The sequence below is a fragment of the Grampus griseus genome, assembly GCF_964374135.1.
Source record: "Grampus griseus genome assembly, chromosome: 3".
NCBI classification, from domain to species: Eukaryota; Metazoa; Chordata; class Mammalia; order Artiodactyla; family Delphinidae; genus Grampus; species Grampus griseus.
Genome location: NC_139019.1, coordinates 124,144,449 through 124,432,806, shown reverse-complemented (window position 1 = coordinate 124,432,806; position 288,358 = coordinate 124,144,449). Strand labels below are relative to the sequence as shown.

General features: G+C 39.9%; 1 protein-coding gene across 1 annotated transcript; it reads left to right on the top strand.

The window, feature by feature from the left end:
- Positions 1 to 151,876: 151,876 nt before the first annotated feature.
- On the top strand, positions 151,877 to 280,329 carry HTR4 (5-hydroxytryptamine receptor 4; the record flags this gene model as incomplete). The annotated part of the gene is made up of 6 exons (XM_082652097.1): positions 151,877 to 151,902; positions 230,289 to 230,414; positions 231,692 to 231,892; positions 255,447 to 255,600; positions 259,220 to 259,788; positions 280,239 to 280,329. 6 exons carry the CDS (start codon positions 151,877 to 151,879, stop codon positions 280,327 to 280,329), a joined length of 1,167 nt encoding a protein of 388 aa, XP_082508223.1.
- Positions 280,330 to 288,358: the final 8,029 nt, after the last annotated feature.

The window sequence follows — 288,358 nt, the reverse complement described above, 5'->3', positions numbered from 1 at the left end:
GTTTGCCAAACAAATTGGTGACTGTGTTAGTTTGTTGGAAGAGATATTATGGGCAAAAATGGTAAGAGAACACGTCAGGGCCTGTTATCGGTTGAGTTATATCTCTCCAAAATTTGTATGTCGAAGTTCCAACTCCCAGTATCTCACAATGTGACCTCATTTGGAAATAGAGTTGTTGTAGTGTGAGGTCATACTGGAGTAAGGTGGATCCCTACAATATGACTGGTGTCCTTATAAAAAGGGAGAAATTTGGAGACACAGGAAAAATGCCATGTGAAGATGAGTGCAGAGATTGAGGTGATGTATCTGTAAGCCAAGGAATGACAAAGATTCCCAGAAAACCACCAGAAGCTAGGAGAGAGGCCTGGAACAGATTCTCCCTCCAAGCTCTCAGAAGAAACCAACCTTGCCAACACCTTGATCTTGGATTTCTATCCTCCAGAACTGTGAGCCAATGAATTTCTGTTGCTTAAGCTACTGAGGCCACGATGCTTTGTTACGGCAACCCTTTCAAACTAATATAGGTTCTAATCATGAAGAGTATTATAAGCCTTGTTAGTAATACTGTACATTTAATGAGCACTTATACATCATGCTCTGTTCTAAGGGCTTTATAGGAATTAACTCATTTAATCTTCATGACAACTCTAAGAGGTAGGTACTATTATTATCTCATTTTGACAAATAAGGAGAATGAGTACCAAGAGTTCAAGTGACTTGGTGAAGATTGCACAGTTAATAAGTGATATTATGAGGCTGGGCTTTGAATCCAGGCTGAGAAGGAACATCTAATCCACTATGTAATACCACCACCCTGTGAAAAGTTAGATTTTTACCTGGAGAGCAATGGCTATCATTAGAGATTTTTTAAGTCGGATTTATTGAGATGTAGTTTACACACTGTAAAATTTACTCTTTTTAGGTGTGTGGTTCTATGGATTTTGACAAATGCATAGCATTTTGCAACCACCACCATTATGAGCTATGTAGTCACCGTTGTTGGGGGGTTTTCAGGAGAACAGTGACATGATAAAATTTTTGTTTTAGAAATATAACCCTGGCTACAGTATAGAGAATGAATTGGAAGGGGGTGAGCATGGAGACAGAGATAAGAGATGGTGGTGGCCCGGATGTGAGCAATGGTGGTAAACATGGAGAGAAGTGAATGGGTATTAGAGATCTGGAAGAGGTAGAATCCATGGACCTTAGAAATAATTTCTTGGGTCAAATACAATCTGAATGACCCCAGATCATCTGCGATCTTTCAGTAAAGACATTTTTTAACCAAGTTATCTGATACACCAGCAATAATGTCTATTCACCTATTGTTGCTCCTTTTCTGTAACCTACTCTGGCCAGGAGTCTCTCAGTTAGGCTTAGAACAATTAGTATTTACAATGAAACCTGAGCAAATTATATAATTTGAGGCTACTAACTTATACTAAAATTACACCATGAAATTGGATTCATGATGGAAGGTTTATTGACAAAGGGGGAACAGGCTTAAACCAAGCTCCCACATGCATCTAATTTAAATTTGAGGCAATTTCAATAGTTATTTAACAGCTGTGGGCCTTCTTGGGTATTAATGCCTATAGTTCCAATTCCTTGTAGCCTGTGTATACTCATTTCTTACTCCTTCCTTCTCATCATTCTGTTCTTTGCTCAAAACTCCCCTCCCCAGAGTGCCTTCACTGACCACTTCATATAAAACAGCCACCACTCTGCATCTGTCACTTTCAATCTCTGACCTTATTTTATTTTCTTCATGGGCTAATCTTTTTCTGAAATTTTCAACCTGTTTATTCTGTATTCCTCACCCCTGCAACACACCTAAAATACAAAATCCATGAATACAGGCACTTCGTTTATATTGGTTATTATCATATTCTCAGTGTCTGGAATGGTGCCTGGCACATAATGGGCACACAGTAAATATTTGTGGAATTAATGAATAAAGCTATAGCTGACTAAGGAACATCCTCAACATCCAGTCATTTGGATTTGCAGATGAGGAAACTAAGGCCTAGGGAGGGACAGAAATTTGCTTGAGCTTCCAAGCAGGTTGGCTGGGCCCCAGATGTTCCCTAAGTTCCCTGGTTCCTGGCCAAGACCTCTTTTGACTGCTTTATATGGCCTCGCAAACCTGTCCAGTCCCAGCACAGCAGAGTGGGTTAAGAACATGGACCTCAAAAACCAGACCTTGGTTTAAATCTAAACTCTACCATGTGCAGAGGTGTTGCTTTACATCTCTGGCTCTGTCTGACTCACCTGTAAGTCAGGGATAAAATAAAACCTACCTAGTAGCATTGCTGTGAACCTTAAATTGATAATTCAGTCAAAGTACTTTGAGCAGGGGGCCTGGCACAAAATAAATTGCCCATAAATATTGGATATTGCTGTTCTTTCATGAGAACCACCAGTGGGCATTATATCTTCCTAACTTCTAGTGGCTGAAATCATTACTTTTTTTTTTTTTTTAACATCTTTATTGGAGTATAATTGCTTTACACTGTTGTGTTAGTTTCTGCTGTATAACAAAGTGAATCAACTATATGCATACATATATCCCCATGTCCCCTCCCTCTTGTGTCTCCCTTCCACCCCCCTTATGCCATCCCTCTAGGTGGTCGCAAAGCACCAAGCTGATCTCCCTGTGCTATGCAGCTGCTTCCCACTAGCTATCTGTTTTACGTTTGGTAGTGTATATATGTCAATGTTACTCTCTCACTTCATCTCAGCTTACCCTTCACCCTCCCCGTGTCCTCAAGTCCATTCTGTACATCTGTGTCTTTATTCTTGTCCTGCCCCTACGTTCATCAGAACCATTTTTTTTTTTTTTAGATTCCATATGTATGTGTTAGCATACGGTATTTGTCTTTCTCTTTCTGACTTACTTTGTATGACAGACTCTAGGTCCATACACCTCACTACAAATAACTCAATTTTGTTTCTTTTTATGGCTGAGTTATATTCCATTGTATAAATGTGCCACATCTTCCTTATCCATTCATCTGTTGATGGGCACTTAGGTTGCTTCCATGTCCTGGCTATTGTAAATAGTGCTGCAACGAACATTGTGCTACATGACTCTTCTTGAATTATGGTTTTCTTGGGGTATATGCCCAGTAGTGGGATTGCTGGGTCATATGGCAATTCAATTTTTAGTTTTTTAAGGAACCTCCATACTGTTCTCCATAGTGGCTGTATCAATTTACATTCCCACCAGCAGTGCAAGAGGGTTCCCCTTTCTCCACACCCTCTCCAGCATTTATTGTTTGTAGATTTTTTGATGATAGCCATTCTGACCAGGGTGAGGTGATACCTCATTGTAGTTTTGATTTGCATTTCTCTAATGATTAGTGGTGTTGAGCATCCTTTCAGGTGTTTGTTGGCAATCTGTACATCTTCTTTGGAGAAATGTCTATTTAGGTCTTCTGCCCATTTTTTGACTCAGTTTGTGTTTTTGATATTGAGCTGCATGAGCTGCTTATATATTTTGGAGATTAATCCTTTGTCAGTTACTTCATTTGCAATATAGTCTCCCATTCTGAGGGTCGTCTTTTCATCTTTTTTATGGTTTCCTTTGCTGTGCAAAAGCTTTGAAGTTTCATTAGGTCCCATTTGTGTATTTTTGTTTTTATTTCCATTTCTTCTGGAGGTGGGTCAAAGAGGATCTTGCAGTGATTTACGTCAACGAGTGTTCTTCCTGTGTTTTCCTCTGAGAGTTTTATAGTGTCTGGTCTTACATTTTGGTCTTTAATCCATTTTGAGTTTATTTTTGTGTGTGCTGTTAGGGAGTGTTCTACTTTCATTCTTTTACATGTAGCTGTCCAGTTTTCCCAGCACCACTTATAGAGGAGGCTGTCTTTTCTCCATTGTATATTCTTGCCTCCTTTATCAAAGATAAGGTGGCCATATGTGTGTGTGGGTTTATCTCTGGGCTTTCTATCCTGTTCCATTGATCTATATTTCTGTTTTTGTGCCAGTACCATACTGTCTTGATTATTGTAGCTTTGTAGTATAGTCTGAAGTCAGGGAGCCTGATTCCTCCAGCTCCATTTTTCGTTCTCAAGATTGCTTTGGCTGTTCGGGGTCTTTTGTGTTTCCATACAAATTGCAAAATTTTTTGTTCTAGTTCTGTGAAAAATGCCAGTGGTAGTTTGATAGGGATTGCATTGAATCTGTAGATTGCTTTGGGTAGTACAGTCATTTTCACAATGTTGATTCTTCGAATCCAAGAACATGGTATATCTCTCCATCTATTTGTATCATCTTTAAGTTCTTTCATCAGTGTCTTATAATTTTCTGCATACAGGTCTTTTGTTTCCTTAGGTTTATTCCTAGATATTTTATTCTTTTTGTTGCAGTGGTAAATGGGAGTGTTTTCTTAATTTCACTTTCAAATTTTTCATCATTAGTGTATAGTAATGCCAGAGATTTCTGTGCATTAATTTTGTATCCTGCTACTTTCCCAAATTCATTGACTAGCTCTAGTAGTTTTCTGGTAGCATCTTTAGCATTCTCTGTGTATAGTATCATGTCATCTGCAAACAGTGACAGCTTTACTTCTTCTTTTCCGATTTGGATTCCTTTTATTTCCTTTTCTTCTCTGATTGCTGTGGCAAAAACTTCCAAAACTATGTTGAATAAGAGTGGTGAGAGTGGGCAACCTTGTCTTATTCCTGATCTTAGTGGAAATGGTTTCAGTTTTTCACCATTGAGGACAATGTTGGCTGTGGGTTTGTCATATATGGCCTTTATTATGTTGAGGAAAGTTCCCTCTATGCCTACTTTCTGCAGGGTTTTTATTGTAAAGGGGTGTTGAATTTTGTCAAAAGCTTTCTCTGCATCTATTGAGATGATCATATGGTTTTTTACCTTCAATTTGTTAATATGGTGTATCACAGTGATTGATTTGCGTATATTGAAGAATCCTTGCAATCCTGGGATAAACCCTACTTGATCATGGTGTATGATCCTTTTAATGTGCTGTTGGATTCTGTTTGCTAGTATTTTGTTGAGGATTTTTGCATCTGTGTTCATCAGTGATATTGGCCTGTAGTTTTCTTTTTTTGTGACATTTTTGGTTTTGGTATCAGGATGATGGTGGCCTTGTAGAATGAGTGTGGGAGTGTTCCTCCCTCTGCTATATTTTGGAAGAGTTTGAGAAGGATAGGTGTTAGCTCTTCTCTAAATGTTGGATAGAATTTGCCCGTGAAGCCATCTGGTCCTGGGCTTTTGTTTGTTGGAAGATTTTTAATCACAGTTTCAATTTCAGTGCTTGTGATTGGTCTGTTCATATTTTCTATTTCTTCCTGATTCATCTTGGCAGGTTGTGCATTTCTAAGAATTTGTCCCATTTCTTCCAGGTTGTCCATTTTATTGGCATAGAATTGCTTGTAGTAATCTCTCATGAGCTTTTCTATTTCTGCAGTGTCAGTTGTTACTTCTCCTTTTTCATTTCTAATTCTATTGATTTGAGTCTTCTCCCATTTTTTCTTGATGAGTCTGGCTAATGGTTTATCAATTTTGTTTATCTTCTCAAAGAACCAACTTTTAGTTTTATTGATCTTTGCTATCGTTTCCTTCATTTCTTTTTCATTTATTTCTGATCTGATCTTTATGATTTCTTTCCGTCTGCTAACTTTGGTTTTCTTTTGTTCTTCTTTCTCTAATTGCTTTAGGTGCAAGGTTAGGTTGTTTAACCGAGATGTTTCTTGTTTCTTAAGGTAGGATTGTATTGCTATAAACTTCCCTCTTAGAACTGCTTTTGCTGCATCCCATAGGTTTTGGGTCATCGTGTCTCCATTGTCATTTGTTTCTAGGTGTTTTTTGATTTTCTCTTTGATTTCTTCAGTGATCACTTCGTTATTAAGTAGTGTATTGTTTAGCCTCCATGTGTTTGTATTTTTTACAGATCTTTTCCTGTAATTCATATCTTGTCTCATAGCGTTGTGGTCAGAAGAGACACTTGATACAATTTCAATTTTCTTAAATTTACCAAGGCTTGATTTGTGGACCCAAGATACGATCTATCCTGGAGAATGTTCCATGAGAACTTGAGAAAAATGTGTATTCTGTTGTCTTTGGATGGAATGTCCTATAAATATCAATTAAGTCCATCTTGTTTAATGTATCATTTAAAGCTTGTGTTTCCTTATTTATTTTCATTTTGGATGATCTGTCCATTGGTGAAAGTGGGGTATTAAAGTCCTCTACTATGAATGTGTTACTGTCGATTTCCCCTTTTATGGTTGTTAGTATTTGCCTTATGCATTGAGGTGCTCCTATGTTGGCTGCATAAAGATTTACAACTGTTATATCTTCTTCTTGGATCGATCCCTTGATCATTATGTAGTGTCCTTCTTTGTCTCTTGTAATAGTCTTTATTTTAACATCTATTTTGTCTGATATGAGAATTGCTACTCCAGCTTTCTTTTGACTTCCATTTGCATGGAATATCTTTTTCCATTCCCTAACTTTCAGTCTGAATGTGTCCCTAGGTCTGAAGTGGGTCTCTTGTAGACAGCATATATATGGGTCTTGTTTTTGTATCCATTCAGCCAGTCTGTGTCTTTTGGTGGGAGCATTTAATCCATTTACATTTAAGGTAATTATTGATATGTATGTTCCTATTCCCATTTTCTTAATTGTTTGGGGTTTGTTATTGTAGGTCTTTTCCTTCTCTTGTGTTTCTTGCCTAGAGAAGTTCCTTTAGCATTTGTTGTAAAGCTGGTTTGGTGGTACTGAACTCTCTCAGCTTTCGCTTGTCTGTGAAGGTTTTAATTTCTCCATCATATCTGAATGAGATCCTTGCTGGGTAGAGTAATCTTGGTTGTAGGTTTTTCTCCTTCATCACTTTAAATATGTCCTGCCACTCCCTTCTGGCTTGCAGAGTTTCTGCTGAAAGATCATCTGTTAACCTTATGGGCATTCCCTTGTGTGTTATTTGTTGTTTTTCCCTTGCTGCTTTTAATATGTTTTCTTTTCTTTTTTTTTTTTTTTTTTGCGGTACGTGTGCCTCTCACTGTTGTGGCCTCTCCCATTGTGGAGCACAGGCTCCAGATGCGCAGGCCCAGTGGCCATGGCTCACGGGCCTAGCCGCTCTGCAGCATGTGGAATCTTCCCAGACCGGGGCACGGACCCGTGTCCCCTGCATCGGCAGGCAGACTCTCAACCACTGCGCCACCAGGGAAGCCGCTAATATGTTTTCTTTGTATTTTATTTTTGATAGTTTGATTAATATGTGTCTTGGCGTGTTTCTCCTTGGATTTATCCTGTATGGGACTCTGTGCTTCCTGGACTTGATTAACTATTTCCTTTCCCATATTAGGGAAGTTTTCGACTATAATCTCTTCAGATATTTTCTTAGTCCCTTTCTTGTTCTATTCTTCTTCTGGGACCCCTATAATTCGAATGTTGGTGCATTTAATGTTGTCCCAGAGGTCTCTGAGACTGTCCTCAGTTCTTTTCATTCTTTTCGCTGTATTCTGCTCTGCAGTAGTTATTTCCACTATTTTATCTTCCAGGTCACTTATCCGTTCTTCTGCCTCAGTTATTCTGCTATTGATCCCTTCTAGAGTATTTTTAATTTCATTTATTGTGTTGTTCATCATTGCTTGTTTCACCTTTAGTTCTTCTAGGTCCTTGTTAAATGTTTCTTGCATTTTCTGTATTCTATTTCCAAGATTTTGGATCATCTTTACTATCATTATTCTGAATCCTTTCTCAGGTAGACTGCCTATTTCCTCTTCATTTGTTAGGTCTGGTAGGTTTTTTTTTTTTTTTTTTTTTTTTTTTTTTTTGCGGTATGTGGGCCTCTCACTGTTGTGGCCTCTCCCGTTGCGGAGCACAGGCTCCGGACGCGCAGGCTCAGCAGCCATGGCTCATGGGCCCAGCCGCTCCGCGGCATGTGGGATCTTCCCAGACCGGGGCACGAACCCGCGTCCCCTGCATCAGCAGGCGGACTCTCAACCACTGCGCCACCAGGGAAGCCCAGGTCTGGTAGGTTTTTATCTTGCTCCTTCATCTGCTGTGTGTTTTTTTGTCTTCTCATTTTGTTTATCTTACTGTGTTTGGGGTCTCCTTTTTGCAGGCTGCAGGTTCGTAGTTCCCGTTGTTTTTGGTGTCTGTCCCCAGTGGCTAAAGTTGGTTCAGTGGGTTGTGTAGGCTTCCTGGTGGAGGGGACTAGTGTCTGTGTTCTGTTGGATGAGGCTGGATCTTGTCTTTCTGGTGAGCAGGTCCACGTGTGGTGGTGTGTTTTGGGGTGTCTGTGGCCTTATTATGATTTTAGGCAGCCTGTCTGCTAATGGGTAAGGTTGTGTTCCTGTCTTGCTAGTTGTTTGGCACAGGGTGTCCAGCACTGTAGCTTGCTGGTCGTTGAGTGAAGCTGGGTGTTGGTGTTGAGATGGAGATCTCTGGGAGATTTTCACCGTTTGATATTACGTGGAGCTGGGAGGTCTCTTGTGGACCAGTGTCCTGAAGTTGGATCTCCCACCTCAGAGGCACAGCACTGACTCCTGGCTGGAGCTCCAAGAGCCTTTCATCCACACGGCTCAGAATAAAAGGGAGAGAAGGAAGGAAGGAAGGAAGGAAGGGAGGGAGGGAGGGAGGGAAGGAGGGAGGGAGGGAGGGAGAGAGGGAGGGAGGGAGGGAAGGGATAGAGAGAGGGAGGGAGGAAGGAAGGAAGAAAAGAGGATAAAATAAAGTAAAATGAAATAAAATAAATTTATTAAAATAAATAATAATTATTAAGAAAAGAATTTTTTAAAAGAAAACAAAAAATGGATGGACATAACCCTGGGACAGATGGTGAAAGCAAAGCTATACAGACAAAATCTCACACAGAAGCATACACATAGACTCTCACAAAAAGAGGAAAATGGGAAAAAATAATATATCTTGCTCTCAAAGTCCACCTCCTCAATTTGGGATGATTTGTTGTCTATTCAGGTATTCCACCGATGCAGGGTACATCAAGTTGATTGTGGAGATTTAATCCGCTGCTCCTGAGGCTGCTGGGAGAAATTTCCCTTTCTCTTCTTTGTTCGCACAGGTCCCGGGGTTGAGGTTTGGATTTGGCCCTGCCTCTGCGTGTAGGTCGCCTGAGCGCGTCTTTTCTTCGCTCAGACAGGACGGGGTTAAAGGAGCCGCTGATTTGGGGGCTCTGGCTCACTCAGGCCAAGGGGAGGGAGGGGCACGGAGTGTGGGCCGAGCCTGCGGCGGCAGAGGTCAGCGTGATGTTGCAGCAGCCTGAGGCGCGCCGTGCGTTCTCCTGGGGAAGTTGTCCCTGGATCCCAGGACCCTGGCAGTGGCGGGCTGCACAGGTTCCTGGGAGGGGAGGTGTGGATAGTGACCTGTGCTCGCACACAGGCTTCTTGGTAGCGGCAGCAGCGGCCTTAGCGTCTCATGCCTGTCTCTGGGGACCGCATTGATAGCCGCGGCTCGCGCCCGTCTCTGGAGCTCCTTTAAGCAGCGCTCTTAATCCCCTGTCCTCGCGCACCAGGAAACAAAGAGGGAAGAAAAAGTCTCTTGCCTCTTCGGCAGGTCCAGACTTTTTCCCGGACTCCCTCCTGGCCAGCCGTGGTGCACTAAGCCCTTAAGGCTGTGTTCAGGCCGCCAGTCCTCTCCCTGTGATCCGACCGAAGCCTGAGCCTCAGCTCCCAGTCCCCACCCGCCCTGGCGGGTGAGCAGACAAGCCTCTCGGCCTGGTGAGTGCCAGTCGGCCCTGATCCTCTGTGCGGGAATCTCTCCGCTTTGCCCTCCGCACTCCTGTTGCTGTGCTCTCCTCCGCGGCTCCGAAGCTTCCCCCCTCCGCCACCCGCAGTCTCCGCCCTCGAAGGGGCTTCCTAGTGTGTGGAAACCTTTCCTCCTTCACAGCTCCCTCCCACTGGTGCCCGTCCCGTGCCTATTCTTTTGTCTCTGTTTATTCTTTTTTCTTTTGCCCTACCCAGGTATGTGGGGGAGTTTCTTGCCTTTTGGGAGGTCTGAGGTCTTCTGCGAGCGTTCAGTGGGTGTTCTGTAGGAGTTGTTTCACCTGTAGATGTATTTCTGATGTATCTCGACCGCGACGACCTGGTCTTGAAGCACTTCACCCGGTTCTTCCTGCGCTGCTCCCACGAGCACAGCCGGTGGGCCCAGGGCCTGATACGCCTGCAGAACTAGCGCGGGGGCTGCTTCAACTTCTAAGACATCAGGAGCCAGTCAGTGACGAGTGGAAGAGCGGCCTCAAGGCCATGAAGTGTGCCTTGTTCCTGGAGAAGCACATGGCTCCACCTGCCTCTATGTCTTTTAATTGAAACTTTTTCAAGTATTTTCAAGAATATGAAGTTTTATAAGATTGTCTTTTAAAATTTTTTAGATAGAAGTCTTCACGTAGGATTAAAAACTTGCAATTATGGAGAAACATAAAGCGTTAACAGGAGCAGGTGTCTTCAAGGCTGTGCTTCCAGGCTTAAGGATCTTGGTAGGGGCCTTAAGCCCACTTGCTTTTAGCATAGTCGTTGTGCTTAGTATGTCAGAGCTGTTTTTCCTTCGCCTGTTGCCACTATCTTTCCCCAGTTGTTGATACAACTGTGGGTGTTTTATAGTGAAGTCAGTCTCTGGGTTAAATCTCTCGCTGCCACCTTGGTCGCCACCAGTCACCCCCACGTGCCCCACTGCAGCAGTAGGAGCAGCAGCAGCAGCAGCAGCCGTGTGGCCGTTGCCTCCTGCCTCCTCCTGGGATCATTTCTCATTTAAATTTTAAGCTGTTGATGACAGCAAAGTACTAGGAGATATGTTAATGTATGATGGAAAAAAAGGGGAAAGGGTTCCCCTGCATGGGAGGGAGACACACATATGGAAAGAACTAGTCCCTTCCTCATTAAATCCGATTTTACTCATCTGTAGAGTGGAAGGCTGAGCTCCATAATCTCTATGGTACTGTCTGTCTGGCATCTGATGATTCATCCCCTGAAAATAGAATGAGGTTAAAATGGCTCATGCTGAGTATGAGTTTAGAAGTTGAAGGAAGGTAATCTTGTGTGCCAACCTCTTTTTTTACCCCCCTAACAATAGTGGATTGCTTTGAAATTCATTTCTTTCTTAATGAATAGGTCAACACATGTCTATTATATGCTGGACCCTGTGATGAACCTGGGAATGGCTTTGTCTATGAGAATCTGAATGGAGGGGTTTCCCAACTTCCTTCAGGTCAAGGGTGCTCCTGGGCCAAATGCTCTGTAGATCACTGTGTTAGTTTCCCTGGGCTGTCATAAACAGGGTGGCTTAAAATAACAAAAATTCATAGTCTCACAGTTCTGGAGACTAGAAGTCCAAGATCAAAATGCCAGTGGGTTAATTCCTTCTGAGGACTTTGAGGGAGAATCTGCTTCTCTCTCCTCTCAGCTTGGTGGTTTTCCAGCAGTCTTTGGCATTCCTTGGCTTATAGATACTTCACCCCGATCTCTGCCTTCATCATCATATGATGTTCCCCCTGCGTGTCTGTTCCTGTGTCCAAATTTCATTTTTCATAAGGATGCCAGTCATACTGGATTAGGATATACCTCATTACCTTAACTTGCTCATTGGCAAAGACCCTGTTTCCAGATAAGGTCACATTCACAGGTACTGCGGGTTAGGACTTCAACTTCTTTTGTTGGGGACACAATTCAAACCATAACAAGCACCCTTCCAGCCTTAAATAGCAACCCTGAGCCTTCCCTACAGAGAGTCCAAAATGTGTTCTCTTGGCTTTGACTTCCCATGGAATTAGGCTCAGAGCTCCTGAATACCATGAGACCATTAGTACAACCCAAGATTCCATTTGTGTTTCTGGCAGTCACCTCCCATCATGGGCTCATTAAGCTTGTGGTCAATTAAAAGGCCCAGATTTCTTTCATATTAGTTGACAAACCAGTTCATCATACCCAGTGCTTGAACAGCTGATTTATGAAACTACCAAACTTTACACAGATTCCTAAACAATTAAATTTTGAATGGCTCAAGTTGGTATCATGAGAACTTAAGTTATTAACAACTTTAGGTCCAGAAATAATTTCTTTAGTTGCCATTTCTCCATGACCCCAGGATCCAGTTAGAGGGCTATTTTGTTCAAGCAATTGGTTCCATTAGTCACAGGCCTGTAGCTCCTCGTAAGCATTCTATCCCAGCACTGGAGACTTACTTGTAAGGTCTCCTCAGGCACTGGTGCTGGAGGTCCCCAGATATGGCTGGAATGAGGGTGAGGTGAGTGAGGCACTTGCCTCAGGCACAAATTAATGCAAATATATCCATGATGAGCAAAATATCCAAATTTTAAATAAGGACCAGAATTAGAATGAGGTGAGTGAGGTGAATCATGCAAAAGCAGGGTTAGATACTATCTTTATTTAGAATTTAAATATTTTGTTCATTATGGATGTTTTGTATTCTGATTTTTAAAAATATTGCGTGAAAGTATTAGCTTAGCGTCCCTTTAAAATTTGCACTTTAGGTAAGTGCCTCACTCAACACACCCTGGTCCTGGCTTTTGGTCCAGGTGTGGATTCTTGTGGGTCAGAGTGGAGTCTGAGATCAGCCTCATAACTGGAAGTCAGGATACCTGGGTCTCATCTAGTTCTACTATTAATTACCTGTGTATAATTGAGTAAGTTACTTTCCCTTGGTGGGTCTCAGTTTCTCCAAATGCTAAATTATGTGGATAGAATATGATTTTAAGGTACAAACTAATCACAAGATTCTGTGATGCTAACCAGAGTTCTGACTGGGGGTTGGGAGACTCCCCTCTTTGAGCCTATCTGTGCTATTCACTGACTCTGTGACTTTGGGCAAGTCACTTCCCAGTTAAGACAGACAGACTTTCTTCTCTCCACTAGCTAGGGTGCAATTGAAATGATCTGCAAGGCTCTTTTGAGTTCTGTACTTCTCTGATCCTTTTTCTGTTTAAATGTAAACAAGAATATCCAAACACCATAAAGTACTGGCAACTAGGAACCAGTTGCAAGCAACTATATTTTATCAAAGGGACTTTCTTAAGAGCAAAGTTAGTTATTTGGCAAGATGTCAGGAAGCCTTCTCTACAGGGAAAGAGAATTCAGTGTCAAACAGGCAATATCTAAGTATTGTTTAATTTTGAAACACCCTCATTAGAAACTTGAGTTAGTGTGTTTTGCTGTTGAAGACGAAAGTACGGATCAGGGTACTGTATTTTTCATTGACATGTTGACATTTCATCCAGTGATGTGGAGAGGGCCCTCATGGAAGCTCAGTGTGAGTGTAACCTTGAGAAAGGCTCATGACTTGTGTGGAATTCTTTTTCCACAGAAAATGATAGGGACAACAAGACCTGCTCGTGGGGTTGCTGCAGAAATCAAGTAAGGTCTGAGTATAGATGGAAGTACAGTTTAAGCTAAAGAGTTCACATAAGTTATGAAATCTCATTCAAAATTACCAGAGGGCAATTTGAAAATGCATATCAAAGACGTTTAAAATGACTCAGTAATTCAGCCTCCAGGTATTATGTCTGGGGAACTAATAAAGAATATAGACAAAGATGTAGTTGCTGTGCATTTATTGCAGCACCTTTATAATGGAAACACACTAGCAAAAATGAGCTTTCTGGAATAATAATAGAAGATTGGTTGAGCATGTTGTAATAGCTCCATTTGGCGGAATGTGTTGAAAATGACTTCGTAGAAGCATATTTATTGACATACATAGATGCTCAGAACATATTGTTGAGTGAAAATTACGAAGTAGTATATATAGTGTAAGCCTATTTTTGTAAAAATAGGCATGGGTTATCTCTGGGTGGTGATATGATAAGCTTTATCCCCCCCTTCTTTTTGGTTTTATCTAAGTTTTCTGATTTTTGTACAATGAATATATATGACATAAAATTTTTAAAGGCTTTCTTAAAAACAGAGATATATTCAAGAGATTGTTCTTCTGAAAATAGTATTGAGCACATGTTAAAAAAATTAATAAGTATCAGAGGATTTTATGATTTTTTTTTAGGAAATGTTAGTGTGGGATCTTGATCTAGAAAATTATATTCATTTTGCCCAAATTTTCCTGCTGTATATTGTTTTGCTGAGTCCTCTGCATATACTTATTCACTGATTCATTCACTGATTCATTCATTCATCTTGCCAACACGTGTTGAACACTTATCATGTCCTGGACAGTAGGCTAAATACTACAATCAGTGCTGCCATATGGTTGCATAATGATTGATTGGCCCCCTTGTTCTATTCTGTCTCAGTTTCCTCAACAGAAACTTCAGCCATCTCCAGAGCTCCTAGAGTTGGCATCACCATTCATTCCACTCCATATCAATTGTGTCATAGTTGCTGCTGATGACTACCTCTAGCTCCCCAACACCCTCTCCTCCCTAATGCCACTCCCATCAAGTTCCTGATTTAATTCCTTCCTCTTTACTTTCACAGCCATATCTTGATGCAAGCACTGTACATTTCCTTCTCCAGGTCATCTAATCTAGCAACCTCCAAGCTTTTTGTGATCAGACATACATCCTTAACCATAACATTTTTGACCACCCAAACGCAATGTATATATTTATAAATCATATGTGCCACTTTCAATCCATTTAGTAAGTATTAGAGTATTCATTTCTTTATGATTTTTTGAAACAATATAAACAGATATGATATTTTCTTCCCATGCTCCAGTGGATCATCTTGTAAACTCCCTGGAATGTTTGGAGACCTTTGCTCTACCTATAGTTCTAAACAGGACACAAAAAGTGACCTTCTTATGTTTTTATTTGTTATAAACTTAGTTACGAACTTTGGTAAGTTTACACTGGCCTCATATTAACCCAAAATGCCTGATCCCTGGATTCAAGGGCTATTACTCATTACATCCCTCCAAATAGGTCTTAGCTGGTTTTAAGCTGAAGTTGTTACACTGGGGTTTCCCAAGGTGTGTTTTATGTGAAGAGTCCTGCAGTTGAATAAGGTTGAGGAGCCCTGCCAACTTCAGCCCTGTTGGAGTCTACTTGCAAATGACCACCCTGAAGGTTCAGAGAAGGCCCTAGTAAAGAGGGAAAAGCAACATTTTCTAGACTGACTCGACCCTTTATTGTGTAACATTTATTCACACACCTTGAAACTACTGTTAGCATAAGATTCTTTGGGAAATACTAAGTTACACAGCTTACTGACTTCTGCCTACATCACCACGTATATATTTGCCATCACCAAGAATGGCTTCCTCCTTCTTATGTCTTTTCCTCACTAGGATCCATGTTCATCCCTTAATGAAATCATCCCAGATGGACCATGACAAGCCACAAAACTTTATTATTATTTAAGAAATCACCTGGTCTTTCATGGACAGCCCTGTGTAACAATCAGTTATACATTAGTCTTTTAAAAGTACAGATTGTATATGTTATTTCTCTGCTCAGAATCCTTCAGTGGTTTCCCAAAACATGCAGAAGAAAATACAGCCTCCCTAGAGCCCCATGATCTGCCCCATCTGCTTCTCCAACCTGATTTTCATCCCCTTCTTACATCTTTCTAGTCACACTGGCTTTCCCTCAACCGTGCCAGCTTATTCTTGTTTTGGGATCTTTGCACTTGCTCTCCCTTTCACCTGGGATGCTCTCAGTCCAGAACCCATGTGGATCACTCCCTCTCTTTGCTTAGGATTCTCTCACAGATCACCTTCACAGTGAGGTCATCCTGGACCTATGCACCTCAAACCTCACTCCCCGCATTGGCTACTTTCTGACCCCATGCTCTGCTGCTTTTTCTCCATAGTCTTACCACTACCTCCCTTATGCCATACAATCATTAGTTTATTTATTTCTTGTCTTTATCTCCCACAAGAATGTAAGGCCCAAAAGGGAAGGGAATTTGGTTGCCTTCTTCATCACTCTATCCCCAGAGCCTGGAAGAATGGTTGGCACATAGTAGGAGTTCAAGAAATATTTGTGGAATAAGTGAATAAATAAAAATGCCTAGTCAAGGTTAAAATTCTGGTTGTTTGCATGATTTAGTGAAATAACTGGGCCTCTATTTATGTTTCTCTCCCATAGGGCTGTTTTAATAAATGGGACTGACTGATTATTTTTATTATTATACTCAGCTCAGTAACCCAACTACTAGACTATAAATTTGAGAAGAAAGGAATAGTATTTTATTTATCATTCCATAGCCCACTGACACAAGCACAGGATCTTAAGAATAAAAGGCACTGGAAACTTGATTCCTTCTAGTTCTGATTAGCACAACTCGCTAAAACTTGGAGATACGTAGCTTTCTTTAGAGTATTTCAGTTTGACAGTAATGAAAGCTTTATTATGTTTTTTATTATTTTTCAAGGCAAAATGCAATTTTAACCTTCAGCATGCCAACTTTGTTCTTTATGAAGAATCTATACAGTCTGAATGGCTCCTAAATACAGTTGTAGGTGTTCTTTGTTGTTGTTTGTATTGAATTTTAGGCATTTTCTGATTCGCAGGCAGTGGGTTAAAGGTACTGAGGCTGGAAAACCTTGGACTACACATTCACTTGACTTCCTTCGGAAAAAAAAGGAGATGAGAGGCCTTAATAAACATTGAGTTGAATTCGTTGGTAAACAGAAATGTGCCCAGCTCTAATATTCATTTCTGGTATGACAGTGGGCAAGTCACTTGACCACTTTTGCAAAACGGGTATAATGATAGTACTTGCTGCATATGGCTATTATGAAAATTAAATGAACAATGCATGTAAGGTGTTGGGCACATAGATATTATTCGTTCATTTTATTGTTTTTTCTGCACTGACTCCATTGCCTAGCACATAATAAGGATGGAGAAAACGTTAGCTAATATAATTATTAACTCAGATACCTCCTTTTCCCTAAAGTTTGCAGACTGATCCTTTACCAATCAATCGATGCATATTTTCAGAGGTTTTTTCCTGTATTTGGCACTCTACAAGGCATTGTAAGAGGGTATGTATACATATGAGATATGTACTTGAGATGATTGTAAGTCAGGGAGAAAGCATAAATGTATAATATCATTTGAAAACTGGGAAGACTTGAAAATGGACTGTAAATGATGAGACGCCTGGATAAGTTATGCTCTGAAGGATAAATACTACTTGACATACAGGGAGAGGAAAGGGCTCTCCAACGATGGAGAACATAGAGAGGAAAGGGGCAAGATCCAAAAGGGAGAGGTGTGGTGACAAAGGAAGGGGGATTGATAGCCAGGAGGATAGTGAGACATGCAAGGAGAGATAAAGCCAGGGAGAGATAAAGCCAGTATGGGAAGAATCATGGGTCTTGGTGACTATGAATGGTTAAAGTAGAGACAAAGGAAGAAGACGGACTATCAGGTTTTCAGCTTGGGCTACCAGAAGGGGTGGTGCTGTCTGTAACTAGATGGGGGTCCAAGAGGAGGAGTGAGTGTAGGGTAGAAGAGGAAGTAAATGGCACTGTGAAGACGGAGAGTAGCTCTGAGATTAAGTTCCTGGGGAAGGTTGGAAGGAATGAGGAAATGGAGGATTTGGCTTAAGGAAAGAGATGTTTCCCAGAGATTGGAGGAGGGATGGGGGGAAGATAATACCAGTGATTAAATCAGATGTGCATAAAAGTACATTGATAATAAGTATCATGTAACATGCCCTTGTCAAGTATTATCTCATTTAATGCTCATGGTGGTTCTATGAGACAAATTCTTTGAGGATTACATAAAGGCCAAGTAATAAAGGTTGCTTGTCCAGGGTCACACAAAACCTAAGAGCAGAGATCAGATTTAGATTCAGAGTCAGACTCTAGAATCCACTCCTCAAACCTTTTGCTGCCAGTTGTCCAAGGACAGGGAGGGCTATGATGCATGCAGGAGTGAGGCTGGGGTTAACTCAGGAATAAGTGATAGGCTGAGAGAAAAACTGGGAAGTGGCGTTGGGGAGAAAGGAGAGGCCAGAGTCCTGCGGGGTGAGTTGAGGATTGAAGGAAAGAAGTCATCCAGAAAAATCACTGTGGGAAAGTATGTTGGGTAGAAAAATGCGAAGGAAAAAGGAGGCCTGACTCAGAACAGCATGGGGATCTGTTCACAGTGGGGCAGAGAAAGTCATTTGAGGTGAAGCCTGGAGACACACGGAAGGCTTTCGTCCTCATCACCAGGGCAGCCTTTTAGAGTTCAGGGAAGGAGTTTTCAGTATCTCTCCTGTAGGCTGAACATCGCTCTTTCCTGAGTGGGTAACTCTGAGATCTGGATCTGCTTAGGGTGCAGTGAAGTTGTGGCTCTCTGTGGGTCTGAGAGGCAGAACAGACCAAGATTCAAACTCAGCTCCTCCACCACTGGCTGTAGAGCCAGGGGCCAGGAATCCTTGAGCCTCGGTTTCCGTAACTACCCAGCACCCACTTCAGAAGAGTGTTGTTAGAATTAAGTAAAGTTTCTAACATAGGCTGTTGTAACTTCCCTAATGTATACATTACATCCTGAGAACTATAAATGGCTATACCAAATAAAGGGAAAAAAAGATTCAAACCATGGCTATTGGTTATTGGTTTAAAGAGAATTATATTCCAAAAACTCTATATAAGCTGTTGAACTTTAGGCATTATGTAGATATCATATATCACTATTATTACTTGCTGTAAGCCAAGTAATGATTTTTTTTCTAGACCCAACTCATTGGGTTAGCCTTTTGCTTGTCCTTTTGCCATCTCTCTCATTCTGTTATTCACTTTTCACTGAATGACACCAGTTTACACAAAGTACTTTTCACTTATATTATCTCATTTCATTTTTAAAGCAAACCTATCAAGTAGATGCATTTATTAGTCCCATCTTATAGATGAGGAAGACTGAGGCCCACATACAGAAGGTGACTTCCTCAAGGCCCCATGAATTTTCTACCTCCAAAATCGTTTTTTTTTTAAATGTGAAAATGACTCTGCCAACACCCCTCAAAAAACGGCTGTGTTGATAAAATAAGAGACGTGATTATGCCTTGACCACATAAAAAATTTTATAGTAGGTTGTGGGGTTTGGGAAGCAAGGATGGAGGACAGAGGAAACCAGGATGACTTGGCTTGGAATCCTGGCTCTGCCTACTTGGGCAAGTCACCTAACCTCTTTGAAATTCCATTTCCAGTTACTTATCATCTCTAATCCCTTAGCTTCTGAAAACATATAATAATCATTTTTACTAATGGAGTTGTTATGAGGATTAAAAGGCATAGTGCATCTGAGCATTGATCCTAGCCTAAAATACACTGAGTTAATTATGAATTCCTTCATCTTTTATTTCATACAGTCTCTCGTTGGTCCACAAACCACCTATTTATCTTTAATGCAAGGAGGGCCCCTCCCTTGCCAGCTTCTCGTAGATGTAGTAAAATCCCCTAAAGATTTTAGGAGCTTGGTCTAGTGGTTAGAAAGCAGAGTCTGAGTCACAAAGTCTGTTTCCAAAGTGAGTCACTTTGTAGCTAGCATTTTGCCTCAGCAAGAGTCAGCTGGGGAAGAAGGGAGACCCATCAGTGGAGTAGGGGTTAAGGATGGGACTTCTGCTTTCCATGGAGAGCAGCTCTGTAAAGACCAAGTGGTGTTTTACTGGATGAATTATTTCAGTTTATCATTGCTTCCATTGTTTACATGTTACCAGCTCCTTTCTTTTTACTCCTCAAAAACTTGCCCTTGGAAACATCAGTTGTACTTGCTGTGTGCCCCTGGCCAGGTCTCTTCCCCTCTCTGTACCTCATTCTCATCTGTTAAGTGATGGGATTGTGTCTGACATCCTTAAGGTTCATTCTTCTTTGGCATTCAGACCCTCTGGGATGGGGAATGGAGACTCAGGTGTGTTCTTTCTGTGCCAAGGAAAAGAACATGACATGATCATCACACCCAGCTTTTCCTGGTCCCTGACACATCATCCTGTAATTTTTGACTGGCTCCCAGGGCACCTCATGCCAGAGAGTTATTTTCCATCCTCCCTACAGCTCTGCCATTCTCCTGGCATGAGGAAAATGGTGCTGGTGCTAGAGAGATTTAGAATTTTCAGGGGGACAAAATACCCCAAGGGCTGCTTGCTTCTTTAAGCCCCCAGGTGATGGCTCAGGAGCCAGAGGGATGGCTTCAGCCTGAAACAAAACCATTCATCAGGGGTCATTTCCCATTTATGGCTGGTTGTTGTGGTTACCAAACAGATGGACATATATGGAATTGTATTTTCCCCTCTCGCTCAAGTTTTTAATAGTGAGGTGGGGCCATTGTAGGATTAGCTTAGAGCTGTGAGTCACTGGGTACAGAGCATGTTCCTATTTGTCTTAGCATTTTATTATTATTATTGAAGTGTGTGAGGCCCTGTGGATACTGAGCCCTAGCTCCACCACTTCTTCTCCTCCAGATGGCCTCCGTGTTCCCATATGCATCACGAGCACGATGAGGAACAGCTACGTAGACATTCAGTAATGAAAGACATGCCTGTTGAAGTTAGGCCAGATTTCTGCATACCTGACCAGTTTGCAGGCTTATAATAGTTGAAAAGATTGGAGAATTTTCAGAAAGGGGAAAATGGAGAGAACATTGAATTGGGAACCAGGAGTTTAAGCTCAATTATTAACCATTATATAAATTTGGGTGAATGATTTCACTACTTTAAGAGAGCAGGGTGATGGGGAGAGATAAAGAAAATAAAGTTCATCCAGTTTGCCAGAACCAATTAATTGGTAGTTGCTGTCTGATGTGGCATGCTGAGAATTATGGGGCATGATTTGGGCTCCAGGGAAGAAGACCCTCTAGGAAAGTGACAGCACTGGGACTCTGTGTGCAGAGCTGGGTTCAATTAGCAATGTCCACCACTGGCTCTAGGGGCAAAAGTGTCAGGGCGTGTCAGCCATTCAGGTACTAGATGATCTCTAAAGTCCCATTTAGCTCCAAACATTTCATAATTAGAAATTAAAGAAAGAAACTTGTCCCAAATCTGTCACCACTTCAATTTTGTCAGTGGGACTTGATCACCAGGGTATCTAATTGTCAAATATAGCTATATTCCTGGAAAAGTGAATGTTTCTGGGACTTTTGTTACATGCACAGCACACATTAGCTCTGAATAAGATTCCAAATAAGAACTATAAAGAACTTTAAGTCATCATAAAAGAGATGTCCTCTACAATTTTCAAGGGGACTGAACGTAGGGTGGATGAACAGCATGTGCAGTTTTAGAAACAAGTGTGTTCCTAATACTTACTGCTTTCATATTATAAACTTCAAAACACAACCTCCCCACCTCCGTTTCCCCGAAACCCCTTTCAAATCTTGACTCATGTATGGGGCATGTGTTTAGAAGGCATAAGAAATATTGCCAGTCATAAAGCTGAGGCAGCTTTTTGAGAAGAGTAAACGATGTTTGGATGCAGAGAGGGGTTGCTGGAGTGACAGAAAGTGAGGTAGGAGTCTTTGGTAAACACAAGCTCTAATACACCAACTAAATTTTTGGGCTGCTAAAAAGCTGAGCTAATCTTCGGCTAAATTAATAGACGTACAATAAGTGTAAAATTTCTCCATACTGTAACCTAGCAGATCTGCATATGGGCAATTATACTCTTGTCTGAGCATCATGTGATCAGGATGGCGAGATATTTGGAACCACGTGTGATTGTGCACGATAGGAAAGTCAGGGAGAAGAGAACTGGGGAACCAGAGTTTTATTAGGGTTCCCTCTGGGTGTCTCCCATCTCAGCTGTCACCGCTCAGCCCCATTTCCTCCTTCTACAGTTGGGATTCCTCCACAGTGACATAGGCCGGGTTTTCTGGGAAAACAGACTGTAAGATGGAGATCTGTTTGGAGAGTTATTCAGAACATCAGCTGTGGAGAAGTGAAGGAAGTGGGGTGGGGTCAAGGGAAAAGTTAGGCTGCAGTGCTCTCACAACAATGGCCTTAGCCCACCCACCACGTGGGGGTCTGGAGCTGGGAGAGCTCTTCAGAATTGTCCTGGGTGGAGGCACAGGAGCCAGGTGTTTCTACTCTATATTAGCCAGTCACTGGATGTGGGCTGTCTGCACCTGGAGAGGGCATAATCATGCTCAAGACAGTTCCCTTAGCTCAGAGGAAAGACTCAGCTGTGAGCCTCCAGCAAGCAAAACTCATGGCATTTGGGGGAGTAAATGCAATGTATCAATCCTGAATCTGGTGGCACATCTGGTGGCCCATCACAGCATCCACTGCAATGAGGCCAAAGACATGGCTACCGGTAGCCCTAGATCTGTACTTTCCTAGCCCTATGACTTCAGAGAAAAAAAGAGTCTCAATTCTGGCTTTAGTTTTAAAAAGTCGGAGAAGACTGGGTTGGCTTGGGGCACCAACTCTGGCCAGACGTTGAGGAATTATGATTGACTGATTTTGAATGTGGTTGACCATTATGGCAAAGTGGATGAAACTGGTTAGCAGAAGAAAGAGTGATAGCAGTACTGTGGGGAGCAGCCAGCTTTTGTCATGTTACCTGTCCTGGGAATGAGGGAGCTCATTGGCTCTGCATAGCATTAGAAGGCAAAAAGAGAGTGAGTTCAGCTCCATGGAAAATTAATTCTCTTTTAGTAATTAAAAATGCTTTCTAGGGAATTCCCTGGCTGTACAGTGGTTAAGACTCCATGCTTTCACTGCCAAGGGCCCAGGTTCAATCCCTGGTCAGGGAACTAAGATTGCACAAGCTGTGCTGCATGGCCGAAAAAAAAAGCTTTCTGTGGGGAAGAAGCTCCATAACTAGAAACATTCCAGCAAAGGCTATATGCCTCTCTTTCCAGTACTCCGTAGAGAGATTTTCTATATTTGGATCACATCAGAATTAAATGAAGAACTTTAAAACGATACTGATTGCTGGGCTCTGTTATGAGAAGTTCTGATTCAGTAGGTCCAGGGTGAAGAGTCCATTCCAGGACTCTTGTATGTTTTAAAATCTTCGTATTTGATTCTTATAAGCTGCCAGGTTTGGAAATCCCAGAATATGAAGCAGATATTAACAAAACTGCTCTGTTGAATTGTTTGAAGCACCAGAGGGAAGTATAGGAGGCAGGTAGAGACAAAGGAACTGAGTTTGCTTGTCCACCCTGTCACCCCGTTCTCATAAAGGTGATATCTAAGCCATCTATATGGGACAGAATTTAAAATCCACTATACTAAAATTTTAGACTACTAGCTCTAAAAACTCATTGACCCCCATGGATATTCCAGGTAAAATAAAGCAATAACTGTGCTCATTGTTCTTTACTGTTTCGGATAATTTTGCGCATTTCTGAACTGAGACTTACTTGGTGAAAAGAGGTTTATTAGATCTGTCTTATTTGTAAATGTTTCCTCAGACTTGCATAAGGCACAACTAATTGTGGGCCCAGGAGTAAAGAAAGAAAAGCGAGTTACCTTTGGAAACTTTAGAATTATGACCGGTCTCTTCTGATTCAGCAGAGGAGATAATTTGGGAGTGACCGAAGATATTTTTCCTTCTTTAAAAAAAATGCATGCTTGCATAATACTATGAGGCAATTAAAAAAAATAAACTCTTTTGAAACTATTAAGCTGTTAACCCCTTGTCTTTGATATCTTCCTGTCATTATCAAGGTGCAAACAGAGATTTTATGCAGCTCTACATGGGTTTATGCAATCTATTTTATTTTTTCCACTTGGCATTATTTTATATATGCATCTTTATGGCTCTTGTAGTTCTTTCTTTTATGGCTATGTAGTATTTCATTGCCTTAATATGCCATGGTAGACTTTTATCTTACTCTAATTTGGGGTATTTGGGTAGTTTTCATTTTGTCAGTATACATTTGGGTGGTTTCCTTTTTGTCACAGTGCATTGCGTTGCCATGTACCATCTGGTACCCGTCCTCACCTGTAACTGCCCCACTTCCAGAATTCCTAACTTTGAAGCTCCTTTCCCTGACTACAAATTCTCTCTGGTCACTATTGTCATGTAAGGTTTTTAGCTTTAGTACATAAGGATTGCTCAAGAAATATCAGCTATTATGATAATGACTGTGATGATAATCATGATTATTGAATTCAGGGTCAGTGTCTTACTCATTGTTACCCAATTCACTACCCAAGAGTGTCTGACCCACAGACATCCCATCACAAAGTTATTTGCTCAATGAATGGATGATTTTAATATTATTTTTATCAAATGTTCTTTCTCATGTTAAATAATAATCCATTTTACCTTTTTTAATATAAAAATATCACAATGAATTCCTGGAAGACAGAAAACATATCTTATTTTTCCTTTTATTCCCAATACCAGTCTGATTTCTGTCAAAATTTGATAGAGAATTTTATGAAAACTCTTTTTGATGGTTTCTGCTTTCCTTTACTGTGTTAGTAGTTTTCTTTGAATTTTTCCAGTTTTATTATGATAGGATAAACTATATTTAATCACAGATAATGAGAATAATTTTCTTACTATATGGATGAATTCTATTTGCATAGATTCAGTTTAGAATAGTCTCATAATAAAACGAATTGCTTATAACAATTTTCTTGTTACTTATGAACAGGGAGTTTTCTAAATGAAAATTTGAAAGAAAAATTTCCTGTAACACCAATTATCTTTTTGTAATAACATTAACAGTTCTTTAAAAAATTTTCCAATTTTCTCTTGGTTTTTTGGTAAGTTTACACCTCTTTATTTCTTTCTGGTCACTTTTGGTCATTTTTAGTTTTGTAAAGGCTCAACCATGTCACTGTAAGTTCAAATATATTAGCATGACACTGTGAATAATACAAACACTAACTTCTTAAGGCACTTTTCCCTTAATAATTAATTTCCTTAATAATTAAGGAAATAAGTAAAGTAGTAGTAATGCATGCATGTATTTAAATAATTCAAGATATAGTTTTTAATGAAAAATAACAATTCTCTGCCCTACATATTCATATCTTAGCTCCAGTTCCCAGAGCCAACCACTTTCAACTCTTCTAACTGTAACCTCTATTATCTACTTCAGTATTTCTGCATAACCTACTTATGCTGCCATTAGTTTTTCAGGTAATCTACATGTGTCTTAGTTCTGCTCTATTCTCACCCTCAGAAATCCTGGGACCCCAATTCCTGGGTGGCTGGTTCTGCAGCTGCCCCCTCCTTCCAAGATTTTGTGGGCATCCCATGTTGGAGACTGTCTTCTCTTCTTTTTGACTTACTACTTTAAAAAAATATCTTGTCTTATCTATTTAGTAGGTGTCAGGAGGATATAGAGATAAAGCATATTCACCACTTGCCATGCTTAACTACTAGTCTCTAATAACTTTTTAATGATTCAGTTAATTAATTAATTAATCATGATAAATAAACTAATCTCCGTGCTCAAAATTCAGAAGGTATAAAAAGTTTTAGAGTGAAAACACTCCTTTTACCATGGCCCCTGGCCGAACAGTTCTCTGCAACTAATGTCAGTGGTTTCTTGGACAGCCTTCCAGAGATACATTATGCATGTATGTGCAAATATATGAATGTTATTTAGTCCCTCTATACACAGAATTCTGCACACTGCTTTGTTCCCCTCACTTAGCAATACGTCTTGGAGAACATTTTTTATCTTTATATAAAGAGTTTATCTTTTAGTGGCTACATAATATACCATGATTTATTTAAGCAGTTCCCTGTTAATGTTCACTCATATATTTTCTAATATTTTGCTCTCATGACCAGTGCTGCAGTAATTAACCTTGTTTTTTTGTCATTTTGTAAGTCTGTTAATTGATTTGTAGGATAAATTCCCAGAAGTGCAGTTGCTGGGTCAAAAGTACACCCATTTGTCATTTTGTTAGTCTGCTAAATTACCCTCCAGATAAGTTGTATAACTCACATTGTTCATTTTGGCAAAGTTTTAACGTGTATTTTTCTCATTACGAGTAACGTGGGTCATCTTTTTCATATAATCAAAGCCACTTGAATTTCCTTTTCTGTGAATATTTCATCTATTCTTTGCCCACTTTTATAATGAGTGTTGTTCTTTATCATTTTTCAGAGGCTCTTTATATGTTAAGGAAACAACATGTGGTTGATCATATGAGTTGCATTTTTCCCAGTGTGTCATTTGTCTTTTAATTTTGCTCATAGCTTATTTTGCTGTGTAGACATTTTAAATTTTTATGTAGTCAAACATCAAACCAAATTAATCAAACATCAAACCAGAGAGGATTTTTTACAGGCCTTGAAACCCAGTGGAATTTGCCCCTTGGGTTTCAGACTCACTTGGGACCAGAGACCACTTTATTCCTTCCCATTTCCCCCAGTGGGAATGGGAATGTCTATCCGATCCCCATCCCTGCATTTTGGATCCAAGCATATAACCTATGTTCTAGTTTTGCAAGACCACAGATAGAGAGAAATTTTGTCCCTGGATGGATGAAACCCAGAATCTCATTCAGGCTTGATTTGAATAATTTAGATCATGAGGTTTGGGACTTTTTGAATTGATGAGATTTGAGACTTAGAGTTGATGCTGGAATTGATTAAGACTTTAGGTGATGTTGGGGTGGAATGAATGTATCTTGCATGTGTGATGCACATGAATTTTGAGGGGCCAGAGGATAGACTGTGGTGGGTTGAATAGTGTCTCCCCCAAATTCATGTCCACCTGCAACCTCAGAATATGACCTTATTTGGAATAAAGATCTTTTAAGATGTAATTAAGGTGAAGGTTGAAATGAGATCGTACTGGATTAAGGTAAGCCCAAAATCCAATGAGAGTTTCCTTATAAGAGACAGAAAAGGAGACACAGAGAAGAAAGTGATGTGAAGATGGAGGGAGAACTTGGAGTGATGCATTTATAAGTCATGGGACACCACAGATTGCTGACAATCACCAGCAGCTAGGAACGAGGTGTGAAACACTGTCCTTAGACCCCAGAAGAAATCAACCCTGCCAACACCTTGATATTTTAGACTTCTGGCCTCCTGAACTGTGAGAGAATAAAGTTCTGTTACTTTAAGCCACCCAGTTTGTGATAACTTGTTATGACAGCCCAAGGAAATGAATAAACACTAACCTGGAGTATAGGAAAAGGCAGAGAGCTGGCAGTGTATGGGAATACTGAGGGATGATGGTTAAAATCATGGCAATTTATAGGTTCACTCATTTGACAAATATTTACCCCCTGAAACATCTGAACTCCTCTTTGGTGCATATCTTGTATATACTGGGATATACTGGGATATATTTATTACAGATATATTTATTACAATATGCTCACATCCTGGGATGCCTAGGTTGAGAAGGGCAAAAAGATGAGATGGTGAATCTTAGGAAATACCATAAGTAGAGCAAGCCTCAGGGAAGAGTTGAGGAAGGAAACAGAGAAGTGGTTGGGGACACAGATGGAAGACTGTGAAGGAGCTTTATCACTGAGGTCAAGAGGGGAATGGTTGGTGGTGGAAACTGCTGAGGGGGCCGTTTGGGTTGGGAAGCCTTTTGGATTAGACCGTTGAGGTCACAGATGACTTATAAGAATGGTGAGAGCCTTGAGAATCAGAGTTAATGTGTTAAGGTGCCATTTTTTCAGAATCTCAGAACTAATATCTTCCTCACAGGTTGTCTTTTATTATCTGTCAATTCATCCCCCACAAAACATGGGCCAGTACTGCACCAGGTACAAGTGTACAATGAGGAACAAGAGGGCATGGTCCCTGCCCTCTTGGAGATTAAAGTGCATTCAAAGAAACAATATTAACCGATACAATTATGGAAAGTATTATTTTATTTCACCTGCAACAAGTGTTATGAAGGAAAGTGCATTGGGAACATATGAAAGGCCAATCTTACCTAATTTTCTGGGGGAACTGAATGAAGTAGCTTGTCATGGGAGCATGTGGCATATCTTATGCTTAATATGCACCAACTGATACTAAAAGAAGTCTTTTTGCTTTAAAGCTGAAGAAACTTAGGCCCAGAAAAGTTCAATGACTTGCAGTGTGTTGTTAGAAAAGCCAGGATTATAATTTAAATCTTAGTCCTCTTTCGTGTTCTTCTCTAAACTATACTAACTCCCATAATCACACAAACACATGCACACGCAAGTACGAATCTCTACCTATATCTATATCCACATCTATATCTATTTCTGTATACACATATATGATGTATCACTTATATTATTAAAAAGTATAGTTTATGAAATATGAGTCAGTTTAAATTTTGGATTGCACCCATACATGAAGAAAACATTGTATATAATCCTGTCTCTTTACCTATATTGTCATTGGCCACCCAGGTTCTTTCTAGAAATGGATGAGTTATACATCATTAATTATGGAGTGGTTATTTTATCTGTGGCCTGGGGATTCTCAGCTCCTGAGCCTTTAGGAAATACTCCAGTGATGGTGTTACCTTTGTTGGGGCTATCTGTGTCACAGGCTTCCCTGCAGGGCTGGAGAGGATTTTCATGGTGAGAAAATTTTATTTACTTGCACAGCCCTCACCCCTGGTGACTCTCATGGCTCCATTGCCCAGATGTCAGTTATGACGGTCTCTGCAGGCCAGCCAGGGCTCCTCATACTCAGTGAAGAGGTCTGCTCTCTAGCATTTACAGCCTCTCCTCTGAGTTGGGGCCACTCAGGAAATCCATGTTTACGTGTACAGGCAGTGCCTTCTCTTCACTGTAATGTTGTTCTGGAAAAAGCAGTTGAAAAGCAGATTGCCAAACAGCAGGTTTAATTTTCCCAATAATGTTATCATTGGTTCTTTGTTGGTGACCAAGGATTCTGCATCAAACCAGTCAAGAGGAAGACCAAAAGCAGGTCTGAAAAGCAAAGGTACAGCTATCAACCACCACTAATATTTGAGGTTAATACGTTATGCTTACTTCCAAATCTGGAAAAACAATCATAAATAGATTGTGTCCATTGATTATTGCAAGGGGCATCTTATGCCGTAAGTAATACATGCAGGACATGAAATTTAACCTATGTCATTAGGCTGACAATATTTTTCTTACTGTGGAAAGGGAGAAAGCAAATGAATTTGGGGACCAGGTGCATCAAGTGTGAATTTTGGCTTTATTACTTCTAGCTAGATCACTTAAAGTTAAATCTCTTCTGAGACTTTTTTTCTTCCTCTGTAAACTGGAAATGATTTCTACACTAAGGGCATATTATGAAGATTTAAAGAAAGTAAAGAATGTAAAATATCTAGCACAGTGCCTAAGTATTTTTTTTTTTTTTTTTTGTGGTACGCGGGTCTCTCACTGTTGTGGCCTCTCCCATCGCGGAACACAGGCTCCGGACGCGCAGGCTCAGCGGCCATGGCTCATGGGCCCAGCCGCTCCGCAGCATGTGGGATCTTCCCGGACCAGGGCATGAACCCATGTCCCCTGCATCGGCAGGCGGACTCTCAACCACTGTGCCACCAGGGAAGCCCCTAAGTATTGTTGACATTCAACAAATATTAATTTTCTTAACTCTGCATTTTCCCTTTATTTTTCAAATGTAGAATGTCTGGAGGATGGTTTGAATGAGTCAGATCTCTGACAAAAACTACTTTGATAATTTTGAATGTCTTGTGGGAAGAATATTTTTAAAAGTACTAAGCTAGTTGTTTTTTTTTTTATCTCAAGTTACCCCTAACAGTTTCTACAGTTTTTATAGCCCATGGTTAAATAATACATAATCTGATAGGAAAACACTGTTAATTTGCAACAAGAAAAAAAAAAAACATGAGAGGGAAAAAATATTTCTTGAATCTGGATTTTACATGTAAAGAGCCAAGCCAGAAAAGTCCCAGCAAAGATTATTTATCGACCATGGATTAGAAGGATGGAAATAAGAAATAAGAGCAACTCCTGCCATACCAGGGCAGGGGTGGGAGGCATGTGGAAATACCCCAAAAGGTTTAGGAGATAGCAGGTAATAGATGCTAGGAAATGGCATGGGAAGGATGTAACTTCATATTTGGCAAGGTGCATAGCATTTATGTCCATGTGGCAGGACAGTGTAGAGAAGCAATGCCAAAGGGAGATGCCTGGGTGAGTGGGGTGGGTGCGGGAGGAACCCTGATCACTTCAGCTTGGTGAGAGTTTCCTGGGCCCCCAGAGAGAAGTGTGAAAGAGTTGAGTGTTTTGACAGACCAGAGGGACTGTGTTTGGGCTGAGAAGGTCCTAGACTACAGACATCTTATGATCAGAGTCCATAGTCAATGGACATCAATAGTGGAGGCCAGTGCCATGACCTCAAATCCAGTTTGGGGAATCATATCCAGCTGATACCAGTGGAGGGTGCCCAGAGTCTGGGGCCAAGAAGGTCAGTTAGGTTCTGGATTCCAGCCTCCAGATTTGATATTCCTCACTCCCTAACCCAAAGATGCCATGCTTGGGAGCTACCCCGCTTTCCCCTAGATGCCACTGCAGGACAGAAGGGGAGTGGAGAACCCTGAGTGGGGTAGAATAGTCCTGATATGGAAATTGAAATATGCATTGCTTCAGCTTATACCTTGGTGGTAAAAAAAAACTCCTAAGTTTAAAAAAAAAATTAAATTTCTGAAAAAAGTTTTTTGGAGGGAAGGAGCATTTAGAAAGAAAATTAAATTCTGTTAGAAAAGTAGGGAATTCCCTGGTGGTCCAGTGGTTAAGACTCCAAGCTTCCACTGCAGGGGGTACGTGTTTGATCCCTGGTCGGAGAACTAAGATCCCACACGCTGCACGCTGCGCGCTGCTTTTTTGTGGCCAAAAAAAAAAAAAAAAAAAAAATCCATTCCTGGCCATTTGATTTTTTGAGTATAATTTTTATACCTGCTCCAAGCATAGGACTTCATTCCTCCTAAGCTGATCAGCAAGAGGAGGATATCCAAACCCTTCATGAGTATAGTGCATAACATCTTTTAGTATGAATGCCTGTTTACTTGCCTGTCTCCCCCACTAACACGAAGGAACCTGAGGCCATAACTGTATGCTGTTCACTTTCCCCAGTTTGGATAGGACTTGGCATATGGCAGGTGCTCAATAAATATTTGTAGAATCATTTAATGTCACTGGCTTTATTGCTGACACATGAGATAGATGTGCCTTTTAAAAAATAACGGTAGGAATCTTTTGCATGACCAAACTGTACACAAATGCATCTATAAACATATATTAAAATTGAACCAGTCTCATATTAGGAAGGCTGAATTGAATGGAGCAAAGTGACCATCCTGTGTAAGCAATGAAGTTCCTAGAAATCACAGTGCTTTTTACAGAACAAGATTGCATATTACTATGTTACATTTAAAATTAAAAAAAGCATTCAAGCTGTGCTAAATCAGATGTCATCTTATACTTGATTCTAGTATTGACCAGAATTATAGAAACCAACAAGTATAAAATAACTAATAAAATTCAGAAAGTTCTGTTTACTAAATATAAGTGCTTTGCAAAGTACAATAGGCAAACTAGTGGTGGAATATGGATAATTTTAGAGGCACATAGATGAACATCTTAATAGTTATTTGTGTGTTTTAATGAGTATTAGAAAAAATATGACCAGCACAAAAGCCCCATGATATCACAAATCTTATTGCTTTGGGTGAAGCTAAAGTAGGTATCTGAGTATAAGAGGTGTGTTGATTTGAAGAACAATGTGAAGTAAAGAGTAGCACAGGAGGTACAGTTTTGGCAAAAGGCACAAAGGAAGCACTGAGATCACAGAGGTTTGGCATGCCCAACATTAACTGTTTTTATTAAAAAAAACTTCAATTATTTCCCAGTTGGTTTATTTTGAAGTGGATTAGACAGAGTGGATGGATTGCCTGCTTTGTAGTTTCCTGGTTCTCATCAGGGGGTAATTTCCCCTGATGGAGCAAGTCAGGGGGCTAGAATCCTCATCTCTTACATGCAGAGGTTGGACTGAGCCAACAGTTTTGAGACTATATTCCTTAAAACTAGGGTTCCATACTTCCTGATTTGCCCAGGGCAGTCTCAGTTTACATCGGTTATCACAGCATAGTTATTAATGGAGTCTCTTTTCATGCTCAAGTGTCCTGATTTGGCAATATATCATATGGCCCCTTTACTTGGAGCCAACTCAAAGCACTCCAAGCAGTGGGTACAGGGCTGGGCATTAAGGAACATGAGCAGGCATTGCTCAGGAGCCCCTATTTCACATGGAGCAGTTATACTTTTATATAGTAGGGTTTTGCATAAGATCTCATTTGGGGGACAAAAAGAGGATTATAAAAATAACAAAAACAAAAACTAAAACTGCTTCACAAAATGAACTTCAAGTTCCTTTCTCTCTCCAGCTCAGTTTGACTGAATTCAGTGTATTCAGTCCCTGTGGGGCTGTCTGGAGATCTGAAAGTGAATGAGAGAGCAGTGATTTGCATCACTGTGTGCAAAGTCTCAGGAAACAGCAGGCTAACTTTCCAGTCCACTGTCAAGGAGGAGAAATAGCAGAGCATTGTAGTGTTGGCTTTTCTCTCCTAATCGCACTTCTTTTGATTCTAGGTGTCGCTAGCACCAATAGACTGAAGACGTCTGCAGAACATCAGGGTTCTTCCTTCACAGTTAAAACTCAGGTAACATGGCTTTGTGAGATTAAGATAATCTTAATCTCAGGACTTCTTTGATATTTCACATCTCTTTTTAAACATCAGTATATAAAGCTGTATTTCATAGGCCACAGGGGATAAAAATAGGGTCATGACAACACAAGACAATGTGTCTCTGGCTCTGCCTTCTCTATGGAAACATCAGTTGCTCTCAATTTTTTCTGTACAGTTTTAGGAGTCCCCAAGAGGAGTCTCCCATGTAATTCAGAGACTGGCTCTCCAATTGGCCAAATGGGATCTGCCATTTCTCTTGTTGTGTTGATGTCTGGTTGCTAGTGTCCCTGCTGGTGGCAGTTATGCTACCAAGAGGGCCGGGGTGGAAAGAGCATCAGCATATGATATCAGATTCTGCTCACACAGAGTCATCATACTTCCATCATACTTTCATCATACTACCAGAAGACTCTGGCTTCAGGTTGCCTAGAACAAAATCCTAGCTTTGCCAGTTGGTAGTCATCCAGCTCCTCAGACATCAGTTTCCATGGGGGAGACAATGATACCTGCTTGACTGGGCTGTTTAAGAGAGACGATTGTGTAGAGTTTAGTACTTTGCCTTCATTAAATGTTAGTTATTTCTCTTATTACTACTATTGTTTTGAGTCACTCCCTCCACCCTTCTCTGGACCACTTCTCAGAATACTTTTTAGTGTCTCATGTAAATAAGTTTCTGACAGACCTGCCGCATAGTTCTTTCCCTTGAATCCTAAAGAAAACACAGCTTAGGCTTAAGCTGTGTGTCTGCAAATAATTGATTAAATTCCAATCATTTAGAAGTTGAGCTAAGTATTTAAAAAGGTACTTTATTACATTTATTATATAAATTAACTTATTTGTTTATATTATTAAACAGATGATACAAGCACATGATATATTTAGGCAAGACAAAAACATTTCCAATGAAAAATGTACCTCCTCCTCTCTCTATATCCTCAGCCTCACTGCCTTGAGGCAACTGACTTCAGCAGTTTCTTGCATGTTCTCCCAGAAGATTTTATGCACATATGCTGATGTACATGTGTGATTGGAACAGGTCTGGGTTTGCTTCATCATTTTAGTGTAATAAAAGTCTCAGTTGCCAAGTACGAAGATTGATAGTAAATGAAATCTGTCATGCTTGAGGGATTTGCCTTCCTTAGGGTAGTGTAAGACTCTTAGGAGGTTAAAGGCTATGGGAAGTGAGGAAAGCTGGGTCCTAATAACAGTGCCGGCGCCCACCATTATGACTCCTGCTGTGGCTGCTCCATGCTGCTGGCCATTACTGGTCCTGCACATGGGCTCGGAGGTGGCTGTCATACCCTTTCTCTGCACTGAGCCAGGCTCAGCTACAGAGACCTTCCCTGCTTCTCTCAGGAACATATGGCTTAGGGTCTATGATCCATAGATATTTAGCAGTCAGTATTCCAGAAAGTTATCTGTAAAAACTTGTGAACCGCTACAATATTACTTAATCTCAGATAAGCTATCTCTCAGTTGGAGCTTTCCTTCTCTTTAATGCAAAGCCTGAGCTTCCATCCCTTCTGGAAACACTCAGAAGTATCCCCTACATGCCTAGAAAGGGCTGGTAGGATTTGTCTTCCCTAATCCAACAACTTTTGATTTTGGCTGTAAAACCAAGAGCTCCTGACAATCCTGTAGAGCAAGAGTGCCGTAAAATCCTGTCTGTGAGAAGAAAGATTTATTAGGAGCAAGGAATACAAACACAGAGACAGTTATTCCCTTCAAGTAGTTTACTGTCTAGAGTAGAAGAAAGACAAATGAAAGATTTTAAGCAGTGTGCAAAGCATCAGCGTAAAAGGATGAACAGATACAGTGAAACAGTGGAGATCTCAAAATTAGATTTGGGGAACATCCTGGAAGCTTTGTGGAAGAAGTGATGCATAGGTGCAAAATTTTTAAAACATCGTTTAAAAATAAGGCATTTTTGTGTAGCATGAAATGTTCAGACATCAGTTATATAAACTTGAGCTGGAATTCTGGGCTGTACCATTTGTCAGTTGTGTGACACTGGGCAGGTGATATGCACATTCTTTTAAAGTTTTGTTTCATCATCTATAAAATAGTGATGAAAATAGTACTGATTTCGTTCTGTTATTGTGAAAATAACATAAAGCACATACAGTTCTTAATCTAGTGTCTGGAACATATTTACTATTCAGTAAATAACTATTTGTTATTACTTTTATTGTTATTATTTCACACATTAATCAGTATGTGATCTAATCAGATTTTCTAAATATTTGGCCTTCTCTGTATTTTCAGAAATATTACAGAAATGCTTCATTCTTTTATCAGAGGAGGTTTTGGGGTAGAGGTCACAAAATGCACTTGGGTGTATGAGGAATCTATGAGAAGGTGCCAGAGAGGAGGCTGTGTGGGACCCTGGGTGAACGCCAATCAATCGGGATTTTAATCTGGAAACCTCCCTGTAATTTGGAAATGACTCTGGAAGCCAAGGTGGGAAGGGGTGGGGCTGCTCTGGGATTTCAGCATCCCTAACTACTTCAAATCTCTTCCCAGCTTGAGTGCATTGCAACATCAACAATGAGGCAGGCGCCTACCCCACCTTCTCTGGACTATCTTCTCCATCTCCAGAAAAACACAAACAGAATGGAAGGAAGGAAAAGGCACAATGGGCAAAACATTAGGAAACACTTTCCTTTTAGAGTTTCTGGCAGCGAGCAAGCTTTTCTGTTTTGGGGTACAGTTATTTGGACATTTAAAATATCATAGGGTCATAGAAGGAAAGCTTTATGGAGATCTGACAAGACTAGTCCATCTGTCGATTTTATAGATGAGAAAACTGAGACCCAGACAAGTCCACAGAGGAAATGAAAAGAATCAAAGTTGATGAGATCTGGAATCAATTATCTGAGGGGTTTCTAGAGGGAAATAGCAAAAGCCTGACTGAGGACCAATGGGTGGTAATGTCAGGGGACACATTTTGTTCAATAAAGAAGGTTAATAACTTTCAAAGCTGCTCAGAGATAAAAAAGGATACCTTGGGAGGCTAGGCCACCACCTAATAGGAGTGTTTCAAAAGTTGTAGGGTGGAAGTGGTGAAGAGAGAAGAGGAATAGTGGGTCTGATGACCCTCTAAGAATCCTTTCAACTCTGAGCTTCTAATGTGTTTAAAAGCAGCCAAAGAACGTTAGGATCCTTTTTACTTGGTGATCCAGTAATTTACATTTCAGTAAATTCAGTACATTTCAGGTACTTTCAGTAAATACAAATAAACTTACCTGTATTTCTGGCTAACCCATGTTCTAGAGGTGGGAAATAGTAAAGAAGGGCATTTGGAGTTGAAACACTTATTGTCTGTATGCTTTTGGGAAAATCACTGGCATAGTCCCTGTGTCCTCATCTGGAAAACAGGCAGTTGTGTTGACTGAATAATGTAGCATATGTGAAAATGCTTTGCTAAATTGCTGAAATGATTAATAATATTTAAAGATGGAAAATAGCAGTGAAATATAGGACCACACAGGTTAAGACTTCTGTGTGCTGAAACTATTTATAAATATAATGATTTTCTTTCATAGCTAATTCAGGGCTTAGCTAGAATTTCAAATGATTCATGACTTTTGTGTGTGTACAAACCAGAGATAATCCCCAGGTTTCCAGGTGAGAAGTTTTCTCTAGCTGGGAGGGAGCTAGGCAAGTAGGTCACCTTACAAGAGAGGAACTCTTGTAATCAGCTCTAGGATGACCAAAGTTTGTTGTGGCAGAAACTTTTTTAAAGTCTTTATAGTTAAGTTGAAATTTAGATTATCTTGTCCAACAATCTGGAGCAAACACCCTAGCTCCACCACTTATTAGTTAGGATAACCTTGGCCAAGTTATTTCAACTCTTTGAAAGTAGATATCCTCATCAGTAGAACATAATGGTTGTAGAATAGTGCCTGGAACATAGTAAAGTTTTAATAATTATAAGTGGTTGTTATTATTATTGTTGTTGTTGTTTATTTTATTATTAGAAGTTAGTGCCCAGAAAGGAGTCAGGACTTGTCCAGGGCCACACAGTGAGGTGTACACTATGAATAAAATCCATTTTTTTCCCTTGCAGATTATTTCTTTTTTCAGTACAGCCCCTTTGCTTTCTAGCTAGCAATCTGTGTTCATAGATTTCAGCTTGTAGAGGCCATTAAGCTACTGATCAAATTCCACAGCCCTAACCCAATTTCTACCAGCTTCCACTTGTACATCAACAGTCTCAAATCCTACTCAGACTTGTCAGTGCAGCTTAAGTCCAGCCACCTCCATGAAACCTTCCAGTATGTGGCCCAGAGAAATATTGACAACCCCCTACTTGGAAGCAGTGATCTTAAAGCAAGTCCAAGTCCTTTTGCAAGACCTGTCACTTCCCCTCTCTGGACTTCTATTTCCCCAGTTGTAAAATGAGAAGGATGTAAAAGAGTCAATAAACAGTTGATTGCTGACTGGGGGCTGGGCAATGTGCTAGACGACAGAACAAAAGATGATTTAGACCAGCTCCCTGTCCCCAAAGATTTTATAGTTTACTGCAAGAGACAGGAGAGGAAATGTGAAGTTGTATGGACTGTTATAAAAGTCTCTGCTCCCCAAGCAGTAGACTCTTAACAGAGATTTGAATAAGTAGGTGGGGAAAAATGAATGTACCAAGAGTGTGGGGAGTTAGAAAAAGTGGTATTCAATTTAGGTCTTCTTAACAGGGAAGGAAAGAGGAAAGGAAAGAAGGGTGAACAGCATGTACAAAGGCTCAGAGGTATCAAGGAGTAAAATAAAGTGGTTAATTATGGCAAAAAGTTTTGTGTGCTGGGGAAAATTTAGGGAGGGCAGTGATGGCAACAGAGGAAGTAGAGGAAGATGAAATTGAAACTGGTCTCTTGTCTCCCTCATTAGACTATTGGCGAGGGGAGGACAGAGATCTCAGTCACCACTCCTTCCTTTTTTGTTTTGTTTTGTTTTTCCAGCAAATAGGATGTGAACAAAAACATTTGGTGAAAAAACCAAAGGAAAGAATCATATGCCATGAGAATTATATGCCATGCTCTGGCATTTGGACTTTCTCTTGTCCAAACAGGGACTCTGAAAGTTGTTAAACAGAAATAACATAATTAGATTGGGTCTGTGGAAAAGATGGGTAGAGGACAAAGCAGGGTAGAGGACAAATAAGAAAAGATTGAGACTGGAAGTAGGACAATGTGTCAGGAGACTATTTCGCTCATTTGGGAGAAGGATAAGGCTCTGAAATCAGTGGAGGTAGATGAAGAGAGGAAATTTAAAAAAAAAGAATTGCTGGGACCTGGGGGCTCGCTGGTTGTGGAGAGTGAAGCAGGCACGAAGCCTCAGGAATTATTGAGATTTCTTTCATTGGAAGTTGGTGAATGGTATTCTGTTTGGCCTTTTGGGTAAAAGTTACTAGTGAGTCGTCTAGGAAAATGTGGCCTCGTAGGCAGTTGATATCTAAGTCCCTTCCAGGTCTCTCATTCCAACCTGTTCTACCTAATTTCAACTTTGCACTGCCATCTCTCTAGTAAATGTTAATAATACATCTCGCCTGGACTACTGCAGCAGTCTCCCAGCTGTTTCACCCACATTAATTCCATTCTCCGTGCAGCGGCCAGAATACTTCTGAGACAAAAATATGATCATTTTCTCTTTCCTTAAAGCACTTCAGTGGCTCCTCATTACAATGTATCATTCACAATGTCCTAGATACAATCAAAATTACTAACATACAAAGAGCAGGAAACTGTTGACTCCTACTTGAGAAAAAAGGCAATCAAAGGAGACTGACTTTGAGATCACCCAAATGTTGGACTTGGCAGACAAAATTTTAAAGCAGCTATTATAACCATGCTCAGAGATGCAAAGTTAAGTAATTATTGTAATTAATAGACAAATAAGAAATCTCAAAAAATACTATAAAAACTGAAAATTCTAGAGCAGAAAAATGCAGTATCTGAAATAAAACATTTACTGAATTGACTTAACAGTGAGGAGAGATGACAGAAGGAAGAGTCAATGAACTTGAAGACAGAGCAATAGAAATAATTCAATCTGAAAAAAGAGAAAAAGACTAAAAATAATTTAATACAACCTTTGCAAATTTTAGGGATCATATTGAAAAGATGAATATATAAGTGGAATCCCAGAAGGAAAGGATTGAGAGAATAGAACAGAAAAAATCTTTGAAGAAATAAATGTACAGATAAATTTACAGATTCCAGAAGAACAGTAATCCCAAATAGAATAAATACAAATAAGACTATATCTAGGTACATCGTAGTCAAACTGCTGAAAACAAGAGATAAAATCTTGAAATCTGCCTGAGAAAAGTGGCACATTCTATAAGGGAATAACACTACATATCATCTCTGACTTCTCATTAGTAATGATGGATTCCAGAAGAGAGTGGAACTACATCTGAAAGTGCTGAAAGCAAGGGGAGGTGGGTGGGGGAAACAGACAAACTTCTCAACTTGGAATTCTACATCACTAAAAACATCCTGCAAGAATTAAGGTGAGGGCTTCCCTGGTGGCGCAGTGGTTGAGAGTCCGCCTGCCGATGCAGGGGACACGGGTTCATGCCCCGGTCCGGGAGGATCCCACATGCCGCAGAGCAGCTGGGCCCGTGAGCCATGGCCGCTGGGCCTGCAGGTCCAGAGCCTGTGCTCTGCAATGGGAGAGGCCACAACAGTGAGAGGCCCGCGTACCGCAAAAAGAAAAAAAAAAGAATTAAGGTGAAATAAAGATGTTTTCAGATAGAAGAAAACTAGAGAATTTATCACCAGCAGACCTACACTTCAAGGAAAACCAAAAGATGTTTTCCAGGCTAAAGGGAAATCATACCAGACTGAAACATGGTTCTTGCAGTAAGAAAAGAAAATATCAGAAATGATAAACATGCGGGTAAATATTTTTTAAAAAAGTAATTTTTCTTCTTAACTTCCTTAAAATACATATGACTATTTAAAGCAAATATTGTAACTTTGAATTGTGGAGTTGCTAACATTTATGTATGTAAAAACTATAATAACTATAGCATAAAGGACAGTGTTGGGGGTGGGTAAATAAATGTATATGGTTACAAGTTTCTTTCATTTAACATAAAGTAACACAATATTAACTCTAAGCAGACTGAAATGTTAAAAATATATGTTGCAACCCCCTAGAGCTACCACTTGAATAATGAAAATAAAACAATAATAATGCAAAGGCATATAGCTAAGAAGCCAATAGATAAAATGGAATTCTAAAAAAAAAATATTAAATTATCCCTAAGAAAATCAGGAAGGGAAAAACAGAAGAACAAAAGACGAGTGAAACAAATAGAAAATAAATAGTAAAACAGAAGGCCTAAATCTCCATTAGCATGTTGACTCCATAAAGACAAAGACCATATTCATTTTTATTCATGATTTATCTGAATGAGTAGGTGAGGGAGTGAGTGAATAAACGTATGCACTGAGCAACAGCTCCTCCAGTCCTGGGGTCTCCTTGATGACTTCTTGTGATAAACAGGACATATTATACATTTGTTGATGTTCTGCTCGCCAGAAAGTTTTCAACAATTTGGGTTTGTAATTCTTCGGGTAACTTCTTGAAATATATGGAAAGACATGGGCTAAAAGTTGAATTGGATAATCCTTTATATTGAAATTCCACAAATCTACTTGTCAAGAAAATCAGTCCCATTTCTCTACATGGAAACCTGGCTGTGGACAATGTTGCCTAAGGAGGCCCCCCAGGATTTGGTGGGTTACTTTGGCTTTTACTGTGAGACATGACTGTTGAAAACTAATAACAAATAATTTAATTATATGATTGATTTTGATTTGGAGGGGATTCCAGCTGTAGGGAAAAGTAGAAAGTCTCGAGTCACGTTCAAGTATTTCATGGAATGAGAATGAGAGGCAGAGGATTCTTCTAAGGACCAAAATAGTCTAAATTTTTCTGAAATGATGTTTAAGTATTGATACTTGGAGACTTTTTTTTTTAGTACTCCAAGGACCTCTTCTTTGGAAGATAACTCCTAACTGATGAGTTCCCACTGAGGATACAGTTTTCCTATCAAAAGTGAGGGGTGGACTGAATGACTAATACATTTAGCAACTATTTGTCAAATATTGATCGTGACCACTCAAGATTTTAATTTTTTCTCAGCTGAAAAAAATTATGCTTAATGGGGGAACTCACTTTAACAGAAGCCAGATATAGTATAAAGAGAGCAGATTGGGAATGGGGGGATGGTCCTCATTCACCAGTTATTTATATGATGTCTGTTTTCTCAAAGGAATTTTGGGATTCCGTGGGAGACCTGAGGTCAGAAAACCTCACTTTCACTCCCACTCTGCCACTTAGCAGCAGGTTACGCTAAAACAAACCACATGACTTCTCTGAGCCTCCGTTTCCTCCTCTGTAAAATGGAGAAGTAATAACATCTTTTCTACAGACGTAGGATGAAATGAGAAAATAGATGTGAAACAGTGGAGCGCTGGATGAGTATGAGAATAATCACAACCAAGAAGAAAAATTTTATATTTTTTTCTTTATGAAAAAAATTACATTTTAAATTTGTTTGCCTTTTTACTTTTATGGGGCTTGAGGCAATACTAAATACCTTGCATGTTCACTTTGATGTCTTCTATAATGCTTTTATTAGTAATAGTGCCATGTTAAACAGCAAACCAGTCAGTAATATACCCAGACACATAGGGAACTACATATACAATAAAGGGAGTATTTAAAATCAATAGAAAAAGAAGGATTATTCAGTGAACAGTTTGGGGAGGCATAAAGTTCAATTCTTACCCTTATAAATTCTATGAGAATACAAAATTTAAATGTAGAAATGAAATCATAAAAGTACTAAAAGAAAATATTGATATATATTTAAAAAATCTTGCTTGGAGTGAGGAAATTCTTTCAAAGCAAGACACAGAAACCTAGCAGCTATAAAATGTGTGATTCATTTACCCATATAAATGCCTGCTAGGCAGAAAAATAAATTGCAACACATAAGAAAGATGGTATGCTATTTTTTTTCTGTTAAAGAGCTATAACAAGTTTGGAAGAAAAACAATGAAACTGGTTAAATGATATGAACAGGAAATCCACAGCAAATAAATAAAATGACTTCTAAATTTATGAATGTGTTCAACCTCATTCATAATTAAAGAAATGTAAATGAAAACACTGAAATGCCATTTTGCCACTCATAAGGTTAACAGATATTGAAAAGAATGGCAATATAGCAGAGATTTATCTTCATATGCTATGTGTGTGAGAGTACAGTTTGGTGCAGCTTCTTTGAACAACAATTTGGCAAAATCTGCCAAACTTCTAAATGCCCTTCCTTTGGACAGCAAAGATGTACGTACATGATCATTTATTATAATAGTTTATTTTGTAGTAGCAAGAAGCTGGAAAAAAAAAACCTTTGTTGTTCATTAGTAGAAAACTATTAAAAATTTATGGAACATCTGTATAGTAGAAAAACATGACACCGTAAAGAAAGAATGAAGTAGAACTTTATTATAGCTCTAAGGTATATTGTTACGTGATTAGGGCAAAATCCTAAACAGCAGGTATGGTATGTGCCCTTTGGGTTATAAAGAAAAAAAAATTTTTTTTTGCATATTTATATTAGTAGTCCCAAAGGAATTAAAAGTCAACTGCTAAACAAATGTTCTTTAAATGGATTAATTCACTTGCTTTAATCCATGACATAATAGGCTCTGGCTGCCTGTGAGGTAGACATAATTTTCAAGGCTGGAATCTCCTCTCAGCATTCCTCCTCATTAATTTTTAATGTGCTCAGAAGAAACATTCATACACACACACACACACACACGTGTGCGTGTGTGTATATACGACCCTTTAAATAATGAATAAGGAAGAAAGGAAGGAAGGAGGGAAGGAAGGGAGGGAGGGAGAGAGGAAGGGACTTGGTCTAGCAACATACATGGTTAGAACCTTAAGATACCAGATGTAATTATGCCCAAGGAAAAACTTTTGACTCAAAACTTAAAATTTTTGAAAAATTTTTAAGCAGAGATTGATAACAGTTAAGACCAAATAGAAATAAAAAGTGTGCCTCATGTGTTTATTTTATTTAACATTTTGTTTCTCAAGAACATTTATTTCCTTTTTAATGGTTATGACATTTTAGTAAACTCTATAAAACATGTTATTCTCATTCTTGGTTTAGGAACTTTAGGAACTCTCTCCATCTGGACAATGAAATTGAAGGTACTGCATCACCACTTACCTTGCTCATGGATAAAATACCCAAGAGAAATCCTGAGAATATTTTGGGCAGAGCTTTCCGTGGAAACAATTAGATAACATTAGCAGACAGCACACAATTTGAAAACTATCAAGTATGGAAATATAGACAAATTTCAGTAGGTGTTATGAGTAGTAGGAATGGAGTTGGGATCGCTGTGGGCTGGAACCTTTGGCTGGGTTTTCATAGAGGACTTGGCAATGAACATAGGACTTGGAGTAGTTGGGAAGAATTTATAGAGAAAAATAACAATGGAAAGGTGGGTCAGGAGCACCAGCAAAGACAGAAGAAAGGCACAGGATGTGCTTGAGACCCAGTAAGAGAATTCAAATGACTGGAGTACAGACTGTGAGTGAGGAAGGCAAAGCAGATATGATAGGCCAGGCTCAGGACTTGCATGCTGAGGAGAGATGTAGCCATGTGGAAGCTATTGGAAGTTCTTGTGTCTAGGACTGACATGAAGAAAGTGTGTAAGGAAGATTAGCTGTATGATGGGTAGATTAAGAAATGGAGGGACCAGAGGCAGGAAGAACCATTGCAAGGGTCTTGTAGGGCTACGACCACAAGGAGAGAGCCAGGAGTAGGCAGGTAGTTCTGGAATAGACACTACCACTATGATTTTCAAGCTTGGTATGCTGACCAAGCCCTGCAAAGGAAAAAACATTTCTTATGGTTCCCAGTGTTGACATGTTTCTTTTAGTATAACGTTATCTACATGTACATAAACGTAGGAATACCTTGTTCATTTTATAGCTTGTATACAACTAAAATGACAAAAATAAAGTTATAAACTGAATGCAAATAAAATGACAAAGTAACTACAATTTAAGTGGACAAATTTAATTACATATGAAAGATAGTCCTGTTTGGCTGAAAGGAATTCTCTGCTTACACCTGCTCTGACAAGGTCCTTTGGAGTTTGATTTGTCTGTACTTACTTGAGCCTCAGATCTCCCATCACAGGTTTTCTATTTGCATTGTTGCAAAACTTTTGTTCCATGAAGTTCTGTGATGTCATTTGGCTTTCACTTGCTGTGAAGACATCACTTATTCATTAAGACTTCTTTTTTTTTTTTTTATTACCCACGACAGCTAAGTAGTATTACTTGAGGCCAATGCCAATTTGCTTACAAACACAACAAATACAGGCACTTAAATCTCATAAATAGTAATGCAGGTGACCCAAGTATTAAAAGTGTTTGAATGGTTATAAAAGTCAAAGGAAAATTATAACATTATCATAGGATGCCCAAGAATTTGTGGATCTCTGAGACTCCACTGAGAAGTAGAATACCTATAGAAAGGTTTCCTGGGCTTACAGCCCCTTTCTAAGGGAGCTGCCTTTTCTAAGCCTCTGCTACTTAAGTGACCATGTCCTGTGCCTTATCACCCATTGGCCTTTCCCCACCCCCACCCTCTCTGGCCACTGTGGGTTGGGTCAGGAAGGGAGGGTGCACTTGAGCCAACGATATGCAATCCACTGGCTAGTCAGTAGCCAGAAATTTTTAGACAGAAAAAAGAGAGTTGGCTGTATTTCATCCCTCTAACTTCTCTCTCCCAAATATGGAGAGAAGTTGCCAATTGACAACACATATGAATGCAGAAAAGTGATGTCAAATGGGGGCTAGAGACCTATGTTGCCCATGAGCAAAGTGAAGTTATGGGGAAATGGACACTGAGCATTCTGAATCACTCCTCAGTTGCAAGTATCAACAGAGCCAGCACAAGTTATGTTAATCAAAGAAAGGAAATGTCATTGCTCCAAGATGGGCAGGTCAGTCATTTCACCTGGACCAAGTTTCTCTCCTTCCAGTGGTTCTACTTTCCTCTATGATTGCTTCATTTCCAGATACCACATGATGGTAAGAAGGAAAGTGGACACACCTCTCCACTAAACATTAAAAGTCTTCTTGTATCTCGTTAACTCTAACCAAGTCTATAGGCCCATCCCTGAAGAAATTTGTGGGACCTCCAAAGTCTAATACTGTTATTCACGTGCCCCATCCTGAGAGTGATAAATGGTGTTGTCAGATCTTCTTAAAGTACATGGAATGAAAACGGGAGTGTGTTCCCCAGAGGAGGACTAGGACAAGGATGGAGGGATGTTTGGCAGCATCATTACTTATCCACTACACATCTTGTCTCTGCACCCAGTTTCTTTGTAAAATGATAATAGTAATCCTGCTCTGCGCACCACTCAAGATAGTTGTGAAAATGAAATGAGGCAGTGGGTATAAACACATTTCTAAACTATAAAGTACATACAATATGAAATAATATTGTTTCAAGGGCTTGCTATCCCCCCTTGTCAGGTACACAAGAGCATAATCGAGCTGCATGGGCACTTTTCACCCTACTGACTGCAGCTTCAAGTTTCCTGGGACCAGTTCCTCTTGCAGGATTCAAGGGTATTCCCCTTAGTTTATTTTGGGCAGCACATGTGGTTCACAAAATGCAAATATTGCTATTTTAATGGCAGCTGCTAGAGGTTTACGGAGTCATTAATTTTAATAGTCTGAAGGCTTTCTCATTATCCAGAGTCTTTCGCTTCACAGTTAGAAGGCATGTACAACTTGCATATTTACTGGAATCTGGACTGGCAGAGAATGATTATAGCTCAAAAGAGGAGGGGCACTCTAAGAAAGCTGACAGTTTCTGCATGTTAAAGGCTTCCTTGATTTTGAAATGTATGTGATTCAAAGAGCCAAAGAACACTATACTCTTTGTGTGTCTTCTTTTGGACAGTGCACAGTTTGATGCAAGAGTTGTTAGGGTAGATTGGTGTTTAAATAAGCAACCCCTCAGGAGGGAGGGTTAGTGGTGAGAGGGGCAGCAGACTTGGAGCCCAGAAAAAACTCTCATGTGGCAAAAATAATAGTTAATCAATAGGGCCTACTTGCTGGGTTTCTTTGATGTGAAAACTGAGCCCAGATATGCCTGAAAGAAGCTGGAAACTAAGGCATAGATGGAGCAATTCTGATTGGACTTTGTGTTCTAAATTGGAAAAATGTAGGTGAACTTCTTGGATTTATATCACTGTGTTGAATACAAATCCCATCCTCAATACCAGGAAAGTTCAGTATGCACTTTTGGCTGTATTTTCTGTATAACCTGTGTCAATGTAAGGATTATGGAATTTGTTATTAGATAACATTTGGAGGAAGATGGCTTGGAAATACAGCAATTACTGTACAGTCTGCAGGCCACTCTGGCAGAGTGCCTTTGTGTGAATAACAAAATGGCATCTGCTCCAAAGGAACCAAGAACAGGAAAGCTCTTTCTCCTCTGGGCTAACACAGTGCTTTACCAAGGCCCATGGCTGGCCCTGGCAGCCCTCTTGGCTGGGGTCCTGTGTGCAGGCACAAGGGTATACACACTCCCAGGGAGAAAACCTGGCAAGATATGTATCCTAGTTTGCTTGAATTAGGGGAAATAGGAGGGACAAAAGAGTCACACTTGTTGTTTTAATCAGCATTTTGGGGGCATCTCCTTGAAGCAAAGTTTCTTAAGGAGGGGACTTAATAAGAATTTACTGAAGAAACATTTTTAAATTTGGGTGCATAATTCTCAACCCGAGAAATTCCTATTTAGGATGTCTGGGTTAAGGGCTAGACATGTGCATCTTGAAAATACTTTCTGGAATATGCTGATGCTCAGTCCTGATGTCATCAGTTATGTTCCTTTGGGGTTCACTGGATGTTCTCTTTCCCTTCCTCACTGAGTTCAGTGGCTCCTTGATATGTGGCCAGATATATCCTTGTGAGAAACCACTACTCCCCACTTAGGGCTTCACTATGATGTCATTCCTGCCTCTTCTGAATTCCTTCAGCACTTTGTGTTGCTCACACAATACTTATCTCCATGTTCTGTATTGGAGTTATTTATGAACGTGTCTTATCTCCTAACACACAAGTCCCAAAAAGGCTGAGACTCTGTGACACCCAGAGGTCACCCACTGGGGCCCTTGGATTGCATCCTGTCTGTAGATATGTTTTCCTTGGCTTAGAGTATTTAAAACTTTTTTGAATTACTTGCCAGCTTTTAAAATCATAGAGGTATTCCTCCCACCCCTGACTTTCCCCCTAAATATAATGACCATTGTGCAATAATTTTTCTGTTGAAATATCTGAAGTCCTGTCAACACAGGCCCCACATTCCTGCATTGCTGCTATTGACTAGAGCTGAGTAAGTTTCCCATTTCAAATGGGGATTGCACTCTCCAGTTCACTACAGTCCCCACCACTCCCTATTGTATTACACTAGACTGCTTCTTTCATTAACCTTTCTCTCCTGGCACCTGTTAGGCATTTGAATTTGTAACCCCATTAAGCATTTTTGATTTCTTCACAGTATCTGACTTTTTTAGATGCTTCATAAATATTTGTCACATGGCAAAATGAAAGTCTAAACTGCTCCAGGGGTATGGGTGCTTAAGTGGACTTTTTTCTCTAAGCTGCCAGATAGGAGTTCATAAGAAGAACAAAAGAGTATATTATATTAGATTTTGTATTGTGGTTTTCCCCAGTCAAGAATTATGAGCTTGTTCCTCATTTTCAGGAGCTTTATCTAAATCTCTTTACTTACCAGTTGCCAAGTAGCTAAGCAATCCTCCTCAAGCTAGAGGAAATTGATACTAAACATGGGAATTTGAGTGAGCAGGTTGTTCTCACCCAGTCTCTCCCTGAATTTTTCTGTGTTAACCTGCAATTTGTCAGGGCTTTCAAAATTGGCTTTATGTAAATCTCCACTGGAAAGCCCCTTGGGCTGAGCAGTTCTTGTCCAGGAGTATCCTTTTTTATGGCTGCCAGGATCATCATCATGGTTTTTAGGAGATATAAATGGAATAGTGCTTTCAGTGCTGATTTCTGAAGTAGCAATCTCACCTCCTTAGCTCTCTAATTAAAATTTCTCAATGTCCTCCATTCCCACATCCTATATAGGATGTGAACCACTTGACAAAATTTTAGGAGGCATGTGAGAATTTTATTGGTCTTGTGCTCAATTTTCTGGTTACCTGTTCTTAATGGCAAATGATACTGTGTTTCTGTATATAGTATTGACAATATTATTAAGCTTTCCTTTAAAATATTTTACATAAAAGTTAAGTTTATTGAAAAAAAATAAGGAAGTAACAGTTCTGTTGGAATGAGGCTGTGGCAGAAATGCTAAGTTTGCTATGGGTATGACACATGTTTGGGAAAGACTAAATTTTAAGATAAAAGTCTGAGGCCTTCTGCAAACAGGCCTCAGCTCCTACCAATGTCTTTCCCCCTTTTCCACTCTACATCCTAATATAACAGGAACATTTTACTGTTCCTCAAATATCCTGGGAGGTTTCCCCACCTTTCAGAAATGGTTTCACAACGGTTAAATGTCTTCTTCCTGGAGAGCATTGGGTATTCTCTCTGCTAAAAGGATCCTCTGGGCCCCCACTCCCACCTCACCATCTTGTTCCTATGACTAATGGTTCTCATCCTTCATTTGCAGCTACAATGCATCCTCCTCCAGAGTCCTCACTGGACCACCCTATATAATATAGGCCTTGCCTCCTATTTCCTTCACAGCATCCTACCTTTTTCCTTCCCAGTTCTTCCAACAAACTGTATTTAAAAAAAAATCTATTTCCTCTCTTGATTAGTAAATGTCTCTCTCACTGCATTGTGAGTTCCTTGAGGACAGGGCCCTTGTATCCTGTTCACTGCTGCATCCCTAATGGCCAGGAGAGTGCCAGGCACACATAGTTGCTCAGTAGATATTTGACGAATGAGTGAATGTTCTTCCTGCCTTTGTACCGTGGTGAATTCCTTCTTATCTTCAAGGTCCATCCAACCCATGAACTACTCACCTGAGGACTTCCTGCACCTTCCTCAACCAAGACAGAATAGTCTCTCTCCTATCTGGGTCCACAGGCATCATCTCCACATGACCATTACAGTATCAAATACATTGTATTATAGCCAAATACATATAATCAAATACATTGTATTATAAAGGTCTATTTATCCAAAAAGACTGTGTGCTTCTTGAATACACAACGCCTCCACCCTGGCCCCGCCATCTAGTATTCATCCTCTATTTCTAACCATGATGCAACTCACACCAAGGGAAACCATCTCCTTCTAATGACTTTGTATCCAGAGCTGACTGGGGTGGGAAGTGAGGAGGGAGAGCAAAGACAATGAGAAAACATTCTTGGTATTTATGGGATGTTCAAGCTAAGTATGCATGGCTTGTAGATGTGCCCATAAAACTATCTTAATAAAAGATGTTATTTCTTTAGAGAATTGTTTGACTTAAGGTAAATCCTCCCACTCAGAAATCTCCAATGTGATGTTTCCATCTGCAGAAAAAACTGAACTTTGCCAACTAGTGGTAGAAATCATGAACTGCAGACATACATTGATTTTTCATTTATTCTCTTTCTCCCGCTCAGCGTCTATTTATTGACCACTTAGTATGTGCCAATAATTGATGCAGAGAAGTCTCTGTCCTTATTTAGTTATTCATATATTGATCACTTTCTATGGGTGGTGAATCATGTTGTTTGGAGCTTTAGTGTCTACAGGTTTAGATAAACAGACCCAAGGGAAGCCAGGTCTATTGGTGCAAAGGCCAAACACTGGCATCTCGGGGCTCATGCAAGTTGATTTTTAAAAATATAAACAAGTTGGAGAGACTTACACACACACACACACACACACACACACACACACACAGACAGACAGACTACATGGACTTCTGGCTTCTCTGGCAAACAGTGCCCTGCATTCTTGCATTTCAACAGTTGGCCGGAGCTGAGAAGAAGCTTGTCCTTCTAGCTGGGGTGACTCCGTCAGCCCCGCATCAACTGTCTCGTCCACTTACTCATTTGCGTGTGATCTCTTTTTGGACATATCCAGACACTTGGATTTTGATTCTCTACCTTTATTCTTAAAGAAGGACATCTCCAAATCTCTCCAATACTTCCAAGAAGGCCCCTCTTTCCAGTAAGTGCAATTATAACTGCACAATTATCAGTAATATGCTTCTTGATGACCCCTAGGGCCATTTACTCCTCTGTGTTTCTGTCCTTAAGAAAAACCTCTTTGCTCAAATCCCGCCCCCTCCCCCCATACTTGATTATTTCCCTTTCCTACCTTGCTTGGTGAGATAGAAGATTCTTATGGAGATGTTGAATATTTCTGCCACTTATTTGTTCAACAGAGACTTAATGAACATTTCCTAAGGGCTAGGGCCTCTGGTTCATATGGGAGATGTAGCTGAGTATGCAACATACATACCCTCATTGGGGCTGGCTATGTGGCCATCATAAAAGGTCCGTAATGCCATGGGAAAGTATACAAGGAATGCATAAAAGGAGCGCTGGACTTAATATAGGGGTAGAAATGGATTGAAAAGTGTCCCTAGAGAAAGTAACATTGAACCTCAACCCTCAGGATCAACAGGAATTAGCCAAGGGGGGATAAAACCTGCACAGATGCCCAGATTCAAGAACACTGTTGAGCGTGGAGAGAGAAATTCAGTAGTGCCTGTGAACTCTTTGCAGAAGCACAGACTTCATTCTACAGGTGATGGGGAGCAAGAAGAACCGACAGTCAGCGGGTAAATGTAAATGTTCACATCTTCGTTTTCAGAAGATCCCTCCACCCAGAAATCCATTTTAAGAAATTTGGCTGAGAGCTAGGGCTGCTGGTTCCTTTGAACACCTCCTAGTTCAATTCTGTATGGGACAGTTTTGTGGTGAAGGACTCGGGAAGAAGCACCTTTGGCATCCTGAAGGCACGGTGCTGATGGCTATTGTCCCATCCCTGTAGCAGTTTTTGTTTTGCCCTTTAAATTCTTGTTTTTCTGTCTCCACTTTCCTGGGAGTTCTCTCTGTTTTCTCCGTAGTTCCTCGTCACTTTCCATGTAATTCAGGCATCTTCCTGGAGCTGCTGTGGGTTTGCGGTTGCCTAGAGAACCACAGCAACAAGGCCCTGAACTCCCCACCCACCCCAGGGAGCCCTTATATCAAAAAGTTAGCTTCAAAGCCTAGTTGGAAGTAGTCGATATGAAGCAAAAAGTCAACAAACATTTCCCTGGAGTCTTGGCACCAGAAGGTCTTTTTCTTTTTCCTTTTGCTCAATTCCCAGCTGGTTAGCAGCCTGAACTTCTGCCTACTCATCCGATCCCCATGGCAGCTACCAACTGGGCTGTAGTAGTGCCTGTTGTGGTAGGATGTGATCCTCCCCCCATCCAGGAGCCCTTTCCTTTTCTGACAGCAGGCCAGTCTCCTTTTAAAATGAACTGGTTTAGGTTCACCCCATCCAGGAGCCCTTTCCTTTTCTGACAGCAGGCCAGTCTCCTTTCAAAATGAACTGGTTTAGGTGCCTAACACACCCACATTCTGGTTTGAGCTGCTGTGATTGCTGGCTGTGTCATCTCAGGAAACTTATTCCACCACCTTGGGCTCGGGTTTCCTTGTCTGTAAAATGGGAATGATAGTCCCTGTTCTGCCTACTTCACAGGGTTATTTTGGAGAGGAGAAAATGACTCTACAGATTATTCATCCATTTACAAAACAGTTATTGATTACTCAGCCATGTGCCAGCTGTTGGGGGATGAAAGCCCTTGTTAAACTGTAGCGTGCTACACAAATATGACATTCTCAGATGCAAATAATTCACTACCGACTGGGTCAGATTGGGTGTGTTTGTTCTGCTTCCCTCACCTGTCTTGCCCCCAGGTAGAAGCAACCACTAGCTACCCGAGTACTGCCCGCTCATACGCATTCAAGGCAAAGCTTTAGTAAGAGAGTAATAAATAGAAGATATCAGCTAGCAATCGAAAGATGTGTGGTGGCTGGGTTGTGTTTGGAAGCTTAATTAAGTCCTGCACCAGATGCTGTAAGAGGATGGTCAGCCATATTTTCCCTATTGCTCCAGCACTGAGAAGAAGGGCCCAAACAATGGACAAAGAGGAGTTAGTCCCTTATTCCAAAAAGAGTTTTCAACAGTTGGGGCCAGGACATCCCTCTCCCCACAAATCCTCAGGGCTTCCTAAAAGTCAAAACTGGCCTTCCACCGTGGGCCTTTCAGCTTCCTCCATCTTCCCCTCCAGGCTACGTAATAGAAGTCTAGGAGAGGAGAGGAAAGGAGAGTCATTACAGGGTCATCTTTGTTGGGAGTGAAGTGCTCATGAGAAGGTGTGTAAGGGTTAGGGTCCCAGTGGGAAACAGATGGGACCTCACATTAGAACAATCTAGGGAACGTTTATCTACAGAGAGGAACCACAGAGGCTGGTCAAGCAGGGGTAGTAGCAGCAGAGCTCTCACCACTTCTAGGCACAAAGAAATGAGGGGAAGGAACTGAAACCAGAACCCAGATGGAGAGAACCCTCTTTAGACCAATCAGAAATCTTTTTCAGTGGTTGGCCAGGGTATTGATGAGCCCCATATAAAAGTGACAAGAGTATTGGAGAGAAAGGTGAAAACATGAGAGCTATTTGGAAGGCAGACTTCACGAGGCTTGCAGATGGAATGGATTGTGAAGGAAGAAGGAGAGCGAGGAAAGGGAAACTTACAGGTTTCAGGCTTGGGCAACTGGGTGATTGATGGTGCTGTTAATTCTAATTGGGAATGCAGGATGGAGATTGGGAGGGTTGGAGGATCTATGTTCAGTCTGGAACCTGAAGGTTGAGATGACTGTAAAGCATCTAGATGGAGGTGTCCAGTATTCAGTTGGATATGGCATCTCTGGCTCAGAAAAGAGACCCCAGCCAGAAATACAAAATTATGCTATATGTGAACAATTATAATTACATTTATTAAAGGCTGCTATGTAACATGTACATGAGGCTGTGAAATCTAATGCTTCATAGGTGAAGAAATCAGTCCTTGGCATTTTGAAAAATTTTTTTTGCTACCACCCTGGAATTATGGCCACACCTGGAAAAGATAATACCATTATGCTGGCCCATGCTAATTACTGTCCACAAAATAGCCATTTTGTGGTAGAGGAAATTGAGGCCCAGAGAGATGAAGTATAGTATTCTTGCAAGTGACCAAAATCTCAGTTTAAACAGCTTAAATAAACAAAGAAATTTATTGGCTCAGATCCAGGGGTGCTTTTTGACTTCAGGCACAGTTTGATCCAGAGGCTCAGAAAATGTCATTAAGGCACAGTGTCTGTACTTTTCTGTTTGTTCTGCTTTTCTTCATGCATTTGTTGACTTCATTCAGACTGGCTCAGATTCATGAAAGCAAGATGGCTACATCAGCTCCAAGCCTCACATGCTCATGCCTTTAAATCTAGTGAACAGATACCAAACTTTTCTCTCACAGAAGCCCTTTTACAGGTGTCAAGTCTTCTCATTGCTCCAAGCAGGTCCTGTTCTTAGCCCTGATCCATCACTGTGGCCAGAGGGTTAGGATGTGCCAATTGGATTGAGACAGTAGAGCTTACTCGAGAACTGGAAGAAGTGTCAGTCCCACATAAACATTAGGATTTCATAATAGAAGAGGGGTGTATCCACAAGTGAAAAACAGCGCGGTCACCTGAGAAGAGATGCTGGAGAGAGGAATAAACAATAACCATGGGAAGAAGGGACCTGTTTGAGGTCACCCAGCTTGTCAGCATCAAATCTAGAGCTCAGGTATTCACCCCATCTTACTTTCTTCAAACCCTACTGCCTCCTGAAAGCTTTGTTTCCACCAGTGTTCCTAGAGACTTCAGGTGGTCAGAGACCAGCAATGGGTTAATAAGAAAAGTAGTAGTACTAAAAAAAACATGAGAGAAGTCACAAGTCCTTCAGGATCTTCCTCTGGTCCAGGGTCACAAATTGGCCAAAGTTGTCTCCAGAGTAACAAAAGGAAAGGCACTGCCCCAAGTGGGCAGGCAGGAAAACAAGCTGGTCAGAAAAGCTGCTGCTGACCACTTCCCCAGCCCACACTCCCTCAGCCTGGAAGAAGTCAGACCATAAGCAGCCAGGGAACTTTCAAGACCTGCAAAGAGCCGGTTAGGACCAGTCCACAGTGGTTTCTACACGCATCTCCAGTTCATTATTCACTGTCAAGTTATTCCATGTGACTGTATCACTCTTTTCTCTCTGTCTTTTCCAGCCTCAAAAAGTTTTGCTGCTTCTGGTTATTTTTAGCTCAGTTTGGCCCTTGGGGATCATCAAATCCAACTCTCTGGTTTTGCAGAAGAGAGAAATGAGACTCAGTGTTTCTAAGTGAGTTATTAAGGCCACACACTTCCTATCAGAGTTGGTTGCCCTACTTGGGTCTCCGGGCTTCCAGCCCATGGATTCCATGGCACCTGGCTGCTTCCAACCACCTGTTTGTGGTCTCCGCAAGGTGACCAGCTGGGCTGTGCCTTATTAAAGAGCCAAATGTGGTCCCAGCACTGACAGACACAGGTCATTTTTACCTTAGAAACAGGGTGGATTCCCAAGGAAGATTTGCAAGTCGATTTTTCAGTTTAGGAACAGTTCCCATAGAAAAAATGTTTTGTTTTATTAGGTTCTCAGTCTCACAAAGCCCACTGGACCTGAGATACCATAGACCAATAGTGAAAATTAGTTAATTCCTGTTTCTACTCTTAAGGGGTGGATACTAAACTTCACTTTGGGACTTCTTTACAGGAAAGCTTTAGGGGCCTCCACAGGATGCTTTTCTTTGGCATTTTGTTTGCAGCCTGGGGCCCACTTAATTTCTTTGCTCTTGAATGATGGCTTCTTTTTTTTCAGGGCTGGCGTCAAGGGTTTGCACTCTGTGTAGTTAGTTGTCCCCGGACCCACACTCAGCATGTCCTGTGTTTAGTTTAATGCTCTGTTGTGGCTATCTTGAAATTCTTAATAATTTTATCTTTGAACTTGTGTTTTGTAAGTAAAGTCCAATGGGACAATGGAGCATTCATGTGAGCAGAGGAGATGCATATGTAATATACGTGTCCACTGCTGTTCCCCACAGACCCATTTGCATACAGCATTCACGATGTCCCATGAACATGGAATTCAGCTGCACCCATGATGCATGGAAGTTCAGTGAAACTCACGTGAGTACCAGGCAAGTGTGTTATAGGTACCACTGAGAGGCCATGCTTCTGTTCAAGTCAGAACTTGCTCTGAAAACAGAAGGAAGACAGTAGCATCCTAAGAAACACGAGTGACCAAGGGTCCCCCCATCATATCCTTTCTTATTCATGTTACTTCTGTGTATTAGACAATACTTAGGCTGAAAATTAGGACACAGGAAGAAAGTATGTTTCTTTCCTATAGTTCCTTTCTTTTCAGTCCTTCCTTGTAGGTAAGGTGAAGGTAGGCAGTGTTGGTAGAATGTACAGGTAACAAGAAGTGAAATAAAAGTTGAGTTAGTACTTTTGTAGCATTTCCATTGTTCTGGTAAGAAGGAAATACATATACATGTGTGAACTACAAAATACGTATTCAGCATATGAATTTTGGGGGACACAGTTCAGCCCGTTACAAGGGCTTTTACACTCTTTTTTTTTTTTTTTTTTTTTTGGCGGTACGCAGGCCTCTCACTGTTGTGGCCTCTCCCATTGCGGAGCAGAGGCTCCGGACGCGCAGGCCCAGCGGCCATGGCTCATGGGCCCAGCCGCTCCACGGTATGTGGGATCTTCCGGGACCGGGGCACGAACCCGTGTCCCCTGCATCAGCAGGCGGACTCTCAACCACTGCGCCACCAGGGAAGCCCTACACTCTTTCTTTTTATAATAGCCTTGCGGGAGCAGCCAGTACACTTATTTTGTAAATCCATTCATTCACTAATTCAACAAATACTTACTGGGGACTTACCAATTGCCAAGCACCAGCTAGCTGCTAATGATATAATGACCAAGAAGACAGGCAGGTTCCTGCTCTTGTGGAAATTAGGCTCTAGTGGGAGACAGGCAAAAAACAATTAAGCAAATAAAACAATTACAGACAGTGGTAAGTACAAGTAAGATCCTGCACACAGTGCAGTGATAGAAAATAAAGTGGGTTAGATTTTTGATAGGGTCATCAGGGAGGGCCTCTCTGAGAAGGTGACAGTTAACCAGGTTTAAGCACTGAGGATTCCTTAATGCAAATGAGCTCAGTAGAAGAAAGAGTCAGCAGGGGAAACAGCGAGTGTTCCCATAGGTGGGAAAGAGCTTAATATGTTCTAGGTATTGACAAAATGCCAGTGTGTGGGAGCATAGTGTGTGATGTGGTGGTGCAGTGAGATGGCAGGAGCAGGAAGAGGCAGGGCTCTGGAGGCCTTGGTTTAGGGCTTTAGGATTGATTCTGAATGCAGTGGGAAGTCACAGAAGGGTTGCTGGCAGGACAGTGGCCTGGTCTGCCCTGCAGTGTAGAGGATGACTTGGTGGTGGGCAGGAGTGGGAGGTAGAGAAACTGAGTCCCGGAGGTGTTCAGTGACTGCCATTCACGCCACTTCTAAAAGGCAGGGCCGGGCAGGTAGACACTGAAAGCTGGGATGTGCTTTCATGGAGGATACATGGAGGAGGGTGCCCTCTGCTGTTCCAAGTATTCTTTAACCCTCCTTTGAAGGCAGGTCTTCTAGGAAGTGAAGAAAGGAACCTCCCAGCTCTTGATTGTGAAATTCTCCAATCACATTTCCAAAATAGACATATCAACATTTTGAAGTGAAGAAAAAGAGGGGGTGAAGACCTTACCAACCAGAATGTGCAACCTTTTCAGTAAAGCTGGGTTGGAAATGGAATAAGCTGGCCCTTTTATTTTTAGGAGTAATTAGTCATGTTACTTTTTTTTTAAATTGTACATGCTCATTACAAAAAAAAAATCAGGCAATACACAAGCATAAAAAAGCAGAAAATTACTCCAGATCTTACCACTCAGATGTAACAAGTAATAACATTCAATGAACATTATTTTAGTCATGTGCATGCATATAGATATACAGGTTGGATAAAAATGTCCTCTATAAAGATCCCTCTACAGTTAAAACAATTAATATAGCAATTTGAAAGACACAGTCATTTTTTGGTTACATATTTCAATTGTAGTTATATGGATATATTTATGGATATATTTATATAGATATATTATATAGATATAATATATATAGATATAAATATAGATATAAATATATATATCTATATATTTATATAGATACATTTATATAGATATATTTGCAAACATTTTTTTGCAAAGGGTCACAACCATTCTGCTCTGACATTATAGCAAGAAAGCGGTCAGAGACAATACTTAATGACTGAGCATGACAGTGCTCCAATAAATCTTTATTTACAAAAGCAGGTGGTGGGCTGGGTTTGGCCCGAGGCTGTAGTTGGCTAAACCCCTACTACTAAAGAGAATTACTGTGCTTATTTTCCTTCCACCTCACTATTCCAGATTTTGCTTATAATATTTTCACTTTGTTAAGGCTCTGATATGTATATTCTTTTATGCTTCCTTCATGTCCACACACGATTAGCTTTAGCTGTGAAATTAAGTAAACTTGATGTTTACCTTAGTCCATTTGGACTGTTAAAACAAAAACACCCAAAGCTGGCTTATAAACGACAAGTATTTATTTCTAAGCGTTCTGGAGGCTATGAAGTTCAAGATGCTGACCTCAGTAGATGTGGTGTCTAATGAGGGCCCACTTCCTAGATGGTCATCTTTTTGCTGTATCCACACATAGTGGAAGGGGTAAGGGATCCCTCTGGGCTCTCTTTTATAAGGGCATTAATCCCATTCATGAGAGCACCACCCTCATGGCCTAATCACCTCCCAAAGGCCTTACCTTCTAATACCATCACCTTGGGCATTAGGATTTCAACATATGAATTTTGGGTGGACAAAAGTATTCAGACTATAGCAGCATTTCACAGTACTTCTCTTTTTCATCGTTTTTTCACTCATGAGTTCTTTATTTTATTTTTATTTATTTTTTTAAAACCCATGAAATATTAAGGGATAAATTTAATAAACTATACAATACACACAATGAATATCACAAAACATTGCTAAGTGAAATCAATCCTTAAATAACTAAAAGAATATAGCATGTTTGAGATTTAGAATACCCAATGTCTTTTTTTTTGAATTTTATTTATTTTTTTATACAGCAGGTTCTTATTAGTCATGTATTTTATACACATCAGTGTATACATGTCAATCCCAATCTCCCAATTCATCACACCACCACCCCAACCCCCTGCCGCTTTCCCCCCTTGGTGTCCATACGTTTGTTCTTTATTATTGAGTTCTTTATTATTATGAGTTCTTTATTATTGTTCGACTCTTGTTCAGCTGGGATTACAGTTGATTCTTGAACAATGTGGAGGTAAGGGGCACTGACCCCTGTGCAGTTGAAAATCCTTGTATAACTTTTGACTCCCCCCAGACTTAACTACTAATAGCCTACTGTTGACTGGAAGACTTACTGGTAATATAAATAGTTGATTAACACGTTTTGTATGTCATATGTATTATATACTATATATTCTTACAATAAAGTAAGCTAGAGAAAAGAAAATGTTATTAAGAAAATCGTAAGGAAGAGAAAATACATTTACTGTACTGTACTGTATTTATCAGTACTGTATTTACCATAAGTTTATATTATCTGAATTGTCTGTCAGTACCTACATTAATATTGTCTTATATGATACAAAACACTGTAGATGTTATACGTAATACTAAGACTAGACATCAAAAATGAAAAGATAATATGCAAAAGCAATTCATATTTATTTACAAGGATAACAATTCGTGCATTGATAACAAAGAAGCAGCAATCTAATTGCTTTATGGTAGCCTAGCTTATACACTAATTTATAATGTTGTTATAAAATTTTTATGGCATACAGTATTCCAGTCATATGCATAATACAGTATTGGAAACATTGTTAACCTTTTTTTAAAAAAACACTTACCTGGGATGAATACGCAGTTTCTCCACTTATGGGAGAAAGAGGGCTAAACTATACAGTAATGTAATTCTTTGAAAGCAAAGTTATAAAACAGTAAGAAAACTAACATACTATTAATTTTATATTAAATATCCCTATATAAGGATAGACTAGTATCTACATATATTTTATGCATTCACGACATAACATTTCTTAATTGTTTTGATATTTCTAGAATACACAGTTTGTGACTTTTTTTTCAGATTTCCACAAAATTTTCCGATGTATTTATTGAAAAAAATCTGCGTGTTAAGTGAACCCCTGTGGTTCAAACTTGTATTGTTTAAGGGTCAACTGTATTTGTCAAATAGCTTTGCTTACTTTGTTTTGTTTTAAAACGAGTTCATGGGTATTATATTTCCTGAACTCTTTCATATCAGAAATTATCTGTCTTTTATTTCCATACTTGGTAACACCCTGACTTGGTCTAATATTCTTGGGCACACTGCTCTCAGAAGTTTGTAGTCATTGCTCCACTGTCTCTGGGCATTGGAGTTGAAATGGAGGAGCCTTGAAACCCACCTGACTTCTTCCCCTCATGTGGCTGACTTGCCTTTATCTCCCTGAATGTCTGAAAGATTTTTTTCCCTTAACATTGAATAGTTTAACCAGGAAAGATCTCAATTTTGATCATTCTCTATCAAATTTTCTTAACCTAAGGTGTGCCCTTCTTATCTGTGAATACAGTTTTTCCTTTCAGGAAATTCTTCCTAGGTTATGTCTTTGAATTCATTTTTGTTTTTCTTTATACTCTAAGGATGTAATGTCTCCATGTTGGATGATTTTTTCTCTATATATCTTCTTTCATCTGTTCTTTAATCACACTGTCTTTTCACTCTGCAGTTTCGATGATTATCCCCAGCCGCTTCTCTGTGATGTTTTCAACCCCACTTTTCTCTCTTTTGCCATTTATAACTTATTAAATCCGTAACAACGTTGTTTCATTTCTCTGTTTTTTTCTTAGCTCTACAATCACTTCTTTCATCTTAGTCAATTGTTTTATGATTTTTCTTTGAGGTCTTGTCTTATTGAATTTGTATCTTAATGAATTCATCTCTATAATGAAGCATTGAAAGGGAATCAGCATTTCTCCTTTGGGTTTTATTTTCTTCCTGAGGGTTTTTGTTTGTTTGTTTTATCTTTGTCTTGCCTGATATATTACTCATTTTCATTGTAGTAGATTTGTATAATTTCTGTACTACTTCTTTTCATTTTGCTCACGTTTAACGATGAGTAACTTTGCTTTTAGCTTCTCTGAAGTGGTGTAGATGGATTCTCCTGAACACCTTTCCCACTTTAACTGGGACCAACTTGTCTACCCTGCATCACAGGATTGTTTAAGAGCTGAGTGCAGCTTTCTATTTACTTTTCAATTGACGACATCATTTTGAATTCCCAGTATTTTGTTGACTAACTCTGTTTTGGGAGATGGGTGTGACCTTAGGAGTTGTCCTCAGTCACATTGGAGTCTCTTTTCTTTTCATGGCTACCAAACCTAAAAGATAGTGGTTCAGGTGCTACTCTTTTCCTCTCTGGTTGCTGCTGATTAATTATTGGCCTTAAAGAAATAACAACTTCATCAGATGTGGGAAGAAGTTTCTGTGATCTTGTTTTACTCTGCTATCTTTACGTGGAAGTTGGGTGTTGAAGAAAGAGCCAAGTAAAATTTTGGAAGGATTGAGTTATGAAATGGAACAGACTAGATGAATGTGTTTTTTTTTTCAGACTTCAAGAAAGACTAGATGAATTTTAAAGTCGCATTTAGTTACATCTTCTGAGACATGACTAATATAACAGTTGAGGTCACGCAACCACTAAAAATTGTCAGGGGCTTCCCTGGTGGCACAGTGGTTGAGAGTCCGCCTGCCGATGCAGGGGACACGGGTTTGTGCCCCGGTCTGGGAAGATCCCACGTGCCGCGGAGCGGCTGGGCCCGTGAGCCATGGCTGCTGAGCCTGCGCGTCCAGAGCCTGTGCTCCTTAACGGGAGAGACCACAACAGTGAGAGGCCCGCGTACCGCAAAAAAAAAAAAAAAAAAATTCTCAGGAAGTGCAAAAACAATTTAATGATGAGGCATTGCAAGTTTTAGACCGCTAGAGGGCAGGACTTGGCCACAACTTGAAGTAGTTCCATAATACAACTATTGTCAAAAATATTATACTGGATTTCATTTAAACTATTGTAAAAAGTGCAAAAAGGAAAAACAGTGAGGGGCATGGAGCTAGAATTATCTGGCAGACAAGAGCTACTCACTGGTAAGATGGATCCCATGTTTCTTTCTCTGGGCATCTAAATCCAACCCCACTTATGAGCTCATTTCTGTCAATCCCCCCAGCCTTCTATGTTTGCAAACTATTAAACCACACCCCAGTTCTCAGTCATCTGTGCTGTTTTCCAGCTAGAGTGCAGAAAGGTGAAATGACTTGCCCAGAGTTACAGCCACCTACCTTGTAAATGGTAAAGACCTGAAATGGAGCACCCCTGTATTCTGGGCTCCTGGGCCTTCTACGGGTTTCTCCAGTAGAACAAGCTCTTGCTTCTGATACTCTGTGTTCAGGATTGCAGCCTAAAGAGAACCAATGCCAGCAAGAAATAAATCAAAGTCCTCCCTTCAGCCCTAGTTGTCTGCAGCTCCCTGTGGCATTCTGCGTTGTTACTCCTGACTGAGTCTTTTGTGGCCCAAGGATAAGCCTCTGTACAACAAAGATGATGGAAACCTGCCTTTGCTGGCAGCAGCGTAACATTTGTTTCTTAGACTAGATCTTATTGTTGTAAGTACCATTTGCCAATATGAACTTTCAGCTTCTTGCTCACCAAATTCCTCCTTATATCAATTGCAGTGCTTCAACAGGGAATTTAAGGCTCAGTTTTTCCTTCTTGGGCTGCATTCTTAGCCTCAAGTCTTTAGTGAAATGTTTAATCATGTACATTTAAGATAAATGTCCACTCATCATTGTACTCAGGGAAGCTCTGAACCCACAAAATCACTCAAACCCTGCCAAAGATTTCAGGTTGGGGTATAAAGTACTCTGTCATAACAGATATTGGGAGTATCTTCAACAGGACTGCATCCTTACAGAGAAGAGGCATTTTATTTATTTACTTTTTATGTAGATTTTATTTGGTCTGTCCCAGAAAATCATGTTGTTTTCCTTGGGATATACGTTGGCTTAAATACTGTCGTTAGATTTTCACAAAACCAGATCCCTCCCAACAGGAAGCAGGTAGGTTTGATCTTTCCTTCATGATGAGGTGTAAGCATGAGCTATAGCTGGTGTGGTGCAGTTCATTGTGGGTTAAAGTGTCCAGTACTCCCTCCCCAGCACCTCCCCCCTATCTTTTACGCTGGAAAAAGATGCAGAGAATTACACTTTCTACCACTGGAGTTGCTTTGTTTGGACTCCAGCATGGGGGCAATGATATATGCTTATTGTTATTTTCCATGGTGAAGAAATGAATAGAGCCTCGGATTAGGGCGGGGGTTGGCTCCGCTTCCTCCTTTCTCTGGGGCTGAAGGGAGTAAAAGCTTGGACTTGGGGCAAAAGAGAAAAACAACAAAGCTCTCTTGGAGGAGGTGACCCAGTCCTTGAACTATACCTCTGTGTAGTGGGGAAGGAAACCAGTTTCAGACCTATAGATCCTAGGAGCTGTGCTGCTTAATATTGAGTTCAAAATTTCTTTTTCCTTGCATTATTCTCAAGATTTCAATAGTATTTTATCACTCATGTGCTGGATTATGGAGAATTAGGACAGGGCTTGTACCCTCCTGGTGTGGGCCATACCAAGACAGGGGGCATGTCCTTCAGGCTGTACCCTTTAACAAAGTCTTGTAGTGAGAGCCTGTAAAACAACGGTGAGATGGTGAGAGGTGACCAGCAGAGGGGTGCAAAGCGGTGGTCCATAGTGAGAGATGGTAAATGATGATCAAAGTGGATTTGTTACAATGTGGAATTATGCCCTGAGGATTCTCAGGAATAATAAGGAGAAGCCCCCCCACAATAAATATGGATATTTCATAATAAATAAATAAAATATAGGATAGGGCCCAGCAAAATTAGTTGGATATTAAGCAGAAGGGCCTCCCTTGAACACTAAAGAAACTTGAGAAATTGGGGGTACCTATTGTTAGGGCTTTCTTGTTCGATTGTCTGCAACTTTCCATTTCCTAAAATAAACTCAAATGAAGAAGGCTGGGACAGAGCTTCCCTGGTGGTACAGTGGTTAACAATCCACCTGCCAATGCAGGGGACACAGGTTCGATCCCTGGCCCGGGAAGATCCCACATGTCACGGAGCAACTAAGCCCATGTGCCACAACTACTGAACCTGCGCTCTAGAGCCCATGTGACATAACTACTGAAGCCCGTGTGCCTAGAGCCTGTGCTCCGCAACAAGAGAAGCCACCGCAATGAGAAGCCCGCACACCACAACGAAGAGTAGCTCCCGCTCACCGCAACTAGAGAAAGCCCATGCACAGCAACGAAGACCCAACACAGCCAAAAATAAAAACAAATAAATTAATTAAAGGAAAAAGAAGAAGGCTGGGATCACCTTTATTGACAAGTTCAAAGAAGAAAATGTATATTATCTTATGATCAATGTCTGGCTGGAGTGTACCTAAGGGAAAAACAGAGTGGAATTCATTGCTAAGCAAACATACAGTTTAGCCCTAGAGGGAAATGCAAGATGTTTACAATGCCAAGAACAAGAACGTTAAAACTAGGAGCATATCTGCAGAGAATGGAGCCATGTAGGTAGTGCAAAGAGTAGCCTATTTAATTACTTTATGGTTCTAAAAGGTGATGGGAAAATCCTGTGTCTTAAATAGGAGTGAGTTTAGTATTAGAGAGTTATAGATCTATGGAGTGAAATGAGAATCTCAGTAAAGGTGCGGCTAGGTGTAACAATGTATCCTATGCTTAAGTAAAGTATTCCATAGAAGGAAGATTGGAAAGATTGATGAATAATAAGTGATATTGGGAATAATTGGAGAACAATTTGGGAAAAAAATTATCTTAGAATGATACCTTATACCATGATATACTGGAAAATTGTTAAAATAATCTTGAATCTATTCCTCCTTCCTATGATAATAAACCTTAACTTTGCTTGGGGGAATAACCTCTTCTTTTGCATGTGCACTGTGGGTGGGACTATAAATCAAGGTTCATTGCCTTTTTCTGGTCAAGGGGTGGCTGTCACCCAAGTCAGAACAATCAGAGTCTGTCTCAAGAAACTGTGAACAGAGCAAAGGAGGAATATGTATTGAGTACCTACTGTGTGCCAGGCAGAGGTCCCTGCCCCCATGGAGCTTACGTTCTGGTGGGTGAGGAAGGGGGCAGAGGACTGTAAGTGCCCCTTCCTTTTGCTGCCATATTCCTTTTATGTCTGATGAGTGGTTTCTCCTGCCAAGATCCCCAGAGCTGCCTGGTTATTCCCTCTCCAAGCCAAGCTCATCAGCTTTCACTTCAATTCTGTAAATTCTCCCCAGTCTTTCCAGTAAATTCCTTTTTGGCTTAAATTATTCTGAGTCAATTTATTGCCTGCGAACATAAATGAAAAATAAATTTCATATGATTTAAATAAGTGATTTTCAAGCTTCAGAAGAATCACAGAGGGTGGTTAAAAATACACATTTCTATGATCCTTCTAGAGAAATTTTGATTAATTAGGTTTGTCATGGGTATTAGCGATGGGCATTAAAATAAACAAGCAAACAAAGGAGGTAATCTGGTGCAGATGATTCTCAGACCACCCTTTGAGAACCATTAGGTTTAAGAGTCAATTATGGGCTTCCCTTGTGGCACAGTGGTTAAGAATCCGCCTGCCAATGCAGGGGACACGGGTTCGAGCCCTGGTCCCGGAAGATCCCACTCCTGAGCCTGCGAGCCACAACTACTGAGCCCACGCACCACAGCTCCTGAAGCCCACACACCTAGAGTCCGTGCTCTGCAACAAGAGAAGCCACTGCAATGAGAAGCTCACGCACCACAATGAAGAGTATACCCTGCTCGCTGCAACTAGAGGAAGCCCGCGTGCAGCAACGAAGACCCAATGCAGCCAAAAATAAATAAATTAAAAAAATTTTTTTAAATAAAATTTAAAAATTAAATTAATGACGACAAAAGATTCAAAGAAATGCCAATAATGCACTGGCTAGTGTAGGCTGCAATTATCAGTCTCCTGCCCCACTGGTGGCAGTTTAATTGGGATTGAGGAAACTCTTGGAAAGCTATATTCCCATAAATGACCAAGGTGTTCTTCTCTATTTTTGAGGTCCGTGAAACCTTTAATATAAGACTTCTGCTTTTAGAATTTATTGCTATAAAGGAATAAGTCCCAGCTCATCCCAAAGTCCAGCTCCTTCAGTCCTTCTGGCCTGAGACTTGTTGTCTGTTAAAGACATAAGGGCCCAAGTTCCAACACTGCTCTATGCTAGGGCTGCCAGATTTAGCAACAATTAATAATAATAAAATATAGAACATGCATTTAAATATTATGCAGGATATACTTATACCAAAAAATTATTCATTGTTTATCTGAAATTCAAATTTTAACTGGACACCCTGTATTTTATCTGACAGCTTTACCCTAAGCATACATATCCCATCCTTTCTCTCCTATGAAGCTTGCAAAAAGACCCCCATTGAACAGTCCAGGAAAACCTCCAGCTCCAGGCATTAGTGGTACCTTAGATGCTTGATTTCTTAGAACCATAGAGCACAAGGGCATGACATTTTTCAAACTTTCACATCTACTAACTCAACCAGGGACCTTTAATTCAGAAGCTAGGGTCACTTTTAGTGGGGTGCCTTGACTCTTGACCCTCAGACTCTTGACCCTCATATAGCCAACAGTGACCCTGGGAGTAGGTGGATTCTTGAACAGCCAGAGATCAGTCCAGAGGAAGACTCAGTCACCTTCTTCAAACTTTGCATTCCTTGTGTGGTAAAGGAGTGTGAATAATACTATCTCCCTTCAGTGAAAATAAGAATATATATTTTCTTTTTTTGTGTGTGTCTGCAGAAACTAAGAAACCAGACAGATAAACAAGAGACAAATCAAAGTGGTTACCTGTAAGGGGTGAGAGTGGGAATGGGATAGATGGCGATAAAGATGGGGGGTACTTCTCAGGTATAGCTTTTTGTATCATTTTAGTTAGGAACCATGTGAGTGAATTATACACTTGAATAACCTCCCTTGCAAGGCTGTTCTGAGGATAAAATGTGGTCATGCAGGTACAGTGCCCAGCACACTCAGGGGTACTTGTAAAATGGTGCTAACATTATTTCCACCACAGCACCTTGAACCTGTAGGGGACCTGTTCCTTGTCTGGCACCTAATGGCGCATACACTAAGCAGTGACAAAAATCATCAACTTTGTTCTCAGGGAGCTGTTCTAATATTTATTTAAACCCTAAAGTTTGTGGTGACTCTTGCTTCCATGACTTCTGCATTCTTTCCTTCCTGCCTTGCTCCACCCATGTCTAGTCCAGTTTGGTGCTTCATGATTTCATTCTGGCTCACTACTACCCACCCGTTTTCCTTCCACCAGTTAAATGTTACCTCTTCTTGGACAGTGCAGCCAGTAACTTGTTATGTCTTAGATGAAGCAACTCTAATAGCAGGTGTTAAGAACTGTACCAAGGAAAGAGTTGGCTCTGAGTGGATGTGGTCTTGTGGGAAAGCAATGAAGTGAGGAGATTTAGGAGGCATTTGATTAATACCAGTAATTTAGAGATTCATTTGCCATTACTGGATTCCAGAAACCCTTCAGGCTGACTTCATCCAGTTTCTGGGAGTGTCTCTCTGGGTCAGGATTTTTTTTTTTTTTTTTTTTTTTTGCAGTACGCAGGCCTCTCACTGCTGTGGCCTCTCCCGTTACGGAGCACAGGCTCCGGACGCGCGGGCTCAGCGGCCATGGCTCACGGGCCCAGCCGCTCCGTGGCATGTGGGATCTTCCCGGACCGGTGCACGAACCCATGTCCCCTGCATCGGCAGGCGGACTCTCAGCCACTGCGCCACCAGGGAAGCCCCTGGGTCAGGATTTATTTGTGATAAGATTCACTTTCCAGCAATGAAAACAGAAGAAAGGAAGAACAATAGAAAAACTTGTATTCCAGATTTATGAGAGGTGGCTGGGAAAGGAAAGAGATAAGGACTGAGGGGCTTTAGGGCAGGAGGTGTGGAAAATTCCTGGTGTGAGTAGCCCAGCTTCAGCATTCAAGATGGGGATACACATCTTCACTGGGCTGTTGCCATTTGTTTAATGGGTGATCCAAGTTCTTTCTGAACCTGTAAAATGAGGACACCAGAAGGCCCTGCATCCTTGGCCAATCATGGAACCTCAAATGAGTCTACTTCATTTACTGTAAATTTGTCTTAGCAAGAGCTACTCCTAGGAGTTAAATGAAATCATGAGCCAGTGATTGGGACTCTAGATTCAGAAAGCCGGGGTTATAATCCCACTTCTGCCACTTGCTATCTTTGTGACCTGGGGACAAGGTATTCAATCAGTTATTTTTTCCAGTTTCTTTATGTAAAAAACAGGAATAAAATGTATTGAGCACATACAGTTGTTGTAAGGACAAATAAAATGATCTATGTAAAACATGGAGAACAATACTTGGCAGAAAATAAGTGTCCAGTGAATGTTTCATGGAGTAGTGATGGTAATATTAGTAGTGAAAGGTAATGCATATAAAGATGGGTGCAAAGCCTGGCACATAGTAAGTCTTCCGTATGTGGTATCTGTTATTACTCTGGCTTCTCCTACCTTCAGGATCTCCTTACAACTGTGTCTGCCCCCAAGTTCTGCTCCAGCTCTAGCCCTTCCCTGAAACAGGAACTCCATCCCTACGAGCAGGTGTGGACTGAGAGTAGTTTGGTGCCCTGTGGTAAGGGGAGTGATGCAAATGGGCATTTCTTGTTTATCATGGCTATGATTTTCAAGTCCTCAGGACTGTACTTGTGCCTGGTTTTCTGAGGTTATTACTGTATCTCTGCCACATCCAGAACCTGGCAGTGTGTTCCAATCTGTCCAATAAACTGATTCCTCCTTCCTTTGGCTTGTTTAACCCTACTCGGGTCCTATTTCAAAGCTACCTGGGACTGTGATACTACCACTCACATGATGCAGAATATTCTCTGGGCATTGACACTTGCTACAGTGCTCAGCTCTCTGTATGAGCTACCTTGGATATCCAAGCCTGCTGAGGCTGGGTGGAACTGTCTTGTAAGCCTGCTGCCCTCCTTTGGGGGACCAACTCCTTATTTAGCCTAGGATGCTCCTCTTGAGCTTTTTGTCTTATGTTTCCTGTCTTCCTGGTCCCAGTTCAAAAATGTTCATGAAACTTTCAATCATGGGGTTCTATTACCCCTTGTTGAACTCGAGAAGCATATTATAACTTCAAAAATAAGTCTCTGTGTTGTAGAAAAGGAGCATATGTCAAAGATACGGCAGGAAAGGTCTTGGGTCAGAATTTCCTTTGAAGCTCAATAATGTGGAGGTATCTGGAGAAATAGACTTACATTTTTGTTCACTCCATTTTTCTTTTAAAAACATTTTTGGTAAGTATGTGCTGGCACCTAGCAAAATCTTGGGACTTCTCTCTGTCACAGTTTTTGTCTGTTGTTTTTTGTTTTTTTACTTTTCTTGGGAAAAAATGCAGCAAGCTCAACTATCAATGGAAAACCTTAGGACGTGGCATTTATTAAACAAATGTTGAAAACTAGTGCAAGTTATATTCATGATACTACTGTATTATGTTTCAGCAAGAAGTGTTGCTTGCTAATTTCATCCTCCAAGTGACATTTTAGAAGGTTTCATTGAATTGAGGCATTAAATTAGGATCTGGACATGAAACCTCTGAAAGTTTTGGCTTCTGAGTAAGGAATGTAACACTTAGAATACAAATTTGATTTTATACCCTGAAATCACTCTATCTTTAGTTTGTGCATGAATACATTTTTGAATTGCTCAAGACTTTCATTGCTAGATATGGAAAAACTGACTGTAATGAAAACTGGGTTATTTGGGTTGGAGCTATTATCTCTATTTAGGTATATGTTTGAAAATTATTAGCATAAAAAGTTAAACATGCATATTGCACAATGCCGTGAGTGATTCAGATTAATATTGCTTTTCTCTGCTCTCAATGAACATGCAGTTTGGTGAGGAGAGAAGCTAGGAATAAGACAATTATACTAATTCATGCAATTTGCGTTACCTACTAAAACAAGACACTTTTCAATAAGTAATGGAGATACAGAAATGAACAAAATAAAGTATCTACCTTTACAAAGTTTACATTATTGCTTAATAGGATCTTACTTAATAGAATTTTGAATTACAGGTTTCAGAGGAAGAGAATTTTTTTTTCCACCTGCGAACTGGTGGTTGAGAAAGACTTTTTTTTTTTTTTTGCGGTACGTGGGCCTCTCACTGTTGTGGCCTCTCCCGTTACGGAGCACAGGCTCCGGACGCGCAGGCTCAGCAGCCATGGCTCACAGACCCAGCCGCTCTGCGGCATGTGGGATCTTCCCGGACCGGGGCACGAACCCGTGTCCCCTGCATCGGCAGGTGGACTCTCAACCTCTGCGCCACCAGGGAAGCCCAGCTGAGAAAGATTTTGACATAGGGTGTGGAAAGGTTCAAGACTTAAGGAGTCGTCTTAACAAAGGCACAATGGTGTAGATATGCAAGATGTATCCAGAAAGTTTGGCTATAGTAAAAATTTTACTGCAATAATAAGTGGAAGCATGGACAGATTATGAAGGAACACACTTCTAATTTTCCTTTCTATAATGTTAAATCTAATATTTTAAACAAATCACTGAGCATAGGCAACTCCTACATATAAGTTTTAAGGAACCCAAGGATCAAAATTTGGAAACATTGGCCAAAACATCTGATTGCATTGAGAATTTTTCAGGTAGAGAAGAAAGTGGAAATGTTAATAAGAAGAAAGTAACCGATTGGCTGGTCTTCCATTTGATGGGGTTAACTCACCCTGGGTTAAAATGACCTTGGCAAACACAATGGTACTGATTAAATTCCCACTCAAAACTGGCATAACGAGAATTTTTACCTAGCCATGTTCAATTGGAGTTCCACCAGTCAGGAAAAGTAACATGTGTCTTTGACATGGGGCATTGATTCTTGATGAAAGAGTAATTTCAGACAGAAGGTAGCTAGGTCAGTATAGAATTAAAATGAAAGGAAGCTGAAAATTTTAAGCACCAAGCTGGAACATTTGATAAATTGTCATCTTCTCTCTGGGAAAAACTCTACCTCACTTTCTGATGAATTACAAACCTTCCCAGTGGGCAATACTAGTCACACTGACCATTCTTAATCAGAATTTCTCATTTTTAAAGACCCATTTTCTTGGGCTATGAGAGAACTACATGTCAGGGATTATATTGCTTGAGTCATATTTTAGTCTTCTCCATCATATATGAGAGGCACCCTAGTTTAATCAGCAGCACATTCTTAGATCTTATTACTTCTGCAGATGGTAATCTCATCTGCTTCACATGGCTTCTCTTGGAGGGTGACTCATTAAAAAAAAATTTCATTGCTTATTTTCTTAGTATAAAAGTAATACACATTTGATGTAGGAAATTTGAATATAAACATAAACAAAAGGAAAAAACCCAAATCTTCTATAATTCCATACATACGAAAGGAAACATATTGTATATACCTTTTGATAATTTGCTTTTGCTACAATGATTTAAAAAATCTTTCTATGTAATTAAATATCCAGGTATGAGATTCTTTTCTTTTTATTGAAGTATAGTTAATTTACAGTGCTGTGTTAGTTTCAAGTGTACAACAAAGTGATTCAGTTATAGGCATACACACACATACATATTCTTTTCCATTATATATTATTACAAGTTATTGAGTATAGTTCCCTGTGCTATACAGTAGGTCCTTGTTGTTTACCTATTTTATGTATAATAGTGTGTATATGTTAATTCCAGACTCCTAATTTCTCTCTCACCACACTCCCCCCCTCCACGCTATCCCCTTTGGTAAGTGTAAGTTTGTTTTCTATGTCTGTGGGTTTATTTCTGCTTTGTACGTAAGTTCATTTGTATCATTTTTTTAGATTCCACATATAAGTGATATCATACATTTGTCTTTGTCTGACTTACTTCACTTAATATGATAATCTATAGGTCCATCCCCGTTGCTGCAAACGGCATTATTTCATTCTTTTTTAAGGCTGAGTAATATTCCATTTTGTGTGTGTGTATATATACACACACACACACACAACACACACACACACATATATATTTTATATATATATATATATATATATATATATATATATATGCGCCACATCTTCTTTATCCATTCATCTATTGATGGACATTTAGGTTGCTTCCATGTCTTGGCTATTGTAACTAGTGCTGCTGTGAACACTGGGGTGCATGTATCTTTTCGAATTAGAGTTTTCTCCAGATACATGCCCAAGAGTGGGATTACTGGATCAAATGGTAACTCTCTTTTCAGTTTTTTAAGGAACCTCCATACTGTTCTCCATAGTGGCTGTACCAATTTACATTCTCACCAACAGTGTAGGAGGATTTTTTCTCCACACCCTCTCCAGCAGTTATTATTTGTATACTTCTTAATGATGACCATTCTGACTGATTTGAGGTGATACCTCATTTTAGTTTTGATTTGGATTTCTCTAAGAATTAGTGATATTGAGCATCTTTTCATATGCCTTTTGGCCATCTATATGTCTTCTTTGGAGAAATGTCTGTATAGGTCTTCTGCCCATTTTTTGATTGGGTTGTTTGTTTTTTTTGATATTAAGCTGTATGACTTGTTTGTATATTTTGGATATTAATCCCTTTTCAGTAGCATTGTTTGCAAATATTTTCTCCCAGTTCGTAGGTTGTCTTTTTGTTTTGTTTATGCTTTCTTTTGCTGTGCAAAAGCTTTTAAGTCTAATTAGATCCCATTTGTTTATGAGATTTTTTAAAAATAGCTACACAGTATTTTATTGAGTGCATATTCCCTGGTTTACTTAACAAATCCCATGTTGTTGTATATTTAGGTTAAATATATTAGGTTAAACGTTTTGCTGCATTGAACATTCTTGTAGTTTATTTTTACTTTTGTTTAACTTTCCCACTCAGTCATGGTTATTTTCATGAGAAGTTTCTATATGTAGAATTGCTTGGTCAGTCTACATCCACATCTTAAGGCTTTTGCTAAATATAGTCAAACTGATCTCTTAGAAGGTTGTATAATGTATATTCTGAACTGCATTGTTTGAGGATGCTTGTTTTCCTAGATGAAGTGTGTTCTTTTTGACTTTGTCTCCAAATTATGGAGTTTTCAAATTTAGAACCTATGAATTATTTTATAGATGGTGACTGTATGGGAAGAATAGTGAATTCCTGCCAATGATTCCTGCCAACGTTTGTTACATTTGTTAATAAAATGAATAAATTAGGTAAGAAAGTTGTTTTTAGAAACAGTAGTACCAAATTCAAAGTCTTTAGTACAATGGAAAGGACTGATTATCAACGTAGGTGACATGGCTTGAATTCTGGCTGTGTATTCTTAAAGAAGTAAAATTGCTATAAGCTTCAGTTTTCTCATCTGTACAAAGAGCCTCCAATCTGCCTTATCTATTGGTAAGTGAAATGAAGACCATGTGGTCTAGATTGACTGATTCCATTCCCACTTAGAGGGTAGGCTTTGATTGATATAAGCCCAAAAGTATAATCCTCTCTCCCTTACCTGGTAAGGTTCAGGGATGAACAACCCAATTTATCCCAGTCAGCACATAGAATTTGTAGTAGATTATGCTATGTTCAAAGTATATCAAGCTCATCCCATCTACCGATGATCCGACCAAAAGATCTTACTCCCATCCCACTGACAACACACTTAGGCAATGATTTTCTTTGCCCCATAAAATGTGGGTGGTACTTTCATGTGCCACTTCCAAGTGGAAGTTTTAAGGGGCAGCATGTGGTTCTGCCGTCACTCTTCCCTCTCCCACAAGAGTAATAATGCTCTAGAAATGGGCTGCCCCTTCAGTCTTAGTCCCAGAATGAAGAGGACATGGATGAAGTCTCAGCTGTTCCATAACTGCCAATATGCAAGCTGAATGAGAAACAAACCTTTTATTGCTTTGTAAGTCGTTGAGGTCTTAGGGTTATTTGTTACCACGGCACAACTTAGCCTAAGCTGACTCATATTCCATTTCTTGGGCCAGAATGAACATTTTTCAAGAGTGGGTGCCTAACCTAATTTGGTCTTTTAGGGATGAAGCTCAGGGCATTTGTGTTACATCTGGGAGAAGAGTCTCTCTCTTTCTTCAGATGCTGTAATATATAGTGGTGTCACTAAGAACTGCTGTAGCATTTTGTTACTATACTAGAAATCAGTCAGAGGAAAGAGCAGACAGAGCAGATAACACCAAGAGAACTGCAGAGAAAGGGAACAGGAGCCCCAATCTTAAATCAGTACCTGAAGCTGACCTACCTTTGAACTCCTCAGTTAAATGAATCAGAAACAACAAATTTCTTTTACAGTTTGTGTTTTCTTTTATTTGTAGCCAAAAGCATTGTGGCTGATTCAAATTTCTTTTGCAGTATGATTCAGAAGAACACAATTTGCGAAGCATGAAAATAGGACAGTACCATGAGATGATAATTTCTGATAAGTGCCTGTGCTAATGGTGGTTGAAAGAGGACAAAGGTGAAACTCAGAAGGTTTCCAGAAGATGAGCAATTCTGAGATTAGGGTGCAATACAATTGTTCCACTATGAGGTGGAAGGTGAAATGGATGGATGGAGGATAGGGTGAAGAAGAGATGGTCCATGGTTTCATACATGCTGATTTCTAGAAGTCCTCTGTACCTTCCTGTTCTTACAATGCTAGTAGTGCTTCTCTCTGCCTTAGTTGACCTATAGGACTTCAAACACTGCCTGCTTAGCTAGATGTCCATTTCCATCCCACCCTGTTTTGTCACAGTCCATATACTGTGGCCTCTTCCTGGATAGGGGGCTTAATTAATTAGCATTTGTAAGATGTTTTAGCGGATTAGGGGTAATTAGGAAAGCAGAGCCAAGAGCTTTTATTACCTTCCTCTCTGCTGTCTCTTTTCCTGCCTCTTCTGAGGAACTGGCATTGATGTTGACTTGAATGAATTTGAACTTGTTATACTGTATCATTTCATTTTTCATTAAATAGATTCAGAAGTCCCCCAGGTCCCATATGGGAAACGCTTTCTAAGGATCAGTCATTTCTCCTGTAGACGAGGCAAATTCAGTGTTGATAAATAATCCAGGCTTATAATCGCCATAAAGGGCAAAGTGTCTGAAAGCTACAGGTGAAATCTGCTGGATTCTTACAGCTTTCTCTTACAAGAACCCCCCCTCCACTACCCGGCTTGGACATCGCAGTTATCCCATGGCTTCCATCTAGTAATTCCCTCCCCATTAATGCACCATGCTCTGAAAACTAGACAGTTTTAAAATGCTCTCTTTTGTTAACATCTTGATTAAATAATTTTTGCTGTGCCTTTCTTATTTTACCATACAGAAGATGAATCAGTTAGGAACTGTATTTGGGGGCTAGTAACAGAAACCTGAAATAACATGGTTTAACAAGATGGAGGTTTATTTTTCTCTCATATATAGGCAGTCTGGTGGCTGACTTTTTATAGTTATTACAGTTGTTCTATGACACAATCTGTGCCCTAAGCTTCTATCTTTTTGTTCTATCATCATTAGCATGTGACTTCCAATTTTAAGGTGCAGAATGGCCACTGCAGCTCCAGACATCAAGTCTATATTCCAGGCAGGAGGAAGGAAGAATGGGAAAAATGCAAAAGAGCCTCCTACCTAATTTAGCAGCCCTCCTGAAAGCCTTATCCCATACTTGCTTACCTGGCTACCCTTTTCATAATGTGATGCTGGATAAAGTAGTTTTGTATCAGTGCACATTGATGCCACCAACAAGATCAGGTTTCTATTATTAAGGAAGAAGTGATGATGGGTAATTATCAGTTTCTGTCACACCACATTCCTGAAGTATGTCTTAAATAACAATTCTTACCTGAATAATAATTACTAATATTTGTACAGTGTATTAGGGTGTCAAAACCAAACCCTTCAATGGTCACGGCCTCTTGTGGTCCTGGGTGATTTAGAAGAACACAGAGACCATTTTATCCAGAAGAACATTAGGAAATTTTATTTGCTACAGGGTACCCAGCCATAACCCATCTGAAAGAGAGACAAAGGGAGAAACCTTCTCAAAGATTTTAATAAGTTCAAACATTATATTGACTTCCCTAGACGCCTCCTAGTAGTTTCACCTGCAGTTACTCTGGAGCAAAAGGGACAGAATATGAGGTTCTGGTGCTTCCTTTGCAGAGGCCCTGTCTAATCTCTTGCTCTTCCGGTTGGATTTATGTCATTTCCAATATCTTCAGCAGTGGGGTTTTTTTAAGGTGAGTTGCTTAACGTGTTAGTCATCAATTGGAGTGCATCCCAACTGGGGAATCAGGAGGTCATTGCAGAATTCTAGACCTGGGGCAACAGGAACAAAACAAAAGATATTCATTGTGCAACTATCTGGCCATTGACAATTTTCAAAATTGTTCTGCCTTGGGGAGATAATGACAGATGGTTGTGTGTGGGGTGAACGGTGTGGGCAGTGCAGGGAAGAGACAAATAGAAAAAGACTGGACAATCTTCTGAGTTTGATGTAAGGAAAATACCCAGCAGATAGCAGGTTAGCAGGTGCTCACTCAGTGTTAGTTCCCTGTGCCTTTGTGGTTCTGGGACTAGGAAGTTTAAGAACTGTGAGGGAGATTATCTCACAAAGACATTTCATTTCAACTTATTTTTGTGCTATCACCTAGAAATAATGAGAGAAACTGAGGCAAAAGTACTGAGACCTTTTTCCTACCAAGGGTTAGAAAATATTTCCTCCACCATCTTCTTGGAATCATGTAGTATTTGTGGGTTAGACCTTACCCAGAAGCTGTTTCTGTCAGCAAAATGCAGCTTCCTTCTGTCCCACCACCCACTTCTTAGTTCAGGTATGGAAAGATGTCATTTTTCCTGTGAGGTCTCTTTGTCCTTGTCTTCTGCTGATGCTATCTTAGAACAGCCATCAGTATGCAAAGTTCAGAAGCAGTGTCATTGTTTGGGAAGAGCATATGGAACCTGAATTTCATTTCTCCCCTGGGACATATGCTGTAAAGGCAGATTCTAAAGATTGCAGTCAGAGTATGTATTGTCACACTGGAGAGAACTGAAAAATCCACTGAATGTATTTCAGCTTCATGTCAATCATTTTATATTTGAGTGAAAGTAGTGAGCTATTTGTTGTATATCACATTTAACAGAGGTGGTTAATACACTGCTTAATATCCTTCAGTGCATTCCCAACTCTTTGGAGAAAGTCTGAACTCCCTAATATAGTCTCTAAGACCTTTTGTGACCTGATCTCTGGCCATTTACCTTTTCAGCCTCATGTTTTACTACCTTCTAATATATACTTTATTATCTAGCCATATCAAGCAAATAATAATAATAAAAGCCCACATTTGGGGGCAGCATCTATGCTGAACACTTAACATAAACCTCATATAGCTCAAAGTAAGAATCCCAGAAATAGGATTGCTGAGTAAATTAAGGTCTCAGGGGTATGCTCCTTATAGGCGCTTGTATACATTGTTCATTGCTGATTGTTGTTCTGTTCTTTTCACATTCCCTGAAACCATCATGTGTCTTTGATCACAGTTTCTACCAATGTCCCTTAGTTGGATTCCAAGTTGATGCGGCTGGGCTGCAGGGCCATTCTTCATACTGCGCCAGGTCTGCAGTCAACCCGATTGCTAGCTCATCTGCATCCTCTGAGCTGAAGCCATTTCCTTTTTTTTTTTTACATCTTTATTGGAGTATAATTGCTTTACAATGTTGTGTTAGTTTCTGCTGTATAACAAAGTGAACCAGCTATATGTATACATATATGCCCGTATCCCCTCCCTCTTGTGTCTCCCTCCTATCCTCCCTATCCCACTCCTCTAAGTGGTCACAGAGCACAGAGCTGATGTCCCTGTGCTATGCAGCTGCTTCCCACTAGCTATCTATTTTACATTTGATAGTGGATATATGTCAATGCTAATCTCTCACTTCGTCCCAGCTTCCCATCCGCCCCCACATGTCCTCAAGTCCATTCTCTCCGTCTGCGTCTTTATTCCTATCCTGCCTCTAGGTTCATCAGAACCACTTTTTCTTTTTTTTTTTAGATTCCATATATATGTGTTAGCATACGGTACTTGCTTTTCTCTTTCAGACTTACTTCACTCTGTATGACAGTCTCTAGGTCCGTCCTCCTCACTACAGATAACTCAATTTTGTTTCTTTTTATGGCTGAGTAATATTCCATTGTATATATGTGCCACATCTTCTTTATCCAGTCATCTGTCGATGGGCACTTAGGTTGCTTCCATGTCGTGGCTATTGTAAATAGAGCTGCAATGAACATTGTGGTACATGTCTCTTTTTGAATTATGGTTTTCTCAGGGTATATGCCCAGTAGTGGGATTGCTGGGTCATATGGTAGTTCAGTTTTTAGTTTTTTAAGGAACCTCCATACTGTTGTCCATAGTGGCTGTACCAATTCACATTCCCACGAACAGTGCAAGAGGGTTCCCTTTTCTCCACACCCTCCCAGCATTTACTGTTTGTAGATTTTTTGATGATGGCCGTTCTGACCAGTGTGAGGTGGTACCTCATTGTAGTTTTGATTTACAGTTCTCTAATGATTAGTGATGTTGAGCATCTTTTCATGTGTTTATTGGTGATCTGTATATCTTCTTTGGAGAAATGTCTACTTAGGTCTTCCACCCATTTTTGGATTGGGTTTTTTCTTTTTTTGATATTGAGCTGCATGAGCTGCTTGTATATTTTAGAGATTAATCCTTTGTCAGTTGATTCGTTTGCAAATATTTTCATTCTGTGGGTTGTCTTTTCATCTTGTTTATGGTTTCCTTTGCTGTGCAAAAGCTTTGAAGTTTCACTAGGTCCCATTTGTTTATTTTTGTTTTTATTTCCATTTCTCTAGGAGGTGGGTCAAAAAGGATCTTGCTGTGATTTATGTCATAGAGTGTTCTGCCTATGTTTTCCTCTAACAGTTTTAGAGTGTGTGACCTTACATTTAGGTCTTTAATCCATTTTGAGTTTATTTTTGTGTATGGTGTTAGGAAGTGTTCTAATTTTATTCTTTTACATGTAGTTGTCCAGTTTTCCCAGTTTTCCCAGCACCACTTATTGAAGAGGCTGTCTCTTCTCCATTGTATATTCTTGCCTCCTTTGTCAAAGATAAGGTTCCCGTATGTGCATGGATTTATCTCTTGGCTTTCTATCCTGTTCCATTGATCTATAGATTTGTTTTTGTGCTGGTACCACACTGTCTTGATTACTGTAGCTTTGTAGTATGAAGTCAAGGAGCCTGATTCTTTCAGCTCTGTTTTTCTTACTCAAGATTGCCTTGGCTATTAGGCATCTTTTGTGTTTCCATACAAACGGTAAAATTTCTTGTTTTAGTTCTGTGAAAAATGCCATTGGTAGTTTGATAAGGGATTACGTTGAACCTGTAGATTGCTTTGGGTAGTATAGTCATTTTCACAGTGTTGATTCTTCCAATCCAAGAACATGGTATATCTCTCCATCTGTATGTATTGTCTTCGAATTCTTTCATCAGTGTCTTACAGTTTTCTGCATACAAGTCGTCTCCTTAGATAGGTTTATTCCTAGGTATTTTATTCTTTTTGTTGCAGTGGTAAATGGGAGTGTTTCCTTAATTTCTCTTTAAGATTTTAAATTGTGAGTGTATAGGAATGCAAGAGATTTCTGTGCATCAATTTTGTATCCTGCTACTTTACCAAATTCATTGATTAGCTCTAGTAGTTTTCTGGTAGCATCTTTAGGATTCTCTATGTATAGTATCATGTCATCTGCAGACAGTGACAGCTTTACTACTTCTTTTCCAATTTGGATTCCTATTATTTCTTTTTCTTCTCTGATTGCTGTGGCTAAAACTTCCAAAACTATGTTGAATAATAGTGGTGAGAATGGGCATCCTTGTCTTGTTCTCGATCTCTGAGGAAATGGTTTCAGTTTTTCACCATTGAAAATGATGTTGGCTGTGGGTTTGTCATATACGGCTTTTATTATGTTGAGGTAGGTTCCCTCTATGCCCACTTTCTGGAGAGTTTTTATCATAAATTGTTGTTGAATTTTGTCAAAAGCTTTTTCTGCATCTATTGAGATGATCATATAGTTTTTATCCTTCAGTTTGTTAATATGGTCTATCACATTGATTGATTTGCGTATATTGAAGAATCCTTGCATTCCTGGGATAAACCCCACTTGATCATGGTGTATGATCCTTTTAATGTGCTGTTGGATTCTGTTTGCTAGTATTTTGTTGAGGATTTTTGCATCTATGTTCATCAGTGATATTGGAGTGTAGTATTCTTTTTTGTTTGTAACATCTTTGTCTGGTTTTGGTATCAGGGTGATGGTGGCCTCATAGAATGAGTTTGGGAGTGTTCCACCCTCTGCTGTATTTTGGAAGAGTTTGAGAAGGATAGGTGTTTGCTCTTCTCTAAATGTTTGATAGAATTCGCCTGGGAAGCCATCTGGTCCTAGGCTTTCGTTTGTTGGAAGATTTTAAATTGCAGTTTCAATTTCATTACATGTGATTGGTCTGTTTATATTTTCTATTTCTTCCTGGTTCAGTCTCAGAAAGTTGTGCTTTGCTAAGAATTTGTCCATTTCTTCCAGGTTGTCCATTTTATTGGCATAGAGTTGCTTGTAGTAATCTGTCATGATCCTTTGTACTTCTGCAGTGTCAGTTGTTACTTCCCCTTTTTCATTTCTAATTCTGTTGATTTGAGTCTTCTCCCTTCTTTTCTTGATGAGTCTGGCTAATGGTTTATCAATTTTGTTTATCTTCTCAAAGAACCAACTTTTAGTTTTATTGATCTTTGCTATTGTTTCCTTCATTTCTTTTTCATTTATTTCTGATCTGATCTTTATGATTTCTTTCCTTCTGCTAAATTTGGGGTTTTTTTTGTTCTTCTTTCTCTAATTGCTTTAGATGTAAGGTTAGGTTGTTTATTTGAGATGTTTCTTGTTTCTTGCGGTAGGATTGTAGTGCTATAAACTTCCCTCTTAGAACTGCTTTTGCTGCATCCCATAGGTTTTGGGTCATCATGTTTTCATTGTCATTTGTTTTTAGGTATTTTTTGATTTCCTCTTTGATTTCTTCAGTGATCTCTTGGTTATTAAGTAGTGTATTGTTTAGCCTCCATGTGTTTGTATTTTTTACAGTTCTTTTCCTATAATTGATATGTAGTCTCATAGCATTGTGGTCAGAAAAGATACTTGATATGATTTCAGTTCTCTTAAATTTACCAAGGCTTGATTTGTGACCGAAGATATGATCTATCCTGGAGAATGTTCCATGAGCACTTGAGAAGAAAGTGTATTCTGTTGTTTTGGATGGTATGTCCTATAAATATCAATTAAGTCCATCTTGTTTAATGTATCATTTAAAGCTTGTGTTTCCTTATTTATTTTCATTTTGTATGATCTGTCCATGGGTGAAACTGGGATGTTAAAGTCCCCTACTATTATTGTGTTACTGTCGATTTCCCCTTTTATGGCTGTTAGCATTTGCCTTATGTATTGAGGTGCTCCTGTGTTGGGTGCATAAATATTTACACTTGTTATATCTTCTTCTTGGATTGATCCCTTTATCATTATGTAGTGTCCTTCTTTGTCTCTTGTAAGTCTTTATTTTAAAGTCTATTTTGTCTGATATGAGTATTGCTACTCCAGCTTTCTTTTGATTTCCATTCCATGGAAAATCTTTTTCCATCCCCTCACTTTCAGTCTGTATGTGTCCTTGCTTTGAAGTGGGTCTCTTGTCGACAGCATATATATGGGTCTTGTTTTTGTATCCATTCAGCCAGTCTATGTCTTTTGGTTGGAGCATTTAATCCATTTACATTTAAGGTAATTCTCGATGTGTACGTTCTATTACCATTTTCTTAATTGTTTTCAGGACGTTTTTGTAGGTCTTTTCCTTTTCTTGTGTTTCCCACCTAGAGAAGTTCTCTTAACATTTGTTGTAAAGCTGGTTTAGTGGTGCTGAATTCTCTTAGCTTTTGCTTGTCTGTAAAGCTTTTAATTTCTCCATCGAACCTGTGAGATCCTTGCTGGGTAGAGTAATCTTGGTTGTAGGTTTTTCTCTTTCATCAGTTTAAATGTGTCCTGCCACTCCCTTCTGGCTTGTAGAGTTTCTGCTGAAAGATCAGCTGTCAACCTTATGGAGATTCCCTTGTAGGTTATTTGTTGCTTTTCCGTTGCTTTTAATATTTTTTCTTTGTATTTAATTTTTGATAGTTTGATTAATATGTGTCTTGGTGTGTTTCTCCTTGGATTTGTCCTGTATGGGACTCTCTGTGCTTCCTGGACTTGATTGACTATTTTCTTTCCCATGTCAGGGGAGTTTTCGACTGTAATCTCTTCAAATATTTTCTCACACCCTTTCTATTTTTTTTAAATAAATTTATTTATTTTCAGTTTTACTTTATTTTTGGCTGTGTTGGGTCTTCGATGCTGTGCACACGCTTTCTCTAGTTGCAGCGAGTGGGGGCTACTCTTCGTGCAGTACATGGGCTTCTCATTGCAATGGCTTCTCTTGTTGCAGAGCATGGGCTTTAGGCACGTGGGCTTCAGTAGTTGCAGTGCATGGGGTCAGTAGTTGTGGTTCGTGGACTCTAGGTCACCGGCTCAGTAGCTGTGGTGGATGGGCTTAGTTGCTCTGTGGCATGTGGGATCTTCCTGGACCAGGGCTTGAACCCATGTCCCCTGCATTGGCAGGTGGATTCTTAACCACTGTGTCACCTGGGAAGCTCCTCTCAGACCCTTTCTTTTTCTCTTCTTCTTCTGGGACCCTTATAATTTGAATATTGGTGCGTTTAATGTTGCCCCAGAGGTCTCTGAGACTGTCCTCAATCCTTTTCTTTCTTTTTTCTTTATTCTGCTCTGTGGCAGTTATTTCCACTATTCTATCTTCCAGGTCACTTTTCCGTTCTTCTGCCTCAGTTATTCTGCTATTGATGCCTTTTAGAGTATTTTTAATTTCATTTATTGTGTTGCTCATTATTGTTTGTTTGCTCTTTAGTTCTTCCAGGTCCTTGTTAAACATTTCTTGTATTTTCTCCATTCTATTTCCGAGATTTTGGATCATCTTACTATCATTACGCTGAATTCTTTTTCAGGTAGACTGCCTATTTCCTCTTCATTTGTTTGGTCTGGTGGGTTTTTACCTTGCTCCTTCATCTGCTGCGTATTTCTCTGTCTTCTCATTTTGTTGAACTTACTGTGCTTGGGGTCTGCTTTATGAAGGCTGCAGGTTTGTAGTTCCTGTTTTTTCTGGTGTCCTCCCCCAGTGGGTGAGGTTGGTACAGTGGCTTATGTAAGCTTCCTGGTGGAGGGGACTGGTGCCTGTGTTCTGGTGGTTGAGGCTGCATCTTGTCATTCTGGTGGGCAGGGCCACATCTGGTGTTGTGTTTTGGGGTGTCTGTGAACTTAGTATCACTTTAGTCAGCCTGTCTGCTGATGGGTGGGGTTGTGTTCCTGTCTTGCTAGTTGTTTGGCATGGGCTGTCCAGCACAGGAGCTTGCTGGCCGTTGGGTGGAGCTGAGTCTTAGTGTTGAGAGAGAGATCTCTGGGAGAGCTCTCGCCGATTAATGTTACATGGGGTCAGGAGGTCTCTGGTGGTCCAACATCCTGCACTCGGCTTTCACACTTCGGAGGCTCCGGCCCGAAACCGGGCCAGAGCACCAGGACCCTCCCAGCTGCATGGCATGGAAGAAAAGGAAGAAAACAAACAAACAAACAAAACGAACAGACAGAACCCCAAGACAAATGGTAAAAGCACAACTAAACACACAAATATCACACAAAGAAACATACACACACACTCACAAAAAGAGGAAAAAAGAACAAAAAAAGGAAGAGAACAGTGAAACCAATAAACAAACCCACAAATGAAAACAAACATCAAAAACTAAACTAACATAAACATAAAACCAAAAAAATCAAATGCAGAAAGCAAACCCTAAGTCTACAGTTGCTCCCAAAGTCCACAGCCTCAGTTTTGGGAACACTCATTGTCTATTCATGTATTCCACAGATGCAGGGTACATCAAGTTGATTGTGGGGATTTAATCCTCTGCTCCTGAGGCTGCTGGGAGAAATTTCCCTTTCTCTTCTTTGTTCGCACAGCTTCTGGGGTTCATCTTTGGTTTTGGCCCCACCTCTGCGTGTAGGTCGCCTGAGGGTGTCTCTTGCCCACCCAGACAGGAGGGGTTAAAGCAGCAGCTGATTAGGGCTCTCTTGCTCACTCAGGCTGAGGAGAGGGAGGGGTACAGTAGTCAGAAGTGGGATGGAGGGAGTGCCTGTGGCGGCAGAGTCTGGCATGTAGTTGCAACAGCTTGAGGTGTGCTGTGTTTTCTCCTGGGGAAGTTGGCCCTGGATCACAGGACCCTGGCAGTGGTGTGCTGCACAGGCTCCTTGGGGGTGTGGGTTGTGACCTGCATTTGCACAGAGGATCCTTGTTGGCAGTGGCGGCAGCAGTAGCGGTCCGTGCCCGTCTCTGAGGTCCAAGATGATAGTCATGGCTCGCAGCCATCTCTGGAGCTTGCTTAGGCGGTGCTCTGCCATCTGTGGGCACACAGAGCAGGGAGCCCCTCTCCTCACACACCCCGAGAGACCTCAATGGTCTTTTGCCCCTTAGGTAGTTCCAGACATTTTCCCAGACTCCCTCCCGGCTAGCTGTGGCGCACTAGCCCCCTTCAGGCTGTGTTCACGCCGCCAACCCCAGTCCTCTCCCTGGGATCTGACCTCCGAAGTCCGAGCCTCAGCGCCCAGCCCTCACCCGCCCCAGCAGGTGAGCAGAGAAGCCTCTCGGGCTGGTGAGTGCTGGTCGGCTTTGATCCTCTGTGTGGGAGTCTCTCTGCTTTGCCCTCTGCACCCCTGTTGCTGTGCTCTCCTCCGTGGCTCCGAAGCTTCTCCCCTGCCCACCCCCCATCTCTGCCAGTGAAGGGGCTTCCTAGTGTGTGGAAACTTTTCCTCCTTCACAGCTCCCTCCCAGAGGTGCAGGACCCATCCGTATTCCTTTGTCTCTTTTTTTCTTTTGCCCTACCCAGGTATGTGGGGATTTTCTTGCCTTTTGGGAAGTCTGAGGTCTTCTGCCAGTGTTCAGTAGGTGTTCTGTAGGAGTTGTTCCACGTTTAGATGTATTTCTGATGTGTTTGTGGGGAGGAACGTGATCTCCATGTCTTACTCCTCCGCCATCTTGAAGGTCTCTCTCTCCTGCAGTCATTTCCTTGAAGCCTCCTGGGGCTGCTGTTACACTTGCATTTCAGAATGTAGATTGACACCTGTCCTTTGTTACCCTTAGGGGAGCTCAGTCTTGTTACCTACGCCATCTTGGTCAGCTGTTATGGGTCAACATTGCTTGCCAGAATGCAAAATAAATGGCACAGAGGAAATTAACAGAGTAAACTATACATCTTGATCAATACTTTCCATGCAGCCCGTTCTTGAGCTCTCAGTTGGTGGTGAACAACTGTGTGCATATAGAGTGCATTATAATGATCCATTTTGTGTAACTTACTGTAATGATTTATATGGATATACAGTATATTTTAATAAAAATACATCAAAGACAACTTTATTACAAAGCAGCATTTTCAGTAGGGTCTAGCTGTACATGTTTCCTCATTTAGTTCTTGCAAAACCTTTGATTTAAATAAATTAGATTAAGTACTGTTATTATTACAGATGTGGAAACCGAGGCTTAGAACAACCTCAGTGGTGTGTTTAATGTGGCATACAGCAGAACAACTCAGCCAGTATACCAGAGGGAGTGCACTAATAGCTCTCAGGTTGAAATCAGCCATAGATTTGGGGATGGGGGGAGAGAAGAGGGCACAGTAGGTTTTGTTATTACAATTTTAGACATTCAAATTTACTAACAATTTCATACATGCATCTCAACACAGACTTGTATTTCTGTTGAAAAATGAAAATTTGTAGGAATACTAGGTCCTGCCTAGCATCAGTCACTGGAGCTGTGGGGGTTGATCTTTTTGAGTGCAGCATGCCCTCCGCAGTTTGCCACAGTCTCACTACTCTCTCTTGTCCTTCCCAGGACCTAACCGACTCCACTCATTCACATTACCTCTGGCTCCTATGGCCATTTGAGGTTAAGACCACTGAATAACACACACTCTTTCTCTCTCACTCACTCTCTCTAGCTCCTCCAGAGCACTATAGTTTGCCCTTTCCGTCCTTTACAATTGCTCAACTGTCCTATCACTTTAACTCAACCAGTACAATTCACTTCCTTTCCTGCCTCTCTATCACTCCCTCTTCCCAACACTTTCCACCCCTGCTAACACATGCCTCTCTGAGCACTCTGGGCAAACCTCTCTTAGTCCTTCTGCAATGTACTGTAATTGTCCTTTAAATGTGTTGTTCACACAAGCCTACTGACAGCTGGGAGTAACATAAATCTCGAGGCCTAGCTTGCTCCTGTTCAGTAAGGATTTGAATGAGTAGATGAATGAATAAGTGGATGGATGGATGGGTGAATGCATGACTTGTTGACCAGAACTCAGGTGAAACCACTTTCTACTCTCCTTTCCAGAGTAGGGGAAGTGAATATTAAAAGCCATCGGTAGTGATCTACCCTTGGCTTTTGACTGGAGCATAGCATGTGCTTGAACTGCTTGCTGGTCTGCTCAGCTATTGCTTCTAAACCAAAAATATCCGGGAGGAAAGAATATGATGTCTTTTTCTTCCCAAAGGAACTCAGAGCAGCAAATACTATTAAACCATTGATAAAGCTGAATGGTCATTTAGTTTTTAAGAATTGAAAAGAGCCAGTCTGTAGGATCTTAGTCGCTATAGTTGAGTGCTGAATTTAGCCTGAACTAGTAGTAAAGGCAATTCTAGTCCACTTAAGAGAAACAGTTATTAAACAAGACATTCTAGCCAGAAAGTTAAAAAAAAAAGCCTCCTTATCTGATCACGTTACTGAAATATTTTAGTTCACTCTTATTTCAACTAGGCATTCTGCCATCTGCAAATAATGATATTTTACATATACTTTCCCAACAGTTAGATTTTTTTTCTTCCTTTCTAACCATTACAATTGCACAATTCTCCAATCCAACATTAATTGTGAAGTTAAATGCCAACCTTGTTCTGGCCCCTTCTTAAAAAAATTATCAAAGTAATACATTCATAGGGTAAAAAAATGAAGCAGAAGGCTCACAATAAGAAACAGCTGTCCCTTATCCCTCCTCCCCAGTTTCTCTCTCTAGTAGCAATCATTTCAAACTATTTTTAGTTATCTCTTATTTTAACTAAATATTTCTAAATGCTCACCTTTACTGCTTTTCTATAGTTATTAATTTTAGATATTATGTACTTGACTCCTTGTTTTAGAAGATGGTGGTTCAACTCTCATACCATCCTTCTTCTACTCTATCCCCTCATCTTTCTCCATATGTACAGCAAACACTACTATTTTAAAAACAAAATCTGTATCCAGTCATTGTTACTTTTGCATGCAGTAGCCCCTCAAAGTCGCCTTGTTTCTACTCTTGTCTCCTTACATTCTAGTCTTAATAGCAACCAGAGGGCTCCTTCTAAAACGCAAGGAAGGTCTTGTCTTTTCTCTGCTCACAACCTTGCAATGTTTCCTCAACTTACTTGGTGTAAAAGCTCAAGTCCTTACAATGCCCTTCAAGGCCCTGCACTATCTGACTCTCATTACCTTCTGATCTAGTCTCTTGCTACTCTTTGCTTTGTGTACATCTTTCTAGACATGTTGGTCTTCTTGTTCTTTGTCAAGCATCTCAGACCCACTCTTACCTTAGGGTCTCCACTAGGGCAGTTGCATTGGAATGTAACACCCTTCTAAATATTTTTATGGTCAACACCCTTACCCTCCTCTGAACCTGCCCCCCTCCTGCCTCTTCTCATCATTTTTAGGTCCCTTCATTCTGTTAATTGTAATTTTTCAATAGCCTTTTACTTTTTCAGTAGCAGTTATAACCTTCTAACCTACTGAATTTATTTACTTATGTCTCAGTTTGTTGTCTGTATTCCTGCTCCTTGCTAGAAGCTCTGTGAAAACATGGATCTTCATTTTGTTTACTAATGTATGCCACATACCTAGAAGAGTGCCTAGCACATAGTAGCTGCTGAAAGAATTGGATAAGTGAATGAATCAATATTATGATTAAATGTGACACACTGTAGGGCCAGGTATAGTGTCATGGGGAGGTCATTGCCTTTCTTACAGTTTTCTTTTTCTCCAAGAGTTTATAACTATGCTTTTTTTCTCTTATCCCATCTGTTATCCATTCATTCTAACTTTCATCCCAAATGTTCTGTAATATCAGGGTTTTGCTTTTAAGGAGAATGACTGATGTCTCTCTAATAAGTATAATTTTGGCTTTGTCAAAAGATTTTTTTATCATGTTAAGAGAGCATTCTTACACTATTTTAAAACAGCTTTTTTTTTTTTTTTTTTTTTGCGGTACGCGGGCCTCTCACTGTTGTGGCCTCTCCCGTCGCAGAGCACAGGCTCCGGATGCGCAGGCTTAGTGGCCATGGCTCATGGGCCCAGCCGCTCCGCGGCATGTGGGATCCTCCCAGACCGGGGCACGAACCTGTGTCCCCTGCATCGGCAGGCGGACTCTCAACCACTGCGCCACCAGGGAAGCCCAAAACAGCTTTTTAAAGATATAATTCACAAATCACACAATCATTCCTTTAAAGTGTACAGTTTGATATTGTGGAAGAATTATGTCCCTTCAAAATTTATATGTTGAAGCTCCAACTTGCAAGACCTCAGAATGTAACCATATTTGGAGATAAGGTCTTCAAAGAGACAATAGTTTAAAATGAGGCCATTAGGGTAGGATCCTAATTCAATATGGCTGGTGTCTTTATGAAAAAGAAGAGACACCAGAAGTGCAGATGCACAGAAGGATGACCATATGAGGAAAATGAGCAGCAAGAGGGTGGCCATCAGCCAGCCAAAGAGAGAGGTCTGGGAGGAGACCAATCCTGCCAGCACCTTGTTTGTGAACATATAGCCTCTAGACTGTGAGATAATACATTTCTGTTGTTTAATTCATTCATTCTGTGATATTTTGTTATGGCAGCCCTAGAAAACTGATACAGATGTTCTTTTAGTATATTCACAAATATGTGCACACATCACCACAGTTAATTTTAGAACTATTTCATCACCTCATAAAGAATCCCCATACCCTTTAGCTACCAGCACCTTCTACCCTCTCTGTTCACCCCAGACTTGGGCAACCGCTATTTTGTGTCTTCATAGATTTGCCAATTCCAGAAATTTCATATTAAAGACATCATATAATATGTGGTCTTTTGTGACTGACTTCTTTCACTCAGCAGATTTTTAAGGTTCATCCATGTTGTAACATGTATAAGTACTTCATTATTTTGTGTGTGGCCTAACACTATTCTTTGTGTGGGTATACATTTTAATTTATCCATTCACCAGTTGATGGATATTTGGGTTGTTTCCACCTTTTGGCTATTATGAATAGCCCTGCTACAAACTTTTGTGTACAAGCTTTTGTGTGGACATATGTTTCCACTCTCTCGGGTATATACCTAGGAGTAGAATTGCTGGGTCATAAGGTAACTCTATGATGAATTGTTTGAGGAACTATCAGACTGCTTTCCAAAGTGGCACCATTATATACTCTCACCAGCAGTATATGAGGGTTCCAATTTCACCATATTCTCACCAACACTTGTTATTATCTGACTTTTTTATTATAGCCGTTTTATTAGGGGTGAAGTGGAATTTCATTGTGGTTTTGATTTGCATTTCTCTGATGACTAATTCTGTCAAGTATCTTTTCATGTGGTTATTGGCCATTTGTATATCTTCCTTGGAGAAATGTCTGTTCAAGTCTTTTGCTCATTTTTAAATTGGGTTATTAGTCTTATTGTTATTAAGTTGAAAGACTTCTTTATATTTTCTAGATACAAGTTCCTAATCAGATATAGGATTTGCAAATATTTTCTCCCATTCTATGGATTGTCTTTTCACTTTCTTGATAGTGTCTTGCAACACAAAAGCTTTTAATTTTGCAGAACTCCAGGTTACCTATTTTTTCTTTTGTTGCTCATGATTTTGGTGTCATATTTAAGAATCCATTTCCAAATCTGAGTTTGTACAGATTTACCCCTATGTTTTTTTCTAAGAATTTTGTAGATTTAGCTTTTAGATTTAAGCCTTTAATCCATTTTGAGTTAATTTTTGTATGTGATGTGAGGTAGGGGTCCAACTTCATTCTTCTGCATGGTGCTATTCAGTTGTCCCAGCGCTATTTGTTAAAAGAAAAGACTAGTCTTTCCTGAATTGAATGGTCTTGGTATCCTTGCCTAAAATCAGTTGGCCACAGACACATGAATTATTTTTGGCTTTCAGTTTTATTCCACTGATCTATATGTCTATCCTTATGCTAGTACTATTCTGCCTTAATTATCATTGTTTTGTAGTAAGTTTTAAAATTGTGAAGTTTTAATTCCTCCTACTTTGTTCTTCTTTTTTAATATGGCTGTGAATATTCTGAGTGTATTGCAATTCGATAAGAATTTTAGAATCAGCATGCCAGTTTCTACAAAGAAGTCAAGTGGTATTCTGACAGGAATTGTGTTCCATCTGTAGTTAAATTTGGGGAGTATTGCCAGCTTAAAATATTAAGTCTTCTGGGCTTCCCTGGTGGCGCAGTGGTTGAGAGTCTGCCTGCCGATGCAGGGGACACGGGTTTGTGCCCCAGTCCGGGGAGATCCACATGCCGTGGAGCAGCTGGGCCTGTGAGCCATGGCCGCTGAGCCTGCGCGTCCAGAGCCTGTGCTCTGCGACGGGAGAGGCCGCAACAGTGAGAGGCCCGCGTACTGCAAAAAAAAAAAAAAAAAAAAAACAAATAAAATATTGTCTTCTGATAGTGAACATGTGATGTTTGCCATTTATTTAAACCCTTTAACATTTCTTTCAATATTGTTTTATAATTTTCAGAGTATAAGTTTGCATGTCTTTTGTTAAACTTATTTTTAAATGTTTTATTCTTTTGATGCTAGTGTAAGTGGAATTGTTTTCTTAATTTCATTTTTAGATTGTTCATTGCAAATGTACAGAAATACCATTGACATTGTTCTTTTTTTTTCTTTCATTCTTTTTTCTCTGTGTTCTTTGGATTGTGTAATCTCTATAGATCTCTTCATGTATGCCAGTTCTTTCTTCTGTCAGTTCAGATCTGCTGTTGAACATCTCTAGTGAATTTTTCATTTCCACTATTACACTTTCAACTCCAGAATTTCCATTTAATTCTTTTGTTAATAATGTCTCTTTACTAATATTCTCTAGTCAATGCAACATTGTCATCATATTTTACTTCTTTAATCATGGTTTTCTTTAGCTCTTTGAACATATTTTTTTGATGGCTACTTTGAATGCCTTGTCTCTTAAATCTAACACTTGGTTGTCTCACAGGCAGTTTATTCTATCTGCTTTTTTCCTCAGTGTATATTTCATACTTCTCTGTTTCTTTGTATGTCTTTGCAGTTTTGTTGGAAACTGGATATTGTAGGTAGTATATTGTAGCAACTCAGTACTGCCTTCTCCCTTGTTGCTTTTCATTGCTGTTTGCTTAGTGACTGGATGGATTATTTTAGTGAAGTCTGTTTCCCTCCTGCATAGTGTTAAGCATCTGATTTTGCTTCTTAGGGGGTGCAGCCTTGTATATGTCTACTGTCATTTTGGGCTGACAAAGGTTTTGGTAGTGCTCTCTTTGACCATCTTTTTCCCTGTCCACAACCAACTGTTAAACTCCATTAACTGCAGGTTGATTACTCCATTAAAAAAAAAAAAAAGGGGGCTTCCCTGGTGGCGCAGTGGTTGAGAGTCCGCCTGCCGATGCAGGGCACACGGGTTCGTGCCCCGGTCCGGGAAGATCCCACATGCTGCGGAGCGGCTAGGCCCGTGAGCCATGGCCGCTGAGCCTGCGTGTCCGGAGCCTGTGCTCCGCAATGGGAGAGGCCACAACAGTGAGAGGCCCGCGTACCAGTAAAAAATGAAAAAAAAAATGCCCTGGAGTATAAATTGCTCCACAGATGAAAATTTAGTCTCTTTTGAAGGAACAGTACCCAAGGTCAGTGTTTGTGATTTGTTCTGACCCTAAATGTCTCCTCCCAGCTGTGCCTTTCCCTGGTTCTCTTGGATAACTAGCTGGTTTACAGTTCAGGCTATAAATCCAGTGAATCTACCAATCTCCTCCCAATTGCCTTTAACCACAACTTTCACTGTTCTTGAGAGTGTCCTTAGGCTTGAACTTCTCTACATTCTATTCCAAGTGAAGTCAGTTCCTTTGGGAAGAGATTAGGATCTACCTACGTTATGGCCTGCTTCTTCCCTCAGGCAAAATATCTGAGAGGGTTCTGGAGCTGAGGGTGGGGATAATGAACCATTTCTCTCCAAGTGATACCACCACTTTAGGAGCTGAACTCCTGGTGGAGGTGGGAGCAGTAGCCCCAGTCTTCTCGGCTTGCCTGTCCTGCATGGCACCACCGCCTTAGGGCAAGGGCTGTTGGGACTCCAATATTCTCAGAGACAGCATACCCAAGGTAGAGCCTTCACACCACAAGTGGAGGGTGAGTGGAGGAAGAGAGCTCCCACCTCTCAGTGGCATTTGTCTGGAACTTAGCCTCACCAGCAGGTAGCTAGGGGCAAGATGAAAAGTGCTAACGTTCTGCTCCTCCTGGGAAGATAGCCCTTTGACTGGGAGCTGAGGGAGAGGGAGACCCGTTTTTCTATCTGCACCAGTCTGGAGCAGAGTTTCCATCTCACTGATTTCAGAGGGAGAAGGACAGAGTATGTCTCAGTTGAAATACCAGACTTGCTATTATTACCAAACTTTAATAGATTTTCTTGAGTAAATTTCATTTGCTGTGTTTCCTTGGGACCATTTCCAGAGACTCTAAATGGTTGTTGTTTTTTTTTATATATATAATCTTCACCAGTTTCATTGGAGAGCAAGTCTGTGGAGCTTGTCATGTTGTCATGCTGCCCTTTACTATTTTTAAACCATCCAAAAATCAGGAATGGGTCTTAGGTTCTGTCAAATGACTTATTGCTTCTATCAGTGTGATTTTTTTGTGTGTGATGAAGCTTTTGAAATGAAAATATTAAGTAGAATATATTTCCCTTTTGTTGTATTCTTCTAGCATGCCTGTATTCTGCTGACATCTTCTAGCATGTAATAATTTATCACTTTATTCAATTTGCTTTTTTTATTGAAAAGTTTATGTCTATAAGGGGAAAGCTCACCATTGGTGTGTGTGTATGTGTATACCCTAATCACTATTAGGAATAAAACCAATTTTTTCTTTTATAGTGGTTTAGGTAGTTTGCTCTTATTTTCTTTTTTGGGGAATGAAATAGGTAGTTAGGTTACTATTTGCTATTTGAAAGTTTGGAGAAGTTTTGATCAAAACAAGTATATCCAGTTATGTGTGTGTGGTGTGTGAACAATTTTTCAACATATTTAGTTACTAGATATTCAAGCTTCCTCTTCCTTACTGTGACTGTTTTGACGTTTTACATTATTAGGATGAAAATGTGGAAAAGTATAAATAGTATAGGCCTTACAGATCTGAATTTGAATTCCAACTGCATCTCTTAGTAGCTGGGTGACCTTGAGTATACAGCTTCATCTCTCAAAGCTTCAGTTCTTTATCTCATGGGGTTATCACAGCAACAAAAGGAAAGAGTGCACATAAAACACTCAGTGCTGTGACTGGGTACCAAGTCAGTACTCAGTAAGTGATAATTCCCTTGCTTTTGAGAAAATAATTTATTTCAGATAGAACTTAAAATAATTAGCATTTAACTGTGCAAAATGTTTCCTGATAATTTTTTCCTATTATCGTGGATGCTCTATTTCCTGCCCATTTCTAATTATATTAGTTTTCAAATTAGACTTGCTGTTTTTGGCCATTTGTTAGTCTTTTCCAAGTTATCTTCCAAGTTATCTTTGGTTATATCAATCACTTCTTTATATTTTATTTATTATTAAACTAATTTGTTGTTCATTTTATCACATTCACAGTTTCTTATCCTCTTTTTTACTCATTTCCTCATCTTATATAATAAGGTGATAATTTAGTTGATTTTCCTTTATTTTTTAAAGAATGAAGACAAAGTTATGAGCTCTCCTCTAAATATTGTTTCAACCACTTTCCATAGATTTTTGATTCATAATTATTATTCTCTTTATATTCTGCTGCTGGATTCTGAGCACATGATTAGAACCAGACTTTCAGGGATGGACTAGAAGTAGGGACTAGTTAAAGAAGCTATCACACTTGTGAGCTGAAAAGCTATACCCAACTATCTAGACTGAGAATACTGTTGGGTGCCAGAATATCTGGGGCTTAGTAATAAAATCAACCAATACCAGCTGAATGCCTATTATGTGCTGAACACAGTTCTCCTGATAGCAATTTTGCATATGTATCTCCTTAATTCCCACATCAGTATTGTGACCCTTATCTCATTCCTTCTTTTCTGCAATTGAAGATATTGAAGTAGTCAGATGACTTGCCCAAGAGCACAGAGCAAGTATAATCCATTCATCAGGAATCCTGATTAGATGTTCTCTTCACTGCTATGTCCTGTCACCCCATTATACATCTCTCATAGGCTTCTTCTTAAGCCAAGTTGTATTCTCCAGACTGTCAATGGTGAGCATTGTTATCTTTTAATTAACTTTTTGGGGACAGAAATGGTTTGTGTTTACTTTGCAGTGTTACTTAAGATGAGTTACCCTAAGAGAAAACAAGGGTGTCACTGGGAACAGTTTTCAAAGATAGGAGAAAACTTACATGTGGAAGAGCTTACTGATCTATTTCACAAGCTTCCATAAGACCAAGCTAAGTAAGAACAAGGTGTAAAACACTAATAGTAGCTACAGTTAATTAAATAACTACGATTTGCCAAGCATTGTGCCATAAGAATATTACACGCATTATTTCAGTTAATCCTTATCACAGTCACAAGAGGTGGGTATTATTTTTTTTATTCTTCCTTATTTATAGATTGGGATATTGCCACTCCAAAGTATTAAGCAGTTCATCCCAAGTTGCAGAACCAGGAAGTGGCACAGCTGGCAATTAAATTTAGGTTATCTGACTTCAGAACCAGAGACTTTATCTTTTTTGCTTAATTGCCTCCCCTGGAAGCTATAAGAAGGCAGACTATTAATCAACACAAAGGAAAATATTAAGAATGTTCTACTTCAGGAGGTGGTGGACATTTTTGTTTCTGGAAGGATCCAAGCAGAGGCTTGTGATCCTCTGTCCACAAAAATAAGAGGAAATCTGTGACCTGCAGGCCACCGTGATACTGACCCTGAAAAATACTCTAGAATAATTGTAAGAAATAGGGTAGTATGTGGTAGAAAAATCAGACTGTCTTGTGAGGTAGTGAGACTCCTGCCAGTGAGTCAGGTGGGGTAAATGGTATATCTTTTTGCAGATAGAGTCTAAATTTGGATGTGTAATTTAACTCAATGGCCATTTAATTTTTTCTGATGACATTTTAAGGACGTTTTACAATCGAATATCTTAAATATTAATTTTGATTTTTTTCCAGAAATAGACATTAGAACAGCAGTGTTCAGGTTTTTGTGTATGTGTCTTACATTCAAACACTAAAAGTTTAGAGCTTCCCTCAAGGGATCAAGAGATTCAAAGAGCTCTAAACAAGTCAGCAATAACTGCAATGTAAACACTAATCCCAGGTACCGGTGCCTCAGATAGTCTGTAGAAGCATCCATAGTTTGTACTGTGTAAATTCATCACCCATCCGCATTGGGGAGCTCCTAGGGGAGAGCCTTTTATTGCTCTCTCCTGCTCCTCCTATACTCATGCAGCCATATGCCAGCAAACATGCATCCTTTCTTAGATGCCAGCTGGGTACTGAGCTGTACCAATTATTTAAAACATGTTCTACCAACTCTACGTTATTTCAGTAAACCATTCAATTCAGCGTTACACCTGACAAGCTGCTGTAACAGTGTGAATCAACAGTTAAAGCAAAATTAAGTTTACACATTGAGTAACTGTAGGAGCACACCTGTGATGAGACCATAGTACAATTCTTATTATGTGATGAGCACTTAAGAAACTGTTGTATTTTGACCACTAATGCTGCCTGGGACACAAGCTGGTGGCTGAATTAAGAAGCCTTTTATCATTACTGTCCATGAACTAGACATTGTCAGTAAATCTGGAACATATCTTAATTCAGAGAAAAGATCTGCCCCTTATTTTATCGTGGGCTAGAATAACCCCTATCTGAAGTCTTCAGACTGCATGGGGAAATCTGACTGTGACTCAGTGACCACTGTTGCCCAAGGTGAACAAACTCCATGAGCCCCTGTTTCCAAGCCTCATACCCTTCTGTTGACTTATTGCTATGCAATCTAGGCAAGTCACTAAATTTTTGTGATCCTCGATTTCTTTACCCGTAAAATGGTTATATTAATATTTTCTCTGTAAGATTTTACTGTGGAGGCAAAATGAAGTAAAGACTATGAAAGATCTTTATAAACTATAAAGTGCCATGAAGGAAAAAGAGTAATTATTATTTTAAAAGTGATGTTCTGGCAGAGCCTGGACTGTAGCCGAAAGCAAGCTGACTCAGAAGCAGGTTTGTAGGGGAACTGGAAGCCTGCTGGGGCATTTCTAAGGAAACCAGCAGAGAAATGTACGTTACTGAGCCCCATCCTTATCTGCCCACTGCAGAGTATCTACCAAGAGCACAGACAGTGCAAGGGACCGGTCATGGATAATTTGGGAAGGGAGAGAAAGTGGGAGCAGGCTCCAAAGAAGGAAAATATTTCTCTTGGTTACAAAGAGGAAAACACTTCCTGAATATTTCTAATCGACATGTATAATGCCATCTGGAAGGCAGAGGGAGAAAGCTGGCTCTTAGGTTTCCTTTCAGAAGGGGAAGCCTTTGTCCCTGGCATCATTTTTTTTTTTTTTTGCGGTACGTGGACCCCTCACTGCTGTGGCCCCTCCCGCCGCGGAGCACAGGCTCCGGACGCGCAGGCCCAGCAGCCATGGCGCATGGGCCCAGCCGCTCCGTGGCATGCGGGTTCCCCCCGGACCGGGGCACAAACCCACGTCCCCCGCATCGGCAGGCGGACTCCCAACCACTGCGCCACCAGGGAAGCCCCCCCCGGCATCATTTTGATATTTGTAAGTAGATGAAGTTTAGTAGCATAAGCCCTGGGAGTCCCTGGGCTCAGCTGATGGGTTCCACTGTCAGCTTCTTTGTTGAGTATAACAAGTTCAAATAAAAATGAATCTTGTGACCCTGGGAATGAAATTGTGGAAAGTTCTCAATGTGTCCCTTTGAATCTCTGCAACATCTCTCATATGATCCCCTTCCTTGCCATGAATACTTCTCCTACCATTGTCGTGATTTCCATGATGGGTTATTTTCCTTGCTCACTTTATACCTGAAATGGAGGATACCTAATAAGCGTTCTAAATTCAACTTTCCTTAATGGAACTCCTTATTGCCCATTCTCACCCTTAAGAGTGCTTCTCCCCCAGCATTAGAATTCTAGCCACTGTTGGACCACTTAAGTTACGAACCTTGAGGTTATTTTGACCCTTTTTATTGTCTTACCTAGTATAATATCAAAACATCCTACTGAATTTATCTTCCTTGATCTGCCTAGTCCACTGGGACTTTCCAGATTTGGGCCTTCACCATATCCTGCCTGGACCATGGATTTGGGCCTCACCTCTAGCTTTCAGTCACTTTAATACCTCTTCCTGAAGCAGCTAAATCCACCTTTTCAAAAGGCAGACCAGTGTGTGCCTTTCACTTACTTGAAAGCTTTCGCTGACTTCCTGTTACCTACAGAAGTGCACAGTTCGCTGACTTCCTGTTACCTACAGAAGTGACCAAACAAATAACTGTAGTGTCAAGTGGGGCTTAATGCAGTGTGGTCTTGAGCTAAGTTCTTGGCATGGTCAAGATTCCTCTACAGACAAATCATTGTAGTGAATACAGAGAAGACTGGATACATAATCAAAATTGTTTTTAAAATTGTATTTTCTGAAAATTCCATTGGTCATGAGCAGTATTTAGGTCCCTGAATTACTTTGGGCCTGAATAACTAGGACTAGCAGAGCTGTGATAAATGAGGGATGTGTTAAATAAACAGACTAGGAAGTCTTTTCCATTACAGGTTTGTAAGCATGAAAAATGGACTTGGGACCATCATTATTGAGAGTAAGTATGTGGGGCTTGTTGAAGAAAGCCATTTATGGCTTGTTTTTAACGCTAGATCACACTCAAAATTATGTATATTTTTTAGTTGCCTGTATATTCTTGTTTTAATCACTGTCTATGATATATGGTTTAAAAAAGATTTAGAAAACATAATATCTAGTCCTATTAGAAATAGAAATTTATTTTTTAATTTTTTAATTTAATTTTATTTATTTTTTTATACAGCAGGTTCTTATTAGTTATTCATTTTATACATATTAGTGTATACATGTCAATCCCAATCTCCCAATTCATCACACAACCACCACCCCTGCCACTGCTTTCCTCCCTTGGTGTCCATACGTTTAGAAATAGAAATTTTTTGCTGAGGTCCCTTTTTCTAATCATTCTTCCATTTAGGGACTGACTTAAAAATTAGACTGTAGGATCTTCTGGGTGACAGTTCAGATAGACACATAGAGAGAAGAAATTGGGACCATAATAACTGATCTTGGTTAAGACTAATTAAAAGCAAACATAAGATATACTCACATATGCTTAAAATATTCACATGGATTACACATGGAATGATGAGCAGCGGTTACTTCTGCAACTGGGTGGGAGATTTTTACTTTGTATTTTATACCTTCTACATAAGGAATTTGCTTAACCATGAACATGTAGTACTTCTACTAAAAAATAATTACACATATTTATATGTATTGCTATGGAAAGGATACAAAATATATTGTAAATTGAAAAAAGTAAGTGGTAAATGTATATTACATAATTCCATTCTAATTAACAAATATATATTTTTTCCTGTAAGCAAATATTTATATATCCATATGTGTGTGTGTGTATATATATATATATTTGATGAGAAATGTCAAATTATTTTCTTTGAATCAAATGAAATCTGACTCTTGAGTCCCCATTTTGACAGGAGGACAAGAAATTCAATCCTCATGATTTTGGGGGAGTTTCTCTCCCTTCCTAGAGTCACATACAAATTATCTGGTCCCCCGAATAGCCAAAGCAATCTTGAGAACGGAAAATGGAGCTGGAGGAATCAGGCTCCCTGACTTCAGACTATACTACAAAGCTACAGTAATCAAGACAGTATGGTACTGGCACAAAAACAGAAAGATAGATCAACGGAACAGGATAGAAAGCCCAGAGATAAACCCATGCACATATGGTCACCTTATTTTTGATAAAGGAGGCAGGAATATACAGTGGAGAAAGGACAGCCTCTTCAGTAGTGGTTCTGGGAAAACTGGACAGGTACATGTAAAAGTATGAGATTAGATCACTCCCTAACACCATACACAAAAATAAGCTCAAAATGGATTAAAGACCTAAATGTAAGGCCAGAAACTATCAAACTCTTAGAGGAAAACATAGGCAGAACACTCTATGACATAAATCACAGCAAGATCCTTTTTGACCCACCTCCTAGAGAAATGGAAATAAAAACAAAAATAAACAAATGGGACCTAATGAACTTCAAAGCTTTTGCACAGCAAAGGAAACCATAAACAAGACCAAAAGACAACTCTCAGAATGGGAGAAAATATTTGCAAATGAAGCAACTGACAAAGGATTAATCTCCAAAATTTATAAGCAGCTCATGCAGCTCAATATCAAAAAAACAAACAACCCAATCCAAAAATGGGCAGAAGACCTAAATAGACATTTCTCCAAAGCAGATATACAGACTGCCAACAAACACATGAAAGAATGCTCAACATCATTAATCATTAGAGAAATGCAAATCAAAACTACAATGAGATATCATCTCACACCAGTCAGAATGGCCATCATCAAAAAATCTAGAAACAATAAATGCTGGAGAGGGTGTGGAGAAAAGGGAACCCTCTTGCACTGTTGGTGGGAATGTGAATTGGTACAGCCACTATGGAGAACAGTACGGAGGTTCCTTAAAAACCTACAAATAGAACTACCATATGACCCAGCAATCCCACTACTGGGCATATACCCTGAGAAAACCATAATTCAAAAAGAGTCATGTAGCAAAATATTCATTGCAGCTCTATTTACAGTAGCCCGGAGATGGAAGCAACCTAAGTGCCCATCATCGGATGAGTGGATAAAGAAGATGTGGCACATATATACAATGGAATATTACTCAGCCATAAAAAGAAACAAAATTGAGCTGTTTGTAATGAGGTGGATAGACCTAGAGTCTGTCATACAGAGTGAAGTCAGAAAGAGAAAGACAAATACCGTATGCTAACACATATATATGGAATTTAAGAAAAGAAAAATATCATGAAGAACCTAGGCGTAAGACAGGAATAAAGACACAGACCTACTAGAGAAAGGACTTGAGGATATGGGGAGGGGGAAGGGTAAGCTGTGACAAAGCGAGAGAGGGGCATGGACATACATACACTACCAAACGTAAGGTAGATAGCTAGTGGGAAGCAGCCGCATAGCACAGGGAGATCAGCTCGGTGCTTTGTGATCGCCTGGAGGAGTGGGATGGGGGGTGAGAGGGAAGGAGACGCAAGAGGGAAGAGATATGGGAACATATGTATATGTATAACTGATTCACTTTGTTATAAAGCAGAAACTAACACACCATTGTAAAGCAATTATACTCCAATAAAGATGTTAAAAAAAAAAAAGAACAAATTATCTGGTCCCACTTTCCTATGGTGGCCACCAATACCTATTTTGTCCACATTTGCATGGGCAATAAGTTGTTTTACATGCTAAGCTTGGTGGAAAATCTTTGCTGAGACTAGACTTTCCCTCTGAGAGATCCCTCTGAGGTCCTGAATTCTCCTTGAGGGTGGCCCTGGGAATTGAAGCCCAGGTTCGTATTGCTTTTGGAATGCAAAATCTATGTCCTCTTGTCTGTCTTGAGGATTGTCTATCTCTAGTACCTTCTGTCTTAGCACAAATCACTCCACAAGTTCAAGGTCCGGAAGCAGGTTTTTTTTTTGCAGTCATCTTTTTTGGGCTCTGAGTCAAAGAGACACAAAAGGCCTGGAATTCTTGGAATTCACATGTGTGTACTTGCGTGTGAGGATTTGTGCACATACATTTGTCTTAATGCTCATGCATTTACACACATGCATATGTGCATGGGGGTTTGGTAAAAATAGAGTGAGAATAAAACACAATTTACTATCTTAATACATCATTTTGCCACACTCATTTTACAGATAAGGAAACTGAGGTTCAGAGAGATGAAGCAACTCGTACAAGATTAAGCACTAATAAGTGGGAGTGATAATTTTAAATCCTGATCTCTCTAGCCCCAAAGCTCATTATAATTTCCTCAGACTTAACCATAATCACATTTTACAGTAAATACAAAGACTGGAAATTTCAGGCAGACTTAACCAGATTTTCAGCTTTTTAGCTATTTGAAAACTTGTAGGGAAAATGCCAAACTGCTTGATTTTTTTCTTCCTTTTCAGACTTCTTCTGAAGGGTGGATGCTCTGGTAGAGAAACAACTTCGAGTCCTAGGAAGACAGTAAGATAAAAACCATGAGGTGCTAGGACTGGAGGAGACTTTAGGGACCATCTAGGCTGTGGTTTTGACTTTTTTCTTCTAAGAAACACTGTGCTGCTAGGTTATTCGGTTTTAAACAACAGAAACCTACTCTGCCTAATGTATGCCAATGAGGAATTTATGGAGAGGATCTGGGATAAGTCACAGATTCCAAGGAAAGTCGACATACCAGACCTTAGAAAGAGCAGGTCTGGGCCTCCGAAGAGCAAAATTCTGAAGCCGTCTTTTCAGTCTTTTCCTGGGAATTAATATGTTCCAATTTTGTTCTTTCCTAGAATTCCATGTTTTAAACTTATATTCTCAGAGAATCTGATCATCCTGATATGGGCCATGGAACCACCCCTAAGTCCAGAGAGGTTAGGGGCCCTTGACTGACACCCCATGAGACCATGCAAAGTAGGGGTGGGGGTAGTTGACTTTGCCCCAAGTTACCCAAATCTGGACAGAACAGAAACCACAACCTAGACTTTCCAACTCGAATCCTGGGCGGCCCCTACTTTTGATATTATGATTATTGTGCATTCCATATGCATTCCATTCTAAGTAAGTTCAAATTAGAAGCTACATTACATAGTTTACTGGGGGCAGTTTTAGGTGCTAAGCATCTTTTCAAGGATTTTTAAAAAAAACCATATCCAAACAGTCAAGAAGAAAAGTTGCAAACATTGTGGGAAGTGATTATCATTCATCAACTGAGATCAGACATCCTGCAAGACTGTTTTGTGTGGTTGATCTGCTACCTGATTAGAACTGAATGAAATCTGGAAACCCTTATTTGTTGGTTCTCAAACCTGGCTTTGTGTCAGAATCCACTGTGGATTTCCAATAAGTGCTGGCTTTGGAGCTGTTTGACCTGGGTTGGATCCCAGCTTTGTCTCTATCCAGCTGTGTGATCACATGAAGGTTGCTTAAGCTCTCCAAGCCTCAGTTTCCTCAACTTAAAATACTGACAATTTTACTTTCAAATCATAAGGTTGTTGGGAGAATTAAGCAAAATCCTTTGTGGATTATATTTATCATTGTGGCCTGGCACCTAATACATGCTCAGAAATGTTAGTAGTACAGTCCACTGAATTCTTCTTCCTTTACCATGGCTTTTTAGGCTTTGCAAAACCCTTTCACACACACAACTCATCAGTCTTCAGCAGCTCAATAAGTTCTCTTATAAAAGCCAGAATCACGTATGACCACAAAACAGGTTATTTCATGAAAGTAGAATTTCAGAAGTAAATTGGAATTGATCTGCTCTTAGAAATGAAAAGTATTCAATCCAGAAGGTTCACTATTATGTTTAAGTCAAACAGTGCTTGAAAAAGCAGCAGAAAATCGTATCAAAAGCAGAGTAAGTTTCTCTTCCCTTTGAAGGTGATGACTCCTTTCTGGTGGAAAAACAGCAGTCACTGGGGGACCTACTATCTACTTGCTCCTCTTTGTGAATGAAGAGGCTGCTAAGCCGGGGGCCAGGAACCAGAGCAGACAGATGGTTAATTACCTTCTTCTTCCTTTCTGTTAGCTAGAAGCCTCCTCCTTGTAGTATCAGGGCAAGAAGGATGGGCAGGTAGGTAGTGGGCAAGAAAGTGGCTGGCACAAGATACCCACAGAGCAGCAATTCCCTGCCAGCACTTGGGGAAACCTGAGAGTTGACGTCAAACTTCCTGTAATCCTAGGAGGGATCTGTTTCCAAGAAAACAGGCTATGATGATTAAGAAAGCAGTGTTCTGATCAAATCTGCATGCAGATTGAATAGTGAATCATGCCAAGTTTTGTGAGAAAGGTTACAGTTTGTGAGCAGGTGTTCATTTCACCCAAGTTTTTTTGCAACTAGGTAAAACTAGATTTGCATATAATATTCATGCCTTTTCTAATCTTCGGTAGCTATTAACAGTGATTTTGGCTTACCAGGTTTCTTCCCCCCTTCAAGCACCCATACCTCTGAAGGGAAGAAAGATAAAATTGCAAATTCTGTTAAGTTGTCTTTTTCAAATGCTTTCTCAGGTTATACTATGAGTTTTTAGGTTCTGAAAAAGAAGTGAACTTGTGAGCTGAAGCCATTGGAACAGAATTAATAGTGGCAGCCTTAGTTAAGGCCTGGAGAAAGTTCTATATAGTCCTATGTAGTTAGGTTAAACACCAAAGGGGAATTATTACCAATAGATATTCTACAAACTAAAAAAGCAAGGGAATTTACAAGAGAGGTTTTTAAGAAACCTAGACTTTAAGATTTTTAGTCTCTTGTTTTGGTTTTCTGTTGATGTGTAACCTAGTTCCTGCCCCCTTGCAAGCTAGTGGCACAAAACACCACCGTTTTATTATGCTTCAGATTCTGGAAGTCAGGAAGTCAAGGGAAGCTTGCCTCTGCTTCACAATGTCTAGGACTTGAGCTGGAAACACCAGAAGGCCTGAAGTGACTCAACAGCTGGGGGCTGGAATCATCTCAAGGCTTACTCACTTATATGTCTAGAGGTTAATGCTAGCTGTCTACTGGGGCCTCCGTGGGGCTGTTGGCAGGAACATCACACGTGGTCTTTCCATGCGGTCTCCCTGCTTCCTCATAGCATGACAGCTGGGTTCTAAGAGGACCAGGTGGAAGCTGCAACCCTTTTTATGACCTAGCCTAGGAAGTCATGTGAGGCCATTTCTAGTCACAGTCTCACCCAGATTCAAGGGGAGGAAAGATAGACCTCATCACTCTCTGGAGGAGTATCTACTTCATATTGAAAGAGGAGCATGTGGGATGGGATATTTGCTGTGGCCATTTTTGGAAAATATAATAAGGCATACATTTCAATATCTTCAATCAATTTCCAGAGCTTAAAACCCTTCCACGATTTCTGATGACACTTACGATGAAGTTCAATATCCTAAGACGGCCTCATATAATCTGACTCCAGCCTCTCTTTGACCTCATCTCCTGTACTCTCTACCTTGCTCTGAGCTCCTGCCACACCAGCCTCTTTGCTGTTCTTCACCACATCAAGCTCCTTCTCACTTGGGAAACAACAAGCATGCTGTTCCCTCTGCCTGGTATACTCTTCCCCTCTTTATAATGTTCCTTCCCAAGGGGGAGACTAAAGCAGGATTATTTTCTGTTTTGAACGTCTTAGCCCTGTTTCTGCAAATTCTCAGATTCACACATGTATGCCTTTCTTTGCTCACACCCTTTACCTCATAGCCACTGACCCTGACAGAGGGGTGTAGAGAATGTTAGCACTGCAAAAAATGCAACCTCCTTTTTACCCTTCCCGTGTCTGAGCAGCAGGATGAAGGAAGTGAGGATCCCAGGCCCTGGCAACCTTGATGTCACCAGATGCTGGCTGTCTGCTTCTGACATGGGAGATGACATGTCCCACATTGTTTTTGTTTTTGTTTTTTTCCCAGATGGGGCACTGCAAGTGGAACTCACATGTTCCTACCCCTACAAGTAACTAACTGCCTCATCCTAGCAGGGGCAAAGTGGCTTATGATATGGGAGTGAAGGCTTCAACTGAGGCCTCAGTTATCTCTTAGGGACACCTGGGGCCAGAGAGCAGGCCAGTCACCTTTACACATGTTGAAGGCACTTTTCCTGGAACCAATATAGTTCCACTACTTTAAACATTTAAATGCTTCCCTCAAGCAGCAACTTCAACACTGACAATTTAATCTTCTCAAAAGAAACACTTTCTTATAATCCAGAAAAAAATTTATGGCAAACTTTTTCTGTAAAGGGCCAGATAGCAGATACTTTAGGCTTTGCAGGCCATATATTCTCTGTCACAAGTACTCAGTTCTGCTGCTGTAGCATGAAAGGAGCCATAGACAACATGTAAAAGAAGGGGTATGGCCATGTTGCAATGAAACTTTATTTATGGAACTGAAATTTATATTTCATATCATTTTCATATGTCATGAACTATTCTTCTTCTTTGGATTTTTTCCCAACCATTTAAAAAGTAAAAATCAATCTTATCTCATGAGCTGTACAAAAATAGGCAGTGGGGCCAGATTTGGCTCACTGGCCCTAGCAATTTAACTCATTACTTTGGAATACTCAGTTCTCTCCAATTTACAGTTTAAATCATTATGTCAAATGATTTGCCAGGAACAACCTGGCTTGATGATACTGCCTTTTCAGTATTTATAACATGGCATCACTCCTCTCTGCTTTGTTAACTATTACATATTCTTTGAATCTCAAATTTGTAATTCTATTTTTAATTTTTTAAGGAACCTCCATACTGCTTTCCATGATGTCTGTACCAATTTACATTCCCACCAACAGTGCAGAAGGGTTCCCTTTTCTCTACATCCTTGCCAGCACTTGTTACCTCTCATCTTCTTGGTAATAGCCATTCTGGCAGGTGTGAGGTGATACGTCATCAAGTTTTGATTTGCATTTCCCTGGTGATTAGTGATGTTGGCACCTTTTTGTATACCTGTTGGCCATCTGTATGTCTTCTTTGGAGAAATGCCTATTCAAGTCCTTTGTCCATTTTTAAGTCATGCTATTTTTTAATTTGCTGTTGAATTGCTTGAGTTCTTTATACATTTTGGTTATTAACCTCCTATTAGATATACAGCCTATATGTTATATTGCAAATATTTTCTCCTCTTCCGTAGGTTGCCTTTTTATTTTGTTGATGGTTTCCTTTGCTGTGCAGACACTTTTTAGTTTGATGTAGCCCCACTTGTATATTTTTGCTTTTGTTGTCTGTGCTTTTGGTGTCAAATCCAAAAGTTATTGCCAAGATTTATGTCAAGTTGCTTACTACCTGTGTTTTCTTCTAGGAGTTGTATGGTTGCAGGTCTTATGTTTTGGTTGATTTTGTGTATGGTGTGAGATAGTGGTCCAGTTTCATTCTTTAGCATGTGGCTATTTTTTAGCCTTAAAAAAGAAGGAAACCCTGCCATTTGCAACAAGATGGATGGACCTGGAGGATATTATGCTAACTGAAATAAGCCGAGCACAGGAAGACAAATACTTTATAATCTCTCGTACATGCAGAATCTAAAATAATCAAACTCAAAGAAGCAGAGAGTAGAATGGTTATTGTCAGGGGTTCTAGGAAGTGAGAAATGGGGAGGAGATGGTCAAAGGATACAAAGTTTCAGTTATGCAAGATAAATAAGTTCTGGAGATCCACTATACAGTATGGTGCTTATAGCTAACATTACTGTATTGTACACTTTAAATTTGCTAAGAGGGTAGATATTTATGTTAAATGTTCTTACCACGCACACACACAAAATAATACAGAGAACAGGAGGAAACTTTAAGAGATGATTGATATGTCTACGGTTATGGTGGTGGTGATGGTTTCAAGTGAGTTTTATAAACTCACTGAGTTGTATAGATTAAATAGGTACAGCTTTTTAGCATGCCAATCATACCTTAATAAAGTGGTTGAAAATCTCAATGGGAACTTCAGTTCTTAGAAAAGCCTTTCAAGAACCATAATTGGAATTAAAGTATGTTTTCTCATAGGTTCTTGTACTTTTGGGCACTTATAATTTGTATTTATGTCTTTATTTGTGAGATCAGGTAATTACACCTGATCTCCTACAAAACTGCAAGCATCAGGAGAAGAGAAACCATGGTCGTCCTTTTCACCACCTGTTGTATCCTAAGCTCTAGCAAAGTGCTCGACACATAGCGGGGACTCCATAAATGTTTGATGAATGAATGAAATATAGTTTCCTTTTATCTGTTCCTCCTCCTGCTTTGAAGCGAAGCAGGGCCCCTAAAAAATGGCACTTGAAAAGTCAGACTAACTGTGGAGGCAATAGGAGAATTTCTTGCTCAGGTCTTAAAATGAGGGCAGTTAGAACTAAACTCAGAACTCAAACATGGAGAAGAGTTTGAGTTGCAACAGGGAATCACTTCCCACATTCTGAAAGCTTGATCTCTGTTAATTAGGTCATTGTTGCTCCTAGCTCCCCGTATTTCATACTACTTACTGCAGTTGTAATTACACATTTATTTTTGTGATCATTTTATTATTGTCTTCCCTCCATGAATGGAGGGATTATGTACATTTTGTCTAAAAATTGTCAAAATAGGAAGACTTTTAAGACAAACACAGAACTGGGAAATTGTATTAGATCAGATAAATGAGCTGGAAAATGAGTCCATTAGGCACCTTTATTTGGAACACAGTTTTTGGTCAACTTTATTTTTCAGCTCTTAATTTTGTCTAGTTCTTACATTGTCAGGTTACTATAACTCTGACTGATGCTCTGACAGGTTTAGAATATGTTTAACATATTGTTTTAAGATAATGCCAGAGAAAGGCTGAGAATTTATTTATTCATTCAATGAATATTGAGAAATGCAAGATTACAAAAATATGGTCCTAGCCTTAAAGAAGCACAGTGTGGAATATGCATACCACTTCCCTTCCCCGTCCCTATCCCATCCTTGGCTTGCTCTTGATTCTGTAAATTGGCATTTGGTTTAGATCAAATCTGAATTACTCTAAGGAGCCCATGACCAACAAGAAAGTTTGCACTGGTTTCTGGCCCTCTCTCTTTTCCTGAGATATTAGCGTAAGTGAGGGGGGACTGTCGTGTCTTGGATCCTCTACAGACTGAGGATCCCCTTTCTCTGTCCCTGTGTGGAGTGAGACCCCAACAATAAGATTTGGCCACAACTCTGTGTGAGGAATCTCCTGCCAGTGAAGGAAAGAAGTCTGAAGGGCACTGGATGGCAATTTGGAAACCTTGGTTTCATCCTGGCTCCTCCTCAAACTCACTACATAACCTTAGGCAAATAACTTTTCTCCTATAGGACTTTAATTTCCTATAAGAACAAGAAAATGAAAAATTAGACAAATGACTTCTAAGGTGTTATTCAGGGCTCACGTTCTCACTTTCTACTTATCACTGTACTCCTGTAGTTGAGAAAGCACAATTATAAGATACATTGTTCTTAGTTTACTAACCATCCTGTTTGGTTAAAATTAATTTTTCACTGTCTCTAAGAAAACAAGTTCAACCCCTTTATTAGGTCTCTGGCTGAAAACAGATGAAGATTAACAGGCTTTATGGTATGAAGTGGCAATTGAAATTTTTTAAGGAAGGGGAAGGCTTCACCTTGATCTTGAAGATCCTTTTGGGGGACTTCTCTTTGGATGAGCCCCAACCTGATAACAGGCAGAGGGAGAAGGCTTTTATAATTCAGAACAGTTAACATTTATTGAGCATCTGTTAGATACCAGGCACAGACCTAATTGCTTTGTATGTATTAGCCTCATTTAATCCTCTCCACAACAGTGTATCATTCAAACAGAAAATTGAAAGAGTTCTCTTCTAACAGGCCAGCAAGGAGCAGGATGCCTAACATCAAGATGAAAGTATTAAGGGAGCAATTAAAAATGCATTTTTATGAGTTCATGGCTCTGCAATGAAATACCAGTGTTTATTTTATTCACCAAAGACTTTCTAGCAGTCTTTTTGGTCCAAAGCCACTAGTTATCTCATGTCACTGCAGCTTAAATCCCATGCTTAATTGAAAAGGATAATGGAGAGGAATGAGGTGAGCCTACTAAAGAGAAAAAGACCTGAACAAGTAGGTGAAGGGGAGTATGTGTTTGCTCTAGATTTATTAGCCCAGGGGATAGTTCATGTAGTTTTAAGTGAGAGAGTAGTTTGGAAGGGTAAATTGAGGAAAATTACTAGAAAGATTTATTCTATGATAAAGTTACTGTGTTTGTTTGCAGGGGACTCAGAAGCCAGATTATGAATGCTTGGAAGTGACAGATATAAGCAATTGTAGGAAGTGCTAGTAGGCAACAAGGGCTCATTCTGGAAAAAGGTGGAGGCTACTTCAGGATGAGGAAGGCCCAAGAATGTGTGTAGGAAGGGAGCAAGTAGTGGAGGGAAGGAGGGAGAAGGGAGAGAGCTCGAGAAAGGGAGAGTCAAACTCTCCCTTTAGCTGTTCTACTTGGATCTCTCAAAGTTTTTACAAAATCAATATTTCCCACTTTGTGGAAGAAAACAAGTTCAAACCCATTTTATTCTAAACACTAACTTTATCATAGAATAAAATGGTGCTGAACTTGTTTTCATTCTATCATAGGATAAAAACAACCCCTTCCCGGGCTTCCCTGGTGGTGCAGTGGTTGAGAGTCCGCCTGCCGATGCAGGGGACGTGGGTTCGTGCCCCGGTCCAGGAAGATCCCACATGCCGTGGAGCGGCTGGGCCCGTGAGCCATGGCCCCTGAGCCTGCGCGTCCGGAGCCTCTGCTCTGCAACGGGAGAGGCCACAACAGTGAGAGGCCCGCGTACAGCAAAACAAAACAAAACAAAACAATCCCCTCCCTAGTTTTACCCATCTCATTAAAAAGCATAACCCAATTGTTTATACCTGAAACCTGGGAATCATTCTTGATTCCTTCCCTGACCCCCTACATTTATAAAACAAAATTTGTTGAGTCCCTATCATGTAGCACACTCTGTTCCACATTCTGGGTATCTCATGGAAGCTTCTCCCATTCCAGTGCAAAGAGTCGAACAGTGAAAAAAAAAAAAAAATGAAATAACACAACATGTTAGAAGGTGGAAAGTGCCAAGAAGAACATTAAGGCAGGAAGGGTTATAAGGATTGCCAGCGTGGGGGCATGCAGTCTTAAAGAACATGGTCATGGAGGGCTTTAATGAGATTCATTTGCGCAAAGGGGAGAAGAGTTGAAGGGGTGAACCATGAGAGGAAACTGGTGAAACATCCTGGGGAAAATTATTTCAGGCAGAGGGAAGAGAATAGCTGACAGCATGGCTTTAATGTTCAAGAAACAGCAAGGAGGTGAGTGTGGTTGGAATGAGAGGGAGATGAGAGCAGAGTGGTGAGGGGAGGGGCAGATCCTGCAGAATCCTTACCTTACACTGAGTCATAAGAAGAGCCATCAATGGGTTTTGAACAGAGAAATGACACAAGAAGTCCTTTCAAAATATTCCTCAAGCGCTTTTACATCTCTCTGTCTCTACTGCCACTATCATTGTCTAAACCACCACTAGCTCTCGTTGAAATTCTTGAAAATCTCATTCCTGGCTTTTACATTTTGTTACTCACCCTGTCAAAACTGTTGTCTGTGCAGCAACCACATGATCTTTGAAATGTATATTGGATTATAACACACTCCTGGCTAATAGTGCTTCAGTGACTGAAATCCTCTCCACCACACATAGTCAGTTTCTTTCTTTTGTACTCTGCTAAGGGCCACATGAACCTTCTTTCCATTCCTCAGCCCCCTGACTCTCTCTGCCTGCAGCTCTTTGTACCTGCCTGGAACAGTCCTCCCCCAGCTCTTCATAGACCAGACCCTTCTCATCTTAAATGCCTCATCCTAAGAGATGCCCATCCCCACTCTTCCTCTGTTAGTCTCCATCAGAGCTCCTTTCTAGTTCCTGCACCTCCCCTGTGCAGTTGGTAAGGATGTGTTTATTTGTTTGCTTGCTTTTTAAGTTGTCTATTTCTCCTGTTAGACTGTGAACTCTGTGAGGGAAGAACTCCTCTTACTCATGGTTGTGTCCCCAGAGCTGGCCATGGTGTCTGGCAGGTTGTTGTTTGCGCTTGTAAAAAAAAAAAAAAAAAAAAAGACTGAATGAATAAATGAAAAGAAGAGAGAGAGGGTCATAGATACAGACCCTGCAAGGACCTATATATTTTTTGTTCTGTCACAGTCAGTTTGGGCTGCTATAACAGAATATCGTAGACTGGGGGACTTAAACAATAGACATTTATTTCTTACAGTTCTTGGAGGCTGGGAAGTCCAAGATCAAGGTGCCTGCAGTTCTGGTGTCTGATGAGAGTCCTCTTCCTAGTTTTCAGACTGCCAGCTTCTCATTCATCCTCATACGGCTGAGAGAAAGATCATTTCTCTCCTGTCTGTTCTTACAAGGGCACAAATCTCTTTCATGATGGCTCCATCCTTGTGACCCAATTACATCCCAAAGGCTCCACCATCATATTGGGAGTTAGGATTTCAACAAATGAATTTTGGGGGGACATAAACATTTGGTCCGTAACACTATACAAATAAATTGTATTATTAGGATAAAGGAGGTAAGCTTTGTAAGTAATAAAAAGCTATCGTTTTATAAGCTGTCTTAAACATTTTCCAAAGAAAGGGCAGCAAATATAATGTGAATACTTAAAGAAGTGACATTCTTTTTACTTTGTAAAATGATATTTTTAGTATGTTCATTTCTCTTCTAATTGTTACTGCATTTATTTTGGTTCCCATGAGAACCTAGAGAGGGACTTTCCCTATTTTCCCCACCCCTTTGGGCTTCAGTAAAGGAAAATGGACATAAGGGATTCTTCAGGAACTGCTTCAAAATTCACTGTTCATCAGGTGGTTGACGATAGCAAGTACTTGCTGGGACTTGCTCAGTGCCAGATACTGTGCCTGGCATTGTGGAAAAGGAGGTGAATGAGATAGTGCTTACCAGGGAGGTTGGTGGCCACTACCTGAGTCATTTCAAAACAGTGTAGTAAGTGATGTGATGGGCTTTGCACAAGGTGTCAAGTGCAAAGAGATAAGTCAAAAGAGCTTCTGGAGAGACAGTGCCTAAACTGTGTTTGAATATTGTCCTGTAGCTACCCAAAAAATGGAAGGGAGAGAGAGTGGGAGGAACTCTCTCATCAATTGTTAATTATTTTCCAATTTCAATTTAAAATCATTAAGAAGAATTGAAGCACACAAGGAAAAAAAAAGAGAGGAATTAAACCTCCGAAAAGTAAAAAATACATCCTGCCCATTGCTTATGTCCTGTGCAAACGATTGACATGAGTCTAGGTAAAGAAAATTATGAACTATGTAAGAAAAGGAAATAACTAGACTTTTGTCATCTTAGGTTTTCCCAGATCAAAAAGGTCGAATAGCCACCTTTGGGATGTATTCAATAATATCATGTAAGAGAGTACCTTAGAGCAGGGGTCCCCAACCCCCGGACCTTGGCCTCTTAGGAACTGGGCTGCACAGCAGGAGGTGAGCAGCGGGCAAGCGAGCAAAGCTTCATCTGCCGCCCCCCATCGGTCCCCATCGTTCGCATAGCCTGAACCGTCGCTACACCCCCGCCCCCGAGGTCTGTGGAAAAATTGTCTTCCACAAAACCAGTCCCTGGTGCCAAAAAGGTTGGGGACCGCCGCCTTAGAGTACATGTGGGGTGGGGAGGGGTGTATCAATCTGAAAGGGGGTAAACCTGACCAGGTGACTGTTGGACTCTGCAGCCAGTAGGAAGGCTGATAATGCCACAGGTGAGGGGGTGATAGAGGGGGGTGCCCTGGTTGGTCTAGGACTAGTGTTTTATCAAAACACATCCAGCTATGTACAGTCATTTAAAAATAAACCAAATCCTTTGTAAATATGTCTCAACAACTGAAGTGGAAACATAATCCCTAAGGACTTTCAAGTTCTCTCTTTTCCTGCTTTCTCCTAGCTACCTCTCAAACTGCAGATTCTCCCTTCCAGTTTCTCTGCCCTCTCTCTCCCCATATCCTCATGTTCCTTCTGTTACCCTCACACACATCATTTCCTTTTGATCCTGCATCTTATAATCCCAAGGATGATAGGGAGGATCTCCCTTCCCAGGCAAGGAAGGACCTTCAAAAGCTAATTATTTTCATTCTGTCAGATGCTCATTAATTGAATCTGCAGAACTCAATTCTGCTACAGACATAGAATCCTAAGATGTGAGAAGCAGAAGGAAATGCGGGATCTTAGTACAGTGCTCTTGCTTTACAGATGAGAAATCTGAGGTACATAGAGGGGAAGCCAGAGTAGTTTCTCAGGACCAGGAACTATCTGATAAGTGAGGCCATATGTTCATATTTTAATAACTAAACTCCCTTGAATGAGGCTCAGAACTTAATTTCCTTATATTGAATTCCCATCCCCAGAAGATTCCTATTGTGTCACAGTGGGAATCACAATGCTACCTTAAAGATTCTTCTCATGAAGCCAGAATACATTTTTCCCTTCTACTTCTATGTTTGAACATGGTAATAATGTTTTTAAAAATTGCCTTCCTTGTTGGCATTTTTATTGATTCTTTCCCGGTAACTACCCAACATAATTAAATGCATAATATGGAGCAAAATGTATAGAATCATCCAAATGCTTATTTTTGGTTATGATCTGCCAAGTTAAAACCTTGTAGGGAGAGAGTTTAGAACAAATGATAATAACAACGAGGTGCCTGGCACTGAGCCTAGAGGCTTGCATGCCTCGCTCAAGCCTTACAACACTCCTGTGAATGATGGGCCGTCATGTTTCCATTTCAGTAAGTCAAGGTTTAGAGAGATTAGGCTCCAGGTCAGATGGTAGAGCCAGACTCCAAGCCTACGTATGGTAGAATCAACGTCTGGGCGCTTAATCCGTCCATTTTACTCATCAAAAGACAAAATAAATCGATTCAAAGGTGTAATAACTTTACATTTCACAGTCTAGTTGTCATAGATGGATGCCATGAGAGTAAGCAGTTTCCACTGTGTGTAGAGCCCTGAAAATGATTTAATTTGGGGGGACTTTTTCCTATGGGCTGTGAGAAGGCTCATTAGATAGCCCCTTTGGGGTAGATCAACCAAAGTATCTGGTGACAGTTTCAATGTCTTATCAATTCCTGCCCTGCAATTCTATCTCCTTGTTCCTCCCTGTTCTCCAGTGTGTGTCTCCTGGAAATCTTTTTGGATTTCTGAGTCAACAGCAAAGTCAGTCCTTCCTGAGCAGGTCATGTGGCCTCACTGGTCATATACACACACACACACACACACACACACACACACATATCATGATTGTCTCTTTTGCTTCACAATTCACTGTCAGTGTTTTTCTGGTTCAGGTACCAACATAAAACTATCTTTACATTCCTTTGATGATTATTACAACTCTGCTTGTCTATTAACTTTTTTTTTTTTTTTGGCAGTACGTGGGCCTCTCACTGTTGTGGCCTCTCCCGTTGCAGAGCACAGGCTCCGGATGTGCAGGCTCAGCGGCCATGGCTCACGGGCCCAGCCACTCCGTGGCATGTGGGATCTTCCCGGACCAGGGCACGAACCCGTGTCTCCTGCTCGGCAGGCAGACCCTCAACCACTGCGCCACCAGGGAAGCCCTGTCTGTTAACTTTTAATTATTATTAAAAATAAATAGGGGGACTTCCCTGGTGGCACAGTGGTTAAGAATCTGCCTGCCAGTGCAGGGGACACGAGTTTGATACCTGGTCCGAGAAGATCCTGCATGCTGCGGAGCAACTAAGCCCGTGTGCCACAACTACTGAGCCTGCGCTCTAGAGCCCGCAAGGCACAACTACTGAAGCCCGCGCGCCTAGAGCCGGTGCTCCGCAATAAGAGAAGCCACCTCAATGAGAAGCCCGTGCACCATAATGAAGAGTAGCCCCTGCTCACCGCAACTAGAGAAAGACCGTGTGCAGCAACAAAGACCCAACACAGCCAAAAATAAATAAATAAAATAAAATAAATTTACTAAAAAAAATTAGACAAGTTATCTGTAGCTAAGTAATTTTTAAAGAAAAAAACTTAAAAAAATAAATAAGTAAATAGGATACAGTCACTGTTAAGTAACTAGGCTTTAATCAGGAATGAAAGCATAATGTAATTTCTCTTCCTTTCTCATCAGCCCATGGAGAAATCCAAATAGTAGTAGCAACTGTTCTTCAAGGTTAACATATTTTCCTGTAACTTTTTGTGGACCTAAGAATGCCTTAACCTAACAGGTGACCCCCTAGGAAGGATTTTAGGCTTGGTAGTGGTCATCCATGCTTGTGGCATTAACAATGTGAATAGGTGCTTCATTTCCATTTCTAGCCTAATCTCTCATCCAAGGTACCAATGCTTAACCTCAGATAACTTGGAGGCATTGCTTTCTACATGTCCTTCAGCCAAAACAAATTGAATAAGTTTAAAACTGGACTCATTGTTATTCTAGAACTGTACTCTTCAGTATGCCATGTGTGGCTATTGGGCACATGAAATGGAACTAGTCTGAGTTGAGCTGTGCTCTAAGTGTCACCCACACTCAACTTCAAAGACTGAGTACAAGAAAAAGAATGCATAATATCTCATTAATGGTTTTTATATTGATTACATGCTGAAATGATCTTTCGTATGTATACAATTAAATAAAACATTAAAATGCATTTCAGCTGTTTCTTTTTACTTTGTAAAACGTGGCTATTAGAACATTTAAAATTATGTAGCTTATGTATATTTCTGTTGGACAGTGATATGCTAAAATATCAAAGCTGGGAGGGATTGTCTAATCTCATCCCTCATTTTATGATTGAAGAGGGATAATAACTCATTATTGAGTAAATTTCACATACCTGATAATGTACCTTAGCACTTACATGTATTATCTAATTTAATCTTTACTGCAATCTTATGGTAGGTACCATGGTTATGCTCATTTTAGAAATGAAGTCTATGGAGGGGAAGTAGCTTGTCCAGTGTTGTAAAGCTTGTAACTTGGATGCTCTCTGTGTAGCTTCAAATTCCTATGAATGATGAAATACACAAGTACTTTTCAAGACATAGATACCATGGGTATGCTTCCGTGGTTCTCTCTCACTGAATCCACCTTTCTGTGGTAGCCACAGTACTATGGGCTAACTCCTCAACTATCTTTGCCTCCAATTCTGATCTCATTTCTCTTTGAAAAGAACATATACCCAGTTTAAAGGAAAAAGTCATTCCCTTGGAGCAGGGACCTCTACGATTACTGCAAAATTGATTTTATTAACTACCAAAGTCAAAGGAAAGTGACAAAATGTTAAGCTCTGTGATGGAAGGTGAGTTTCCATTCTTCCTAAAGCATCTTGCCTGTCACAGCAATGCATGCCCATGTGCCTGTGCACACACACGCACACTCATACATGTGTTCACACACGTCGCAAATCACTCTTCCCAGACTTAGTAGACATTTACAGTGTTTCATTTTCTCCCTAAAATCATGATGATTTTGCTTTGTGTTTAAAAGTCAATTGGCTAATTCATTTCAAAGGTGCCTCTTCATATACATTTTATTATATATAAAATAGATAACCAACAAGGACCTACTGTATAGCACAGGGAGCTCTACTCAATATTCTGTAATAATCTAAATGGAAAAAGAATTCGAAAAAGAGTGGATATATGATTAACTGAATCACTTTGCTGTACACCTGAACATTGTACAGCAAACATTAATACAGCACAAACAACACAACATTGTAAATCAACTATACTCCAATATAAAATAAAAATTTTTTAAAAAGAAAAAAAGGTGCCTCTTTGACTTTGTGTTCTTAATCTGGAGTTTGTTGTAATTACTGGTGCCAACAAGAGATATCTATTTCAACTTTGTACCTTCTTTCCTTTTCTTTCCTCAAGGTACTTTATGACCCAGGCTGCCTTCTGGATCAGAAAGATACTGGAAGCTGTAAAACACACAAAGCCAGGTTTTATCACCTATGTGTGCAGAAGGACACCAGCCCTGAGTGTGTGCCACTTCATGCCCCTGTCACGTGATCCTCTGTTTACCTGACTCCACTTTTCCGGGTCCATCCCTGGATAGAGGATGAAAGAAGCCACAGTAAAACCTGGCTGCCTGGGGCTAGCTGCCCATTCATAGAGGTGAGTTGCTGTGTTCCTATGTTCATGTCTGTTTAGAGTATGTGGAATGCACTCTCAGGCTACACCTGCTGCTCTTAGCCCTGAGAGTGTGGCCCTCAGCACGAATGTGAGGACAGCCCAGTTAGCCTTTGGGGCGAGGCTGCTTCATTTCTCATCACTCTCAGCCCAGGTGTGGTCATATCCCCTGCTCCAGTTTCCCTCAACACAGCTGATGCCAGCTGGTGTTCCAGAATAGCTGTGTTATAAATGCTCAGGACTCTTTTCAATTAAAAAATATTTTAAACACATTCGGAAAAAAGTATATTGCCTTTTTCTGATCATCAAGTAAGATATGTAGAAAATTTGACAAATGCTGAAAAGTATAAGTAAAAAAAGCAAGCATGAACTATGATTCTGCCACCCAGAGACATCCACTGCTAATATTTGGGGAAATTCCTCAGGAAATTCCTCATAGATTTTTAGTCCTGTACCACAGGCATTTCTACAAGTAGGATGCTATTAAATGTGCTGTTAGGCATCCACTTTTTTCTCTTCATATTATTTTGTGAATATTTTTACATATCATTTAGTAGTCTATGAGACCTGTTTGAAAATGTTTGTATGTGTGTATATACATGTACACAGTGCTTTCTAGTGATTTCTTCCATAATTTAAAATTTCTCTTAGATGGAGAATTATCCTGCATTCTGTATAACATTAATCTTCATGTGTGGTAGCCCTAGAGCTCCCCTAAATCATGTATTTTGGTGTTTTACTTCTTACTCTGTGGCCTCTCCATGACTTATTATATTGTCTTCTTATTTTATTTTTTACATCAAAGTTTTAAAAAATCACATAATGCAGTGCTTATAGGAAAGAGATAGTCATCTGTCTATTTTTTCAACTATCCAAGAATCATTTGTCTCCAGAGAAGAGAATTTTTCGTTTGAGTTCATCTATCAGGACTGTTCAATTTTGCAAATTACAGAAACATCAGCTGTATTGGTTAGGAATAGGTTTACTGAATATAATAGAAAATACAAATTAATAGTAGGTTAAACACTTTATCATTTATTTTCTTGGGTAAAAAGATGCCTGAAGATATGCAGTCAGTCTTTGCTATGTAAGCTCCACATTGATCAGGGACCTGGGCTCTAATTTCCCCACCTCCTCATGGCTTCCATTTTCAAGGTTTCAAAATGCTTGCTTCTGGAGCTCCTCCGTCCACACAACAGGAAGGAGTAAGGAGCAAAAGAAAGATGGCATGCTCTAGCCATATTAAGAAACTTGAAGGAGTCTTCCTGGAAGTTCCATACAGAACATCTATTTAAATTTCATTGGCCAGAGCTCAGCCAAGTTCTGGGAGTTTGAGAATGTAGTCATTTATTTGGGATCAGTGCACCACTGAATAAAATTGGGGGTTTATTACCCATAGAAGTAGATGAAGAATACTGTGTAGGCAATCAGGAAATATATTGCTTTACATAACTAAATAATTCAAGGTTTATCTATGGCTTCAGGTACAGTTTGATCCAGCTGATGATAACATCATCGGACTTTCGTTCCATTTCTCAGAGATCCTCTGGCTCATCCTCCTCATGCATTGTTTTTACCCACAGATGGGCTCTGCCTAGAATGACAGAGTTGACTGGAGTATTTTATGATATTGTATCCTACACCTCACTGCCCAGAGAAGGACATTTTTTCTTTCTTCATTTGTGGTTGTTCATTGACCTCCCAATATCATATTCTCAATTCCTTCTCTGGTCACCTCTGCAACTTTAAATAGCACAATTAAACCTTCATTTCTTATTCCATTAATCACAGGGATGGACATCTCTTGACTCCCACGTTGTATGATAAGGACATTTACCACACGTTTAACCATTTACCACACCTTCTCACTTTTACCTGTCAAACTTTGCCAGTTTTACCTTTATTTATATAATGTTGAGATGGAGAAATATACGTTCTGAGCATCCTAGTTAAGTCTTCTTAAATGCCCCTAGGCTGATTCTAGAAGCTTAAAACAGAAAATAACATTTAAATCATTATGATATTATAAATATTGTCCTTGAGCATCCAAATGGTATGCTAGGTGGTCAAAGAAACAAGTCTGTGCCACTCTAGTTAAAATCCTTCTAGTTTTGTTGTTGCTGCTGCTGTTGTTGTTTGGCCATGCCGCACGGCACACGGGATCTCAGTTCCCTGACCCGGGATCAAACCCGTGCCCCCTGCAGTGGAAGCGTGGAGTCTTAACCACTGGACTGCCAGGGAAGTCTCCCAATCCTGTTTTTAAACACCACCAAACACCTTTACCATTTCTATAAGTTTTCTAAGATCCTGTTTAAACTGATTCACCTTTTTGTGTTTTTCCATAGAGAGGTCTTTTCCATGGTCATCTAGGCCAAATTAGACCAAGTGCTCCCAAGACCAGCAGCTTGGATATCTTATATCCAAGATGTAGGTCTGGAGCTCTGAAAAGAATTCTGGGCTAGAATGTAAAATTTGGGACCTGTTAGCATACAAATGATAAAGCAAGCACAGTGGATGAAATAGTATAGCGGCCTATAGAGAGTAAAAGAAGAGGAAGGGCTTTGACATTTAAGTGTTCGCCAGAGAAGGAGCTGGCAAAAGAGACTGAGCTTTTCAGATTTCAGCATGAGAGAATCAGTGAGCTGGGGGAGTAGCAGAGGTGATGTTGAACCTCGCACCTGGAACAGGGGTTCTTGCTTCAGCATTCCTGGCAGATGGCACCCAGCCTGTGCTTTGATACCTACAGTGCTAGACGGCTCCAAATGTTGAGACAGTCTTACACCAAGCTGAATTGTTTCTCCATAATATCCTGGCCCCTGTTTCGCTTTCTCATGCATGAAAAATCCAGCCCGATTTTATTGTGTCTCTCTGCATAATAGCTTTTGAAATAGTATGAGATAGTTAAGCGCCCAATACATATAATATCATCAACCATTAATGTTGCTTATATATTGTTATTATTATGATTTTTATTTCATGATTGCTCTCAGCAAAGTCTTTGAAGTCAGACAGCCTGAATTCTAACCTTGACTCTGACCCTTTCTAGCCATGTCATATCATCTCAATACCAAGTTCCTTAACCTTTTTTAGCGATGTGATTAGCAAATCATATGCACTCAATAAATGTTTGTTATGTAATAATAAAAAACAATAACACATACCATGAGCTTCATTTACCACTTGTGCTACCTTATTAACTTTTACAATGTGTTGAAATGATCTGTGTCCAACCCTATCTCCTATAATTGGCTCTGGGTGCTTTGAAAAGAGGGATCCATCTTCTTATCTTATTCATCATATCCCCATGGTTGAGCACAGGGTCTGCCACAGAGGAAACTAGTAAAACTTTTGTGGGACAGATATTTGCCAACCCCCTAGCTACCCAGGTTGCCCTTCTTTAAACATAAAATGATAGCTCAAATCATCCACTAACCATCCTATTGTAAGTGCCCCCTTATTATCTGTGGGAGACCCCAAAGGGATTCTACACATGTACCTGGAATCCAAAGATGTCAGCCATACTCACCTTGTCCCTCTTTGCTCTGACCACCTCTGTTGCCTTCAGTGCTTCTTGGTGACAGGTCACTGCTGCCTCTGCCCTTCATGGGACTGTTGGTGTCTGTGCCAAGGAGTCTGGCTCTGAATGACCTGCTTCTCCAGGTGCAAGGACGGGCTTCCTCCCTGGGTCTGAGCTCTGCTTCATTAGTTGGGCCCTGAACACAGAGTATTGACTTGTGCCCAGCCTCTCACAAATCCTTCCTGAAGTGTCCTATTGGTTTTTGCTTCTAATCCCTTCTTGCTACAACTTAAACCAGTCCAAAGAATCTGGTGGGGTGAGAGGCCACTCCATATCCCCAACTTTTCTCTTCTTCCCACTGTAGCTTCTACCCTCATTAGAGCCCCATCTTCTAGTTCCAGGGAAAAAGCTTCCAAATTTATGAATGGAACAAACTGATATAAGGCAGGGGAGGATGGGCAGCGTGGAGGGAGAAGCGACTTGTTCATATTAGGCAAAGCTAGTCAAAAGTATCCCACTAAATAGAATATCCCCAAATACCCTGGTCCATGTTAAAATTAGTTTTGCCATATCCTGAATGTGGTGGTGGTTACATAACTCTATACATCTGTTAAAACTCACGGAACTGCACACCAAAAAATACAGTTAATTTTTACTATGTACAAATTTTAAAATAAGTTGTACAGTTTCAGTTGTGCCAGAGTTTTACCTGGCAGATCACACTCATGATGTTTTTCTTATGACTTGGCTGTTCTTGGAAGATTTGATTTTTATTGATAATAAAACATGGATTAGTTAACGGCCTTTTCAAACATAAATAGATTAAACCCAACAATACCAGGATGACTAGAGGACAAAGAACAACAAGCACAAAAAAGGGCCAGGAGCCTCTTATCTGGACAGTGATAACTCTGCTTGGCTGCCCTTTATTTGCCTCTATTCTCTGCTAATTCAGGCATCCGGCTGTTCAGTGTTCAAAGCAGGTTCATACAGACTTTGCCACATAGCAAGTTACTAAAAAGAGCCTATCTTTGAATACTTGTGGTCTCATACTCTCTTGCTTAATACTGTTAATCCCCTTTGGAATAGACTGACTTCTGGACAGCTCTTTTCTGGCCAGAGGCAACCTGAAGCTTCTCTCCTCCTTCTCTGGATCCTCATCCACTTTTCATTTGCAGACATAATGTCACAGCATCTGAACCACCTGTTCCATTTCACAGCCCCTCCTGCACACTAGCCTATATCTCCCAAAGCCACATCCTCTCACAGAAGTGCATGATCATCCTTTCATTCACAGGGTTGTGGGTTCCTTTGGCCTCCAAGAGCCCTTGGTTCTTGGGCAACTCTGACCCACTGGAAAGCACAAATGCAAATCCAACTGTCCGTTCGTATTTCTATCCATTCAACTCTTACCAAGGAGTATCCACTCTAAGCCAGGCTCTTCCTGAAGTTCAGAGTCTCTTACCTCTAGTAGCTTATGTTTTACTGGAGAGGCAGAGAGTAAGCAAGTAAAAAAAATACATCGATGAATTAGTTACAGAGTGAGATGAGGACTGTAGATGACATAAATGGAGTGCTAGAACAAAAAATAATGGGATGGGGGATAGCTGGTCAAGGGGAATCCTCTCTGTACAAGAGATACATTAGGGCCAACCAGAGGAGAAGCATTTCAGGTTTATGAAACAGTAAACGCAAAGGTCCTGAGGCCAGAGAGCCGTGCGTGACTAAAAACCTATAGACCAGGATGGCTAGAACTCAGTGGGAGAGCAGAGTGTGTGAGCTGGGGTAGAAGAGGTAGCAGAGTTCAGGACAAAAGCTCCCTGGAGGCTGAATTGAGGAGTCTGAGCAACAAGCCTCGCTCATCAGGTCTGATTTGGGTTTGGGGGAGTGGGAGATAATCATACACTCCAGGATGTGTAGCAAAGTAAGAATAAACACGACCCTCTGTGGGAAATTTGATTGTTACAAACAACAAATTGCAAATGTTTCTCCATTTTCGACTTTAGAGGAGGCTTTGTTAGAAGTTGTTTCCTGACATAGAATGATTGTCTACAACAGGGTTCCCCAACCCCCAGGCTGCAGACTGGTACCGGTCTGCGACCTGTTAGGAACTGGGCCACACAGCAGGAGGTGAGCAGCGAGGGAGCGAAGCTTCATCTGCTGCTCCCCATCGCTCGCATTACCGCCTGAACCATTCCCCTTGGCCATCCCGACCATGGACAAATTGTCTTCCACTAAACCGGTCCCTGGTGCCAAAAAGGTTGGGGACCGCTGCTCTACAAGGTAAACTGAGGACTCCAGTGAATGAATCATGTGAATGACATGTGCCCAGGGATGCCACAGTGTCTTGTTCTAGGGTCTTATTTATTCTGTGGTGTTTATTGAAATGAAGCCAGCCACTCTGGCTTCATTATAGGAAAGGTATTCACAGTTTGGTTTCTGTTATTTTGCAGCTGCATTAAAACTCTTTGTCCAGCTGTTTAAATTTTTAGCAGCTCTTAGTGGATGGAAGGTATGCAGACTTCAGGTTTGTGAGTTCAAGAGAAGTTTTGATTTATTTCAGCAGTTTGGATTTGATTTCCATCTTCTTTGTTCCTTCCTCTTTGTCTCTGCCTACTTTCTTTCTCTCCCTCTCCCTCTCTTTCTCTCTCTCTCTCATACACACTCTATCTTGCAGCTAAGGCACCCAGAGTCAAATAAAGTTAAAACAAGCTTTGAAACTTTTAAGATAACCCCCATGGTGTGTTGCTGATAAGGTGCTTCAGTCCGTGGCAGGCTGCTATGCAGTAAATACGTAACAGGACATTTGTACCAGTTGAGCAAAGTGTGGACAACCGGAAGAGAAAAAATAGTAGTTTTTTTCTGTAGACTAGAAGAAATTAACAATAGAAAACCTTAATATTTTCAAGTTTATAAATGAAATAATAGAATCAAAGCTTTCTTAATCTCCTGTGAATGGTGTTTCTGGCCTGGTAGCTCCACTGAGCTGTTTGTACCAGAGGCTTCCTGGCAGGGAAGCTTGGCCTGGAAGGCAGAACAGCCTGATGCCTGGCACATCTCAGGGGCTCGTAGTGGCCATTTATTATTTTCAGGCTGTCAGCTTCCATTTTGCCTTCCTAACAGCACCCCAAATTTACTGGGGAAGTAAAATCTCCCCTACTGTGTGTAGTCTTGGTGAAAGGACTAGATCTTTCCTTCCTCACTCTCTGATTCAGAACAGGCGAAGGAGGGGATACAAAGTTAACTTCAGCCTGTCTGGTGTGTTCTCCAGTGACTTTGGACTTGGTTGAGTGACCCAAGGATGGAGAACTGGTAGAGGCCATTCGCCATATCAGGAGGGATGGCACACGGTCCTGATGGAGTTCCTCTGTGAACCAGGTGCTTCACTTTCTGCTTTTTGGTTCTCTGGAACTCTTCCTGGTACCTGATTCTCCAAGCTTGGCTTCCAGTAGCTCAGCAATTCTGTATGTCCCTAAATAACATTCCAATAATTTCCCTTTTGCTTAGGTTATCTAGAGTTCTTTTCTGTTGCTTGCTGTTGAAGGCCTTAATTGAGATGGTACAATAAATGTTCCCAGACTGAATGAATTAATGGAATGAATTATATTTCAAGCCTTTTGTGATTTTCCCCTTCTTTTGTCATAGTCAGAGAATTAAATCTCATCTGTAGATGAATTTTCTTGGAATTTGGAAAAATATCAAAGTTTTATACAATTTTCCTATTGGAGGCAAAGCTATTTTAAAAAAACAATTAAACCTAAGTTTTAAATATAGGCTTATTATATGGTAGTTAGGAAATAAAGATAAACATAAAAAAGAATATAAAAATTCATAAACATCTTTCTATATAATAAATATCAGTTGACAAAACAATGTTTGATAACTGAATGGTATCTCATGGTAGAGATAATATATTTAGAGAATCCCCCATTACATTTGGGCTATTTCCAATGATTCACTCTTATAAAAGATCCTGCATTGAACATGCTCTTAGATAATCCTCTGTAAACATAGGCTTATTATCCTTATGATACATTTTAAGTAGTAGAATTGTTGGACCAAAGAGTTTGCATGATTATAATTATTTTACTTATAATAGTAGCCCCTTTTAAATGAAGTGGATAAAAAGGAACTTTTATTGTGGGAGTCTTCTTCAGCAAAAGCAAAACAAAAACAAACATAAAACAAAGAAAAGGAAAGAAAAGTCTATGATTTAAGCTATGAATCAAAGCAGTCCCATTTAAAACCTCATTGCATTAACTGAGGTGCTTCAATTGACCAGCCCAATTAAATAGAGCCAGACGGTACAAGAAAAATTATTAATAGCCCTGTCTGTTCAACACAACCAGACATTGCACTTGCTCTCTTCATCCATTCATTCAAGAAATGGTTATTGAATCCCTACTGTGTACCTGGCATGGATCTAGGGGCTGGGATGTAGAAAGGGAGGTAAGACCTGTTGTCCACCTTGGAGGCACTCACTACCCAGTGTCCAAGCAGAACTTTAAATAACTCACAGTCACACAGTGTGGTGGTAACTGCTGCAGTAGAGAGAGGAAAACAGCATTGTGGGAACAGGGAACCTGGAGCAGTTTCAACCTGTGCATGTAAAGTCCATTCTTCTCTCTCGTTCCCTTCTCTCCCATTAGAAAGCACCAATTGAAATGGAATATACCTTGAAAAATGCAAAGTTCTTTGTATTTGAGAAATCAAGGAAGGGAGAGATCACGGACAGCTCCATGGAATCCATGAGCGTTGAGGAGAGGTACGACAGGCAGCATCTGGAGGAGGGCACTCTGGAGAGGACATTGTGAGCACTGGTACAGACAAAAGAAAAGCAAGTGTTCAGGGAACAGATTGCTTGAAACACAAGGTTTGGGTATACCAAGAAGGCTGAAAAGAGGGGCTGCCTTGGATTGCTGTTAATAATAAGACAAGGCATTCATGTGTACCTCCATAAGTAAAAGAGAGGCATTGCATTAGTTACCTATTCCTGGTGCAACAAATTACTTAGTGGCTTAAAACAACCCAAATTCATTATTGTACAGCTGTCTAGAGCAGAGGTCTGACATGAGTCTTACGGCACTAAAATCAAGGTGTGTTCAAGGCTGCCTTCCTTTCTGGAGACTCTGGAGGAGAATCTGTTTCCTTGCCCCCACCTCAGCTTCTGTATTCCTTGGCTTGGGACCTTTCTTCTTCGTTGAAGGCCAGCAACAGCTGCTCAAGTCCTTCTCACACTGCATCACTCTTGACCTCCTCTCATGCCCATCACTTCTGCTTTCAAGGACCCTTCTAAAGGCCCACCTGTGCAACCAGGATAATCTCTCATCTCAAGATCCTTAACTTAATCACATCTGATTCAGTCCAATGGGAATAGGGAAGAGAGAACAGCTGCCTGTGGAAGAGTGGGGAGAGACTCCCTAGGAAATGGGAAGAGGTTGAGTGGAGACTGGGGAGAAGGGGAAGAGAGGTAGAGTTGTCAGAGATGATTCAGGCTTTGCACTCCCAGGAGGGTGAGGATAATGGTGTCATTCATCAGGAATATTTGGTTTAGGGAACTGGCATAGTGGTAAATTTAAGTTTGGATCCTTAGAGAAATAACTGACTTTTCCACTTTCAAATTTTGAATGGGGATATAACATCAATAAAGATTCAAGACATCTACAATCCAGGGAGAGAAATAATGGGTGGGAATGGCTGAGAGTGAGGAGTGTTGACACAGAGACAGGGCACAAAGAAAGTAAAGAAGAGATACCTAGGGTGGGGAGAGACTGAGATGGGAAGAGAGAGATAGAACAGAGAAAAAGTGTACAAGTAAGATGGGGAAGAAACACAGACCATGAGGAAGACAGACCAGGCTGGCAAAAGAAGGAGGAAGAGAAAGGCAGGAATATCAACAGAGAGAATCTCAGAAAGGGACCAGCTCAGAGGTTTCTGGCATGAATACATTAGTCAATTTAAATTTCCAGTTCACTTGGGTTGTGCTCACAATTGTAAGTTAATCATTTTTAAGATTGTCTGGAAAGATTTATTTACTTTTGCAGGTTAATTACTGTCACAGCTCCTCTGTTTGTCAGGCTTCCACGTAGACTCTGTGGTCCTGGAGGGGGTGAATTATCCTACCTATAGGACCTTTGGCCCCTCACCTGTCTCATCAAAGGAAGACTTCTTTCCTCTTCCCTTCCCCAAATGGCCTAACTCTTGAATTGTTTTGTCCCTGGAATCTGAGGCCTTGGAAAGATGTGTTGAGGAAAAATGTTTTTCATTCTTTCACAGTTCTTCACAGATATTACAACGCACTAGTGACACACAGGCAGGAGCTTTGGACAGTCTCAACACAACTGGGAGTTTATGGTCCCCGTTTTACAGATGGGAGCAGTGGGTCTGGGCTTTCGTCTAACCCCATACTCAAGGTCACAAGTGGAAAAAGCTGGGAGAATAGGCTTCTGCAGATGGGGGAAGCAAAACAAGTATTGGCAGGATCACTTAGGAAGACCAGTCGATTGAAACACTGACCCTGGAAAACCTGGAAGCCTTGTATCTAAGGGACTACGGATCTCACTCTGAACCCTGCTCCCAAACTAACTGTGCCCAGGCAGAGTCAGAGGCATGAGAAGGAAGTAGGCTGTAGATTTCCCTTAGCACAGACACCACAGGCACTTTCCGTGTTCACGTTTATTATCTTTCAGTAGAGGAATGAGTACTCAGAGAGGTTAACCAAGTTGCCCAGGGTTACCTAGGAGCCAGCAGTGAGCCCAGGGCTAGCTTCCTCTGTTGGGCAGCGCTCCCCGGGGAAGGCGCCCTGCTGGCCCGCCCCGAGGGGTGAGGTCCCTCCGTCACCCCTGCGCCCACTGCCTTGCGCGCCCGGACGCGCCACAGCCACCCTCGGCGTCCGCAGGGGGCGGCCGCGAGGACCACGCGGGCTGGGGGCTGCTGAGCCTGAGGAGCCAGTCTCGGCCGGCCGGGAGGAGGACGATGCTCGGCCAGCCCCGGTGAGCCTGCGCTGCGGTCCCTGCGCCCGCAGACCCGGGCGGGCCCGCGCCTCGCGCTCGCCAGCCTCCCAGTGCGGGGGATGAAGCCTGCACCCGAGGGGGCGGCGGGGAGGGCGCAGGCAGCGGCTGGGAGCGCGGCGGCAGAAGCTCGGCTCCGCGGCGAGAGGTGGCGGGTCCGGTCCGCCAGGCGCCTCGCTCCCTCGCCTCAGGCGAAGGGTAAGGTGCGGCGAGGGCGCAGGGGTCATGACCCTGCGAGTCCTCGTGTTGGCAGGGACGCGGCGGGGGCGGGGCGGCGCGACGGCGACGCGCTGGGGGCTCTGGACTTATGGGACCCGGCTTTACCTCAGGGATGGGCTGCATGGCGGCTCAGGCTGTAGGTGGGTTGGCTGGTCGTGTAGGACATGCCTCCAGCGTGGGACCACTAGGGTTGGGGCTAGTGCCCTACACTTGTGTACGTAAGTACTTGTGAAACTGTGTGTTCGCTGGCTCTGTGAGGTAGTGTGTGTAAAGGGTGTGTGTGAGAGAGACATAATATAGGCTGTGCGTATATAACCGTGTGTGTGTGTGTGTGTGTGTGTGTGTGTGTGTGTGTGAGAGAGAGTGAGAGAGAGAGAGAGAGAGAGAGAGAGAGAGAGAGAGAGAGTGGGAGAGAGAGGGAGAGACAGGGTACATGTGTGGACAGTATGGATGATCCTGGATGTGTAACGGAGTGTACTACTCTGTCTAACTGTGTGTGTGTGTGTGTGTGTGTGTGTGTGTGTGTGTGTGTGTGTGTGTGAGACAACATATGCATACCCGGAGTGTATACCTGGCTGTGTGTGTAAGTGACCGTGAGTGTGTGGCCATGCTGTGCTGCATGAAACGTTCGCTGTGGCTGCCAGGGCTAGCTTCCTGTGGTTGTCTTTCACAGAATCCCAATCCCAATTTAAGATGCATTTCTTCTCAACTTGCTACCCAGTGTGTGGCACTGTGCTGTTAGTTGCCTTTGGAAGAAGTGGCTGTTGATACAGGGAAGTGATGTCTGGCAGAGGTGGAGAAGTCATGGCATGAGCTTGTCTTCCTAGAAGACATTGGCTTGATTTCCCATTGGTTTATTAAAATACACAAAAAATGTTTCTTAGGGTGCAGGTTTGGCATGAACCAAACGGTGGCTTTTGATGGAAGGACACTGAGGCTAGTTTGCTCTCCTGTCTTAATATTGCTGGGACGGAGTCCCCAGGTCAATAGCTGTGGTGACCCTGGAGGTGGTGGGTGGTGTTTGCCTAGTCCCCTGTGTGAAACTTCAGCATCGGTGATGAGGGAGGAGAAGTTGCTGCGTGCTGCTGGTGAGCCCAGATGATGAAGGGAAAGGACACTGGTGATGGATGCAGTTCCCTAGAAACAAGGAAGAAGTCAGGACATGGGATGAGACTCGTGGAGCTCTGAGGAGCAGCTCTCAAGAAACGATGAGTGCGGAAAAAATTAGTATAAAGTAAAGAGGATTTGCATCATCCTCAAGTCGTTTTTCTGTCTTACGTTTATTTTTTCCATGCCACCCTTACTGAGCCTACACTCACTCCTGTGTTTTGGGAAATGTCTTCGTTATAATTATTATTGTGCAGTTCAGTGGGTCATCATTTAAACTCCAGGAGAACTGTAGCACATCAGGCTAGCAGGAGCTTCAGGGAGTGTTCAATTCAGCACATGTTGAGCAGACAGAGGTCCTAGGGCTCAGAGGACAGTGATGCTCTTGGTTCCTCTGAGTTATCTGGATTTCACTCCTGAAGCTGCTCCTTCTAGGGGCCACAGTGGCCTTGTAACCTCCAAACTGAATGTGTTTTCTTCCATTCGAGTTCTCCTGGACCTCCCTGACACTGTTCATCCCCTCATCTCTTTCCTTAACTTCACAGGCTGAAGAACAGCACCTGAAAGCCAGCATAAGTACCTGCTACCCAGATCACCTCCTGACTATCCCATCTATTACTGAACCACCACCATCCTTCAAGTCACCCTGGCTGGGAACTGAAGTCACCGCTTTATTTCTCCTCTTTCTTTGTCAGTAGCGACCACAGCTTAATCAATAGTCGGGTCTTATCCATTTTTGCTCAATGTCTCTTGAACCTAATTTTTTTGTTTGTTTTTTATTCCCACTTCCAGCACCTAATCAGGTGAGACCCATATTCAGGGATTTCCAGAGATAGGAACAGATGTAGACTGTGATCATTGAAAAATGCAAAGTAAAGGCACATAGAGAAGTCCCTTGATATTATCAGTGAGTAATAAATAAGTTCTTTGGAAGAATCTGGACCTTCTGATGGTTGTAGTATTATGTGACCTAGATCAAGTCTCTTGGCCTTTCTAAATCTCAGTTTCTTCATCTGTGAAATGAAATGGAAGATTTCAACTAGAATCTATTTGCTAAATCATATCCAAGGTTTTTTCCAACTCTAAAATTATCTGATTATCATTGATGTTCTTTGTTTTAGTGAGAAAATTTTATCCTAATGTCTTATGATTACCTTCCAATATCTAACCATCTTTTTTAAAAAAGAAATTCAGTTTGTCTTCAGGGAAAGGAATTAGGCAAAGGGAAAAGGGTGAAAATGCACTATTGACTTAGTTTTGTGGTTGAGCATTAACTGCACACATCAAGCCTTAGAGTTGAAAAGGTCTTATAGGTCACCCATTCTCACCTCCATCAAGTGCCAAAATCTTCCATACTATTGCCTTTTTGAAAATTAAAAAAAAAAAATCTGTCAAGCCTTCTTAAGATAACTTCAAACAACATTGTAATTCAGGGTTTCTCAGACCTCTTGTACCATTAATGGTTTGGGCTAGATAATTTTTTGTTGTGAGGGCCTAGCTTGTCCATAGTAGTACGTTTAGCAGCATCTCTGGCACCCATTAGATGCCAGTAGCAACTCCCTGTTGTGATAACCAAAAATATCTCCAGATATTACCAGTATCTCCTTGGGGGACAAAGTACCCCCCAAACACCTGTTGAGAACGACTGTTGTAATTCAAACACAAGTCTTGGGGTCTTGAACAGACCTTACAACCAAGTATTTTAGTAGATAGATGAACTGCTGTGTTGCTTGCTGCTTTTCCACCCCCTTCCAAATTAGCCACCCTCACATGTTCACCTTTATCCCTCCTGGTTTCTCACTGCCTTGTTGCTATGTCTGGAAATGCTCAAGATGCTGCTGAAGGCTGAGGAGTGTTTTAGAGACAACATAGTAATGATCCTAATAACTTACATTAATCCAGCCCTTATTATGTGCTAGACACAGTTCTAAATGCTTTACATGGATAATCTCATTTAATCTGCATTAAGAATCCTGTAAGAGAGATACTTTATTCTCTCCGTCTTAGAGGTGGGGTAACTCATACTTAAGAGAGGTGGAATAACATGTCCAAGTTCATTAGCTGTGAAGTGGTGGAGCTGGGGTTGGGTTGTGTGCTCCAGAGTCTTTGTTCTGAAACTTTATTCCCCACATTAAACTGCCTCTGAGAATGGGATCTTGATGTTACAGGATAGAAATGATCTTAAACATTGTCTGTTTCAGTTGTAGAATCAAGTCTGCTTCTCGGAAGATTAGAGACTGTGAGGTTGATAGTTGTGTTCAGTTGACATATTGTGACTTCTTAGCTTTTTTGTCTTCTCTCTCTCTGTAATTCAGGTTATTCAGAAATAGCTCTAAGGCATATGCAGAGTGAGAGAGGTGGTGGCAGGGTTGGTTAAATTGGGGGAGAAGGGCTCAAGGGAAAGGAAGAATGGCAGAAAGAAGCAAACAATGGATGAGACATTTCTTTTTCCATTAACTCCTCACTATTATCTAAACTTTTGATATCTCTTTTATCACCCAAACTAAAGTTGCCATATTTTTATCAATTCCCTCCTTCTGTATTCTTCTTGGCCTGCCCTTTCATTTTTCCATTCTGCTTGCTCTTTTTATACTTTGGGGCAGTAGAAAGTAGTACACATTTGGACAAAGGGAAATATAAGTGTGATATAAATAGCCACCAAACAGGCTTATCGATGGGGCTAACCTTAAGTACAGTCAGAGTAAGAATGACTACTTTACCAATTACCATTAATATTGAAGATCCAAGGCAAGCCCTAAGAAGGTTGACTTTAAGACCCTATATCAACACACAGATTGCTGATCCCCACTCCTAGAGTTTCTGATTCAGCGCTTCTGGGTTGGGGTCTGAGGATTTGCATTTCTAACTGATTCTCAGATGATGCTGATGCTGCTGGTCCAGGGACCACAATTTGAAAACCACATGGTTAAGACCCTATAACCAAATAAAGCTCACAACTCACCCACTTGAAATTTTTTAAATAAAAAGATATCTTATTTTTAAGATAACTAAATATTTGGATTTAGGAGAATCAATAAATAAAGCAAGATTGAAAGACAATAACTGCTAGGGGCTAATTGACATCTCTCACGAAGCGTCTAAGCTTTGCCTCTTGTTTTGAATTTCAGAAAAATGTGTTCTTTTTCTCAGCTGTGATACTTCTGAGTTAATAGTTATGATCTTAGATCTTTTCTTGTTCCCTCCTTCCACCTACCACTCAATTTGGGTGATAAAAGTCCTCATTAGTCACAGAATAATCCCAATAAAAAGTACTTTAATATCTTGTCTACTGTCAGATAAATTCTGACCAGTCTTTCTGAGAGTAAGAAATATATGTTATCTGTGCATCCAGCTTTTGCTTCCTGTTGCTTTGTACATTTTTCCCTTTCGAATCATCAGCAGCACAATGAAGAAACCCAACAGAAACTCCAGTCAAAACATTAATATGTAACTGATTAATTTTTTTTTAAATTTCAATCAGAAAAGTTTCTTTTAAAACCAAATTTCAAACTCAGTCAACTCCTTCCTTCTTCTTGACTGCCAGCATCAGTCTCTTTTTGCATGACCGCACGTCCTCCACCTAAACAAGGTGTCTCCGAGTACGTACTCAGAAAGATTTAGTTATTGTGAAACTCAGATGCAATTAAAATAATGTTTATTGGATATTTACTCTGTACTGTGGAGTTGTTACACCTAGTCTTTTTAAATTTTTCAATCAGTCACTGAGAGATGAGGGGTTTTTGTTTTTGTTGTTTAGAGATGAGGAAACCAAGGCCTGGAAATTTAAATAAACTCTTATATTATTAGAAAGCTAATTGTATTAGTAAATATATATTTTTCCTCATACATAATAAAAGCCAACTTTAGCTTGCTTAAACAGAAAGTGAAATTTATTGGAAGGATAATGGGGCTTCTCATAGATCAAGGAACTAGACCCCAGGAAGGACAGAAACCAGGTCATCTCTGGAGAACTCAGTTGCAGGCATTCACAATCTTCTCCCCATTGCTCTTCAGTTAATATGACACATTCCCACAAGTGTGTCTCTTGGTTCAAACTCTCAAGAGAAAGGATCTGATGGCCCAAGGTCATAGCAGAAGAGTAGTTGCCGTGGGCTCATGCTTGTATTGTGGTAGGTATTCCTAGTAAAAGTGGTCTAGAAGATGCTTGAATGAATATCTCCTGTTGTCACATACCTAGTTGGCAGAGACAGAATTTGAACTCAGGTTTGACTCTAAATCTGATGCATGTCTCCTGCCAAAGGGATAGTTGAGAGAGAAACACATTAATTTGGCATGTAATAATGGCCATTTGCCTTTGTTTTCAAGGTCCTCCCCATGTTAACCATTCCCTGTGTAGGGTCCTGCACCTTTCGTTTGTGCATACTTCCTGGTTTCTCATACTTCTGTGACTGCATCCTGGCTCCTCCCTGTCAATCTGGTCTCTATGCCACGTGGCCTGGCTTCTCACTCTGCTTATGCATGTCATGCCTCTGGCTCACCTAGCACAGCTCTGACTCACAGGTTGTACGAGCTGAAGGGATCTATCATCTTGTCCCATCTTCTACCTCTATAGTAAATAATCATTTCTAAAATATGAAAAGCACTTACCATGAGCATTGCTGAGAGCTCTATATCTGATCCAACTCTTCTACCAAACCTGTTGTTGCCTTTTTGGGGGTTTATTTCCCAATATTTTATGGTAAAAAAACTACTTAAAAGTTGAAAGACTTGTATAGTGAATACCCATATACTTACCACATAGGTTCTACAATTAACATTTTACTAACTTGCTCTATCATATTACTATCTATTCACTCCTCTATCCATTCAGCAATTCATTTTTTGGATGATTTCAAAGTAAGCTGTTGTTCCTTTTTTTAAAATTTTTTATTTTTATTTTTTTAAACATCTTTATTGGAGTATAATTGCTTTACAACGGTGTGTTAGTTTCTGCTTTATAACAAAGTGAATCAGTTACACATATACATATATCCCCGTATCTCCTCCCTCTTGCATCTCCCTCCCACCCTCCCTATCCCACCCCTCTAGGTGGTCACAAAGCACCGAGCTGATCTTCCTGTGCTATGCGGCTGCTTCCCACTAGCTATCTATTTTACATTTGGTAGTGTATATACGTCCATGCCACTCTCTCACTTCGTCCCAGCTTACCCTTCCCCCTCCCTGTGTCCTCAAGTCCATTCTCTATGTCTGCGTCTTTATTCCTGTCCCTCCCCTAGGTTCTTCAGAACCTTTTTTTTTACATTCCATATATATGTGTATATGTGTTAGCATACACTATTTGCTTTTCCCTTTCTGACTTACTTCACTCTGTATGACAGACTCTAGGTCCATCCACCTCACTACAAATAACTCAATTTCATTTCTTTTTATGGCTGAGTAATATTCCATTGTATATATGTGCCACATCTTCTTTATCCATTCATCTGTTGATGGACACTTAGGTTGCTTCCATGTCCTGGCTATTGTAAATAGATCTGGAATGAACATTGCGGTACATGACTCTTTTGTTTTTTTTTAATTAATTAATTAATTAATTAATTTTTGGCTGTGTTGGGTCTTCGTTTCTGTGCGAGGGCTTTCTCTAGTTGCGGCAAGTGGGGGCCACTCTTCATTGCGGTGTGCGGGCCTCTCGCTGTCGCGGCCTCTCTTGTCGCGGAGCACAGGCTCCAGATGCGCAGGCTCAGTAGTTGTGGCTCACGGGCCTAGTTGCTCTGTGGCATGTGGGATCTTCCCAGACCAGAGCTCAAACCCGTGTCCCCTGCATGGCAGGCATATTCTCAACCACTGCGCCCCCAGGGAAGCCCCATGACTCTTTGAATTATGGTTTTCTCAGGGTATATGCCCAGTAGTAGGATTGCTGGGTCTTATGGTAGTTCTATTTTTAGTTTTTTAAGGAAGCTCCATACTGTTCTCCATCAGTTTACATACCCACCAAAGGTGCAAGAGGGTTCCCTTTTCTCCAAATCGTCTCCAGCATTTATTGTTTGTAGATTTTTTGATGATGGCCATTCTGACCGGTGTGAGGTGGTACCTCATAGTAGTTTTGATTTGCATTTCTCTAATGATTAGTGATGTTGAGCATCTTTTCATGTATTTGTTGGTAATATGTATGTCTTCTTTGGTCTTCTGCCCATTTTTGGATTGGGTTGTTTGTTTTTTTGATATTGAGCTGCATGAGCTGCTTGTAAATTTTAGAGATTAAACCTTTGTCAGTTACTTCATTTGCAAATACTTTCTCCCATTCTGAGGGTTGTCTTTTCAACTTGTTTATGGTTTCCTTTGCTGTGCAAAAGCTTTGAAGTTTCATTAAGTCCCATTTGTTTATTTTTGTTTTTATTTCCATTTCTTCAGGAGGTGGGTCAAAAAAGATCTTGCTGTGATTTATGTCATAGAGTATTTTGCCTATGTTTTCCTCTAAGAGTTTTATAGTGTCTGGCCTTACATTTAGGTCTTTATTCCATTTTGAGTTTACTTTTGTGTATGGTGTTAGGGAGTGTTCTAATTTCATTCTTTTACATGTAGCTGTCCAGTTTTCCCAGTACCACTTACTGAAGAGGCTTACAATGGAGCACCATATACTCCATTGTATATTCTTGCCTCCTTTATCAAAAATAAGGTGACCATAGGTGCATGGGTTTATCTCTGGGCTTTCTATTCTGGGCTTTCTATTCTGTTCCATTGATCTATATATTTCTCTTTTTGTGCCAGTACCATACTGTCATGATTACTGTAGCTTTGTAATATAGTCTGAAGTCAGGGAGCCTGATTCCTCCAGCTCTGTTTTTCTTTCTCAGGATTGCTTTGGCTATTCAGGGTCTTTTGTGTTTCTATACAAACTGTGAAATTTTTTGTTCTAGTTCTGTGAAAAATGCCACTGGTAGTTTGATGGGGAATGCATTGAATCTGTAGATTGCTTTGGGTAGTATAGTCCTTTTCATAGTGTTGATTCTTCCAGTCCAAGAATATGGTATATCTCTCCATCTGATTGTATCATCTTTAATTTCTTTCATCAGTGTCTTATAGTTTTCTGTATACAGGTCTTTTCTCTCAGGTAGGTTTATTCCTAGGTATTTTATTCTTCTTGTTGCAGTGGTAAATGGGAGTGTTTCCATAATTTCTCTTTCAGATTTTTCATCATTAGTGTATAGGAATGCAAGAGATTTCTGTGCATTAATTTTGTGTCCTACTACTTTACCAGATTCATTGATTAGCTCTAGTAGTTTTCTGGTAGCATCTTGAGGGTTCTCTGTGTATACTATCTTGTTATCTGCAAACAGTGACAGCTTTACTTCTTCTTTTCCAATTTGGATTCCTTTTATTTCCTTTTCTTCTCTGATTGCTGTGGTTAAAACTTCCAAAACTATGTTGAATAATAGTGGTGATAGTGGGCAACCTTGTCTTGTTCCTGATCTTAGAGGAAAAGGTTTCAGGTTTTCAATATTGAGAACGATGTTGGCTGTGGGTTTGTTATAGATGGCCTTTATTATGTTGAGGTAAGTTCCCTCTGTGCCTACTTTCTGGAGGGTTTTTATCATAAATGGTTGTTGAATTTTGTTGAAAGCTTTTTCTGCATCTGTTGAGATGATCATATGGTTTTTCTCCTTCAATTTGTTAATATGTTTTATCACATTGATTGATTTGCATATATTGAAGAAACCTTGCATTCCTGGGATAAATCCCACTTGATCATGGTGTATGATCTTTTTAGTGTGCTGTTGGATTCTGTTTGTATTTTGCTAGTATTCTGCTAATATTTTGTTGAGGATCTTTGCATCTGTGTTCATCAGTGATATTGGCCTGTAGTTTTCTTTCTTTGTGACATCTTTGTCTGGTTTTGGTATCAGGGTGATGGTAGCCTCGTAGAATGAGTTTTGGAGTGTTCCTCCCTCTGCTATATTTTGGACGAGTTTGAGAAGGATATGTATCAGTTCTTCTCTAAATGTTGATAGATTTCACCTGTGAAGCCATCCAGTCCTGGGCTGTTGTTTGTTGGAATATGTTTAATCACAGTTTCAATTTCAGTGCTTGTGATTGGTCTGTTTTATTTCCTATTTCTTCCTGGTTCAGTCTCAGAAGGTTGTGCTTTTCTAAGAATTTGTCCATTTTTTCCAGGTTTGTTCATTTTAATGGCATATGGTTGCTTGTAGTAATCTGTCATGATCCTTTGTACGTCTGCAGTGTCAGTTGTTACTTCTCCTTTTTCATTTCTAATTGTTTATTTGAGTCTTCTCCCTTTTTTTCTTGATGAGTCTGGTTAATGGTTTAATAATTTTGTTTATCTTCTCAAAGAACCAGCTTTTAGTTTTATTGATCTCTGCTATTGTTTCCTTCATTTCTTTTTCATTTATTTCTGATCTGATCTTTATGATTTCTTTCCTTCTTCTAACTTTGTGGGGTTTTTTTTCTTCTTTCTCTGATTGCTTTAGGTTAAGGTTAGGTTGTTTATTTGAGATTTTTCTTGCTTCTTGAGGTAAGATTTTATTGCTATAAACTTCCCTCTTACAACTGCTTTTGCTGCATCCATAGGTTTTGGGTCATTGTGTTTTCATTGTGATTTGTTTCTAGGTACTTTCTGATTTCCTCTTTGATTTCTTCAGTGATCTCTTCGTTATTTAGTAGTGTACTGTTTAGCCTCCATGTGTTTGTATTTTTTACAGATTATTTCCTGTAATTGATATCTAGTCTCATAGCGTTGTGGTCAGAAAAAAAAACTTGATATGATTTCAATTTAAGAAAATTTACTGTGGCTTGATTTGTGACCCAAGGTATGATCTATCCTGGAGAATGTTGCATGAGCACTTGAGAAGAAAGTGTATTCTAGGGCTTCCCTGGTGGTGCAGTGGTTGAGAGTCCGCCTGCCAATGCAGGGGACGGGTTCGTGCCCTGGTCTGGGAAGATCCCACATGCCGCGGAGCGGCTACGCCCGTGAGCGATGGCCGCTGAGCCTGCGCGTCCGGAGCCTGTGCTTCACAACGGGAGAGGACACAACAGTGAGAGGCCCACGTACCGCAAAAAAAAAAAAAAAAAAAAAAAAGTGTATTCTGTTGTTTTTGGATTGAATATCCTATAAATATCAAGCTGTGTTTCCTTATTTATTTTTATTTTGGATCATCTATCCATTGGTGAAAGTGGGGTGTTAAAAGTGCCCTACGATTGTGTTACTGTCGATTTCCCCTTTTATAGCTGTTAGCATTTGCCTTATGAATTGAGGTGCTCCTGTGTTGGCTGAATAAATGTTTACAGTTGTTATATCTTCTTCTTGGATCGATCCCTTGATCATTATGTAGTGTCCTTCTTTGTCTCTTGTAATAGTTTTTATTTTATTTTTTATTTATTTATTTTTTTTTGTGGTATGTGGGCCTCTCACTGTTGTGGCCTCTCCCGTTGCAGAGCACGGGCACGCAGGCTCAGCGTCCATGGCTCGTGGGCCCAGCCACTCCGTGGCATGTGGGATCTTCCTGGACTGGGGCACGAACCCGTGTCCCCTGCATCGGCAGGCGGACTCTCAACCACTGTGCCACCAGGGAAGCCCTGTAATAGTCTTTATTTTAAAGTGTATTTTGTGTGATATGAGCATTGCTACTGCAGCTTTCTTTTTATTTCCATTTGCATGGAATATATTTTTCCATCCCCTCACTTTCAGTCTGTATGTGTCCTTAGGTCTGAAGTGGGTCTCTTGTAGACAGCATATATATGGGTCTTGTTTTTGTATCCATTCAGCCAGTATATATCATTTGGTTGGAGCATTTAATCCATTTACATTTAAGGTAATTATCAATATGTATGTTCCTGTTACCATTTTCTTAATTGTTTTGGGTTTGTTATTATAGGTCTTTTTCTTCTCCTGTGTTTCCTGCCTAGAGAAGTTCCTTTAGCATTTGTTGTAAAGCTAGTTTGGTGGTGCTGAATTCTCTTAGCTTTTGCTTGTCTGTAAAGGTTTTAATTTCTCCATCGAATCTGAAGGAGACCCTTGCTGGGTAGAGTAAACTTGATTGTAGATTTTTCCCTTTCATCACTTTAAATATGTCCTGCCACTCCCTTCTGGCTTGCAGAGTTTCTGCTGAAAGATCAGCTGTTAACCTTATGGGGATTCGCTTGTATGGTATTTGTTGCTTTTCACTTGCTGCTTTTAGTATTTTTTCTTTGTTTTTAATTTTTGATAGTTTGATTAATATGTGTCTTGGTATGTTTTTCCTTGGATTTATCCTGTATGGGACTCTCTGCGCTTCCTGGACTTGATTGACTATTTCCTTTCCCATATTAGGGAAGTGTTCAACTATAATCTCTTCAAATAATTTCTCAGTCCCTTTCTTTTTCTCTTCTTCTGGGACGCCTATAATTTGAATGTTGGTGTTTTCAATGTTGTCCCAGAGGTCTCTGAGTCTGTCCTCAATTCTTTTCATTCTTTTACTTTATTCTGCTCTGTGGTAGTTTTTTCCACTATTTTATCTTCCAGGTCACTTATCCGTTCTTCTGCCTCAGTTATTCCACTCTTGATTCCATCTAGAGAATTTTTAATTTCATTTATTGTGTTGTTCATCATTGTTTGCTCTTTAGTTCTTCTAGGTCCTTGTTAAATGTTTCTTGTATTTTCTCCATTCTATTTCTGAGATTTTGGGTCATTTTTACTATCATTACTCTGAATTCTGTTTCAGGTGGACTGCCTATTTCCTCTTCATTTGTTTGGTTGGGTGGGTTTTTACCTTGCTCCTTCGTCTGATGTGTGTTTCTCTTTTAATTTTGCTTAATTTATTGTGTTTGGCGTCTCCTTTTCAAAGGCTGCAGGTTGGTAGTTCCCGTTTTTTTTGGTGTCTGCCCCCAGTGGCTAAGGTTGGTTCAGTGGGTTGTGTAGACTTCCTGCTGTAGGGGACTGGTGCCTGTGTTCCGGTGGATGAGGCTGGATCTTGTCTTTCTGGTGGGCAGGACCATGTCCGGTAGTGTGTTTTGGGGTGTCTGTGACCTTATTATGATTTTAGGCGGCCTCTCTAATGGGTGGGGTTGTGTACCTGTCTTGCTAGTTGTTTGGCATAGGGTGTCCAGCACTGTAGTTTACTGGTTGTTGAGTGGAGCTTGGTCTTAGCTTTGAGATGGAGATCTCTGGGAGAGCTTTCGCTGTTTGATATTATGTGGGGCCAGGAGGTCTCTGGTGGACCAGTGTCTTGAACTCAGCTCTCCCACCTCAGAGACACAGGCCTGACACCCGGCCAGAGCACCAAGACCCTGTCAGCTACACGGCTCAGAAGAAAAGGAGAATAAAAGAAAGAAAGAATGCAAATAAATAAAATAAAATAATTAAAATAGAAAATTTAAGTAAATTATTAGAAATAAAAAAATTAAAAAGTAATAAAAAAAAGGAAAGAAAAAAGCAACCAAACCAAAAAACAAATCCACCAATGATAACAAGTGCTAAAAACTATACTAAAAAACCAAAAAGCAAAAAACAAAAAAATGGATAGACAGAACCCTAGGGCAAATGGTAAAAAGCAAAGCTATATAGAGAAAATCACACAAAGAAGCATACACATGCACACTCACAAAAAGAGAAAAAGAAAAAAAAAATATATGTCTATATATGAAAAAAAAGGAAGAGAGCAACCAAATCAATAAAGAAATCTACCAATGATAATAAGCTCTAAATACTAAACTAAGATAAACATAAAACCAGAAACCAGTCAGGCGCATACAGCAAACCCCAAGTCTACAGTTGCTCCCAAAGTCCACCACCTCAATTGTGGGATGTTTCGTTATCTATTCAGGTATTCCACAGATGCAGGGTACATCAAAGTTGATTGTGGAGATTTAATCCTCTGCTCCTGGGGCTGCTGGGGGAAATTTCCCTTTCTCTTCTTTGTTTGCACAGCTCCTGAGTTTCACCTTTGGATTTGCCCCTGCCTTTGCGTGTAGGTCGCCTGAGGGCATCTGTTACCCACCCAGACAGGACGGGGTTAAAGTAGCAGCTGATTAGGGGGCTCTGGTTCACTCAGGCCAGGAGGAAGGAGGGGTACGGATGTTGGGTGAGCCTCCAGCTGCAGAGGCTGGCATGACATTGTATCAGCCTGAGGTGTGCCTTGTGTTCTCCCGAGGAAGTTGTCCCTGGATCACGGGACCCTGGCACTGGTGAGCAGCACAGGCTCCCGGGAGGGGAGGTGTGGATAGTGACCTGTGCTCGCACACAGGGTTCTTGGTGGTTGCAGCAGCAGCCTTAACGTCCCATGCCTGTCTCTGGTGTCTGCGCTGATAGACATGGCTCGCGCCCATCTCTGGAGCTCATTTAGGTGGTGCTCTGAATCCCCTCTCCTCGTGCACACCGAAGCAATGGTCTCTTGCCTGTTAGGCAGGTCCAGACTTTTTCCCGGACTACCTCCCGGCTAGCTGTGGCTCACTAGCCCCCTTCAGGCTGTGTTCACGCAGCCAACCCCAGTCCTCTCCCTGGGATCTGACCTCCGAAGCCCGAGCCTCAGCTCCCAGCCCCCGCCCGCCCCGGCAGGTGAGCAGACAAGCCTCTCAGGCTGGTGAGGGCTGGTCGGCACCGATCCTCTGTGTGGGACTCTCTCCGCTTTGCGCTCTGCACCCCTGTTTCTGCGCTGTCCTCTGTGGCTCCAAAGCTTCCTCCTCCTCCCCCTCCCACCCCTGTCTCCACCAGTGAAGGGGCTTCCTAGTGTGTGGAATCTTTTCCTCCTTTACAGCTCCTTCTCTGAGGTTCAGGTCCCATCCCTATTCTTTTGTCTCTGTTTATTCTTTTTTGTTTTGCCCTACCCAGGTACGTGGGGAGTTTCTTGCCTTTTGGGAAGTCTGAGGTCTTCTGCCAGCGTTCAGTAGGTGTTCTGTAGGAGCTCTTCCTCATTTTTGATGTATTTGTGGGGAGGAAGGTGATCTCCATGTCTTACTCCTCTGCCATCTTGAAGGTCTCTCTTAAGCTGTTGTTTCTAATTCTCGTTTTTATCACTGGGAAACTGAGACCAAGACAGGTGACATGACTTGCCTAACGTCATTCCTGAGGAAGTAGTGGATTTAATGCTGTTGCTCTGACTCCCCCAAACCATTTTCTTAACCGCCAAGCAGCATTGTATCTCCTGGAAGGGGAGAAAGAAAGACTCACTCAGGGTCACTTAGTGGCAGGGCAATGACCAGCACCCAGGTCATCTGATTCTCAAGCTCCTGAAATTTCCATTGCATTGAGCCGTGATAGTCTACTTTCCACGTAGAAGCAGTGTTTCTTCTGCTTCACAAATATAGGTACTTTACAACCTACCAAATCTCTGGAAAACCTGAGTTTTGACACAGATGATTTTGCAAAACACTCTTCCTTCTCAACATTTTAAAATAATTGGTGGAAATGATAGGCTGGGAAATTATCATTCTAGATAACTTTTTACAGTGTTCAGAGAACTTTCACATGTGTTATCTTATTTGAACTTCATGAGTTATAGCAGATATGCAAGACAGGTGGGCTGGATATCTTAAACATATTGAACAGCTGGAGACTTTGTGCTTATGGAAGCAAAATGAGGAACTCAGTGTCACATACTGCTATGAACAAAGTTGGGCTTTCGTAAAAAAAATTATTCTCTTTCAGGTGGCAGTAGACATTCTGTAAGTTTTGATGAGCTACATAAATATCTAATTAATAAAACTGAACTGGAAAAGTTGATCTGGATCCTTTATGGTATAACTTAATGGTTGAAAGGTCTGAGCTCTGGTGTGGCCTTGGATAACATCTTCTTTCTATGCCTCAGTTTCCTTGTCTGTGAAATGGTATAATTGTAGTACTCCTTTGTAACATGATGTGAAGATGAAATGAGGCAATGCATGTGAAAAATTTGGTACTTAGTATGTGTTAAACAAATATCAGTTACAGAAACATGTCATTACTCCTCTCCTCCTTCTTCCCCAGGAGTCTTCTCTTCTGTGTTAAGTGGGCCCCTTTAAAATCTATGGTTTGGTTTTATATTTTCCAAGAGGTTTTTTGGGGAACTATTGGTAGGAAACTGTGGGCAGCAGCCTTTTGGGAGGTAACATCTTATTAGTCCAGTAAAGATGCAGCTTCTGCCCAAGAATTTACATCTAAGCTCTAAATAGCACACGTCCTTTGAGATTGCACTGGCGTCCTTAATTGTATATGATAATCAGCACATGATATCTGAAGTAGAGAGTTCTGTATACACTGCTTTCTACTCCAGGAGGTTCAGGAGAAATAGAAAAGAGTGAGGACAGAAGGGGTATATATGCTGGCGGAGACTTTTCTTTTGGCATGCATAGCAAATACTGTAATCCTGGTCTCTCAGCTGATGAGGCATTTAAACAGATACAGGAAAACAATTAAAGAGGATTTCAGAAGGGCGTGCTCACCTGGTGGATTGCAGTCCAACCTTGATGTGTTTCCCAAACTGCTGTCCATGAATCATCTGCACCAGAATCACTGAGACATTTGTTAAAATGCAGATTCCTGGACCTGGTGATTCAGATATTCTTTGAGTGAGGCACCTGAATCTGCAGTTTTGCAAGTGATTTTTAGGTATTCGAATGTTTGAGAACCACTACTGTCAGCAGCATAATTCTGCGAGATACAAAACACTAATTTGGAAGCTTAATTTAGATGGAATGCAGATTTTGGCTTGACCTGCTCCCAGTTCCAGGCCTCTGAAGTCGGTGGTGACAAAACCCTTTGGGTATTTTCAGGTTCAGCTTTCAGGGACCTATTCTGTAGAGAAGAAGAATAATTTCTGTAACCACATCCCAAAGTAGGGGTGATCAGCTCCCAGGTGCCTAGCTGCCTTTGTGGAGAAGTAGAGTATGAAACATATAGACTCCAATTACTGAGGCACTGCCAAACTGGAGACCACCTTGATACAATAGCTGGCTAACATTATATTGTGAACTTTCTGGGCACCTGCTTTGTAAGTATTCATTTTCATTTATTTTTTGCAGTAACCTTGTAATATTGGTATTATGCTTACCCCTGTTATACAGATGAGGCCACTGAGGCTAAGAAAAGTAAGTAATTTGTCCAAGGGCATACTGGTAATTGATGCCTTGAATCAGGGGCTGGCAAACTATCTGATTGGCTGCCTGTTTTTGACTGGCCTGCGAGCTCAGAATGGTTTTTACATTTTGTAATTGTTGAAAAAAATCTAAAGAAGTATACTATTTTGTGACAAGTGAAAATTATATGAGATTCAAATTCAGTGTCCACAAATAAATTTTATTGGAAAACAGTCATGCTCATTCATTTATGTATTGTCTATGGCTGTTTTCATACTATAACACCAGAGTTGAGTAGCTGTGATAATGATCTGATGCTTGAAAAAGCCTAAAACATTTGCTAAATGGCCCTTTACAGAAAACAAAAAACAAAAAAACAACTGCCAATCTCTGCTTTAAACCACTATGCTAGCATTTCCCAAACTTCAGTCATTTGAGTACTACCCTTGTGATTCTTGCCACCTTCTCATGCAAACATCTGGAGCATTATCTACATAGCACTTTTCTTTAGATCAATTAGTTTTCCTTAAACAAATTTATTTTACAGAGAAAGAAAATTATAAGTGGAAACCAGTACCAATTGCAAGAGATGGAAGGTAACTGTAAAAAACAAATGCAAAAAACACAATGTATCAGATTTCAGCTAAATAGTTGGAGCAGATACTATCAACTGTTCCTCCCATTTTCCCACAGATCCCCTTACCATTTCTGTGTATACCATCCTGACTTCCAATGATGAACCAACATAATTTTTGGAGGGCTGCCCTCAGTCTGCTGAAATCAACCTTTCTCACAAGCAGAATGGACTGGAGATGCCTGGGAATCCATGTCCCCCTGTGGACAGCTCTTAAGCAATACATAATGTCTGTGGGAGTATCAGTACCCCAGTTCCCTCCCCATTTGTCCAGGATAATTCTGAGGCATACGTTTTACACTGTTTCCCAGAAGTTCCCTGTGGGATTAAGCTTCAGTGTCTTATAAGCTGCCTTTCATCCTCTTTCCTGTATCATTACTTCCCTGCCAGTGTACCTGCACCTGCCAAATCAACTATGTGCATCTATTTAATCCTCACCTCAAGATCTGCTTCTTAGGGGGACCCCAGTAAGACAGTAGTGTTTCTAACAAAAGACTGTGAACCTTCAACCTGTTTTTTATTATAAAAGAGAGATTACCAAATATCAGGAAGGACTCGAAGATAAGCTAACACGTATATGAATCCTTTTCTTCAGTGTAAACAACAGTGATTAAAAAAGAAAATGAATAAACACATTTTTTTACCATATGATCCAATGGTACTTCTATCCACCTATTGCCTAATATCATGTGCTTTCTCCAGGAGACATGAGAAAACTTTGGGAGATCTATGTTTTACCTTAAGGAGTCATCCCAAGAACCGCAGCATCAGCAATACCTGGGCATTTGTTAGAAATGCAAATTATTCATTCTAAACTTACTGAATCAGAAACTTGGGGGTAGGACTCAGCCATTGTGTTTTAACAAGCCTCCAGGTGATTCTTATGCATGCTTAAACTTGAGAACCACTGCTCTACAGTAAACAGTCTCTTATTTAGTTCTGCTCTTGCTGCATTCCTGGATTTCATCAGAATTCAGAATCATCCAAGACTTGCTTCGTCCCCTCAAACGTGACTGACGGATGGTTTTCTGGCTTCTGTTTGAGCCTCCCACTGAGGTGGACCTTGTTACTTGCCAAGGCACACAGGTCAACAATTGGGCAGCTCTGATGTCAGATGATTTACCTCATAATGCGGTTCAAACTTCTCTTGAGACTCCCACTATCTCCCCTTTGGCAACACAAAGACAAGGCTACTTGCTTCTCTAATTATGAAGTTGAACTTTCATATCATGTCATGCCATTCATTCAAAAATACTGGTCGCGTACTGTGTCTCTTTCCATGTAGAACCTGTGGCCATATTGGGAGTGAGACATTAATCAAGTGATCAGAAAAATAAATATATAAATAAATGACTTGAATCTTCTTTTTTTTTCAGGAAATATCCAGATCCACATTTAATTGGATCTGATTTCTTGTAACCTCACAGTCCTCATCATGTTATTTGGGGGTGGTGGGGGATCTATACCTTAAAAAAATATGATTTCTAGAAATGCTGTAGATATACTCCATTCAGTTCTACATGAAATGGAAGTTCATATTCCTCCTTTACATTTCCTGTAATCCATTTTTTCCCCAGAGGTAGAATGGGTATGCCTCTTAAATATTCTTTCATTGGTTAAGGGCTGTTTTCAATATCAGTTTTTTAATAAAGGGACTATAGCTGAGAAATGTTTTCTTACCTAGAAAGAATATTCTTAATTATTTTGAAAAAAATTAAAAGCCATTTTGCATGTTCATTGTATATATTAGCATGGTGGTCCCTTGAGTGTAACTGAGTTGGCATCTGTTTGGATTTTCAGTTATGGAAATGAAACAGCTAGAAGGTTTTTATTTAGACTAAATCTTTCTAGATGACTTAGCACAAGTGGCATTTTGACTACCAGCCCTAGAAAGAGACACTTGCAATGAAGATCCAGCTCCTGGAATACAGACTCTTTTTTTTCATGGTTTATATGCATTTGCACTTGTGAACTACCATCACTTAGTGTCTAGATAAACAAATAATGTAAATGTTTTCAGGACTAATTTACAGAGAGAAATTCTTTTAGAGGGTATGATCAGCTGATTGAAGTAAAAAAAAAAAATGGTGAAATAACATCCTATAAATTCCAAATATTTCCCAGAAAACAAAGTCATAGTAAATAGCTAAGAAGAGGGCTCTTTTTCTTCCATTTAGTGAGAATTTGCACGGTTGCAATTTTTCAGATGATCCAAGAGTTTTTATCACAGTGAAGGTTACTAGGAAATCATGATCACCATGGGATGCAGAAGACTATTTGGGGGAATGCTTGTGTGTTTGATCCTGGTGAGATTGGCTGTTTTGGTACATATGGCTGGTAGTGAGTTAGGGTAATGAGGTGATGAGGCCAACAACAAGCATTTGACAGCTAACTCTTAGCGAATATCTGGCTTTAATTAATTGCACATTACATTGCTCTTCTTTTAGTCCCACCTGTTCCGAAATGTCTGTGATCATGCTCAGGAGATGGAGCCTGTTTGGGACAGTATATGTGAATTGATCATACATTTTTTTAATTTGGAAAATCATTCAAAACACTTGGTCTTTTGCTGGGGATTTGAGCAGAACTAACACAGACTATCACGGTCCTACAGTTTTAGCATTGGAAGAAACCTTATCAGTCACCAGAATCACATTTCTTGTTTAGACATCCTTAAATAATTACCCACAAGCTGCCTAAATGCCTCTAATGACAAGCAACTCACCTTTTCAAAATTTCCTTTAACTTCCGAGAAGTTCTAATTCCTTGAAATTTCTCCCTTTGTTCACCCTGTCCAGTACTCTCTGGCCTAGTTGATTCTACAGTTGGGACAGTTGAGACCTAGACTGATGAACAGACTTGCTTAAGAATAGGAACAGTGAGTTAGTAGCGGGTCAAACTAAGTGACTCCTGGTCCAGTGTTCCTTCCATTGTGCCAAGCTCCCACCCTCAATTTGGCAATTAAGATAAATAATGTTTTACTTATTCCTGACACTTGTCCAAAACAAAGGTATTGGAATATGCCCTTTGATGTAGAAATTTAACCCATGTAGGCATACTCTATAAAGAAACGTGGTCAATCCATGCACAGTTATGCATGAATATCCGCCCATGCGGCCAAAACCAAAGGAAAAAAACCGAAGTGCAGCAAAGCAAACTGAGGTTATGACATAGCTCCAAGTTGGCAGGTGTTGGCACTGTACCAAACTACATCAATATTTCACTCCAATAGGTGGGGACTATTTACAGGTGAGCCCTGTGCTCACACTTCTCATAATAGAGATGCAACTACACACCTTCTGTTAACCATTAACAGCTGTTCCACAGCAATCTTTCAGAGTATTCTGAGTAAAAGAACAAGGGTAAAGATGGGGTGTGCTTACCTTCGGGGTTTGCCCTTTAGTTTTTTAAAATTTGTAAGCCAGAAAACTAAGGGTTGGAATCAGCATTTGGTGGCATAAAGAATTTCACCTCTTCCTCCTCCTTCTCCTCCCATTTTGAGGAAAGATCAGTCTCAATGTATCCAACAAGGAAAAGAAGCTCCAAGGAATCTGATGGAGTTGTATGTTGCTTTACTTTTGTGACAGATAAAGTGTTTTGAGTAATTAGTGACCTGATGTCCTATTGCTGAGATAATACTGAGACCTTCATTTGTACCTCACATGGTAGAAGGGTTTATTTGGCTCCCTCTTCCACCCCTTTCCCAGGACTTGCTGTGCTTTTTTTCTGCTTATGATGATCTAGGAGTGTTTCTCTGAAGGAGATAAGGATACAGCATGACTATCATTAAAACACACACATACACACACATGCACGTGTACCATATGCACACGAGGTCTAATTGAATTTCAAATTAGAACTTTTAAAAGGGATATTATATAGCTTATATCTGAGCATGGGAGATGCTCTCAGTTGATTGTACTTTTAATTAACTGGGTAGTATTTTGTTAAGGAGTCAGAAATATAAGTATGCAACATAAAAGCATGGTTCCTTGCACACACCTGTCACTCTGAGCAGTCTTCCCAGCAAGTGGTGTCCCTATAATCACAGCTCAGATTAGATATCCCTGGTGAGCACGGCAGAAAATAGCAGACTATAATCGATGAATCAATTCAGGATAAGTACTAATCACCAGCTTCTCTTTTGTTACTGTTCCTTTATCTCTAACAAAATGCATGTTCTCACTGGCTTGTTAAATGGCAGTCATTTTAAATTTGCTCATTGAGTTTCCATGATCAAAATATAACAATGTACATTGCTATGAATATATGATTTTCCCCATGTTGTAACATTTTCAAATGCAGTTTCAATGAATGAACTTTAGCTAGCTTTTAACTGTTTTCCTTACTTCCAGCTTTTCTTCCTTCTCATCTGTATACAAATACAATGTGGATTTTCTTGTATATAACTAAGGATTTTTTTGTTTGTTTCAAATAATGGTTGGAACCCAACTCAGATTGGCTTACAGAGGAAAAAAGAGAATTTTTTGGCTCAATATAATTGGGAAGTTTAAGTATAAAACTGTCTTAAGACACTGCTAGACCTTAAGCCTCAAATTATCTCATCAGGACTCGGCATTCTCAGTGTTGCAACTCTGTTTTCCTTTGGATGTTAGCTTCGTTTTCAGAAAAGCTCTCCCCACAAAGTGGCACTGATGGCCACCAGCAGCTTTAAATTGAAAGTCTATCAGTTTAGCTACAGCAGGGGAAAGACAGGCTCTTTCTAGCAAAAATCCCAGGGCTGGCTTTACAGTCTAGCTGGTGAGTTAATGAATCCTTGTGGCTAGAGAATGGACTATTCTGATTGGCCAGTCCTGGTCATGTGCTCATCAGTGGGATTGAGGCAGGGGAGGCATTCCACAAAGGAAAATCAAGGCACTGTTCTCAGAGAAAGAGGAAATAAATGGTCAGCAGAAAATTAAAGCAAATATTCAGTTTCATGAGGAGTTTCCCTTGTTAACAGTGGGAGGAAGTGTGATAGGATGACAAAAGCTATGCAAGATAAAGCTTGAGTTTCAGAATTCACAACCCTGGATTGAATTCTCAGTTTGGTTAAGTGCTAGCTGTGTGACTTTGGCAAGTCAGTTAACCTCTTTGACCCTTAGTCTTTTCATCTAACAATAGACATAAAGTCTCAGAGGTTGGAGGAGAACGAAAAGGACAGGATTTGGCACTTGTTAATACTTAGTAAAGAGTAAATAAATAAGATGAACTGGTTTTTGATACTTTTAAAAATTACAGTATTTATTCTGGAGTGGTTCATATACTACCTCCCAGAGGGAAAGTCACAAGCTCTCAAACCTCAGTTTCCTCATTTGCAAAACGAATTAACTACTTAGTTGACTCAAGAAATATCTATGAAGAGAATACTTTAGGCATTTTTCTAGGCACTGAGGTTATAATAGTGATCAAGATATAACTATGCCCTCTGGAAACTTATATTTTAGTAAGAGAGATAGATCACTACTAAAGAAGCAATGGCGTATATATAAGGTGTGTACGAAGAAGAAAAAAATAGAGTGGATACAGAGGACGGAAACTTTCAGAAAATGAGGTCTGAAATTTTATTTAGATGGTCAGGGAAGTGACAGCCTTATTTCCTGTGTCCCTAAGGAAGTAAGGGAGTGATTTACATGGTAGCATTCCAGGGAGAGGAAACAAGTGAAAAGGCTCTGAGGTGAGAGCCTACTGTGATGGTCAAGGAAAGACACAAAACCAAAGAGTTCAAAGGTGGTGAGGGGGTGGGGCATGGCTAACGTTGAGTTGGAGAGGAGCTGGGACCAGATCATGATAAGGAGTTTGAATTTTATTTTAAGCATGACAGAAAGCCACTAGAATTTTATATAGGCAAGAAATGATCTGACTTCCATTTAAAAAATATTCTGGCTACCATGGGGAGAAGAGATGATAGTGGAGCTAGCAGGAGACCAGTTAGGAAAGTTAGGAAAGTAGTTAGGACACCAGTTGGGAAAGGAGATGGTGGCTTGGACCAGTGCTGGTTTTGGAGGTAATGAAAATAAGTCAGATTGAGGAATCATTTTCAAAGCAGAGGGAGTGAGTTTGCTGATAGTTTGATTGTAGGGTGTGAAAAAATGTGTTTTATCTGTGCGACTGGATAAATAGTGGAGCCATTTACTGAGATGGAGAATACTAGGGGAGGAGTAGGTTTTTGTGCTGGAGTGGGAAATGAAGGGTTTAGTTTGAAATGCTTTTTAATCATACAAGTTGAGATGTCAGGTAGGTGATATGAGTGTGGGAAAGGCCTAGACTTTATAACTTTGGAAATCTCTAGTGAACAGACTTTTAAGCAATGGGAATGGATGTTAATCTGTTATTTTTTGCTCCTTCCAGAAACATAGGTTATTTATACAATCTGTATTAGGACACTAGCTAGTGAAAATAGGTAACTGTATTGTTATGATTAAAATAGTATGAGTATTTTCAGTTTTTTTAAACCGTTTTTGAGGGTGGGTAATCGTATCCCTTTGAGAATCTAGTAAACTCTTGATCATCATCTGCCTAGAAAAAAAATAGATGTGCACACGCATCATCTCACTTCAGGAATGATTTTAGATAGAGGAGTACAAAGGATGGAACCCTGCCGCTTCAGTAGTTAGGGCTTTGTACTTATGTACTTCAAATAAAAGATTATTCCAGATTCAAAATGTAAAAGAGATAGAAGTAGACAGAAGTGCTTTGCTTGAGATCAGAGTAGGGGATTGAGTCCTGTAGGCTGAGCCTTCCTCATACCTGTCACAAACCCAGAAGTGCCCTTGGGAGCCCTTGTTAATCTTAGAGGCTTTAAAGAATAAACTTTGAAAAACACAGAGAAATCCATGTCCTTTCCAGCTCTGGTGGCCTGCCATTCTTTTCCTGGCTGCCAGGCATATATGTTTGGTTCACCCTGACCAAGGAATCCAAGGGCCCAGGCTGAGTTTCATGGTTTTATGTAGATAAACAGATTTACAGTTTCTTCCCTGTAAAATTTTATTGGAAAACCAGCAGATGGAATTATAGAATGTCAGAGCTAGAAGTAAACCCAGAGATCATCTCTTCCAATCCCTTCTGTTTATTGAGAAGTAGAGGATGAAGTTAGAAGGAGAAAGGGTTTTGCTTAGGGTAACCCCAAAGGAAACAGACGGAGATCCACCCCTACATTCTCTGGTTCACCATGTTTTAGAACAAATGTGGTGAAAAATATAGGAATTCTTCTGAAAACTGAAACTACACAGCCAGTTCAGAGAGCTGACTTGGTGGAGATCAGTGAGTGTCCATCCATTAAAGGGTATAAGGTCTTCTGAGGGTCTATGCTAGAGGAACTTACAGTAGTTTGAAAGTTGATTCCTCTTCAATTGTGAGTTCTTAGCCTGGGGTTCATGGAGGGGCCTCAAGGAATTACGGGCTCCCCAGAAAGTGTGTATGTATGTACATGCACATCTATTTTTTTTTCTAGGAAGAGGGTTCTCAGGAGTTTACTAGATTCTCAGAGATTTATCCATCCTCAAAAAGGGTTTTTTAAAAAAACAATCTGAAAAATCCTCATAGGAAACAAGATGGCTGACCATTTTAGGCAGTGTACTATTTTAATCATAACAATGCAGTTACCTGTTTTCACCAACTAGTGTCCTAATGCAGATCATATAAACAAGCTATGTATCTGGGAAGAGCAAAAAATAAAGATTAAACATGGAGTAAAAAGAAATACTTCTACGTTTTAATCTCTAAGAGATTAGTCAAATGTAAAGAAACTTTTTGCAGTACTCAGCTGTGCCATACCTCAGTATGCCAATAGCTTTTTGCTGTAGTGTTATTTATTAAATACTTTTCTGACATGCTACAAAAGTCCTAATAATTAGGAAGCAATGATTATTTGGCATTTGTTCCCTTCACGACTTTTATTTTCCTACATTACATTTTTGTCTAATCGCTTTTTTATTTCCCCATTATAGTACCCTGTGCACACTGAAATCCAACTCACCCATGCCTATTTCCTGTAATGGACGAACTTGATGCTAATGTGAGGTATGTTACATTTCTGTATATATTGTGCTGTAAATTGTGGTCATTTGAACTCTAAGGTCTCTGAAAAGTCTGTTGTAGTAGAGTTACAAAGCTAATAGATGTGGATTTTCTTCAATATTTCTTATATAATTGTGAGTGTGGTACTGTTTGATTATTAATGTTTTTTCATTTCTGCTTAAATGATAAATATAATATGGCTATAAATGATTCCAGATGCCTATACTAAAAGTCTGCATTACGGGAGATGCTCCTCCATGAAAATAGATATTCATCTCTGTAATAGGAAGAAAGAAGATGTATTTAAATGGGGGTAAAAATAGCTTAAGAATATTTATCTGTACATCTAAACTTTAGATATATGTTTAAATAGCTTTTTGTGACAAGTGCTAGTTTGCCACTTCTTTTATCAACCAGGTCATTAGATTATGTGACATGATGGTTGCATGGTATAGTTACATAAAGCTAAATGATTTTTGTTTTGTTTTTCTGTAATTTCCTGCAACCCTTGGAGATCAAATAATAGGATGGCTTCTAGGGATTTTTTTTTTCTTTAAAGGCTTGCTGCATTTTATTCGGTACAACCAAATATTGTGGAGAAAATTGTATTCAATAAGGCTTAAATATTATGAATTGGCATTTGAGGCTGAAGATATCATCGATATCAGTAGCTGGAAGACATGCTCAAAAAATACATTTTTGGTGCAATCACAGGAGCAGTTTTTCTTTCATTTGAGATCTGTAGGAAAGCACATTTCAGGTATAGGTCAGGGGCACTATGCCTCTGTGTTTGATGTAGGAGAACGCTGTGACAAAATGGAGCTGTCAAATATCTTGACAGAAACTCACACAGAAACTCGAGTGTAATGTGACTGGAGCTGCAAAGATGTACTATCACCCCAATGCAGGGGTTCCTTAAAGATAGAATATGTCTCATGAATAATCCCTGGCACATGGTGGGTATTTAATAAAGAGTTATTGATCAGCCAGTAATTGTACATATATTTCAAATAGGGTGATGTTCTAGTACACTTAGGTATGCACAGAGACTCTATATTCAGCAGTAAAACATTTTACACTCCCAATGGAAGCATCGTGGACTTTGATATTTACCAAACACACTGACTTGGTGCAGTCTTAGGACTTTAACAGAGATTTTTAGGCTAGTACCACATACTTAATTTTCCTCTGAAAATTTGTGGCATTATTTGCACAGAGAAAGCAAAGTGGAATCTAGAGAGTCTCCATTTTATTTTTATTAATTAAAAGGCCAAAGTGAGCAGTGTCAATGGTGATAAGTTTATCAAATTATTTTAAGTTTCAGACATTGTATTAAACTGGATCAGTTGGTTAAAATCAGTACTTCTTTCTGGATGATTCAGGTAGTATGATCCCTAACATTTCCAGCTTTTCAACGTTTATTTATAGCAGCATTGGATTCTAATAGCAGAATACAATTCAATTAAATGAACATTAGCCATTCTCCTGGGTGCTGTAGATCTGCAATGCAGGCTACAAGATGATATCACCCCTCCGAATCTTGTCTCTGGACTATCCTCTCTGTTTGATTTCTAACCTGATCCCGTCAACGTATGCTCATCCTCACCTACTCCCCATCTCTACCCACAATACTGGTAACATGCAAGTGCCACAGACTTTCCAGCCATTTCCTTCTCAGCCCACCCTCTGGGTGTCCATAGTAAAGGACCTTTATTTACCAAATCGTGATGCATGGATCAGTAGTAATGCATGATGATTTTAGGTGGTACATGAATATCTGTTTTATTTTTAAAAAAATATTTATTTTAAGGTAACCTTATGGTGGTAATACTATTTTGCCACTGATAGTAGTGAAATAGAGTTTTCTTTTAAAATACATTTACTTAAAATTTGAAAGTAAGTTTTACTTAAAGAAAAAATTATTAGCAGTGTTTTATCATTATTATTATTGGCCATTTTGGGTTTTTGTTGCTGCACGTGGGCTTTCTCTAGTTGTGACGAGCGGGGGCTACTCTTTTTTTTTTTTTTTTTTTTTTTTTTGCGGTACACGTGCCTCTCAATGTTGCGGCCTCTCCCGTTGCGGGGCACAGACTCCGGACACGCAGGCTCAGCAGCCATGACTCACGGGCCCAGCCGCTCCGTGGCATGTGGGATCTTCCCGGACCGGGGCATGAACCTGTGTCCCCTGCATCGGCAGGCGGACTCTCAACCACTGTGCCACCAGGGAAGCCCGGGGGCTACTCTTTGTTGCAGTGCGTGCGCTTCTCATTTTGGTGGCTTCTCTTGTTGCGGAGCACGGGCTCTAGGTACGCGGGCTTCAGTAGTTGCAGCACGTAGGCTCAGTAGTTGCAGCACGTGGGTCCTAGAGCGCAGGCTCAGCAGTTGTGGTGCACAGGCTTAGTTGCTCTGTGGCATGTGGGATCTTCCCAGACTAGGGCTTGAACCCATGTCCCCTGCATTGGCAGGCGGATTCTTAACCACTGTGCCACCAGGGAAGTCCCTATACAGCAGTGTTAATTATATTTATCACGTTGTACTTAGGCGTTTGCATCTTTTACCTGCCTTCATCCTTGTTAAGAGAGTAAATCCTAAGAGCTCTCATTGCAAGAAAAAGTATTTTTTTTCTATTTCTTTAATTATGTATCTGTATGAGATCATGGATGTTCACTAAACTTATTGTGGTACTCATTTCATGATATATGTAAGTCAGCTCATTATGCTGTACACCTTAAACTTATACAGTGCTGTAAGTCAATTATATCTCCATAATGCTGGAAAAAAAGAAAAATAATACGTACTTTAAAAATATTCATTAATAAATGAATGTGAAAAAAATCACAAGGGTACTATGCAGATGACTAGGGTCCAGAAACCCATGTTCTAGGAGTAACTAGGTAGAGTAAATTTTATCATTTGAAGAATAGGAACCAGAAATTTTTTTTTGGTAAGGAAATGTCTTCACTTGGTAAAGTGCCTGTATAGAGTGAAAGCCAAAGGGTCTGGGTCCCTGGCACAGGAGAGGAATTTTTTAACTTGCTCTGAAGACAGGAAATTGAGTGACCAGAGGAGGGAGAAGGTAGGAAGAGAGAAGATTCAGAGAAGGAGAGTCTGGATCCTGCTTAGCAGAAGGTGGGATATCTAGCTGCGTGGTGGCTGTAAGACGTTGAGAGGAGTTAGGTTGCATCTTTTTGTTTGTTTGTTTAAAAATGCATGATGTGTGCTGACCTCTCCCAACACTGAGTTCTTCAGCAAAATTTTCTACCTTGGCTAGGAAAAGAGTGTGGAATGTTTACTATGTGTGAGGTCATCATGAGCTATAAACTTAACGTGTATTATCCTTCTAATTTTTAAAACAATCCTCTGAGGCACATCATTATTATCCCCATTTTACAATGTGTGATAATTAAGGTACGAAGAGGTTAAGTAAACTGCTCAAGGTCATAAAACCACACTGCCTCCTACTATACTACAGATATTTTATATGAGTGTGTGTGTGTGTGTGTGCGCGCGCGCACACGCGCATGTGTAAATTGGTGAGATGCCTGACATTCCTGTCTGGGTAAACGTAGTTTGGAAGAGAGAATGCATGTGTGAGAATGAGCAACCCAAAGGCATAGGATGAGTGTGAATCTGAAATCTGAGAGAAAGATTTCTGCGGGCTATAGAATTGAGAGTCTCCAGCCAATTTTCCCCACATATCAAGGAACAGAGAAGTCCTAGTTGACACTTAGGGCTAAATAAAATGTCTAGCATTTAAGTATTTTGTCAGGTCATACTGGTTACTTAATTTTTGGTTTGTTTGGTTTCATTTAATTGAGTTTGCTATTTCACCATGATCCTTGCTATTGTATATCTACCAGTGTTATTGACTATAAACATCAGAAACTAACTTGCTGGGTTTCCCTGGTGGCACAGTGGTTAAGAATCCGCCTGCCAATGCAGGGGACATGGTTCGAGCCCTGGTCTAGGAAGATCCCACATGCCACAGAGCAGCTAAGCCTGTGCACCCACAACTACTGAGCCTGCGCTCTAGAGCCTGCGAGCCACAACTACTTAGCCTGCATGCCACAACTACTGAAGCCTGTGCACCTAGAGCCCATGCCCCGCCACAAGAGAAGCCACCGCAATGAGAAGCCCACACCACAATGAAGAGTAGCTCCTGCTCGCCGCACCTAGAGAAAGCCCGGACATAGCAATGAAGACCCAACCCAGCCATAAATAAATAAATAAATTTATAAAAAAGAAAGAAAGAAAGAAACTAACTTGCTAACATATTCAAAGGTAATTTTTGGGAAGCTACAATGTATATGTTCAAAGAATTAAGGTGAAAATTCTGGGGGACCAGGTTTGTAAATAAACAAGAACTTCGAGAATTCTAGTAGAGCTAGGAAGTGGAACAGTGGCCAACCATGGGAAGAAGTGGTCAGTACATTTCTGTGTCATGGATAATGTCCAACCATTTCCTCTTTCTATATGCTACTCAAGAGTCAGAGTCAGACATCTGATTGACCAGGCTAAGTCCATTTCATAATGGGAGGCAGGTATCACTCAAGATGACATGCAGTGGAGGAAAGTTAAATCCTCCAAAGTAATTGATGCTTTTTAGGAAGGGGGAATTGAGGCTTGGTAGCCAAAATATGTTAATGTCCAGCTCCATTCGTTTTGTAGCGGTTGGATTTATTTATGGTATTTCAATAATGCTGCTCCATTGGTAAATAAAAATATGTGAGGGTTCCTTCATTAGTTTGATATAATTAGTTAAGCACCTAAACGATGTGCGAGGAAGAGTTAACATAAGTGCCTGTTCTTAAGGATCTCAAGCTAGAAGACAGTTGCACAAATAGCATGTAATACAATGACAAAAGAACCCAAATAGTGGGCTATACAATGAGCTGTATTCTCTGTGAACTAACTATAAGGGAGGACTAAAAAAAAAAAAAAAAAAAAAAAAAAATGCTAGGTTTGGATTTTAGAAATAGGAGAAGCATTACAAGCATTATTTCCCTTAAGAGCTTTCACTGCAGAGAACAGTCGATATAGGATGGATTGACTCAGGATGAAAAGCTAGCAGTGAATCAGGCCCTGGTTGGAGCGGCAAGTTCCTGATGAGTCCTGTCCCTTGGTAAATACCGTAGTGTCTCACAAACTTAGCAGTCACCCCTTTCCAGGCAGTCTGACACCCACCTGATGTCAGTTTTTGGTCTGTTTGCTTCTTGTTGGGGCTCTAGAGGAGACAGCTGCATTCTTTTTGAAGGGTTGAAGAAAGGAAAATGGAAACAGTGGCTTCAGTGATTTTGTAGCAGATACTCTTTGAGGATATCATTGGCCTGTGTTTGGGCAGCGAGCCTGGTGGTGCCTTACCCCAGTGCTATCCCTAAGCCCCTGAGGCTGCTTAATGCAGCCCTGAAACACTGCCTGACTTCAGAGATAACCCATGCCTTCTGTTTTGTTTTAACTACCAGATTCTTCCCACTGACATGTGGTTTTCCTCAGCTCAAGTGTGATCCCTAAAGGCCACCCAGGTCTCCGTTCTTTTCTTCCTCCTGTTTATTACACTTATACAGTTTCTGCTTTCTAAGAATTTTTTTTTTTCTATCAATTTCTAGTTCCAGAAAGTACAGGGTTCAGGCAGAAGATGTAAGGGGAGGAAAAGTCCAAATATACACACAGTTGTTCTTTGAAGATTTCTCAAGATAAATACCTCAGACTTTGAGTGGAGAGAAAGTTTATTTTTTAATCTTGATTCTTTTTAGCTGTGGCTTCTTCCTAGCCTTGACTCAGCGCCCTGCCCCAGTACACTTTCCTGCTGCACTGCCTCTCTTTAGTAAGAATACCTTGGTTTAATACTGTTTCTCCTCTACAGAAAAACTGTTGTGCTTTCTCATTAATGTTTCTCACTAGCAACCAAAAAAGCATCATATAGGAATGATTAATCATATAAATGGTAGCATTTCCCTCCTTTTGCTACGGTTTCTAGCAAAGTCAGAACCAAATTTATAACTACCACTGGCAACTATAGAAGATCTCCAGGCACTTATTATGGCTGTAACATGCCCTTATTTTATTTTTCCAGCCCTTTTTGTCACTTCATCTTACTTTGTTTGCTTTCTTAACTGCATCTTATATTGTTTATTTTTATAAGCCACTTTAAGGAAAGAAGGAAGAAAGATAGGGAGAAAGGAATCCAAGAAGAAACCTTTTTTCCAAGGGAGAATCTTTCTTCCTTCTTTGGTAGGGCTTGATGCCATGTGCTGGGGAGCCAGTAATCATTGAACAGAAGATCAAGATGGCAAGCTTTTGTATAAAGCACAAAAAATCTGAATAAATGCCAAAAGCTGAATACTCTAAAATATAAAATACATACACGATGTAAGTACAACCACCTGCTGTACACACATCACAACATTAATTAAAAGCCGTAACAAAGAAGAGTATCTGGCTTCGAGTTACAGTTAAACTTTGAACAACATGGGTTTGAACTGCTTGGGTCCACTTACATGCAGACTTTTTTCAAAAGTAAATGCTACAGTACTGCATGGTCCGAGATTGGTTGAATCCATGGATGTGGAACTATGGGTACTGAGGGCCAAGTATAAGTTATACACAGATTTTTCAACTGCTCAGAGGGTTTGTGCCCTTAAACCCCAAGTTGTTCAAAGGTCAACTGTAATTACCCAGTTGCTTTAATTCTGTCATGGCACTAATTTGCAATTCATTACTTCAAATCAAGAAATAAAATTAATTGTAAATCGATGTGCCTATGAGAATTAATTGAAATCCAATTTTAGCAAAGAGAAAAAAGAACAATTTTTAAAATAAGGGAGTTGATTTCTGGTTTGATTATTAGTACTGGTGACAATACTTATATTTCACTAAAGTCTCAGGATGAAGTTGGAATTTTTAATGCTAAATATTCTAAAGCCTTGAAATAACTCCTAGAGTTTAAAATCAATGTGTGCAAGTTGTCAGCCCTAAAGACTTACCAATATGTAATTGATTTGGAAGCAGAGTTAATTCATGTTTGTAACCTGGCAGTTGCAACTGTGAACATGTGCAACTTTAAGTCAGTGAAACGTTTTGCAGGAAATCTCTCTTCAGGCTTTGAAATTGTGACATGTATTAGCATATAAGGAGAAAGTGAGTGGGTACCATTTAAAATGGGTTATTTTTATGTTGCTTTAGAAATGTAAATAAGAATCATACTCAACTTTATTGCTTGACTGATACAATGGTGATTATTCAGTTAGTCTTCTAATTAGATCATGAGCATAGTGACTATGAACTGGAACTTACCCTGTAGTGGAAACTCCTGTTCCTCATGGGGTCACAGGGGACCTTAAGGGAGAGGGTGACATTTATGTTCCTAAAACAATGGTCTCTTGCAATGGGTGAAATTCGCTGGTTGTGGCACAAAGCTAGCAGTCCTCTACATCAGGGGGTCCCCAACCCCCGGGCCTTGGACCGATAGCGGTCCACGGCCTGCTAGGAACCGGGCGGCCCAGGGCAAGCAAGCGAAGCTTCATCTGCCACTCCCCATCACTGACATTACCACCTGAAGCATACCCCCCCACCCCCCACCCCCCGCCTCTGTGGAAAAATTGTCTTCCGTGAAACCGGTCCCTGTTGCCAAAAAGGTTGGGAACCACTGCTCTACGTGATGTCACACTACACAGCTTCTGAATTACATATATCACAGTGATTTCAACTGGCAGCATCACAGGAAGCTGGAAGAGTGGGATTTTGGGAAACAAAATGATGTGGGTTCAAGTCTTGGCTTTCTCATTTACTAGCTATATGACCTTGAACTAATTATTTCATTTTCAGAGCCTTTAGTTTTGGCATCTGAAAATGTTTTTTTGTAAGGATTATAATGTAGGTAATACTCTTAGCATAGTATCTCACACATACATGGATCGAACAAATGGTAAGTGTTGTCTTTAGTGCTCACAGTAACCATGAGATATTGGCTTTATTACCCCTAGGACTGATAATTAACTACTCTGTAAGTTTCTTGATTGCTTAAATTTGGTGTCCATTTAATTGGCTGACCTTATTAATCAGTTGTTAACTTTTTTTGACTATTTGTCCCGGATTGTGCCCATTCTCTGTTGAGGAAACTGAGGCTCCCAGAGGTGATAGAAACAAGGGGCATAATTGGGATGAGACCACGGCTCTTCTGTGCTCTCTATTCAGCACTGTTTTCTCTTTACTCTGCAGCTTCCATGAATGTGGATCCATTCCTTTTTGGGAATTGGAGAATCTAGGGTTCAATCCTGTGACTCTTTGACTCTTAGTCTTGTGTTCTATTCAATAAAGACAGCTCTCCATTATATGCAATGCATCCCTAGATTGAAGATCTTTGTTTAGAGGAAAACACCTCTGACTTGTTTCTTTCTGCTTCTATATTTATCAGTGTCCAGTTGGGAAAATAGAGGCTGTTTAATAAATTTCAAGAAAAGGAGGTTTAATGCAGGGCATTGGTCACAAAGCTCCCTGGAAGGGCAAGAAGAAGGGGATGTTAACCAGAGGTCATGAAGCTTCACGGATCCGCTGCAAGCCCTGCTCCCATCACATCTGTTGCTTAAGGAATCATCATTTGCTGCTGCTCTCACTGCTAATGGCACCTCCAGATATTGGAGAAAAAGGTTCTTTTTCCTTCTCAAAGTCCAGTTTCCCATTCTGAACCTCCTATGGAGAACATAACCAGAAGCTAGCTGGCAAGGAAGTATGGAAAATGTAGTTTTTAGGCTTCTACCCTTTCTGATTGAGATAAGTGCCATCATCCAGAGTCACATTTCTAGTAAGAAGTGAAACCAGTGTTTTCACCCAGTTTGTTTGATGTCAGAACCTAAGTTTCAGTTTGCTTGTGCAAAAATTTCTGTGTTGTAGAGTATCTGTTCTATACATTTTTAGACTTGGGTTCCCAAACTAAAGACCTGGCACATATGTTTTTCTGGCCTGTCTCAGTTTTTTTTTTTTTTTTTTTTAACATCTTTATTGGGGTATAATTGCTTTACAATGGTGTGTTAGTTTCTGCTTTATAACAAAGTGAATCAGTCATACATAAACATATGTTCCCATATGTCTTCCCTCTTGCGTCTCCCTCCCTCCCACCCTCCCTATCCCACCCCTCCAGGCTGTCACAAAGCACCAAGCCAATATCCCTGTGCCATGCGGCTGCTTCCCACTAGCTATCTACCTTACTACGTTCGTTAGTGTGTATATGTCCATGACTCTTTCTCGCCCTGTCACAGCTCACCCTTCCCCCTCCCCATAACCTCAAGTCCCTTCTCTAGGAGGTCTGCGTCTTTATTCCTGCCTTACCCCTGGTGTCTCAGTTTTTAAAAATTGACTTAAGCACCTGTGGGGAGGCTGGGCACTCTCCAGTTTACCAGAGAAACAATGAATCCTGTTGCCTGCAAAGAACCATTACATTACCTTCCATAGCTACAGCGTCCAGTTGGTCAGGGAGTTCGATCTACCTACCACACCCTTGAAGGCTTTTTATTTTATCACTTAAATTTTGAAAACAGTGGTAAGAATCATTTCTAATTTTATAGATCATATTATGACACTTAGTACCTGCTATTTTTTCCCTGGAAATTTGTCTTATTATCATTTAGCAAATAGGCTTGTACTGAATTAAAGAACTTTTTTCAATTAAAGAATTGGAACAGGTTTCTAAGTAAATATCTGCTAAGCGATTACCACTTGATCAGTCAGGTAATGATGTTCAGGCAATGTTCTTATTTGCATTTCTAAAGAACTGTAAGAATAATCTTTTTTTTTTCCACTCTCTTCCGCCTACTCACTTGCTCCTGAGCTTATAATGGCTTTATTAATTTAAGTGCTTGCAAAAAGTATTATACAAAGTACTCATCCTTGAATGTTCCATACTATCGTGCCCTTTGCATAACAGATACAGATGCATATTTATTGTAAGGTCTCACTGTCAACAGTGTAACTGACATTTTTAGCCTTACCTTATCTCAAATGCCAACATTGTTCATTATGTATAATTATTGCAATCCAAACTGTCAAAAGTTGAATTCTAGAAAAAGTGTATGTGTAGATAGTATAGAACTCTGAAGTTGCTTTTTAAATATGAATAAAAGACAATTTCTCAGCATTCAAAAAATATTGGTAATAGTAAATGAAGAAAACTAGATATGGAAGGTTCAGAAATGTGACCAGTCTGCACAAAAGAGGGAAAAGTCATGTCAGATATTGTGGGAGGATGACTCTGAGTACAGGCTGAATTACAGTGGATGACAGGAGTTACGGGCTCAGGGACTCAGGCGACTGTTATACTTGTCCAAGGGATGGTGGATAAGGACCGGAACTAGGAATGAGGGAGTAGGGATAGAGGGAGAAGACACAGATTCTAGAGGAATTTAAGAAGTAGAATTCATGGTAGAAGGTGACCAATTGAATGAGAAAGAAGAGGAAGACATTTTGAAGGTGACCATGGAGCAGTAGGGTGTCTGAAGAAATAGAGCATAGTTCGGAGCTGGTGGAGATGGAGGAAACTGTGAGACATTCTGGTGATAAACATCTAATAGAAAGTTGGCTAAATTGGTGTGGGGCTCAGAGGGGAAATGTTTGGGGAAAGATTCTGATCCCATCTGATGCATGATGGATCGAATGGAATAGAAATTGATCCCCAAAGCTCTAATTATCTTCTAGACAAGAGAAAAATGAATGTAGCTCTCTAAATATTAATATCAAAGAGACTGCCTGTATATGAAACTTCTTCCTTCTTGAGACTTCAGGGGTTATTTCATTCTCTAACTTGCAAGTAATAAGGAAGTTTTGCACAATTAGGATGTGTGTAAGAGTTACAACTATGACCCTACTGAATTCCTAACCTCAGAAAACTTATGCAAGCAAGCCACCTCCTGTACATCTGGAAATACTAAATTATTTCCTTTGTAATTTCATTTCTAGTCAGTGTGATTGTGGGAATTGAGTCTAATATTTTTCATGGTAAATAAATTATTTATGACTCATGGGGTTATGATGTAAGAAAGGCACAAGTATTTGGAAAATAAATAGTGCATTGATTTACTGTGAGTTTTAGACAGGCTATGTTAATTAAGGATTTCAACCAATGTAGTACTTTAGTAAAGGATAGGATAGAATTCCCTCTGTAAAAGGGAATGTTTTCGTGGCTTGTCCTGGGATTGAATTTTATCATTGCATCACTGACAGAAGTTTTGAAAACAAACTGAGTTGCCCCAAAGAATCCTGAGAATCAGAAAAATCTGGCAGATTTCTGTTTGCAACTACAAACGTGTTATTTTCTATGGTTGTGTTACTGATGGGCTATCCAGTTTGACACTCCTAATTGACAGGAAGAAGTACCAGCCAACCAGTCTTCTAGCTTGTTGAGAGATTTTATAGGCCTCTCAGACCAGTTCTCTGGTGAGTCAGCCTGAGGTTGGGGTTATGACTTTTTTATACTAGTGAAAGAGGAATTGGCTCTGAGTAAAGATCAGCTTTGGAATCTGGGAAGCGCATTTGTGGGAACAAAAGCAGAAGAGAGAAACATTCAATCCACTTCAGAAAAAACTTTGCTTCTAAGAACCTCCACTTTAATTGTTTTCAGGAACATTGATGCTGCTAATTAAAAGTAGCAAAGTAGAAAGGTATTTAAAATATCTCATCTAGTCAAAAAGCCCTAAGCAGTTAGTCATATTTTTAAAAAATTTGTAATTCATATTTGATTAATTGTGACATGCTTCTATGCAAGTTATGCTGAACTGATGAGGTTTTACTCTGTGGGAAAAAAAATAACTAGTAACCTTTTTACACCAGCTTAATTTTAGGACTGTTTTATTTAGAATTATGTAACCTTGACTCTGCAACCCTCTCCTCCTCTTCCTGTCATTTCTGTCATTAGACCTCACCATTTCTTTTCTGAGCGATTGGCGTCATCGCCAAACTCCTTTCTTGACTATGGCTCTCCCACCTCCAGTTCATTTAGAAGTCACATGACTGGCCATCTTTCTATAGCTTATGATTAATCATGCCCATCCCCTGTCTTTTGTCAACTTCCTATTCACACTTTGAATTCAAACTTATCTTCTACAGACCCACAAGCCTTCCCAACCTCTCCAGATCTCTGTATACAAATTGCTATTATCAATTGTTTGTAATTGTCAGAGTTGATTGTAGTTATTTGTTTAATATGTCTACCTCCTCTGCTGGATTTCATGTGGCCAGTATTTATCACACTGTCTGGCATATTATAGTGTTGGAGGAATTTAACTAAAATTGAGAAAGCCTTTATATTTCACTTTACAACTCTTTAGACAAGATCTCATCATCACTCCAGGCCTGTCATAGACAGGTTTGTGCCCAGTAGATATTAGCAGCCACCACCTCTTCCTCCCACCCCGCATACACCAAATTTCACTTGGAGTTATGGATTCGGAGGCTATGAGATTTGGAGAGGAGACAGGAGGATGGAAAGGACACCAGTTCTCTATTTGAAGTTGAGAAAGCCTCTCCGGTGGGGCTGTTTACAGATTTGCAGCATGACCTCTAGTGACAGGTTTGGTACTCCCTTTATTTTGCGTCCTTTGCCTGGGATGGACTCTTCTGCAGTGCTGCCACCACCATTCCTGCTGTGTCTCACTAACAGGTATCGAGCACTCAATAATGTAGGTGCTGTGCTGAACCCTTTATCACTACTTTTTCATTCACTCTATATAACAATTCTGTGAAGGGTGTGATCTTATCATCTGCATTTTATAGGTAGTAACACTGAGACATAGAAAGATTAATTAACTTGCCCAAGTTCATACAGCTAACACATGGTAGAGTCAAGGATCCAAACTTAACGAGGTCTGACTCCTGAGCTCTGTCTCCTGACTCTGTACTGCAGCTTCCTCTGTACCACGGTACCACGGTGGTGCATTACTGATGCTGGTATTATTATGCCAAGCTCTCAGACCACCATTACTCATTTACTTCTACGTCTGCTACTACTTCAACTATTATTATTAATTCTCTTATTTCTACTGTATTTAGAACCACAACTTTGAGCTCCTAATACTTTCTTTGTTCCAAATACTATGCTAAGTGCTTTATCAACAGTGTCACTGGGGAACAATACAGGTGGCCAACTCTGAGAAAGAAAGCCTGTGTCATCCCAGAGAGAGGAGCCCGTGTGCTCTGTGATCAGAGGAGATTATGCCCTTTTCAATAGGCTTTCTGTTTCTCTTTGTCTCATTCTCCAGGAATTCTTCCTCACCTCTAATAAGAAATCCATTAGTTGTATCGCTTCTGGTTTTTTTTTTCCCCATATTCAGAGGAGACTGAGATTGGGTGGGGACCTAGAATGTTAGCATAATTATGGTCCTTCAGAGACCTTAAGAGAGTTGAAGCCTCTCCCATATCAGAATTCCCACTGTGGTGTCCTAGAAAGTAGATACCTGCTTCTGCTTGAAAATTCCACTCCTCTTTTTAAGTATGTCCAGATAATTGGTTAAATTAGACTTAATCATCAGTTCAATCCAGATTATTATGTATTTCAGTGAAGAAAAGCAACCATGGTGAGACTGTCAAATTATGTAATATTTTAATAGTCAGGTCTGGCAATAGGTTTTATTTTACAGACTATTAAGTTTGCTCTCTGCACCTTTACTCGTTCTCTCATTTTCTGTGCTGTTGTTTAACATGCTACTTCTTTGTCCAGTTGCTGCCCCTGTCTCTTCCCACAGAGCAGGCATCATCTGCATCTGCCTCCAGGGAACAGGTTTGCTGGGCTGGACGGCTTTCCTTAAGACAACTTCAGGGGGCTAGTTCTTTCCTATCTACTTGAAAGCCAGGAGCCCATTTCCATCTCAGTCCCTGGGTTTCCCAAGCAGATAACTCTAGTTTAAGAATGACTGATGCCTTTTCTCTTCTGTCACCTTTTCCTGTTCCCTGCTGTCTTCCTCTTCTACATTGTGTTCCTGGCATGTCACCTTGCATCCCTCTCTCCCTGTCTCCCCTAGTTCTCTTTTTCTCTTGCATTTCTACTCTGCTTGGCACTTCTACTCTCATTTACAACCCATCGTTTTCATCCTCTTCTTTTTTCTCAATATTTTTATCTCCCCTAACCCCTTACTTAGTTCATTGTCAAACATTTTTCTTTTGTTTTACAAATGGATTTTTAGGAATACTTGCATACAAACTTGACAAGTGTTCACCAACTATCTACAATATGTATGGGTGTTTGTGGTTGAAAAGAAGTGTGAGATAACAGTTCTGACTAGTGATAAGACCTCATATTAATAGTTTATTTACAAGGTATTTCAGAGTTTACAGTGTGCTTTATTTTAAAATTTTTATTGGAGTATAGTTGATTTACAGTGTTGTGTTAGTTTCTCCTGTATAGCAAAGTGAATCAGTTATATGTGTACATATATCTACTCTTTGTTAGATTCTCTGCCCATATAGGTCATTACAGAGTCTTGAGTAGAGTTCCTTCTGCTATACAATAGGTCCTTATTAGTTATCATTTTTTTTTGGCCGCACCACATGGCTTGGGGGATCTTAGTTCTCTGACCAGGGATTGAACCCATGCTCCCTGCAGTGGAAGTGCAGAGTCTTAACAACTGGACCACCAGGGAAGTCCCTAGTTACCTATTTTATATACAGTAGTGCGTATGTGTTAATCCCAATTTCCCAACTTATCCCCCTCTCCCCCTTTCCCCTTGGTAGCCATAAGTTTGTTTTCTACATCTATGACTCTATTTCTGTTTTGTAAATAAGTTCATTTGTACCATTTATTTTTAGATTCTACATATAAGTGATATCATATGATATTCATCTTTCTCTCTCTAACTAACTTCATTCAGTATGACAATCTCTAGGTCCATCCATGTTGCTGCAAATGGCATTATTTCATTCTTTTTTATGGCTGAGTAATATTCCATTGTATATATGTACCACATGTATATCCATTCTTCTGTTGGTGGACATTTAGGTTGCTTCCATGTCCTGTCCACATCCATTGTTACCTAATTCTCACAACATCCAGCAAAATAGGGCAAGTATTATTACCCTAACTTACAGATAAAGGAAATGAAATTTTTTTTTTTTTTTTTTTTGCGGTACGCGGTCCCCTCACTGCTGCGGCCTCTCCTGTTGTGGAGTTCAGGCTCTGGACACGCAGACCCAGTGGCCATGGCTCATGGGCCCAGCCGCTCCGTGGCATGCAGGATCCTCCCGGACTGGGGCACGAACCCGCGTCCCCTGCATCAGCAGGTGTACTCCCAACTACTGTGCCACCAGGGAAACCCAGGAAATGAAAATTTGACAGGTTATGAAAAAGATTTTTTGTGCTTAAGGTCACACCACTGGTATATGACAGAACCAAGATTAGAATCCAGGTGTTTTGATTCTGAGTCCAGTGTTATTTTTACTATACATTGGGCAGTAAGTACACACAACAGTATCATAAGTGTATCAGCATGGTAACAGTGGTGTTATATGGTGCTAAAATGTAAATAGAGAGACATGATGTAACTAGGTATTTGTTCTAGGTTGGGATATGTGGAAGTGTTAACTGAAGTCTGGTGAGAAGTGGTGGAGACCTAAAGACAAATTATCCATCAGGATAGGTTTGTTTACAAAGAAACATAACAGGTACATGATGGAATGGTTAGTCCATGAAGTGATGTTATAACAAGCAGCTGGCATCAGGCAAACCCAGCAAATGGTAATATTCCTACCCAGCAGTGGGGAATCTGGAAGTTGACCATTTAAAATCATATAGATCATTGTCCTTAAGGAAGTTTCTCAAGATGTACTAGGGACCAGTGGGAGGAATGGTGAGGGAGACCTCTGACGCTGAAGTGACTGGGGTATGGGAGGTTATTACAAGAGGAAGTCAGAAACATAGGGGTGCATTTGGATACCAGTCAAAGCTGGAATGCAAATTGGCAGCTGGGTCTCAGGCTCCATACTGAAACCGAGAGCCCAGAGCTGGGATGTAACCCAAATGAGCAGTAAGGATGACTTGATGTCGAGGATTGTCAGTAACTCAGCATGAAATATTGACGTGACCTTTGAATTCTCTTGATTATGGATGGACCAGATTTCCAAGGCAGGTTCTAATAAAGAAAATGTGCCCTACAGACCATTTGTTGAAAAGGACAAAATAAAGGGAAAATTCAGGGTGAGCTTACATCAACAGGGGAGCCTTCATGAGAAGTTGCCTTTGAAATACAGGAAAAATATAGATTATCCATGTAGTGGCTAAATATTGGAAGAGTGCTGTGAGTCAGAATTCTTCCAGTTTCAGGCCAATTCAAAGTAGCTTAAGCAACAATGAGAATTCATTAGCTCACCAAACTGAAAAGTTCAGGAGTGCAACTTGCTGGACCAGGGTCTCAAACAAGATCCTTGGAATTGGTCTCTCTCTCTCTCTCTTGACTCTGCCATCCTCTTAAAGCAGGGCCTTTCAATGTAGCAATGCCTTTAAGTTCTAGGCTTACAACCTATCAGCTTCTAATATGGATAATACAAAGGTCTTCCTTCCTAACAGAGTCCCACAATTAAGTCCATTGGATCAGTTTACATCCATGTAACCATCTCTAAACCATTATGGTTTGCATTATATTTCTGTTGAAATGTCTAGGGGAATTAAATATGGCAATTGGCAAGGCCTAGATTCTGTGCTGTCCCTGGAGATGAGATGGGAGAGAATAGGCTCAGTCCCACCCAAACCGCAAGATGGTTCCCCCAAGGAAAATGGAATTCTTTTACCAAATGAAGAGGGGATGCATGCTTGACAGCTTAAAATTGCAGATGTTCAATACAGGGGCCAAAATCCTTGCTTAAAGGAGACTAACCTCAGAGATCTTTGAGGTTGAGTTGTGAAGGAAATCCTTTGTTCACTGACGTAAGAGTGTATCATTTTGCAAATTTTTGTATAATTGTATCATTATGTAAAATTATTGTATCACCATGGTGGACCAGACAGAGTTTAGATCAGGAGTTTGATGTAGTTGGCACGTACTGAGAGATAGGTATGCCAGGTGTTAGGTTCCAGTGAAATTGACAAGGCCGTAAGGATCAGGTGGCTCTTAGGATTCAGAGAGAGCAAAAGTCCAGAGAAGACGACTAAGAGAGCTGGATCCAATTGTGCTGGTTGGTAAATCACACTAGAGTTTTTCATTCCAAGATACAAGCTTGGTTTTCATGCTCAGTTATGTATGAGCAGCCCTGGAACTCTTGATAACAGGTAGAAGACTTATGCTAGAAATACCTCTCAGTGAACTGGCTTCTTGTTAGAAAATGGAAGACACAAAGTTCAAACACTTCTTTTGAATTTCAAAGCATTTCTTCTTGTTAACAAGCATTAATGACTCTCCCTCATTCAAACAAATGATTGCAGTTGACAGTAGAAATGTACATCTCACTGTAACTAATGATGCTGCTGATACTCCTTACCAATTTATGGATATTATTCTGACATATACAAATATGATTGTATACATATATGGTAAGTGGTTGTACACGTGAGGAGGTGATGGTGACTGTTCTTCTAAGTAAGTGTATATTCCTGAGTGGGTGTGAGTTGTGGTGTGGATACAGCAGTTGTTGAGTCTCAATGTGGTTTTCTTTTTTTTTTTTCTTTTTTAACATCTTTATTGGAGTATAATTGCTTTACAATGGTGTGTTAGTTTCTGCTGTATAACAAAGTGAATCAGCTATACGTACACATATATCCCTATATCCCCTCCCTCTTGTGTCTCCCTCCCACCCTCCCCATGCCACCCCTCTAGGTGGTCACGAAGCACCAAGCTGATCTCCCTGTCCTATGCAGCTGCTTCCCACTAGCTATCTGTTTTACATTTGGTAGTGTATATATGTCTGTGCCACTCTCTCACTTCGTCCCAGCTTACCCTTCCCCCTCCCCGTGTCCTCAAGTCCATTCTCTATGTCTGCGCCTTTATTCCTGCCCTTCCACTGGGTTCTTCAGAACCATTTTTTTTTTAAGATTCCATATATATGTGTTAGCATACAGTATTTGTTTTTCTCTTTCTGACTTACTTCACTCTGTAGACAGACTCTAGGTCCATCCACCTCACTACAAATAACTCAATTTCATTTCTTTTTATGACTGAGTAATATTCCATTGTATATATGTGCCACATCTTCTTTATCCATTCATCTGTCAAAGGACACTTAGGTTGCTTCCATGTCCTGGCTATTGTAAATAGAGCTGCAATAAACATTGTGGTACCTGACTCTTTTTGAATTATGGTTTTCTCAGGGTATATGTCCAGTAGTGGGATTGCTGTGTCGTATGGTAGTTCTATTTTTAGTTTTCCACTTACAGCACATCTGAATTTGGACCACATTTCAAATGTTAAATAACTACGTGTGGCTAGTGGCTACCATAATGGACAGTGCAGTCCTAGAATCAAGTTCCAAGATCAGCAGATTACTTGAATGAGCCACCACTGTCCATTCTTATCCCACCCCTCATCCCAACTGCAAATGATACTAGTCTGTTACTCTGTATTCCCATGTCCTGGTTCTGTGACCTTACCATCCTTCTGGACAGTTTTTGAGACTGTCACTACCAAGTGACCAGTTACTAGACAAGTGACTTAAAACCATTTTGCCAATGCAGATAGTTCAACCTCTGATTTTTCCTCTGTATACTTCTCACTGGGTTCTGCTATAGGTGTCCTGTCCTTGCCTGACCTTGTCCTGAGTAAACATCTAAGTCTTTCCCTCGTTTTCCCCCAATATACCAACAAGTTTAATTTCCCACACTCAGTTTGTCTATTGCCTGTTCTTGTACCTGGCTGTTTATTTATTTTTTTAGGGGATTCTTTTGTATATATGTCCATGCCACTCTCTCACTTCGTCCCAGCTTACCCTTCCCCCTCCCCGTGTCCTCAAGTCCATTCTCTGCATCTGTGTCTTTATTCCTGTCCTGTCCCTAGGTTCTTCAGAACCATTTTTTTTTTTGGATTCCATATATATGTGTTAGCATACAATATTTGTTTTTCTCTTTCTGACTTTCTTCACTCTGTATGACAGACTCTAGGTCCATCCACCTCACTACAAATAACTAAATTTCACTTCTTTTCATGGCTGAGTAATATTCCATTGTATATATGTGCCACATCTTCTTTATCCATTCATCCGATGATGGACACTTAGTACCTGGCTCTTTATAATGGATATTTTTAGCATGAAATACCTCAGAGCTTAAAAGGTTTTTTTTTTAATCCTTTTTAATAATATCAACTGCCTCATTTCTGAATAAACAGGCTACATTTTCCAAGCTCCTTCTTTTCAACTGATATGTTTCATGTTTTTCTGTTTTATTTTGTGACTCTATCAAGTTACAGCTCATTTCCTGCTTCGGCCTTTTTCTGATCTTCCTCCTACAGCTTCCACAGTCTTGGCTGGACCAGGCAACCTACACAAAGTAGTGCAGGGACTCCCTCCTCTTCAGACTTTCAGCTGTATTTCTAATCTTGCATTGCATCCGTGGCCAGGCTGTGTGGGCTCCTGCTGGCTTCAGTAGTGCTTTTCTTGGGCTTCACTGAAGATCCCTATTGATAGCCCATGTTGTCTCTACGTAAAATTTGGTCTGAGGCAAGAAGCCGAACAAAAACAATTTTATTTTGAATTGAGGTCAGTGCCTTAGGTTTCCATTCCATTTTTGTTTTCTTTTTTTTTTTTTTGTGGTACGTGGGCCTCTCACTGTCGTGGCCTCTCCCGTTGCGGAGCACAGGCTCCGGACGCGCAGGCTCAGCAGCCATGGCTCACGGGCCTAGCCACTCCGCGGCATGTGGGATCTTCCTGGACCGGGCCACGAACCCATGTCCCCTGCATCGGCAGGCGGACTCTCAACCACTGTGCCACCAGGGAAGACCCCATTCCATTATTAACTTAAATGATTGCCCAGTTTTCAAAAATAATTTACTTTCTTGGTCAAGAGAGGCATTTTTATCCAACTTAGTAAAATATCTTTATTTTCTTTGAACTGGCCGTGCTTGTGAGTGCATTTGTTTTGCAGGCATCATTAATTGTAGTTCATTAGGACTAAACATATTATTCAAATCCCAGTATTTGACAGATAAGATCAATGAGACCCAGTGAAAGACCCAGTGGTCCTAAGTCCACGTACAATGAGTTATAGGCAAAGCTGGGGTGAGTTTCCAGGTTTACTGACTCCAAAGTCAGAACTCTTTATCACTATGTTCTTTTTTTTTTTCAAATTCCCTCCCTTCCTTCCTTCCTTCTTTCAGTTTTTTCTAGGGAAGCTAGAGCAACTGCATTAAAGTATAACCTTCACAAGGTATATTCCAGATACACACTACTAAATCAAACGAATATGAAAGCAGTTGGAATCACTAGTATGTGTTACAATCTTCAGTGATTTCTGTGGTTGCCAAAGCTCAGATAACAGTGACAGGTAACTTGTATTAAATTGACTGTAGCCCTTAGCCTTGAACTTTCAGTGTTCCCGTTTATTTCTTGAATGAGGATTTTAATGGTTAACCAGATTTGTGGTTGATCTGAAGGAGCACTGATAAGTTGAGCAATCTGATAGGAGGCTGCACCTGGCAAGGTCCCCTGGAAAGAGAATATGAACGGGGTAAAGATGTGTGCAAGGTTAAAAGAACAAGGGGTGGTGGAGTACCCTCTGGCTCACACAGCATGGAGCTGTTACCACCCCTGTGTCTGAGGAGCAAAGAGAGAGAATTATTAACAGAACTGAAAGAGGATCTGTAGTTGGTTGTAGAAGTTTATCCACGAGGAGCTGTCTTCATTACAGCGATACAGTTACTGCCAACTGGTGGACCAGCAAGGAGGGAGATGGAGATATTCCCTGACTTGACTCTCTTGTTGATGCCTCCTGTTGACTAAACCCAACCAGAAACCAGAGGAAAGGGAGCTGATTGATATGATTCCTGCACAGAGCCCAGGTGGAGAAGGGTGGCGAGCGGATCTAAAGGAGCAAATGGAGCACAGAGGATAATGGTACCCCCTTTCCCTGGTAACAGCTCCCTGATTATGCTTTAGGGAATGACCCCTCCTTGACTCTTGTGCTTTTGTGTTTATTGGGTATGGTAGACTTTGTCCCCAGACTCCAGAGTGAGCATGTCCTCTAGGCCTGGCCCCCCTCAGAGTGCCTGGCCTCTGGCCACAGTGGTTGGTCATCAGAGTGACTCCTAGGATTAAATCAGAGGAATGCTTTTTCCTCTGGAATTCCTGAGAACATAGAAGCCTAGAGATGCTGACTAGCCATCTGGTCACTATTAGGGGAAAGCCTTCCCAAGAATTAAGCCATTACAGAAGAGGGAATTGCTGGGACGTAGAGGGAGTGAGACCTTGTCCCAGTGACCTTATTTGAGTCCATGGATCCCACTATGCATTCAGCTAGCCCCTGCTAATGAAACTTTCAGCCATATAGCTATACATTTACTTTTGCTTCAGCCACTTTGAGTTGGGGTTTCTGATGTGTAAGACTGAAATTCATTAATGTAAGAAGCCAGGTTAAGAGACTTGTACTAGGTTCATGCTAATAGAAATGGAAAGGAAATAATGGTATGCGACTGGGGAATTAATAAAGCTAGCTGTGGTTATGTTCAGGAGATGAACAGGAAGATGCAATAAGATAAGTAAAATTATCTGTAACGGTCATTTATTCTGTTAATTATCCCAAGTTTTATGGCAGTGCTTAAATAATTATGGCATAGTATAGAAGCCATTAAATACTATGTTGGCTATAGTTGAGTTTATAAGACATGTTATGACTTCACGTATACAGGTGATGCAATTCTGTAAGAAAAATAATCTGTGTGCATATGCACAGAAAATAATCTAGAGTGATATGCACCAAGATATTTACATTGGTTGTTTCTTGTGAATAGGATAATGGATAGTGATGTTCATTTACGTGTCTGTATTTTTCTGCTTTTTTGTTAATGATTATGCATTGCTTTGTAATAAGAACAAAATAAAACAGACTTAATTATAGTCAACAGCATTATATTTTTCACCACAACTGAATAGGGTAAATGCTGATCACAGGGAATGGGAGTTGCTGCTAAGGAGATAGAAAATGCCCTTGTAATTAATCAGTTAAGTGAGGTGAACTGGTGTGGATGGGGAGGAAACAAGCAGAGATCAGGCTGAAGGCTGTTGAAATAGCCCGAGTTATAGGTAATGCAGGCTTGAACTTGGCAAATAGAAATAGAGGCCATTTTTACCTAATTTCGCCATTCAAGCTGATAATCATTACAACATACTGTGCCAACTTTGCATCGAGGAGAATTTTCAACACATCTTGGAAAAATAAACCACCAGAAAGGCTTAAAATAAGTGTGCCTTGTCCCTTCTCAGGCAAATCCAGGAGCATGTGAGTCAAAAAGTACTAACTCCTGTGGTTATCAAGACAGTTCACTCACAGGCTCCTATTTCTCCTTCGTGCAGATGCTCAGGATCCATTCATTGAGCTCATATGTGGCCCTTGTTGCCTAGCAACATGAGTGGAATTGCTATGTTTGCTTCTTAATCACTGTGAAGTCTTGTCCTTTCTTTTATATCAAAAAATAGAAAGGGGAGAGGGAAAGAAAGACTATGGAAAACAAAGTGAAAAAGAAAATGCCCAGACAGTATCTTCCAGCTGCAAATTAATTCATAGCATCTGAATAAATTTAGGCAGGGGAAATATTTTTTAAAAATATTTTTGGTTTCACCTGAGGGATTGATTGACAAATGAAAGTCCTGAGTCAGCATTTTACCTGAGCAGTTGGCAAAAAAGGAGTTCACAGAACGCCATCATTTCTTTAGGAACGTTCATCTGCAAGGTCTTGAGGGCTGGAAAAAGCCCCCACTCATTCTTTTTCTTGGATAGTTGTGATGAGCAATGTTTTTTTCGGAAAGATAACATCATACTAGGGTTGTTTTGAAACCCCTCTAGTTTCTTTCATAACCCTCCTGGAACTCATAAAATTGGTATAAATTGGGATTTTTTAGGTTCTACAACTCCTAGGGTAGTGAATTCCATTATTTACTTTTCCTTGAAGTGGAATTTCACTCAAGGGTTCTCAGGGTCAGTGCCTAAGGTATATTTTCACATAGTAAAAAATCATCCTTAAAAATTTCTTAAGCTGTAAGCATTAAAGTACACTATACAAAAGTGGAGACCAGAATGCCCTCTTTCAGTAAATCCACATCACCACTTTTCTTCTCTTGAGAACAATATTAAGTAATTGTCTCATATTTTGCAGAAGCATGCTTTTGGAAATTCAAAAATGCCTTTCTTTGATTACCAGAATTACAACCAGAGTAGCAAGGATTGTACCCAGTGAGGGACAGTGGGAACCAAGTTGACTGAATGAACAGCTGATACCCAGTTCCCTTCTCATGCTTATTTGGGGGCATGTGGTCATTCAGTAGAACAGTGAGCAGAATGCCTGTAGTATTCAATTGGTCCCTCCCTTTCTCTCAGAGTAAGTTAAATGAATACACAGTGCAACTTCATTATAAATAGTGTGCTTTATTTTTATGTCTAATATCTTACCAATTTTTAGGCAACAAGGGGATCCCTACTTCTATTATTCAAGAAATCAGTGAATAAATAATTATTTACTCTTAATCCCTATTGCCAGCACAGAATCAAAGTACTGCAGACTTGAAAGGGATCCTGAGTGAAGTGAACCAGTCCCCTACCTGACATAAGAATCCCTTCTGTATTAATATCCCTAATAGAATATATCATTTTGATTAACCACCTAGGAGTGATGGTTGAAGATCGGGCAAGCTCAAAAACTAATAAAATATTAAGTCCTACTGCTTCTCTCTCTTAGAACATTGTCATCTCTTCTTCTGGCTATTGCAACAGCCTCTTCCCTGGTCACACTGAGGGACTGATGGAAATGTTCTCCTCTTGTCTCCCTTCAATCCATTCTGCACACTGCATCTGGAGTGACATTTCTAAAACGTGAATCTTGTTATGCTGCTTCCCTACTTAAAAGCCTTTAGCAGTTTCCTGTTGTTCTCAGATTAAAATCCAAATTTCTTAACATGGCTTTTAAGAATTTCTGCAATTTGGCTCCTGCTCTGTCTCTTTTGTATCATACCACCCTCCCCTTTACTACTTGCATCCAGTCCTAGTGCAGTACTTCCATTTTTCCATCTATTGCATTCGCTTACTACTGAGAGCATTCTTCCCTGTTTCTTCACCTGGTTAGTTATATCACATCCTCCAGGTCTCAGATGTTGGTTTCACCAGGAAGCTTTTGTGGACCACCCAAGCTTGTATTACCTGCCCTTCCAAGCTGTCCCCCTAATATTTCATTATAGCACTTATGATTTTGTATGATAATTGCCTATTTATTTGTTTCCTCTACAAGGTCTTAAGGTATATGAAGGCAGAAACTGTCTTGTTTTATCCAAATTCTTAGCATAGTATATGCTCAATAAATATTAGTTGAGTAAGTGCAAAGGTAAATCAGGTTTACACTTTGGGCTCTGACATAGCTGTAGTTGCTTCTTGATAAGATAGCTCTTCATCCAGACAAGACTATATAGACTATATTTTTGGATGGACTTCAGATCTTGTGGTGTGGTCCAGACTACCTGAGTTTCCAGTTGTAGTTAGACAGTACAGAGTAAGTGTCTAGGCTTCTGGACTATTCTTAATCTTAGCTGTCTGTCTCCAGTGTTCTGACTGGAATCCACTAGGGATCACGGACTTGGCAGTATAAAACTTTGCCAAGTTAACTTTGAAAGTCTAAAGAAGTAAGTTTCATGTTTTTTTTCATTTCTACATTAACTCACCTAAAAACTAGTCACTGAGTGAGGTGGGGCTTAAACCATGGAACTTAATTATGTTTTAGGGTCTAAGTATTCAAATATAGTAGGAAGGAAATAATAGAGAATCTTCTCTTGGTAGTTCCTACACGTCTCGTTATTCTTAGGAATGGACCAACTTGGGTCATGTGCACCATGATGAGCCAATCACTGTTGCCAGAGAAATTTGGTTCTCTGATTGGCTGGGCCTGTGTCACATGCTTCATCTCTGGAGGCAAGTGGTGACCCTCCCCCAAGGCCACTTGGACTGTGAGTGGGAGTGGAGAGATTTGTCAAAGATGATTTAGGGCCCTGTTAGGAAAAGAATGGGGAAAGGATGCTAGAGAGAGGGGTATAAAAACAACAAAGATCCATTAAAAAAATGACTAATTTTATTTCCTTCAACTATTTTCAGTCAATTATGACCCTTCTATAATATGCATTATTGCTGCCTATGGTAGAGAATTGGACAGGCCAGGTCAGTGTTGGAACTATCTCAGACTGTCTGGTCCAGTCTGTGCCCACTGCTTTTTTCAGTGTTTATGTGGTGTTCTGAGAAAATGGAAAGGAAGTAAATATGTGCCTAGGCACTGTGTTAAGAGCACAGGTATTTTATTTCAGTATTTTATAAATGAGGGATTGGATACCTGAGAGACGAAGCAACTTCTCTGAAGAGGAAGGAATACTATTAGACTCCAGTCCAGATCAAGCTGATTCCAAAGGCAGTGCTTTTTCCCCACAATACATTTTTACTTCTCCGATGATGAGTAAGGTTTAACTGAGACAGGATCAGCTTTATTCTTCAGAAATGGTTTACTGTAGTATTGCTCAAGTGAGAGGGGTATAGAAACATTACCAGGTAGGCTTTATGTCTACAGAGTATCCACATCCTTCAATCAAATGTTGTGTACTTCCAACATGCTATTATTTTTTATATGAGGCTAATCCATGGAAGTTAACTGAGTTATAGACCCCTTTTATACATATATAAAAAGATAGGTTCCCATCACTAAGTTCTTTTTACAGACTTGAGCCATAGCATCACATACACAAATTGTCATAAAATATACAGTACCTCAATAGCTGATTTTTAACCATCATTACGTACAGGCTTGAGTATATATGTTACTCTCCTTTATAGTGGTAGCTGTGGAGTATGAGGATCAGGAGCTGTCAGATACTTGTTTTCCCCATGTAGGGAAATCTAATTTGCAGTAGCAGAGAAAGACTCAAACATGTGGAGAAAAGCAGAGACCTCAGGAGAACACACAGGAACGTGTCCTGGCCACATTAGATTCCCTAGGTCCAGTTGGTCCTAATACCCAGCTCAGCCAACACCCTTTATTGTGGTTATGTGAGATGTTTCAGTGAGTTTCTATATTGCCTGAGCTATGAAATAGAATGGGTATAATGATATCTTACTTTACATCACAGTTTACAGTTTGCAAAATGCTTTCCTTCCCTCATCTCATTTAATACACTAGGTAGCCAGCCATCTTCTCCATCTTCTTACCCAGATGGCCCTGGGAAGTGGTAGAAAAAAATGTTATTCATGGAACAGCTGTGCCTGTGATTTTACTGTTTTTACAACAGTTGCAGCTATATGAGTGATGAAGTATTCTGTATTTGTAACCTTCTATATTATGTAAGTGGCATTATTATCTTGTTAAGATGTCAGTTTTGATAAAGGTGTATCTGGAATCCTTTCAAATGAAAATTGGATTATAAAATCAAAGGAAGACATCAGGAAGACTAGGAAATAACTTACGTAAGAGAAAACAGATAGAGGAAGAGCCTGATGAGAAAAGCAAATATGATTAATTAATTATTTTTAAGTAAAATTTTTATTGAAGTAGAAAACGTACCTAGAAATGTGCCGAGACAAGGATACACCTTGATAAATTTTCTCAAATGAGAAGACTTATGTAACCAACACCCAGACCAAGAAATATGTTTCCTACACCAGAATGCTCAGTCACAACCCCTCCCCATCAAAGGTAACCATTATCCCACCATCTAACATCATAAATTAGTTTTGAATTTCATTTAAATGGAATCATAGATTATGTGTTCTTTCACTCATCATTATATCTTTGAGATATCTTTATATCTTTTTTCATTTTGTTGCTTGTAGAAGTTGTTAGTCCATTCTCAAGACCATTAAGTATTACACTGTAATGAGTGTACCACAATTTATTTATTCATTTTACTGTTAAGTCTTTGAGTTGTTTACAGTTTTAGGCCATTATGATTAATGCTGTACAGACTTTTTTTTTTTTTTTAGTGGATATGTACACCCATTTCTTCTGAACCTGAGCTAGCATTGAGATTGCTTGGGCCACAGGATATGAGTGTGTTCAGCCTAAGAAGAAACTATCAGTTTCCTATCAAAAGTATATGAGAGTTCTAATTGCTCCATATCCTTGCCAATGCTGGTATTTCTTTTCTTTTTTTTCAATGCTGGTATTTCTAATGAGACATTTTGTTCAAGTCTTTTGCCCATTTTACTTTTGAATTGACTGCCTTTTTTTTATTGATTGTTAGGAGCTGTTTCTACAATTCTGGATTAAACCCCTTTTTTCTGCCTATATATGTATTGTAAATATCTTCTGCCACTCTCTTAAAGGTGATTTTCTTTTCTTTTTGGGCATCGGGTCTTTGTTGCTTCACGCGGGCTTTCTCTAGTTGCAGTGAGCGGGGGCTACTCTTCGTTGCGGTGTGCGGGCTTCTCATTGCGGTGGCTTCTCTTGTTGAGAAGCACGGGCTCTAGGCGCATGGCCTTCAGTAGTTGTGGCTCGCGGGTTCTAGAGTGCAGGCTCAGTAGTTGTGGCGCATGGGCTCTGCGGCATGTGGGATCTTCCCAGACCAGGGCTCAAACCCATGTCCCCTGCATTAGCAGGCAGATTCTTAACCTCTGCACCACCAGGGAAGCCCCAAAGGTGATTTTCAATGAACAGAAGTTCTTAAAAATGCAATTCAGTTTATCAATAGCATTTTTTATGGTTAGTACTTTTTTTTAATATCCTTTTTAAGAAATTAGGTTACCTCAAGGTCAAGAAGATATACTTGGAAGAGTTCTTCAAGAAAATTTATTACTTTATCACTCATATTCAGATTTATAATCCATTTGAGATTGAGTTTTTATATGGTATGTGGCAAAAATTAAAATGAATTTTTTCAATATAGATATTTAATTGACTCAGCACTGTTCATTAAAAAAGGCATTTTCCCCCATTGCACTCAGTATTCTAAGTCAGTGATGATTATGTGGGGGTTTGTTTCTGGACTCTGTTCTGTTCTTTTGGTTTGTTAATTTCTTCTTATGCCAACACCACACTGTCTCAATTACTGTAGTTTAAGACATTTGATGTACGATATGCATCTATAAATAGCATCATTTAAAATTTGATTTGCTAATTATTTTGTTGCTGTTATGTAAAAATAAAATTTACTTTTAAATTGACCTTGTATCTAGCAAATTTGCTAAATTCTTTAATTCTAACAGTTTGTTTTCATATTATTTGGGATTTTCTATATATATATAACCATATTTCTTTGCAAATAATGACAGTTTTAATTCTTTCATTCCTATTTTTGTACCTTATTTTCTTGCCTTATTACCCTGGCTAGGATCTCCAGCACACTGTGTCTCCAGACATAGTGAAAGTGAACATCTTTGCCTTCTTCTTGATCTTATAGAAAAACTTTCACTATTTCTCTATTAAGTATGATATTTGGTGCACAATATCTTTATATGATATTCTTTTATATTAAGGAAGTTTCCCTCTATCCCTAAGTTTGCTAAGAGTTTTTTTCTTTTTAAATTACAAATGGAGGTCAAGTTTTCTCAAATGCTTTTTCTGAGGTGATAATATGAGTATTCCTTATTTTTTTAATGGGAGAATTGCATTGATTTGTGTTTGAATATTAAACTAACCTTACATTACTATAATAACTAATTTATTGTTTTAGATATTGTTGCATCCAATTTGTTAATGTTTTGTTTAGGATTTTTGAATCTATATTTAGGAGATAAGTTTGCTATAATAATTCTTCTTGTAATGTCCTTTCAGATTTTGGTACCAAGGTCATTCTGGCCTTTATTTTCTAGAAGTTTTTGTGTAAGATTAGTGTTACTCATTTCTTAAATGTTTGGAAGAATTCACCAGTGAAGTTATCTGGTCCTGGAAACTTTGTGGAAAGGTTTTTGGTTAGAGATTCAATTTTCTTTGATAGACGTGGGCTATTTAGATTGTTAAAATTTCTTATTGAGTCAATTTGGTAAATTGTGATTTTCTAGGAATTTGTCCATTTAACCTAAATTTTAAATTTATTAACATTAAATTGTTCATATTCTCCTTTTATTACCATTGTAATGCATATAGAATCTCTGCTATGTTCCATATTTTATTTCTATGCTAGTAACTTGTGCCTTATGTCTCTTTCTAAAATTTCTTTAATAATATCTGTCTCGGGTCAATTTTATTAGTCTTTTCAAAGAAGGAAGTTGGGGTTTATAATTTTCTGCACCGTTTGTTTTAATTTCTGCTTTAGCTTTTTCTGTTTCCTTCATTCTACTTTCTTTGGGATTCTACTTTCTTGAACTTGCTCTTGTTTTTCTAACTTCTTAGGTGAATATTTAAATAATTTTAAAAGTTTTTATTTTTTATTATATTCTCAGTAAATGCTTTTTTACAATATATGCTTTTAAGGTTATAACTTTACCTCTAAGCCCTGCTTTATTTACATCCCACACCACAGATATAATCTATATAAAATATATCATATTTTAATTTTTATTCAGTTCAAAATACTTTCCATTCACATTTTGATTTCTTCTGTGACCCATGGTTTATTTAGAGACATACTGCTTGATTTCCAAATATTTTTTAAAAATATTCTAATTTTGCTGCTGATTTCTAGCTCAGTTCCACTGTGATCAGTGGATTACTCTGAATGTTTTAATTTTTCAAAAAATTTCTTGAGATGTGCTTCTGATCAGCATATGGTCAGGTTTGATAAATTTCTGTGTGTACTTGGAAAAAAAAATTCTGTCATTGTTGGGTACAGTGTTCCATGTGTCAGTTAGGCCACATCTGTTAACCCAGATCCTCTATCCTTACTGATTTGTGTGTGTGTGTGGGGGGGGGTTTGCTACCAGTTCATGAGAAGAGAGTGTTAATGTCTCCCACTCTGATTGTGGATATGTCTATTTTGCCTTTTAGTTTTGTCTCTTTTTTTTCTTTATATGTTTTGAAGATATGATATTAAATACATAAAATTTTGGAATAAATATATCTTCTTGATGAATTGATACATTTGCCATTTTGAAACATTCCTTTTTACCTCTGAAATACGTCTAGCTTTAAGTTTACCTGTTCTGATATTACAATAACTATATCAGTTTTCTCTTAGTTAATGTCATATATGTGCATGTGTATATGTATGTGTATATACATGCATGCATATTTTTATATGTATATATATATATTTGACCCTTCAACAATGTGAGGATCAGGAGTGCTGACCCTCCCAGCAGTCGAAAATCTGTATATAATTTATAGTTGGCCCTTGGTATACACAGTTTATCTGCATCCCCCATTCCACATTTGTGGATTGAACCAACTCTGAATCCTGTAGTATTTACTATTAAAAAAAATTCACATATAAGTGGAACCACACAGTTCAAGCTCTGTCATTCAAGGGTCAAGTGTATTTATATTTATGTTTATATTTTACTTGTGTCCTTATACTTAAGCTATATTATAAGCAGCCTATATTTTTTAATCCAGTCTATCTTTTCCTTTTTATTGGTGTATTTAAACTGTTTACATTCCAATATATTTGAGTTTGTGTCTATTATTTTAATTTTCTAGTTGTCCTACCTGCTTTGTGGTTATTTTCTTTGCTTTCCTGACTTATTTTGGACTAATAATTTATTTTTTTATTATTGTATTAACTTCTTTATTAGCTTGTTAGATGTACATCCTTTTAGTCATTACTCTAGATATTAAAATGTGCACTAATGTGTTATTAGAGTTTAAAACTAATTTGTACTTTTACCACTTCTCAGACAACCCTAAATTCTTAAATACTTTTTCATTTATCTTCTTCCCTTCTTTTATGTTTTGCATGTTAAGTCTACATAGATGTTGAACACCGCACTATGTATTGTTTGTACAGTTAGAAATAATTTAGATTTATGCATATATTTAACCTTCCCATTGTTCCTCATTCCTATCTGTATTCCCATGTTTTTCTTTGGGGTCATTTTCCTTCATAAGGAGAACTCTCTTTAAGATTGCCATGGGAGACTTCCCTCGTGGCTCAGTGGTTAAGAATCTGCCTGCCAATGCAGGGGACACGAGTTCGATCCCTGGTCTGGGAAGATCCCACATTCCTCAGAGCAGTTAAGCCCGTGTGCCACAACTACTGAGCCTGCATTCTAGAGCCCACAAGCCACAATTACTGAGCCCATGCACTACAACTACTGAGCCTGCAAGCCACAGCTACTGAGACCACATGCTTCAACTACTGAAGCCCACACTCTCTAGGGCCCACATGCCACAACTGCTAAGCCCGTGTGCTGCAGCTACTGAAGCCCACGCCTGTAGCCTGTACTCAGCAACAAGAGAAGCCACTGCAATGAGAGAGGAGCCTGTGCACTGCAACGAAGAGTAGCCCTCGCTCACCGCAACTAGAGAAAGCCTGCATGCGGCAACGAAGACCGAAAGCAGCCAAAAAAAACCCAGATTGCCTTTAGTGCAGGACTAATGATGGCAAATTCTCTTAGTTTTACTTGGGTGAAAGTGTTTTTATTTTTCTTTCACTTTTTAAGGATATTTTCACTGGATATGGACTTTCTAGGTTGACACTTTTGTTTTCTTTCAGCATGGCAAAAATATCATTATGTTGTCATTTGACTTCCATACTTCTTGTTGAGAAGTCTGGTGTAAATCTTTTTGCTTCTTTGAAGGAATGTCTTCTCTGGCTGCTTTACAATTTTTCTATTTGTATTTGAGTTTAAAACAGTTTTTATTTTTTATTTGGTGCCTAGATGTGCCTTTACTTTGTACTTATCTTGGTTGGGTTCATTGTATTTCTTGAATCTGGAGTTTGATGTATTTTAGTAGTTTTAAAAATGTCTTCAAATAATGCCTTTGCCCCTTTCTTCTTTTCACCTTTTCTTGAATATTGTGTCTACGTTAGATCTTTTCAATGTGTCCTATCTACCATGCTATTTTTTTCCATTTGAGTTTTATCTCCAAGATTCAATCAGCATTTTTCTACTTACCTATCTTCCTATTTTTTAATGTTCTCTTAATCCGTATCCAATCTGCTATTAAATCCATCTATTACATTCTTAATTTCAATAATTGTATTTTAATGTTATAGAATTTCCATTTGAGTTTTTAAACAGTATTTAAAGTTTTTATTGTGAAATTCTGTCTATCTTGTCATCTATTTTCTTGGACATATTAATTACAGTTATTTTAAAGTCCATGTCTTTTTTAAAGTTCAAGGTCTAGATCCCCCACCAGTGATTCTACCAGTGATTCATTCTATCATTCAACATGAATTTTGTTACCAGAAGGAAAGCTACTAGGCAGGCAAGCCCAAGGACGTTAGCCACACTGCTAAAGGAGTAGGTTTAAGTAAAAGTAGGTTTAGTTAGAATCTATTAAGCAAATGTTTATTTAGTACCTGCCATGTGCCAAGGCACTTTAAAAAATGCTAAATTATGTGGCTTGAAGATCTCACTGACCACTAACTTTCACTTATTTCACTTATTCTGATCTCATCTCCTGGCTTTCTGAGCATCACCTTCCTATTCCATTTCTTCATCCCCCTTCCTACCCCACTGCAATCTATCCTTCCTTCACTTTCTCCTTATTCCTTCTGACTGTCCTATTCTATTTGCACTTTTCCTGGTCTACTGTTTCCTCTTAATCTCAGAATCTTCACTTAGAGTTCTCTGGAGTCAAGCTTGATGGATCCTTAAGTAATCTCAGATGAACCTTTCTCTGCCTCCAACAACATTTAGTCAAGAGCTTTGAATGCCTGGCTAAGAACTGGACTTTGAACAGTACACAGTGAGACCCAATCTAGGGTTGACATTAGGGAGTGACTGAATTTGAGGTTTGTTTCAGAAAGATGAGTTAGGATTATTTGTCAATGAGTTAGGGGTAATTGTACCATTTCAATGAAAACATCAAAAAAAGAGTTTACTGGGACACATTCAGAGACTAGTAGTAGGGCATTATCATCAAGCCCTAATGTTTTTATAAGCACATTTTCACACACGTGTTTGTCACTTAAAATGGGTGTCAGATAGCTACAGTCTATACATTTTGGGGTTGTGAGACTTCTCATTAGCATTTGTTTAATTACTGTGTCTTCATCTGCTGCTCTAGGTTTAATAGAAGCACAAATGCCATATGCTGTGATTGATTTCCAGCCACAGTCTTTGATCGGAAGTCTGTGGGCTGCAGATTGGTGTCTGAAGCAACTGATCTTCTGCACGATATTTTTAACTAACTTGGAAAGATAACAACATGACGTTGCAATGATTATTAGTCATAGCAGTAAATAAGTGTGTCACTACTGTAACTCATGCAGCTCACAGTTTTATGGATTTCATCCCGGTAAATGGGTGGTATCATTTTTAGAATTTATATCATTTAAATTGGAAAAAGATTTTTAAAACAATCTTTTGAGGATGCTGGAGGGTGGAGTGAGTAGGGGGCCATAGAAAATTTAGAAATTATCTCTCACATCTAGCATAAAGGACTAGAAAAGGACAAACTGAGTTATTTATTACATTTGGAATCAATATTAATTGCTTTCAGCAAGGTGATTTATATAGAATGGTCGATGTGTCAGTCTCAGCAGGCTAATAATTAATATAATGATGTCATATAAGTTAAAGCAACAAATATATATGAAGATTTCTCCTGCTACAAATGTTATATCACTGTATTGTAAGATCTTTAAACAGGTCTCTGGTGTTTGGGGCATTTTTCGTTCTTTGTGGGTAGAGTATGTCCTGTGTCCTGGGTGCTGTCAGTCATATCCACTTCAGTGAATTATTTGGAAGAGAAGAATGTGAGGATGCAGATGCCTTGGGAAATCCATTTTCTGGCTTTGGGAGGCAGTGGAGGATCTGGCTTTGGCAGGAGATCAGTACAGGTGGTGTTGGCTCTGATGCCTACCCAAATCCAGAATGTGAGCTGTGCCTTCTGTGCCCAGTGGTAGTAGCAGCGCTGAAATTTTCCCTGGAGTACTCCCATAATGTTGTTTGTGTTTTTTCTGATTGAGTGGCTCCAACCCCAACTCTTTAATCTTCCTAGAGATTCTGGAACTTTCTAATGTTTTTTAATAAATGGCTTTTCTATCTAAGTTAGCTAAAGAGTATTTTGCTGTTTGCAACTAGAAATGCTGACTAATAACTCATGTATGATCCTATATTTGGTTAAAAGAGATTATGTTTCCATAGAAAAAAAAAGTCACAGTGCTTATTTCTGCCAGATGGAATTTCTAGAGGTTTCAATCTTTTATGTGTTTGCTTTTCTTTAGTTTTGAAATTTTCTACAATAAGTAGAAAGTAGTTCTTATGTCACAGCTTCTGGGTAGTAAATACATGGGAAAACTTGTTACTTTATAGCATTAATCCATTAATGGAAGATGAGAAATGAGAAATCCTATTGATTTTCTGAGATTAGGTTGAAATTATTGTAAAAAAAATTATAAGTCATAGCCATAGCTCTTTGTGAAGATTTATGAGATCGGGTTTGTTGCCAGCTTTGCCTCTGACTAATTGTGTGACCTTGAGTACCTCATCACCTCTTTGGGCTTATGTACTTTCATTTGCACAGTGACTGGGGTTGGGGTAGATGAATGATTTTTAAATTTGGCTCTGTGTAGCCTCTGTGTTTCTGGCAAAAGAGAGATAGATTACGTGTGCCTAGGGCTGCAGTATCCTATACTGTAAATTAAACCAGAAGAGACTGACGTGTCTGTCTTGCATGTTGGATTTCAAAAGTTTTTTAAAAATAAAAAAACAGTTTCCTGGCTAGTAACAGATCTGAGAAACTATGGACCTAAATTATCTCTAAGGTCACTTTTTGTCCTAATATTCTATGATTTCATTACTTTTCACACTGAATTGCCCTTATTATAATACTAGGTAGCTTTACATACACACACACACACTCCTAATGCAAAAGTACAGAATGTTGAACATCAACTTTTTACTGTTATAATTTCTAATCATATCTAAGAAACTAATTCCCCTTTAAGAGCTTACTTGCCTTAAGACAAGCATTTATGTTTATGAAGAGTCTATTATTATATTTGCCATTGAAAGTATGTTTATAGGACATAAAATATCTTATTATTAGGAATATATATTATGCCGTGACTGAATATGAACAGATGAAAGTAATTCCACTAGAATTACCAAAAAAGTAGAATATTGTTGCTGACTACAACAATTTAATATGCTTTCACTACTAAGCATAATGAAGAATAACAATTTCATCATCAGGAAAGATATAATAATTCATGCTGAGAAGCTTGCTCATGGATTTTATGGATCAGCTCATTGATTTTTTGTAGCATATTCAAAATACATTCTGGGGAATTGAAGTAGATTGAAAATCTACTGTGGTTAAGGCATTGGTCATTTGGAGGCACTGAGGGGAAATTAGTAAGAGATAAAAGCTTAAAAGAGAGATCAGATTATCTATGGTCTGAATTTCATCTTAGATTTTGAGTTTTATTTTGAAGGCAATGGAGGGGGGCCGTAAAGGTTTTTAAGCAGAAGAGTGACGTAATTCAATTTGAATTTTAGAAAGATCAGTCTGGCTGCAATGCAGATAATGAAGTAGAGGAAGTCAAGTCTTGTGGCAGAGGGAGTAACTAGGAGGCATATTTCAGATATGAGATTAAAAAACTAAATTAGTTACATTAGAGATGGAGGAAAGTAGATGCATTCCATTAAAGAGAGAGAAGCTGTAAGACTCACATATTCCGATGTGGGAGTAAAGAAATATGAGGCCTATGAAGGATGATGTGTTATTTTCTCAGTTTTCTTTTTTAACATCTTTATTGGAGTATAATTGCTTTAAAATGTTGTGTTAGTTTCTGCTGTATAACAAAGTGAATCAGCTATAAGTATACACATATCCCCACATTCCCTCCACTTGCGTCTCCCTCCCTCCCACCCTCCCTACCCCACCCCTCTAGGTGGTCACAAAGCACGGAGCTGATCTCCCTGTGCTTTGGGGCTGCTTCCCTCTAGCAATCTGATTTACATTTGGTAGTGTATATATGTCCATGCCACTCTCTCACTTCGTCCCAGCTTATCCTTACCCCTCCCCATGTCCTCAAGTCCATTCTTTACATCTGTGTCTTTTTTCCTGTCCTGCCCCTAGGTTCATCAGGACGATTTTTTTTAGAATCCATATATATGTGTTAGCATACGGTATTTGTTTTTCTCTTTCGAACTTACTTCACTCTGTATGACAGGACTCTAGGTCCATCCACCTCACTACAAATAATTCAATTTCATTTCTTTTTATGGCTGAGTAATATTCCATTGTATATATGTGCCACATCTTCTTTATCCATTCATCTGTTGACGGACACTTAGGTTGCTTCCATATACTGGACGTTTTAATGGTGGTGCAATGAACATTGTGGTGCATGACTTTTTGAACTATGGTTTACTCAGGGTATATGCCCAATAGTGAGATTGCTGAGTCATATGGTAGTTCTATTTTTAGTTTTTTAAGAAACCTCCATACTGTTCTCCATAGTGGCTATATCAATTTACATTCCTACCAACAGTGCAAGAGGGTTCCCTTTTTTCCACACCCTCTCTAGCATTTACTGTTTGTAGATTTTTTGATGATATGCATTCTGACCGGTGTGAGGTGATACTTCATTGTAGTTTTGATTTTCATTTATCTAATGATTAGTGATGTTGAGCATCCTTTCATGTGTTTGTTGGCAATCTGTATATCTTCTTTGGAGAAATGTCTGTTTAGGTCTTCTGCCCATTTTTGGTTTGAGTTGTTTGTTTCTTTTGATATTGAGCTGCATGAGCTGCTTGTATATTTCAGAGATTAATCTTTTGTCAGTTGCTTCGTTTGCAAATGTTTTCTCCCATTCTGAGGGTTGTCTTTTTGTCTTGTTTGTGGTTTCCTCTGCTGTGCAAAAGCTTTGAAGTTTCATTAGGTCCCATTTGTTTATTTTTGTTTTTATTTCCATTACTCCAGGAGGTGGGTCAAAAAGGATCTTGCAGTGATTTACGTCAAAGAGTGTTCTTCCTATGTTTTCCTCTAAGAGTTTTATAGTGTCTGGCCTTACATTTTGGTCTTTAATCCATTTTGAGTTTATTTTTGTGTGTGGTGTAAGGAAGTGTTCCACTTTCATTCTTTTACATGTAGCTGTCCAGTTTTCCCAGCACCACTTATTGAAGAGGCTGTCTTTTCTCCATTGTATATTCTTCCCTCCTTTATCAAAAATAAGGTGACCATATGTGCGTGGGTTTATCTCTGGGCTTTCTATCCTGTTCCATTAATCTATATTTCTGTTTTTGTGCCAGTACCATACTGTCTTGATTACTGTAGCTTTGCAGTATAGTCTGAAGTCTGGGAGCCTGATTCCTCCAGCTGCACTTTTCTTTCTCAAGATTGCTTTGGCTATTCGGGGTCTTTTGTGTTTCCATACAAATTGTGAAATTTTTTCTTCTACTTCTGTGAGAAATGCCATTGGTAGTTTCATGGGGATTGCATTGAATCTGTAGATTGCTTTGGGTAGTATACTCCTTTTCACAATGTTGATTATTCCAATCCAAGAACATGGTGTATCTCTCCATCTGTTTGTATCATCTTTAATTTCTTTCATCAGTGTCATAGTTTTCTGCATACATGTCTTTTTTCTCCTTTGGTAGGTTTATTCCTAGGTATTTTATTCTTTTTGTTGCAGTGGTCAATTGAAGTTTTTCTTTAATTTCTCTTTCAGATTTTTCATCATTAGTGTATAGGAATACAAGAGATTTCTGTGCATTAATTTTGTATCCTGCAACTTTACCAAATTCATTGATTAGCTCTAGAGTTTTCTGGTAGCATCTTTAGGATTCTCTATGTATAGTATTATGTCATCTGCAAACAGTGACAGTTTTACTCCTTTTCCAGTTTGGATTCTTTTTATTTCTTTTTCTTTTCTGATTGCTGTCACTAAAACTTCCAAAACTATGTTGAATAATAGTGGTGAGAGTGGGCAACCGTGTCTTTTTCCTGATCTTGGTAGAAAATGTTTCCGTTTTTCACCATTGAGAATGATGTTGGCTGTGGGTTTGTCATATATGGCCTTTATTATGTTGAGGTAACTTCCCTCTATGCCTACTTTCTGGAGGGTTTTTTATCATAAATGGGTGTTGAATTTTGTCGAAAGCCTTTTCTGCATCTGTTGAGATGATCATATGGTTTTTCTCCTTCAGTTTGTTAATGTAGTTTAGCACATTGATGGATTTGCATATATTGAAGAATCTTTGCATTCCTGGGATAAACCCCACTTGATCATGGTGTATGATCCTTTTAATGTGCTGTTGGATTCTGCTTGCTAGTATTTTGTTGAGGATTTTTGCATCTATGTTCATCAGTGATATTGGCCTGTAGTTTTCTTTCTTTATGACATCCTTGTCTGGTTTTGGTATCAGGGTGATGGTGGCCTCGTAGAATGAATTCGGGAGTGTTCCTCTCTCTGCTATAATTTTGGAAGAGTTTGAGAAGGATATGTGTTAGCTCTTCTCTAAATGTTTGATAGAATTCGCCTGGGAAGCCATCTGGTCCTGGGCTTTTGTTTGTTGGAAGATTTTTAATTGAGTTTCAATTTCATTACTTGTGATTGGTCTGTTTATATTTTCTATTTCTTCTTGGTTCAGTCTCAGAAGGTTGTGCTTTTCTAAGAATTGTCCATTTCTTCCATGTTGTCCATTTTATTGGCATAGGGTTGCTTGTAGTAATCTCTCATGATCCTTTGTATTTCTGCAGTGTCAGTTGTTACTTCCCCTTTTTCAGTTCTAATTCTGTTGATTTGAGTCTTCTCCCTTTGTTTCTTGATGAGTCTGGCCAGTGGTTTATCAATTTTGTTTATCTTCTCAAAGAATCAGCTTTTAGTTTTATTGATCTTTGCTATCGTTTCCTTCATTTCTTTTTCATTTTTTTCTGATCTGATCTTTGTGATTTCTTTCCTTCTGCTAACTTTGGGGGTTTTTTTTGTTCTTCTTTCTCTAACTACTTTAGGTGTAAGGTTAGGTTGTTTATTTGAGATTTTTCTTATTTCTTGCAGTACGATTGTAGTGCTATAAACTTCCCTCTTAGAACTGCTTTTGCAGCATCCCATAGGTTTTGGGTCATCATGTTTTCATTGTCATTTGTTTTTAGGTATTTTGTGATTTCCTCTTTGATTTCTTCAGTGATCTCTTGGTTATTAAGTAGTGTATTGTTTAGCCTCCATGTGTTTGTATTTTTTACAGTTCTTTTCCTATAATTGATATGTAGTCTCATAGCATTGTGGTCAGAAAAGTTACTTGATATGATTTCAGTTCTCTTAAGTTTACCAAGGCTTGATTTGTGACCGAAGATATGATCTATCCTGGAGAATGTTCCATGAGCACTTGAGAAGAAAGTGTATTCTGTTGTTTTGGATGGTATGTCCTATAAGTATCAATTAAGTCCATCTTGTTTAATGTATCATATAAAGCTTGTGTTTCCTTATTTATTTTCATTTTGGATGATCTGTCCATTGGTGAAAGTGGGGTGTTAACATCCCCTACTATTATTGTGTTAGTGTTGATTTCCCCTTTTATGGCTGTTAACATTTGCCTTATGTATTGAGGTGCTCCTATGCTGGGTGCATAAATACTTACACTTGTTATATCTTCTTCCTGGGTTGATCCTTGATCATTCTGTAGTGTTCTTCTTTGTCTCTTGTAATAGTCTTTATTTTAAAGTCTATTTTGTCTGATATAGGAATTGGTACTCCAGCTTTATTTTGATTTCCATTTGCATGGAATATCTTTTTCCATCCCCTCACTTTCTGTCTGTATGTGTCTCTAGGTCTGAGGTGGGTCCCCCGTAGACAGCATATATTTGGGTCTTGTTTTTGTATCCATTCAGCCAGTGTGTGTCTTTTGGTTGGAGCGTTTAATCCATTTACCTTTAAGGTAATTATCAATATGTATGTTCCTAATCCCATTTTCTTAGTTATTTTGGGTTTGTTATTGTAGGTCTTTTCCTTCTCATGTGTTTCCTGCTTAGAGAAGTTCCTTTAGCATTTGCTGTAAAGCTGGTTTTGTGGTGCTGAATTCTCTTAGCTTTTGCTTGTCTGTAAAGGTTTTAATTTCTCTGTCGAATCTGAAGGAGACCCTTGCTGGGTAGAGTAATCTTGGTTGTAGGTTTTTCCCTTTCATCACTTTATTAAATATGTCCTGCCGCTCCCTTCTGGCTTGCAGTTTCTGCTGAAAGATCAGCTGTTAACCTTATGGGGAGTCCCTTGTATGTTATTTGTTGCTTTTCCCTTGCTGCTTTTAATATTTTTTCTTTGTATTTAATTTTTGATAGTTTGATTAATATGTGTCTTGGTATATTTTTCCTTGGATTTATCCTGTATGGGACTCTGCGCTTCCTGAACTCGATTGAGTATTTCCTTTCCCTTATTAGTGAAGTTTTCAACTATAATCTCTTCAAATATTTTCTCAGACCCTTTCTTTTTCTCTTCTTTTGGGACCCCTATAATTCAAATGTTGGTGCGTTTAATGTTGTCCCAGAGGTCTCTGAGACTGTCCTCAATTCTTTTCAGTCTTATTTCTTTATTCTGCTCTGTGGTAGTTATTTCCACTGTTTTTTCTTCCAGGTTACTTGTCCGTTCTTCTGCCTTAGTTATTCTGCTATTGATTCTTTCTAGAGAATTTTTAATTTCATTTATTGTGTTGTTCATCATTGTTTGTTTGCTCTTTAGTTCTTCTAGGTCCTTGTTAAATGTTTCTTGTATTTTCTCCATTCTATTTCTGAGATTTTGGATCATCTTTACTATCATTACTCTGAATTCCTTTTCAGGTAGACTACCTATTTCCTCTTCATTTGTTTGGTCTGGTGGGTTTTTACCTTACTCCTCCATCTCCTGTGTGTTTCTCTGTCTTCCCATTTTTGCTTAACTTACTATGTTTGGAGTCTCCTTTTCTCAAGCTACAGCTTTGTAGTTCGTCTTGTTTTGTTGTTGTTGTTGTTGTTTGTTTGTTTTTTTGCAGTACGCGGGCCTCTCACAGCTGCAGCCTCTCCCGTTGCGGAGCACAGGCTCCTGACGCACAGGCTCAGCGGCCATGGCTCACGGGCCCAGCCGCTCCGCGGCACTTGGGATCCTCCCGGACTGGGGCACAAACCCGCGCCCCCTGCATCGGCAGGCGGACTGTCAACCACTGCGCCACCAGGGAAACCCTTCCCGTTGTTTTTGATGTCTGCCCCCAGTGGCTAAGTTTGGTTCAGTGAGTTGTGTAGGCTTCCTCGTGGAAGGGACTTGTGCCTGTGTTCTGTTGGATGAGGCTGGATGTTGTCTTTCTGGTGGGCAAGGCCACGTCCAGTGGTGTGTTTTGTGGTGTATGTGAATTTATTATGATTTTAGGCAGCCTCTCTGCTAATGGGTGTGGTTGTATTCCTGTGTTACTAATCGTTTGGCTTGGGGTGTCCAGCACTGCAGCTTGCTGGCCATTGAGTGGAGCTGGGTCTTAGCACTTAGATGGAGATCTCTGGGAGAGCTCTTGCTGGTTGATGTTACATGTGGCTGGGAGGTCTCTGGTTGTCAGTGTCCTGAACTTGTCTCTCCCACCTCAGAGGCTCAGGCCTGACACTAGGGCAGAGCACCAAGACCCTGTCAGCCACATGGCTCAGAAGAAAAGGGAGAAAAAAAGAAAGAAAAATTAATTAATTAATTAAAAGATAAAATTATTAAAAATTACTAGAAGAAAACATTTTAAAAAAAGTTATAAAAAAAAAAGAAGAGAGCAACCAAATCAATAAATAAATCCACCAGTGATATGAAGCACTAAAATCTATACTACGATAAACATAAAAATCAGAAAGAAGTTAGTCGCATACAGCAAACCCCAAGTCTACAGTTGCTCTCAAAGTCCACTGCCTCAATTTTGGGATGATTCGCTGTCTATTCAGGTATTGCACAGATGTAGGGTACATCAGGTTGATTGTGGGGATTTAATCCAGTGCTCCCGAGACTGCATGGAGAAATTTCCCTTTCTCTTCTTTGTTCGCACAGCTCCCGGGGTTCATCTTTGGTTTTGGCCCTGCCGCTGTGTGTAGGTCACCTGAGGGCGTCTGTTTCCTTCCCAGAGAGGATGGGGTTAAAGTAGCAGCTGATTAGGGGGCTCTGGCTCACTCAGGCTGAGTGGAGGGAGCAGTACAGAATGCGGGGCAAGTCTGCGGTGGCAGAGGCCGGAATGACGTTGCAACAGCCTGAGGCGCGCCTTGTGTTCTCCCGGGGAAGTTGTCCCTGGATCACGGGACCCTGGCAGTGGCAGGCTGCACAGCCTTCTGGGAGGGGATATGTGGATAGTGACCTGTGTTTGCATACAGGCTTCTTGGTGGCTGCAGCAGCAGTCTTAGCGTCTCATGCCCGTCTCTGGTGTCCGCACTTATAGCTGCAGCTTGTGCCCCTCTCTGAAGCTTGTTTAGGCAGTGCTCTGAATCCCTTCTCCTCGTGCACCCCGAAACAATGGTCTCTTGCCTCTTAGGCAGTTCCAGAACTTTTCCTGAACTCCCTCCTGGCTAGCTGTGGCACACTAGCCCCCTTCAGGCTGTGTTCGCGCAGCCAACCCCAGTCTTCTCCCTGGGATCTGACCTCCGAAGCCCGAGCCTCAGCTCCCAGCCCCCAGCCACCCTGGTGGGTGAGCAGACAAGCCTCTCAGGCTGGTGAATGCTGGTGAGCACTGATCCTCTCTGCGGTATTCTCTCCGCTTTGCCCTCTACACCCCTGTTGCTGTACTCTCCTCTGTGGCTCCGAAGCTACACCCCCTCCCACACCCTGTCTCTGCCTGTGAAGGGCCTTCCTAGTGTGTGGAAACTTTTCCTCCTTCACAGATCCCTCCCAGAGGTGCAGGTCCTGTCCCTATTCTTTTGTCTCTAATTTTTCTTTTTTCCTTTGCCCTACCCAGGTACGTGGGGAGTTTCTTCCTTTTGGGGAAGTCAGAGGTCTTCTGCCAGCATTCAGTAGGTGTTCTGTAGGAGCTCTTCCTATTTTTGATGTATTTGTGGGGAGGAAGGTGATCTCCATGTCTTACTCCTCCGCCATCTTGAAGGTACCCCCTTAGACAGTTTAATGGAATAAAATCAGAAGAAAGAGTAATTTGGGAGAAAATGATGAAAAGTTGTATTTTGTAAGGGAGATGTGAGGTTCGAATTTCTGCTACTTTACTAGTCCGGGAACTGGCAAGCCAAGAAAATATTGTAAAATTGGACCTGACAGGTCTCCTACCTGAAGAAAGTTCAGATATCTTCTGGAGAGAAACATGCCGAACCTAGGTTGTCTAGAATTCTCACAAAGTCCCACCAAAGAAGAACTGAGTCCAAAATTGCAAAGTATATGAGAGAAAAGGTTGCTTTCACTAAGAGTCAGCAGACCCCCAAATCAACAGGATTTTAACTTAGAGAACTTGAAATAGTAGACCAATTTAATAGAAACTACAAAATAATCGTTTACAGTGAATAAAGCTATAAAAGAAGGAATCAAAACCATAGGACAGTCATCAGAGGCAATATTCAAAGAAATTATGGCCGAAATTTTTCCAGAATTGATGAAAGAGATGAGTACTAATGTATAGGAATCACAATGCGTCCTAACTAGAAAAAATGAAGAGTAAATCCATTTATAAACACATTTTAGTGAACCTGTGCAACATTAAAGACAGAGAAGACTAAAAGTTATCAGAGGAAAGAACAAGGTTATCTACAGAGCAGCAGCAGACTTTCAGCAACAATAGAGGCCAGAAGATGGCCTCTATCAAGGGACTATATCAAGGGACTATTACCTTCAAAGAGCTGAGAGGAAGTAATTATTAATTTAAGTACCTGTATCCAATCAAAAGTCTTTCAGTATTAATTCTGAAACAACCACATCTCAGACAAGACTGAGAGCAATTATATATCAGTCCCTGACTTAAGTATTAAGGGTGGAATTTAGGAGGAAGGAAACTGAACCAGAAAGTAGAAATACAATGCAAAAAGCAATATTAAGCGAAGAATTTGATGAACATACACATAATACTAAGCAAGTATTTGTTATGCTGTTCTATAAAAACAAAATAAAAATAATGGTAGTGATTTGGTGAAATAAAAACAAGATAGACCTGAAATCCCGGGGAAATAGCATTTTAGATTGGAGGCGTATTACAAAGACCTAGTATGGTATTAGAGTAGGAAAAACATCTTTAATGAGACACAAAAATCATAACCTAATAGTAAAAGATTGCTATGTTTGACTACACTAAAATTAAAGCTTCTGCCTGGCAAATATACCAAAACAAAATTTAAAAAACAAGCCAAACTAGAGAAGTTATTTGTGAACCATATAACCACTGCTTCCCACTAGCTATCTATTTTACCTTTGGTAGTGTATATATGTCAATGCCACTCTCTCACTTTGTCCCAGCTTACCCTTCCCCTTCCCTGTGTCCTCAAGTCTATTCTCTACGTCTGCATCTTTACTCCTGTCCTGCCTATAGGTTCGTCAAAACCATTTTTTTTTTTTAGATTCCATATATACGTGTTAGCATACGGTATTTGTTTTTCTGCTTCTGACTTCCTTCACTCTTATACACTGAATTTTAGTGTACTGGTAATTTCTGGGGAGGGAGGGTGAAGGAATCAAGGCTTATAGCTATACCTAGTTTTTCCCCATCGTCGAAGTCCAACACTGTCCTAGAGTTTAACCTGTAGTCAGCTGTGATAGAACCCTGCCATCACACTTGCTCCTGGACCTCAGAGTTTTTCTCCGGTAAATATTGCTCAGGCCTGGGTGTCTGGTCTTTTCATCCTTGTTTTCTGAACTCAGTGTATTATTTTCCTTACTTTTTGCAATGTTTGAAATGTTTCATAATTTATAACTGTTCTAGAATTTAAAAGAGGCTCTTAATCAATAATGCCAGGTGGTGCCGCAATTAAATCAGACAGATGCTGAGAAAAGTCTATTGGTCCTGTAGTCACAGAGCTGATTAATGGTTTAGCAGGGGAGACCCAGAGCTGGTTGGTGGCAGAGAAGGAACTAGCTTTGAGTCTTAGGAGTCTTGTTTTTTGAAATTTCTTCCATCTGATCACAGTGCTTTCTGTTTTGGTTAAAATTACTTCCAATGTCCCTAAATCTAGTTAGAAGGGAGCAGGGAAAGGCTGATAGTAAAAGGGATGAGGTAGGAAAGGCCCAGGGTAGTTACCCCCCCCCCCGCCACCACGCAGAGGCTGTCATGGCCAGCAGAGGAAGTGTAAGGGTGTGGGGGCTGCCAGTACAGCTAGCAAGGCGCCTTCCAGGCACAGCTTAGATACCTGCTGCGAGGTGCTGAATCTGATTTACTGACTCTCGCTTCTTGGTGGGACTTTCTCTGGAGCCCAGGTGGGAGGATGTGCAAGAAAAGAGAAGAGAATTCTCCAACTGGAGTTTCCCTCTGTTCAGGACTGTCTTGTTTCTTCAGAGGTTTGGTTAAAGGAACATTATTCTCTTCTAGAGTAAACAGTAATTAGTTATATAAAGTGGCAGAAAAGATACAGATACAAATTAGTGAAGGAGGATGAAGGCACAGATATATCATTATGTGGGAGGAGCAAGCATCCTACCTTTCAGAGTGCTGCTGGGAGGAAAAGCCTGAAAAAGGTGGGCTCAGCCCAGACAGAAACTTGATGATGTTCTGAACGCCTGCCCCGTACCACCCAGCCTCCTCCCACCTCCAGGACCTCAAAGCATCCCTACCCTGTACCAGACCAGTTTGGTGTGATATAAGCAAGTTGAGTTCCATCCCAAATCTACCACTACCTTACTCTGTGATTTAAACATGCCGTCTGCCTTTCTAAGCTTCACTTTCCTCATTCTCAAATGAAAGAAGTGGAATCAGACCACTTCTACAGTTTTTCTACCTCTGATATCCTATACAGCTATAAATATCTTTAAAATATTTCTCTCCATGCCACAAAATTAGTCCTGGATCCTTTACTCATGGTCATGTTTTATCTAGTGCTAAGAGCTGGGGAAATTACATTTTAGCCCTGATACCAAGATGGTAAACTCAGATATCTTCCGGGACCAGGGAGGTAATATAAATTTCTGAAGCAGGCAGGTGTGACATAGTAGGGGGCTCTGTGGGTGTTGGGGAACTGGAGAGTGTCTGCTTACCCAAAGGCATTCACGTGCAAATGTTTCATAAACACCATGCTGAACAAACAAAGATTTTCTGGGGCTGGGTTTGGGCCAGGAGCCACTAGTGTACAGCCTCTGATAAAAGAAAAGGAAAATCTGTGATGGGATTTCAGCCATTGATCACGGGAGGTTTAAGAGGATTGGGGCAGCAGGGAGTGAAGAAATGAGAGATGTAAGGGCATATTACAGTCAATCATCATTTCCTATCTCATCCAGCATCTATCTAACATTTTAGACAGGTAGCCTGTGATAGATTTATCCCCAACCTCACCCCCTATTACACATTAGTTGAATTCAGTCAGTTGGATCTTGAGGCAGGTCCTGGGCTTCACTTTCCTCCTGTTTCACATGAAAGGGTTGGAGTAGCTTTGTTCCAAGATCTCTTCTGCATCATATGTTCTACAAAGCTAAATATGAAATGCCTTCAGGATTCATTCATTCAACATAAATTGCCAAGCATAGCTCACAATTATTTACCAGATGAAGATTGCTTCAGGAACCTAGAATTCTAGAGCTGAAATTCAGTGTTCATTTGACAGATATTTATTGGGTGCCAATTTTGGTTTCAGGCATTGTTCTGGCCTCTGGAATGCAGTTGTGAGCAAGGTAGACAAGATTTCTATTCTTATTCAGACCAGCAACAAGCATGTTGGAAAAAATTAGTAAGATAATTTCAGCTGGTTACATGAGCTAAAAAGAAAATGGTTGAGTAGAGATGATAATCTTTCAGGGGGTGGTCCAAAAAAGTGGCATTCAAGTTGAGACCTAAATAATGAAAGAATGCCATCCAAATAAAATGAAGGAGGAAGAGCAATCAGATGGAGGGGACAGAGAGTGTGAAAGTCCTAAAACAAGAACAAGTTGACAAGTTTGAGGAAATACAACCAAGACCACACTTAATGGTGCATAGAGAGAATGAGAGGTTAGAAAATGAAAGGACCACAGGGATCAGATTTTGTTTCTCAGTCATGACGGTAGACAGCAAGGCATGCCTTGTGATGGTGTACAAACATTTAAATTCAGGAGTATTCAGATATAGACAAAAAATAATGCAAGAGGCATCAGCAGGCTGGAGTTCTACTCTGACACCTGCCACTGGCTGCTGTGTGATCTAGGAAAGTCTGCAAGTCACTTCACCTCTCTGGGATGCAGTTTCCTCATCTGTAAAATGAGTTGATCATAGCAAATACACTTTGAGGAGTGCCCCCACTAGAATATAAGGACTATGAGAACAGTGGTCTTGTTTCAGTTATTTACTGGTGTATCTACAATGACAGTGCTGCACATACATTTGGCACTCGATAAATACATGTTGGATAAACCTTGAATGATCTTTCTAGCTTTAGCATTCAGGATTCTGAGGCAATCTTCAGTGAATATTCATTAGTCTTGTTTTTGTAATTTGTGCCTTCCACAGCCAGTCTAGATATAAAGTTGTGAGGGTAATACATATTGTTTGCTGAGCAATTAGATTGACTCTGCATATATCCCCTGGTTATACATTGGATAATAATAAAATAATTTGAGTGAGATTCCTGGATTTAACCAGGCTACCACATACTGAGGGCTTGCAGTGTGCTGGGCACCATTATAAGCACTTTATGTACATTATTTTATTTAATCTTAAAATAATCCTGTGCGTTGGGAAGTCTGACACTCAGAGAAGTTAGGTAACTTTCTCAATGTCAGGCAGCTATCCAGGACTCAAACCCAGGTCTGTTTTGGGCAGTGTCTTTATCCACTATAACAAATTGCTTTCTGAATTGTTGTTTCTCATCTTGAATAAAAATACAAGTAGTTCAGGGCTGGTGAAGGAGGTCAGGGGTATCAAGAATCCACACTCCTTCTATCTTTCCATCTTATTGTCCCTTATGTAAGGCATCAAATTTAAGTTGAGAGGGAAGAAAGGGGAAGGGATGATGCTCAGGAGAGCAAAAGCTTTCCTTAACTCCCTAGCCAACTTCTGCTTATTGGCTAAAATTTTATCTTGTCACCCCTGGCGGCAGGGGAGATTGGAAAAGAGAGTAGCTTGATGGAGCTGGGCATAATGGTGCCCCCAAACAAAATTGAGGTTCTGTCACCCAGGAAGAAGGAGAGGATGGCTACTGGGAAGGTAGCTGTCAGTGTTTTCATTATATGTGTAGAACAACCTGGCCACTCAATCATCACAGAGAATCTCTGCTTGCTCACTAGTGCTTTTAAGCTCTAGTGAGCTATTTTCACTTTAAAATCATTTATTTGGATTTTTATATGTAAACACACACACAGAATGAAAGAAGCTAATTACTAAGCAGAGCCTTGTTGGGGGTGGGGAGGTATACACCAGTTGCCTGGTGGGGTCATGTAATTGGAGAAGATACAGCCCTGAGCGAGTGAATTCCTGCTGCCCATCTAGTCCTGGTTCTGCCTCTACCTCATGATTTTAAGAAAATCCTTTCTTCAGTTTTTCCATCAGTAAAATGAAGAGTTTGAACCAGATGAAATCTAAAGCATCTTTGAGTATCACCCTTTGCTGACCTTATTTATGTTGATTATGGATTGACATTTGAAGAGAATGAAGGGCGTTAGTTTAATAGGAACAAAATGTTTTATATGCTTTTATAAGATGTGAGAGAGCTTCTGAATACCACGTGTCTCCACTGAAAGTTGGGTAAGAGGGGGTGAAAAGCTTTAAAATAAATAACAGGTAAAATTATGTAAAGGAAGTTGTATAACCAGGAAACAAAGATCAAATGTAAAGGCCAAGAGGGCTGCATTTTGCACTTGGCAATGCAAATTCCACCATCAAGTTGGTGGTAAGAGACTGGAAGCTTCTGGATTCTGGTGTGGTCGGTTCCAGGACTAGAGTTTCAACAATAGCTCTCTCTAGGATATTAAAGAAGCAGCCAAAAAAATGACCAAGCATCTTCCCAGGGAACAGCAGCTCCTTAGAAATGCCTTGCAAAGTGCTCACCGTCTCCACGGTCTTTTCCTGGCTTGTGTGAGGAGTGGGTGTGTGGAAAGTGCTACTGTAGGCTTTTGGGGTTCTCCTTTCTAATGTAAAAGTGATGATGATGGTGGTGGTGGTAGTGGTGGCAGCTGATATACATTTGTGAGTGTTCATAGTATGTGCCAGATCCTGTGATAACTGCTTTATAGATATTATCTCTAAGCCTCAATTTATTCATCTATAAAATGTGGGTGTATTAGTCTCTGCCTCATTCTATTGTAGAATGCATAATTTTAGAGACCTAATCAGCAGCAGTCACCCAAGGAGCTTCTGTACTAGCCTTATTTCAAAAGGTCTGTCCGGAAAATGAAATAATGAAAACAGAGAGACTAATCCTGAGTATACTGAGTACCTGGAAATGTTTGTCTTTGTTTCTTTGTATCCAAATGACTTTTTCGTTGTAGTGAGCACCATTGTCTCCACTGTATGCCCAAAGCTTATGGGGCCAAAGTGGCTCACTGCTGAGTGTCAGAACTTGGAGATGCCCCCAAGATTTCCTGCTCCCTGGAGTACATGTTCCTTCTCCTATGTCCTTAATGGAATACTAATCTAGGTACTGCTGTGAAGGGATTTTGCAGATGAAATTAAGGCCCCAAGTCAGCTGACCTTTAAATAGGGAGATTATCCAGGTAGGCCTGAGCCAATCACATGAACCTTTTAAATCTAAGTCTAGAAGTAAAGTCAGGTAAGTCAGAGAGGGAGTTGATGTGAGGGAAAATCCTACTGGCTTTAAAGATGGAGGAAGCCCCATGGCATGGAATGTGGGCAATCCGTAGGAGCTAAGAGTGGCCCCAGCTGACAGCAGCAAGGAATGGGGTCCTCAGTCCTTCAACTGCAAGGATCTGAATTCTGGCAACAACCATGTGCACTCAAAAGAGGACCCAGAGCTCCACATGAGACCCTGATCTGCCTACGTCTTGATTTCAGCCTGTGAGATCCTGAGAAGAGAACTCAGTCATACTGTGCTCAGACTTTTGACCTATAAAACTATGAGCTAAAGAATGGATGTTGTTTTAGGCTGTTATCTAGCTATAGAAAACTGATGTGCTTACCATGAGGCACGTGACTACCCCGTGACAGAGCTAGGATTTGAATTCAGGCCTGGCTAACTCTAAAGCTTTTGTTCTGAATCTCTCTTACACTGGGGAATGATGCAAATTCCAAATTTTATGTTAGATATTTTTTTAATTTATTATATTTTTTTACACAGCAGGTTCTTATTAGTTATCTATTTATACATATTAGTGTATATATGTCAATTCCAATCTCCCAATTCATCCCACCACCAGCATCCCCCGCTACATTCCCCCTTTGGTGTCTGTACGTTTGTTTTCTACATCTGTGTCTCAATTTCTGCCTTGCAAACCGGTTCATCTATACCATTTTTCTAGATTCCACATATATGTGTTAACATACGATATTTGTTTTTCTCTTTCTGACTTACTTCACTCTGTATGACAGTCTCTAGGTCCATCCACATCTCTACAAATGACCCAATTTCGTTCCTTTTTATGGCTGAGTAGTATTCCATTGTATATATGTACCACATCTGCTTTATCCATTCGTCTGTCAATGGGCATTTAGGATGCTTCCATGACCTGGCTATTGTAAATAGTGCCACAATGAACATTGGGGTGCATGTGTTTTTTTGAATTATGGTTTTCTGTGGTATATGCCCAGTAGTGGGATTGCTGGGTCATATGGTAGTTCTAATTTTAGTTTTTTAAGGAACCTCCATACTGCTCTCCATAGTGACTGTATCAATTTACATTCCCACCAACAGTGCAAGAGGGTTCCTTTTTCTCCACACCCTCTCCAGCATTTGTTGTTTGTAGATTTTCTGATGATGCGCATTCTGACCGGTGTGAGGTAATACCTCACTATAGTTTTGATTTGCATTTCTCTAATGATTAGTGATGTTACGAAGCTTTTCATTTGCCTCTTGGCCATCTGTATGTCTTTGGAGAAATGTGTATTTAGGTCTTCTGCCCATTTTTTGATAAGGTTGTTTGTGTTTTTAATATTGAGCTGCATGAGCTGTTTATATATTTTGGAGATTAAACATTTGTCCGTTGATTCGTTTGCAAATATTTTCTCCCATTCTGAGGGTTGTTTTTTCGTCTTGTTTATAGTTTCCTTTGCTCTGCAAAAGCTTTTAAGTTTCATTAGGTCCTATTTGTTTATTTTTGTTTTTATTTCCATTACTGTAGGAGGTGGGTCAAAAAAGATCTTGCTCAGATTTATGTAAAAGAGTGTTCTTCCTATGTTTTACTCTAAGAGTTTATTAGTGTCTAGTTTTATATTTAGGTCTTTAATCCATTTGGAGTTTATTTTTGTGTATGGTGTTAGGGAATGTTCTAATTTCATTCTTTTACATGTAGCTGTCTGGTTTTCCCAGCACCACTCATTGAAGGGACTGTCTTTTCTCCCATTGTATATCCTTGCTTCCTTTGTCATAGATTAGTTGACCATAGGTGCGTGGATTTATCTCTGGGCTTTCTATCCTGTTCCATTGATCTATACTTCTGTTTTTGTGCTAGTACCATATTTTCTTGATTACTGTAGCTTTGTAGTGTAGTCTGAAGTCAGGGAATCTGATTCCTTCAGCTCCGTTTTCTTCCCTCAAGATAGTTTTGGCTATTCGGAGTCTTTTGTGTCTCCATACAAATTTTAAGATTTTTTTTTTTCTAGTTCTGTAAAAACTACCATTGGTAATTTCATAGGGATTGCACTGAACCTGTAGATTGCTTTGGGTAGTATAGTCATTTTCACAGTATTGATTCTTCCAATCCAAGAACATGGTATATCTCTTCATCTGTTTGTGTCATCTTTGATTTCTTTCATCAGTGTCTTATAGTTTTCTGCATACAGGTCTTTTGTCTCCTTAGGTAGGTTTATTCCTAGGTATTTTATTTTTTTTGTTGCAGTGGTGAATGGGATTGTTTCCTTAATTTCTCTTTCTGATCTTTTGTTGTTAGTGTATAATAATGCAAGAGTTTTCTGTGCTTTAATTTTGTATTCTGCTACTTTACCAAATTATTGATTAGGTCTAGTAGTTTTCTGGTGGCATCTTTAGGATTCTCTATGTATAACATCATGTCATCTGCAAACAGTGACAGTTTTACTTCTTCTTTTCCAATTTGGATTCCTTTTATTTCTTTTTCTTCTCTGATTGCTGTGGCTAGGACTTCCAAAACTGTGTTGAGTAAGAGTGGCGAGAGTGGACATCCTCCTCTTTTTCCTGATCTTAGAGGAAATGCTTTCAGTTTTTCACCATTGGGAATGAAGTTTGCTATGGGTTTGCTGTGGGTTCCTCTTCGATTTCTTCAGTGATCTCTTGGTTGTTTAGTAACGTATTGTTTAGCCTCCATGTGTTTGTGTTTTTTTATGTTTTTTTCCCTGTAATTGATTTCTAATCTCATAGTGTTGTGGTCAGAAAAGTTGCTTGATATGATTTCCATTTTCTTAAAGTTACTGAGGCCTGATTTGTGACCCACGATGTGATCTATCTTGGAGAATGTTCTGTGCGCACTTGAGAAGAAAGTGTAATCTCCTGTTTTCAGTTGGAATGTTCTATAAATATCTAATCTGTCTGGTCTATTGTGTCATTTAAAGCTGTGTTTCCTTATTTTCTGTCTGGATGATCTGTCCATTGGTGTCAGTGAGGTGTTAAGGTCCCCCACTATTACTGTGCTACTGTTGATTTCTTCTTTTATAATTGTTAGCATTTGCCTTATGTATTGAGGTGCTCCTCTGTTGGGTGCATATATATTTATAATTGTTATATCTTCTTCTTGGATTGATCTCTTGATCATTATATAGTGTCCTTCCTTGTCTCTTGTAACATTCTTTATTTTAAAGTCTATTTTATCTGATGAGTATTGCCACTCCAGCTTTCTTTTGAATTCCATTTGCATGGAATATCTTTTTCCATCCCCTCATTTTCACTCTGTACGTGTCCCTAGTTCTCAAGTGGGTCTCTTGTAGACAGCATATATATGGGTCTTGTTTTTGTACCCATTCAGCAAGCCTGTGTCTTTTGGTTGGAGCATTTAATCCATTCACGTTTAAGGTGATTATTGATATGTATGTTCCTGTTACCATTTTCTTAATTGTTTGGGGTTTGTTTTTGTAAGTCCTTTTCTTCTCTTGTGTTTCCCACTTAGAGAAGTTCCTTTAGCATTTGTTGTAAAGCTGGTTTGTTGGTGCTGAATTCTCTTAGCTTTTGCTTGTTTGTAAAGCTTTTGATTTCACTGTCAAATTTGAATGAGATCCTTGCCAGGTAGAGTAATCTTGGTTGTAGGTTCTTCCCTTTCATGTCTTTAAATATATCATGCCACTTCCTTCTGGCTTGTAGAGTTTCTGCTGAGAAATCAGCTGTTGACCTTATGGGAGTTCCCTTGTATGTTATTTGTCATTCTTCCCTTGCTGCTTTCAATAATTCTTCTTTGTCTGTAATTTTTGCCAATTTGATTACTATGTGTCTTGGCGTGTTTCTCCTTGGGTTTATCCCGTATGGGACTCTCTGTGCTTCCTGGACTTGGGTGGCTATTTCCTTTCCCATGTTAGGGAAGTTTTTGACTATAATCTCTTCAAGTATTTTCTCAGGTCCTTTCTCTCTTCTTCTTCTGGGACCCCTATAATGTGAATGTTGGTGCATTTAATATTGTCGCAGAGGTCTCTTAGGCTGTCTTCATTTCTTTTCATTCTTTTTTCTTTATTCTGTTCTGTGGCAGTGAATTCCACCATTCTGTCTTCCTGGTCACTTATCTGTTCTTTGGCCTCAGTTATTCTGCTGTTGATTCCTTCTAGGGTAATTCATTTCAGTTATTGTATTGTTCATGACTGTTTGTTTGTTCTTTAATTCTTCTAGGTGTTTGTTCTTTAATTCCTCTAGGTCTTTGTTACACATTTCTTGCATCTTCTCAACCTTTGCCTCCATTCTTTTTCCGAGGTCCTGGATCATCTTCACTATCATTATTCTGAATTCTTTTTCAGGAAGGTTGCCTATCTCCACTTCATTTATTTGTTTTTCTGGGTTTTATCTTGTTCCTTCTTCTGGTACATAGTCCTCTGCCTTTTCATTTTGTCTATCTTTCTGTGAATGTGTTTTCATTCCACAGTCTGCAGAATTGTAGTTCTTCTTGCTTCTGCTGTCTATCCTCTGGTGGATGAGGCTAAGAGGCTTGTATATATTAGATATTTTAAATTGCTAAGTGCAAGTTTAAAATGCAAGTAAATGATGTGGTTCATTTCTGTGGATGATGTGGAGTAAATACAATGATGTGGAGTAAATACTGAGAACTATGAGGAAAATAAATTACCTGGAAGTTACACATTCTATGCATAACTCAAACTAAAATATTATTAAAATGAATGTGAAAAAGGATGGTTGGCCATGCCACCAGCCCTAGTTTAAAGAAAGAATGGTGATGTATAAATACTTAAGTGTAGTTATCTAGTTGCCAAATTAGCCTGACAGGATCTGACAGCTATGAGTGAGCTGAAGAAATTCTCCTGTAAAAAAAGAATGCCTGGAATTTGGACAAATAGAACTTGGTGTGCAGGAACCTAAAGACTGGACATTGCCATGGGTTCTACAGTGTTTTGAAGTGCAGCTGATTTCCAAAGGCTCACACAAGTAACAGAGGTGGGCAAAGGAACATCATAATTCTCCTGTGGAGTGACCATGAATTGGGCTTGGGGTAAGGATGCCATCATAAGAACCCTTCGCCATAAGGCATAGACAGTAGCTATAAATAATAATAATAATAATAATAATAATAATAATAATAATAATAATAATAATAGTATTTGTCAAGGACTCCCTGTGTGCCAGACATTTCTCTAAATGCTTTACCTGAATTTCCTCATCTAATCCTTAAGCAGTCCTGTGTGGTTGGTACTTGTGATTATCTCTGTTTTAAAGATGAGAAGCCTAAAACACAGAAAACCTGAATAACTTGCCCTAGGTCAATATTAAGCATTAAGCAGAACTCAGGCATGTCTCCAAAGGCTATTTTCTTAGTTGCTGTACCCATCTCCCTGGGGAAAAAAGCTAAAGTTCTAGGAAAACGTATTTTTGTTAGTGAGGAAAGTATATTTATATGATCAAGAGATAATGTTAAATGAAAGTATACATGTTACATTATCACTTACATAAAAAGGAAAGACACACATGTTCAAACAATGCTATATATATTGAGTAGAAAAGAACTAATATATAAAGCAGAAACTAACACGCCATTGTAAAGCAATTATACTCCAATAAAGATGTTTAAAAAATAAGAAAAAAAAAGAAGCTGCTCAAGCCAGTATAAACTGAATCATAAAAAGGAAGAAAAAAGAAAAGAACTAATAATTAATATCAGTAGATATCCCTGGAGTGTGCCTAGAATGAGGCTTTGGGTACTAGTCAAAGTGAGGTTTAAGGTTATTTGAAATGTTTGAACTTTTTCTCTAGAGTATTTACAATTTATTATGATGTAGGTCAAACTAACAAAATGGCACATAGTATAATGGAAAAAATTACCACATACTGTTATCCAGGATAGGAAATAAGGCATGACAAATACAGTTGAGTCCCTCATGTTTGCATCTCCTTGCTTCCCTCAACAGAGGCGATTGCCCCCGAGAATTTAGAGTCTATTGTTCTGTTGCATTTCTTTATACTTTTTAGTATGTAAGCATGTATTTCAAAAAATATATTAATAGGTTAATAAAATATTCATGTTTCATGTTTTTAACTTTACATAAATAATATACTGTAAGTATTATTCTACAGCTTACTTTTTTAAACTCAGCATTGTATGTGCAAAATGTATTGATATTGGGGCTTCCCTGGTGGTGCAGTGGTTGAGGGTCTGCCTGTCGATGCAGGGGACACGGGTTCGTGCCCCAGTCTGGGAGGATCCCACATGCCGCGGAGCGGCTGAGCCCGTGAGCCATGGCTGCTGAGCCTGCACATCCGGACGGAGCCTGTGCTCTGCAACGGAAGAGGCCGGGAGAGGCCGCAGCGGTGAGAGGCCCGCATACTGCAAAAAAAAAAAAAAAAAAAAAAAGTGTTGATATTGATGTTTATCTAGTTTAATTTTTTTCACTCCTGGGTAGTAGGCCATAATTTATTTTTTGGTTCTCTTGTTGATGAGCATTTAGGTAATTCCCAGTGTTTTGCAGTTACAGAAAATTATTTCATAAATTATCATGTCACTTTGGGTATATGTGTGCATTTCTGTAGGTTCTATGCCTAAGAGTGGTTTTTAGGGTATATACATCTCAACGTTACTAGGCAGTGCCACAATCCTCTCCAGTGTGGTTGTACTCCTACCAGCAGTTCATAAGAAGCTCCATTGTTCCAGATCTCTGTCAACACATGGCCATGTCAGATATTAATGATTACTAATCCAATTTTGTTAACTGAAGAATGTGTTCATGTTTTACCCATGTAATTACAAAGAAAGGGAAGGGGGAGGAGAGAGAGAGGCAGAGAGATAGAGAAAAAGAGAGAAAGGGAAAGAGAGAAAGAAGGAGGAAATCAGGCATAAGGCATAGGAAAGAAAGGAATCCTGTTGCTAAACTAGAGTGTGGCTTTGGTGTTTGGTTAGGGCCAAACTGGAGCCCCAGGCAGGCTGAGTTGAGGTGTAGACCTCTAGGTAATTGACGAGGGCTGCTTGCCTCTCTTTTTATTAAAGGCTATAGTAGCCCCAGAACTGGAGGTTGAGAGGAGCCTGTAGTGACTCCAAGCTGGTGAGAAGAGACAGGTAGAAATAGGTAGACAGAGAGGAGATGCACTCAGAAGCTCTTCTCTTGACTGGACCATCAGCCAGTCAGCCCTTTTATCTACAGATGTTTTGGCTCATTTTCAGGGTGCTTGGTCGTTAACTCTCATGCGGACCTAGTCATTAGTTATCCTGTAATGCTGGCTTCCTCTTGGGATATAGTAATCAGCTCCACTCTGAGGACATTTTAACAGCATAAACCAGAGAAAATTATTTTATGTCACTTGGCGATTTATGAAAAGTAAAATGAATTCCATGGTGGGTAAAAATTTGACTTAATGCAGAATATCAAAGATAAATAATTTACCTGAGAACGTAAGAACTGCCCTATGTTATAGGACTCATGGTCCCTCAAGCCCAACCTTCCATCACTGACTCTGGCAATGGGGAGGCGTTGGGGGGTGATGAGGTGGCCCTTTCTCTGCTATGTCAGCTTTGACAGGTTAGCAAGTCCATTTTTGGCATACACCCGTTCAGGGGCTTTCCTGCACACCACATATATAGACTTAACAGTATTTAGTTAAGAGTGAGTGAATGAAATTAATCTTTTTGAACCTGAGTTTCCTTGTCCAAAAGTATCAATTATAATAACAATCCTAACTGCTCTGAAAAATGTACATTAAATAAGAATAACAAGGAAAGCTTTTGCTAACTGAAGGCTGAATTCAGATGTTAATTTTAAAAATCTATTGTGTGTGTGTGAATGAGACAGGCTTTAACGCAATTTCTCACGTGTTTTATCCATTGTTGCTTAGTCTGACTGGCTGCTAATGGGCTTGGGTGAACAACAGATCATTTCCTCACCTAACCATTTGCTGTCCTATCTGTTGCTGAATAGACTGCTAGTCAGGTTCTGGTTTTTATAAAGAATCCTGATAGCACTAAAAAGCTTGCTATAGGGGTTTCTCCCAGTGGAAATCTTTTGCCTTGCTTTCTGTTTGATTTTTCAGATCATTATCTCTCCTTGGGGAGAGAGGTAATGTGATTGACTCTTGTGGAGAAGAGAAGCAACGATGGAATGATGATGGTCAGCCCATGTTTTCGTCTGCTTTAGTTGAGTAAGATTCACTCCAGTGCTTGGCCATTTAGTTGGTTTGAGAACTAGTTATTTCTCTCTAAAGATCTGGCTGCATTTAGTACAAGGTTCTACAATGCCTAATTCTTTTTATATCATTGTGATAAAGGACTCATGTAGAAACTTAGAACTATGGGCTTCCTTATTGTTCCGTTAGTCTATCAGATAGAGGATAGACATTATGGTGTTTTTTGACTTACTGTCCTCTAACCTTTTCTCGCACCCGTCTGATGTTGGGGAGCTCACTGCATTGGAAAGCTTTGTAGGGCAGCTCTGGTGATTAGGGTAGGAATGAAAAGTACCAGACTGAAATGCCAGAATGTCTTATCTGGACCCGTGAGGTACACCACTGCTCACTGTGCATTATGCTACTCACTGTTCTCTCCTTCTGGGCACATTGTAGGTTTGAATATCCTACCTCCTTATGGCTGTATGGGGCCATGTGTCTAGTTCTGTCCAGTTGTTGAGTGGAAATGACACGAACCACTTTCAGGCAGGAGCATTTCATTACCAGTTTGTGATACACACACGCACCCACCCACTGCCTGAGTTCTCTTTCCCTCTAGAATGGCAACTGGCAGCATTTAAGATGGTGGCTACTCCATCAGTTTGGGTCCCTGAGTGAACGTGATGAGCAGAGGCTCCTTGACCACCCACCATGGACACATACGTTGAGTGAAAAATAAACCTTTGTTCTTTGAAAGTACTGAAGATTGAGGGTTGCTTGTAACCAGAGAAAAATCTAGCCCATTCAGACTGACACAGTGATGATTGAAGGCCCATTCTCAGTAACCTTCTCAATATAGCATTTCAGCTATACAAGTGGATTAAACTTGTAATATGAGAAAAAAAAGAATTTGTCATTTTGTCTTTGGATGAGTTGAATTCTACCGTCCAGTGTTTTCCCTCACTGGTCCCAGTCACACTTTTTAGAGCTACTTGACAATATTTCAGAGACTAGAGTTAGGTACCCCAGCACCTTTGAGTCTTTTGGTCCTTAGGCTGAAATCCCCATTTCCTCAGCTGCTCTGCTTGTAATGCTGGGAATAATTCGAAGGGCTTTTTAAAATTCTGGTAAACTTTGTCTAGATATTTTTGTATCTATGAATAATTATTATCCAGGACAGTTCTCAGGGTAGCCTTAGACTTCTAGCAACTTTAGCATGCATATCTTTAAGATCCCATAACCTGCCTGGGGTGTGTCATGTTCTAAGGTAAGAAGGGTGAGGGCTAGTGAAAAAGTGTTAGGATCAGTGGATTGACTATCCTGAAAGACTGAAAGAATTGCTAGAGTCAGACTGCTGAAGGAATGAGTTCTAAAGATAGGAAATGATGGTTGGAGAGTGAGATATTTGAAATTGAGATTGTTGGGAGTTACAGCTATTGGTAATGACAAGTTCAAGGTTTGAACATTGGAGTGAGTAACTGAGGAAGTATGGAACACAGCTTACTGAAGAACAGGTTTAGAAACTTGTAGTTCTCAAAGGAGTTTCCAAAACATTATTTAAGAGGTAGCATTTATATTCATCTGTATTCCAGACTATGTATTTTAACTTTTAGATTATCTTCATAAATTTTGCCACTGATTATGAAATTTTCTCTAACATATTGGAACATTTATCCTAGTACATCATAGGTTCTGGAGTTAGGGAGATCTACATTCAAATCTTGAATTTACTGTTTACTGGTTGTATGACTTTGGGCACATCAATTCAAATCTTTGAGCTTCAGCTTCTTCATCTGAAAATTGGATAGAGTAGTAATACCCATCTCTGTAGACTTGTTGTGACAATAGAATGAGTTAATGCATGAAAAAGAGCATTCTTGCTGGCACGTGGTGGCACTCAGGTAATGATAATAACTATTCTTTACCCCATTATTATTAAAGCAGAGAGGCCAAAGAGGCCTGAAGGATTGGAAAGCTGCCACAGTCAACCATAAGGGAATATCCTAATTATATTACATTACATTATGTTACATTACATATTACAGCCTAGCATTTATTTTCAAGCTAACCAAAAAATTAATTTTTCTATCTAAGAAGTTTCTAGCATGGAAGCGTTTCTACCCCATAAATTATTGAGAATGAATAACACACACACACACACACCAGAATTCCACAAACTTGATTTGCAAATATTGTCAAATTAGATATTTGTAAGATAATGAAATACAGCTTTTTACAGAAGATGTGTATTACAGCTGTTAAAAATCCTTCAGGACTATGAATGAGAAAAGCTTGAAGCTAGAACTTTCTAATTTTCTTGATAGACAAGTGGTATGCTGCCTCTGCCCCTGCTCTTTTATTTCCAACCTTTGACATTCACTGATCTTCTTTAACTGCATATTTCCAGGATTGATAAATCAGGAATACTTCAGTGCTTTCATTTAGACAAGACACCTGAAGTTCAAGAGAACAAAACAGCCAAGCTCTTGAAAGTCATTACACTTTGCTAGACCAGTGATTCTTGACCATATCAGGTCAGGCACTACTCTGCCCTTTTTTAAACAAATATTTTGTAATACCCCTTGACTATACTGAAATGAGATCCATGAGTAATATAACCTGTCTATTCACAATTAAATTATGCACATACTTCCTTAACTGCAATACAAAATAGCAATAAAGCAAAAGTTATTTATAATATAGTATTTGTTTCATTATAAATGCTCAGACTTGTCTACAGTAGGAAACATAATAAAGTAGTCAGATATGTGTGGCTTGTACATTAAATCACTGTGAATGCAACAACTACTAATGAAGTCCAGCACAGGTGTGTTGGGTTGTCAACTCTAATACCACAAGTACTACGAGTGGCATCACTGTTGGTGACATTTGTTCTGAACAAAATGAAAGTGTAATTCCCCTTCATTTAGTGTATATAAATTACCATGCAAAAAATTATTTGTGTTTATATGTAAAAGGAGTTAAGTGCTAAATTGGGTAACTATAAACAAATTTTTCACTTATACAGATGGCTGATAGGACATTCTAAAATCATGGAGAATGTGGGATGTGATTTTTTAAATGAGAGATTGTCCTTCATATTGTAATGTCACCTGTCCTCTCACTAAATGCCTATAGTGTTCCCCAATCATAACCACAACCCACGGCCCCACAAGTATCTCAGAGAACCTCTGGGGGTGTTACCACTTCTACTGAGAATCATGTTCTAGGTATGTTGACTGGAGTACATATAATTAAAAGGTTTTAAAATTTCTAAGGCCAAAGTCCATCCAAATATAACTCACAGTTGTCCCTCTACACTCCAGACATGTCAAAATGTAAATCTGATCATGTCATCCTTAATGCCAACCTTCTTTAAACAATTTGTGACTCCCCACTGAACTCATAATGAAGACCTAAATACTTAGCGCAGCCTGTGGTCCCCTCCTGATCTGACCCTTGTTGGCCCCAAGTGCTGGTGGCTCTCCTGGCTCCCAGCACTACAGTTATGTTGGTCTTCTTTCAGCTGCTGGAATAAATCACATCATTTTCACCACTGCACTTTCAGCCCTGGCCCCTGACATTTCATACTTTTTTTCAGTCAACTCTTGCGCTTCCTTGAAATTGCAGCTCAATGATCACACCCTCAGAAGAGTGTTTGCTGATCTCAAAACAGGGTTAGCACCACCACGTATACCTCTTCTCATAGCCTCCACAGCAGGGGTAATTTTACGTATATGTATAGTTGGATTCATGTCTGTCTGCTCTGGTAGCTTTTGAGCTTACTGAGGGAAGGAACCATGCCTGCTGTCTCTTCTCAGTGACTGAAATACTTAGCCCCTCACATATTCCATTGAGTGCATACACAGATGACTGAGTAGACAAAGGGATGGTTGAATGAAAAAATGAGCAAACATATGCCTATAGCTAAGCTGACATTCCTGGGTCAAGCCTAGTTGGGTCAGTGAGTTTGTTTTCTAATCACAGCAGAGCTCACACCCAACTGCTTAGAGAAATTAATGCTCTCATGTATGACTTATTTGGCAAGAACAATATGTTAACCTTCTAGTGTGAAGTGAGAAGGGGTGTGGTTGAGAAGTGCAAGGGAAGATGAGATTCACAGCAGAGGGAGTAGTACTTCTGTATTCTTCAGCTGAATAAGTAATAAATAAATCTATTCTTGTCATTTCAAATTCCGATAATACCCTGAATGAAAAAGTTTCCCATTACCTTCTAGTCCTCTGCCCAAAACATTTATGATTAACAATTGTTGTACATTCTAATGGCCATAACCTCTGAATTTAATTATATATATATATGCATAGATGCAGACATAGCTCTCCTTCTCTCCCTGTTTTAATTTTCCTTCAAATATAATTTTATTTGGATATAAAATATGTAAAGTCTTGTGGAAAAGATAGCATGTTCGATTTGTAAAGTAGATGACTAAAGTACCTGAAAGCAGTACTTTGGTCAAAATAAATAACGACATGTTATTTGTTATAGATGAATTGTGCCTCCCTCCCACTCATATGTTGAAGCCCTAACCCCCAGTGTAGTGGCATTTGGAGATGAGACCTTTGGGAACTAATGATAATTGGATTTAGAAGAGGCCCTCATGGTGGGATTAGTGCCCTTATAAGAAGAGATACCAGAGCGCTTGCTCTCCCTCCACTGTGTAAAGACACAGAGAGAAGGCAGCCTTTTGCAAGTTAGTAAGAGAGCTTTCACCAGGAACTGATCTGCCAGCATCTGGATCTTGCACTTTCCAGCCTCCAGAACTATGAGAGAATAAATTTTTGTTGTTAAATTTTTGTTGTTTAAGTCACCCAGCCTGTGGTATTTTGTTATGGCAGCCTGAGTGTACTAAAGCATTATTGTAGCAGGTGATATAACCATAATTTCCAGGATAATCTAATGGCATCATTTATTCCTTAATTTAAACAAATATTTGTTGAGTACCTACTATGTGCCAAGAAAACAAAGGCTCTGCTTTCATGATGCTAACAGTCTATTGGAGAGTAGGGGTGAAGGGGTTGGGAGATGCATTCAGTAGACACTAAAAAGCAAAGAAACATATGCTAGATAAATGCCATGAAGAAAAATAAAGCACTGGAAGGAATTTTACAAAATTCAGATGTAAGAAATGCCAGATTTCTTTTAATCTCTAAATTAGTAAACTTTTTAATGAACCTTCAAATGGGTTTCAAGGGGAAATTTAATCTCAGACATTTTGTGGACTTCTTCCAGTTTCCGGGACAAGCTGGACCTTTTTTTTTTTAGTCCACTCTGATTACCACACCAGGCTAGTTGTCCACTTTTACCTGGTCCAAGGAAGAAAGGAGGTTTTGCTGCTTCTATATCAAGCTTGACACTGGGGCCTTTGATTATAGCGGTTGGTCTCTATGGGTGCCGAGAGGGAGTGTGGTGTTCCCTTTTGCTGTTCTTGGAATCTGCAAACCCCTGCTTTCTCCTTGTTATAGCTCTACAGATCTCCCTCCCTCCTTAGTTAGCTACTTCTGCCTTTAGGTCAGGTGACTATGCTCTGGTGCCAGAAACTGCTGCCTTCAGCTCTGCAACTTGAAAAACCCATAACCAATGTTGCTGATAACTCAAAACACAAATTTTAGTTATCTTCTTACAAGAGAGAAGAAAGATAACCATTCATTCCTCCTAGTCTTTTTTTTGTGTGGTTTTAATAAAACGGTCACAAGTTAATCTCTCAACAGTTATTTTCCTGGACCTTTATGTAAATACACATTTTTATAAAAAGTTGAACTTGTGATTTACTGTTTCATACCTGCTTTTAGCACTGAGCAATACTTATGAGAACTTTCCCCTGTTGTTAAATATTCTTTTCAAACCTGGATTTCAGTGGCTGTGTAAATATTAAATAAATATGAAATTGTTGATACCCAAATTTAGACAATTAGGTTATCTCCAGTTTTCCTAATTAGAAGCAATATGGTTGTGAGTTATAATATATATATATATATATATATATATAAATCTTTAAGAGCAGCTCTAATAATTTATTTCTTTAGGATAAATTCTTAGAAGTGGAATTATTGGAGCATGAATGTTTTTAAGATTCTTTTTACATTTGTCATAAGCATAGTCTGGACATGCATTTATGAACTGTAATACAATACAGTTCTTAGATTTGCCAGGTGGGAATGCTCCAGCAGTCATTTTTGCTTGTTTGATTTTTTGTTTTGTTTTTGTTTTTGTTTGTTTTAACATCTTTATCGGAGTATAATTGCTTTACAATGTTGTGTTAGTTTCTGCTGTATAACAAAGTGAGTCAGCTATACGTACACATATATCCCCATATCCCCTCCCTCTTGCGTCTCCCTCCCACCCCTCTAGGTGTTCACAAAGCACCAAGCTGATCTCCCTGTGTGATGCAGCTGCTTCTCACAGCTATCTGTTTTACATTTGATAGTGTATATATGTCAATGCTACTCTCTCACTTCGTCCCAGCTTACCCTTCCCCCTCCTCGTGTCCTCAAGTCCATTCTCTACGTCTGTGTCTTTATTCCTTTCCTGCCCCTAGGTTCTTCAGAACCATTTTTTTTTTAAAGGTTCCATATATATGTGCCATATAGTAGGAGCTTAATCAATATCACAGTCTCCCCACTTCCAAGGAGGAAGTTTTAAACCTAGAAGCAAAGAAAGTAATTTGCAATGGAGAAATGAGGGTTAGGGTAAAGGGCATCTTTCAAAATGCTGTAGGTCAACTGGTCTTCAAAATTGTAGTCCCAGACCAGCTGCATCAGCGTCACCTAGAAACTTGTTAGAAATGCAGATTTGGGGACTCACTCTAGATGTACTGAATCAGAAACTGTTGGCGGGCCCAGTGCTCTGTGTTTTAATCAAGCTTTCCAGGTAATTTTGGTGCTCCCTTGTGATTCTGGAACACCACTGCTTTGAAGCTCTTATTATGAAAATGTTTTATATGAATTATTTAATTTAGTCCTTCTGCTTTTTTAAAAAAAGCATTTTTAAGAAGAGAAGCATACTGTTAAAAAAAAAAAAAGTTAACTGGGCCACCTGAAAAGTTATTAAAAACCCAACGTAACATAAGCCAAATAATAAGAAATTCTTTCTCCCTCAGAAAAGACTTCTACCTAATTTGAAAATATAGGATTCCAGGTAAGTGTACATCTAGAGCATATCTGGAATGTGGAAACAAAGATCACACGAATCAGAACAGAGGCTATTTATCCAGAGCTTGCTATAGCAAGTCAGCCATCATCACTTGCATTTAGCAAAGACTCAAAGTCAGGAGGCGGAGTAGAAAAGATTATAGTGAAAAAAACAGGGCTTCAGCTGTGCTCTAACCAGAGGTTGTTGACCTAGGAAAGCAGGAGGTGCACAAACAAGAAGTGGGACATCTAATGTAGTTGCTTTGGGGAGCATATTTGGCTTTCTGTGGTTAGCCTTGAGCTGGAAGCAGGCAGGAGGAGAAAAATAAGGAAGCTAGCAGTCATTGAACAAGTCCTGACCTTCCTGGGCTGGTTGCCACAGAGATTGTCAGCGTTTTATTGTTATTTATAGGGTCTGGCTATTGTTTGTATGTCAGTCTCTCAAGAAACCTAGAAAGAAAGGGCACATATATAAAGGAATGATGTATGCTTTAAAAAGGTTACAGTTACATTATTTATCAAGTTTTTTGGTTATAGGGAAAAACAGTTAACATACTCATGGACCCTACTATTTCTGTTTTGATTAACAAGGCATTTTGAACATTAATTTATATAAGAAATAGTGCCAATCCAAATATTATCCGAATTTAACTTTCCTACGTGTATTCCAACTGTCACGGATTTTGTTCATGGGGAGTAATAGAGGTAATGAAGACAATGCATGCATGACATAATTAGTGGTAAAAAAACAACATATTCTGTCAAAGCAAAAATTGCACTGGACAAAGTTAACAGGTAAGGATGACTTCTTTCAAAGCTATTGCAATAGAGAGAGAGCCCAGAATATAATCTGAGCTCAGTTTCACTGAAATGACAGTCAGGAGAGGCTTTCAGAAATGGAGTGGGGGGCAGGGACCCTAAGCCATCTGTGTTTGCTAATTGACCTTTCCCAAAGGAAAGAGGAGGTAGTTTTACAACTTGGAGCAATGTGCCCACAGAAGGTAGGAAGATAGGCTTCTACCCTTTTATAGAGACTGGAGATGGGGGCTTTCTCTTCCTTGATGATTACATTTCAAAGGGATGGTTACCAGACCCTTGCAGAAGAAGACATCCTAGCTTGGAAAACTGGCAAGAGGCTTTTAAAAAGATTTACATCCCAGGGCTTCCCTAGTGGCGCAGTGGTTGAGAGTCCGCCTGCCGATGCAGGGGACATGGGTTCGTGCCCTGGTCCGGGAAGATCCCACATGCCGCGGAGCGGCTGGGCCCGTGAGCCACGGCCGCTAAGCCTGCGCGTCCGGAGCCTGTGCTCCGCAACGGGAGAGGCCACAACAGTGAGAGGCCCGCGTACCGCAAAAAAAAAAAAAAAAAAAAAAAAAGATTTACATCCCAAAGGGCCAGAGAAAGAATTTACAATTACAAGTTTTCTGAAGTATAACGCTCTAAGAAAAGGGAAGCCAGAGCCTAGAGTCAGGAAGAAGTCTATCTAAAGTTTAGTCAAGCTGAGTGAAAAGTTAAGGCCCTCTTGTTCAACACCCAGTCTTTTATTGCTATAGAAAACACCAGGGACCTTACACTTAAGGTTAATAAAATTCACACTGAGAAGAAAACATCCAGTTTTAGTCAGACTCTCATTTAATTCAGAGTGTTTTTGCATTCTTTGTGCTGACTGTTGATTGGTAAGAAAATGAACACTGTTTGCTGTAATTTAAATGCAATTATTTCATAAAGGATTGTGCAGTGGTGGGCAGGATGGGTGATGAAAGCCCTCAGATAGGGAGTATTTTGAACTGCTTGGAATCCTTAATGGATGTACTGTGTGTATTTTCAAGAAGAGCGTTTCCTGTGTGGTTGACACAACGGTGGCAGAGGAGAAACATTCTGCAGAGATCATTGGTCCAGTGATGGAGCTCTGTTGTCAAACATAATTTTATTGCAAAGCTCAATACATAAAAAGAAAAGGAAGAACTACTATAGTTATGCTGCCTCCTTGCTTCGCTTCGTTCCCAGAAGTGGCCCTGTGGTATTCCCAGGGAACTATCAAGAAACACATTTTTTTCTCACTTGACACTTTCTTTGCACTTGGCTTCCACAGCAACACACTCACCTGGTGCTCCTCAGGCACCCCAGTGATGTCTCCTCTGCTTTCTTTCTCAGTTTCCTCGGCTGGTTCCTCCTTCTCTACTGCATATCTCAGTATCAGAGTTCATCAAGACTCTGGCCCTCTTCTTGAGTGATTGCATCCTTCCCCAAGGCTCTAAATTCCATTAAAATGCTGGAAATCCCAGTGTGTATCTCTGGCCCCATCATCCTTTCTGAGCTCCAACGTGAGTATCCATTTGCCTACTTGACATCTACACCTGAATGTTTTATACATATCTCACACTTAACATGTTTTCCCATCTAATTAAATTGTACCATCGTTTACTCAGATGAGCAAATCAGAATTATAATTTTCATTTCTGCTTCTTTCTATCCACTCATGGAATCTTTTGTTCTTACCTATCCCTTTACTTCTCAAATATACCCACTTCTCTCCATCTCCACAGCCACCACCCTATTCCAAGCCATTGTCTTCCCTTACCTGAACCCTGGCAAGGGCCCCTGACAAGTTTACTTACTTTCTCTCACATTTACATCCCCACTGTCACTTTTCTCCTTAAATCACTTTATTGTTTTCTCATTTGTTGTCTAATAAAACATGAACGTCTCACCAGCACATCCAAAACCCTCTGGATCCAACTTCTGACTACCTTTTGGAGCTCATTTCAGGTTCTTTATTCTGTGTTCATTCTTCTCTGATAGTACACACCAGATGTCTTCCCTGTCTCAGGGCCTTTGCACTTGCTCTTCTCCTGGTTCCTCTAACTCATGGATCCTTCATGTGTATCAGAAGAGCTATATCCACTGTCCTCTGATTGCATGTTTTCCCTTTAACCTAGTTGTTCTCTATCACCATCATGCCAATGTCCTTGATAGTCTTACTGCCCCAAGTGTGATTCACGAACCAGTGGCAAGAGCATCACTGATGCTCTTTATGAGCCTATGTATGGGCTTGTGAGGAATGCAGAACCCCAGACCCCACATCAGACCAAATAATCAGAATCTGCGTTTTAATAATATCCCCAAAAGATGCATATAAACATTAAGGTTTAAGAGTGTAACTTTGAAACACTGATCACAAATTGTATTTCTTTGTTAGTTGTATACTTGCTTATTGTCTGTTTCCATCAGTGGTGTGAATTCCATGAAGGTAGGGACCTTGTCAACCTTTACTGTTGTATTCCAGTATTTAGCATAGGTCTTGGCATATGGTTGGTAATAAATACATATCTGATAAATGAGAGATTTATTCTAACTTCCTCAATTGATCCAGGATAAAACTGAGGCTCAGAAAAGGGAAGTGACTTTTTTGAAATTACATAGCTATTGTTAACGAAGCCAGTGCAAAAAAAAAAACAGAGAGAGAAAGGTATTCTTGACTACTTAACAAAGTTTATTGTGTGTGTGTGTGTGTGTGTGTGTGTGTGTGAGAGAGAGACCTTGAAACCAATTATTCTGGATGATATAACAAGGCATAACCTAAAACTTCCTTAGCTATTGTCCCTAATGGGCTTCTGATATTAATAACAGTGATTACTTATTTATACTATACTTTGTCATTTACAGAGTGTTTTCACGTATACTAACCTATGTGAAAATTTACCCAGAATTACTGTCATGTTTTCATTTATTAAGAACAGAGAAAGTGGTAAACAGAGCAAATTTGTAGAATTTCTTTATTCATGGATCAAGAGATCACTGGAAAAGGAAAAAAGAAGAGAAAGTAAAATTTCTCATAAGAATAACTGTCAAAGAACTGATTTAGTGGAGTGGATAGCTCTTTGGACAGATAAGAATTGTCTGGTGGTGGTTGACAGTAGTCTTGGAGGGTATCAGAGGTAATCCAAGGATCTAACATAGAGTCAGTAGAAGTGGTTCATAATTTATTTTAATTATCATTACTGGACTTCCATTTAGTTCAATGGACAGTTCCACCTAATTAAAAATGCTATGGTTACATTTTGCTCTTCACTCACAGTTTAAAGTTCAGCTATTTCTAGCTCCTAATTGGCATGCCACAAATAAATCATAACATTGAACTTGCAGTTCTCTGAGCCTGACATTCCCACCTAATTTGAAATATACATTCTCTGGAGCCAGAGGTGTTCACCTCAGACTCTGAATCTGTTCTTTTCTCTTACAAGAGGAAAGGCAGTGGAGGGGAGATTGTTCTCATGGTGAGGGTGTGGTTGATGGACAATCCATGTTCTGAGGATATGTTAGGATCACTGTCCATAGACAAGAAAGGGACCTAAAATCATCCAGTCCCACCTGCCTCCAGTACAAGAAACTATACAGCATCCTGATACAGGGCCATCCATGTATTCTTCTTTTTTATTGTGATAAAATATATATAACATAAAATTTACCATTAATACATAAAGTAACCATTTAACATGTACAATTCAGTGACAATAAGTTCATTCACAATGGTGTGCAACCATCACCATTATCCATTTCCAGAATTTTTTCATCACCCCAAATAGAAATTCTGTACTCATTAAATAATTCCCCATTCCCCTCTCATACTACTTTGCTTCTCTATGTATTTGCCTATTCTAGGAATCTCATATAAATGGAATTATACCATATTTGTCTTTTTGTGTCTGGTTTATTTCACGTAGTGTAATGTTTTCAGGGTTTATTAATGTTGTAGTATGGATCAGAACTTCATTTTTTTTTATGACTGAATAAAATTCCATAGTATGTATATACTACATTCTTTCTGTCCTTTCACCTGTTGATGGACACTTGAGTTGTTTCTACCTTTTGGATATTGTGAATAATGCTGCTATGAACATTGGGGTGAATGTATCTATTCATGTCCCTGCTTTTGATTCTTTGGGGTGTATACCTAGGACTGGTACTGCTAGATCATATGGTCATTCTATATTTAGCTTTTTGAGAAACCACCAAACTGGTTTCCATAGCAGTTGCACCATTTTACATTTCTACCAGGAATGCACAAAGGTTCTAGTTTCTCCACATTCTCACCAACATTTGTTATTTTTCAGTTGTGTTTTGTTTTTATAATAACCATCCTAATGGGTGTGAAGTGGTATCTAATTGACACCTAGGTATTCGTAAACACTTCCTGAGCCAGGGCACTCAAAACAATACCAGAAAGCTATTGTGGATCATCCATTACTAAATCTTGCCTCCCTCTAGCAGTGATTCTCAACCTTGGTTGCACATCAGAATCACTTGGGAGCTTTTAAAAATTCTAATATTCAGGCTGCAAACAAGACTAATTAAATCAGCGTCTTTGAGGATGGGGGCCTAACATCAGGATTTTCTAAGGCTCTTCAGGTGATTTCCGTATGTAGCCAAAGTTGAGAACCACTGTTTACAGCCTGCTCACTGGTCCTACGTAGTCACACAACCTCAGGTCATAAAGTGTGACAACCCTATCACTGAGCCTTCACTGACAACCCCCATAAAATAGCCATTTCTTCACCCCGCTACTGAGAGTTCTCTCTTCCTTTCTCTCCTTGATTTCTTGCCATAGTTCATATTACTAGCTCACTTCACATATTTTCTTGCTTATCTATTTATTGCTATCTGTTTTGCTTATTTTTGCTTCCCTAAGACTACAACAATGCTTAATGCAGGATAGGTGCTCAAAGTATTGTTGAATGTGCACATCCACCAGAGGGCAGACAGCAGAAGCAAGAAGAACTACAGTCCTGCAGTCTGAAACAAAAACCACCTTCACAGAAAGATAGACAAGATGAAAAAGCAGAGGGCTATGTACCAGATGAAAGAACAAGATAAAACCCCCAAAAAACAACTAAATGAAGTGGAGATAGGCAACCTTCCAGAAAAAGAATTCAGAATAATGATAGTGAAGATGATCCGGGACCTTGGAAAAAGAATGGAGGCAAAGATCGAGAAGATGCAGGAAATGTTTAACAAAGACCTAGAAGAATTAAAGAGCAAACAAACAGAGATGAACAATACAATAACTGAAATGAAAGCTACACTAGAAAGAATCAATAGCAGAATAACTGAGGCAGAAGAACGGATAAGTAACCTGGAAGACACAATGGTGGAATTCACTGCTGCGGAAAAGAATAAAGAAAAAAGAATGAAAAGAAATGAAAACAGCCTAAGACACCTCTGGGACAACATTAAATGCACCAACATTTGCATTATAGGGGTCCCAGAAGGAGAAGAGAGAGAGAAAGGACCTGAGAAAATATTTGAAGAGATTATAGTCAAAAACTTCCCTAACATGGGAAAGGAAATAGCCACCCAAGTCCAGGAAGCACAGAGTCCCATACAGGATAAGCCCAAGGAGAAACACGCTGAGACACATAGTAATCAAATTGGCAAAAATTACAGACAAAGAAGAATTATTGAAAGCAGCAAGGGAAAAATGACAAATAACACACAAGGGAACTCCCATAAGGTCAACAGCTGATTTCTCAGCAGCAACTCTCCAAGCCAGAAGGGAGTGGCATGATATACTTAAAGTGATGGAAGGGAAGAACCTACAACCAAGATTACTCTACTTGGCAAGGATCTCATTCAGATTTGATGGAGAAATCAAAAGCTTTACAAACAAGCAAAAGCTAAGAGAATTCAGCACCAACAAACCAGCTCTACAACAAATGCTAAAGGAACTTCTCTAAGTGGGAAACACAAGTGAAGAGAAGGACCTACAAAAACAAACCCAAAGCAATTAAGAAAATGGTCACAGGAACATACATATTGATAATTACCTTAAACGTGAATGGATTAAATGCTCCAACCAAAGGACATAGGCTTGCTGAATGGATGCAAAACCAAGACCCATATATATGCTGTCTACAAGAGACCCACGTCAGACCTAGGGACACATACAGACTGAAAGTGAGGGGGTGTAAAAAGATATTCCACGCAAATGGAAATCAAAAGAAAGCTGGAGTAGCAATACTCATATCAGATAAAATAGACTTTAAAATAAAGAAGGTTACAAGAGACAAGGAAGGATACTATATAATGATCAAGGGATCAATCCAAGAAGAAGATATAACAATTATAAATATATATGCACTCAACATAGGATCACCTCAATACATAAGGCAACTGCTAACAGCTATAAAAGAGGAAATTGACAGTAACACAATAATAGTGGGGGACTTTAACACCTCACTTACACCAATGGACAGATCATCAAAAATGAAAATAAAGAAGGAAACAGAAGCTTTAAATGACACAATAGACCAGATAGATTTAATTGATATTTATAGGACATTCCGATCAAAAACAGGAGATTACACTTTCTTCTCAAGTGCGCACAGAACATTCTCCGGGATAGATCACATCTTGGGTCACAAATCAAGCCTCAGTAAGTTTAAGAAAATTGACATATCAAGCATCTTTTCTGACCACACACTATGATATTAGAAATGAATTACAGGGAAAAAACCGTAAAAAACACAAACACATGGAGGCTAAACAATACATTGCTAAATAACCAAGAGATCACTGACAAAATCAAAGAGGAAATCAGAAAGTACCTAGAGACAAATGACAATGAAAACACGACGATCCAAAACCTATGGGATGCAGCAAAAGCAGTTCTAAAAGCCTACCTCAAGAAACAAGAAAAATCTCAAATAAACTATCTAACCTTACACCTAAAGGAACTAGAGAAAGAAGAACAAACAAACAAAACCCAAAGTTAGCAGAAGGAAATAAATCATAAAGATCAGAGCAGAAATAAATGAAATAGAAACAAAGAAAACAATAGCAAAGATAATAAAATTAAAAGCTGGTTCTTTGAGAAGATAAATAAAATTTATAAACTGTTAGCCAGACTCATCAAGAAAAAGAAAAAGAGGGAGAGGACTCAAACCAATAAAATTAGAAATGAAAAAGGAGAAGTTGCAACAGACACCGCAGAAATACAAAGCATCCTAAGAGACCACTACAAGCAACTCTATGCCAATAAAATGGACAACCTGGAAGAAATGGACAAATTCTTAGAAAGGTATAACCTTCCAAGACTGAACCAGGAAGAAATAGAAAATATGAACAGACAAATCACAAGTAATGGAATTAAAACGGTGATTAAAAATCTTCCAACAAACAAAGGTCCAGGACCAGATGGCTTCACAGGTGAATTCTATCAAACATTTAGAGAAGAGCTAACACCCATCCTTCTCAAACTCTTCCAAAGAGTTGCAGAGGAAGGAACACTCCCAAACTCATTCTATGAGGCCACCATCACCCTGATACCAAAACCAGAAAAAGATACTACAAAAAAAAAAACTTATAGACCAATATCACTGGTGAATATAGATGCAAAACTCCTCAACAAAATACCAGCAAACAGAATCCAACAACACATTAAAAGGACCATACAACATGATCAAGTGGGATTTATCCCAGGGATGCAAGGATCCTTCAGTATATGCAAATCAATCAATGTGATACAACATATTAACAAATTGAAGGATAAAACCATATGTTCGATCATCTCAATAGATGCAGAAAAAGCTTTTGACAAAATTCAACACCTATTTATGATAAAAACTCTCCAGAAAGTGGGCATAGAGGGAACCTACCTCAACATAATAAAGGCCATATATGACAGACCCACAGTAAACATCATTCTCAATGGTGAAAAACTGAAAGCACTTCCTCTAAGATCAGGAGCAAGACAAGGATGTCTACTCTCACCGCTATTATTCAGCATAGTTTTGGAAGTCCTAGCCATGGCAGTCAGAGAAGAAAAAGAAATAAAAGGAATCCAAATTGGAAAAGAAGAAGTTAAGCTGTCACTGTTTGCAGATGACATGATACTATACATAGAGAATCCTAAAGATGCCACCGGAAAACTACTAAAGCTAATCAATGAATTTGGTAAAGTTGCAGCATACAAAATTAATGCACAGAAACCTCTTGCATTCCTATACACTAATGATGAAAAATCTGAGAGAGAAATTAAGGAAACACTCCCATTTACCACTGCAACAAAAAGAATAAAATACCTAGGAATAAACCTACCTAAGGAGACAAAAGACCTGTATGCAGAAAACTATAAGACACTGATGAAAGAAATTAAAGATGATACCAACAGATGGAGAGATATATCATGTACTTGGATTGGAAGAATCAATATTCTGAAAATGACTGTACTACCCAAAGCAATCTACAGATTCAGTGCAATCCCTATGAAATTACCAATGGCATTTTTTATGGAACTAGAACAAAAAATCTTAAAATGTGTATGGATACACAAAAGATCCTAAATAGCTAAAGCAGTCTTGAGGGAAAAAAATGGAGCTGGAGGAGTCAGACTCCATGACTTCAGACTACAGTACAAAGCTACGGTAATCAAGACAGTATGGTTCTGGCGCAAAAACAGAAACATAGATCAATGGAACAAGATAGAAAGCCCAGAGATAAACCCACGCATCTATGGTAAACTAATCTATGACAAAGGAGGCAAGGATATACAATGGAGAAAAGACAGTCTCTTCAATAAGTGGTGCTGGGAAAACTGGACAGCTACATGTAAAAGAATGAAATTAGAACACTCCCTAACACCATACACAAAAACCAACTCAAAATGGATTAGAGACCTAACTGTAAGACCGGACACTACAAAACTCTTAGAGGAAAACATAGGAAGAACACTCTTTGACATAAATCACAGCAAGATCTTTTTTGATCCACCTCCTAGAGTAATGGAAATAAAAACAAAAATAAACAAATGGAACCCAATGAAACTTAAAGGCTTTTGCACAGTAAAGGAAACCATAAACAAGATGAAAAGACACCCTCAGAATGGGAGAAAATATTTACAAACAAATCAACGGACAAAGGATTAATCTCCAAAATATATAAACAGCTCATGCAGCTCAATATTGAAAAAACAAACAACCCAATCCAAAAATGGGCAGAAGACCTAAATAGACATTTCTCCAAAGAAGATATACAGATTGCCAACAAACACATGAAAGAATGCTCAACATCATTAATCATTAGAGAAATGCAAATGAAAACTACAATGAGATATCATCTCACACCAGTCACAATGGCCATCATCAAGAAATCTAGAAATAATAAATACTGCAGAGGGTGTGGAGAAAAGGGAACCCTCTTGCGTTGTTGGTGGGAATGTAAATTGATACAGCCACTATGGAGAACAGTATGGAGGGTCCTTAAAAAACTAAAAATAGAATTACCATATGACCCAGCAATCCCACGACTGGGCATATAACCAGAGAAAACCATAATTCAAAAAGACACATGCACCCCAGTGTTCATTGTGGCACTATTTACAATAGCCAGGTCATGGAAGCAAGCTAAATGCCTATCGACAGACAAATCGATAAAGAAGATGTGGCACATATATACAATGGAATATTACTCAGCCATAAAAAGGAACAAAATTGGGTCATTTGTTGAGATGTGGATGGATCTAGAGACTGTCATACAGAGTGAAGTAAGTCAGAAAGATAAAAACAAATATCGTATATTAACACATGTATGTGGAACCTAGAAAAATGGTACAGGTGAACTGGTTTACAGGGCAGAAAGTGAGACACAGATGTAGAGAACAAACGTATGGACACCAAGGGGGGAAGTGGTGGGGTGGTGGGGGTGCTGTGATGAATTGGGAGATTGGTATTGACATGTATACACTGATGTGTATAAAATGGATGACTAGTAAGAACCTGCTGTATAAGAAAATAAATAAAATAAAATTCAAAAAAAAAAACTTTTGGGTTATTTAATAATGAAGCATTCAGAGAACCCCTTTAATTTTTTTCCTATTTATTTTAACAAAATTTTCTAAGGAAAATTTATCATAAACATATAAATAATTTTTAAAGCATGTTTTAAAGAGAATATTCTATATACTTAAAGCATCGTCTCTTGGTTAATTAGCTGTTTTAGCAAAGAGGGTATATTTTGCTTTAAGAAGTTTTCTTTATAATATGTAACTCTTATACAGTTAAGAGTTGTATGTTAAACGCAGCAAAAAAATAAACAACAACAAAGTATTGTGGAATGAATGAATGAATGCATAAATCTACTCTTATTTCAAAGGACTGTCCTCAGATAGTTAAAAATAGCTTTTATGTCTCATCCTTGGGTCTTCTCTTGTCTAGGTAAAAGCTTTTCTATACCTGCAGCCTGTCTTCAAAGACATTGAAGAATAAACCTCACCATTATGAACACAGTGTCTTTCACTCAGCAAGTAATTGTGCACTTCCTATGTACTGCATCCACCTTTACACTACACATGCTGTAGATTAGACACCGTGCCAGGTGCTGGGAATTGTGGTGAAAAAGATAACCAAAAGTGAGTCTGTGGGGGTAGGGCACAGAAAATAACATAAGTAATTTCAGATAACAATAAATGTTATAAAGAAAATGAAAAATGTTTGTTGGCTGTGGCACATTAAATGGGAGTTAATTTTAATCTGAGACCTGAATATTGAGAAGAAGCATTCCAGGAAGAAGGCACAAGTGTAGAGACCTTGAGGGGGGAACAAGTTTCAGAGGGGCTCTGAATCAGAGCCTCTGAGAAGGACAAGGAAAAGAGCATTATCACCTCCTTTATTAGACACTTTACCTCAATTAACATGGCCTAAAATCAAAATAGTTTTGGATAGCCAAAACATGCTACTGAATTCTTTTTCCTCATTGAGTTAAATCTTACTTGTCCATTTTTCGTACTGTCGATAGTTGGAATTTAGGTGTGGAAGGGTGATTTAGATGGACGTACCTCAAATTTCTTTTCATCTGAACCCTAGTCATAAGGACTTAAGTGAAGCAATAAAACCACTTGTGAGCAGAGTGGAACTTTCTGACTCCTTATTCCAGTTGTCACCTTGTCTTCCATGCCAGGCCTAATGGAAAAAGTTTTGGACAAAGCCAGAGCCCAGACTTCATGGGCTGCTGCGATTTGGGACCAGCAGCCATCTTGGTTTTCAGTCAGAAGAGCTCAGTAAAGACAGATCTTTCTTGGTTCAGTGGGACCTGTGTTCCTAGTGGTGGCCTACAGAACAAGCAGCTTCTCCCAGACTAGCCACTAATGTGCTCTGACAACTCAGTTCCCCTCTCTGGGCCTTAGTTTCTCTGTATTGAAATGTGCGTTTGGGTCTAAGAGTTTTAAGATCCTTTGAAACTTCATTTAAAAAGAACATTTTACTACTCTATTAAAAATGAAACTTTTCCTGTAGCTTCTGAATAACCTGCATTCATTATGCTTTTATTGATAGGGGACACTCACTTCCAAGTTAGTAAGACAAAATGCTGAGTTGACAGTAGGAGGCCAGGGTTTATAGAATCAAATCAGTTGCTGAAATTTACAAGAACACAAATTTGAACTGTTATATTGGGCACCAAAAGAAATGTAGTTCAGGGCAGTGAAAGGAGTCCCTGAGTTTATTGATTGTCTGCTGTCTTTCCAATGGGCTTTGCAGAATACGGGATCAGTTTGTCCAGGTCAGCCATATAAGAACAGCCTTCAGCCATGACCTACTCCTTGGACAGCCCACATGCACACAGCAGCTTCTGCGTGGGCTGGGATGCGGTACTGAAAACAGGGTGGTCCTTGTATTCACACAGTGGTTCAAGTTACTGTCATTCACTCATTCAAAGTCATCTTTCCTGCATTCGATAAATATGAATGATACATTGAAATTGAATTTGTCAGTGGATAAAACAGACGGTGTCCCTGCCCCATGGAGCTTACAACCTAGCTGAGTAGGTGTGCCAAACAAGAATCAACCAAAAAACATTTCTGAGCACAAGCTGAGGTCAGTGCTCTGAAGGAAAGCCTCAAGTTCCCTGATGGAGAATCACTGTGCAATCTCAAGATAGTTAATCCACCTCTCTGAGCCTCCTCATTATGTAGGAGTTAACCGGGATAACATGTAAAGTGACAAGTGCAGACATTGGCATATATTAGGTGCACAATATATGTGTGTTGCAGCTTTGATAGTGAAGTTACCTTCCTGAAGATGAATGAGGAAAAGACTAATTTTCTTTCCTGTGTCTCAGAGTTTCCTTCAATTCTTTGTGTTTGTGTGTCTTCCAGTTCCAAGGAGGGTTTCGGGTCAGTGGAGAAAGTTGTGCTGCTCACATTTCTGTCGGCTGTTATCCTGATGGCAGTCTTGGGGAACCTGCTGGTGATGGTGGCTGTGTGCAGGGACAGGCAGCTCAGGTGAGTCACGTGAGGCAACCTCATGAGGAAACCTGGGTGGAGTTCTGGGCTGTCCCTGGAAAACTGAGGTCTGAATTTATAATTTCCATTATAATTTGTAGTTATGAAGGGAAAAAGATTCATGGGAATGATGTTTGGAAAATAGAGCATGGAAAAAAATCACGTATAATCCCATAGTTCTAACATAACCAGTAGTACAAGCACATAAGTGAATTTCTATCCTGTCTTTTTTCCTCTGTTTCCTATGTTGTTTTTTCTGTAATAGTTGTGATCACTCTATATATAATTGCTGAGAGCACATCTAATCTAACCTCCCCACTTTATTAATTGGTTCAGAGAAAGGGTAGATGACTAGTAGTTGATCTAGGATTTAAACATGGGTCTTCTGCTCTTTTTGCTTCATCCTTGGCTGCATTTAGAATCACTTGAAGACCCTTTTAAAATTACTAATATGTGGCATGAGTATGTCCCATGCAATATTTGTGATATATTAGAAAATTATTCATTGTTTATCTGAAATTCAAATTTAATTGGGCGCCCTATATTTTATCTGGCAAACTTGGGGGTGGGTAAGTGGGTTAATCACACAGAGTCCCTGGACTAATTGATCTGGGGTGAGACCTGGGCATCAATACTTAGAAAAATTTACTAGGTGATTCTAGTGTGCAGGCTAGATTAAGAGCCACCAAGCTGTAAAGGGGGATAAAAGATGCAGTCCTATCTCATCTGCTGCTTCCTCTTTAAGCAAGACATGCTCTAATCAAGAAAGTGTAAAAACTAAATTCTAACAAGTGTGGCAAATGTGAGGCACATGGTAGTCAAAGAGTGGAAGACGGTGGAATTTGACACTTTTTTTTAAGGGGGCCCCTTGGGAGGGTGTTCTGAGAATGACTAAACCGAGGCCTAAAGGGTAGATGGAGTGTAGCTAGGCCAACGGTGGGGAGAGAGAGCACCCTGTAAAAACCCTTGAGACTCAGGGACTCTGTGCATCGGGGGCTCAAGTCAGGCCATTGTGGTCACAGGGGAGGGCAAGAGAGGGCTTCTGGTGCAAAGGGGTCTGGAGAAGTCTGAAGTGACTGGACCACGCATGTGACAGAAGGGGAAACTGAATCTCACAGAATATGTTGCACATCTGACTTTTCTTTCCTTTTCTTCCCTCCCTTCTTTCCTTCTTTCTTTGCTTCCTTTCCCGCCTCTTTTCTCTCCTACTCCTTTCCCCCTAACCTCCTTCCTTCATCCTTCCCACTGCTTCCTCCCTTATACTTTTTCACCCACAGGAAAATAAAAACCAATTATTTCATTGTGTCTCTTGCCTTTGCGGATCTGCTGGTGTCAGTGCTGGTGATGCCCTTTGGTGCCATTGAGCTGGTTCAAGACGTCTGGATTTATGGGGAGATGTTTTGCCTCGTCCGGACATCTCTAGATGTCCTGCTCACAACGGCATCGATTTTTCACCTGTGCTGTATTTCTCTGGATAGGTAAGGCCAGAGCCATTTGCGTAGTGGAGCTCCGTGCTGGAGACAACAGCCGGATGGCTATTGGGCTGTGTCTTTCTTTCTTCCCTAATTCATTAGAGGAAATGAATCTCAGAGAGGTAAATCTGGCTATTCACGTATTCATTCACTCTCCAGCTTTAGCACAGCACCCTTTTTAGTCAGGCATTCTCTAAGGTGCTGCAGACGTAGAGATTAGTAAGGCCAAGAACCTGCCTGCAAGGAGCTTACGGTCTAAGCTGCAATCATGTTTCCCACAGATAGAGCCCTAAGTTGTATACTGATGGCACGAAGAAAATTCTGAGGATGCTGAGAAGCAAGAATTAATCTCTCTGCCCAGTAGGCAGCAGGGTGGTTCAGAACGAGAGTATTCTGTTTGAACATGACCTTCTGAAAATGTGTCTGTATCATCATTTTGTGTGCATATTTAGGTTTGTGCCTGTGACCGGGGAGCCTCTTTTCCAGAAAGTCAAAGGTGATTATAAAATCCCAAATAATTGTTTGCTTTTTGGACCCAAGCTAGCATTTCATTCTTGTTGCATAAATGTGTTCTTCTTCTTCACATTTGACTTCAGGAGGCCTAAAGATTTCTATCTTTGCCTCATTTGTTGGAGGTGCATGTTTACCATTTGTATCAGCACTTTTCATTTTCCAATTCCTGCTTATTTATATTCAATAATAAAGTCAGAATGCAGTTGAAAAGTCATACTATTACACTAACATATGCTGCCATCACTGTAGTCATATCTTAAGGGTAGTTCCCAAAAGAAAGTGTGGTGTGAAATATCTCATGTTAGCAGAATTGCCAGGGACAATCTCTTACTGTCTCTTGATTAGTCCAGAAGACCCAGCTTTCCACCTAGTCTTGGGATAGGTCACTGTTTCTTTATTAGAGGAATAGGAAGAATAGTTGACTTAAAATTAGAGATTGTGCTATACCTAAAATATATACCTTTTACTGATGAACCTAGTGGCAGGGCAGGAATAAAGATGCAGACGTAGAGAACAGACTTGAGGAAGGGGAAGAGGTGGGGGGGAAGGGGAAACTGGAACGAAGTGAGACAGTAGCATTGACATATATACACTACCAAATGTATAATGGATAGCTAGTGGGAAGCTGCTGCATAGCACAGGGGGATCAACTTGATGCTTTGTGACAACCTAGAGGGGTGGGATAGGGAGGGTGGGAGGGAGGCTCAAGAGGGAGGGGATATGGGGACATATGTATATGTGTAGCTGATTCACTTTGTTGTACAGCAGAAACTAATACAACATTGTAAAGCAATTATACTCCAATAAAGATATAAACATTTTTTTAAATAAAACAAAAAATGTACCTTTATACACTAAAACCAGAGTTTTCCCAGGTAATTACTCATGCTGTGAAAGATCCTTAGGGACTGAAACCAGCTGAGGGAACAGCAAATTCATCTCCAATTTTATGGAACAGGTGCTTATTGATTAGAATGGCATGCGTAATGGCCTGATCTATTTAAATTGTACATGTTCTCTCTCTCTTGCTCTGCCAAGAACGTATAGATGAATGTACATAATTTAAATGCAATGTATAATGAGATTCCACTCTACAACTAGAGAGGGTAACATGGGTAAAACAGAACTGTTGGTTGGCAGGCAGAACCATAGTGTCACAATTTGAAATTTGTGTTTATTAGCTTATTTGCAACAATCTGATTTCAGTGCATGAAAGACTTTTTAAGACAGTCAGTATATACTGTAAAAAAAAGTTCACATTAGAAAAAATAAAATGTGAGGAAACAGAAAATATATGGACATCCTGCAGGGTAGCCTGCATGTGATCGTTGCCAAAATAAGTGGTGAGACTAAAAGTATTATAGGAACTTGGAGAAGGCAAAGTTGAGGAGATCAGGGCACCTGGAGGTAACCTTGAGGTTTGGGCAAAAAGCCTGAGTGGGTGGGGAGTGAAGAATGGGGGAAAACGTAGAATCATCTTCCTGATGTGGATGGTTTTCTCTGGGCAGCCTTGAGAGAAGAATTGAAGGTTTCCTAGGAAGGTTTGGCTTCAGAGTTCCAGGTTGACTATCACCTTTTGAAACCATGAAATTTTCCCTGAGTAGGCCTCAGTTGTCATGAAGCAGTATGGGCTGGTAATTAAGAACCATCGGCTTTAGAATGGAGGTAATCCAGGTTCAAATCCCAGCTCAGCCAGCTTTTAGCTCTGAGAATGGTGATAAGTTACTAAGCCTTGCTGAGCCTCGGTTTTCTTACCTCTGAAAATGCGGACAGTAGCACCTATTTTATCAGATGGCAGTTAGGGTGAAGTTAGATGATCCATTTAAGGCATAGCATTGGCCCAGCTTGGTGCAGCCCTCCATGTTAGTGGGTGTTAGTTCCAGTTTCTTGTAACTATCCATACAACTCATGATCTTTCTTACCAAACTTGGACCTCCTGCTCAATGCATGGCTTTTCCAGCAGCTGCCACATCCAGAAACCAGGTAGTTACTCTAGACGCGGTCTTCCCTTATCCCCTACATTTAAATAATGACAAGTCCTACTGATTTTCCTTCCTGCACAGATCCTAGTCTATTTCTTCCCATTTCTGTCATCCTAGTGCAAGCTAATATCATCTCTTGTATGTCGCTGCAACAATCTCCCATTTTATCCCCACTAATTTATCCTCTATTTTATCCCTGCTAATCCGCTTGATACTTACAAGATCTCAGTGATCTTTTAATACTGCAGCTCTTATCCCGTTGTTCCTTTGCTTAAAACCCTTCAATGGCTGTTCATTGCATCGAGGATAAGACCAAATTCCTTGACCTGTAGGGTTTTGCACCATCTATTTCCTGTCTGTGTTCCCATCCCCATGTCATGCCCTTCATGCCCTTCACCAGCTTCACTCGACATTTTTTCTCTTTTTCCAGTGCTCTGTGCTCAGCCACTTCAGCCTTGGCTCATCCCTCTGCCCAGAAAGCTCCTTTGCTCCCTCCTCTCTTGAATGTCTTTCACATTTTAGCTCAATCCTCTCTTCCTTGCAGAAGTCCTCTCTGAGCCAATCAAAACCATCCTTCTCCTTTGAAAACTTAGTGCAATTGTGATTAAAACCACAATTGATTTTTCTTTAATTTTTTCTTAAATGTCTCTATCTCCCCCAATAGGAAAAAGATCAAGGACATGAATAAGGACAAGGCTCCTCCCCTCACAGAACTTACCTTTTAATTGGGAGATTGATAGTTTACTAGTAATTACATAAACACTGACTTAGGTATTTTGTAAACACCATTGAACAAATGGACCGTTCAGCACATTCTCTTTTTTTAATAGTTCTGCCAATAATTCCATTTCCTTCTCTGATAGTGGACATCAAAATTCTAATACTGTAAGTTAAATGGAGTCAAATGGTTTTGTTTTCTTCTGGGAGTCTTGGAAACTTACCATTTATCTCCCATCATTTCCTGTCCCAAGAGTGACATTCTCATTGAGGCAGAAGGTTCACTCTGGATGTTACAGGACATTTTAGCCTGCAAGAGTATGATTTATTTACATCTAGCTTCTATTTTGCTGTATTCCTCCCAGCATGACAATTGGGCTGCCATGAGACAGCCTGAAGTACAGAGTGAATGTCTCAGAGAGGTGTGATGTTGCTGCTCGCCAAGTGACTCCTAGCAAGGTATCTTGTCCTTCTCTCTAAAGCTGCCCTCAGTCTTTGGGGGTGACTGATATAGGGTAGTGCCTCTCGAGCAAGAATGCTCACCTTGATTCCTAATTCCACCCAGATGGCAGACTTCTGTATCAAAGTAAAATGCAAGACTTCATTAATATATTATTGAATGCATTTCTCCAACCACCATCTTCTATCCACTGTGCTTCCTGGTGCTTTGAGAATCGAAACCTATTAATGGAAGTTTATTGACTCATTAGAAGTATTTTCCAAAATATGATTTAAATACATGCATCATATAGTATGGGTCACGGGAGGTCAAAAACTGCATTAAAGCTTTACATACAGTTGATTATTTTAAATCTGAGTTACTGTGAAAATTAAAACCAACCAAGTATTTGTAACAGAGTACTGGTTTTTAAGTGGAACATAATGCAGCCATTAAAAACCATGAGAAATAGCTCATGTGTTGTCCTAGAAAGATATCACTGGTTTATTATGTGGGGAAGAAAAGCAAGTTTCAGACTTTAATGTTTAGAATAATTCCACTTTTTTTTTTTTTTTTTTTGCGGTATGCGGGCCTCTCACCGCTGTGGCCTCTCCCGTTGTGGAGCACAGGCTCCAGATGCACAGGCTCAGCGGCCATGGCTCACGGGCCCAGCCGCTCCGCGGCATGTGGGATCTTCCCAGACCGGGGCACGAACCCGTGTCCCCTGCATTGGCAGGCGGACTCTCAACCACTGTGCTACCAGGGAAGCCCTAATTCCACTTTTATAAAGTAAATATATAGATGTTTGTATCTGGGTGTACATGAATGAGTGAGTGTGAGAGAGAGTAGGAATGAAATTGTACCAAACTATTAACAATGGTTATATGGGCACAGTAGGGGGTAGTGTTGGCTAGGCTGGATGGTCGTTTGGATTTTTGTTGGGAGCCTTCATTTTTACTAATTTCTGAAATATGTATTCAGTTTTCTCTTTACTAGAAGTTAATACTTCTTGAATGTAAGCATGTCCACAATAGCCTTTTAGCTGAAAGTGCTCCTGGGACAGCACATTCCTCAAATCGCTGAGAACATTTTGACTTTAGTGTTAGAAGTTCCCTCTGAGGTCAGAACAAGGTGGGGAGCATGGACATCTTTCTGACCAGTGAGTTCTCTCTGCCTCCTCACAAAATGCCCTAGGATCTACCCCCAAGGGAGCCTTCACCATCTCCTGTTGGCAGATTCTTCCTCGCGAGGACCTTCACCGTCATCTTCGATCACCCCACCCCAGTTCATGACCTTGTGTTTGATCTATTCTGGCAAGATCTTTTATAATCATCACAGTTTTTAAAAAATCATAATAATAATACCTGAGCATTGTAAAAAAAAAAAAAAGTTATTTCACAAGTAAAAATGTCCCCATTTCTTCCTCTCCACTTCCACCGCTGTACACCCTAGAGAGTTAACAACTGTAAATAGTACCCCCCTCTAAATCCCAATCATTTCACATACAATAAGCAGACTTGTTATGAACATGTTTTTAGTTTATTCAAATGGGTTTATTAAATAAGACTTTGAGGACGGCTTTCTCTGTATATATCCTAATGAATTGCCTGAGTATAGTGTTTTTACCAACTTGCTTCTCGGATGATGTATTACTGAGGTCTTTTTCAGCATCATGTAACAGAAAATAAACTGATTGGTTCATAGCTGAAAAGTCAGGCTTCAGACATGGCTCTGCAGGGCTTGAACATTATCATCTAGTCTAGCTCTCTCCCTGTGTCTCTGTCTCCCTCTCCTTTTTGTCTCCTTCTTTCCTTCTCTTTCTCTCTGTGTCTCCCTCTCTGTCTCTATTTCTCTATGTCTGTACCCATATTTATATCTGTCTCTTTGTCCCTATGCTGTTTTGTTGTTGGATTCATTCTCAGGCTGTGTTCAGAAAAATAGCTATAGGCAAACATATGTCTTAAACCATCCTTAACTCATGAGTCCAAAGAAGAGAAACAAATGCTATTTCTCATTGAAGAACTTTGGTTGGCTTTGCTTGAGTCAGACGCTCTCCTCATGACTAACCATCGTGGGGTGGGGATGACACATCAGGTTGCTGGTCAGAGGTGAGGCACTGTGACCGCCAGCTTTACCAGAAGCATATGTTGCAGGAAAATGGCATTTCCTTCTGGAAAGAGGGATGTTGGGCAGACGAGGATAGCAGATATCAACTTCTCTTAAGCTGACCAAAGGACTTACAGGTATCTTTATGGAGCCTCTACAACATGACAGAGGTGTGTCATCCCCAAGTCTTCTTTATATTATGCCACATATTGCTAGATCCTTCCACTGGCTTCATATGCCATACTTCTCAGACTTTTAACCATTCCTATCCTCTTTCTCTGATCATGCTGTATTTTGCCCTGCATTTGGCTCAAATATAGTTCCCTTTAAAAAAGCTATTTCACTTCATTGAGGGTACCATCATCTATAGCACTGCAAGATTTTCTCTTTGATATGTCCATCTGAATTGTCACCCTTCCGCTTGGCAGCCCAGGAATTTGATGTGTTTTATCTGCAAAAATCCTCCAACAGTTTCTCAGTCACAGATTTTCTTTTAAAACAATTTTGCTTGTACAGTAAAACATACAATTCTGACTTAAAGATTGCATATTTCATCCTGTGCTGGAGATAAGTGTGCCTGCATTTCTTAACGATCTCCCCGGAGCATAACTCAATTTTGCAATGTATAAATGAAAAGTGTCTGTCACTGTGAACTTGTGTCACACAATTACATTTGTTTTCCCAATAGGATTGAAATACATTTCTGCAAGGAGTGGGGATTATAAGTTTCCCCTTCTCACATACTCTTTGAGGTTCATGCTTTGTATGTAATAATAATATTTGTTGAGTTTCATGCTAGAGGATATGAAATCTTATTTTTATATTAATTTCATCAAATACTTATTGAGTGCTTACTAATTGCCACAAGGTGAGTAGAGCACTGGAGGTGCAGTGGTGAACAATCAGAAAAGCTCTGAATCACAGAGATTTTAGTCTAGTGGAGAATACAGATAGTGAATAGGTAATTATAGTAAAATTGGTGGTCATTGAAATAGAATAAGGGGAAGTCAAGGAAGTTGTTGGAGCATGTGACCTCCAGTGCAGGGAAAGCTTTCAGAAGAAGTGATGCTGAAGCTGGGATCTGTAGATGATGTAGATGCCAGTAGGTGAAGGGGGAGAAGGTGAGGTATGGGGAGCGACAGTTCTAGACATCAGCATGTGCAAAGCCCCAGAGGTTTTTCAGTTTCACATTATCAAATATAGGCTAAATTCTTAGCTTATCTTTCAGTCCTTTCCCCAGAATTATCCTCAGTCTTTGTCTTTCGTGTCTCTACTCCCACCCATGAGTGGTCTGTTATCATTTCCTGAGTATGGTGTGTTTCCTCGTAATTCCATGTTGCACCTGTATCTTGAGTTTCTTTTCTTTTCCTGGTGGACCATCCACCCTTCTTCAATACTCACCTTCTCCACTAACTGGCTGAGCTTCATTCCCGAAGAAAATTTGTTATTTCTTTCTCTGAGCTCCCATAGAATGTTAAATATTAACATAGCAGTTATCACTCATTTTAATAATTGGTTTATTTATCTGTCTCACCCTAGACTACCAGCTCCTTGAGAGTCAGCCTTTATCTCATCTGTTTCTGTGTTCTTCTTACAGATCCCCTGTAGCTGCTCCAGGCATGTTTAGCTGAGCATAGAATGCTCTCAGATGTGACTTGTGGTTTGATATGACTTTAGTGTTAGCTTTTCTCCCCTTTTAGAAATCTTGATATATAGATATATAAGAACGAGGCCTGGGGTGCTAGGTTTCCTGGATTCAATCCCAGATTGACCAGTTACCAACTGTATGATCTTAAGGAAGTTATTGAAATTCTCTGAGTTTAATCTTCTCATCGGCAAAATTGTATTAATTATAGTATATTCCATTTGGAGTTTGTGAAGACTAAATTACTGATTATATGCAAAGAACTTAAACTAGTATGTGGCAACTAGTAAGCATTCAATAAATGTTAACTACAGTTATTATTCCATTATTGTTTCCCTTTCCCAATGCAAATTCCTGGTGACTCTTGTGGGTGCCTTCCTAGACACTGATACTTGTCTTTTTCTTCCTATTTGCATAGCTGAGTGTCCTTCAAGGTTAGACCCTCAGCCTTCCAGCCCTGGGTATCTCCCTTCTCTTTTTTGGAGACCTCACCCATCCTGTGGCTTTGCTTGCCTGCCCTCATCTCTCCTGCAGTCTTGTCCCATGCTGGGTCCTCTGCCTCTGTTGAACAGCTAGCTGCCTGTTCGACATCTTGCCTTAAGCATCTTTCTGTCTTCTCAAACCCTGTGTGCTCAGAATGGAAATTTCCATCGTAAACAGATATCCTTTTCCACTTTGTACATGAAAGGTGCATTTATTAGTCAACTTTTAGTCATTTAAAGGTAATTCTCTGAGGACATCTTTAATTTATTTACCATGACCAGCTGGATGCCAAGTCATAGCTATATTTTCATAAATATCTTTCAAACCCATCTTCCTCCTCTTTATACATTTTTTCATCCCATTTCGGATTATTGCAGTAGCTTCTTAGTTATTATTCCTGTGTATTATCTTATCTATCAGGTTAATCTTTAAATATGTCTTTTTTCTTGTGTCCTCAGCTAAAAAAGCTTAAAGGGCACTGCATACTTTCCTTCCTCTTCCTAGATAGGGTTACTTCTGTCTAGCCTTGCTTTTTGTCAGCATTACTACGGCATGGACTTTGGCAAATGTAGGTTTAAGTCCCAGTTTTACCATATCCTGGCTGTGTGATGTTGGGCAAATGGATTAAATTCTCTGGGCCTCAGTTTCCTTATATTTAAAATGTGGATGTTGAATGTTGCCTTGCAGAGTTGCTGTAGGAATTAGATATAATGTAGAATATACTTCTGACACAGAATATGTTCTCAAAAAATAGGTGGTGTGTATAGTAGGAATAGTAGTAATTGTAGCAGAGAAGGAAGTGGATAATTATTACAGTTAGAAAAATGCTATGTCACAGATATCTCCAAGGTACTATAAAAAACGAGGATGGAGTTCCCTGGCAGTCCAGTGGTTAGGACTTGGCTCTTTCACAGCTGGGGCCTGGGTTCACTCCCTGGTTGGGGAACTAAGATCCTGCAAGTCACGTGGCATGGCCAACAAAACCCCCCCAAAAAACAAAAAAACCAGGACAGAGATGGAGAACCAATCCATATCTCTGACAGAAGGGAGTCTCTCCCCTTTGGTCCCTATTCATGATCTCATGTTGATGCATGCTAGATTTTTTATGTAACAGCTCCTGGCTCTGAGAAACCAAGGGTCCTCTTAACAGTTGGGCCTCGGACTGGCATACAACACTTCCAATGTACTCTGTTGGTCAAACAAGTCTCAGGGCAGCCCTGTGGGAAGGGGGCAGATGCCTTACCTCTGGATGAGAGAAGTGGCCATCCTTTTTTTTTTTTTTTTTCTTATTTAACATCTTTATTGGAGTATAATTGCTTTACAATGGTGTGTTAGTTTCTGCTTTATAAGAAAGTGAATCAGTTGTACATATACATATATCCCCATATCTCTTCCCTCTTGCGTCTCCCCCCCTCCCACCCTCCCTATCCCACCCCTCTAAGTGTTCACAAAGCACCGAGCTGATCTCCCTGTGCTATGTAGCTGCTTCCCACTAGCTATCTGTTTTACATTTGGTAGTGTATATATGTCCATGCCACTCTCTCACTTCGTCCCAGCTTACCCTTCTCCCTCCCCGTGTCCGCAAGTCCATTCTCTACGTCTTTATTCCTGTCCTGCCCCTAGGTTCTTCAGAACCATTTTTTTTTTCAGATTCCATATATATGTGTTAGCATACAGTATTTGTTTTTCTCTTTCTGACTTACTTCACTCTGTATGACAGACTCTAGGTCCATCCACCTCACTACATACAAATAACTCAATTTCGTTTCTCTTTATGGCTGAGTAATATCCATTGTATGTATGTGCCACATCTTCTTTATCCATTCATCTGTCGATGGACACTTAGGTTGCTTCCATGTCCTGGCTATTGTAAATAGAGCTGCAATGAACATTTTGGTACATGACTCTTTTTGAATTATGGTTTTCTCAGGGTATAGGCCCAGTAGTGGGATTGCTGAGTCATATGGTAGTTCTATTTGTAGATTTTTAAGGAACTTCCATACTGTTCTCCATAGTGGCTGTATCAATTTACATTCCCACCTACAGTGCAAGATGGTTCCCTTTTCTCCACACCCACTCCAGCATTTATTGTTTGTAGATCTTTTGATGATGGCCATTCTGACCTGTGTGAGATGATACCTCATTGTAGTTTTGATTTTCATTTCTCTAATGATTAATGATGTTGAGCATTCTTTCATGTGTTTGTTGGCAATCTGTATATCTTCTTTGGAGAAATGTCTATTTAGGTCTTCTGCCCATTTTTGGATTGGGTTGTTTGCTTTTTTGATATTGAGCTGCATGAGTTGCTTGTATGTTTTGGAGATTAATACTTTGTCAGCTGCTTCATTTGCAAATATTTTCTCCCGTTCTGAGGGTTGTCTTTTCGTCTTGTTTATGGTTTCCTTTGCTGTGCAAAAGCTTTGAAGTTTCATTAGGTCCCATTTGTTTATTTTTGTTTTTATTTCCATTTCTCTAGGAGGTGGGTAAAAAAGGATCTTGCTGTGATTTATGTCATAGAGTATTCTACCTATGTTTTACTCTAAGAGTTTGATGGTGTCTGGCCTTACATTTAGGTCTTTAATCCGTTTTGAGTTTAATTTTGTGTATGGTATTAGGGAGTGTTCTAATTTCATTCTTTTACATGTAGCTGTCCAGTTTTCTCACCACCACTTATTGAAGAGGCTTTCTTTTCTCCACTATATATTCTTGCCTCCTTTATCAAAGATAAGGTGACCATAGGTGTGTGAGTTTATCTCTGGGCTTTCTATCCTGTTCCATTGATCTGTATTTCTGTTTTTGTGCCAGTACCATACTGTCTTGATTACTGTACCTTTGTAGTATAGTCTGAAGTCAGGGAGCCTGATTCCTCCAGCTCCGTTTTTCTTTCTCAAGATTGTTTTGGCTATTCAGGGTCTTTTGTGTTTCATACAAATTGTGAAATTTTTTCTTCTAGTTCTCTGAAAAATGCCATTGGTAGTTTGACAGGGACTGCATTGAATCTATGGATTGCTTTGGGTAGTACAGTCATTTTCACAATGTTGATTCTTCCAATACAAGAACATGGTATATCTCTCCATCTGTTTGTATCATCTTTAATTTCTTTCATCAGTGTCTTTTAGTTTTCTGCATACAGGTCTTTTGTCTCCTTAGGTAGGTTTATTCCTAGGTATTTTATTCTTTTTGTTGCAGTGGTAAATGGGAGTGTTTCCTTAATTTCTCTTTCAGATTTTTCATCATTAGTGTATAGGAATGCAAGAGATTTCTGTGCATTAATTTTGTATCCTACTACTTTACCAAATTCATTGATTAGCTCTAGTAGTTTTCTGTTAACATCTTTCAGATTCTCTAACAGTGACAGATTCTCAAACAGTGACAGCTTAACTTCTTCTTTTCCAATTTGGGTTCCTTTTATTTCTTTATCTTCTCTGATTGCCGTGGCTAGAGCTTCCAAAACTGTGTTGAATAATAGCGGTGAGAGTGGACAACCTTGTCTTGTTCCTGATCTTAGAGGAAATGCTTTCCGTTTTTCACTGTTGAGAACGATGTTGACTGTAGGGTTGTCATATATGGCCTTTATTATGTTGAGGTAACTTCCCTCTATGCCTACTTTCTGGAGGGTTTTTCTCATAAATGGGTGTTGAAATTTGTCGAAAGCCTTTTCTGCATCAATTGAGATGATCATATGGTTTTTCTCCTTCAGTTTGTTAATATGGTTTATCACATTGATTGATTTGCATACATTGAAGAATCCTTGCATTCCTGGAATAAACCCCACTTGATCATGGTGTATGATCCTTTTAATGTGCTGTTGGCTTATATTTGCTAGTATTCTGTTGAGGATTTTTGCATCTATGTTCATCATTGATATTGGCATATAGTTTTCTTTTTTTTGTCACATCTTTGTCTGGTTTTGGTATCAGGGTGATGGTGGCCTCGTAGAATGAGTCTGGGAGTGTTCCTCCCTCTGCTATATTTTGGAAGAGCTTGAGAATGATAGGTTTTAGCTCTTCTCTAAATGTTTGATAGAATTTGCCTGTGAAGCCATCTGGTCCTGGGCTTTTGTTTCTTGGAAGATTTTTAATCACAGTTTCAATTTCAGTGCTTGTGATTGGTCTGTTTATATTTTCTATTTCTTCCTGGTTCAGTCTTGGAAGGTTGTGCTTTTCTAAGAATTTGTACATTTCTTCCAGGTTTTCCATTTTATTGGCATATAGTTGCTTGTAATAATCTCTCATGATCCTTTGTATTTCTGCAGTGTCAGTTGTTACTTCTCCTTTATCATTTCTAATTCAATTGATTTGAGTCTTCTCCCTTTTTTTGTTGATGAGTCTGGCTAATGGTTTATCAATTTTGTTTATCTTCTTAAAGAACCAGCTTTTAGTTTTATTGATTGTTGCTATCATTTCCTTCATTTCTTTTACATTTATTTCTCATCTGATCTTTATGGTTTCTTTCCTTCTGCTATCTTTGGGATTTTTTTGTTCTTCTTTCTCTAATTGCTTTAGGTGTAAGGTTAGGTTGTTTATTTGAGATTTTTCTTGTTTCTTGAGGTAGGATCGTATTGCTATAAACAATACAATGGAATTGCTTTTGCTGCATTCCATAAGTTTTGGGTCATCGGGTATTCATTGTCATTTGTTTCTAGGTATTTTTTGATTTCTTCAGTGTTCTCTTGGTTATTAGTGTATTATTTAGCCTCCACGTGTTTGTATTTTTTACAGATTTTTTCCTGTAATTGATATCTAGTCTCATAGCGTTGTGGTCGGAAAAGATAGTTGATATGATTTCAAGTTTCTTATGTTTACCAAGGCTTGATTTGTGACCCAAGATATGATCTGTCCTAGAGAATTCCATGAGCACTTGAGAAGAAAGTATATTCTGTTGTTTTTGGACAGAATGTCCTACATGTCCATCTTGTTTAATGTATCATTTAAAGCTTGTGTTTCCTTATTTATTTTTATTTTGGATAGTCTATCCATTGGTTAAAGTGGGGTGTTAAAGTCATCTACTATGATTGTGTTTCTGTCGATTTCCCCTTTTATGGATGTTAGCATTTGCCTTATGAATTGAAGTGCTCCTATGTTGGGTGCATAAATGTTTACAGTTGTTATATCTTCTTCTTCTTGGATTGATCCCTTGATCATTCTGTAGTGTTCTTCTTTGTCTCTTGTAATAGTCTTTATTTTAAAAAGTGTATTTTGTGTGATATGAGAATTGCTACTCTAGCTTTCTTTTGATTTCCATTTGCATGGAATATCTTTTTCCATCCCCTTCACTTTCAGTCTATATGTGTCCCTAGGTCTGAGTTGGGTTTCTTGTAGACAGCATATATATGGGTCTTGTATTTGTATCCATTCAGCCAGTATATATCATTTGGTTGGAGCATTTAATCCATTTACATTTAAGGTAGTTATCAATATGTATGTTCCTATTCATATTTTCTTAATTGCTTTGGGTTTGTTATTGTAGGTCTTTTCCTTCCCTTGTGTTTCTTGCCTAGAGAAGTTCATTTACCATTTGTTGTAAACCTGGTTTGGTGGTGCTGAATTTGCTTAGCTTTTGCTTGTCTGTAAAGGTTTTAATTTCTCCATCGAATCTGAAGGAGACCCTTGCTGAGTAGAATAAACTTGGTTGTAGACTTTTCCCTTTCATCACTTTAAATATGTCCTGCCACTCCCTTCTGGCAGAGGGAGACTCTGCAGAGTTTCTGCTGAAAGATCAGCTGTTAACCTTATGGAGATTCCCTTGTATGTTATTTGTTATTTTTCCCTTGCTGCTTTTAATATTTTTTCTTTGTATTTAATTTTTGATAGTTTGATTAATATGTGTCTTGGCATGTTTCTCCTTGGATTTATCCTGTATGGGACTCTCTGCACTTCCTGGACTTGGTTGACTATTTCCTTTCCCCCATATTAGGGAAGTTTTTAACTATAATTTCTTCAAATATTTTCTCAGTCCCTTTCTTTTTCTCTTCTTCTTCTGGGACCCCTATAATTCAAATGTTGGTGCATTTAATGTTGTCCCAGAGGTCTCTGAGACTTTCCTGAATTCTTTTCATTCTTTTTTCTTTATTCTGCTCTGCGGTAGCTATTTCCACTGTTTTATCTTCCAGGTCACTTATCTGTTCTTCCGTCTCAGTTATTCCACTATTGATTCCTTCTAGAGAATTTTTAATTTCATTTATTGTTTTGTTCATCATTGTTTGTTTGCTCTTTAGTTCTTCTAGGTCCTTGTTAAACGTTTCTTGTATTTTCTCCATTCTATTTCCAAGATTTTGGATATCTTTACTATCATTACTCTGAATTCTTTTTCAGGTAGACTTCCTGTTTCCTCTTCATTTGTTTGGTCTGGTTGGTTTTTACCGTGCTTCTTCATCTGCTCTGTATTTCTCTGTCTTCTCATTTTGCTTAATTTATTGCATTTGGGGTCTCCTTTTCACAGGCTGCAGGTTCGTAGTTCCTGTTGTTTTTGGTGTCTGCCCCTAGTGGGTAAGGTAGGTTCAGTGGGTTGTGTAGGCTTCCTGGTGGAAGGGACTGGTGCCTGTGTTGTGATGGATGAGGCTGGATCTTGTCTTTCTTATGAGGAGGACCACGTCTGGTGGTGTGTTTTGGGGTGTCTGTGGACTTATTATGATTTTAGGCAGTCGCTCTGCAAATGGGTCGGATTTTGTTCCTGTCTTGTAATTGTTTGGCATGGGGTGTCCAGCACTGCAGCTTGCTGGCCGTTGAGTGGAGCCAGGTCTTAGCATTTAGTTGGAGATCTGGGAGAGTTCTCGCTGATTGATATTGCATGGGGCTGGGAGGTCTCTGGTGGACCAATGTCATGAACTCGGCTCTCCCACCTCAGAGGCTCAGGCCTGACACCTGACCGGAGCACCAAGGCCCTGTCAGCCACATGGCTCATAAAGAAAAGGGAGAAAAAAGAGAACGAAAGAAAAATAAATAAATAAATTTAAAAATGTTATTAAAATAAAAGAATATTATTAAAAATACAAAAAATAGGGCTTCCCGGTGGCACAGTGGTTGGGAGTCCACCTGCCGATGTGGGGGACGTGGGTTTGTGCCCCGGTCCGGGAGGATCCTGCATGTCGCAGAGCGGCTGGGCCTGTGGGCCATGGCCACTGGGCCTACGCATCCAGAGCCTGTGTTCCGCAACACGGGAGGCCGCAGCAGTAAGAGGCCCGCGTACCACAAAAAAATAATAATAATAAAAAAATAAAAGAGTAATAAAAAGAAAGAAGAGAGCAGCCAAGCCAATAAACAAATCCACCAATGATAGCAAGTGCTAAAACTATGCTTAAAAAAAAAAAAAAAAGGACAGACAGAACCCTAGGATAAGTGGTAAAAGCAAAGCTATAGTGAGAAAAATCACACAAAGAAGCATACACATACACACTCACAAAAAGAGAAAAAGGAAAAAATATATATATATATAAAAAGGAAGAGAGCAACCAAATTAGTAAACAAATCTACCAATGATAATAAGCTCTAAATACTAAACTAAGATAAACATAAAATCAGAAACAAATTAGATGCAGAAAGCAAACCCGAAGTCTACAGTTGCTCCCAAAGTGCACTGACTCAATTTTGGGATGATTTGTTGTCTATTCAGGTATTCTAGAGATGCAGCGTACATCAAGTTGATTGTGGAGATTTAATCCGCTGCTCCTGAGCCTTCTGCGAGAAATTTCCCTTTCTCTTCTTTGTTCGCAGAGCTCCTGGGGTTCAGCTTTGGATTTGGCCCTGCCTTTACATCTAGGTCACCTGAGGGTGTCTGTTCCCCACCCAGACAGGACCGGGTTAAAGTAGCAGCTGATCAGGGGGCTCTGGCTCACTCAGGCCTGGGGGGTGGGAGGGGTCTTTAGCTGATCTTGATTGGAAATTTGGGCTCAGTGATCACCCAGGATGCTGTCTTCAGCCATCTCAGTTAGAAGAACTGGGCCTGGATTAAGTCTATGAGAGGATACTACCTCTAATCAACCCCTTTGATTGTAGCCAGTATGGTCTTATCGTTTCCATTCACCTTTAGGGACCAACTCATTTACCTTTTGTTTCTTAGAATCAACTACTAAGAGAGATTTTGAACCCAGTGGCTTCTATTTTATTTGTTAAATAATTTAGAGTCCCTGGTTCCAAAATGTATTTAACTTTGTTTACAGTAACATGCATGAAATAAGTATATGTATACATATAAGATCAGAGGGTCTGAGAATAAAAATAGTAATTGCTATTTATTAAGCTTTATGTGCCAGGAACTTCCGAAGTTTTAAACGTATTATTTCATCAATTCCCACAGCCAGTCAATGAGCTGGACATAATGATCTCCACTTTACAGATGAGGAAACTGAATCTTGGAGAGGTTAAGTAACTGATCCCAAGACCACAGAGTTGGTACCCAGATGCAAAAACGTACGATGACTGCTAAAATCTCCTCTGATTCTGAGAGTCTAGGGTTCCAGGTTGTTCTGTTTGCTCTTTCTGCCTTCACTGTGCTTGGGAGGGCAGGAAGTGAGGAGGAAGAATTTTCCTTAATTGCAGGTAGAGTGGGGAAGAGATTAGCATGGAACTTAAAATACATGACTGCCTTCTAAGAGTTGTCAAAGTAAATTGTGTCCCCAGAGACATTTAAAAGCAATTTGCTCACACATTTACACATGGCTGTGGTTGGGGAAGCTGATGGCTGGTCTACCAAAGTGGGTTTTAATGGAGTTTTGTGAGCAATAGTTAGAACTGTTTTGCATAAGATATTACTTTGTAAATATCCTTGCTACATTTTAGTTAATCCTGACCATCTGGAACCTCACTTGTCATTTGAACATTTACTTAACCACTGTGTAAAAGTTTTCTAGTTAAAAAAGAATGCCAATTGTCCAATGGAAGTCTAGAGAACAGACCTAATAGATTAGTCCTGAGATGAGACAGAATTGGTTTTTCTGATGAATACTATCCACCTAGCCTGTGAACCAACCACTCTGTCTCTTGAGTTTGTTGTAATTCAGCTCCTTTGGTAGAGCAGTGTTGATTGTGATGGACATTTTCCAGTTCAAAAAGAACTTTTGGTGATTCCTCCGAGTATAGCACTCCTCTAAGACAGTAGTTCTCAAAGTGTGATCTCCAAACCACCAGCAGCAACATCACTTGAGAACGTATCAGAAATGCAAATTCTTGGGCCTCATTCAAGATCTGCCTACAATCGGTGTTTCAACAAGCTCTCTAGGTGATTCTGAAGCACACTATGTTGGAGAACCATTGCTCTGAAATCTGCCCTTCAGCCAGTTTTCGAGGCTTACTTCTACTTCCATATAAACACTCTACCATCCAGTTAACTTGTACTCTGTTATATTTATATGGGTATGTGGATACATGCATGTATATTTATAGATGGATATATATTTATATATATACAATTTCTGTGTCCAGGTCTTTGTCCATGCTCTTTATAGCAACTGGATTATACTTTCTCCTCCACTGTCCTTGCCCAGTCTCTGAAATCCAACTTAAAAGACACTTATTGGAGATAGCCTTTCCCCATCCCTCTACTAGATATGACCTTTCACATCCCAAAAACCTGGTTCCACATTTTAATGTAATTTATTTTAATTGGTAGTTATTCAGGGTTTACTATTTATTCAGCCCTTTTGTGAGCATTACTCTATATCTAGCATTGTACTAGACATTGAGGATACAATTGTGAACAGGCAAACATCTCTGGAACTTATAAATCAGTTAGGGGTAGACTTTTCTCACCTCCTGTCCTAGATCATAGCTCTGAGAAGGTGCAGGTGTCTTGTACTGCTGGGTGTCCCACAGGTTGTGTTAAGTTATGGCAGGCAGGATAGAAGGTAACGTTCTTTCTTTTCTGGTCTGTATAGGATACACCAAGAGTATTATGCTCTCCTTGTGGCTCCCACTCTTAAGAGGGAATGGCACACTGTAACATACAGAGGACACAGAGCCCCTGCTGTTGGTGAAAATCACCTCCTCTAAACCGAAGTTTCTCAAATGTGGCACTACTGTTCTTGTAGACCAGATGATTCTTTGTTGTAGGGGGCTGTCTTGTGCCTTGTAAGACATTTGGCAGCATCCCTGATCTTTACCCACTGGTTGCCAGTAGCATCACCCTTTCCAGTTATGGCAACAAAATATGTCTCCATACATTACCAAATATCCTTTGGCATGCAGAATCAACCCTGGTTGAATACAACTGTGAATATTTTTACCTGCAGAAAATAAAACTTAAGAGGAATGTAGAAGCTCTCTTCAGATATCTGTAGGAGTACTGTGCAGAAGAAGAATTAGAGATAGAAATTTTAAATTGAGACAGAGGGTAAAACTGGAAGTTACAGAAAATCCATTTTGAAGGAGACCTTTTTAACTTCAGGAGAGCCTTGAGTTTAGAATGTACTGTTGTAGGACTTGGTGAATTTCCAGTCCTTAGTGCATTCATGCAGGCTTGGATATACCTCATTTTAGAGGGGACTTGGGGATTTCAGGATTTTGAGGATCCTTCAAGTTTTGAGATTCACTGTTTTTATGTTTCCAAAGTGGCTTGTAAAGAATTAGAATAATCCCTTGGGGATTTTGGGAAGGTGGCAGAGTGAAGTGATAGTAGTGAAATTAACCTTCTGACCCTTGTGTCAGGCTCCCTGGGCCAGATCCCAGCTTGGTTCTTACCACCAGTGGGACCTTGGACAAATCTTAGCACTTCTGTGTTTCTGTTTCCTCATCTGTGAAAGGGGTGCATTTATAGTTCCTATTTCAGAAGTAGTTGTGAGGCCCAAATGAGATGATACAGGTAGACCTCTTGGTAAGTAAATGAAAAGTAACTTATTATTAACTCAGCAAGTGTGCTTTGCCTAAACTCCAAATAACTTGCAAATTTAACTAGCTACTTCTGTGTATTTGTGTTGTACATGTGTTTGGGAGGCAGTTCATAATAGGACAAATATATTTGTTGTTAGCACTGGTAATATAATCCAAATGTAAATATTAAAAAGCAACCATGATAGGTAAAGATCGAGTTTTCTGATTTCTATCTGGTCCTTGATCTGTAGACAAAAGTTAGCATTTTAAGGGTCAGTTAACACTAGAACTCAATTTTATTATTATTATTTTTTTGCGGTACGCGGGCCTCTCACTGTTGTGGCCTCTCCCGTTGCGGAACACAGGCTCCAGACGCGCAGACTCAGCAGCCATGGCTCACGGGCCTAGCCGCTCCGCGGCACGTGGGATTTTCCCGGACCGGGGCACGAACCCATGTTCCCCTGCGTCGGCAGGCGGACTCTCAACCACTGCGCCACCAGGGAAGCCCTAGAACTCAATTTTTATTAATCATTTTATTGAGTGATGTTTGTTTTCACATACTTAATTTACACTCTTGAATGCAGCCTTCAAGAGGATGTTTATTTTTCAGATCCTTTGCTAGAAAGCAAAGATTGGAAAGATATAAGGAAAGAAATTAGAAGAATATGAGGTGGCTTATTTATGGCAGCTGTCTCAAGGATGCCAAGGCCTTGGTAAGAATCTTGGGCCCATAAAATCGAGTGCTCTAATTTGAGCTCCAGGTAAAAACCTTATATTCTCTACTCCGTGCCACTTAAAAATCATATTATTTTTACTGTAAGATATAGCACCAGATTGAAGATGTAGAGGAGAAGATTTAAGTAAAACACATACATAGACAGAATTTGGTATTTTTCTTATTCATCCTTACTATTATTCACAATTCAATCGGTATAATTTGAAGAAAATGAAATTCTTTTTTCCTTTTACTTATTGCTAACTTTTAAGGTAGGAAATGAAGGATTTTTCCCAGGCTTGCCCAGCCACCTCACATCATGCAAGAGTAACTTTCTACAGCTCTCTGTGCGAGAAACCATGGCTGTGTCCCACCTTAGCCCCCTGGGAAATGAGCTGTCCAAGGAACTTTATTGCAAGCACTCATTGTCCAGGGCACTGACTATGTATGTAAATGCATAAGGGATTGGTAGCATGTGTACTACATCCACAGGATTCCCCTTGAAGTTGAATTTCAAAAGGAAACCCGTCACCATTATTTATTTCTCTGTAGCAGCAGCTCCTAATAGCCTAGGGTAATGCAAATTAAAGCATAGAACATTTGGACAGCAGAACTTGGGGATTTCTTATTGTTGACAGGATATTCATCATGCCATGGGAATCAGACAGTCACCCTGCCAAGTTAGACTTAGAAAGAAAGGCTTTCATAAAAATGTTATGAGCACCAATATAACCATGTATTCAAATACTTTGAATATAATCTACATGTTCTTCTGTAAATTCTATTGTCTTCCCAACATAATCCTCTAAACATCCGTATCTACTTATGGAGGTCAGAAGAACATCTTGCTTCCTCAAATATACCTTCTGTCCTGCAAGGTGTTTAATTTGGCTTTGTCTTTTTGAATTTTTAGATTTATATGACAATGGAGATCCAACCCAAATTCCTAAAGTCTTATCTTTACCCAATATCTTGACATCTATTCCAAACCTCAAAAATTATAAATTATACAGCAAAGGTAGGGGGGATATCTATTGGGTTAGCCAAAAAGTTCCTTTGGGTTTTTCTGTAAGATGTTATGGAAAAACCCAAACTAACTTTTTGGCCAACCCAATATTTTTCACTTATCCCTTGATTGCCTTCTTTGGGTTGGTAGATGAAGGGATGCTATAATTTGAGCTATGATCTGGAGGTATATTGAATAAAAACAAAGGTATTCTTACTTAGAACAAAGCATCTATGAAGGACATATCTGGCATTCAAAACCATTTTTATTGAGGCAAGGTACTTTGGTTGCAAGTAACAGAGGCTGCCTTTAGCCAACTTTATTAGCTTTTGCTAGGGCTATCATAACAAAGTACCATAAACTGGGTGGTCTGGAACAACAGGATATTTATTGTCTTACAGTTCTAGAGGCTAGAAGTTTGAAATCAAGGTGTTAGCAGGGCCCTGCTCCCTCTGAACGTGTAGGGAAAGGATTCTTCCTTGTCTCTTCTAGCTTCAGTTGTTTTGCTGGCAATCTTTGGTGTTCTTTGGCTTGTAGAAGCATCATTTCAATCCTCTGTCTTCACAATGCCATCTTCTCACTGAGCATATCTGTCTGTGTCTAACTTTCCCTTTTTGAAAGGATTTCAGTCATGTTGGATTAAGGCCCACCCTAATGGCCTCATTTTAATTTTATTACCTCTCTAAAGATCCTATTTCCAAATAAGGCCGTATTCCAAGGCACCGAGGGTTTGGATTTCAACATATCTTTTGGGAGATGGGGACACACTTGCACACATAAGATCAACTTAAGCAAAAAGGAAATTTTGTGGGAAAATATGAGGTGACTTATTTAATTGAAGGAAGAGCTAAAGAATGAGGACCCAAAGGGGCAAGAGCACGACTGCCCAAAGATCCAAGGAGCAGGAGCTACTCTCAGCCCCACCAGGAAGCTGCTGTGGGAATAGAGGAACCTTCTCTGACTTTGCCATTTTTGCATCTGCATGACATTCAGAGTCCCAGGAAAATGTCTGATTGGATCACTCCCCGGCTGGAAAAGTCAGTCCCATCATTTTTTTTCCCAGCTACATGACAGCAACAGAGAAGAGAATTCCCAAAGGATTTGGGATGCTATTACCAAGAAAAAGGAGGAAAAATGGTAAATGTACAAAACCAATATCTAATCTAGGCCCTCTAGCAGGAAATAAGGAAGGGAGCAAAATTTGAAGAAAAAAGTATATTTTTATGTACTCCAAATTCATCAGCTCTATGTTAGTAAACCTCTGATGATTGTTAATACAGCCATTCAAGGAAAACTTGCCACTGTGATATAATTTGCCTTTCTTAAATAAGTGATGAGTGTGGAGAGAATTCCAGCTAATCATGGTTCTTTCCGTTACTGAGTTAGCTTTAGTTAGATTTGGCTACCATGTCAGTTTTACAGGTAGAGAAAGTTAGTTCCTGAGTAATTCCCTCTCCCATTGTTTGGTCTGTTGTTCTATACTCTGGTCCAGATCAGGATACCCCACTGTCTTGCTGGCCACAGGGAGCTCCCTGGTACAATGTGGTTAGCTACTCTTTGATGCCCTGTAGGGAAGGGTATGATCCACTTGCAGCGCCTGAGGCACGCTCTTCTCATGCTTTAACACTAGGCTCTCCTTCTCATTGCACCCTCTCTCCCAACTCATCCTACCACCACCTTTTCAAAGAATATAGCCATTGTTCTATTAGTTATGCTTTGAATTAAGAAAAGAAAGGAAGAGGTTGTAAAAATTAACAAAGTGAACTGCATAAAGTGAGGGATATAAGGGGGTGGCTCATCATTAAATGGTGAAAAATCTTAAAGAATAGACTTAGCCCCCAGGCTGTCTCTATGCATTTTTTCTTTGACTCTTCCAAAGACAAATGGCTGATAGAACTACCGTGGTATTTTGCCTGTTGCCAGTTCAGTGAACTTCCTGGGCATGGAAGTAGTGATCTCCATGACTGGAACAACATACAAGGAGCAATCTGGGAGTTAAAGACCAGATCATTGAGTTTGGCAAGTTGCACCTCTCTCTGGAGATAAGAAGAAAGTTAGTACTCTAGGCAGAATCTGGGCTCAGGAAAGCGTGAGCAGAGAGTCCCATGAGAAGATCGGACCCTGATAAATGGGGATGAGATGGTCTCTACCAGTAGGTAGGAAATGATGGAGCAGGAAATATTTGGAACTTGACATTCTTGGCATCAGAGAAACAGTTAAATGGTTCAGCCCAGAAGTAACACATGTCAATTCTGTTCATGACTCGGAGGCCAAGTCACTCGGCCCCACTTAACCACAAGGAGGTCAGGAAGTGCATGTGCCCAAAAGGGGGAACTGGACATACCTAGCAAACAGCAGTAATGACTTCCACTTGTCAAAATGCAAACTCCAGATTCCTCCCTAACAGGCTCTAATTCAGGAGATCCTTGGAATCTGCATTTTAAGTAGGTCTCCTGAGGTGAGTCTGATGCAGGGGAGAAGGGCGGAATTTTTGGACCACAATTTAAAGAACACTGACTTAGAGCATCACCTCAGTATAGGTAGGTGATCAAGAGGATGGGGACAAGTTTGAGATACTGTTCTTAGAGCTCAGATATAGGGCCAACCCTGGGTCACCTCAAGTTGTTATCAGAGAGGACTGCATACATCTAGACACTGAGGCCCAGAGAGCTGGACAGAAGCTCTTAAAATGCCCAGGCATGAGGGTAGTGTTGGATCCGTGTCTGAGACTGAGAAGACCCTCAGGTATATGTTGAGCTTCTCAGATATTGGGAGAGGAAGAGGGATATGGGACCAATGCCTGGTTCTCATATGTATGATCTAAAGTTTATATTTATAATAGTAGAAACTCTTTGACCAATATAACATTTTATTGTACCATTGCTTTTTTCTTTCCTCTGTTCTTTTCCCACTTCTCTCTCCTTCTCCTTCCCTTCCTCTACTACCCACTCACCCCATTTCCCCCCATTATTTTCTCTTCCTTCCTTACTTTTATTCTCTACCTCCCCCTCTAATTTTTCTCTTTCCCAATATCTCCTCTGCTTATTGCCCTTCTCCTTCATCCTTCTCCCCTCTTCTCTCTCATCAATTATGCTCCCTCCTTCTCCCTCTCATCCATCCTTTCCCTTGGCACCCCCCTATCCCCTCTCCAGGTATTATGCCATCTGCTGCCAGCCTTTGGTCTATAGGAACAAGATGACCCCTCTGCACATCGCATTAATGCTGGGAGGCTGCTGGGTCATCCCCTTGTTTATCTCTTTTCTCCCTATAATGCAAGGCTGGAATAACGTTGGCATAATTGATTTGGTAAGTACTCGTGCAGACCCCACTGGTTTACTGTCTGACTAACTTTGTTTGCTTGGGATTCTAAATAAACAATGTCAGGTTAGGTGGATATTCTAAGAAAGATCCTGATAGCGGTCTGAGTAACAACAATAACAAACAAAAAAAGCAGGCTAACATTTTCAAAAGCTTACTGCATGCCAGAAAGTACACTATGTACATATAATCCTTACAGCATCCCTTTGGGAAAATTACAATACTTTTCCCCCATTTCACAGATGAGAAAACTCAGGGTCAAAAAGTGAAGTAACATGCCCAGTGTCACACAGCTATTGAATAGCAAAACAGGTGTTCAAAGCTTAGCAGACATACTCCAGAGCCTGAGGGAAGTGATGTGCCCCAAGAGGCCTTCATCTCATTTCATGCTGAGATCCTATGAGGCTTACAGTGACCCACAGAAAACCTGTCAAGGAGGTGGGGGCTTCTGGAGAATGTTTGGGCCAGAAGTCGAGAGAACTGGACCCTGAGCTCAGCTCCGTCCCTGACCCACTTCCTGAAAGTCTGTGATGAGAAAATTCATGGGTCCTCAGTGGGAACAGTGTCTTCCAGTGGTGCAGGAGAACAACACGTGGCACAGGTGCCAGGCTTCTGCCAAGCCCTGTCTAGATGCTCATGAAGAGTTTCCAGCTCTGACATACTATGTTTTTAATATCAAACTTGTAATGAAGATCGAAAGCTATGGTCTGGATCCATTAGCAGGTATGTATATTCCCTAAGGAAGTTGTCAGGCAATCACTTTAAAATGGATCCCAGGACCGTGTTGTGGTAGGGAGGGGAATGGGGAGGAGAGATTGAGAGTGAGCTCTGGCCCAAGAGGACCAGTCAGAGTAGGAGCTGCCCCTTCCTCTCTCCATCCCATTCCTAGCCCCTAATCTTGCCGTATTCTTTGTCCAGGAAAGGATATCCAAACCAAGGCTGGGCCAGGATTTGCATGTGGTATGTCAGAACGAGAGTTCCTTGGGCTTCTGAAAGAAATGCTGGGCACAGAGGAGTGGAGAAGTGAAAGGGGATCCGTACAAGGGAGACTGTATTGATATTTTCTTAAATCCTGTCCCTCTTCTTTCAAACTTTCATTTTTATCATTCTTGGGGGAAATGAGATTCAAATTTCCAATAACCAGTAGAATAATAATTATAATGGCCAACAAATGTTGAACACTTACTGTGTGCCTAGCCCCGTGTTAATTTAATCATTATTATCTCGCTCAGGCCTCACAATAATAGTATATGTAAATCCTGTCATTGTCCTCCGGAAACTGAGGGTCAGAGAGGTTAAGTCACATTGTTAGGGAGTGGTGGTGACTATATCTAAGCCCAGACTTACTGGACTCCAGAGTCTGTGTTCTTATGTTTGTGCTAAACTTAATCCCTAATGGAGAAGCCTTTGGAAGCATAATCTTCTGTGCATTAAAACTTGTAACAAGGGTACAGCACTCTTACCTTCTGACGTAGAACTTTCAAGGAGAATAACCTAGGGAATTTTGTTCATTTGTGAGAGTGAGATAGAAGCATCCCCTGTTTACTTCATGTAACTGAATGGGGCATCTGCTTACTGTTAACGTGCCTAGTATTTGCTCCATGGTATTATGATTGCATTTCATATCTTTTTACTCATTTGCACATTGAATCTGCCTAGAGGGAAACTAGCATAACCCAGATGTTCATAACACATGTACAGTTGATCCTTGTTATTCATGGTAATTAGGGTCTATAAAGTTGCTGCAAATACTGAATTAGCAAATCATGAATCTTTGTTCCTAGGTGAAATATAGAGTTAGATTCCTGTGACTTAAGGCAAGTAATACTTAGATAAAAAGAGATTTTGTAATGATTAAAAATGTCAGTTCAATAGGAGGATATACTATAACCTTACAATATATCAATACTATAGGACAAGATACTAAATGTGTACACAGTGAATGAAATAGTGTGTTATGTATCAAAATATATATGATACATATCTCTGTTCATGTGTATCTTCACACTGCATGCATGCTGACCTCCGGAAGGGAAGAGTCATTGGGTTACACAGCTCTCTTCAGCCAAGGACTATTTCTAGAGAAGGCTGGTAACTAAGAGCTGTCAGCAGGCAGAGTTTATAGGTGGAAAAAAAAGTCTCAATTCTTAAGAGGGATCTAGTATATCACAGTATCCAATACAAATGAGGTTTATGCCAGGAATTTAACACAATCAATGTAATTCACTGTATGAATAAAAGAAAGAAGGGAAAACCCACATGATCATCTCATTACTGCCAAAAATGCATTGACAAAATTCAATATACAATCATAATTTTTTTTATGATGATGAATGTGTAAGTGTACACAGAAATTTTATTTATTCTTTTTTTTTAACATCTTTATTGGCGTATAATTGCTTTACAATGGTGTGTTAGTCTCTGCTTTATACCAAAGTGAATCAGCTATACATATACATATATCCCCATATCTCCTCCCTCTTGCATCTCCCTCCCACCCTCCCTATCCCACCCCTCTAGGTGGTCACAAGGCACTGAGCTGATCTCTCTGTGCTATGCAGCTGCTTCCCACTAGCTATCTATTTTACATTTGGTAGTATATATAAGTTCATCAAACTAAGAATAGAAGGGAACTTTCTCAAATAGAGTGCATTGACAAAAAACTTACAGCAAGTGTCATACTTAATAGTAAAATATTGAAAGCTCCTCTCCTGAAACCAGGACTGTAACAATGGTGTCCACTATTACCCCTTTTATTCAGTATTGTACTGTTGATCTTATCAAGTTCAATGTGCAAGGCAAATGGTATTAAGACTGGAAAGGAAGAAGTGAAATTGTCATTATTTGCAGATCACATGAGTATTCATGGAAAAAATTCAGAAGAATCTAAAGATGAAATATTAGTTACTAATTTAACAAAGTTCCTGGATACATAGCCAATATACAAAAAATTTTCACTGAGTTCTGTGTATTAGCAACAGACAATTACGAATAAGAATTTTAATGTAGTACTGTTTGCAATGGAATAAAAATAGAAATACTTAGGATTAATCTAATAAAAGATGTGTAAGATATTTACACAAAAATGTAAAATATTACTGAAATTCTAGAAGACTTAGGTAAAGGGAAAGAATTATCATGTTTGTGAATTGGAAGACTTAACATTGAAAAACTGTTATTTTTCCTCAGTCATTCTATTCTAACTCCAATCAAAATTCTAAAAGATTTTTATGGAAATTGATAAGCTGATTCTAAATTTTATATGGGAAATACTGAGATATAAGAATACCCAAAGCAGCCAAAAGTATATTCCTTTTCTGCTATCATGGTTCTATGTGCTGTAGGCTTACTAGAAGAAAAAGAAAAGCCTTGCTGATAAACCTTCTTTTTTATTTCCTTTCCCTTCACCTTTTTCTTTTATTCATCCTTCCCTTTCCTTCACTATTCTTCTCCCCTTCTTTCTACCTTCCAAACCCTCCTTTTCTCTTCTTTTTTATCCTTTTCCTTTTCTTACAATTTTTCTCATTCCCCTCCTGCTTCTTCCTGTTCACTTTTTCCTTCCCTTTCTCCCTTCCTTCCTCATTTCCCCTCTCTCTCTAACTCTCAGATAGAAAAAAGGAAGTTCAACAAGAACGCTAACTCTACATACTGCATCTTCATGGTCAACAAGCCCTATGCCATCACCTGCTCTGTGGTAGCATTCTACATCCCGTTTCTCCTCATGGTGCTGGCCTATTATCGCATCTATGTCACAGCTAAGGGGCATGCCCACCAGATCCAGATGTTACAACGGGCAGGAGCCCCCTCAGAGGGCAGGCCCCAGCCAGCAGACCAACATAGCACTCATCGCATGAGGACAGAGACCAAAGCAGCCAAGACCCTGTGCATCATCATGGGTTGCTTCTGCCTCTGCTGGGCTCCATTCTTTGTCACCAATATTGTGGATCCATTCGTAGACTACACTGTCCCTGGGCAGGTGTGGACCGCTTTCCTCTGGCTTGGCTACATCAATTCTGGGTTGAACCCCTTTCTCTACGCCTTCTTGAATAAGTCTTTTAGACATGCCTTCCTCATCATCCTCTGCTGTGACAATGAACGCTACCGAAGACCTTCCGTTCTGGGCCAGACTGTCCCCTGTTCAACCACAACCATTAATGGATCCACACATGTGCTAAGGTGAGTACTTCAGGGCTTGTTAGACTTTGCTCATTTGCAGGACTCAGAAGAGGTAACTTTCCAGTTTTCTGTTTCCAGATAGATTATTCTTGAAAACTTGTGCAGTACTTTCAAAGGTTAAAAAAAAAAAATTCTACCATCCGTTAATGGAATAGAGTAAGGGCTCAGGGTAAGGGCTCAGGCACTGGGGGTGAATGACCTACATTCAAATCCAGCCTCCATAGTTCTTTGATTTGGGGAAGTCATTTAACCATTCTGAACCTTAAATTCATTAAAAAAAAAATGAAAATCATAATCACGATTTCTACATCACAGGCTTTTTTGAGGGTCAAATTAGCTAATATATGTAGAGCACATAGTACAGAGTCTGACACATAGTAAGAACTTAGTAAATATTATCTACTCCTACTTATAGGTAGTATTTTAGGATAGTGATTAAAAGCATGGTAAAATAGTCTTTATTTTGACTCTCAGTGCCACTGCTAATCATTTGTATAATCCCTTTTGATTTTTATTTTCTTCAACTGTAAAAAATGGTAATAATAATGATACCCATCTTATAGGGCTTTTATGACAGGGATAATGTATTCATATAGAGCCTGATACATAGTAAGTGCTCATAATACTACTAATGTGAATAGTAGCATATAACCTGATACCCTAAGATGACCATAAAATAACATGATAAACTAGACTAAAATAAATAGAATGATAAATATGCAATAGTAATGTTATGTGATACATGATATATTGGAAGTATGGACAATGTAGAGTGGAGATATGAGTAGGAAAGAAGCTGGCTTGGTTAAGGGAATCAGGGAAAACGTCACAGAACAGCATTTTATAAGAATTTGAGACTTGGAGGAGATGTCAAGGAAGGCATTCCAGACAGAGAACAGCATGAGGAAGGAAATGGAATATGAAGGAGTGTGGAAATGTCAGGTGGTTTACCCAAGGTCACGTAGGTTGACGGAGGTGGGAGTAACTTTGAAGTTCAGTGACTAGGCATGATGCCTCTTTCCAAACTGAGAATTTTCTTGCTACCCTGGCTTAGAGTTGTTCTCAGCTCTGTAAAGCTGTGTGATAAATACATTCATCCTGTAGCAAAGATGAATTGTCAACGAGTTTTTTCCTTTGCCCTGAGATGCACAGGAATTTCCAAAGAGCAGTTCCTTCTTTGAGAAAAGCATTTAATTTCTCTGATGATGACAATATTTAGCTGTTCTGGCAGCTGAAAACTGGGGACTTTTCATCTGCATGTGTAAGAAAAGAAGAAAAAAATAGGAATTGCTATGAAATATCAATGCTTTGCCTCAGAGACTGCTCAGAAGCATGAATTCAATTTTCTGCTACCAGTGTGGGCAGCCTTGTAGCTAAAGCCTAGTATGATGTTGAGATTCCAGCTGGTGGAAAGGCCTTAAAGGATACTCCTATAGGCTGTCATTCTTTCTTAATTATTGTGCCTTCGTCAGTGTCATAGAAAGGATCCAACAGTAAAGTGTATGTACAAGAACTTCTGTGCGGGTGCCAGCGAGTTTTTAGCTATTTAAACTTAGCAGTTGCCCGAGTACAGGCTGCCGACTACTTACAGAGTATGCTCCAGCAGTGCATTTACTAAGTCAGTTGTTTAGAACTGGTACCTTTTCCCGTAGAAACAGTCATAGAAAGAATTTAGGGTTTCTAGGGCATCCCAAGAAACCTATTTTACTAATACTATATTATTTTATCCCTGCTGCTTTTGGAAATCTGCAGCATGATTGTTAAGCAGAGATGGCAGTTTAGAGATGGCTTATGTGTATATTTCACACTTTATTCCTTACATTTATTTCTTCCTGAGGTCATGAGAAGTACAGAAAGTTGGTCTGAGGTGTTTTTCTGTGGGGTTGAGGAATCTTATAAGAGTGGGGGTGGCCTATACATAGAAAACTATTTGAAACTTGAATCCACTAGAGTGTAAGCCTTGCAAGGACAGGAATCCTGCCTGTTTTATTTCCTGCTACATAACAAATAACCCCATATGTTTCTTCATGGGTAAATTAACAAACCATAAAATTAATTCTCCAGATCAACTGTTTTAACTTAACACAATCTAAGGAAAATGTGTGTTTTTCTTAAAAGTTCCACAAATAGGACATCAGCAAATTCACATGAGTTCATGAAATATAAAACCAAAACAATGAAAAGTAAAATCAGCTTTTATCCTGCTAATCCTACCCCTAGCCTCAGAGACAAGAATTACCACTAGTCTGCTAATCTTTTCAGTGCATTTACAAACATTCATAAAAACATACAAATTCATAGATTTTTCTCCCTTCATTTTACATAAATAGAGCCTTCTGTGTGTATTTTTCTGCACCTTGCTTTTTATCCATTAACAATATATTTCAGAGATCATTCCACATCAGAACATATAAATCTAACTCATTCTATTTAACTGTTCCATAATCTTCTGTACTAAAAATACATATTAAATTGTATTTAATTATTTCCCATTAGTAGATATGTAGGTGTCTCCAATCCTTTGCTGTTACAAACTGTACTATTTTTAATGCCCTGGAACACATTTCTTTGTACATATGCCATTATTTCTCTCAGATAACTACCAAAAGTGAAATTGCACTGTTGACATGTATGTGCATTTAAAAATGTTATGCTTACCATGAAATTGACCTCCCAGAGCACCATAGTGCTTTGCATTTTCATCAGCAGGGTGTGAGAGTATCTGCTACTCCTTCCCCTCACCAACACTGGATACTAAGCATCTTTTATGAATATACTAATTTAAAATATGCTCTTTCGTTTAATTTGCATTTCCCAGATGACTTGATAGATTGAACCTCTTTTAAATTAGTTATTGACTGCACCTTCATATGTTTGGTACTTTATCTGACAACTTTGTTCTGTTTTTCTGATTAATTTCTGGATGCTCTTTATTATATTCCAAATATTAATCCTTTGTTATATAATTTTCAAATACATCCTCCCATCTTCTGCTTGGTTTTGAACTTTGTTTAACTTTTGTCTTATAGAAGTTTCAGATTTTGAAAAAACTATTCTTATTTGACCTCTTACAGTTGACTCACTTCCTTCTTGAAAAATTTTCCACATTAATTTTCCTAAACACCATACTTGTCTGGTTTTCCTCCTAACTCACTAGCAACTCTTTCTTAGAATCCTTAACAGGTTCTTCCTTCTCTGTCTGGCCTCTCAATGTTGGAGTTCTTCAGGGCTTGCTTCCTGATACTCTCCTCAAACTACATTCTCACTTGGTGTGATTTAACCATCCATAGCTTTAAATACAATTGTCATGCTGTCAGCCCTCTCTTTAATTAATATCTCCAGGTCATAGCTGCCCTCTAAACTCCAGACCACAAGATCCAATTTGCTTCCTTGACAACCCCAGTTATGTGCTTCTTTGGAATATCAAATTTCATGCATCCAAAACAGAATCCTCCTATATCTCGTACCCCAACTGCAAATTTCCTGAGTCTTCCCTATCTCCATAAGTAGAGCTATCATCTACCGTGTTACTAAATCCAGACACTTTTTTTTGTAGTTCTGATAGGAAACTAACATGTTATAAGGCAGACTTAAAGATTTTAGAAAGGAGAACCAATCAGCCGGTATTGGAAATATGGAGTTAAATTGAAATAAATGTAAAGTTCAACCATAGGAGCAAAATATAAATCACAGAAATGTAAGATGATGCCTGAACAAGTTTATAGCTGCATATATAAAATTTGGAACTTGATAAGTGTGCCTTCAATTTCCTCATCCAAGGCATCTGTTGACAAAGTACTGGGCAGGCCACCAGAGACCTCCTTCCATATTAATGATAATGATTGTGATTCCTAACATAATTCCAGAAAAGACTGTGCCAGTTACTGTATTTAAGAACTCTGAATGCATCATTGCATTTAATTTTTACAACACTCAAAGAATTTGATATTATAATTATCGTCATTTTAAAGATGAGAAAACCAAGGTTTAGAGAGGGTAAGTAACTGGCCCAAACTCACACAAGTAGTAAATGATGAAGCTGGAATTCAGACGTAGGTCTTTCTGATTCCAGAGTTCAGTTTTGTCCAGCCCACTTAGAGTTAGGAATAGGGTTACCACTTCTCATGTTTATCTTGACTCTTTGGATAAATTTGGTGAAATATTTATCAAAAGGTCAACTCTACCGTCCTGCTTATATTTCTCTATCTTGTCTGCAAGCCGTGAAGATTAGTAACTTGTTCAAATCCAGGCATTTTTCAGTCTCTTTTCTAAAAAGGAACTAAGGTTAGATCAGGTGGCCCTATTCTTAGTAATCTCAGATTGAGTCCTGTCCCTGGGTACATGTTGACTATTCAAAGAAATAATCAATTTAATACAAGCTCACCTCAGGGTAGGGACTAAACTCTACTATAGAAATCACCCTTTTCACATTTTTTCAATTGGATCATTTGTTCTTTTCTTCTACTTCTGAATGGCAGTGGCCTGTTTACAGTACTCTTTTTCATGGCATTTGTGCTGCTTTTGATTATAGAGTTCCTTATTTGACTCCTATAAGGCCAATTATTCCTTGAGGGTAGAAACTATGGCTTTCTTTTCTCCATGTACCATATAGCCCCTCACACAGTATCTGCAAAATAGTATATAGTCAAATGATCAGTACATTTTTACTGATGAAATATCTTCATGATTATCTTCAGGTTTATGAAGGATTCACATGCTCAAAATTGAAAATTATCTGTTTTTTCTTTTTTTAATCTTCCCTGAGGCTCTAAAAAGTATAGAGGACTTAGTCTACAACCCAAGACTCACATTGAGGAAAGCCAGTTCATGGCAGCACTATGAGACTATGAACGTTTTTCTCTTAAAATCTTTTTGAGAGAATGGAATTGTACTTTTCCAGGTTGAATTAAAAATGAGCTAGTCTGGCCTCAGTGGTTTAGAATAGTAAGTTTCCCATGCTTGGCCCTGTCCTCATAGCCCTTTGACTTACATGACATTTTATTATTAAACAAGCAGTTGGGTAGCCAGTGAAATAAAATATGCTTTTGCAAGACATTTTTAGAGGACTCTGATCACTCAGATTGTACTAATTACACACAGTAGCAGAGATGTCTGCAGTTGTGTTTGGTTGTTTTCTGTTGGATAATTGTCTTCTTTGGGAATATCCAGCCCACAATCAAAATAGAAGTGAAGATAACACTTGGTTGGCTGATGAAATAGTTTGTCCTATAGATATGTACATTACATAGTCTTTTTTTAAAATTAATTTTTGGCTGCGTTGGGTCTGTTGCTATGCGTGGGCTTTCTCTAGTTGCGGCAAGCTGGCACCATTCTTCATTGCGGTGCACAGGCTTCTCATTGTGGTGGCCTCTCTTGTTGCGAAGCGTGGGCTTTAGGCGCACGGGCTTCAGTAGTTGTGGCACGCGGGCTCAGTAGTTGTGGCTTGTGGCCTCTAGAGTGGAGGCTCAGTAGTTGCAACGCATGGGCTTAGTTGCTCCACGGCATGTGGGATCTTCCTGGACCAGGGCTCAAACCCATGTCCCCTGCGTTGGCAGGCGGATTCTTAACCACTGTGCCACCAGGGAAGTCCCGGGTACATAGTCTTTTTAAAAAATAGCTTCCAAACATGAATTAGTGTCATAAAAATGTTTCTTGGGGCTATTTTAATTTGTATGCACACATATATAAGAAAGAGGCATAATGCCAGCATGTGAGCAATGGATTCTAACAGGTTCATCCTGTGTATGAACTGATTCTTAGTGAATTTGGAGCCAGCGTCTCTCTCCTTGTCACATCTTTAACCTGATTCTGTAACTGTGTTTTCCCCATCTGCCAACATCTCTCCTAGTCTCATAGAAGTTACTTTTGCCACTCTAGGAAACTCACATCAAACATAACAGCAGAGAAAGGAAGAAATATCCTAATGAGAAAACATTGGCTGCTTTCCTACTCAAGTCAGGAATAAGACAAGAATGCCTTGTCATCTCTGCTGTTCAACATTGTGTGTACAAAATCCAAATGACAGAAGGAAGAAACATGATAATTTTATCTGATGTTAACCAGTAAAATATGGGAGAATATTCCTTTGGAAGCCTGGCCTCAGCTCAGTCATTCTTCAAGCCAAGTGATACTCCCTACTTGGGAGGCATAGCGTGAACATATAGACTGTGACTACACAGAGTCACGTGGGTGACAGGTGATAGGAATAAGCCATATTGATTTGATTTGAGGTTAAATAGGGATTTGATTCTGGAATTCTTTGTTCACTGGATAAACGCCAAGGATTTTGCCAGTCTTGTTCACTGCTGTATCCTCTGAGCCTAGTAAAGTACCTGGAACATCATGAGACTTGACAAGGGAATGAAGGAATGCTTCTGTTCCTTCTCCCCTGGCCTAGCTTCTCTTCTATTTAGCTGTCTCTATGCTGATTAGCTCTGAGGGTCCATGGCAGAGTAGGGACTCAGGGTGCTGACAGTAACTTCAGACAGAGATTTTTCTGTACGTGAAATCCACTGAGGATTCCAGCTTTGGCTTCTTGGGTAAATAATTCCTATCCTGCCTATGTCACTACCTCACTGTGAAAATCAAACAAGATAATAGATGTGCAATTGCTTTCCTAACTGCAAAGCTCTGTCCTCATGGGAGAGATAAGTATGTTGTAAGAGCAGACTATTTATAAGTTAGGTAACACAAGCAGAGTTTACATGCAAAGTTTAGCTTTGTGGATGGGTTTCTCTATTCATGCCAGGCTTCAGCATCTTCCCTGGTTCTCCAAGTATAGATCTTGCTCAAACTTAGGTCACTCACCTGATTCCTAAGAAGGCTGAACATTTCTTCAAGCACTTCCCAAAGAAATTCTTACATATCTAACTTGGCTCTTGGCTGTCATCCTCTGTTCTCCACTCTCAATCCCCCGATGAAAAGGTTTTCCATTGACCTGGAGGTCTCTAGACCTGCCCTGTCCAATAGGGTAACCACTAGCCACATTCGAAGAGCTCAGTGGTTACATATTGTAAGTGGCTACTGGATTAGACAGTACAAATGTAGACTATTTCATTTATCGTAAAAAGTTCCAGTGGACAAAACAGCTCTAAAGCTGTTCTAAAGGTTCTAAAGCAATTTGAACCTTCTCTCTCGAAGGAAACAATGTATATTTTCCCTCATACTTATTAACTCCTGTTATCCACCAGAGCTTAATAATAAATAAACTGATTCTAGTGGATGGGCTATATTAAGTCTTTGACATTTCCATGCATAAGATTAGTATATTCAGATTTATATGTGGAATCAATAAAGAAAAACATGAAGATAGGGAAAAAGTGAAAGTAAGAAAGAGGCAAAGAGAATGAGGTTCCCCCAAAAAACAGTAGAAGGAAAAAAAATTCTTTCAGGTCATTATTGCCTCTTGTTATCAGAATTTATAATTGTATTCATGTCTTGTTTACTTCTTTATTATCTATCTCCCAGTTAGACTGTCAGTCCCTGAGGATAACATCCATTTTATTCCCAAAAGTTCCCCCAGGGTGTAGCACATTGCTCAGTTAATACATTTGCTGAATGAATGAATGGATGCCCTTATCAGACCCTATCTAGACCCTATTGTTCACATGGACAGTGTATACTGAAATAAATTTTCACCACTTAAAAATTTTTTTTTGTTAATTCCTTAACTGGAATAGTTTTTTGTTTGTTTTGTTTTTCCACTATGTAGACACTTGCCAACTTTCTAATTCACCCCATCAGAATTCCCCATTTAAATAAAGGTTTTCACATAGTAGATTGGAAGATTACCCATGGATGAGGAAATAATTTAGGTTTGATTTACTTTGGATCCTTAGAGTTTTCTGCTTAGAGGTTTTTGGCCTTTGCCTTGAACTTTGGAGGCTACAATTGGATTCAACATTTGCCTCATTGTTTTGAGCCAAAGCAGACTTAATCTGGGTAAACCAAGACTGGGTGAGCATGACCTTGCCTTCTCTCCCCCAGTCTCCCCCAGGGATGGCTGCATAATTCGCAGCCCCAATGCAAAATGAAAATGGGGGGCCCCTGGTTCAAAGGGCAGGAACACATTTCTGTTAAAAGTATTAAAATGGAAATCCTTTTTCCTTCCTCCTCAGTCTTTCTCTCAACTTGTCATGTGTATTTTATTTGCTATTTACCTTTTCTCTAGTAGAAAAACAAAATGCAGTTTTAAAGTATTAGCAGAAAATTTACCGTCTGTGTTTATATTGTGCACTGACAGTTTTAAATGCAAAAATAAGAGCATTTAACCTGTGTGTGGAGTCACCAAAATTATACAGATTACACAAATTGTATTTTGTAGTTCAGACATGCTTATGTATTTTATTTTTACCAGACAGTGCACAAAACTAACGCAACTGTTTTTATTTCACTTCTTGATACACACACATTCTACTAACCTTCTCCCTTTAGCTTACTGGGGAGTAAAGAAGGAGTGAAGAGAAAAGAACCATGATTTGCTCTATCATATCCTTTCTTTCTATGTCAGTATTTTCAACATAAGTGCTTGGCTAATAGAGGAAGGCAATGCATGTGGAAAAGACTTGGTAGGGTTCCTTGATGGTTCCTTTTTCTTAGAAAATCACTGCCTCCTTTCTGCATCTGGCAAGTTCTGGTTCAAATGGAAAACATGGGCTCTCAGGGCCACCAGCCATCTGCTTACTCAGTCATAGATTTGTTGATAGGAAACATGAGTGCAGAATTGTAGTGGACCCACGATCTGTGGGAATTCAGCAAGACTCAGCAAATACAAGGTAAGCATGTTACAGAAGCTGCTGACAGAAAGACGATGGGAGAAAGGAAGATGCTTTATATACATTATGTATTCACGTTGTGTTTGCTTTGAGTCTTAGTAACTATGTATGGTTGGTCTACCAGAATTCTGTGCTCACAGGGCATCACTAACGTGAGAGGCAGCAAGGAACTATGGTGTACACACATACTGCACGTGTCATCTCTGCTCACATGCATGCTTCATTGTCCCTCAGAGATCACAAGTTCAAAGATAAAGTTATTGAGAATTCCAAGATGAGGACAAGCAGAACATTACACCAAGCTCTGGGTTCCTGTGTGACTGCTTTGGTCACACAGCCATGAAGCTGGCCCTGTCCTCAGTCCTTCCCCAATCCCAACCTGAAGGAGCTCTCACAAAACATTGTTCTTGTTGAGATCACACCGGGAAAACAGTGAGAATAACATCAGAAGAGCTCCACTTGCTTCATCAAATACTCAGGGTTAGAAAAGTTAGTGCTGTTTGCAGAGTGTACTTGCAAAAGTTCGGTAATAAGTGGCTTAAGCTGCCCTCCAGGATGCCTACTGCTGGACTAAAGTGCTGAGGCCTAAAACATCATCCTTTCCACTGTCTCTGACTCAGAGGAAGGTGAACTTTGGTAAGTAAACAAAGGGGCATTGGACCCAATGTAGCATAATGGCTATAGGGGCTGGAGTCTGTCACATCTGGATGTCAGTCCTGTCTGAGATCTGTCATTTACTATCTATATAATCTTTAGCATGTGACCAGACATCTCTAGGCCTCTGTTTCCTCACCTGTAAAATGGGAATAATATTAGAACCCATCTCCTAGGGCTTTTGTTAAGGTTAAATATGATAACGTATGTGCAGAGCTGAGCCCAGCTTCTGTTACACAGAAAGTGCTCCATGCACGGAAGCTGCTGTAACTGTTGTTATTATAATTGTAGATATAACATTGTTCATATCTTGGTTAAAACAAACAACTTCTCCAGTTATTTTCTCAGCCTCCTGATAAGCATCTCTTAAGAAATGAGTCAATAGAAATCTCTGTGTTCTAAACACTGCTCCTTAAACAAGGAACGCAGAGCTCCCTCTGTTAGAAGAAAAGCCAGAAATGAATGAAATTAAATTAATTACACTGTTTATAAATAATTGTTTAAACATGAGACAAGACCTGTTTCCTGGGTACATCATGCCCTGTGCTGAACAGTTGGGACTCTTATTTTGAATATGCCTTCTGGCTTTTAAATTACCTATAGGCATTTCTTTGATCCGACATAAAACATGCTAACTTGTCTAACAAGTTGGTTACAGTCTGTGTGTATTTGTTTTCCCCCTTTGGCTCTGCAGGTGCTCTTGTTGCTAGGTTGTTAGGGTTCCATGTACCAGCCCTCTGAGATTGGTGCCCACTGTGCATGTCATACTTCAGGGCAAACCCCAAACCACACCCAGCTGCAGTGGTGCTCAAGGTGGTTTATCAGAGGTCAAGAATAGAGGCAGTGTGATGTGGGGCTCTGACCCTTGACCCTGGCTGCACACTAGAGTCACCTGGGAGCTCCTGGGTTCCACATGTAGAAATTCCATTTTAATTGGTCTGGTTGGGGACCAGAAATGCGTATGTTTTAGGAGCTCTAACGTACAGCAGGATTGAGAACCATCAGTGTTCTCAATGGACACTGGAAAGAGCAGGAAGCCTGTCTTCTAATTCCTTACTGATTGCTGTCATTTCTCTCAGCACCAATAAAATGAGAAAGTTCACATAGATAATGCTTCAAGTTTAGGTCTAGCTCCATGTCTTAAACTATTGAGATAGTCTGGATTTAAACTGGTAGTTCTCAACTGGGGACGGTTTTGTTTACCAGGGGACATTTAACAATGCCTGAAGGCATTTTTGGTTTTCACAACTGGTGGATGCTACTGGCATCCAGTGGACGGAGACCAGAGATGCTACTAAACATTCAAGAATGCATGGGACACCCCTCCCCAGAGAATTCTCTGGTCCCAAATTTCAAAATAAATCTGTGGTTGAAAAACCTTGCTTTAAACCAGTCCTCTGGGATTTGTAACAAAGAACCTCCTTACCTCTGCCAGGGGACAGCAGGAGGAGAGGTCTTTGATCAATGCCAGGAGTTGTGTGTGCTTTTATCTGCCTTCTACAGTGCAGCCCCTGCATCCCTTGGCTCCTCTTAATCCACATCCACACCCAAGACAAGACAAGGGGGAAAAAACCCTGTAAAAGGCAATTATTTCTGAGAGGAAGGGCCCTGAATGTCCGTGATTAGAGTGCCAGTAGTAACCTTGCAGATAAACCCTTTCTCCGAGGCAAGCTCTGTGAACTTGTTCCCTTACAGCATGCACTTGCCAGAGACACAGTCCTCCCAATTTAGTCGGAGCAGCTGTTCAGGAAGGAATTGCCTCCAAAGCACACTTAAGAGACCTACTAGGAAACCATATCCCTGTGTAAATGTGTGCTTAGTCCACACTGTAATGATACCTGACTCTGGCCCATAGAAGTGGTAAAGCTGCTTCTTACTCTGGGTGTCGACAAACTAGAGTGTCTCCAGGAGAGGAAAAACATGATGATTTTCTTTGCAGAATTCATGAAGGAATGGGGCATGATGAGTTTAGGGCTCAAAGAAGATTCAGGTCATGAGCGTTGTTTTTAATATCTCTGAAGGCTGTTTTGGGAAAGAGGGATCTGATTTGTTCTGCGTGGTCTCAAGGGAAAGAGGTAGGTACAAAGGATTGAAGTTTTAAGAATGCATGTTTCAGCACAAAATGGAACGGATCCTCTTACTAAGTGTTGATGGACCATCAGTCACTGGAAGCATTGACTGATCATTTGTCAGCATGGCCAAGGAAGGGGTGGGAGGTCAAAGGAGATATTGTCAGACCCTTTCTTTGTGATTGTGTGAGTTACAGAACCACGCAAGTCCTCCCACAGTGCAGTTAAACATGAGAGAGCACAACCTACTTTAGCCAGTGTAGCACTTTGTTTGGTTGAAGCTGGAGACCTTCTGGAAAGGTTACCAGTGGGAAGAGATGTGTCAATTGCAGGGACCATTTTCTTTTCCTTTATGATTCTTCTAGCAGTCTGGCTAGTAGGAAATTTAGACACATCTAAGGAAGGAATCCATTCCTGGGTTCTATAGATGCCTGCTTAGTGGTTAAGCAGTTGATTTTATTCCTGAGATCCTGTTTGAGAAAAATGTTGTCATATCCACCTATCCAGATAAATTTCTGTTCTTTGAGGCTTTAATATGAATGGAATTGCTGTTTAAAGATTTGTAAGGAGAAGGACTGAGATTAAAGAAATATCCTCTCAACCTGGTTTTCATGTTCTTCCTTTTTCACATGGGGACAGTTAAGACCTGGACTTCTCTGGTCTGAAGGTAGTTATGGCAGGGTCCCAACCTAGAGGAAATCAGAGTACTGATGAAGAAGTTTAGTGTTATGGCTAAAAGCATAGGACTTGGCATTTGATGAACCTCAGTCTGAATTCAGGTCCTGCCACTTTGAACCTGCATGATCCTGGGCAGGTTACTTGGCCTCTTGCTGCCTCGGTTTCTTCCTGTGCAAAAGTGGAAGTAAAGGTGGTTCTTGCCTCATAACACTGTTACGAGGCTGGTGTGAGATACTGTACATATAGAGCTTGGGATAAGTAACTTATTGATATATTGTGATCTCCTTATCATAATCATCATCTTAGTAGGCAAAAAAGCAGGAACACTAGGTTGGGAAGACAAGGCTTCTTTTTCTGGAACACTGGTGCATTGTCAGAACTGGGTCTGAGGGGAAATGGTTTGGGGTCAAAATCATCATAATATCCTCCTCATAAGGTACAGGATAGTTCCTGAGCAATAAGTTCAGAAGCAGAAGGAAAATTACTTCAACTGCAAGGATAGGGGAACTGTGGGGAAGGGAGTGAGGCAGAAAGTTCTAGCTTCTGTGCTCCAAGAAATGCTGTGAAATCATCTCCAACCCTTGAGCAAGGAAACCTGGTGGATGGCTTCTGGTTATATAAACAAATATCTGAGTGTGCTCTGGGTTATATTCAACCAAAGAGCCAAGAACCTGCTTTTTACCAAGTGATTTCTGAATTATTTTCTCATTCTCATTTTTTACAAGATTCTTGGAAACATTTCACAGTTAGAATTATCCTTGGAGAGCTTTTTGTTCTCTAAGAAATGGGTGAATCTATATTTTGATAAACCTGACAAACAAATATATTTGGTGCCTACTCATGTTCCTTTTATTCTTTTCAAACTTTTATTTCCTTTGCTGGCTTGTATAATGGAATTTTTCTTCTATTTGTGAATTTTCATTGCCTGCTTAGAGTTTCTGACTTTGGCAAAAGGAGTGTGTGTGTGTGTGTGTGTGTGTGTGTGTGTATGATTGTCATGTATAATAACTAGTTGCCTAAGAATAACTTGGTTTCTTGGTCCAGACGTCACCATCTTTATTATCGTCATCTTAGCATCTACCATTTACTGAACACTGGTTTTATATGCCAGCCATTGTGCTAAGTGCATTACATGTGTCATCTCATGGAATCCTTAATATAATCCATGGAGCAGGTATTAAAATCCCCATTTTACTGATGGGGAAATTGAGACTCAGAGAGATTAAATAACTTGGCTACTGTCCTATAGCTGGTGAGTGGTGGGCCAGGATTCTAACACATGTTCACCTAATTTCAGAGCCCTTGCTGTTAACCACTAAGCTGTGCTCCTTGCTAGTTAATTAATCACTCTTGAAATAATGCAGAACTTTTGATTCTTAGATATGGAAGGGGCTTCAGAAGTGATCTGGTCAAATATCCCAACCAATGCAGTGATCTCTTCTACAACTTATCTAGTAGGTAGTTGTCTGTCTCCCCTCCCAATGAGGGGTAACTTATTATTATCCAAGGCAAGACATTGGCTGGGTTGCAAATTATAATTTTTTTGCCTTTGGTTTTCTTTTGGGACTATGTGTATAATATAACCATAAAGAGAGAAGCTATTTCATGTGTATCGTTTAAGAGAATGTTAAGGCCATTCAAACATGTGGGATTTTAAACTGTAAATGCCAGCTGGATTGAGCTGTAATAGAATAGCCTTGAGCAATATAATGTGACTTGCAGTGGGCAGATAGTGAAGGGCATATAAAGCCCTTCTTGCCTGACCCAGTCTGGTTTTCCAACTCATTTCCCTTAACTCTCCCCCGACCTAACTCCCTATGCAATAAGCATGCAAGATTGATCAGTTTTCCCTAGATAAGTAGTGAATTCTCCAGCCTCTGGATTACTTCTGCTGTCTCAAATGCTCTTTCTCACTTTGCTGCCTGGCACAAGCCTACTCATTCCTTGAGGCACAGTTCCAATATGAGCTCTCTCAACTTTCCTGATCCCTACCCCCTGAATATTGGAGCTAACCACTTCCTCCTCTGGGCTCTCACACCTGCTTCTCTTTTTCTTGGAGGCTCAGCTCATCCTGTGGGATCTTAAGTAACTTTATGCACTGAAAACACCCTCTGCTCACATGGACAGCTTCTCGAGAGCAGGACATTTCCTACCTGCAGTGTCTAAGAGTCGAGGGTGCCTGTTCAGTGAAGGTGCACATTTAGTGAAGCTGGTATGATAAGACTCTGAGTTGGATTTGCCTGGTTCAGCTGGTGGCTCCACCTCTCCCTAGATGATTTGACTTGGGCAAGTTACTACGCCTCATTCCACACAACTTGAGCCTGTAAATAATAAAACCTATGTGATAGGATTGTTGTGAAAATTATATGAGATAATCCATGATTAGTTTAGCACAATCACTGACACATAATAAACGCTCAATTAATATTGGCTGATATTATCACGGATCCATACTTTTCTCCTACATATTTTTAGGTTCTGTCATATCAAAATAGTTCAGCAGAAGAAGCAGGCAGACAGTCTGATCCCCCAGACTCAAAGTTCCAGTCTTTTATTTGTGCTTTAGGAACTGTGGTAGACAGTGGGAAAAAGCCACACAAGGAAATTGCTTTGACCTTTAATTATATGTGCACATTGAGAAATAGAAGTGCATTCGGATTAGAATAAGCCATGCATACTGACTTGATCTTGCACTTCAGCATGTTGAAACATGGACATATCTGAGGCTGGTGGTGCAATTAAAGAGCCCCTGAGAATATGTTTTGTCCAGAGCTACAAGGTTAGGCATTCCAAACTGTGCAAAGTTAGCTATCTGGGATTCTTTCTGCAAGCAGCACAAAATAATAGAAAGATCCCAGAGTTCCCACCCTGAGGATGCATTGCTTTATGTCCTTGTCAAGACACTGTCCTCCCTGCAATTAAGTTTTCTCATCTAGTAGGGTTTTTTGTCATTTGCCTGCTATTTTCACAATTTTTACCCATATCAACATTCTGCCCATGCTATTATTTATTTACTATATATCTTTAAATACATTTTTAATTTAAATAAATCTGTTTGTAAATGGAACTCTCTATTATGACCTTAAGTGAAAAATCATATAGAGAAGATGATTTTAAAATTAAATACAATGAAAACAAAACAAATTATTATTATTTGCATAACTTTTTTACTATTAAAATTTAATAATATTGTTTGCCAAAGTCTCTGAGTCAAAGGCCTGCTCTCCATTTTATTAGGTAGTAGAGAATTGTTAAAGGCCTGCTCTCCATTTTATTAGGTAGTAGAGAATTGTTAAAGGCCTGCTCTCCATTTTATTAGGTAGTAGAGAATTGTTAAAGTCAGAGTGGGGCCAAACTGAGTACGTCTCTTTGAAATGAGCAGAATGAGTGAAAGAAGTATTGGATCTCCTTACTGTGATTCAGATTGTTTAACGTTGTGCCTTTTTGTTTGGCATATCACCTGTGGAAAACATCCCATGTTTGGGAAATACTAGATCTTCCAGAGTCAATATTCTCTTCTGGTTGATAGTGATCTAAAGACAAATGAAGAAATTGGCCTAGGCCATCACCTTTTGAGCCATTGAGTTTACTGATAAATTAGCACAAGTTTATGTGCCTACTGTTTATAAACAGTTCAATTAGTTTTTATCAGCTAATTGTAACCAAGCATGCTATTTTTTTCATCACATGAAAAACACCTTAAAAAATATTGCTTTGTGCATCTCTTTACATTTTTTGCCACCTCATTTTCATGATTCATCACCAAGTCTCTGTCCTCTTTTCATCATCAGTGTCATAAAAGCGAACAAATACCCCTTGTCCACTTTGCTAAAGTGGACTCTTTGCATGCATGTCAATGCTTCCTTTCTGATCCCTTGTGCAGAATCGCTGAATGTCTCATACTGCTAGCTCTGGCCCTTCCCACTCACTTGTCCTTTCTCTTACTGCCCCCTGTCTCCAGTGCTAAACTGTGCCTCAGGTGTGAGTAGAATAACTGGACATTCACCTCCTCAGGGAATCTTATACTCCCATGTGCCTAAGAATTATGTGAGAGCACTTTTTAAAAATGCAGATTTCTGCCCTCCCCATCCCACCCCTGCCCTCTCCCCACTCCCCACTCCCACCCTCTTGTCAGAGGTCTGATGTGGATCCTGGGAATCTGTATTTGCCATAAGTACCCAAGACAATTCTGATGCACACAGTCTCTGAACAATTTTGTGAAAGATGACTTAGCTAGTGATCTCTCTCATCTTCTCCTCTTTTTCCTTCTCCTCCTCCTCCCTCTTCTTCTGGAACAAAGGGAATTGTAACTCTGTTTCATCAACCGTTAATATTAAACTTCATCACAAAACTCTTCCCACTGTACAAATGATTTCCATGTTTCCCAATGGACAGAATTCCTGATTTGGGAGGCAGAACACCTGATTTATAGCATTAGATCCACTGTTACCTAGCAATCAATCTATGCCCCTACATTGTACCTACTTTCCTTCCTTACAGGTTTGTGTTGAAGATTAAATGTGGAAAATGATACAAAAATGCTTCATAAATTGTAGAGGATTTTACTAAAACTATTAAAACAAGAAGCTGCATCTTAAGTCTGTTAAAATATCAGAGATTCTTTTTTAATGATGTTTTGCATCAGAAATTTTGAGCGGCTCTGCCAGTGTTTCTGATCAAGCATGTGTTTAAGGAAGGACAGTTGTGGTCTCGCTGCATTTTAAGTTGTGGCATCTCAGGCGCTCCCTATCCTATCCTAACGAGATACATTTAACAGCTTTGCAGTGTAACTTCACAGATTCAGAAATTGAGGTCTTTCAGATTCTTTAATACAAATCCAAAAATTATCCTCCCTGTTTCCAGCGAAACCTCTTCCCTCCACACAGAATATAAAGTATCAGATACTAACAAAAGAATATTAAAGCCAAATTTGAAGCAATTACCCACAGCTTTGGAGAACAGTCCCACACACAGCTGGTACCCAATAAGAAGGTCTGTATTTGTCACCCACCATCTCTGCTCCTCATAGAATCAGAATGTCAGAGCTGCAAGGGATCTTACAGATAATCCTCCTTGTTTAAAGAACGGGGAAAATAAGGCACAGGAAAGGGACTAAGTCCTCAGAGGCATGCATGGATGGAGGCTAAAAAGGCATTGGAATCCAGGTTCCTGTCTTCTGGTTTATTGTTCACATTGCTGAGTTAGTAGGGTGGCCTTGTGGTTGAAAGTGAAAGGGGCTCACTGAGTGTTAAAGCTGTGCCTCCTGAGTGTGATTCATTGTATGGGTCGAGGTCTCTTGGGGTGCAGCATATTGCACCATGACTTTGTATCCTGAATGAAGACCTAAAAGGCAGATGATATTAAATTGTTAACTGTGAACAATTAGACTAGTACAGGAGTGTAAACTGAGACTGACACAGGCCAACCAGGACACAAGATCACCCTAGCATTATTCTCAAGTCTCCTTTTTCCCTACTTAAAGGGAGTTGGTTGTGAGTCCTCCATGGAGTTAAGAGGCTGGGCCATTTTCGTTTATTCATGACTTCTCTCCTTGGCAAGGGCTATATTGATGTCTGAATAAAAAGGAGTGGTACCAGGCACCCAATAGCAATTCTGCAGAAATCTCAGTCTTTATTTGAATATTTGGAAGGATTATATGACATAACCAATATAACATTTTGGAAACACTTCCCAAAGAGCCTCCTCCTTGATCCCCAACTGCTCTGGAGCCTTCCACTTACCCAACTCAATGCTTCACTTTAGCCCAGATCTTCCTGCTTTGTCTTGCATCCTCTCTCCTCATTCTTCATTATGTTTATTCACTTAGCCCCTTCCTCTGCTCTCTCTACTTTCCTCCTGACTCTGCAGGTTCTTTTTCCTTTTCCACCTAGTCTCCCTGGTTCTGAATCACAGAAAATATATACACCTCTTGGCAAAGATGTTCTTTTAGTGGGTAAGAGGGGTTAGCAGGAAAGAGTCCCATATTAACGTCCCAGTTACATTGTGTTTCAGTAAGAGGAGGAGACACATCATACTGTAGGCTTCCCAGGGGAAGAATAGATATAATATACACCCACGTACATATTCCTTTTACCCTGAGTCCATCATAGTGGGACAAAAAGATGCTAGAGACAGCAGAACATGAACACTGGACTTAGTGGTGGTTCTCAAGATGATGAGTGACAGTGTATCAGGACAATTCAGAGCCCAGACTTTGGAATCAAAATTGACTGGAATGTAAGTCTGATTCTGCCATTTATTAACTGAATAAATTTGGGCAAATTATTTAAACTGAAACTCAGTTTCCTTGTCTGTTAAATGGGTTTAAAATACATGAACTAATGGATATAACACACTTAGCCCAGTGCTTGGCACACAGGTGCTGCCCTAATGGGTGGTGGTTTTTATTGTTGCTAATAATGATAATAATAAGTATGATACAAAGGGAATTTGGCCAGTGAGAAATGAGAAACCCTTCCTTTCTCCCTCCCTCCCTCCCTCCCTCCCTCCCTCCCTCCCTTCCTCCCTTCCTTCCTTCTCTCCTTCCTTTCTTCCTTTCTATTCATTCATTCTTTCTTTTAATAGATATGTTCAGTGAATAAAACAGATAAAAATGTGGGGCATATGTAAAGACATTAGGCCACATCTTGAGTTTTCTAGAGAGCTTATACTTGAAGAATGGCATGTGGAAAATCTGGCAGAAGGAATGTATAACCAAAGATGAATCAAAAGGTATGTTTAGAGCAAGTAGAAAACCCAGAAATAGCTGTCATTATTTAGGGACGAAATCTTGCATATTCTGCTTTAGTAAGAATAATCTTGCAACTGGAAAGAAGAGCACATCACAGGGAAAAAGTTGCTGCCTGGGATTGATGGAAAACTTTTAACTGTCTCTGAGCCAAGATGTATTATTTCTCACGGGATTAAAGGAACTGGTTGATAAGACCTCTGACTGGAGCTCTTTTGTGGACTCAGGATATGATGGCAGCCTGGAGACCAGTAAATATTGTCCCAGTTCTTAAAGAAAGATAAAAGCTAGACTGCAGAAACTATAGACTCATAGCTTGAAATAGACCTTATCAAAATTCAAAGACAGTTATTATACAAATGATTTGTATGCAAGAGTCAGTGTTGTTTCATTAAAAAATAATTCATGCCAACTAATTTCATTATCTATTAGGACAGATTTACTGCTTGACAGAGACATTTCAGCAAAGCATTACACAAAACCTTCCATGGGTGGGTCCATTCTCAGGCACACGGATTGTTACTGTCTGCTGGGAAGGCAGTCTGTGGTGGGGTACCACAATTCTCTGGCTTAGCCCTCTTCAATCAGTAGTTTTTTTCTCTTGACTGAAGATTGAAGATCTAAGAAGATCTTCAAGAAGATCTAAACTGAAAAATCTAGGTAGCAATAGATTATCTGATCTTCCTATGTGTTGGTAAAATCCTTAAAGTCTAGCTTGAGTCAGTGCTAAATAATCCTATCTTGAGTGTTGAAACTGTTATGATTTAGAATGATCTCAATTGACTAAAATGATACCAAATCAATAAAATGAAATTAAACTGAGACACATGTCCTCTATTTTGGCTAAATGAATGAATGAGTGAATAAATAAATAAAATAAACTGTACCAATGTAATAAAGAACCACAAGAATTGACAGCTGTTTGTATCAAAAAGATAAAAGTTGGCAATGAGTATAACATATAAGCCAATAGCATATTACCATTGTCAGAAATGAACTTAATGTTGACTGCATTCATAGAAGTAAACTAAATTGATGATGAAAAGTATGTGACATAAATCAGGCTCACTGTGTAAATTTGGGCTCTTTCCTGGTACTATATTTCAAGAGAGATAATTATAATAAGGATTGTGTTTAGAGGACAGTGCCCATTATGGGCAATAATCTGGAGACCATAATATATAATGAACTATTAAAGAAAATGGAAATGTGTAGCCTGGAGAAGAGAAAACTTGGAGGATATAATTAGTGGAGGGAAGAATTTTGAGTGGGCCTGGAGGGCATAGTAGTTCCACAGGGTAGAAGCTGTAGGAAGGCTGATTTTGGCAGAACATTAATAAGCTCTTGCCAATAACTAAAGTTGCTCAAAAATAATATGGCCTGGCCGGTCAGTGGAGATTCCTAAGCAGGGGCTAAACAACTACCCATCTGCATGGCACAAGGGGCTTTCCTGCAGTGGGTGGGCTCTTTCACCAGCCTATCTGTCCATTCCAACTCTGAGGTTCTGTGATCTTCTCCCCTCTCTAGGGATGCAGTGGAGTGTGGTGGCCAATGGGAGAGTCAGTCCCACCCCCCAACAACTTCTTCTTTGGTGGCTGCTCAGCCCAGTGACACTTAGGCCCCTGGGGCAGTGACCCTGAAGACAGCCATCCCTCCAAGAGAGGGCCAGGTCCTAAGCTGCTGCTCGTGCCTGACTGTGCCCGGTATTCTCTTCACCCAGCATCCATCCATTGGTGCAGGCACCCCATGCCCATTGGGCTTTTCCTCCAGGATTCCAGCAGGTGGCAGGGGACAGGAGGGCTCCCTTGTTCACTGGGGGTTCTCCTCCAGAGATCCCCCTTGAAGGGATCTTTTTATTTCCTAGCATTCCCTCTTCCTGGCTTCATAGTCACCCTGGCCTCATAGTCTCTGTTGTCCCCAGTATATCACCTTACTGTGCCTGGTTTGTCTCGCTCATGTTTCAAACACAATCACTCACTGTGTCCTGTCTCAGTCATAGATGTCCGCAAATATTCCTTCTTTGCTGTGCCTGCTCACATAACACTGTCAAAACACATCCTCCCTGCACCTGCCTTGGTCAGAGTTGTGTTCCAAAAGCACGCATCTCTTGCTTGTTTGTGTCTGTCACCGCCATGTTCAAACTACTCACCAGCTCATCTGTGTCCTGCTCTGTGCCAGACACTAATACACGTTCCTCCCGGAATGTGGGTCCAAATGTGCATCCTCCTGGCCAGGCCCCCATACCAGTCACAGACTTCCACTTGCTTTACCTTATGTCCATATCAGTCCTTCTCTTCAGGACATGCTCCATTTATTCACCATGGAAGAAACAGGGCAAAGATTCTTCAGAGGAAAACAGTCTCTGCAGCAACCTCGGAGGGAAGCTGAAGACAGACAGCTCCCTGCCAGTGCCATGGCCTCAGGCCCTCCTGCTGTGGAATGCTCACTTTCCTGGAACAAATCCTCTCCTAAAGCGCCTTGGGCAGGGCTGGCGGCATCATAGTGTTTATTGAAAGACTTTGGAATCTTTCCCACGAGCTTGTAGCAAAGCCCATGGTACCAATTTATAACCCTTGAATCTGGCCTTGCTGCTCCCAAAGGAGAGAACAATTGGAGGCGCACACTGCCGAGACTTGTCGCTCACTGCAGTTTCCCCAGGTGGAGGAGGCAGAACCAAGCAGCGCTTGGGGTGGAAAACAGTGCTTGACTTCAAGTCAGAGGACCTGAATTCCAGCCCTGGCTCCACTCCTAACATGTGGGAGATCGTGACCTATGCCCTTCCATCCCTGGACCTCACTTTCTGCATCTGTCAACTGAAGTTTGGACCAGAGGATCTCTAAGATTCCATTCTGTTTCTGTGACAACAGGATGCTGCTATAGCCATCAGCTACCTCAGAAAGGTGTGGCCTGCCTGCCTTTTGACTTTGTTTCAGAGGAACTAGCCACCTCATTTGGGCCTTCTAGACCCTTGACCTTGCCAGCTTTGCCCTTCAGATAAACCTGGATGTCTTTCATTCAAAGCTAAGTTCATGGCTCTTGCCACCTGCCCCAGAGTGAAGGTCCCAGGGAGGTAAACGCCACCACATCCCAGAGCTGTGTGAGGTTTCAACTTTGGTCTTGGCTGTGATTTGATAGCATCTCATGACTTTATCATACTATCCTTGTTCCTGCTGCTTAAGAAGTCAGGTGTCATTTCCATTAACGTTTACTTTAGTTCTGGAATTGCACCAGACTGGAAAGAGACTTGGAATGAGGAAGAGAAGATTGACCCAAACCATCCAAATACAAAAAAAAAAAAAAAAAAATTATGTGCCCTGCAAAGGCTTACAATTTTGTTGTGGAGAAAGTCATTCCTTAGGGAAGGGGAAAAGCCTCTAATGAGAAATGTGACTCGGAACTCCCAAATGCTGTTGAGAAAGACTGCGCCACGCTGAAATGCTCCTGGTGTAGGCTGGGGCTCTCACTGATCAGTGGAGCAGATTCATCTGGGGACCTATTCTTGTCATATATGAAGAAAGTTTATTTAAGTCCTTACTCGCACATTGACTCTGGATGGACCAATCCCCTGTGCTTTTTTTAAGTCACTGTTCCTCTGCCGTTAATGAGATTGGGGCATAGGAGGCAACCACCTTTTTGAGGATGATGCTTCTCTAATACAAAGGAGGGAGCAGCAAGGTATTGAGCCCCAAGGCCCTGAACCTGGCAGTGAGACTCACACTATCTGTCTGGCTGCTGCACACGCTGTTCACAACCTCTGTGAGCACACAGTAAGGATGGGTGCAGCAGAGAAGCAGCACAGGCACTAAATCAATTGCTGACTTACTGTGTGACCCTGAACTAATAACTGGACCTCTCTGGCCTCAGAAACAATCTCTCCTGCCTACTTCACGAAGCTGCTGTGGAGAAAAATAAGATAATTTTTGTGAAGATGTTCTGTAAATCATAAAATGACATTCTGTTTATTATGACTTTGGGTTACTGTGGATGCTCCTGGGAGCTCAAGGACTAAGAATTTCTTCACCAAGGGGTGGACCAATTTAGAGAGTGAGCTTTCTATGTTGAAAACTAATACCAAGGGATCATCTTTTTGGGGTCCATTCTTCCAAATTTACCCCTCTGCATTTAGTTATTCTAGGTTACCCAAAACACACAAACATTGAAAATTTATACATCACAAACACTCTTATTTGAGGGGATTTTGTTGTTCTCAAAGTAAAGAGGTGGATGGAGAGAGATGGGGACTACAGACTAACTTTGATGAGAATGAGTATAATTTTTCATGTAACTTCAAAGTCACATGGAATAAATTCAAATGCCTTTTTGCCATGAAAACATTTATTTAGAGGAAAAAGACTTGGGTCATCGAAATTATCCCCACCCTCTCTCTCTCTCTCTGTAGAATCCCCTGTGAAAAGAACCCTCCAACATAAATCAGATCATGAATGACCAGCTAACAAGAATGTTACATGAAGAGTCTACTAAGATACTGAACCAGATAATTTTGAGATTTTTTTCCTAATCTGATAGTCTGTGTAAATTATTGTTAATTATCATTTAGTGTTATTTAGCTAACACTTTAATTTTGTTTACAGTTTTAATAAAGCAGAATTACAAGTGGGGCCACTCATACAGTTTCTAGCAAATTGAGTCCCTTTGTGTAATCAACATATAAAGTACATGTGTGCCCATTATACAGAACATGGAACTTAATTATATAACTCAAAGGCTTACAAGTTTTAATGATGGTTGTAGTTTTGGTTTTATGAAATTGTTAGTTATGCTTCTGATTTATTTGAAGCTAAAGCTTTGAAGTACTAGGACCCCTGATTCTAATTTGTTTCTATGGAAAACACCCTTGGCTTTACAATAATCCACTTTTTGATGCAGTTTCCCAGAATGTGTTCTAGGAAACATTGATAAAGTCTCTCTATTTATTGATAAACGTTAATAAATTACACATGTTTATATTTGTGCATTCTGTACATGTTTAAGAAATTATATATGGAGGGAAATATAAAGTCTTAAAACTATTAAGGGAATTTTGAGTATACAATAAAATGCCAAAGTCAATTCCATGCCTCAGTTCTGTGCAGCTTCTCTGTAATCTCTGTAACTCAACTCATCCCTTTGGGCGTTTGAAGCTGGAGAATTTTTCGTCTCCAGTATCAGGTTCTCCTCAAGGTAAAGAAAGAAGTCCAGGACTCCTAGATAATGTAATTCTACCTGTCTGTCTGTCTGCCACCTTCGTCAGCCTCAAGTGCTAGGACAGATCTCTTACATGGGTGATCCCAAGAGCAGGTGATGTGGTAGGATTCAACCCAGCCACACTCAGGGCATATGCCATAGGAGCCATTCAAGTCAGCTTGTCAGTTGTACTCTATATTCAGAGGTCTTGAATTGAGGTTATTAAGCATGTGCCTCCTTTTTCTGGTGTCATGAACAACCCAGGATTCTGGAGTCCAACTCCCTTGCCATGGAGCTCCTGGGATTTTAGGCCTAGAGTACATGTCAGTGAAATCCAGGTCCCAACTCTTCTGAGTATGGGGCAATGGAAAGACCTCTATCAGGAATCAGGGGCAGGGTACTCACCCCAGTTCTTCTGTTCAGTCCTTGGGGCCACCATCATCTCACATATGAAATGAAGAGAGGGGACAAGAATTAGGTTTCAAATCAAAATACTTTCTTCATACACAAATTTACCTGGAACTCCATTGCAATAGGTCAGAGTAGGAAGGGGAACAGGTAGATCTGGGTCCCTCATCTCTACTCATTTTAAGCCATCCAAAAGCCCTAGGCAGCTGACCAGGCACTCTCCACTGAAAGTCTGTGATGGTGCTTGGCTTCCCCTCCTTAATTATTCTAAAGCATTCATAAGACTTCTGTGAGCTATTTCTCCTGATGACTTTCCTCGGGCGGGATCACACCTGTCCACTTATTTACAGAACCTCTTCCTGCATACAGAAAATGCCTCATCTCCTGAAACATCCATCTAGAATGACAACCTGAGCCTTCACCTCCTGTGAAGTATCTGCTGTGTCAAGGCAGAGAACTAGACCTCAGAAACTCGACTAACCTAGCCTTGGATGACTATACCCTTTTTTGTTTTCCTTCCAAATTGTCTTTCTTCACTTTGTAGCAGCCATTCTCTGGACCCATGCAAGGGGGAGGAATGAACATTGATTTAGTACTCACCATGTGCTAGGTGATTTCTGTGTGCTACATAGTTTAGTTCTGTCAATGTTCAGAGAAACATATTTTTTAAACACCTACTGTGTGCCAGGGCCTGTTGCCAGAGGTCCGTTAATAAATAAACTGATAAGATCTCTGCTCCCTCATTGGGAGCCAGAAAATAAACAAGGAGATATATATATATATATATATATATATATATATATATATATATATATATATATATATGAATTAGACAAGTTTAGATACACACAAGTGCTGTAAAGAACAAAAAAAAATTGAGATGAGGCAGGGGTGTGGACGTTATTTGGGACAGTCAGAAAAGCTTCAAGGAGGTCAGCCCCTGTGACGGGGGCAAGAATGTTGAAGAGGAGTCAGTCATATGTTAATCTGGGGGAATATTATGTCAGGCAAAGGGAACAGCAGATGCAAAGAATATGAGGCAGAAATGAGCTTGGTATGTGTGCATGGCACTCAGTGAATGTGGGGAAAGTGGTAGGAGATGGGATCAGAGAAGTACGTAAAAACTGACAATAATGTGGTAGCTTTAATTACCATTCATCAGTTCCTTACTATGGGCCAGGCTTGGTGGGAAGCATTTTAAATGAAACCCTGCAAGGTAAGTATCATTTTCCCATCACATGGAAGTTAACCTGGAATTTCCCCAAGAACAGAGATTATTTGGAGCCAGAAATGGGGAAATGGAACCCAGGCCCTGCCAAGTCCAGCCTTTCTCCCCAGAAAGGCTGAGGGGACTTGATCCACCTGAGGCCTGTTCCTTTTAGTACCAAGAACCATCCTTGAAACAGATGAATTCTCTACTTGTCTTTTTCCTTTTGCTTCCCTTCTTTCTCCGTGGAGTGTTGGCTATCTGTAAACAAATGAAGATGCACTTATACAGTGATTCTTCATTGATTTTACATATGCTAATTCCAATGGCACCTAATTGGGAGTAAAAATCAATTCTTGACTAGTCAGAAAGTGATTTCCTATAAAACTATTCATCAGAAATTAGAGGAAATTCAATCTGGTTATATAATCAGTAGATTTTCCTCGTGCACTTTTTTATCTCCATCCTTCTACAGCTGATGCTATCTTCATCTGGACTGGGGAGTTAGGCTGTAAAACACAACTTTGAGCATGACATTTCCTGGATCAAAACCTCCAAAGGACTCCTTATTGCCAACCAGATCTGGGCTGTCCGTAGTTTTCTAAGTCTACTATTTAGAGTTTCGCCTCTGGTTATTCCTCTTTATCCCTACAAAGCAGGCAGTCTGCTCCGTGTTCCCCTCGCTTGCTCTTTGCATTTTCACCTTCAGTTTATTGGTCCTTCTATTCTTTCCTTTGGGCGTACGTCTCCCAGCATCTCTTACGTGGTCTATCTCAAATGCCACCTTCTACTTGAAGTCTTTTCCACCCTCCAAGACAGCATAAAGTTTTTTTTTTATCTATTCCAATCCCCAAAGTACTTTGTTTTCTGCTATGACATTTTCATATGCTTTTCAGCGTGGTTCATTAATGATGCCTATTGTGAACTTCCCTCCTGGATCCTGGATTTTGAGCTCCTTGAGAACAGGAGCCAATTCGTACCAATCATCTTTTTCCCCCCTTTTTCTTGTGCCCAACACAGGTTTTTATACAATGAAGCTATCCAGTAAATTCACTGAATTTACTTATTTGGAAGAACTTGGAGTTTTTGTTTACAGCATCTGCACTGCACCATCCTGCTTAGCTCTTTCAGCCTTCCAGTCTCACTGCTGCTCTGCTCTTTAATACTCCATCCACTGCAAAAGCTGCAGCCTTCTGATAAGAAGAAAATCTTTCTGTGACAATTTTGAATAAAATCAAGATATTTATCATATTTCTTGCAAGTAGCAAAGGATTGCAGTTTTAAAGTACCATTATTTCCGTGATTTATGGCAAGTTTTTTCCCCCTTTTCTGATTCATGTCTGTCTATAGAGAAAGAACTTAAGCTTAAAGTTTTATATTTATAGAATGTGGTAGTGAAGTGTGAGTTACTTGATGTTGTATAATCCTAGAGAACATTGGCTACCATTTCACCAATAATGGTATTTATTGACACAGCACAGAGCATGGAGTGAATGATGGGTGATGGTCCAGGCCATGGATGTGGAATGGACACAGTGGAGTTCCTCAGGCTAGGGTATGATAGAGCATGCTCAAGCAACATCAGGAAATGTGTCCTTTCTCCCCAGCATCCTAACTTGCTGTATGACTTTGCACATGTTCCTGTCGCTCTCTGGCTTAAGTTTTGCATCTATAAATTGAGAAGCTTTTTGTGGTTAAGAGCTTGGGCTTTGTCATTAGATAGACATGGGTTTAGATTCAGGCTTTTCCAGTTACTAATTGTGTGTGACTTTGGAAAAGTTCTTGACTATCTGAGCCTCAGTTTCTTCTTAGCATAGGGATAACGATAGCCCATCCTGTAGAGTGTTGTTGTGAAGATTCAGTGGATTAAAGCTTATAAACAGTGGAGCATAGTCCCTGTCATACACACTCACTGAAGTGTAGCTGTTACTATTATTACTCTGGATTCCATGACATTTGAAATTCCAAAGCTGCATGTAGAGACATATGGAAAGGGTGTTGAGAAACCAGAGGTGGGAAAGTGGTGAAGGTGGCAGACAGTGGTTATTTCTATGTCAGTTGTCTGATCCAGAAAAGGGCAGGCTATGAACACTATTCAGGAAAAGCTGGAAATGCTAAAGTATTTGGTTACAGAGTCAGAGAAGATTTACATGATGAAAGTGGGCAGGAAATGGAGTTTAGTTGATTCAGTGTCTTGTTACAGAACGCCTGAAATGTCTCTTTATTTTCTCCAATTCATGAATTTTCTAAGCAATAGTAACACTTTGCCTTCTTTTTTTTTTTTTTTTTTTTGCGGTACACGGGCCTCTCACTGTTGTGGCCTCTCCCGTTGCGGAGCACAGGTTCCGGACGCGCAGGCTCAGCGGCCATGGCTCACAGGCCCAGCCGCTCTGCGGCATGTGGGATCTTCCCAGATCAGGGCACGAACCCGTGTCCCCTGCATTGGCAGGCGGACTCTCAACCACTGCGCCACCAGGGAAGCCCGACACTTTCCCTTCTAAGATGGTAAAGTGACACAACTTTATTGAGCACCTAAGTTATGTCAATACTACTTTGACACTTGACATATCTTATAACGTTTAATTCTCAAAAAAGAGTATTGATTGTATTGAATCCTAGCTTCCTAAGTTGCCAGCTGTGTTTCTTTGGGCAAGTTAATTAACTTCTCTGAGCCTCAGTTTCTTCATGAGTAAAACAGAGGTGTTAATGCTACCTAACTTATGAGGTTATATAACTTAAATAAAATTTTGCATATGATAACAATTACAACACCACCAGGCAGATAATTGGTATTTTATTATTATTTTCATTGTTATTTTATATAATAACCCCATGTTATGGATAAGTA